Raw genomic sequence first — 288,358 nt, 5'->3', positions numbered from 1 at the left:
CTGTCAGGGATTTCCTATAGTCTTCGGGAGATATTTGCTTGCAGATTAGGCCTTTCCTTATTTTAATTTAATGTAAGTTTTATGGTATGTGCTTTTTTTTTTTTAAGACCTAGTTTACTTAGCCATTCACATGGCTGAATTGCAAGTTCCTCAAAGGGCAAAAAGTATACTTAATCTATATTCAGAGTTTATATAGGACCTATAGTAGCTTCTGGCACATAGTAGGGGCTTTATAAGTATTTGTGAATGAATGATTCAATCAATGAATGCATGAATGAGCAAATAAAGTAAACCAGTGAATTCATTCTTCTTACCTGGTTATTTATAGCAAGGACTTCATAAAAGAATACTTTTTTGTGTAGTCACTTGGGTCTATCCCAACCCCTCGTCTCAATCTGGAGTTATTCTAGAACTCCTCATAGAATCAGTTGAGGCCTCGGTTGTGATGCATCCACTTCCGCTCAGGCCTTTCTCCCATCTTGTCCTACCAGCTGGGTTTCCCATAGGGACACCCCTCCCCACTCAACCAGGAAAACTTCTGCATTTAAATCTCTGCTGCAGAGTCTGGTTCCAGTAAACCCAGCCTAAGGCATCATTCCGAGGCTACGTTTTCTGTATTTAAAAAAGAAGATTCTACTTACCCTGAAGAGTTGTTGAGAAGATCACAGGGAAAATACAGAACAGAAATGCCGTATTTGGCCTCCAGTGGACGTCAGCTTCTTTTCCTTCCTTTTCTTTACAACCTGGACCACACTTTAATCCTTTGCTACCACAAATAAATGGTAGGCGCACAGTTGTAGCATGAATAAAACATGTAAAGGTGACCATGTATCCTTTCCCTAGCCTGCAGCATGATGACACGGGTGAAAGCCAAGATGCCCAAATGCCAGGCCATCCTGTGTGCACTCTGGAAAGGAAACCTCCAAGTTCAAGTCTCATGGAGTTTGCTCGTAGTAAGTTTAAGTTTCTCTTTTTTATGAAAAGGAAAGAAAAGTCCAACAATCACATCAGGACATTGTGTCTCTTAGGGAGGGTTACGAGAATTTTCTCGGGGATAGGAACTGCTTCCATCAAAAAAGAAACTGGGTCAGTTACCTGCCTCAGTCATCATCATAAAGCTCTCCTAAGAATCGTTGGGTGTTTCTTTTTACCTGCATTCTCAACTGTGACATTATGTCTGCCTCTAAAGAAAAGCCACTTGGCAGGGGTGCCAAGAGAGCCTTTCTAATTCCTTAGTACGGATTCACCTTTGAGGGAATGCTGAAATGTTCACAGAGCTTCCCCGTTGCATGGTAGGCAGCAAATTTCCAAAACGCCGCTGGGCCAGGTTTGCCTTATGTACTGCATTGACTATTTAACTAATGGATTGTAGGCACCATGAATCTCTATGCCATCATTTCCCTCTCTGTAATGTGGAGTTAGATACTCTTTGGTGACGAAGCTGTAGAGTATTTTGTTTAAATATGGTGTAGACACAGATTCACTTACATGTACATTCCATTTTCAATGGATACTTGATGCCAAGAGAAAAAAGATAAGAACAGTTGGATCCACTAGTTAGCAAGCACCATTCATGTGCCAAAGTCATACATCTAGTATTAGGTGACTATTGTAATAACGTTACATAAAAGAAAACCAACCCAAACAAGAGTCTTATAAACAACAAACATTTGTTTTCAAGTCCATCATGGGATGTGACTACCATTTGGCTGATCTAGACTGGGCTTTGCAGGGTGGTTCTGTTTTAGGCTGTGGATTTGCTGGGCTGCTTTCGGTGAGTTTGCTCTGGAGCCTGGAATAAAGGGGACACGCTCTCTGAAGCAGCCCACCCCCAACAGGAAAATATGAGCCATCCACCAATTTCTGTAGTGCTATCTGCTGTTCTCTATCATAACTAATTTGTAATACACAGCAGTTGTCTGTTTACCTACACTTCTCAGGGGCAATAGGTGTTATTCTTCCCGGGATCTGTTATATCTTAGAAATTGTCTGGCACACAAAAGGTGCTCAATAAGTGTTTTTGAGTTACCAGATGCATAAGTAAAGATCATCTACATAAACCTATACCAATACATTTGAAAAGGATTGAGCTGAGATGATGAATGGTTAAGCTACAATTTGTAACTAGGACAAGCTTGACCTGTTTGGGCGGTTGCTGAATCCTTTGAAGCTGACACATTAGAGTGCAAATGACAAATGGCCCTTCATATGAGCATGAGTGTCATCCACTGGGCAGAGTGGACCACTGACTTGACCCAGTATGTTTTCTTTTTGTATTCATTCATGGGAACCTGATGAAATAATTGAGAGAGTTCAACAAGCATCCACACATGTCTTGGAGTCTTCAAAATGTTGTATTTGGAATTATTAAAGGGAAATTTTTTTATTATCTATGAAGTATTAAGAAAGGATTCCAGTAACTTACTGAATGACCCCCTGGAGAGCAGTTCACACACAACTCCATAAAGGCAAACAGAAGGCGTTCATGGAGAGTCTTCACATCAAAGTACCAAGAGCTAGCTTGCAGAATCCCAGCTTCCATGGGAGATGTTCAGAATGGCAATAGGAGTTGTGGGATCAAGTTGCATGTCCTTCTTAGATTTTTAGAAGTGAAGGATGCTGGGCATGCCATTTAATTCTTCTGAGTGTCAATTTTGTCATTTGTAAAAGGGAGCTAGGAACGTCTACATATTTAGTTCATTGTGCAGATGGAAATGGGACAATGTACATGCAGCACCTGATGGATTTTCCTTGTTTTGATGCAAAGCCATTTTCTTTTTAAAGTTGGAAATTGAACATAATAACAAAAAAATTTTTAAAAATTGGGATCATCTTTTTTCATGGAATTTGGAAAAACCTATTATTCTCTCCATTTAACTTTTCTTTTGCCACTATCTTGGTATGCTGTAGAAGTGTACAATTCTTTATGTATTTGTTTATTTATCCAAGTCTATTTTGTAGCTGTATGACATAAATCAGTTGCATTAGACTGTTTATTAAGTGATCTGACTTCTGATCTGGCGATGGCTGGTTTCTGTGGCTCTGTTTCCTCACATGACTTAACTCTTCAGGGTTAATTGAAGGTGTAAGAGTCTACAAATCCCACTCCTTTTCATCTCTCCACTTACCACTCCCCCCCTTTCCTGTTTATGCATGCATCCATCTGTAATTCCATCAAAGATGCCTTCATGCCACTCACAAATGGTCTTTTTACAGTACATGGATCATTTGTATTAACTTGACATTATAGGCAAACGACTAAAATTAGCCAGGACACTTCTGAAATGGATACAGTGGGGAACAATACTACTGTAGTAGATGATAGCTATACATTATTAGAGAAAAAAGTAGATCATTTGGCTAAATAAAATTGAACTGGTGGCAAAGGCACATGCAACATGCTTTGTGTCATCTCCAACTCCTAAAATTCAAATTAAAAAAGCAAATAAGTTAGAGGGTTATTATTTACCTCTAATCAATCAGTATAAGAATGTGTTAAATAACAAGCTCTTCTGCCACATTCAGATGTGATTTAGTTTATGAGAATCTAATCTACATAGAGAATTTTTTCAAGAACACACACATCCCATAAATTAAACCAAGGTGGTCTTAATTACTAATTTCATTAAAGATGAGCTTTTATTTTTTCATAAAATACAGTCTTAGATCTCAGTTCATTCTACTCTGAATTCAACTTCTAAAAAGAGCTTGAGCTCTTCTTTCATTCCCACTGTTGTGGAGCTTGAGGAATTCCCTACTGGTGATTACAATAGCCTCCTAGGTGACTTCCTGCTTTCCTAGCCATCTTTCTTCTATGTAATTTACCATCTATTCTGGTAAATTATTTTTATTGTGTTATGTTAGCCACCATAAAATACATCATTAGTTCTTGATGCAGTGGTCCAAGATTCATTGGTTATATACAGCACCCAGTGCTCCATGCAATACATGCCCTCCTTAATACCCACCACCAGGCTGACCCATCCCCCCACACTCCTCCCCTCTAAAACCCTCAGTTTGTTTCTCAGAGTCCACAGTCTCATGGGTCATCTCCCCTTCCGATTTCCACTGATTCACTTTTTTTTTCCTTCTTCTAATGTCTTCCATGTTATTCCTTAGGTTCCACAAGTAAGTGAAACCATATGATAATTGACTCTCTCTGCTTGACTTACTGCACCCAGCATAATCTCTTCCAGTTCCATCCATGTTGATGCAAAAGTTGGGTATTCATCCTTTCTGATGGAAGCATAATATTCTATTGTATATATGGACCATATCTTCTTTATCCATTCGTCTGTTGAAGGGCATCTTTGCTCTTTCCACAATTTGGCTATTGCAGACATTGCTGCTATGAACATTGGGGTAAATATGGCCCTTCTTTTCACTACATCTGTATCTTTGGGGTAAATACCCAGTAGTGTAATTGAAGAGTCGTAGGGTAGCTCTATTTTTAATTTTTTGAAGAATCTCCACACTATTTTTCAAAGTGGCTGTACCAACTTGCATTCCCACCAACAGTGTAAAAGGGTTCCCCTTTCTCCATATCCTCTTCAACATATTGTTGTTTCCTGCCTTGTTAATCTTTGCCATTCTAACTGGTGTAAGGTGGTATCTCAATGTGGTTTTGATATGGATTTCCCTGATGGCTAATGATGATGAACCTTTTTTTCATGTGTCTGTTAGCCATTTCTATGTCTTCATTGGAGAACTGTCTGTTCGTGTCTTCTGCTCATTTTGAAGATAGAAATTTGATCCTAAGAGCAACTGGATGGCTCAGTTGGTTAAGTGTCTGCCTATGGCTCAGCTCATGATCCTGGGGTCCTGGAATCAAATCCCGCATAGGGCTCCCTGGTTTGCAGAGAGTCTGCTTTTCTCTCCTGTTCAGCATCTCCCCCTCCGCTACTCCTCCTTTGCCTCTTCCCTCTCTCCCATTCCCTCTTCTCTACTTGTGTTCTCTCTCTCTCAAATAAATCAATAATTTAAAAAAAAAGGGGGGGGGGGGAAGAAATTTGATTCTTAAAATTACTCCAAGATGTTTCATTTCCCTTAGGCTGAAGGACAAATGCCTTAGCAGAACACATGCCACTGATGTGGTCCCATTTATCCTTACTTCTCACAGCCCTAACACCTGCACCAAAATGAATTCATTAATTAAACTTGTTATTATTGCCTGAGTTTCCTTATGCTTCTGTGCCTTTCCAAAAGCTCTTTGGCCTTTAATAAACAGCCTTTCTCCATTAATATTGCTGAAGCCTATTTGATCATCAAATGCCTCCTCCTCCAGGAAGCCACCCTTAATTTCATCATGTGTCTACCATTCTTTTATAGGGCTCCCTTCCTTTGCTTCAAAGTCACCCTCATTAACCTTGTTTGATGCTTAACATGCTGTACTATAATTTTCTGAAAAAATGTTTCCATCTCTCCCTATCCACCATGACTGGTTGAATGCTAAGATCCATGGGCCTAACATAGTGCCTGGCATGTGTTAGGCATTTATCAAACATTTGTTGAATGAACAAACTGAATGAACTTTTTAAAGCAGCAGCAATTTGGTTGTCACACACAAAATTTCAGACAAGAAAGAGAATTACCATAGAGGATGATTTGTCTGAGAGCTTTGTTTCCCTGTCATAGTATGTCAGGGATCAAAGGGGAGCATTTTCTCCTCTTCAAACTGAAAATAGCTTTGTTTTTACTGCTTTTTCGTCCCTCATATTGGAGGGAGCTTTCATGGTAGACTTTAATATGACTTGATTGTCTCTGTATTCATATCCCTTGATACCCTGCTTTTCACCACCAGTCAGCAAGATCAAAATCTGCTCCTAATTATCTTCACTACCTGCTGAAATATTTGCTGCTGGGAATGTGTCAGTTGCTCAACAATTTTGCTCGCGGACACAGCACACAGTCCCATGAGGCAGGGTGGTGATGTCCCGACTTCAAAGGGCCTCTGCCAAGCAGTGATGTATATTGTTCAATTACAGCGTAATTAGGGTGGCATGCTATATTCTGACTTCTGCTTGTATCATAGAGAATGGATCCCAACAGTGCACGCTGTCACCCTGATGGCGGCTCCAGAGTTACACAGAGGGTGGCTCTTTGACTCCTCCAGGGTCCAACCACGTGAAGATGGCACAGGACAGTCGCTGGGGCCAGATTTATTTTAGCAACATGTAATGAGCTGTGGCTTTGTGCAAGCTGAGAGGTAGTCTTAGGTACAGTATTTCGCAGATTCCTGGTGGCAAGTGTGAATTCTTAAATCTCAGAGGGTTTAGCTAAATCTCAGTAAGGTTATAGCATGCCCCAAATCATGAGATTTGTCATTCACAGTCTGTATCAATGAGCAACTTTCCTAACCTCTGAGATGCAATGTTTTCTCCTGAAAGCAAATTAATGTCTTCACTGCTGGTTTGCCATAAGATGCACACAAGCAGATGTGTGTGCATATGTATATAAATGCATGCATGTCTGTATGTATCTATCTTTCTTTGTATATATGTATCTATATATCTCAAGTGGAGTAATTGACAGAATAGGTTCTCATTAATTATGTTTTAATTGTTGCTATTTTGTTTTCCCTTCCAATACCTCCAAAGCTGGTGAATCACCCAGTCTTCCAGTTTCCTTATGCTTAATGACACTCAGACCTTTGTGAACTCTCTTTTCATTTGGTCAAGGAACAAGTGGAAATATCACCAATATTTGGTAGGTCCTTAAAGTGACTGAAGAAGAGCACGTGGAGACTCAGTTTCTCTCATGTATCTTTTATTCTCACAGTGGAGGCCCCAAGAATTGTAGATTTGGGTAGGAGTTTGGAGGAGGTCATCTGGGGCTGTCTTGAACAGCTGATTTTTCTTGTCTCCCCCTGGGGGACTTGAGCTGATTCAGTACAGTCAAGAACATAGAATCAGGAGTTAGAAAAGTATGTCACTTCTTTGTTGTGTCAGCTTAAGCAAGTTCCAAAACTTACCTAAACTTCAGTTTTATCATCTATAAAATGGGAATGATAAGAGCGCTTGCCTTGCCAGGCTGTTGGGAGGATTGAATGAGATAATGCAGATGGAACTCTTGGCATTATGTCGGTCACATTCTCAGATCCAATAAATATCATTATTATTATTAGCACGACTATTACTATAACTTCCTTTCCTTGTCTCCTATTTTCTCTCTTCTCAGGCATGTACAGTCTCAACCCAACCTGAAACTCACCCCAGATGTTCAAACATTCTTGAAGGTGCTACCATGAATGGGAACAATTAAGTGGAAGTACAGGCTGTATGCAAATGAGCTCTGGAATTCACTCCACCCCCACCTTTGCATCTCCAGTTTACGCACATTGCAAAGGCTCAAGCCACCTCAGGCAAGTGTTCTGGTAATAATAAGCACAATGAAAACGTGAACACAGTCTCTGAGCCTTTTTGGAAGCAAGGTCTCCTTGTTATGGCACTAAACTGAACTTTGGGGGTGTACAGGTTGTTATCAGGGAGCAGTATCAAACCTTCAGAATCATCAGCAAAAAACTAGGTTGAGCTGGATGGGAGAGTGCTCTGCCTATGATTCTATCACTTCCTATCTCAAAGCAAATCAACAACAATACCAGAGTGGTTCCTGTACCAGTGTTTGAGTGTAGCAGTATGTCAACAGACCTGCACGATAGAATTCTGCTCGTGATGTTTCAACTACTGAGGCAGGGCTCAGTAGAGTATAAACTTACTTATATCTTGATATGCAAATTTAAACACAGGGAGTGGGCAGAAGACCAGCAATGGAAGGTAAAAGAGAAATAAGGAGGAAGTGAGGGAGGAGGGACAGACAGACAGAGATGGTTGTCACTCAAATACCTGGTACTGCAGAGCAGTTTTCTTAGTATTTGTTATCTGTTAAGAACTTTCATTTCCCCCTTATATCTACTCTACCCTTTCAGCAAAGGATATTTTTTAAAAAAATTCCAAACCCTCAATGAATTCTCATAAGTGCTATTAAAATTGAGAGAAAAAGATACCCTGTTTTTAAAGAATTATAGTAGGCAATTAGACATTTGAATTGTTGGCAAGTTTTCAAATATTCCAGATTTACAGTAAAAAACCCAGTTTTCTGGAAATAAGTGATTCCAAGGGGCCAAATCTTGCTAATAACTTTGCAGTCAGTCTCTTAAATGCTAAAGATATATTTTAGTATTTGATATATTTTCCCCCTTTTATGTCTTGAGTATGTCCTGGCCTTATGAAGCTTTGATGTAGACTCTCTCAAGATAAAGTTCTGTGGCAAGAATCTTGAACTCAGATGCCAACAGAGGTTGGCCAGATAAGATGATCCAGAGAGGCACACAGGCCAGCAGAGAAGAGAGAGAGTTGTTCTATGGGAGATGCTATGGCCATTTAAGGTGGTACTTAGCTCCAGTCCATTTTTCTCATACCAAATTGGGGAGGGAGTGGTCGAGAAAGGGGTATCCTATAGACTTCACACCATCTGGCATACAACATGTATTTTTCATTTATGTGTCTGTTTCACTTCTTCCTTGAGGGTGAAAAACATATGTATTGAATACACTTTAAAAATCTCAGAGGAAGATAATAATATTTCACATATAACATAGATGTAAACATGTACAATGTGGTGGATACAGATGTTAGAGCTTTACCTCCCTTCCCTTTTCTTTCTTTATTTGGCAAATAAGTATTGGGAGTCTATAACTTGCCAAACACTGTGTAAGTGTGAGGAATATAGTAATGAACTAGCAGGCAAAATCCCTCTTTTCTTGGTACATACATCCTATGTAGGAAGACAGGGATAGTAAACTACACATATTCATAATAAGTATATTTTTTAATATATGATAAGCATATACCTTTAAGTATGAACTGATGTAGATGTTGATTTATTTATAGTCTGTATCTTCCCAACTAGAATGTAATCATGCCATACATATGTAAGTATGTGTGTGTGTGTATGTGTATATATGCTTACAAATGTAAGGGTGTATATATAACTGTAATGGTTAAAAACAAAGTAAAGAAAGAGGGATATGGGGCTCCTGGATGGCTCAGTTGATTAAGCATCCGACTCTTGATTTCAGCTCAGGTTATGAACTCAGGTTTGTGGGATCAAGCCCTGCTTTGGCTCCATGCTGAGCATGGATCCTGCTTGAGATTCTTTTCTTCTCCCCCTGCTCCCCCCATCCCCCACTCATGCACTCTCTCTCTGTTTCCCTCTCTCTCCCTCTCTCCCCTCTCTCTCTCTCCCTCTCAAAAAGAAAGAAAGAAGGATGGGTTGCACCAGGACAGCTGTGGGAGATATCATTCCTCTAGGTGGGAGGGAGGGAGAGTCTCAGTGAGAAGGGACCTTCTAACAATAATATGATAGCTGTATATATTTGTAAGGAAAGTTTGTTCCAGACAGAGGGACCTACAAATGCAAATGAGATAAAGTGTTTGGAAGAGCAGGGAGGATAACATAGCTGGAGAAGACTGGCCAAGATGACAGTATCAGGAGAAGAGGTCAGAGAGTCAGCAGGTCCAAATCATCCGGGATTTTGGCCACTTTATGAAGGTGAGAAGCCATTGGACGTTACTGAGCAGAAGAGTAATAGACTCTGACTTACATCTAGAAGGATTACTCAAGATATGTTAAGAATGGAATGCAAAGGGCAGGAGTAGAAACAGGAGAAAAATTGAGAGATATTTCAGGCAGCGAGATGAGCATGAGAATGGGTGACAGCAGTGGAATGGTAAGAACTGGTCAGGTTCTAGATAGATTCTGGAGGTAAAAATTCCAAGACTAGTTGATGGGCTGCATATTAGGTGTGAAGACAGAGAGGAACAAGAGATAAGGCCAAGATATTTTGTCTGAATGACAGAAGGATAAAATTGCCATGAGCCATATTGTGAAAGGTGGTGATAAAAGCAGGTTAAGGAAGAGATGAGGTTAGGGGTTAGATTTTGGCCATGCTAAATTCGATATGCTATTTTAACATCCAAATGGAGATGTTACATCAGTATGTGTATATGCAAATCTGGTGTTTGGGGGATTAGGTTTGAGCTAGAAATATAGCAGTAGTAGAAATACAGCAGTATTCAGCAAGTAGAGAGAATTTTAAGCTCTGTATCTAGCGAGGTCAATTGAGGAAGTTTAAATAAAGAAAAGATTGAGGGACAGAGCTTGGAGGAGCTCCAACTATTATAGGTGTTGAAGAAAAGAATAAACCAGGAAAATATGATTGAGGCAGGAGGATACCCAGGAGACAGTGTCTCCCTAGAAGACAAGTGAAGACAGTGCTTTAAGAAAGTGGGTTATTAACTGTATCAAGCCACATAGGCCAAGTAAGATGAGAGCCAAGTACAGCTATTAGATTTAGTAAACAAAGGTCATTAATGATCTTTATCAAAATTGTTTTGGTGAAGACTAGTTTGGGACAGTTCCAGAAAGAAAATGACATGAACTAAAGGTATAGGTTTCTATAAAGAGCACAAGAAAAATTATACAAATGTGGTACCAAGGGATGGAAAAATTTTATTTTACAGCACATTCACTGTTGATGGGAATGAATCAGTAGAGCTGGAATTCAGGAGAAAGGAAATTTACTGGAATGATGTCCTTGACTAGAAGAGGAGAGGAAGTCTAGGGCATAAGTGGAGGAAATGATCTTGGATTTGAGTGCAGACTGTTCTTCCACAGTAATACAAAGGATGATGGAATTTATGAGCTCAGAAACCAATAGACCAGTATAGGTGATGGTACAGGTGTGAAGTCTCTTCTGATGGCTTCTACTTCCACTTAAGACAAAAAGCCATTAACTGAGAGTAAGGAAGGGGTAGGGATTGGAGGTGTAAGAAGAGAGGTGGGAGAGAGTTGCCTAGGGCACTGGAAGAATGGATGGACCATGGAAATGTTCATAGATCATCAGGTGGCCCTAATCATCCACTTGAAATTGTGGTCATACATGTAAAGTGAGATGAATTAATATGGTGTGTATCTTTCACAAGATATTTCAGCAGCCAGGCATAGAATTGACAGAGTGTTGAATTAAACAGAAGTTTGAGATTTTTCCATGTGAGTACAAGGAAAGAGGGGCAAAGAATAGGAGATGAGCATGAGCTTAGTGAAGAATCATGGAATCTGAACTTCTGCAAGTGCTTCCTGGGACGCATTTTGCTGAATTTGGGGGACAGAGAGATGCACAGACATGTTGCTCACTCTAAGAGAAGGATCTTATAGTCTAATACAATGTCTCCCAAATGTCATTTAAATACCCCATTTTTATCATATCTTTGTACTCATATGATATGATGTGATATACATCATATCATATCTTTGTACTCCCTATAGTATTGACTGTTTTCTTTAATTATGTACATGTTTACATATTACTATATTTATTTAAAAAGAGATTTTTGTGTCTCAACACAATGGAAAACCAGTTTCATCTGCAAGAAATAGAAGGTAATAGTAGGCAAATACAATGAAAAGGGCAGTATGACTGAATGTCCAAACCACTACTTTGTGTGCCAAAGTCTCCAAGCCTAGATTTGCTGTCTCTTTGATAATAAAGGAGATTATCAGGTACAGGAGTTGTTAAGGGCATACTAGCACAACATGTACAGTTTCTTCTTAAAATTCTCAGCAGGATCAAAGAGAATGAGGAGCCCTTTTTACATTTATTCTTCCCTGTGACATAGTACATTATGGAGTCGAGTATAAAAACCAGTACCATTCTCTAATGATGTACATCTCATATTTAGAGAAATATGCAACCAGTAAGAAAACAGTTATACCAACAAGTAAGTACCATAGGTATAGCCAGGGGTGAGAGACAGACCTAACTAGGGTGTAGATTGCAAAACAACTTGAATCCCATACTAAATGAGTTTGTCACTCATTAAAAAAATAAAGCTTAGGAATCAGGAGATGAATTTAGGATGAGCGCCCATAGAATTACATCATAGTTGAGTTAGAAGCTGAATCTGTAAGAGGTGAGCTCTAGAAGAAGTGAACCATATGCTGTTGGATTTCTTCATTCTCTTTGGCCACAGAGAGCCATAGAATTTTCCACCACTAGGCTGGATTTAGTATTGTTCTCTTCAGTGAGGCTTGCTTTGGACATTTCCTTTACCTGTCCTATTTATTTTGATTTACATTTCTGTGTTAGGGAGGTAACAAGACTAGTTATGAGGAAGTGACCCAAGTTGGAACCCACAATGTCTAAACTACATTGAGATGGAGAGGAAGTGCAAGAATTAAGATATTTGATTGTCAAATCTATAGGGCTTAGGGATAGATGGACCAGGTGGGAGAACTTAAGAGGAGGAAGGACCCTAAGATGGCAGAGCAGTTCTCTGATATTTAAGAGTAGATGGAATGTGAAGTATGATTTAAGAAACATTTATATTGTCAAACTTTGAACCACTTTACATGGCAAGAGGTTTTTCTGGCTTACTTTCTGCCTCTTGCCTGCCTTCCGGCAGGTGAAGTTCTCAGTTATTTAAGGTCTGTATTTATAAGGCACATTTAAACTGTTAGTTAAATATTAAAACATAAATGAGATTGCTCCTTACTTAAATTATAGACTTGTAATTAAGACCTAACTTGAGATTTGGTATGAGAAATCTACGACTTGGTAGTAAGCTTCATGAAGGTAGCAATAATGTCTGTTGCTCAATAAATAATTTTTGAATAAATAAAAAATTTCCAAATCTCGCAACGTTACATTTTTTACTGTTTGAACTCAATCACACCACTGTATTTTTTTTTATTCTGTTAGGAAATATTTATTGAGAACTACTTTCTGCCAGGCATTATGCTAGGCACTGAGATATAGTTTACAATCAAAATGAAATATTGTGTTTCCACAGATCTTTCTAGAAGGTGAGATAAAGCTTAATAAAATAACCACACAAATAAATGTAAGAGTGCAACTGTTATTGCATGCTACTAAGAGTTAGAAGTTGCCATGAGAACATGAGTCTTCATGTTCATTCACTAATTCAGTAATTACTTTGGGACCTATTATGTACTGGTTATTCTCTGATAGGCACTAAGGATGCAATAGTGAACAAACCAGGTAAAGCTTTCTGACATGAAGATGACATTCCTTTTTTTCTTTTTTAAAAGATTTTATTTACTTATTTGAGAGAGAGAGAGTATGTGTACTTTTGGGGGAGAGAGTCAGAGGGAGAAGGAGAAGCAGACTCCCCACTGAGCAGGGAGCCCCACATGACGTGGGACTCCATCCCAGGCGCCCCATGAGGATAACATTCTAATGGAAGGGGCTAAATCATAAACCAGATCATTACGTTATTAACTGGTAAGCAGGGAAAGGAACAGGAGTGTAAAGGAGGTCATGCTTTTAGATAAGGTGCTCCTTCTAGAGGAGAAGGATTCAGGGGGAAGGTGAATTTTTAATACAAATGTGAAAGAAGAAGTGATCTATTTAGCCTTTACGCCTCTTCCATCTCTAAAATGAGCATAATGCTGTGCAGAAACCAGGGTTATTGTGATGATTAAATGAGCCTACATAAGGGAAAGCTTCTGTACTTGTGCCTGGAGCTCAGTTAAATGTTAGTTCCTAACTGGATGAATCTCCCTGTTCCTCGTCTTCAGACAAGGGGCTGAAATCTGGTTCATACATGTGTATATTTGTCTTACATTGTTCCACCTAACTTTTAAAACAAATAAATCAACCTCCCCCACTCGCTCTTAATGTGATAAGTAATATTTGCTTGCAACCAATACATTTTGCACTTAGGCATGCTTCTGTGTATTCACCGCTGTCAACTTCACGGTCTTGAAGAAGTCAAGATGTGATCTTCTCTGGGGGGTGGGAGGCATTGCTTGAGATGCGTAGGAAAGCAACAGGAATGAAATCTGGTGGCAGTTCCAGGTCAGGATGAAAAACATCCTGAAGCACTTTCCCCTGTGTGGGTTCTAGGAGTGTCTGTATCTGGGAGCAGTGGACTGAATAGCACACTGGCTTGCCAGGTGACCTTGGTAGGATGCGTAACCCTCTTAGATCTCCGTTTTCTCATCTGTGCAACAAAGGGAGTACTAACCTTCTCTGACCCCTCAGAAGTGTTAGGAGGGGGAATAAGTTAATGTTTGGAAAGGCTGTGTGACCCTTGGAGCCAAGACATTATCAAAGTGCAAAGTAAATTACAGGGACTGTTTGCTATCCCATTAGTAATTCAAACAGTACAAGGGGCTCCTCCTGTCAAGTCCTTGTAAGTCAAGCCTGTAATACACACTTGTTTTTTTGTTTTTATGTTTTGTTTTGTTTTGTTTTGTTTGTTGTTGTTGCTTGTTTTGTTTTGTTTTTTAACCAGGACAAAAATCGAAATGAAAGAATTGGAAACTCTTTCTCCTCAGATTCATTTTTTAAAACATTCAGCCATGGAAATTCTAATGGGCACTGATAGCTTCCATCCTCTGGGAACACCCTGCCTTACCCCCTCATCAAATCCTGAGATCCTGGAAACGAGATAAATTTGGAACTTGGAACCTGGACCCAAAGCTTCAGGACTTTTATGACTTTAGCCAAGTCACTTAGCATCCCTGACACTCTCTTTCTGGACATGTAAAATGAGACTCTTCCTCCTCTTCACCTCACCTTGTTGGTTATCATGTCTCCTTAATATAACTAAATAGCTAAGATACATAGACTGTCAACTCTTACTATGTTAAGCACTCTATTTAGACTATCTCTTTAAATCTTCACAAAAACCCTATGAAATATGGTTGGTTGTTTTCCATAATTTATGTATAAAAAGCTGAGGCTGTGCAGAGTTAACTTACCCGTAGTTACCAAACTCAAAGGCAGGGAGGCTAGAATTCTCCACAGCTCTATCTGGTTCCAGATCAGAAAGATGAACCTGAGTCTTCTGTGCTCTAGTCCTCTTTGTGTACACTCAACCTGGCACAAAGTAGATCAGCACTCTCAGTGTTATGCACCTGCAGAGTGAAAATGCTTTGTGATTTTTAGAATGTTATGTAAATGATGGTATTAAGATTAATACTCATATTTTCACAGACCACATGTGTCCATCAGTCTTTTGTGCAGGACAACAAACATTGAGACCTCAGACACATCTGCTTATTTATCACTGGGAATTTGCAGTAATAAATCCTTTCTGGCTGAGATGAAAAGAGGAAGGGTTAGGACATGGCTGGACTGGGCTTATACTTGGATCTCCAAAGGTTTAATCCAGGCTTTCTCCAAACTATTAGTCTATGGTGCTAAACCAATTTTAATAATCACAATCTGCTACTTCTTTCCCAGCACAATTTCATGCTAATAAGGAATGGAGGTTTGGCACTTGTATAGTGAGAGAGGGATTGGTGGTAAAAGGTCAATGGAAATACTAGACATGTAGTTCCTGATAGACTATTTTCAGCAATGGTCAAATCTTTTAGACACTAACCATCCTCTAGCATTGAAATATTCCTCATACTCCAAGCTACACAATGTTTGACTAAGTACTTGGAATGGAAGTCTAACATGTCTACCTTTCCTAGCTGCTTAGAAGGAAAGACTAAATCTAATGACATTTATGGGAGAGAAGGAGGGACTACTACTTGAAACTGGTATTTCAATGAATTATCTTAACTTTCATAAGACAATTGTGGATTCCTCATTAACCTTTGTTAATGTTTCCTCTAAGAACTGTGTATTTTATTGGGGTGCACAGAGATAGGACAAAGGAGTTGAAAGTGCAATCACTATGGGGTGCCTGGGTGGCTCAGTCAGTTAAGTATCTGACTCTCGATCTTGGCTCAGGTTTTGATCTCAGAGCAGTGAGCTTGAGCCCTCCATTGGGATGCATGCTGGATGTGGAGCCTACTTACAGAACAAGTAGTATATCCACTGGAGGCCATGTTGGTCTTAACTTGGAGGCTTCTACAATATTCATGCTGTGACTCAGATGAGCAACGTAGGAGTCTAAACCCAGTCAAAACAAGTTTCACTTCACTGCAGAAACATCTCAAATACATAAAATTGGATGTTAGGGGATTGAAAGAGATTAAAGAGGTTTTTTCCTGATTTTTTTCTCATTTCCAAGACACCTAAATACCAGTTGTAAATGGTTTCCCAGCCTCCAAACTTAGACTTTCCCTCCTATCTTCCAAAAAGTGATATCTTATCATGTGAGTATTAAGCTCCCATAAATTCAGCAAAATTCATCCTTCCTAAGGGAAAAAAAATTAATTAGTTTACGGTAGCTTCCCCACCACTCCACTAAATGTAATAATGTCTAGAATAATCTTGCAAACTGCAGAAGAGGGTGTCAAGTGCAGAAAGAGGGACACGTTCTTTATTGGAATAAAAATAAAAACAAAACTAGGAAAACTGGGTCACTGTCTCAACATGATGAGTATCAGTCTTCAAAGTGGGCCTGAACCTTCCTCATCCATTTTCAATGTAATTTTAATGTGACATGTTTTTATGTCATATGCTTACTTTAGAACTTTATATTTCAGAAGGATGCAATCCTTCAACCCTGCCCCCAAAATTATATTCCAAAAGCCAAGTTGGACCATATGTTTTCCTTATCGATGTTTTCTCATTCATTCATTCCACAAATATGTAATAAACACCCATTATTCTGAAAGGTGCTAAAAATACAACAGAAAATACAATAGAAAAAAGAAGTTCCTTCTCTCATGGAACTGTTACCTCAGTGGAGGAAGTCAAAGATAAATAAATACACGCATATGTCCCTAAGATGATGCCACATAGTAGAAAACACTAAAGAGAGAAAAACTCAGAGTTAGGGAATAAAACAAGAATATCAATTACAGTTTGAGCTACAACGGGTGTCCTTTCTGAGAAGGTGTTTGAGCTGAGATTTACTTGATGATTGGTGGGAAGGACAGAGCCATGCAAACATACAACGATGATAGGAGAGGGGTGAAAGATTGCCAAGCCCCTAAGGCAAGAAGGCGTTTGACTTGTTGGAGAAACAAATCAGCAGAGTTGGAACTTCAGAACAATTGGCTAATGGTGAACTCTTCTCAGCATTTAAAACCCTGCTTGATGTGACGATGTTCCAATCACATCTCTCAACACGTTTCTTTTACCCTCCCCTCTAGTTTTGCCCAACTGCTTGGAGACTTGGCATGCATGTACCACGCTGTTCACATCTACATTGATTAGTACACGCTGCTCTCCCTGTCTGGAATGTGCTTCTCCATCCGATCATCCCGTGGATCTTAAACATCGTTCAAGATAAACCTTCCCTTCCATATCTATGGAATCACAGACAGGGAATGGTTAATGGCAGGTAAGATTTTGGCCGTCCAGTCTCCTTAATCCTGAGGCACCGAGGAATTTCTCCCCCATATTTTTACATTATTCCCTCTTCAGAGCTCACAGAGAGGTTATCCTAGCCACCTATCACGTGCAACATACCTCCTTGTACTCTTTATCACATCACCATTTATTTCATAAGACTTATCAAAATATTAGATTCGGGGCACCTGGGTGGCTCAGTCGGTTAAGTGGCTGCCTTCAGCTCAGATCATGATCCCACGTTGGACTCCCCACTCAGCAGAGAGCCTGTTTCTCCCTCTCCCTCTGTCTGCCTTTCTGCCTACTTGTGTTTTATCTGTCTGTCAAATAAATAAAATCTTTTTAAAAATATTAGGTTATCTGCTTGTTTATTAGTTATTGTCCACATTCCCTCACATTTCTATAGACCCATTGAGGAAAGTTTGGACCTTGCATATTTTACTCACCATTGTGTCCCAGAACTCAAAATCGTATTTGGCATATGTACCAGTTGAACAAGTAAGTAAATGAATGAACGTGTACATGAACGTCTGTAGTACGGCAGGCTCTGTGTTAAGTAATAGGAATACACAAATATTAATTCATGGCCTTTGGCCTTGAGGCCCTTTTCCCTTCCTTTCTTCTTTCTCATGCAGTTTTTGAAAGTTTTTGTACTCTTGTGTAGTGCTGGGAGTTAGAACCTTGTGATAATGCCCTAGAGCAGAGGTCATAGGTCTCATCTGGAGGGGAACCAGTTGTCTGTATCCTTAAAGGAGCTTCTTAACTTGAGTGCTTATTTTTTAGTCACTTGGTTTTGGTAATAAGATGGTGTGAACGAGTTAGATCAAATATATCCCTTAATTAGCATTCATCACAGGATACTGTGGTTAATGGCTAAAATATCCACCTTCTCTTTTAGATGCTGAGACACTCAGTGGGAAGCATCACATCCTATCTATTTCTTCCCTAGTCTTCATCTATAGAGTACCACCATAGGTAATACTAATCTTTTTCCCCCTGAAACAACCACAGCAATCAATCATGGCACCTACTTCATTGTTTTTCAGAGTCTGTAGGAAACTTTAGAGATTATGCGGACTTCTCTTAATATTTTGGATGAAAAAGTGATTAGAAGGATTATGTTCAAAGTAAATGGCAGAAACAAAACTGATTTGGGTCCATGGCTTTAAGCCTTGCCTCCTTTTCTGATTCAAAGTTGAAACTTTATCTGAGAGAAAAAGGACCATTCTTGGGAATCATGGTGGGCGGAGGACCTTCTACTCTCACATGGAAAGACAGCAAAGAGATTTAAAAAAAAAAAAAAAGTGTTGAGCTGGCGTAGAGAGGTGTATCCATGGCATATGCCAATCTGACAGCAAGGAAATCCTGCAGACTCTGAGACTCACTGGCAACCAGAAGCTGAGAGCTGTCAGTAAATTAATCTATTGGTAATCTTGGAGAAGGACATTCCCTTCCCCACACTGCTCTATTTACAGTAACAATAAAGTAGTAGACCTGAGAACAACGTGCAGGCAGACAGAGTCGTGATCCTTTCCCATACATAGGTCCATAAGGTCAACATTTTCAAAGAATTGGCACAGAGCATGTGATGATTAATGTTCTACATCAGCTTGACTGGGCCACAGGGTGCCTATATCTGGATGTGTCTGTGATTCTGTTTCTGGAAGAGATTCACTTTTGAATTGGTACACCGAGTAAAGCAGGGTGAAGACTGAGTAAAGCATTATGTGGGTGGGCCTCAGACTTTTGAGTGCCAGAATAAAAGAGGGGAGAACTCTCTATCTGTGTGACTGTTGAGATGAAACGTGGTTCTTCTCCTGACCTCAGACTGGAACTTTCACCATTGCTTTTCCTGGTTCTCAAGCCTCCAGACTTGGACTGGTGCTACACCATTGTTTTCCTTGGGTCTTTGGCTTGCCAATAGCTGATTGTGGGACTTCTTAGTTTTCATCCTTGTGTGAGACAATTCTTTTTTTTTTTTTTTTTTTGAGACAATTTTTTACGATAAATCTTTTTATTGGTTCTGTCTCTCTGGATTACTGTAATACATAGTATTTCTAATTCTTGGATAACCAATAATAATTATAGCTGATATATGTTAACCAAAATACTCAATTAACTAGCATACCCCTGTTTTTCAGGTTCTGGAGAATATTCTTATTTAATTATTTTGATTTCCTTAAGGTACTTGAGAAAAAAAAATGATAAAAAGAGAGGCCATAAATAGTCAGGAGTCCAACATTTATTAACACCCATTTTGGGGAAAACTGCCTTCCAACCACAGCTTGATGGTCATGGTGGTCTTAATTGTTTATATAACATCTTGGGTAAGAATTCCTCACCCAAACTTTAATGTCAGTTCTGTACAGGTCTTAATGCATTGCTGTAGTATTTCATCAGTCAGAATTCATCGATAAGAGTTCATATTCTTAACCTTTTATCTCTGGCCTACTGATGAACTCCTGGGTCCTTTCTGAAGTTTTTTGGATGGCATGACTATTGTTTGCACAGAAAGGTCAGACTCCAGGGTTGTGGAAACCTCCCACCTGATCTTGGAGATCCTTCCTTTGCGAAAATTGTTATGTTAGCCCAAACAATGTGCAGTCAAGCCCATGTTCACACATGACACAAAATGTAAACAGTAAGCAACTTCACTCTCTATATCAGATTCTGTCTTGTTCTGGGCCCATATTTCTTTTGAAGACAGATGGAAATGACAGAGGGAACTTGGCCCTTAAATTCGCCATTCCCTCCTCACCTAAAACAAACTCTTTGTTGTTCTGTTATCTTACTCTTCTTTGCATAAATACTCTGTGGAGTCAGAGCTCAAATTTCCTAGTAAAGGAATTTTTTCTTCTGTCAAGAAGCATCCTTGGTCACATGGTGAGTTCCCGCTGCCCATAGCTTATAAAAACACTTCATGTGCAAACCTCTAAGACTTACCTTTGCTACACCAAATGAAATGCTTCAATTCAGAAATCTCTTTTTGTCACACAACAAAACTGGCTTTCTTAACTTTTGTCTTCCTTTGAGCTTTACATTCTATTTGGAAGCCAAGAGTTGGATACTGGCTATTACTCCTTCTCCCTTCTACTATCCTAATCTTTCTGGGGACAAATGAAGGTCTCTAGTTGTACAGAAAGACAGGAAACACCAGGAGGAGAAAAGTCCTAACAAAATTTTCTTAAATTCTGTCAAAAGGATAAAATTTGCTTATAAAGTCACCTAATGTAAAAGTTTGTAATCTTTTTTTTTTTAAGATTTTATTTATTTATTTGACAGGCAGAGATCACAAGTAGGCAGAGAGAGAGGGGGCAATAGGCTCACCACTGAGCAGAGGCTCAATGCAGGGCATGATCCCAGGATCTTGGGATCATGACCCGAGCCAAAGGCAGAGGCTTTAACCCACTGAGCCACCCAGGCTCCCCTGTAATCCATTTCATATGAACATATCAATTATGTGACAAAATTTTCAAAATAAGATTAATTTCCATTATAAATGTTAACTCAATGCAGTTTAAATCAATGTAACATAGTCACAGTCAACAAACACTATGGAGTGTCTGTTATGTACCAGGTTTGTGCTAGGTTCTGGTAAGACTGAGTAAGGAGGTACTTTCACCTTCTTAAAACAGCTCTCATCCTATGAGTAAGACTTATAAATAAATAAATAACTTAACAAATTAACAATTCAGTAAGTTTATTTCAAAGAATATAGATAAGGCCATAGCGGATACCTTTGACTTCTATAAGAAAATACACTGTCATGGCACAGAGAAAGGATAGTCTGAGAGGCTCAGGGAAAACATTTCAGAAGAACCAATATTTGAGCTGGATCATAAAGGATGACTTATTAAGTGCACAGGAAAGGGGAATCATTCCAGGCAGAGGAGGCAGAAATCTAAAAAAAAATGACCAATGCATACCTAGGAAGAAGAGCCATTTAACTTGATGTACCAACATGTGTACTCACAGAAAGCAAATAATGTTTTATGAGCTGGTTAAATGTTGAGTATTAGTAATTTAAAGAGCACAAAACTCTGCAACTTCTCTCAGAACACCCAGTCTGGGCACAGGAGAGGGGAGACAGGGTAAGTTATTAAGGACAGATGAGATAACCACAGGGTCCCTGGGAAAATAAAAGAAGGGTGCTGGATTATGCATTGCATTTTCTAGGTAGACTGCAAAACGGTTCATGCTTCTAGGTCAGATTACTTAGACGGTAGGTTGGAGTGAAGTGACCTTGTTAGAGGAAGTGTCGCTTAATGGAGAGCCGTCTAGCCAGAGACACTTAAGTAGGGCAATCAGGGCATGGGTTGACACAGTCCCAATCTGGCCAGCTTTTCTAATATCCAAGTTTTTGTAAGCCATCATTTCCCATCACTGTGTGCTGTCATGTTGGGTGGTTTTCTTTCTTTTTAAAGCAAAGACAGCTCAGGAAGATGAATATGTGCAGCAAGCTAAAGAATTAATCAACTTTAGGGAGAAGAATCATTTATGGACATCTCATTCTTTACAAAATTACTCATTTGACGTCTGTGATTACTTAGACTTTTATAATTCCACTTTCTGTAAGGACCGCATTCAAAAATGTATGTATTGTAGACACAGATACAGAAAAATGTTTAACCTCCATAAGAAAATGCACTGTAGCCAATAATAATTTATCTGTAGAACCAGAATTAGACTCTACTAGTTTCCTATTTCCCAATCGAGTACTTTTTCTCCTAGTTCATACTTTAAGAAGTTCTGAAAAACAAACAAACAAAAAACCTCCTGTAAAAATGTTGCATATAGGCTACGTGTATGCAGAGGAAATAAAACAAGTTGTTATTTTATACAATGTCTATGTTACAGGTTATCTGTGTACTTGACATATATAAAATTACTTAGTCTTAGAATTACTTTATAAGGCATAAACTACTATTATCTCCCTTTTAAAGATTCATAAACTGAAACCCAGAGAAGTGAAGACTCTTAGTTACAGATATATAGCTACTAAAATAGTCAAGCCTGGGCCACAAATTCTAAATGTTCACCTCCAAAGCACTGCCCTCTGCCACCATGTTCACGATCTTGTAGCAAGTGAGTATGGCATTTGGAAATTTAGGAAATAATTCTTAATAGAAGTGCTTTGGCTTATTTAGAGGTATAGAAGGACTGAGATCTCAAGGTCTCTAGAATTTGAATGTGAGGAGGCAGACTAGAGTTCTGGAGCTCTGGAAAGTATGAGGCCAATGGAAAGCCATCATAAGTAGAAAGGAGCATACATCCCAGAGTGCTGCTGCCAAGTTCTAAACATACATACTGAGCCCTGTGTGGCTACTGAACTGGGAGTGGAGGATGAGCTTGGTGTCATAGGAATTTAGGAAGACAGGCTGTTTGAGTAGGTTCACTTTGAAACCCAGTGTGGGTTTAGTAGGATGAGGATTGTTCACTACGATGGAAACTGAGAACTGATGGAAACAGAGAACTGATGGAAGTAAAAAAGCATGGATGTATATAAATATGAAGGTGGGATGAATTCACAGAACTAGAAGGTAAGATCATTGTATGCTTTGAGTTTTTGAGGAAACAGAGTTTCACCAAAGTCCAAGTCAATATTGTACAAATATCAACTGAGGAGTCCTGGTATAGAGTTAGGGCCCAACTTTGAAAGGTGGGTAGAGATTCAGAGAGCTTGAGCAGACTAATACTCTGACATTCCTTCAAAAATACATTTGTTACACATCTGTTCAGTTTATTATGAGAGATTCAACTTCAATTTTGTATACCCACTTAGCAACAAAAATGCCTTGTGCTTTACCAAATCCATATTTATTATAGAACAGTATAGACACTATTTTTTCCTGTTATTTGAACATGCTATGGAGTGTACTCTTATCCCTTGTGAAGCTTGCCAAAGTCCTTTTTTAACCTTGTATAGCATTCTCAGAGAATGGTTAGAATGAACATAATTCTGTTTGGTCTTATTTTCAATGAGGTGAAATGAGTCTTTCAATAAAGACCCCTTGAGAATGGAGCTCCCAGCAAGTGCTCAGCTAGCACTCTTCTTTTTTTTTTTTTTTAATTAATTTATTTTTTATAAACATATAATGTATTTTTATCCCCAGAGGTACAGGTCTACACATGAATCACCAGGTTTACACACTTCACAGCACTCACCATAGTACATACCCTCCCCAATGTCCATAACCCCACCCCCCTCTCCCAACTGCCCTCTCCCCAGCAACCCTCAGTTTGTTTTGTGAGATTAAGAATCACTAATGGTTTGTCTCCCTCCCAATCCCATCTTGTTTCATTTATTCTTCTCCTACCCCCTTAACCCTTTTATGTTGCATCTCCACTTCCTCATATCAGGGAGATCATATGATAGTTGTCTTTCTCTGATTGACTTATTTCACTAGTTCCATCCACATCGTCGCAAATGGCAAGATTTCATTTTTTTGATGGCTGCATAGTATTACATTGTGTATATATACCACATCTTTTTTTTTTTTTTTAAGATTTTTATTTGTTTATTTGACAGAGAGAGACAGAGAGGTCACAGTAGGCAGAGTGCAGGCAGGCAGAGAGAGAGGGAGAAGCAGGATCCCAACCAAGGAGAAAGCCCGATGTGGGGCTCGATCCCAGGACCCTGGGATCATGACCTGGGCCAAAGGCAGAGGCTTAACCCACTGAGCCACCAGGCGCCCCAATACCACATCTTCTTTATCCATTCATCTGTTGATGGACATCTAGGTTCTTTCCATAGTTTGGCTATTGTAGACATTGCTGCTATAAACATTTGGGTGCATGTGCCCCTTTGGATCACTATGTTTGTATCTTTAAGGTAAATACCCGGTAGTGCAATTGCTGTGTCATAGGGTAGTTCTATTTTCAACTTTTTGAGGAACCTCCATGCTGTTTTCCAGAGTGGTTGCACCAGCTTGCATTCCCACCAACAGTGTAAGAAGGTTCCCCTTTCTTTGCATCCTCACCAGCATCTGTCATTTCCTGACTTGTTAATTTTAGCCATTCTGACTGGTGTGAGGTGATATATCATTCTCAATGGAGAAAAACTGAAAGCTTTTCCACTAAGGTCAGGAACGCAAGGATGTCCTTTATCACCACTGCTATTCAACATAGTGCTAGAAGTCCTAGCCGCAGCAATCAGACAATAAAAGGAAATTAAAGGCATCCAAATTGGCAAAGAAGAAGTCAAACTATCACTCTTTGCAGATGATATGACACTATATGTGGAAAATCCAAAAGACTCCACTCCAAAACTGCTAGAACTTGTATAGGAATTCAGCAAAGTGTCGGGATATAAAATCAATGCACAGAAATCAGCTAGCACTCTTTTAAACAGAGGTCTCACAAAGGAAGATTCTAGTTCTGGATAGGTCCAGAAAAGTCCATGTGGGTTGGGCAATTTGTTTTCCTCACATGGACTCAGCTACTGTACCCATAAGGCACAGCTGTTGAAAGAAGCTAGACACAGAAGAACACATAATGTATGACCATTTATATCAAATCCAGAAAGGCAAATCCATGCAGATGGAAAATAGATTAGTTCTTGCCAGGGGCTGGAGAGAAGGGAGAATGTGAAGTGACTGCTCATGGGTATAGACTTACTTTTTGGGTGATAAAAATGTTCTCTAGTTAGTGGTGACAGTTGTACAACTGTGTGAATATACTAAAAACAACTAGATTGTATACATTAAAAATGGGAATGTTATGGTATGTGAATTATATTTACATGAAAAAAATATGAAGGCCTTTTCTAGTGTTGACATTTTACAAATTTTCACTAGATTTTTTTTTTTTAATCCAAATTCAACCTGGAGCATAGCAGAAAGTAAAAACAAAAATGAAAACAAAAAAACAAAAGCCAAGAAAAAAAAAAATTCTGATTCAGTCTCCTCTTTGCTCCTGGGCTGCAGACCACAATTTTTGATGCTTCATCCAATTGCTGGCTTTCCGAGCAGTGAGAACTTGATAATTATTGGCATATTTGCCAGATGGGTAACTTCAGGAACAAGGGAAGACATTCCCCTGGATGTGAGCCTTAAGAAATGAAAGATAAGTATATTTATCTCAGTGGGCTTCAGTCCCATTTCAGAGAGTAGTTTGAACTTGAATTCAAGTGATTTGGCTAAGATACAAATAGCACACATTATATGCAAATTTCCCAAGCATATGAACACAATAACATTCACAGTTGGAAGAAAGGGAAACAAAATCTATATATAACTGCACAATCACTTATTATGCTAAAAATACCCTCTTTCAAGACATCTTTTTTTCCAGTGGTTGGAAAATAACTTTGTACTATGCCCTCTGTGGCACTAATGATCAATTGTAAAATTATGGCATAAAATTTTAATCTGCTATTTTTTTTTCCCCTCTGAGCAATTGATTCTTGAAAGCAGAGGAACAGAGTCTGTCTCCCGCTTCCAGACCTTTGAGCAAAAATGATCGTTTTAAACACCTGTTTTGGTTTTAAAAATGGTAAAATTCAAGAATAGGCATGGTGACGTGAGTCTCCTAGCTGTGCAGTACTTACTACAATTGTGTCTGGGGGAAACTGCCACTTAGGTGGGGGCTGGAAAGCTCTTATTTGTTGTTTTAGCTCATCACGCATAGCTGGAACTGATGCAGTTCAGGGAAGAGGGAGCGTTTCCCCTTAGTGCGTGCATTGAAGCTCTCCACCACTAGTAAGATTCAGTGCCCAGTGAAGGAGAAAGCAAAATGAATGCCAGTCTTTTTATCTCTTAACTCTCCCCACACCCATTTGGCTTTATCTTCCTTCTCTGATGATGGAGGCAATCAAAACAACTTTATGACCTATAAAGGTGTTTTCCATGCTGTTTTTCAAGGAATGCTGATATATATGAGATTTTGGGAATGTACATATGCTTAGGAAAATACATTTTCCTTGTCCAAAAAAAAAAAAGAAAGAAAGAAAGAAAGAAAGAAATTCTGTATATAATTTCCTGGGACCCTAGGACCCTAGGATCCTGTGGGAGTGTGGGTAGTAGCAGGTGGTTGGGGTTGGGGGTTGACAACACACATTAGCATATTAAAGATTTTAAGAAGCTTACAGGGCACTGTTTTCACAAGAAATCGTGCCTGAGAAAGTAACCTAAACTTTAAAAACCTTAAGTCTTACCCTGGCACATAATGCCTATGAAGATGCTAAAATTCATCTTTCTTACTTTATCAAGTCATAGAGAATCACTTTCAGATACTGTATTGAGCTCACTTTCAATTCTATATTTTTTTTGACTGAAGTTTTGTCTTTTGTGTCTCTTCTGAGTATTCTTATCTACTGTCCTAATTGTGGGACCATATATGAAGACATTTTCTTTTGCATAATTCAGGTTAGTTATTCCTACTTAGAGCTGACACACAATCCCCGATCTCACTGATTGAACACACAAAGTTTGTTTCCTCCTCACATTCAATGCAATGTGGGTTGGATGCCTCTCCTCCAAGGAGTAACTTAGGGATTCAAGCTCCTTCTATCACTTGACTCCACCAAACCTGGCGGTGTTTCACGTCCAGCATCGTGAATGGGATGAGAGGGAAAAATTAAGTTTTTATGTATTTTAGGGAGGCTATCAACCTGCTATTATAGGGTAGGTGGAGAATGTTCCTTTTTAGGCTCTGATGTTGCTCCCTGATGAAAGAACTCCCATGCTCTTTGTATCCCATGGTCTATAGCTTCACACTAGTCGGTCTTCTCTTTGTTCAGTACTCTCTTTGGGGACATCTGAAGTGGGTGTTGGAGAGCACACCATTCTTAGGGGCGTTGAAACTTGACTCCTGCTTATGACTGGCTGGGGCCTCAAAGGTCCTCAGGTTTTGTTTTTGTTTTTGTTTTTAAGATTGATTGATTGATTGATTGATTGATTTTAGAGTGAGCAAGAGAGAAGAGAGAGAGAGAGAGAAGACAGGTGGGAAGAGGCAAAGGGGGAGGAGAGAGAATTTCAACCAGATTCTGCTCTGCAGGTAAAACCCAACATGGGGTTTGATGTTATGACCCTGAGATCACAACCGGAGGTGAAATGAAGTCTCAGTCCCTTAACTGACTGTGCCACCCAGCTGCCCCTACAAGTTTGCCTCAAGTCTTGAAGTCAACAGACAGTTTCAATAAATTTGTGATTTCTTTGCAAAACAATTCTTTCAACAGCTTGGTATTCTGGTCTCTATTTCTCAGTCAGTTCTGGGTCCAGTAACCACAACCTAAATCTTTCCCTAGACAGACCTGCTTTATTTCTTTGCTTTTTCATCCCCCTCACCTCTTTCTCTTCAAAAATGCTTCACTGATATGTGCTTTGGTGAGTGCTGTGAAGTGTGTAAACCTGGTGATTCACAGACCTGTACCCCTGGGGATAAAAATATATGTTTATAAAAAATAAAAAATTAAAAAAAATATGTTAAATAGAAAAAAAAAGTATAGATAAATACAAATTTGTAAACATTAAAAAAAAAAATGCTTCACTGAGACTACTGGGATTGAATTGGGTTGATTGAGTCAGGATTGATCATTACCCTGAGCAAACATCCACCTGAGGAGTTTTTCTGAGACTGTGTATTTCAAAGTATTTAAAAATCTCCTACCTTATGTTCAGGGGGTCTTGAATCTGCTAACTTTTCCAACTCTGACAAGACCTTAAGTTTCTGGACTTTCTTCTCTTTTATTTCTACCTGCAAAGTATCTAATTCTTTTGTGAGCTTGTATCTTAAAATATTTTGCCAAAGTAGCCATTGGTAGCCAACACACACTACAAAGTTTCTGCTTTCCAAGCTTTTCCATTAGAGCTGCTGGTTGACTAGGCATGTAATCATATCCCAAATAACCACAGGATGGAGTTAAACCATTTTTTTTTACAACTGTGTCATCTGAAGTGCTATCCTTCCAGCCTTCTTTGTTAGCTTCCTTGATGCCTATCTCTTAATGCTTAACCAACGCCAATTTATTTTAATTCTTTGTTTTAGTGGCACTCCACTTCAACGACTGATCTCTGTATGAAGTTATGTAACAAGCCATCCTGAAATCTCAGCGATTTAGCATACAAAAAAGTGGAATTCTTGCTAGTGTCAGAGATTGTTGTAGATGAAATGGCTTTCCTGGGTTTTCCTAAAAGAGAAGAATCCAGGATTCTTCTTCTCATATGACTCTCATCCCCACATCTTTGTTTTGGCCATATGGACAGGGAAAGAGTGTGAGTAGAGGACCTTGGGATTTTAAGGACTAGGCTTGGAAGTGGTGCATATCACTTCTGCTCATTTCACTTTGTCCAAATAGGATTCTTAAGAAATGTAATCATTCTTTATTCTTGGGAAAAGGAAGAGAGAGGAGGAGCATCCTCTTGCTTGCTTTCATATTCCCAAACTCATCTGTGTCTGAGTTGGATAATTTCTTGAATTGAAAATAGATGTTAAACAATGGCTAAGGTTTACATGACATTGCAGCTTACAAGGTGTTCTCACATGCATTATGTTATTGGATTCTCAAAGCATCCTTATGTAATATCTATTTATATCCCTCCTTTACAGATGACAACACTGAGGCTCATGAGTCTAATCCTTTAATATTTATCAAGCTTCTACTGTATGCTAAGTTCTCTGCATGGTATTAATGACATGAAGTTAACCCAGAAATAGTCTCTGTTCTATTGCTTCTGATCTAATGTAAGAAACAAATATTAATTGAATAAAAATATCAGTAAATTGGTATTTACAAATGAAATCAGTATTCTGTAAGATATATGATTGTGATATATATATATATTATATATATATAATAACTCACTAGATAGAGTGATGAAGATATTAAAAATTGGATTATGGTGATGGTTAATACAACTATGTAAATATACTAAAAACATTAAATCATATACTTTAAATGAGTGAATTTTATATCATTTAAATTATATCTCAGTAAAGTTGTCAAAAAACAAAAAAGAAATACATGCAGGAAGAAATACAAAATGAATTTATCCATGCTAAATAAATCATACAGATTATAAATACTTCAGTCAAAAGAGTGAAAAAGTACTAGACTTTTCAGTCAGGTCCTCAATCAGTTTTCTTAGATCCTTTTTTCTTGATAAGTCAAGAAATACAAAGAGATGATATTCAAAAGGAAAATCTATACCACCTTTTTATTTTTAAATTTCATCCCATGCTTGGAGAAAATTATGTTAATAACATAATAGAAGCCACATTTCCCCTTGATGACTTCTTCTGAAGCAAAAACAAATATTGGTAGAATACGATGTATATTACACTTTTCTTAGCAAGGCCGTAGACACTGAAAACAACAATAAAACAAGACATAAAACAACAGAGTCTAAATGAGGGACACCAGGAAAGCCTCCTAGAAGAGCTTGAAACCTGATACCTAAAAGTGAATTGGATAAAATAAGGGAAGAAGGAAGAAGAGCTCTCTGAACAGAGAGAGTGTGTGCATGCAAAGGAGCAATTAAAATGCCTAGAGGTGGCTTGTGTGGAGGACGGCAGAGCACAGGCAGCAATCAGGCCAAAGGGGTCACAAAGGTCTAGATTCTGTCCATCCTACAGACCAAGTTAAGATTTTTAATCTTCTACCCTGCCCCCCTACCCCAAACTGAGAGACTACTAAAGACTTTTAAAAGGGGAGAGGCAGGGTTAATTTTAGGAAGAACATTTGTCCTCCTGTAGAGTCCACCTCTATAAGTTATGTAGTTAAGTTCACCTTCAAGTAGTTGAGTTGGGACGTCCAACTCAAGCTAAGGAGGCCACCAGCTGGGCCCAAAGTGTAGTCAGGACAAACCAAGTCAGTTGAGCTGGCACTTATGAAGGCCTTCATCAGGCCTGTCCCAGCAGGCGGCTGAATATTCCTGGTGAGGCAAAAAAAAAAAAACCTATTCAGAAGCCTATCACCACAAAGCAAATAAAGTTTCCTTATTGTGCCAGCCATGAGGATCTTTGAAAGTTGAGGCTGATTCCCCCCAAAGGGAAAGAGTGGAAGGTCCCCAGTGTGCTTACGTGCAAGCCTTCACTCAACATGGACTGCCTGACGGCAAACTCAAGGCACAGCTCTGAAGAAGCTGCATGCTATTAGAAGCTGAGCATCAACCCACTGGAGTCTTCATCTGAATATCCTTTCCACAGCTTGTTTTCCTGTTCAGTATCAAACCAAAGCAAAACTACCCTTTCCAAATCTGCATCTCTACTGTAGCCATGACTAAGAGGCGACCTGTTTGAAGTAGCATGACTCTATTTGTCATTTTCAGTTGGTACCAATTCTGACTAATCAGTGCTCATGTTGTGTCAGTCAACTTTTTTTCCTTGATCCTGGCCAGTCTTCAATCTGATAGCGGTATTTTTGAATCCATCTAGCTGAGCCTGGTGTTGAAGTTGGGGCATAGATTTGTCCTTCAATCAAAGACTCTGCCTTCTTTCCCTTTCCCTCCAAAAAGCCAACTATGTGCTGGCCGAGGCCTCCTACATAGTTGGTAGGGTGGGCAGAGCAATTGAAGAGGGGTGGAGAGAGGTAATGGAAATAACATATTAGCCAAAAGCCCTGCAAAACTTTTCTAAACCGAGATTTTGTACTCAGACACACAGTGGAGGGGGTTTCCCACTTCTACCCCACCAATCCTGGGAAATTCGCCAAAGCTGCCCAGTCTCATATCTGCTTCATGACTGAGGTCTGTAAGCGTGGGGGCCATTTTTCCTTTATAGGCAGTTTGCTGAAGATGAAAAGTAAAGGGACCTTCTGCTTATAAAGATCCTTTAGATACTGAGGTTGGAACTTTACACATATTTAATTTTCATAACACAACTGTGTGAATATAGGATTGTCCTCATTTTATAAACGAGAAACTTGACTGTCAGGGCAGTTAATTAACATAGTAAAGATCATGTAAATGGAAAGTCACAGTGTGGGGGATTCAAACCCAGATCTTTCTAACACCCAGCACATGCTCTTACTTATTCAACACTGACTCTCCTTAAATATATTCTGATAAATGAAAAACTTGAAAAACAAGTTGTATGTGACTTGGTAAGATCATACTCAGAGGGTTTCAGTAAGTATCTATTGAGTTGTATATTGTTGTATGAGCCTTTTCAAGTGCTTTGGGAGTAGGAGAAAGAAATTCCAAAATGAAGGAACAACTATCTCATTTAAACTGTAGATATTTAAGCACAAAGTAATAGGGCTGATTCATGAGCAAATATATCAGAACTTACCAATATAAATAACAGCCAAGTCCTCATCAAACTAGTAATCTTGCTTCGGAAGATGCCCACTTATCTCAGTTGTGTTGAATGGCAACAGAAAATGAGCATGGGCTTTGAAATCAAAGGCCCTCTGTGGAACCCCAGCTCCACTGCTTTTCAACTGGTCAACCTCAGACAAACACAGTTCCTTTTGGATCTGAGTCTAGAGAAAGATGTGAATGCCACACTCACAGATGTACTTGATGGTAATGCCTCTGATGATTGTCTTCTACTCCTTTTTTTCTCTCTCTCCCCTTCCTGTCTCTCCTTCTTTCCTTTCTTACAATCATGAGTATTAAAAAACCCTTTTCTTACCATATCTCCCCTGGCCTGTTTGCCATGACAATATTGATGGCTTTTAGAGTGATCGTGGTTCTCGCTTCATGCCTCGGTGCTTTCCTCTGGCTGAAATGGCTTTCATTTCTTATTGCCTTCATGAGATCTTACTCATCCTTTGAGATCTAACAGAAGTACAACTTCTTCTTTGCCATCATTTCTATTTCTCCTTTCTCTCTTCCTCGAATAAAGTCAGTTACTTCATTTTTTATCTCTTCACCCCAGCCATACCTTGGGTATATCTCTATGGTCAAAGATTCCAGCTTTAAACTACTCAGTGCCTACATTTGATAGTTCACATTTGATCATGCCTGGATCATCGATGGAACAGAAGTCTCCTGGGGGCATTTTATAAGGCCAAGGTACCTCACGGAAGAGACTTCAACCTCCTAAGGAAGCCAAGAAAAGAATTTTGTTTTAGCTTTGGAACAAAAAGAACTGTATGGTGTCTGCCACTAGGATTTCCCCCACATCCCCAGCCCACCCATTCTTTGGATATAGGATTGGATTTAATTAAAGACAGATTTCATCTCCTCTGCAAGACCATGCTGATTGGTCGTGCCTGCCTGTAATAATGGGTTAAGAAGTGATTTGCATCTGTAGCCAGGCTCAGTGAAAAGAAGTCTTATGATTGATTGATGATTTCTGCCAGCCTGTTGGAAAATGAAGAGTGACTACACACATATGCACATTTACCATCCCTGGACCAGGTGATTTCTAAGTCCACATTTAGCCCTGAAAGTTTATGAATACGATTTAATCAAATTTGACCTCTATTAATGCTTCACAAATTATTCTGAGGTCTACATTATGAAGATCAGTGTCAATGAAGTATTGATTAATGGAGATTTCTGTGTGACTGACTGTTGTATAAACCGGTTTTGTCTGTTCTTATTCTTACGCTGCATCTACATTTAGCACTTCACAGAACAGGTTTATTAACTAAGTTATCTAACGTCATTATTTCTTACTATGCCTGATGAAATCCCATCTGCTTCACTTTGGTTTAATTTGAAAGACACTAGGTACTGTTCAGTATGCAAAATGCTAAGGACGCACTGATGAACAACATTGCCGCCTTTACTAAACACATTCCTTAGCATTTTCAGCAACACATACATGGAAACTAATGGATAGAATCTGGGGTGAGGTGTGCAATCACAGAAGATTCCATGAAAATTGAAGACGAAGATTATCTACCTCAAAGGATCTGAAGCCAGGATTCACAATAAGATGTCAGAAGAGAAAATATTTTTCAGGAATGCTTGTTTGATATTTTAAGAAAAAATTTAAAAATTCTACACAATGATGTGCCTTTTTTAACTTATAGGGTTTTCTCTCTCTCTCTCTCTCTTTCTTAAAATCTTCAAGTGTGGGGGCACCTGGGTGACTCAGTCATTAAGTGTCTGACTTCACTTCAGGTCATGATCTCAGGGTCCTGAGACTGAGCCCCATGTCAGCTATCTGCTCATCTGGGAATCTGCTTGTCCCTCTACCCCTACCCTTCTTCTTTTCTCTCTCTCTCTCAAATAAGTAAATAAAATCTTTTTTTTTTTTTTTTTTTTTTAATCGTCAAGTGTAATTCGTGAACAACAACAAAAATGTGCCAAGTTTCCCATATGGATTCCCAGGACCTTCATAGAACTACAGAGGGTATAGACCCAACTCAAGAAACAAGGATGATTCTGATGGAGAAGAATTATACAGTGCATAAGGAATAAGCTGTTAGTCTTGCTTTGCAAAGGGAACTAAGGGAAACCTTCATAGATAAGATCAGATTGAGTGGAGAGCAGGGAAGGTAGTTAATTCAGGGGGAAAAAAAAGTCTGTGCCAAGGTATTACACAGAGGTATTAAGTAACATAGCTTACCCAGGAAAATGCAAATAGTTTTATACTATTGGATATGAAGTTTCAAGATAAAGCATGACATGAATAAGGCTAGAGAGAGAGGGAGGAGCCAATATGTACAATAAGTAATTCTGTTAGAAACACGACTTTCTTTCTAAATATGTATTTTTATTAAGTGCATAATTGCTCTTTTCCTTCTTGCTTAATTACTCATTCACAGACTAAAAGGAAGACCAGGTAGAAGCATGTTTTTGTTTTTGTTTTTTGTTTTACTTCCTTCATAAACTGTACTTCAAAACCAAATCAGCCATGACAAACCTCTGCTTGGCCTTGGCTGCCTCTCAAAGACCTTCTCTCATTGCTGATCAATGGCTCTTCTGGCACTGGACCTGAGCCAGAAAGGAAAACAGGCCCCCTAATGAAAGAGAAAGGCAGCAATGGGGTGAGACCAAAACGTCCCAATCAGAGTGCAGGCCGAGGGATTCTTCTTACTAAGAAGCATCCTGCTTGTGCAAAGATCATTCACTGAATGACCCACATACATACTTTTCTGAAAGTCAGTAAGCCACCTCCTGCGTTTAACCTCTTGATCCTTTGGAGGAGACATTTATAATACAGAGCTCAGCTGTGCTACAGGAAAGCCAACTCTTCTTTGAGGGTTTGTGGACCAAAAACCTTTGATGGTGAACTCCCAGCCTTCTTTGTCACCCCCTCCCATAGTGGCACCCTCCTTATCTACTGGTTCTGGTTCTCCCCAGAAAGAACAGGAAGAGGGCTTCACATCTGCCGACAGGAAGCAACAATATTTCTTTCCCTGAGAACCAAGAGAACTTAAGATATTCTTCATGATGTGTGTTATCTTTGAAATATTCCTTCCAATTTTCCTCAGATGGCATCATGAATTCTTTTGAGCAATTCTTATATTGTAGGCAATCTCAAGATGGTTATGACAAAGACGGTGCTAGAAGGGGTGGGAATTGTCAGTAGTCCTGTTTCTACAGTAATGAGATCTCAATATATGTGACATTTGTGAGAGCCACTGGTACTGTACCCTCATCTCTGACCTCCAGACTCCAGAACAGAGAACATGAAATCGGTGCTGTCTAAATCAGCCAACCTGGGGTCCTCTGTTATGGCAGCCCTAAAAAATGAATACAGATTTTGCTACTGGGAAGTGAAGTGCTGTTATAACAAATACCTACAAACATGAAGTGGCTTTGGGACTGGTATAGGTGGAAGCCAGAGAGTTTTGAGGTGCCTCCCAGAAAATCCTGGGTCTCCTGGAAGACACCATTGGTAGAAAAATGGCCCTTCAAGCTGCTCCTGGTGAGATCCTCCAGATCGAAATGAAGAACGTGTTATTGGATACTGGAGAAAAGATGATGGTGTTCTAAAGTGGCAAAGAACCTGGCTGAACTGTGTTCTATGTTTTATGAAATGTAGACATTGTGACTTTGGTAGACATTGTGACATGGTAGACACTGTGAGCAAAGGACTTGGATATTTATTTAGCTAAGGCTATTTCTAAATAAAATTATGAAAGTGGGGCCAGTCTCTCCTCTATGCATCTAGGAAGATGCAAGAGGAGAGAGAGAGATGGAAGAAGGAACTGTTAAGTAAAAAGGAACTAGAATGAAAAGATTTGGAAAAATCCTAGCCTATCCCTATGGCAAGAAAGGAGAAATGGTATTCTGGAGAGGGCACCAACTTTGCGCTGGACTATCATTTGATAGAGATTATAAGATCTGATCAGCCATCTCAGCAGAAGCCTATCACAGAGTTGGGGTTATATAAGCAGAAACACTGCCAGCTGGGACTTCACAGGACACAGAGTAGACAAAGGGAAGAAAAACAGTCAGACTTCTGAGCATCTACAGCATGGGACACTACAAGCTATGTGGCTGTGAATATGGTTTACCTTTCAAGGAAAGGGGAGAATGCCCCCAAGGGGATTCATAGCTTGTCAAGACTGCTCTGTTTTATTTCTTAAATCCCACATAAGAGTGAAATCATATGATAATTGTCTTTTTCTGATGTCACTACCAGATATTTACCCCAAAGATACAAATGTCATCTGGATGGGCACCAGCATTCCAGAACCCTTTCTCTAGTCTCTCCAAGGATCAACAACATTTGGTCCATTTTCTCTGCTGATGAAATCTCTCCTCTCCTCTAAACCCCACAGCAAGGACAGTTTGTCATGTTATATGCTTCTATGGTATCTTTGAGATCCCCTGTGATCACGTTCATGATACATTGTTATTATCCACATTCAGTGGTGGTCGTTCTAGGCTGGTTGAGATCCTGGAGGACTAGCAAATTAGCCCCAAATGTCTTTATTTTTCCTGTACTCAACTAACTGAGGCAGGGAAGAACCTTGTGCATTTTAGCCTGGTTTGCAGCAAAGAGGGAAGAAAAATATATAAGCGGTCTGATTAAAGTAATTGGGAAGTCACCCAAATCATATGCTCATTATCTGAGGGATATGATCCCTCATACTCATTCTATAATTACCAGGTGAGTCTTCCTTGTGCCTCAGATTCCACATGGAGGTATGGTCAGAAGTACAAGGGAAGTGAAACCTAGGAGAAGTGGTGAAGACCCTGTCCAGGATTTCCTGGGCAAGTGAACTGAACCCCAAGAGCCAAAAGAATGTTCTCTTTCTAGAGATGTTGCCCAGAGAACATTTCCCTCAGCTCAAGGAGACACAACCCATGCTTTTTTTTCAACAACAAACTGAACACATTTGCTTATAATTCCACCTTTCTTGGACTAGAACTTTTCTCTCGGTGGCCTGAAGATATAACAGGTCATTCTCTTATTCAAACAATGAAATTTCTGAGGACTTGAGTGTTAAGAAGCCTGCTGAGGTTAGAGCAGTAAGTGAAACAGACACTATCCTTGAACTGTGGGCATTTTATATATAAGTCATTTTATAAAGCTTTGGTTTAATATTCTCCAAACTACCCCAGTAAGCAGATGTTGAAATTGAAGCTGAAAAAACTAGGCCTTGTTCTTGAACTAGAACTTGACCCAGGCCCTGTGTTCTTTCCATTGCCCTGCTATACTTCTGTGTAAGAGAATCTCATCCTTCCCAGGGATGCAGTCATTTTCACCTGTGCTGATGACCAAAGAGGAGGAAAGCAATTTCTACAAATGACCGAGGAAGAACTTAAGCATTTCCAGGTCCAGCTCTGTCTCTCTTGCCATTAAAAAAAAAAAAAAAGAGAGAGAGAGAGAGAGAGAGAGAGAACTAATTTATAAAATTCGATGAGGTAGAGATAACTAGAACTGAGAATATCCAATTTTCTTTTAATTCTTGGGCACTTGAGAAAAATTTCTAGAATTTAGTTTGGGACCAGGACACTAGCTCTGTCCAATGGACTGTGGAGGAAAGTGACAACACACTGCTTTAGTGATATCTTAAGAAGAATCAGTAGATAGGAAAGAACTTACTGAATACAGAGTAACTGTAGGATCAGTTAATATCAGCCAAAAAAAAAAAAAAAATTACAAGGGTCACCAAATCTGTGAAGAACTTTAAAAATATGTATATATATATATATATATGAGTGTGTGTGTGTGTGTGTGTGTGTATATATATATATGCTCAGATATATATCTAAGCATAAGATCTGGATCCTTGAAACGTTCTATTCAAATAATCCTACTGGGCTGGACTTAGCCCGGTGACGTTTTGATAATGGTGGAAATATTTCCAATTTTCTGAAATGCGCTCATTTAATATGGATGTTTATTTAATTCCATCTAGTGTAAAACCAATACGTATAATACTTGGAAGTACTGTTATTACACAGAATAGTTTGGAAAACACAAGCTTTTATAAAGGAAGTACCAACTAAGTACTTTTGCCTCTAGGATTTACTCATTTTGTGACCACAATATTAAATTTTAAAACTAAACATTAATTTTGAGGGATGCCTGGTGGCTGAGTTGGGTACTGACTCTTGATTTTGGCTGGGGTCATGATCTCAGGATGGTGGGATCTTCTCAACTTGGGCTCTGAGCTCAACGCGGAGCCTGCTGGTGATTCTCTTTCCCTTTCCGTCTCCCTCTACCCCTCCTGCTGCTTGAACTCTCTCTCTCTCTCTCTCAAATAAATAAGTAAATCTTTAAAAAAATTAATTTTGAGATATTTATAGATTTTATACTGCTGTAAGAAACAGAGATTCCATATAACCTTTATCTAGTTACCCTAATGCTAATTGCTTGCAAAATCATGTACAATATAAAAAAAATAGGTTATTGACATTGATACAGTCAAGTACAAAAGGTTTCCATCACAAAAATCCTTGCACTTTCCATCTTTTCTTTTTATAGACACACTCTCATCCCATCCTTAACCTGTGACCACCTCTAATTGATCCCATTTCTATAATTCTGGGACACCAAGCCTCATGTGAGTTTTTATTTACCCATACATTTGCATATGCTTTTCTTTCTTTCCTCCTGATGTCCCAAAGTTTCTTTTTTTTTTAATATTTAAAAATTATTTATTTCATCAAAGTGAAATGGATATTTTGATAAGTGGAGCAGAAAAATAAGTTCATGTCTGGCACATAGTAGAAGCCTAGCAAACTGTGTACTGCACCGATCTAGCTGCACTGTGGGAAAGGCAAGTCTTCCTAGAACTGCTTTCCAAACAGAGGGTAATTGGTCTTGTTTCACTTCTGCTGGGATGGGAACAGTTTTTTGTAATTTCGTTTCGATACACACAGTATTTTATAATTTTGGTCAAGAGGGAGGGAAAGGAATTTTCCTCGGAAACATTTGCAGTGGCTAATCAAGAGGACAAGCGCCCAGGACTCATCTACTCTGCCTAACCCTTCCATGTCACCCAAGTATCCTAGCCCCAGATTGTGGAGAGAACCAGCAGCGAACATTATTACGTTTCCAGCATTCTATCCATTTCCCTCTTAGATAGTCACACCTGGAGTAATTGTAATTCTCTGAGGTGTCTGAGCTTAAAGGTAAACCACTTGCAGCTGATTTGTCTATGGGGATCCCATAAACAATGAGTCTTCTTTTTGTGTTTCCTTTCTGTTGAAAGAACTTCATTTAGCCATTAGAGCATCATGCCTAATAAAATTTTGTCTTCTCAAAAAGTGTTACATAAATGGAATCATGCAATATGTAACATTTGGGGGTTTGATTTCTTTTTTCTCAGCATAATTATTTCTAAGTTCATTCAGGTTGTTGTATGCTATCAATATTTCATTCATTTTCACTGCTGAGGACTATTTCATGGTATGAATGGATCAGCTTGTTTAACTACCTAGCTATTGAAGAAGACCAGGAGTCTTTTTCCAGCCTTTGGCTATTACAAATAAAGCTGTTATAAATATGCGTACACATATTTTTGCATCTATATTTGTTATACTATTTGTTTATATAGTCTCCTATATAAACCTCATAGTTCTGAAAAAAATGTCCAGAAATACAATGTTAGGCTGTATAGTAGTTGCATGTTTTTGTTTGGTTTGGTTTGGTTTAGTTTTTTGGTTTTGTATTTTTTCCTACAGAATTTTTTTTCTCATTGAAGTATAGTTGACACACAATGTTACATTAGTCTCAGGTATATAACAGAGTGATTGGCCAACTCTGTATGTTATGCTGAGCTCACTGCAAGTGTAGCCACCACTTGTCATTATGCAATGCTATTACAATACTATTGCTATATTCCCTTTCATCCTCATCTGGAAGCCTGTACCTCCCTCTCCCCTTCACCTGTTTTGCCCACCCCTCCACCCACCTTCTCCTCTAGCATTGTTATTGTTTTTTTTAAGTTTAAAATTTTCCATGTGTTGTTGTTGTTGTTGTTTTAAATGTCTCCAGTTTCAGTTCAGAGATGTCCTATATCATTGTCAAGGCTTTCTATTTTTCCATTTCTTATAAGCATGCTTGTAATTGCTTGTTAAAATATTTTCATGGTAGCTGCTTTAAAATCCTTTTAAGATGACTCTAAAGTCTCTGTCACATTTATTTTTGTCCTTTTTTCGTTCAGTTTGAGATCTTCCTAGTTCTTATTGTGGCAAGCGATTTCGTTACTGACCCTGGGACATTTGGAGTATCATGTTATGAAATCCTGCATCTTATAAGAGTCTGGTATATCGACTGGCTTCTTTTGATGACACTTCATCAGGGGAAGGAGGGATGCTGTGTCACTTCTGCCAGATGCAAATGGAGGTCCAGATTCCCTCTTGACACCTAAGGTGGGGAGCCTTGTAAATGTAGGATCGAATGGAAGCTTTTCCTCTAAGCCACCACTTGTATCTCTCTGACTGGGTGGGTCAGGATTGGCCTCTACTAACATTGCCAAGACTATGGCCTTGCAACTGTGGGGTAGTAAGAATGTCCTGACTTTCCACTGGGACTCCTTTGACATTAATCCAGTGGGGTGTGGAAGGGTATTTCATTATCACTAGCTGGGAGAAGAAGTGCAAACTCCTCACTCAGCCTTCTCTGCGGTCACCCCATTGTGGAGACCAAACACCTTGCTGTCACCAGACAAAAGTAGAAATTTGGCTCTTCACTCAGCTTTGGTTGGCATGGGTCATAATGAAGCCAGAGTTTATTGTGTGGTGTTAGGCTGGGGTGGTACGGTCATTATTGTGTTAGTAGGCTGTTCCTTTCCTAGTCTTTCATCTTGAGAGGACAGCTACTCATCAATCTATCCATCATCTACCTATTTTGATCTGTGTCCATTGACAATTCTGGGTTACTGACTTTTCAGCTCTAAGTCTAGGTTAGGCAGAAAGGCAAATCTTCCCAGAACTGTTTTCACACCAGTTATTTTTATCACACGGAAGGATATTGATGTTTCTTTTCTCTTGCTTGCTTTCTCCCCTTCTCTTCCCTTCCCTTGTCTCTTCTCTTCACCTTTTGTTCACGTCACCTCTTCGCTTGGCTTTTTTTCCTCCTCCTTTCCTTCTCCCTCTTCTCTATTTCCCCTGTTCAAACTCTTCTTTAAGTTTACATTTTATATTGGCTCTCTGTGTCCATATATAATCTTATTTTAATATTCACTTTATAACAAGGGAACTAATATCTCAGTGGAAACCACAGTGGCCTTCTGGTTCTTTCTTCTTTGTCTCAATATATGCAAAACTGGATTGTTGGTTGGGGACCCACAACCAAAATAATTTTGTTTTTATAAGCCTCTGTTGGCCTGCATTCCATTCTTTTAGATATAGTGAAAGCATCTCATTTCTCCTCCAAAGTAATTCTCCAGAAACCTTCAGCTAAATAATTCTCCTGACATAAAAAGAAAAATGGGATTGGGATTGATATTGAGCTGGGTTTGAATCCTGGTTCTATAATTTTTTTTAGTTGTATGACTTGCAGCAAATAATCTAACATCTCCAGTTAGATTTCTTTTAAGTAAATTGGAGATATCATGACATTAATGTTTCCAAATTATCAAACAAAATTCCTGGTACATAGCAAGCACTCAATCAATACTGAAGTCTGGAATTATTAATTATTGGTGTTCTTCAGCTTCCGAAGGCCAGTTTTCCACTCTAGCTATCTGCTTTCTTTCCGTAGGGTTAGTATATATCTATCATTATTTTTTGTTGTTGTTATTTTATGAGTGTTATTACATAGAGCTGTCTTAGTGTTGGATGAAGAGATCTCTGAAATCATTGAAAGAATTCATTGACCATCATTATAATCATTATGATTATCTTTGTCCAACTCAAGCTCCCATTTTGTAAAAAAAAAAATCCCTAAACAAATATTTCCTTGATTAATAAAGGAATATTTCCTAAGCACATACTCTTAACCTCTCATTTATGATGTTATGACTATCATCAGATCCAGTGTTAACTGTGGCATTTTGTTAGCATGCTTTCTTTTTTATTTGCTGATGATGGAAAGACTGCTCAAAGAAAGTCTAGATAATGGTTGATAATGGTTGATTTGAGACAAAATCACCTCGACCCTTATCATTTCATGAGAAAAATAGCTCAAGTAGGGATTAGTTCAGAAAATTAGTTCTTGTGGTTATCTCTGGTGTCAGTGCATTCTGGATTTGATGAGTTAAGTGTAAGAAAAAAAAAAACACAACAGTCAGTTTAAAATTTCAAATACATAGAGAGAAAGTTTCACTATTTAAAATCTAGCCATAGTTGGTGAAAGATAAATTCTTACCAATTAGAAAAAGAGTCTCCAACTATGTTTCCCAATATTTTTCATAAATTACTTTTTATACTTTTATATACCTAAAACATCTTGCATTTTAAAAAAACACGGTGTAAAACTGTAATTTAAAAACCCTATTTTTCCATCTCCTCCCTTCTCTATAGCCCCAAAGCAGTCATTTTCACTTGTACTTGTGTTTTCTCATATTAACTATTCTGCTTAGAAAATCATTTTCTTATTTTATTAATTTTTATCTTTTCTATTGGTTTGAGTATTGATAAAGAGGATTTATTACACTGATAAACTTCTTTATCTGTGGCCATCATCACAATATCATAATATAGTTTACAATTAAATTATTTGCCACTTTAAATGTTTCTGAATATATATTATTCATTACTAAACCAAAAATGTGAATGATGTATATTTTGGGGTAACATTTCCTCTTGTAGTTATATTTTTGGTCACTTGAGCTTTTTTTTTTTTTTTTCCTCCCTCTATCAATATTCCTTCTTAAGCCATTAATAGTTATGTAAGGCCTTCCTGTGTACTCTTTTCCATGTGGCCATGTTCATCAAATAGTCCTTCATTTCCATTTTCTTCAGACTGATAGACTGATATCCCTCCAGAAAAGCTCCTTCCCACTGTCTCACTCCGGAATTGTTTTTTTCTGGGCTATCTCTGGGACTTCTCTCTATCTTTACCTTGGGTTACATCTCTGACTTTGGGATAATTTTGTGAACTTTCATGTAATGTACAGTTTTGTAAGTTTTGTTTTTTATTCTGTGATCATATTTTGATTTATCATTTTTCTGAGTAACTAACTATAGATTGAAATGATTTTTTAATATAATTTTGAAGATATTTGTCTATTATGTCCTAGCTTCTAGTTATTTTAATAAGTCTAATTATTTGGTAAGTCTGATTCCTTCTTATTCCTGATCTAAACATGGAGAATTCTATACTATCCTGAAAATTTTAGAATTTTTCTCTTCTCACTATTAGTTTGATTTTCACGAGATGTGCTTTGGTGTACATCTTCTCTCATTTTGTTCTTGGCATTCCAGAAACACATTCTTAAATTTGAGATATTTTCTTGATTCATTTCATTTCCTTTTTTTTTTAAACATGGAATTTTCTTTCTCCTATTTTGTTTTTTTCTTCTCCTAAAATGCCAGTTATTTGATATTGGAGAGTTTGGGTTAATTAACCAGATTTATCTGTCCTGTCTTACTATTGTATTTTGTTTGCTCATTTTTTTGAAAGATTGCATCAACATTAATTTCTAAATACATTGATTCTTTTTAGTACCCTTTCCTTTGCTAAAGTCCGAGAATATGAGTGAAATTCACCACCACCACCTCCTTCCTTCTCTCTTCCTCTCAATCCTATCTTTCTCCAACAGGAGATGGGTAACGTATTCTCTGGAAAAACTAAATAGCCCCTGAAAATAGACTTGCAAATACAGTTATTTAGGTATACCTCAGTGAAATAATCTGGTTCATTCCATGCCATCTCTTTCAAAAGTTTGCTAGTTGACAAATCCAATCCCTGCACACAGAGCTTCTCAGAAGCTTTCTAGCACTGCGTTCTCAAATGTCAATAGACAGCCAAGCCAATGAAGAGCCTTCCAATTTGAAACACAAAGACCAAAAGAAATAGGAAAAAAAGAAACTGGGAGGAAAGAGAGGATAGAGAGAACAGAAAAAGTAAAGTGCTTAAAAAATTTATTATTTATAGATGAGAAAAGATAATTTATCCATGGGAGAGGAACAGATGCTATATAAAAGGAATAATCAGATAATAAGAACTCTTTTAAATTGACATTTTGATGGCTAAAAACAGTCAGTGATTTTCCTCTTTATAGGTATTTGCTATTCAGTTTCTCTACTTATCTACTCCATTCAGATTCAATCTTTTTCAAATTCTCCTTCCTTCCTTCCTTCCTTCCTTCCTTCCTTCCTTCTTTTCTTCCTCCCTTCCTTCTTTTTTCCATTTCTTTGTCCTTAGAGTTCATAGTTTTGTTTTGAAAAATAATGCCATGCATTTATTCATTCATAGTTAAAACTCTTCCTAAGTTGCTAAAGGAGAATCATTTTTCCTTAAAAACTGTGTGTTTTTTTTTCTCTTTTTAATTCTAAGATTACCACAGTAGATATTGGGTTAAAAGGAATAAGCATTCACGTTCTCCATAGAGATTTGACAGAGGTCATTGATATTTTGAGTAATCCTCTCTCTAGGTTGACAATTGACTATTTTTGGATTAGAAACTCCTTTAGTATGATACCCTTCTTTGCTTGACCTAGAAACTGAAAAAGTGGAATTTAAATCAGAAGAGCAGATTTAAATCATGGCCAACATCATCATACCCTTTTACGCCATGAAATCAATCACCAAGCAATGTTGATTTGTCTTATGTCTTGAATCTGCCTGTTTCTTACTTTCTCCACAGTCAAGAATGAATTCCAAATCACAACATTTTTACTAAGATTTCTGTTGTAGCCATCCAACTGAATGGCTTTCCCTCTTTTAACCCATTTGCCATTTGATAGAGCCATCATTTTAAACCCTCTGATATTCTCTTGTCATAATCTTAGAGAAAATAAGTCACAGTTGCCCATTCCTCCTAGTATAAAGACCAAATGCTTACCATCATCCACAGGGTCCTGTGGTGCTCTGACCTCAGATGAAGTCTCAACTCCATCTGTCCCCTCTAGCTCTGTTGCCCCTCTTTTAGTTCTTGCTATGTTGCAAACTTCTCCCCAGCTAAGGACCTTCACTCAGTTATTTTGCCTAGAACCACTGAATTCTCAGAAACTCTATTCCTTGCATACTTAACATTCAGGGTCATTACTTGATAGAGCAAGAGGTCAGGTCCAGGGGAAATCCTGAAACACTTGGCAGAAGTTTTTCAAACCTCTATCTTTTTCAAGATGTGTTACTGTGAGTCACTTACAAGCTCTTGGAGGCATGCATTAGCTCATCATGGGTAGTTTAATCAAATAATGGAAGTAAAGTTTTTATCACAGTGCCTGGGAAAAATACATATTCAATACATATTGGCTCCTTTCTCCTTTCCTTTTTTTTTTGTTGAAATCCCAATAACTATTTGTTGAAGGCATGAAAGATTGGAGAAACTTTCATGTACAGTAAGAAACATCATGTATATATCCCTAACCAAATATACCATGTGCCCAGCAAAAAAACCTTCAGAATTTTTTTTTTTTTTTTTTTTTTAGAGAGACAACACATGAGGAGGGGGGTTGTGCAGCACTCAGGGGAGGGGGATAGAACATCTAAAGCAGTTTCCATTTTTCCACAAGGAAAAATTGGAAGTGAAGATTTCTGAAATGTTGATTGCAAACTTAAAAATATAAAGAAATAATTCCTCTGAGGTGGGGAGACATTATTTTAGGGAGGTCACTGGTTTACTCATTTAAACTGTGCCTGGCTCAGAGAAAAATTCACTAAGAATTTTCCTCAGGTGACCCAGTTCCCAAAACAACTCATCAAACACTATTCTCACATGGGTTTTTACATCCATAATTCTTGGCCAAAAAGTAATTCTTGCTAAAAAAACAACAACAAGAAAAAATCTTTCACTTTCCTAAAGTTTCTTCTATGACATTCTCAACTATTAGGGTTCACAAAGGTTTTTGTCATCCCTCACCTTCCTGTCGAGGCTGTCATAGCATCATCTGTCCCCCCAAACACTATGCTGACCATAGTGGTGAATCAATAGCATGAAATACAGACTTGGATCAATTGCTTTAGATTTGCCATACCTATTTCCAAGTTTTATGACAATCTTCACTTGATCGTACAATCCAAGTTCAAAAACTCTGATTCCAGAATTTTACTGTAGATCTATTCCAAAATATCTATGATGTATATTACACATATTACGCATTACTATTGTTTTTTCCAAATCCCAACTCTCCCTGTTAGCCGTCCTCAGAGCATCAGCTTACAGGTTTTTGCAAACTGTAATGTGGCAGAAGTGTATCATTGATACTGACGGGATGTTAGCACAAACCACGTATAGGCCATATCCCTTGATAATTTTGCTTTTTATTTTTTAATGATCTACTTTAAGAAATCATACTTTTATGTAAGCATTCAATTATATTTCACACCCTGCAATCCAAATTTGACTTTAGGATTTTCAACACTACTTATCCCCAGGAAAAGGATGAAATTTCCCAGAAAAGTCTAAGAAATTTTGTTCTATTGCTCTCTTGGGTAATTTCCCATTATCGGCCATTGAGTAGGCAATGTATAGTCAGTATATAAACTGAACTTCAGTGTTTCTTTAAATTCAGTGCAACAAAGCAAAACAGTGGGTATGAGATGTATTCCTAATTCAAACTGTGCTTTACTATTAATCACTTTAAAAATTACTAGTTTTTTTTTCTTCTCCATTAAGTTCAAATTTCAAAAGACCTAGTTATGTGAAAGGAGTAAGAAAGGGGAAAGGAAGTACACAGTGATGAAAGATAGATGATGGACTCAGGACCCTCTAGGACGGCTGCATGGCCAACCTCCTTCTTGAGCAGATAAACACCTGGACACGCAGACAGAGGGTACTTGATGACTTAAGGTCTACAATTCTCTTAGCTTAGGGTCTTTACAGTTTTTCTTCTGACTACTTATTTTTCCATCTATAGAGTACCTTACCAGTCATATAACCGTTATCATATTCAGATTAGAGAAAAAAAAATCTACACTACAGGCAACAAAGATGGGAAGTATCTTGATCACTACATTCTCACTTCTCATTCTCTGTGTTTGAATAGGCCTAAAGATGCAATTCAGCAGAACAGAGAGACTGGGGAAAAACCCACTCTCAATTTAAAGCAGTATACAGCTGTAGGCAAAATTAAACTGAAACGAACAAATGGGGATTGGCAGAAAATACTATACACATCATGAAGATTACCTACCTAGTGAATGGGTGTTCTATTCAATTAAACAGCATAATTATATTCCGTGATATTTTACAGAGGAGCAGGTCCAAACAGGAAGATGTATTATTAAGGTGCTGATCTATAGTGAGAGCTAGTTACCAGATATGTCTTCCTGAGCACCAGAATCCTGCCTGAATCTCCAGAAGGTCCAATTGGTTCAGATCTCACATCTTCAAGTTAACAAAAGTGATTTCTTAACTGAGGTCTTCATAAGGAAAAAATAATTTCTTGAAAATGGCAGCCCATGTCATTTATTAAACACTTTTATGTGGCAAACATTGTTCTAGGCATTTCGTGTATATAATCTCTTTTTATCCTCACCCCAGTTCTAGAAATCTAGAGGTAAGTGTTATCTCTGTTTTACAGTTGGAAAAAATGAGTCTTGGAAAAATTAAGTCATTTGTCTTACTGATTCTAAAGCCAAATTTCCTCAGTTATGCCAATGTCTGTACACTCCACAGTTAAACACACAGCTCTAGTGCTCAGGTGCTTTGCCAAAGAGAAGCCTGGGATTAATTTATAATTCCTTATCACTAGGGAATATCAGGGAAGCGCAGCATTACTTCAGCCTAACTAAAATTCATCGCACATCTTTTAAATTAATTAATTAATTTATTTATTTATTTATTTTCAGCATAACAGAATTCATTGTTTATGCACCACACCCAGTGCTCCATGCAGTATGTGCCCTCCATGATACCCGCCACCTGGCTCCCCCAACTTCCCACCCCCGCCCCTTCAAAACCCTCAGATTGTTTTTCTTTTTTTTTTTCCCCTAAGATTTTATTTATTTGACAGAGGGCAAAAGAGAGAGAGAGAGCAAGCACAAGTGGGGGAGGGAGGAGCAGCAGGGGAGTGGCAGAGGGAGACAGAGAAGCAGGCTCCCCACCCAGCAAGGGGCCTGACATGGGGCTCTCTCCCAGGACCCTGGGATCATGACTGGAGCCGAGGACAGATGCTAATGAACTGAGCCACCCTAGTGCCCAGTTTATTGAACATCGACTCTGTAGTAGATTCTGACTTTGTACCAAGGAAAAGAAATGGATTACAGAAGACCTTCACTTTGAGGAGATCACATAAGCATCTCAAAGATGGATGTGAATTTGTCAAATTTCATTCCAATGTGGAAAATGGAATGAGAGGTGTATGACCTTCTCCTAGGACTGGCCCTGACCCTTTATCACTATTCCTAGGGCTTCATTCTTGGCCATTTCCATGCTGCAGCATCCCAGTCCTGCTAGCTGTTAATTAATTGAGCACCTTTACTAGGTGAGTGAGATACTCAAGAAACAGAAACGATCAAACCAGAGATCCTTTGGGAACTCAGCACTTAGACACATGACCATCTCCCTGGATCCAAGATCCACACCTGACTGGCTATTTCTTTCTCTCAGTGGTGACTTTTCATAGAGATTTCTATACCTCTATATGTTGGACTTGCTCAATCTATTTCAGTCTTCAAAGCCATCTTCATTAATTTTCATCATAGCTGCTTTGATTCCTTTTGTGCTCTTTCACAAATCTATAAAAATAATGAGGGTTCTGTACTTTCCTTGATTTACTCTGAGAAACGCCTGTTATGACCAACACCCTTTGCAGGCAGTGGGAAGTATTTTGTAAACTTCCTTCACTTTTTGCCCAGAGAGGATAACTTTTACCTGAAGCAGACTTTCTCAATTCCCTTAGAAGCCCCAAGTCTGCCATCAAATGCTTCCCAGGACAGTGGTTCAAGTTAAGAATTATCTTCCTGCAGCCTCCATGAGATCTTGCTAAGGTACTGTTTTAGGCCCATTCATTTCTGAAATTTTGTAGCAAGTCTCTGTTTTTCTCGCTTCCTTAGTCTTTGTTAAACGCTGGTCACTTGGTTAATTTAAAAAACAAGGCAAATGTGCTTCATATTTACTAAGTAAACAAAGTAATAGAGATTATTCATTGCATCTTCCTTTTTAAAAAAGTGCTTTTCGTAAAGTGTTCCTGAAAGAGATATAGGTGCATTTTATCTCTCACTTGACATTTTGAGTTTTGACTTGGTGACTGTTTGCTACATGCTCCTGGGAAAGAGATTTTAACTCTCATCACCTCAGCCTGCCCATTTTTACAATGAGGTTTAGGTGAGGTGCTTGCTCTCTACATTTTATTTTAGCTGTAACATTCGGTTATTTTATTGTTTGAAATCAAGGATCATTTTTTAGGAAGTACTCTGAAAACAGAGTCTGCCTTGCACCAGTTCACACCCAGCACAGGCTAGATACAAATAACTATGAATTTATAGGTTTACAAGATCTTAGAGTTCAAAGAGACTGTCAAGGTCATGGAGCCCAACCCCCTCCGTTGATACCTGAATCCCTTCTACAACATCCCCACCAAGTGGCCAACCCGTCTACAGGTGAACACCTCTACCAGATCTCACCACCTCTCAAGTCAACCAGTTTTTTTCTGTGGGCTATTAGGAAGTTTTTTCTTGAGTTGTTTCAAAATATGATCCCCTGCATTTCCCATTAGGAGATCTGAATTTTACCACTTATGACTTCATTCAAAAGTGTAGTTCCTTTCACCACATAACCATCTTTTAGATATTTGAAAACGGCAACATAAATATCCTTCCTTGTCTCTAGGATAAACAATGAGTTCTTGAAAGCATTCCTGCTGTGGTAGGACTCCGAGTGTGTTCCTGATTTCGATCACTTTCCTTCTTAATTTGACCCAGATTTGGCCAGATTCTTACTGGCCTGCCAAACTGATCAAATGTCTGACATAATCTTTGATGACAGAATTTGAAAATTGACTTTTAGAAGAAAGATAATCTGGTAAGAGATTATCACTGTAACCTGAGCAAAAAGTGACAAGGACCTCCACAAAGACAAAGGGGATTACTAATAGCAAATGGATATTTTGCATTTGTTTTAAATGCATAATCACAAGTAAAATAACCATGGGACCCTTTCCATTTTAAAGTTTAAGTTACTTATACAAGGCTAATATATGATAGGCTTGAAATTCCACATCTTTCCCGTGGCTCAAATATCCAGCAGTATTCTTCAAGTGAAAGGAGAATTTCAAGCATATGGTATGGGAGGACTTCCTCTCCATAAATAAATGGATAGGACAGAAATACTTGTCCCTGGGGCGCCTGGGTGGCTCAGTGGATTTAAAGCCTCTGCCTTCGGCTCAGGTCATGATCTCAGGGTCCTGGGATCGAGCCCCATATGGGGCTTTCTGCTCAGCGGGGAGACTGCCTCTCTCTCTCTCTCTCTCTGCCTGCCTCTCTGCCTACTTCTGATCTCTCTCTGTCAATAAATAAATAAAATCTTTAAAAAAGAGAAAAAGAAATACTTGTCCCTCATTGGTTTCTAAAAGGAATTGTTTTTGAAAATGCTGGTAGGGAATGGCTGCCTAGATAAGACCACCATACAGAAATGTCAAAAAAAAAAAATGGCAAATTTTTTTTTTAGATCTTCTTATAAAAAGGACAATGAGGTCTATGTCTGTGTGGTCACCTTTCTCCTAGGATAGTTCTGTCCTTGCTGGAGTAGCCTAAGAGAACAGATTAGTCTTCCTTCAGGCCATTGGAACAATGCTCACTGGCTCCAGGAAGGTGCTGGAAATGAGTAGTCCACAGCAACCCCAATTGCTGTATAAACACATTTGCATGGATCTTTTCAGGTAGTGATTGTCTCAGTCTCAGCAGCTTCCCCCCTCCCCCCTTGGAGTGTATTATAGATAGACCAGTTGTCCCTTGGATACCTCTCCCACACCAAGTACAACAAAGCCTGCATTCTCCAGGAATGACTGCTGCTCTGTAATCAGCCTTCAAAAGAACAAGGCAAATTTTCAAGAGAATCCTTGTGTTGAGGGTCAGAAAGAACAGTGTTTCAGATGCCATACAGAACAGGGTTGGAAATGGGCTCCTGCACCTAACAGATACCTGATTTGTGGCATGCGACTGAATCATATCTGTGAATAGCTCAGATGCTCAATGGGGAGTATGATGTGAGCTGATGCACGTGAAGCGTTTAGAATGTTAACTGGTATAGAGTAAATGTTCAGTCAATGGCAATGAAAGTCATAAGAATTCTTACTGGCTCAGATATTTCATTTGTGGAAAAATAAAGATATCTTGGTAATGCTGGAGTGGAGTTCTGGGTGGAACCTGAGTGGGTCAGGGAGGTGGGATTGACTAGGCTTTTCAGAAAGAGGAATTCACCTGACAAAGGAATGGTGGGGAGTACGGGGTCAGCATCCCCACATGGAGAGAGGTATGCTTGGACTTGGTCTATGACTGTCCTCTAGCTTTAAACTCACCCAACTTGCCAGGGAGATTTTTGCTCAATACACTCAATGATCTGGCCAGACTTCATCAGGATAGCTCCCAAAATACTTCAAAGAAGAGAAGGCCATCTTCAGAGCAAGGCTGTGAGGACACTAGGCGATCAGAAGGAGAGGATGGCAAAGCAGGAAAAGGCTCCGACAGTGGGAGCTGCTGCATGTGGGAAGTGGGCAGAGCAAAGAGTTTTCATCTTGGTTTCCTTAGCATCCCCTTGGGCCCCAGAGGGTAATAAATGACAAGCATCCTATCAGATCCCAGAACACAATCCCAGAACCCTCTCTCTGAGTGCTAGTCTAAGATTTAAATCCTCAAATGACTCTGGTCACCAACAGGTGGCATAAATTCGTGAGCCAGGACAGGCATAACACAAAGCAGGGAGGTTGCTTGGATAGGTAGCCATCAGCCCCGCTGATTACCATTTCTTTTGAACATCTTGGGACCCAAAGGAAACCAACAAAATTTGACCCCTAGGCTTCCCAACAGTGATCCCTTTGCAGGCCTCCTTCTTCTTCTCTGCATTCCCATCCCTAAACCCATACCCTCTTGTATTTCTGCCAAGCAGAACCATGTGATCATGTCCACCCCATAGGGAAATACAGGGAGTATGCTTTGGAGTAGGAGCACCCTGGATTTAAAGTCACTTCTAGACCATATCTATTTTACACAAGTTCTCTGAGTTTTGTTTTCTTCATAGTAACTCCTGCCTTAAAGAGCTGCCAAGATTTACAGATCACCTGCACATAGTGAACAGTCAATATGACAATTATTTCCATTACTATTATTTCTACTTTGGTGAAAAGAACAGATAATGGGATCTAGACTTTGGTCTCTATGTTTCACTTTCCAATGATCTAACACCTCAACACATTCAAGGGCATAGACTGCATGAGTTTGCATCATTCCCAGGAGCACAACCACCCTCCACATCCCCCCCCCATAAGCTGAAAGTGTCCCCTGCTCATGTCTGACCTCATCGCCTTAGGACTTGCAACAACTCCTTGGGTTAGAAATGCTGACCCTTAAAGGCGGCCCTCTAAAAATGTATGTAGACAAGACCATTTTAGCATCCACCCTCACATTAATACAAAAGAATTTGGCTGATGCCCAGAATGAGCAAGTTTTGCAAGAAAGTGGAGGTGGGGGAGGAGGAAGGGGAAGACCCTAGTGAGGTATAAATGACAAGGAGGATGTGGTCACTGGATGTCAGGGCAGTTTTCAATCAAGAAGGGCATGAGAGAAGGAGCCCCCAGGTGATCCTTCCTGTGGAAGCAGGGTAGTTCTCTGTGGTGAGTCACCTGTCTGGGGTTCCCCCAAATCATAAACACCCAGTGGAAACTATACACCCTTGAATACAGAAGCTGTGTGGAAATGTGGACCCCGGTTCTCACCTTGCTGCTGCTACTGGTTTACCTGCCATGAGATCCCAGAGGTCGTTCATGTTAGAATGCTTTTCCTCATCCATCCACTGGACTGGCTGTGTGTTTGGGGAAGGAGGGTTATTTTCCTATTCTAGTGTGATTTTGCCCTGACAGAAGAGGAATAGAAAGTGAGACTGAGAAAGACTAACCTGTTAGTCAGGGAGCCCTAACCCAGCTCTTTCCCCCTGCATGTTCTTGACCTGAGGGAGCATGAGGTTGAGTAAAACATACCCCTGTTCTGGAGGTACCTGTTTTCTAATCTGGGAGGCAGCCAAGAAAATGGGCCACATCCCGCGTACACACTGGGAACATGGTGAGGTCAACATCATGGCATAGGGGAACCTCAGAGCTATGCCCTGTACATTAGGCTCAGGGCAAAGAGGAATAGAGAGACAGTTGGATGATTCCAGGGGCCACTTCCCTGCTCTGCTTTCTTCCCTTCAGGTCTTCACCTGAGCCCAGCTATGCCTGGTATCTAGGGTGGAGTTAGGCCTGGATCTTTCCCCTCTTCTTACCACCCCTCCACATAAATTTGCATCCTCCCTTGAGAAAAAAAGACATCCCTAGGAAAGTAAAATGCTATTTAAGTAAGAGGAATAGGACATATTCCCACAGTGAAAATTTAGTAAGATTCTGTAATTTCTAGAAATTTCCAAGCCAATGGGTTTTATTTCTTGACTACTTCTTTGAAATGATCGTGATGTCAGTGATGATGACAGCACTGTTGAAGCAACACAGGTAAGTACAATAGTGATGATGGTGGTGGTGGTGGTGGTACTATTTCTAAAAACTAAGGTGTAGTAAGTCTTTGTGCACCAAGAGCTTTGCATGTATTATCCAAGACAATACTTTTGTTGTCATTCCACATTCACAGATGAAGACATTGACAGACAGGCTTCTTTAAGATCATCCAATTTTATAACAGGAGGGACTCTGTTTAAACCCAGGTGTTTGATTTCAGAGTCTGAGCTCTTAACTGCTCTGCCTGGTCCTGAGTGACTCCATGGTCTTATGCTCTTGCTCTTCTGCGCTGGTCTTTAAGGGAGGGAAGTGAGGGGTAGCTGGAGGGTATGGGCTCTACTGTAACAAAGGGACGCCAGAATGGAAGAACTAAGAATGGTGCCTTTGAAGAAGAGAGCAAAACAGGCCCAATCATTGGGATCAGCTTGGAGAAAGTAATGCATCCCTTGAGAGTAGATCTCTGACCAATGGACACAGGCAAGGAGACTTGATCTAGTTGGTGCTACCCAGAGCATGAGGCAGCTGCTAAGAAAAATAAAGTGATCTGGATCACTTATTGCTGTGCACTATCCCATCCATCCTCCCACAAGGGCAAAGGAGAAGGAAAGGTACACTTTGGAAGGATTCCTGGTAGTGATCACAACCTGTTCTTTAAGGACTCCGTTATCCCTCTGGTGTTTGTGGTTCCACTTCCCATTACACCCTCTGTAGAACTCAGTTCTCTCCAGAAACCAGTCAGTCAATTAGTCACTTTCGGTAGCTGCCAATGTTAAAAATGGCAAAGCATCTTTCCCTTCTCATGTGCCTCACAGGTGCCATGGGCCTGCAATGCAGACACAGAGTGGAAGAAGGAGCTCTAGAGGAGAAGCAGGAAGCTCTGCAACGTCCTTCCCTTGGTCTGGCCCGGCTCTACTCCTTCTCTTGCAAGTTGCAGGGGCTATATTATTATGACCTCCATTTCATGACAACTCTTCCAAATATTTGTTTAATGAGATTCCCGCCAATAAATGAGGTTTATCTGGAACTTGAAGATGATTGAAACAGAGAGTTTGGGGCTCTTTGGAGGCTTTTGGGTTTTTGTGAGCTGTAGTGCTATATATAGGTGCTGCTTTTAAGTTCCTATATACAGCGAAACAGTTTCCTGCTTTCTCTGAAAAAGGCTCTTGCACTCACACGCTGAGGCCCAGTCACCCAGAAATACCTACCCCCGGATCAGCATGGGTTGGTCTCATGCTCTTCCCTTCTAAGACCTGCCCGCTCAGGCCCCCACTCTCCTCCTTGTTCAGTCTTCTTCCACAAAGTTTCTCTGAATTACTGTTTCAATGGAGGAGATCCAGAGTGCTATTGAGTGGGAGGAAAACAGAACCGGTACCTGGCCCACTGCCTGTTTTTCTAATGTTGAGTGACCACCCTTTCTCTGGTTCTGAATACATACCTGCAGAAGGGAGACTGCTGGGCAAGCAGAGAGAGAGGGAGAGAAAGAGCAGCTCACATTCTAAAACTATACTCAAGCTGTGTGACCTTGGCTAAGTTCTTTTGTTTCCTCATTTGTACATGAGGTCATGGGAAGAGTAAAAAAGATATGTGGAGGGGCGCCTGGGTGGCTCAGTGGGTTAAAGCCTCTGCCTTCGGCTCAGGTGGTGATCCCAGGGTTCTGGGATGGAGCCCCGCATCAGGCTCTCTGCTCAGCAGGGAGCCTGCTTCCCTCCTCTCTCTTTCTGTCTGCTTCTCTGCCTACTTGTGATCTCTGTCTGTCAAATAAATAAATAAAATCTTTAAAAAAAAATAAGATATATGGAAATGTTAGCAGTAACCAGCTGGTGATTAAGGCCTTGGGGTTACATGAACATCTTTGAAATTATTCTACATTGTATGCACTTGGGTGCTCAGTAAATATTGCCACCAACACCAAAGGCCACACTTTTCATGAATTTTTTTCCAGAATGTGTGATTTGCACGGGTGATAAACTCTTAAAATAGCTGAAACTTTTATTTAAGTAGTTTTTTTTTTTTAAATCAGCTATTGATAGAATTAATTTTGGTCATTTAATGGAGGTGTGATAACCAGTTTTCTCCACTGGAAAGTTAACTATCTTTCCATTTAAGACTATTAAGCAGTTTGTGGGGAAAACATTTCAAAAAATGGGAGGAACCGCGTAACTTCCAATGAGATGCACTGACGTCACTTGCAGTGTTCCCGCCCAAAATACATAAAGCAAACCAAGCCACTAGGAGATGTTAGACAAACCCAAATGAGAAGTTGTCTACAGTTAGTGGCTGGTATTCTTCAAAAGCGTCAGTGTTATGCAAGACATAAGTCTAAAGAATGGTCCCCAAATAAGGAAGACTAGAGACATGGCATGCAGATGTGATCCATGATCCTGAATCTGATAATGGATGAGGAAAATTTGCTCTAGAAGATACAGGGATGACTGGAGACATTTGAATATGAGCCATAGAGTAATTAACAGCATTATGCCAATGTTAAATTTCCTGATTTTCATGTACCATAGTTGTGGAAGTCAACGCCCTTGCTCTTAGGAAGTATGCACTGAAGAATTTACTAGGACAGAGGCAAGATGTCTGCATCTTATTTATATAGGCTCTAGATAGGCGTGAGGGAGTGGTGGAAATGATGACCCATATGGCAGATTTTAGCAATCATTCAACCAGGGTGAAGAGTATATAGTCGCTTCTTTTTGGTATGATTCTTATAAACTTTCTGCAAGTTTGAACCTAATTAAAAAAAGTTGAAACGATCAGATTAGAAACCAACCCTTCAGGAGAGGAAAGCTATTGAGCAGCGAAATCAAATTCCTATATTCCTTGAGAGCACAGAGGAGTTGAGACTTGTTTCCGAGAATTCTGTCGACTGAGATCATGACATCATCACCATGATAATCCTCACAAGAAGTGCAGAATTATAGTTTCTCTGTCACAGATGGCGACACGAGGTGGGGTGAGAATTCAAAGAAAACTCAAGCATCTTTTTGGAGCTCCTCCCATCAAGTCTTGAAAAAAGTTGTAGAACAAGACACCATTCAAACATTCACTTATGTATCGAATCAAGATTTTTTGCACATCTGTGTTTCAGCACTCTCCTCGATTCTGGAAGAAAGGCGTGAGAAATGTCTTTCCCTTCACTCAAGCAGTTTACGGTTCTGCTGGGGGGACTGTCATGTCATCGGTAGCAATAATCCAGAGTGGCAGGGATTACAGAAGAAACAGACATAAGCTGCTACTAAGGAGGAAGGATCCAGGAGAGTAAAGAGAGTCTTCATAAGGGGATGATACTGACATTGGAGGAGTACTGTAGCAAATAGAAAAAAGTCTCTCCAATAGGCTGTATTTGCAGAAGGCAAATCACTTGTGCTGATAGAAACTAGGCTCTGTAGAGGAGTAAAAGTAGAAACTGCTGGAAGGAGCTCTGTGAAAAGAGTTTTTGTTCTTGTCTGTTTGTTTGTTTGTTTCCCCTTCAAACTAGAGTTTGGATTATTTCAGTGTTCTCTTTATGATGCAAATACCAGACATCTGAGTGTGTCCCAAATCCTATAGTTGATGGCCAGTCACAATTTCCCTCTCATGTTGAAATCAATGTGCTCAAGCTGCCATCTACATGCACTAAAAACTCAGCCATGAAACATCGTCCTATTAGCTCTGCTTGAGTTTCTGTTGGGGAAGGTCACACACTGCCCCCATTCTTCCGTTGTTCCAAAGTCTTTTTTGGATCTTGATCTCACTAGAGTTTTTTCACCTGTGGCTCTTCTAACTTCAGTCAACCCAAATGTGAAACCTCGTCTTTTTTCCTTTTGATTCAAGACTCACAAAGGAGAAAAAAAAAAAAATGGTTTTGGTGGTCCTATTCAGAAAACCATGGGAAACTAATCATGAGGTCTCAACTTCCCAGAGTTGTATAGACTTCACTCCTCATCAGGGTTTCTCACTGGCTGGAGTCTTCCTCGTGGACTCTCTGGCTGTCCATGAGCCAGGCCCTCACTCTCTTCACACACTCCTCTGTCTCTTCCATTTCCTGGACTCCTCTCCACATCCATTTTGGGCCAACCTGAAAAACTTCTTAGAGTTTTTCCATTTGTGCACAGAATAATTTATCTTTCACCCAAACTCCCAGCTCTGTCAGTTTTTAAAAATATAAAAAGTTATTATGGTTTTCTCTTAAACAAAGGGCCATCTATCTGGGGTTTTCAACTTTTGACAGCCAAAGAATTGGTGGAAGCTTTGGCATTATAGTCTTTCCTTTTATATGATTCAATATCTGGATGTGGCTTCACTCATGTTTGGAAGGAAGGGAACAATATAAAGATTTTTACTTCTACCAGTGTGCCTTATTTTACCCCATGGAGGGTGAATATAGCTATAATTAATTATCTTTCTTAAAATTTTTATTATTTTTACCACAATTCTCCCTTCTGGAGAGAAGGGCTTTTGTGAGGGAAAGTTCATGAACAAATAACTCAGCTCTACTTGGACAGCTCAACTGTAGTGTATTTCATATTTCTCAAGACAGCCTATTTCATCACTGGAAAAAAGAGCAAACTCATTATCCTTGAGAATATTCACATGATTAGTATTGATGAGAATATAGAGGATGTTGTTTGGCAGGAGTCAGTACAGCAGTCCATAGGCAAAATCTAGCCCTTGTCTGTTTTATAGAACTCATATTTTTAAAAAGTATTCCCAAAAAATCAAAAGAAGAACTCGTCTTCATGCACATGAAAATTTTATGAAATTTGAGTGCTGGTAGTCTTCACCAAGGTTTATTGGGACACAGCCACACCTGTCTGTTTACCCATCATCTATGGCTGCTTTCTCTGCAGTGGAAGAGAGAAGTAATCGCAATAGAGACCATAAGGCCCACAGGATCTAATATAGTTACCTTCTGGCCTTTCACAGACCACTGCTTTGCACAATGCAAAATTGAAGAGTTTTTGTCTTTAAGCTTTCAAGAGCAAACATTAATTGAAAGATATTATATAATCTGTAAATCTCTCATCTTCAAAATTTTTTGACTTGTGTTTCTTGAATCTCCAAGTCTATTCAACTCCAAAGAGAATGTATGTCTATTTGTAAATGTGTATTAATAATCACAAAATTCACTTATGTGTGTGTGTGTGTGTATGTATGCCAATGTCCAGAGCTACACATATCCATGTAGATTTGTAGATTTGTAATTTGTAGATTTGTACCAACTACTTTATTTAAATGTATAATACAAACAATTTAGATCTGTGTGAATGACAATTTTCATTGGTGATCATGGTTGGATAGAATTATTCAGTGTAACGAAAGACTAAATTTTCAAAATCATGTTGTTTTTAAATATATAATCAGAAGCTTATTTTTTTTTTTGGTACATGCTGCTGCATGTCCATTTCTTAGATAATTTCTTAAGTAAACAAACAGGTGTTAGGCCCTGTTTTTCTTATGAATGTGACTTCATATTTCATATGACTATTTTCATTTTAGTCTTATGATGCTGACTTTCTTACACTCACAGATATAACAATTTCATTTCTGTGCCACCTTTAACAGACCACTTGGATCACAGATATATATGGGTGTGGTTCTCTTTATTAATATAATGGTTTTGTCAAATGTCACAGAATTCTTTCAAGGATAGAACAAGTTTCCTGTTTCAGTAAGCTCTCCCTTTCCTATTTCAGTGAAGCCTGTCTAGCTCTGGAGAACAACTTAGAAGCCGAGTCATTTTGCAAAGAAATATAGATCTGCAACTCCCATGGGTGGGGGATAAGAACCAAGGGTTTCCCTTTCCTATCACAAGGGTAGTGGAGTCTCCCAAAGAGGGAAGTAGGAAGGGGAAGCATGGTGGAAGGAGAACCAGGCAAGGAGTAGCAAACTTGCCTCACTGCTGTTTGACTACTAACCAACCCTGGGGCCTTATCAGAGATACTTAATTTCTTGGTCTGCAGTCTCCCCATTGGAAAATCAAGAAGTTGGTCAAAGTCAATAGTTTTCATGTTTTCTAAAGCAGTGATCACTTTGATGAAGTAAAATCCTATGTGCAAGACCAAAAAATGAGAGACGCAGGAATGGAACTGAGCTGGTAGAAGGGAGAAGTCACTGGGCCTTCACTCGATCCCTGGGCAGTAGATCTAGAAGCTCCTCTTCAGAGCTGAGGGCTCTCCAGCATCTTGGCAGAATGTTCCCTGAGTTGCCTTGTTCTGCTCCAAATTACCTGTGGCTCTGTGGATAACAGATACTATGTGCATTGTTTGTATATGCCCTACTGCATTGGATTTGCTAAAAAAAAAAAAAAAAAAAAAGAAAGAAAGAAAAAGAAAAGAAAGAAGGAAAAGAAAAATAAAGTATGCTCTTAAATGATCAAGCATTCTTACCTCTGGAATATTTTCATTATTTACTATGCCAGGCGAATGCTAGGGACAGAGATGGAGGGTCCATCAACTGAACCCAGACATGGTAAGTACAAAAGATATTCAGTGTGTTTGGGTTGTGTGATTGACTCTGCACTTTCACATCTGTCTCCCCACGTGCTATAAAGCTGTGAAGGAAGGGTCTATACCTTAACCTTCTTTTTCCAATGCCTAGCAATAGAGAACACCCCAGAAATTTCAATAAATGAATATATAAATGAGAGGTGCTCAACTCACTATCTAGACGTCAAAATGGTGCACAAAGAGTGAAGGGTTATCTAGGAAATATGAGAGTAAAATCCACCCACTGGACAACTGAGGATGAAAGTCAGAGAGCAGCCAGCTCCCTGAACAAAAAGTCCCATTCCTGAATTAACTCCTCTTGTCACTTTGGGTGCCCACCTATAAATCTCTGATAGAGATAAACTATATAATCTCTAAATTTGCTCCCAACACTGATTCTCCATAAAGCTATGATTAAATTGATTCAGAAGATGATCCTTTTAAAGTGTTTCTCATAAATTATTCAAGTACTTACTGTGAATCTCTACTTTCTGAATCTCTCTACTGGCAAACTCCATGCATTCTCCCTAGTACAGCCCTACAGAAACCATGGGGAAACATCAAGTGACCTGAGACCACTCTTGAGACATCGTCCAGCTTCTCCACCATCCAGCAAGCCCCCCAACCCAACACCTCACTTTGTATAACCGGGTTTCTGGTTCTAGGAGGTTCAAGGACGGGGTCACACAAAGAAGTTGAAAAGACATGACGACTATGACTTTAAGTTCTTGGAGGGGCTTTCCTTTGCATGTGACATCCATGTGAGACAGGAACTGCAGAGATGGAAAACTGAAGAAACTTCTAGAATTTTATGAAAGAAAGTGTGCTGGATAGATGATATCAGTAGCCATAACCGTTGGTCAAAGTCAATAGTTTTCATGTTTTCTAAAGCAGTTATCACTCTGATGAAGTAAAATCCTATGTGCAAGACCAAAAAATGAGAGACGCAGGAATGGAACTGAGCTGGTAGAAGGGAGAAGTCACTGGGCCTTCACTCGAAGAGGGGCAAACAACCAAAGCTGACCCTCAAGTCACAGCATCACCAACTTCACACTATACTCCCAGGAATGCAAAGAAATGAAAGGTTTCTTATTTTAGTATAACTCAGCTAAGAGAAGTTCTGAGCTCCAAATCTTATGGGTAGGAAGAAAAAAACTTGGAGCTAATGACACTTCAGCTTTTATTCTACAAATGAAATGCCTAATAGTTTTTTAAAGATTTTTTTGTTTGTTTTGTTTTGTTTTAATTCATTTGGGCCCTGTTTTTCTTATGAAAAAGAGAGAGAGAGAGAGAGTGAGAGAATGAGAGCACAAGCAGTGGGTAGAGTCAGAGGGAGAGGGAAAAGCAGACTCCCTACTGAGCAGGGTGCCTAGCCTGGGACTCGATCCCAAGACCCCAGGATCAAGACCTAAGCCAAAGGCAAATGCTTAATTGACTGAGCCACATAGGTGGGCTGAGATGCCTAATAGTTTAAAATAATCTTTTGGAAGTAAACTATTGTTATTTCATATCACCACCCATTCCTCTTTTTTCTTTCCAAAAGGGCACCTAGATAGATCAGAAACCCTTATGAGATCTCAGCCTTGTGAGATTTCAACCCTAGTGAGAAGAGGGGAGCTTTGGATCCACATGTGGACTCTTGTCCTACCTTCTCATTGTTGCTGGCTTTGAAGGAGATCATACCTCTTTACATCTGGTCATTACCTGTGCTGATGCATTCTCTGCAGGATAAATGTTTTGGCACACTTTGCTATTCTTCATTGGCCAGCATCTCAGCTGAACTTAAATCCCAGCTGAATCACTTCATAACCTACTCAATCTTATTCAAGTTATTTGTCCTGTCCTTAGTTTTTTCTTCTGTAAAATGGAAAGTATTTTGAGGGTTCAATGAAATAACAGACATTCAGGGTTTGGCATATAGCAATCACTCAATAAATGTCAACTGATACTATGGAAATTGACACTAGGCAGGGCAAATAACAAATTCAGGGGCACAGCAAGATGGAACTGTATGTTAACTCTTATTATTAATCTTTTTAAAAAAAATATCTAGGTCTTCTAGCTTCAAGGTTGGTTTCAAACACATTAGGCTGAGTGACTTCTTGTGGGCTTTAGATAGCTCTAAATATTAAGCATCAGCCTAAGTGTATTGCTCAAGCTTTCCTAACATCAGGCTTTAAAACCAGTAACCAGACAGTTATTGATAAGCTATCAAGCCAATATATTTTTGAGAAACTCAAGAAGGAAGGTACTTTCATCTTTACTCTGGCTTTCAATCACTTCCTTACAGATTTTGAGACTTGCCACTAATTTCACAGCATTCAAGTGTGAGAAAAGATCATTCCAATACTGACTGTTGAAAAAAAAAAAAAAAAACCCTAAAGGGGCTTCTGGCTGCTAGGCCATTATACTTTCTAAATTAATCATGTCCAATATGTATATATCTGCATTGGTGGTTTCCTTGACCAATAAGTGTATATTCCCTTATGAGGAGCTTTGCAGCACTTCTATTCACTTAGTCATTCTGTTCACAAGGATATCACATTTTTGGTTTTCAAAGACCTTGGCCTTTATTCTTATTAGACCTCTAGTCAAACAGTTCTTTCATTTCCTGTGGGTATTTCATGAACTCTAGCAGCTACTTCACAATTATAACTTTGATCTTTCAACAAACATTTGGTAGTATCTCCAGTGTGATGGGCTTTGTGTCGTGAGCTGAGAACACACACACTAAGAAGCACAACTCTTTAGACTTGTTTGACTGTGGGGGGCTACTGTGGTGTACTTTGTGACTTTAGAAAGTCCTTTGTTGTTGTTTGTCTCAGCCGATGGAGGAAGAGCTACCTTCTATGCCATCTGGACCATTACACTCCAGTTACTGTCCTACTTTTCTTCTTTTCTCACCACTTTTAAAGAGCTTTCTGTGTGTGTTTCTCTATTTTCTCACCTCCCACTCCATTCTGGCTTCTGTTCCATCACTTCTTGGCAATGAGTGTCCAGAAGATCTCAGTAATATACAAATCTCCAATTCTATGCAATCTCTGCACTCACCTTTACTTGGCTGTTGGCCCCTATGTTCCTTCCTTAACTTTCCTGGTGCAATAGCCCCATTTCCACTTGCACCTTTGGTCACTACTTCTCAAACTCTCTCCTGGTTATTATTTTTCCAATAAGTAGGTATCAAAGAACTCAGGGTTTTTTGTGGCTATCTTGTCACCTCAGTTTAAGACTTCTCCATAGGTCACATTTTCTGTGCCCATGGCATCACTAACGTCTCAAAGGATATGACTTTTGGACTGATGCTTCTAATGTACATGATTTTTGTTTTTGTTTTTGTTTTTGTATTTTTCCCCCAGGCTCTAGACCTCTACTTGAAAATCCAGTCACTGATTTGACATTTTAGACTAGATGTTGCACAGGTAAGTGCAACACTGTATATTCCAAACTGACCTCATAATCTTTCTCCAGAAAGTATTCTCTATGTCTAGCATTTTCTCTCAGTAAGTGACACCTCCATCTTCCCACTTACTTATAACTGTTACCTCCGTCCCCTTGAACATTTCCTTCATCCTCAGATATACATCTAATAGTATTCAAATCTAGGTGAAACTTCTTCTAAGTATTTTTTGAATCCAAGCACTTATTTACATCTATGCTGCCATAATCCTGATTTAAGCTACCATATCTTTCCCATAGGAGCTTTCCAGAATCTTCTAATAGATCTTCACCCTTCTCTTGTTCCTTTTCTTTTCAGTCTCCTGACAAGAAAGATCTTTTAAATGCTCTTCTGGCTCTATAACTACCCTCATTAAAACTCTCCAGTGACATCCTATTATTCTTAGAATTTAGACCATCTTCCATGTGGCCTGTAGTACTTACATGTTCTGGTCCCTCCCTAATTCTACAGCTTCAATTCATATCACCTGTCTCCTCCTTTGTGTCTTCTCACTCGTTCGGATCCTCATTCACCTACAGTACTTGAGATTAACTCCTATCTTACCATTCCACTCGACATTCTTCCTTTCAGAAAACTCTTGCTCATCTGTCGTGTCGTGGCCAAAATAGCATTTCCTCAGTGAGGCTTCTTCCAATACTCAAACCAGGTGATATCTCTTTTATGTGCTTTCATTTTACAATATATTTTTTTACAATTATAAACATATGGTAATTTTGCATGATGATAGGTTTTATTCTGTTTCTCTGAGAGACTATAAGAACTCTGAAAGTAGGGAGGCTATCTATATTACACATTTTTCCATCTTCATGGCCAGCACAGTGTAGTCATTTGATAATAAATGAATGAAAGAGTTGACCATACAGCTTCTGCTTAAATGCTTTAAGTTGCAAACAGAAAACTTTGCATTTTTTATAGTTACTTCACCTCTATGTCCTTCACTAGTGTGGGGTGAATAATACCTAACTGATAGTTTTTTTTGTAATGGACAAATATATTTTACATCCCATAAGATGTAAAATTCCCCAAGGAACACCTGTTCAGATCACGTCAGATAAGTAAGTGAAGTATGCAAGTGGACATGGGGCAAAGTTGGTTCTGGCAGTTTGCAGCCCTCTATATGTCACTTCCTAAATGGGCAACAATGGTTATAAAGTAGGAAACCTCAAGGATGAAGGCTGGGGGAAAAATGAGAAGAGTGTTTATGCGTTAATTTCAACATGTTGCTACTTGAAGAGTAGCACATTTACTAGTGCTGTGCTCTAGGAGAAGCATGGCTGGTCTTAACTGAGTCAGGCTCAGGTAACCATTTTCTGAGGTCCAGAAATAGAATGGAATATTGTGCCTGTAGGGTAACCAGCCTGGTACTCAGCATCTTTGGTCACTGTGGCAACATTGCTCTAGAGAGGCAAAGACAATTTCGACACCACCTTCATTTTATTAATTCACTTAAAATCGTTTTCCTTTTCAAGGACTGTGGTGAGGCCCACAAAAGAATGCTAGATCAGGCAAACCTCAGCACATCTGGTGCTCTTCCTCACACCCCCGCAGAAGGGAGGGCCAGATGCCTTTCTAGGAACCAGAATTTTCTGAGTTGTTCGGTTGTCATATTATTACTTAATGGCGGCAATAACCAAAAATAATTTGAAGAACATAGCCACCCACCTACCTACCTAAAACATAAACTAGTAAGAATCTTTCCTTCTATCAATTCCGTCCCTTTCCTCCCTTGCTCTTTAAAATGTATCGGTTTTATACATGGATGCACAAGCAAACATCATCCTCACCACCCTCCACCCCCACTCTGACTCAGTAAGCCGGTTATTCTGTTTGAATTTCATTGTGAAGGAAAGTAAGAGTCAAGAAAATGCTGTGTAGAACAGGACTTATGAGGCTTTTGAGTCAGGTGGACCTCTTTTGAATCATGAGCCATCTTGTGTGCAATGTCATCTTGGACAAGTGGCTTGAGATCTTTTGGAATCAGTTCCTCTTCTGTATAAATATGGGTCAATGGTCATACCCCCATCATTGGGAGCTGCTTTCCATCTGATCACATAGACTTGAGTAGCATAGTATCTGACACGAAAGTGCTCACTACACTTTAACTTTCTAATTTTAATTATTATTAATATTATTCATTATATTTTGTCATTGAACAATATTATTTTATTAATAATTAATGTTTAACAATAATCTAAAATATTCCTTTTTAATTGATTTTATTTTGATAGTCCAACAGTTGTCATTAATTAATAATACCCTAAAAAGAAAGAGATCCAATTTCTTTAAGCAGTCATATATTCTTCCAAGACCATCTCTCCTCAGCTTTCTTTCCTCATATGCCCATAGTCATGAAAGACTATAGGCAGAAGTAAGTAGATGACACAAATTCTTTCTCTGGTGGGCGTCACTGGAGGACTGAGGAATGCCAGAGTTGCAGAAGGGACCCAGGCTGAGGAGAAGCACAGTTTGTTTTATCAATTTATTTATTTATTTATCTATCTATTTATTTTTTTTGGATGTTCATAAGAGCTTTATTCACAATAGCAAAAAATCAATTTTGTTTTTGTTTTTGTTTTTGTTTTGCTTTTTTAAAAAATTAACGTAAAATGTATTATTCGCTTCAGGGGTACAGGTCTGTGAATCATCAGGCTTACACATTTCATAGCACTCACCATAGCACATACCTTCCTCAATGTCCATAACCCAACCACCTTATCCCTACCCCTCCCACCCTCCAGCAACCCTCAGTTTGTTTTGTGAGATTGAGAATCTCTTAGGGTTTGTCACCCTCCCAATCCCATCTTGTTTCCTTTTTTCCCTCCCTATATCCCACAATCCCCGTCCTGCCTCTCAAATTCCTCATATGAAAGACATCACATGATAATTGTCTTTCTCTGATTGACTTGTTTCACTTAACATAATGCTCTCTAGTTTCAACCACATTGTTGCAAATGGCAAGATTTCATTTTATTTTGATATATATAAAATGGGATACATACATAATACACACACACACACACAATGGAATAACAGATGGATATATGGATATATATATATATATATATATATATATATACCGCATCTTCTTTTTCCATCTGTTGATGGACATCTAGGCTCTTTCCATAGTTGGGCTATTGTGGACATTGCTGTTATAAACATTTGGGTGCACGTGCCCCTTAGAATTACTACATTTGTACCTTTAGGGTAAATACCCAGTAGTGAGATTGCTGGGTGGTAGGGTAGCTCTATTTTCTACCTTTTGAGGAAACTCCATGCTGTTTTTCAGAGTGGCTGCACCAGCTTGCATTCCTACCAATAGCGTAGGAGGGTTCCCCTTTCTCCACATCCTCGCCAACATCTGCTGTTTCCTGACTTGTCACTTTTAGCCATTCTGACTTGTGTGAGGTGATATCTCACTGTGGTTTTGATTTGTATTTCCCTGATGCCTAGCGATGTTGAGCACTTTTTCATGTGTCTGTTGGCCATTTGGATGTCTTCTTTGCAGAAATGTCTGTTCATGTCTTCTGCCCATTTCTTGATTGGAGTACTCATTCTTTGGATGTTGAGTTTGATAAGTTCTTTATAGATTTTGGATAATATCCCTTATCTGATGTGTCACTTAAAAATATCTTCTCCCATTCTGTCAGTTTTCTTTTGGTTTTGTTGACTATTTCCTTTGCTATGCAAAAGCTTTTAATTGTGATGAAGTCTCCGTGTTCATTTTTGCCCTTGCTTCCCTTGCCTTTGGCGATGTTTCTAGGAAGAAATTTTTTCTGCAGGTAAGGTCGAAGAGGTTGCTGCCTGTGTTCTCCTCAAGGATTTTGATGGATCCCTATCAATTTATTTCTAACTCTGAGCTTTGATCACTCTGCTTTTAACTCCATCCTTGCAGAAAATGTCACTGAACGTTTCCCACATACAAGACCCTATTTGGGGTTAAATTGTGTCCCTTTCAGATTCATATGCTGAAGTCCTAACCCAATATCTCAGAATGTCACCTTATTTGAAAATAGGGTCACTGCATATGTAATGAGTTAAGATGAGGTATTAGGGTGGTCTCTAATCCAATATGTCTAGTATCCTTATCAAAAGGGGATTTTCAGGCACAGAGACACACATACCTGAAGAATGTCAGGTGAAGATGGAGGTAGAGATCAGGGGGTTACATCTAGAGGCTGAGGAATGCCAAAGACTACCAGAAACCCATCAGAAACTAGCAGAGAAACATGGAACAGATTCTCCTTCACAGCCCTCAGAGAGAACCCACTCTGCCAACACCTGGATTTTGAACCTCCAGCCCCCAGGATTTATTGAGACAATACATTTTTGCTGTTTGAGCCATTTTGTTTGTTACAGCATCCCTAGCAAACTCACACAGGCTAAAGGCATTATATGTCCCAAGTACCGCCCATAAGATACATGGGATGAAGTCATGCGTCCCACTTTGAAGGGGTTAAGCCTATTGAGGAATACTCACATTATACTGCCCTAGTGGCTTAACACTTTTTATTTATGCATGGCTAGTCACAGATTTTTATTCCCTCTCATGCTCCCTGGCTACCACAATACATTATTCGAGTCTTTTATTAATACACTGACTTTTAACATGTGTATTGATCCTTTAGGATAGGGAGGTATATTAGTCACTCTTATTCCTATGCAAGACACTTGGGACAAGAGAATAGCCAGCAATGAAGGAAGGAAAGAAAGGCATAATAGGAGCAAGGGGCTCCTTCCTATAATGTCCTTTTGGGTGCTGACTCCACCCCTCCCTAAGTGTCTCCAAGGTAGCCTGTTACTCCCACTGTCCCCTTCTCTTAAATGTTCTGGGTTCTATAAATTTGCTTCTAATTTTGAAATAAAATTTACTTTCCTGCAACTTCTGGAACCTTGCTCTTAGTTCTTCTCTCTGGAATAATACACATTAAATTCTACTCCCTCGTCTTCCTTCCAGTCTCTCAGATACCCAAAAACTGGTAACAAGTGATCCCAGAGGCTCTCTTCTGGAGATTACACCAAGCTCCAGACTGAGGTTGCTTCTGGATCCACTCATTCTAATTCATGGTACCCATTGCATCTTCAGGGCATGTCTGTAAGGCAGGCACTATTTCCATAGTAGAGTAAGGAACCTGGAGCTGGGGGAGGCAAAGGGATTCATCTGATGTCACACGGTTGAGAAGTGGCAAATGTGGATTCATACACTCATCGGTCTAACACTAACACCCAGGTTCTGGTTCCACAAACCCGGAAGTGAATTGTTTTCAATGGTGAGTCTGTTTTACCCTCTGGCTCTGACCTTAATTCTTGTGTCATAAAAAAGATGAAGGTTCATGATCACATTCATAACAACGGGGTCTTTACCCTACCGAGACAAGGTCTATTCAACAAAAGCAGGCACCAGCTGCTGGCATATGGCAATGGGTGCCAATATATCTGATAGTGCCAGGCAAAACAGCCTTGATTGGCAGCTGTTCCCTTGTCCAGCTGTCCAACAGATGGGGAGATGAGCAGCAACACGGCCTAGCTGGCACCATAGAGATCTGCTTCTTTTTGATGTGATGTGAATGTCCTAGCAATAAAACTGGTGAGTGATGTTGTCTCTGAAAGTGAGGCAAGCCTCCACAATTATCCAAAATCCCCCCCCACTCCGTTATGTAGTAGGAAAAAAACTGGTTTCAAGGTGAGATGTCTAGGTTTCACCCTAAATCTGTCACTGATCTGCTATGTAAACTGGGGCTAGTCACTTAGATTCTAAGGACTCAATTTTCTTACTTAAGAAACTCTTCACATCTTTGTGTGATGATCAAATATGCGTATGTGTTTGAAAGTTATTCAAAAGTGTTTGAAAGTTATTTAAAATGTAAAAAGTACAATAAAGTATAAACACAAGAATTTTAGGTACTTGACAGATAAGAGCAATTATCTGGGTGATGGAAGGAAAAGTGGAGCATTTGGGTAAAATTATAAAAAAGAACCCCATAAATCTAAGAGAGCAGGTCAGAGGACTCATTGTCCTGTGTAGAGATCTGTAGACCACACATCTACATTAAATAGCAGAGCTTTGAGTTTTAATGATATTGATTTGTCCCTTGTTTTGCTAGTATTTTCAGAAAGCACAGAATTTTTTTTTTTTCATTTTGACTGTGGCTTGTTTTTCCTATTGTGTACCCTGACTTCAACTGTGAGATTAAAGCTCTTTTTCATAAACGTTATAGAGAGGGGAATAGTGTCATTTCTAAGGAAAAAACAAGTTGCAAACGTATTGCGATTCAGCTATTTTAGTGGAACAATGGATTACTTCCGAAAGATTACGGTGAATAGTTACTCACTAGTTTTGAAAATTGGGATGCCAATTAGTTGCCTAGTTTGTAAGCATAAAATGATAGAGTTTGGTGGGACCCACAAAATTAATCCAAAATTCTCATTAGAAGGAGAAGAAACTCCTATTCAGAGAGACAGGATGGAAAAAGAGAACTGGCATTTGGGAATCATCTCAGACTTTTCTTGCTCCCTGTGACTAAATGTGATTTGTTCATTTCTTAATTTCTTGTCAGAATTTGTCCATTTCCTGTGTGTGTGTCTGTGTGTGTGTGTCTGTGTGTGTGTGTGTGTGTGTGTCTGTGCCTCAGCCTCTATTTGGGCACAGCAAAAAAAAAAAAAATACAAAAAAAAACAAAAATAAACTTTATATTTAAAGAACAAATGTGTTGCCCTTCTGGCAGAGACTTGGGGCTTTCTCAGCAACACGTTAGAGTTGGCACTCATCAGTCTGTCATGGATCAAAATGAGACATAGTGCAGTTGGGTACCTCACAGGACAAGATTCTCACTGTGGTACTTATCACCATGAGTATTTCAACTTCTCCCTGCAGATGGAGAGTTCCTTGTAGGTAGCCACAGTTTTTGTTTTACATTGTCAGATTTGTTGTTAGATTTAATTCTTACATCAGTTCTATAGATCCGATAATACTGACTCATGTCATGATGCCACAGGTCTGCTGTATTACTTCTTTCCTGGGCATTATCCTTTCAACATTGACATTGTTCGTTGTGTGCTTACCTATCCCTGTTGTCTAGAGAGTAGGACTCGCCCTGTGGGCCGCAAATGAGAAAGGGATTTTCAGGAAGAAAGAAGGGAAGGATATAAGATAGGTTCCATTTCCCAAGAACTTTAGGGAAGTAGCATTAGAATACAGAAGTAACACTTATGAACAACTCAGGAAATGTGTGTCTATCACCTGTGTAGCCCTATCACCCGTAAGACTTCCAGCGGTTCTTGAATATAGTCTATGACTCTTAAGGTTAAAACGCACAGTCATTTTTACTAGTTCCTGAATAAATAAGGATTTACTGTGCCCATTTTCATATTGCTATGGAACGAAACACACCAAAACGTAGTATCTTAAAATAACCAAATTATTCAGCTCATGATTCTGTGGCTTAGTGGAGTGGTTCTTGTATGGATTGATCTTGATAGTCCCAGATGGGCTTTATCAGGGGTTTGTAGGTGGCTGATAAGACACTCTGTGGCTTGAGGATCTAGGATGGCCTCACTTATAGGCCTGAAAGTTAATTAGAGCAATAGGAGTGACAGAGCCCATGTCCCTCATCATTCAGTGGGCTATCTTGGTCTTATCCTCACGGTAGAGATTTCTAAGAGTAGAAGGAGGAAGCTGCCTATGGTGCTTCTAGAAGATCCAAGGAACCAAAGGAGTGCTCCAAGCCTCTCACATTCAGATTTTTTTTTTTTTCCCTGAACCACTGCCCATTGCCTGGTGTACAAAGCCCATACTCCTCATCTCGGCATTCAGTGCTCTAAACACCATGGATTCCACTTTACTTTCTTATCTTCCATCCCTGCCCTCCCCCAGTCTCCAAAACACACATTTTTGTGTAGCTGAATTGCACAATTTGTAGACTCTAAATGGCACATCGCCCTTCCCTGTGGGTTTTCTCGTGGCCCTCCTCGTATCCAAGCACTCTTTCCTCTTGCTGAAACTGCTGTCTTTTTAAGACCCAGCAAAAATGCAAAATCCATGCATGTCCTTTAACTTGTCTTGTAATGCTTTTCTGATTTTCTCATGTTGGAGTCCTATGGCGTGGTTCTCACCAATCATATTGCCCTCAGTATACACCTCCTGCATAATAGACTGAAGCTCTCTTGCATGCAAAGAGAGTGTTTCCTTTTATTTTGTACCTTCTGTAGTACCTAGAATATGTTCAAAACACACTTAGCAGAGAGGGAAAAAATGTTTGCTGTCTGCTGACTTGAAATGAATTGAAAATTCAAATTACCTAAGAGGGTATTTTCTTCATGTTTTTGAAACTAAGCTTGTTTACCATGATGTATCTCTCCATGAGGGTCTTTGACTGTATTTTTAATAGCAACAAAAAAATATGACTATGAAGATAGCGTTTTCCATCCCTCCCACAAAAACAACTTCAAGGCTATTTGTGAGAGAAGGTAGGAGGTGAAGCAAAATCATTTGCCTGGAGTTACAAAGGTGTTGTCCTGTTTCCCCGAAACCATAGACTGATTCACTCCTGTTCTTTGGGCTAGCATACCCCCATCCCACCTCCCCTGAAGACTCCTCCTCCTCCTGAACTAATAGCAGTACTTGGTGTTCATTGATTTCCACATTTGAAAATTCTAGGGAGCCTCAGTATCATGTGAAAGATTTGGCAACTAGCTGTGCACACCCCACACACACTGTTTTCAGGCCCCAGTTGAAGTTACTGTTCTAACTCAGCCATTTCCTGCCTTTGGGAGTTGATAGAGGGTGAGCCTCCATATTCTTAAGACTTGCCCTTAACAGTGAAGAACTGGGACCTTGCACACATTCACATACACACTCACACACCCACACACTCAAAACTCATACACCCACATATATTCACACACACTTATTCAGTCCTCAGATTCACATTCTTACTCACACCTACACAGCGACACACACTCACTCAGTACTCACACATTCTCATACACTCTCACTCACACACACATGTGCACTCACATACCCACCCACACTCAATAATCACACATTCCACACATTCACTTACATACTCTCAATACTCACACACTAACAACACTCACTCAGCTATTTTCACACACACACTCAACAAAATCAGATCCATATTTCATTTTAAATTTTTTCCTATAAGCACAGAAACTATTTTGAAATAAAATCCATGCCCCCACACACTGAAAATCACAAATCCTCATTTATTGTCACGTTTGCTTTACAGTTTTCCTTATCATGAAACAGAACAACCAAGATAAACTTGAAGTCTTTATTTTCCTCTACAGTCTCGTGGCTGTTCTTTCCTCCCATCACAAAATAACTATGGGGAATTTAGTGGCTCCTCTTCTAGTTCTTGTTTTGTACATTTGCTTTGTGGGTATGTGTCCATAAACATTATTTCTGAAATGTTTATATATATTGTAAATGACATCCAATTATACTTAATTAACATTCTTCAATTGACGAAGATGGTGGTGGCTCAGGTACAGTTGATATCAACTCTTGCTAATACACTTATATTTAACTGATTCATTTATTGTGCATAATGTTCTAGTAACTCTTTTACTGGAATATACCATTCTTATATTCACTCCTACTGATACTGCATTGTGCCCAACTTTTTTGCTATTATAAACAACGTTGCATTAAAAGAGCAAATGCTGTGCTGTGCAAATGGTTTTCTCTAGGGTGTGAACTTAGAAACAAGATTGTTAGGTTCTTGGTCATTTTAACTTTACTAGATATCCCCTCACATCCTCTGCCTCTTGCCTCTCTCTAAAATTCTTTTCTATTGCTATGTAAGTGACAATTCTAAAGTACAAACTTGATCATGGTCCTAAAATATTTAATATCTGTTAGTCACTTCTTATAGTAGTAGCATATGATATAAACTCCTTAGACTGACATTTAAGACCTTTTAGATATGGTCCTGTTTACCTCTCCAGGATTATCTCAGTCACATTTTATTCCCCAGTAATATTGAAACATTTCTTACTCTAGGATGCCAGAGTGGAGTGCCATGCCTCTATCCTTTGTTTTGTTTTGAATTAATATTATTTATTAATAATATTATAACACAAGCAGGCAGAGTGACAGGCAGAGGCAGAGCTGAAGCAGGCTCCCCGCTAAACAAGGAGCCCAATGCAGGACTCGATCGTAGGATCCTGGGATCAGGACCTGAGCCAAAGGCAACAGCTTAACGGACTGAGTCACCCAAGAGTCCCATGTCTCTGTCCTTTGTATAAATTACTTCCACTGCCTGGGTTCCCTCACTTTTCCTCCTTAGCATCATTTAACCTTTCAAAACTTATCACAGACCTACCTCTTATAATAATAATAATAATAGATAGATAGATAGATAACAATCATTGACTATTTGCCACGTGCCTTAAATTACCCCTTGACAACTTCTCTCCCTGCCAAATACTATGTCTACTCTTATTGAAAGTTCATGCCAAGTAGAGTTAAATACTCCCTCCCCTGCCCCTCCAATATATATTACCTGTTATGTTATTATGATTATATATATATATATATATATATATTTGGATCTATAAGAAGAACAATATCTCTTATCTGGGCCACTCACTTTACTTATATTTTCTTATTTAAAACCACTTGAAGTAAGAATTATAATCACTAGTCATCATTTTTACCTTACAAGAAATTGGAGTTCTGATAACTGAATGAATTTTCTTTTTCTATGCTATGTTTTTTTTACTGGTTTATATATCCATGACCTCACTAATTTTTTAGTAACCTGAAGAAGGAGCTACACTGTAATATTCATATATGTTCCCCCCATACTGAGCACAAGGTAAAGCTTTGTCAACTATTTGTTAAATAATTAAGTAATGTATCCTTGGTAATAAAGTATCTTTCTTTTCTGAACATCATTGTCATCATGTAGAAGAATTTGCAATGGGTTCTGAGCTTCTCTATGGTCTTTAACACTGCGGTAAAGGCATTTTACCAAATATGAGTTAAAAGTCACATTTTGATGTTAAAACTACTCCTTAATAACCAAATAATGAAGCCACAAGAGCTTTGCATGTTTTGTCCTGCCAGTTTCAGTAGATCACATCTTTCCTTTCCCAAGGTTTAACAATCCCTCGAGTTCACACTGGCTTGATTAGGTTCCAATTCTCAGAATGCATTGGTAACCCAAAGAGAGGGGGCTGAAAAGCTCTGCTAGAGTTCCCTGAACCTAAATATGACAGGAACTTAAAAAAAAAAAAAAAAGGATTGCTGTCCCTGAAGTCTACCCTGGTCTTCACACAAAGAGATACCAACTATCTTTTATAGGAAAGACTCATTCATCTTAGTAGTGCAGAACCAAATTCCCAATCTTGGATAAGAGGGAGAGAGAAAATGTCACCAAATGTGAGTAGGACAACTGGACCAGATACCCACAGAAGAGACCAGTGGGTCAGGAGATGACTAGGAAATAACAGAACTCTAAGTATATTTATCAGTCCCCAGTGTCACACCCAGAATTCTTGGCAGAAAGTCTGCGAACTCAGAAATAGAATAGAAAAGAGAAACCTGACAACAAGCATTAAGAACAATCCCTGAAGAAACAAAAATGCATAATCTTTGACCTTATAACTTCTTCTTAATACAATTCCTTTCTAGGGAAGAAATCATAATTTAGGGTCCGCAGTCAATCAGAACACATAAGTAGAGATACCTGTGTCATATAGATTGTAGATATGCCTTGTCAATTAATTTGTTGTTTTATGAATTCTTGGCAGTGTCTTTCTAAAAGCTAATATATTCAAAGAATATTTCTCAAATGGAAATATTTTCTTACTAAAATTCTCTTGAGTTGAGAATTAATGCCCAGCATGTCATCCTACATGTAGGATTAGATGCCACATTAAAGACCTTCTGAGTTCTATGCCATGCAAGTTAGCAATGTGGGTGCTGTACATAAAAACAGCTACCTGGGCATCTAGGTGGCTCAGTTCATTAAGCATCAAACTCATGATTTCAGTCCAGGTCATGATCGCAGGGTTGTGGGATCCAGCACCGCATCAGGCTCCACACTAGGCACTGAATCTGCTCAAGATTCTCTTTCCCTCCCTCTGCCCCTCCCCATGTTATGTGCTTGCCCTCTCTTTCTCTCTCTCTGTGTCAAATAAATAAATAAATCTTTAAAAAAATAAAGTAAAAATATCTACCATTTCTTGAATATCCGTGTGATATCAGGTACTCAAGTGAGACACATACCTACTATACATCAGGCAATTAAGCAAGTCATCTCTAATCTTTACAAGAGAGGGATGAAATATACATCCCGCATCCACCCTACCTACATTTTAAAGATGGGGGAATAGAGTGTTAATAACTTATGCAAGTCACTAAGTTAGCGGATATGATGCAGTGCCAGAACCAGACTTTGGAACTGGAGAAATCTCAAAATCACATCACCTTTTATGGGAATCTCTAACATCAGAATTAGACTCTGTGCCAATTACCAATGTGTGATATTTTGAAAGCATCAGTGGGAAAAATTGGCATGACACAGCATACCTTCTTTTCAACCCATGTCTCTAGTGGCTCTTTCTCTTTAGAGATAAGCCTGTCTGGTCTCCATTCCAGATACACATGGCATTCTAAGCTACTTTTGGAGAGTGATGTAAACACAAGGATATTTTTGGTAACTAATAGTAAAAGTTAGGCAATGAGTAGCACAAATATAACTAAAGTGGGATGTTAATTAATAATCCGGCAGGGCTGTAAAATGACAAGGCTGGAGATATTACGTCAAGTTGTAGAAAGTAATGCAAATGCTGTTATATGTTGTTTGTTACAATATGGAAATGAGAAAGAGGAGGGGGGCAGAGAGACAGAGAGTGAGGGAGGGAGGGAAGAAGAGAGAAGGAGAAAAAAGTACATGCTTCTCTTGTCACAGAGGCGCTAAGTCAAGTCATATGGTCAAATGTGGGGTTTAAATGGTCTCTGTTTCCAGAAACAATACTTGAAACAATACTTGAGCCAATTATTTAACCTCTAAAGGCCTCAGTCTCCTTTGAAAGAAAAGAGTACATCCTCTGTGGGGCTAACTTGATAATAAATACAGAAGACAAGCTAGTGGTGGTTAAGGGTAGCTCTGGACTTAGGATTCAAAATCATTTCTTCACATATAAAATGAAGGCAGCAATAGTACCAATTTCATATAGTTTTTGTGGGAATCAATTCCATCCATATGTTTAAAGCTCTTGAAACGGTACTCAACAAAATGTAAGGACCCCCTGTGCTTGCTAAGTAGTAAATATAAACAATGTAGATGAAGCCCTTAGTTCAGTTTCTGGCACACTGCAAAAAGTTGCTCTAGATGTTAGCCTTGATGGGAATTCGTATCGGGATGGCATCCCGTGATAGTTATGAAGAAAGACTCACCCCATTTTATTAAAACAACCAATCCATAACCAAGGACATGACTCTTTAATCTTGAGGTGACTTGATGTCTCTCTCCAGACTTTGGTCCCTGGGGGAAGACAATAACTGCATATCCTAATTCCTGGTATGCTGAAATTCTAAAAATCAGGGCATATTTTTTCTAATGTTATCCTTCCTTCCATCCAAGGATCAAGATTCCACTTATTCTTCCCCTCTGGTCCTTATGTTTTATATTTATAAAATGAAAAGAATATCTAACCCTTGAATATTTAATAAGACTAGAAAATTTTATCATCACAATTGAGACTTGATGATATACTCAGGGGTATCCTGTTTTAATTAATCTATAAGAGCAGTGAAGAGTGTGGGTGAGTTGGAAATAAAAGTGTTTGGGCTAGCATTCTTGTTCTATTAGTTCCTACATGTGTAGTGGTGGAAAATGGACTTCATCTCCTTGGCACCCAGTTTCCTCATCTGTAAAATTGGGGGAAAAAAACAGCCCTTAACTCAGAGAACTGTGTGAAATTAAGGAGATAATACAAAGAAAGCCTTAGAACCATGCCTTACATACAAAAAGCACTCAAGAACTTTTAGGTATAATTCTTAGTCTAACCTAGCATCTTAAAGTTACTTTTCTTTGATGGATTAGATGTGAGTTCAAATGTGGACATGGTCACCATCCAAGGATGGTTACGTATTTTCATCTACAAAATGAAAATATAAATGCAAAAATCCCTTCAAGCTCTCACCATGTATGCATCTTGCTTTTATTTCACTTAGGTACCTCCAACCCCTTCCAGAAATAGGTGCTACAAAACTGGAAAAATAAAGTAAAAAACTATACTAATCTAGTACTTGTGAAGATAGCCTAATAGAGACATGGTCACTGTACTTTAAAGATTTTTTTTTTAATGTGTATAAACTCTTTTTTTTTTTTTTTCAGGATTAAAAAAACAAAAACTTGAAACCAGCCCAAGCTTTGCATTTCTCATTATGAGAAAAAAATTTCCTGCAGTTAAACTATATGACATTTAATGACACATGGTAAAAATTTTAGGGTAGGCCCATACTCCTCTGAGTGACTCATAATGTGTTTTCTAGAAGAAAAAAACTGTCCTGTAAACCAAGATAGGCCTTCTGAGAAAATGAGAGAACAGAGATCTCGCACTGCTTCTAGAGATGTGGAAAGCCTATTTAAGAGGACTTCTTCTAAGTTGTGGTCACCCTCTTGAGCCTCCATTCACTTTACCTTAGTCTTGTAATTTAATTGGGAAAAATGGACACATACCGTACAGAGAGAACTTCAGGGAGTTTTGTGGTAACCATTTAAGTATGGACATGTAATGGCAAAATGTTTTAGTATATTATAATGTTTACTTCGCACCCTTATTGGTTTTAGACCAGGATTTTATATATATGGTGGAAAGCTCCCTACTATTCACCGTGTTGTCCTCCTCCTTCCACTTGGTCTAGTGAGGTTACGGTGTCTCCCTTGTATAGCGGAATAGAATACGTTTACTCCCTCCATGAGAAAAGAAAGAGCATGGTTCCATTTTAAACATTGGCATAGTTTGCTTTTTATGAGCAGATCAAAGTTAAAAATTAAAATTTATGTTTCTGAAGTTGATTTATATTGAAATAAATACTAAGTTGAACTATTTAAGATTGCCAACAATCAACTAACTTTGACTGTAAACATAGCATCATTATTTGAGGATAGTCCACCAATTTCACTGTTCAATATTTTCACTGTTTAATATTTCCCACCAATTTCACTATTTGATTCGCTGTTTCACAACTTTTAAACTACATCCCCCCCATTGTTACACATTCAACTGATTCCAATTTTTTCATGATTATAAACTGTTACAAGATCTGTTAACAGTTTGGTCTGTCAGAGTTTCACAAATTCTGGCAAAAAATATGAGGTGCTTGCAGCAGAGGCAGAGGACTTTATTACTCATGGCATAGTGAGCTTCCTAAGGATTAGCATATTTGCACAAATTTCCCTTGTTTCTCCATGTGATTGTCCATGTGAACAGAACTGCAGAAGTCAGGTGGGGATTATGCATACAGTGGATTTGCATCATAGCCAAGGAACCCTGAGTTTAGGGAACCTGAATTTTTATAATGCACTGTGAGCAACCATGCCTGATCTTTGATCCAGGGAGACATTACTTTTATTATGTTGGACGGTGAACAAGCCTGCCCTCTGCAGACACTGTCTCTTTCTCCCTTGTTCATCTTACAAACATCTTTGAAAAGATAATTTGAAACCGAAGGCCAGTGACTTTGCCTGCAAGATGGGCAGATACCTGAAAAATATCCATGAATAATTATCTCCTGAAAATCTTCTCATGCATACGGAAGAGTTTCATTGGGACAGATATCTAAACATAAAATGACCAAGTGTGTCAGATCTGTGCATCAACACTGGTTTTCAGTTATTGATAAATTACTCTCCAAAGTTGTTAGCCAATTTTCACTCCCCTCATCGGTGTAAGATCTTTGCCTCTGTTTTTCTTAGTATTTTATTCTTCCCTAACTGATGGCCAGTATCTCATTTTTTTAATGTTCATTTTTCTAATTGTTAGTGATATTGAGTGTATTTTCATCTTTATTGGACATTTGGGTCTCCTCATCTGTGAATTTCTTTTTTATATGCTTTATCAGTTTTTTTTTCTTTTATGTTTGTAGTTTATCAATATTTTATTGACCTGGAGATGTTTTATGCATTGTACATACTGATCCTTTTCCTTTAAATATTTACAATTATCTTTTCTCTTCTAATCACTTGATTTTAGTTATATTTGTTTTGTGGTTTGTGACATATTCTATTTTTATGTAAATGAACCTATCAATCTGTTGTTTATTTATGGTTTGTGAGTTTTTTTTTTAACATAACAATCTTGCCCAATGTAATAAATGTATTCTTTGTATTTTCTTCTACAGGTTTAAAATATGCACATGTAGGTCTTTCATAAAGATGAAATTTATTTGGAGGTAACATATAAGATAGATATCTAACTTCACTCCCTAAAATATAGATAGCAACATGCCTCAGTACCATTTGTTGACAATTCCATTTTTTTCCCACAGATTTTTTTTTGAAGATTTTATTCATTTATTAGAGAGAGAGAGAGAGAGAGAACATTAAAAGGGAGAAGGGCAGAGGGAGAAGCAGGCTCCCCCAGAGCAGGGAGCCTGATGTGGGGCTTGATTCCAGAACTCTGGGATCATGACCCAAGCAAAAGGCAGGTGATTCACCGATTGAACCACCCAGGCATCCCTTTTCCCACTGATTTTTAAGGAAGTCTATCTCTCTCATATAGTGAGTGTTGGTATCCAGCAAACTAATCCAACCCAATCCTTTCAGTCTTGTTTTTCTTCAAAACTGCTTGGAGGACTCTTAAGCCTTTATAATTCCACATGCATTTGAAGTTAACCATCTTGATACCAGATGATATTTTTTAATTGGAGAATTTTTCCATATTTCTTATCAAATCTTGGACTCCCTTAGACATTAATTTCTGAGATAAGTGAGTCAAAATCTACTATGATCAAAAATGGGTCATACTGGTCAATTGCTACTTGCATTCTGAAAACTTTAGCCATATGGATCTTGAGACTATATTGTCATTTGTGAATTCATGGTTATTGTACATTCTTGGTGGTTTATTTCCTTTTATCACTGAGCCATATATCCCTGTTATTTATTCCTGTTTTTATACCTAATTTGTTTTATTCTTTGTTACTATATTCAATTACTGTCTATTACTATGTTACTGTGAAGTTTAACTTTTTCATTGCTGGTTGAGATTACTTTTTCCGTGCCTTTTATTTTTCAAATTCTCTCTTGCTGTTTAAATGTATCTTCTATTAATAACTCAGAGTGAATTTTCTATTAAAATCCATTTTTAACTTTGCTTTTCTATAGGTGTTTGTGATGGATTGAATTATGTTTCCCTCAAGTTCATATGTTAAATCTCTAACCTCCAAAGTGACTACATTTGGAGACAAAACCTTTCAAGAAATAATTAAAGTTAAATGAACTCATAAGGATGGGGCCTTAATCTAATATGACTAGTGCCTAATAAGAGGAGGAAGAGTCATAAAGTAAAACCCCTGTGAGGTCAGAGAGAGAAAATAGCTATTTACAAGACAAAAGAGAAACCCAGGAGATATCAAACCTGCCAACATCTTGGTCTTTGACTTCCACATTTCAGAACTGTGAGAAATTAACTTCTGTGCTGATGGAAGCCCTAGAAAACCAAAATTGTATTTTAAGTATCAGGGGCTTAAATAACCTCAAGAAGCACCTTGCTTTATTATCAACATTCAGAAAAATTGAGAAATGTATCAAATGAATTGCAGATGGGGTTTTAAAAATCATCTTGGTTACTCACCAAGGCCAGTGTGAAGAATCCTGTTTTGTGAAAAATAGGCACGTAGACTTGCTAACATGGAATGCCATGGGTAGGCAAACTCACTTACCATATCCCACTAGCATAGAGCAATCGTCCCTGAATGAGGACTGCTGTGCCCTGGAATACAGACTATGAAAAGTTCTATGAAATATGAAAAGAAAAGCTCTTCTCATTTTCAAACCCAGAATGTCTGCTTATTCTTTCTAAATAGTAAAACCCATCCAGGTAAGTCACTCCACATAGGGGGGAAAAAAAAGAGGAGTATAGCCAAAGAAATTACTCCTCATGAAATATTTTGGGTAAAGCTGATATAAACAATTATGTATAGATTGTTCAGTGAACATAATTGCTCATTTCTCTGGAACAAATGCCCAGGAATAAAATTTATGGGTCATACAGAATTTGAATATTTACTTTCCTTAAGAAAGCACCAAACAGTTTTCTAGGTGGCTGTACCATTTTATGTTCCCATGGAATTTATGAGTGACTTGGTTTCTCTGCATCTTCACCAGCATTTGTTGTTGTCACTATTCACTTTTTTTTTTTTAGCATTTTAATGGCCAGATAGAGACACATTGTTGTGATTTTAATCTGAGTTTTTCCAATGGCAAATTACCCTTTTATATGCTTATTTGCCATCAGTATATCCATGTCAATAAAATGTCTTCTCATGTATTTTGTTCATTTGCTAATTGCACTTGTTGCATTTTTATTGTTGCGCTTTGATATATGTATCTTTTAGGTAAGTATATCTAAAAGATACATATATGTATATGTATATATATGTATATATTAGATATACTTATCTAAAAGAAATATATGTGTGTGTGTGTGTGTATATATATATATATGAGATATACATATAATACTATATATAGTCTAGCTATTTAGTCCTATCACATATGGCTTTTAAATATTTTCCCTCATTCTGTCACTTTTCTTTCCATCTTCCTTACAGGGCCCTCTAGCAAAAGATAAGTCTTAAATAATGGTGAAGTCCAATTTATTCATTTTTAAGTAAATATTACTTTGGCGATCAAATCTAAGAACCTCTTGCCTAGCACTATATCCTAATGATTCTATTCTACTTTCTTCCAAAATTATTATTGTTATATGCTTTACATCTAAGTTGGTGGTCCATTTTGAGTTCAACATCTACAAGATATAAGACTTAGGTAGAAGTTCATTTTTTGCCATGTGTCAATGTCCTGTTGTCACTGCAGAGTTCCTTGAGGTAGCTATCTTTCCTTGGTATTTTTGTCAAAATTCTATTGGCTATATTTGTGTTGCTCTATATCTGAGTTCTCCATTCTCTTCCATTGATCTATATGTCTCTTCTGCCAGCTACACACATTCTTGATTTATGGCAACTCTATAAGACGACTTAAGATCAGGTTGATTGATTTCTTCAAGTTTATTCTTCTTTTTCAAGATTGTTTTAGCAATTTTGGTTCCTTTTTCTTTCCATATAAATTGTAGGATAATCTTGTCTCTGTCTATAAAAACTCTTAGTGGGATTTTAGTAGGAATTATCTAAAACATGCATATCAATTTGGGAAGGATTGGTGTCTTTTTAATGTTGAGTCTCAGATCTTCTGGTACTGCTCCAGCTGGGACATTACTGTCAGGAGGTACCAGAAGTCCAGGTTCCCCACTTGGGATTTGTTGACACCCAAACGGAACCTTCTTGTTGCTGTTGGACTTGTGGTGGGAAACTTAGCTTTTATGGGGTCTCCACAGATGTTGTGGGGATGATCTCATTACTACTGAGTGATTGTAAAAGTCCTAACTTCATTGGGTCTTCTCCATTGCTGCCCCAGGGAGGAGGGGAAGGGTACCTTGCTCTGCCATTGTAGAAGTGCAGGTAAAGGGGAGCCTTGTTTTTGGCCAACATGGACAAGAGTTCAGGCTCCCTTCTCAGCCTTCGCTCACACTACCTGCAAAGGAGTGTTAGCATTTTGCCACAGCCTCATGAAGGTGGAAATCTGGGCTCTCCACTCAGATTCACTAGCTTGAGGGTGGGGGGCAATATTTTATGTTTTCCCTGGATGGAGTATAGTGGCTGTTATCTAAAAGTATTCTGTCTTTTTAAGCTGCCCATTTCTTCATTCTTTGACTAGAGAGAGCAGACTTCTAGTAGGGCTTATTTTTCATCTATACCTATTGGCATTTCTAATTTGTTGAGTTATCTAGCTCCAAGGCTGGAACATGGCGACCTAAAACAAACAAAGGCACTTAGGATCTATTCATTCCCAAGGCCCTGTGGTCCCTACTGGTCTGTTGTTTTTTTGTTTTTGTTTTCCTCTCTCCCTCATTCAGAGTCTTTCTGTTTGTTTTATACATGCTGTCCAGGGTTTAACTGCACTTATCAGGAGTAATAGGGAAAAGTACATCTATTTCATCTTCTAGGAAATAGAAGTTCCCTTCTTGATTTTTAAAGAATCTAAAGAGTTAAAAATACACACAAGATTATCACTCAGAAGAATAGTGGAAACAACACTTTGTGTCAGTACATACAGATGTTCCCTGGCCCACACACAGCAAATTTGGGAAACAAGCTAACCTCTAGCCCTCAATAGCAATTATCACTGGCAAACTATGTTCCCAGAACATACTATTTACCATCGCCAAAAAGCATAGCAGAAGCTCAATGATATGTGAATGAAAGGGAAAATCTTCTTGGTAGGGTCTCACCAGAATGCAATCAGTTGATGCCAGGTTGCTGGAATTCAAGACTTGTAAGTTTAAACTCAACTGGGAAAAATCCCCTACCTATACTTTGGCACTATACATCCACCTATTTCAGAAGGAAATCTACCTATACATGATTTCTTTCTGGAGGATACTCTGATTTCCATCCTGGAGTCCTTCCTCAGTGCCAACATACCCATGTCTTCAGCTGCCAATGACCAGCGGCTAAATCATTCACTAAATCATTCACTAAACTCTGGCAACAGAGTTTTCTTCGCTCAAGGGCACAGCACTCCAGGGAGCCCTAGCCTGGACAATGACTGACTCATGGATGCATACAAAGTCCCAGTTTCCTGCTGCAGTTGGGGACAGATCTGAATGACTCTGTGCAGTCTCAAATGCAACCACATCCTGGGTCAGTTCACATGTCCCTATAAGTGTATCTATCTCTGGATAAACATTCTCCATGCATTGTCTGTATTAAACTATTGTTTTCGGGGAAAGCAGTTCAAAGCTCTCTAATTTCCATTTCTCCCTTGAGCCTTGCATCTCTTTATTGTTCTGAATTGAGTGCAAAACAGCATCCGCATTCATTAGTGAGCAGAGAATTTTGTTCTCATGCTTTAGTAACTCACAATGATTCAGTATCGAATTATTTTGGCTTAAGATATCCACTTCTCCAGGAGTTTTTTTCCTCTCATATGTTCTGGGTTTTTTGCTTTGTTTTGTTTTTTATGGAAATCTAGTTCAGTCAAGCTAGAATACACCTCACTCATTTATCCTACAAATGTTTTAAAGAGTCATTAAGTATGGACACCAGGAACAACCTTTGCAACCTACTACATATGGTGTTTGGGGGTCAAATATGTCTACTGAAGCAATATGTCAGGTATAGAGTCTGATACCAAGCAATTTTTTCAATAGAAAGCCATTTACTTTGCTTTTTCCACATCTTGTCTGTGACTACAAGAAAAACAAACTAAACTTGTCATTATTTGGTGATTGTGATTCTTGGTTACCTTTGGAAAAGAAGGTGGGTATTAAAAGAAGTACCATCTATGACTTAGTCTCTGGGTCAGACTGTCCTGATCATCTTTTCCCGGCCAGGCTGCCCATGCCATGAGTGAATAATTCTATTGTAAAGAGACTTGAGCTACCAATCTCTGCAATTTGTCTGGAATACCATTTTAAATACCTCTTCTGAAGGAAATGAGAAAATGTTGTTGTGACATAATCATCAAATATCTGGGAGCTGTCATTAATGGTGGATATCCTGGTTTCTGGTGCCTTTATAAGTTGCCTCAAGCTGTCCTAAAACCTGAGAACCAGCTGAGGACCTTTGACATGAACTCAGGCTTCCACTCCAGGACTCACCTCTAGATATTTTTATCAGAATAGGTATTCAACTACATTTTCTGACTAAATTCAACTAAGTTTCTCCACTTGTCCTGGACATGGAGAGTTCTTAAGGGTTGGTCCCAACAGGATGGGTTGCAGTGCATACTCTGGCTGGGCATATGGACTAATACACAGTAGCAGCAGACTGTGCAAGGTCTATGAGAGCAAGAAGCCCAAGGGATTATGGCACCACTGAGTAACTGGAAGAGACAGACGAATCTCATCACTCTAGTCTGGGACAGACCACATAAGGCCATTCAATAGCAAAGTAAGCTTGCTCTTTCTAGGTGAGTCTCAAAGGCATATTAGGACACTAATTTAGTGGAATAAACGCAAGCTTTGACTGGCCCACACACAGGAGGAAGGGAGAGACTGATGAGAGAGATACAACACTGCAGGTGGGTAGGTGGCAGTTTTAATAAGCAAGGGGACTGACATATGAGGCTTGCCCTGGGCCCCACAAGACTTTGCTCACCCACCAGTATGCTAAAAGTTTAACGGGGTTCAGATGATCTCAAGAACACCTTACTCTCTGAACGCTACTTCCTTGAAACAGCTCCCAGGGTGGAAATGGTGGACAAATGTACATTCCAGGGATGGGGAGAAGGTGAAGAGTCTCTGAGTGCCCTAGGGCCCGCAGTGGTCCATCTTCCTGATGACCTCTAACACCAGCTTATTAATTTATTATCTTCTTTTTCCCTTTTTTCCTTATCTGTACCATGGGCATAATATTGCCCATTAAAGTTGTCTTTTGTTAATATTAACTGTGTAAAATACATTGAGGATGTATTAAGCATATGGTCAAGGTCATAGCCACCAATATCCCAACATAGCACAGTCTCTAAGAAGAGTTTTTTACGTGGACATAAGTCAGAGTCTCAGATTTTCCATTCAGCATCATTTGACCTACAAAAATTATATAACTTCTATGAGGCTCAATTTCTCCTTCTGAAAGTAGAGATAATAGATTGTAAAATATCTGAAATGTAAGACCTGTTTAACGGATATCACTCTCCTACTGTGGGGCTCTCATGAAATTATCCAGATTTATTTTGAAACTATGTATCTTTAAAAGTCCTCTACTTTTTTGGCCTGTAGCTTTTCTCTCCTGGTTCCATCTGAGTAGTGAATGTCAGAGAATCACATTTTATCCCAGTAGGGCTATTGTCTAGAAGTCAATTGATAACCTTGTCCACTGGGAATCCACAGTGAGGAAATTAATAATAGTTTTGGAGGAGGGGACTGCATGTTTTGTTTTGGAGACCATTCTTCCCCTGTTCTTTTCAGTAATATACCCATGAATTTGGAGATGGCTTAATTATTGTTTTCTAAAGAACTCTGTTGCTTTAAAGTTATAGACAGTATGCATGACTCTGTGTTTGTGTGTGCACCTTTGTGCGTTATGTATGTGTAAGGACTTTGCATGTGATGATGGAGATTAGGAGAAATATGGCGACAGGACATTGTTCCCCTGGTCTACCTTCTTGACCTTCTTTCAGGTATGTGGGCTTCTGTTGACCCCAAGATGGCCCCTACAGTGTGTGAGCTGCCCAAGGAGAAAGTCCCTTTTCTCCAACCTTGTCATCTCCTATACCTCTTACTGCATTTTGCAATTAATTCTTCTCTCCACCTTATGGGGTATCAATACCCTTCACTTCCAAGTTCTTTAAGGATCAATACAAATGTCACCTTTATCCTAATCACTTTATACTTCAGTTTCAAAAATGAATATGCAGTTTCTAATTTGAAGTATAATTAAGTACTTACTTCATTTACTCTACCAGATTGCAAGCTTTTGAAGATAGGAACCTTGCCTGATGCAGCTCTTTATTGATCACAGAACTCAGAAAACTCAATGAAAATATAAATTAAAATATATCGAATAAAGCAATATTTCTGGGAAAGCAAGGAAAAGAAACAGCTACCCTACGATAAAACTAGAGATAGTGTTAAATCTCATGATTAACTCTGATAAAAAAATCTGTACCACCATGTAGAGTAACTGTTGGTTTATATCTCTCCACCTACCACTCAAATAGGAACCTGTGTTCTTGGGAGGAGGTGGTGGTTTGTTTATCCTGCATCCCCAGGGACCATACACAGAAGGTTGTCAGTCACTATGTGTTGAATGAGTGAATGAATGTCAGTGTTGCTCCTCTCAGCCAAGACCCAGCTATAGAAGAGAGTAAGAACACTCTTTTTTTTTTTTTAAATGTATTTGTTTATTTCAGAGAGAGAAAGACAGAGAGGGAGCACAAGTGGTGGGACAGAGGGAGACAGAATCTCAAGCAGACTCCATGCTAAGTGTGGAGGTTATTTTGAGTCTTGATCTTATGATCCTGAGATTACAACTTGAGCAGAAACCAAGAGTTGAATGCTTAACTGAGCTACCCAGGTGCCCCATAAGTAAGAACTCTCTTAATCCCAGGTAAACAGCAGCATCCTATCTCCCAAGGCTTTATTAAGGCACTAAGTACTTTGTTCTTTTCCAGGAGTGGTTATCTTTTCTTCTATTTTTAATTTAAATTCAATTAGCCAACATATAGTACCTCATTAGTTTCAGATGTAGGGTGCAGCAATTTCTCAGTTGTGTATAACACCCAGTGTTCATCACATGATGTGCCCTCCTTAATGCCTGTCACCCAGTTACCCCATCTCCCTATCCACCTCCCTCTCCAGCAGCCCTCAGTTTGTTTTCTCTATCTTTTATAATCTTCTTCTTTTCAAAAGCAGCAAGTACCAGAAAGCTAGCCAGAATTAAAATTCTAATCTTAATCCTCAAACCTCAAATCTGATTAAATCAGTGAGATACCATAAAAATCTTATGGGGATAAAAATATCTAACCTTGACTCTGTGACTTGCTGAGTGATCTTGAACAAGTCACTTTCTCTGGCTCTCTACATCTTGTTTGTAAAATAAAGTTTTTTGGCAGAAATATTAAGTTTCTTTCTGGACAGTGAAATAAGACAGTTTGGCAGGGTAATTAGAGAATAATTAAGCTCTTAGGAATAAAATTATCAATAGAAAAAAATGATAAATCTTGGAAACAACTTCATTGAAAGAGTGGGTTCAGCCCATCCCTCATGAGTTCAGGAAAATGGCTTGTACATTTAGATACACTCTGACACTAATTTGCGACAGTATAGAAAGATAGCATCTGTTGAAGTTTTGGGGAGAATCAAAACTGATACTCATTTTCAATGGCAAGAAAATATGATCATGGTAATTATGGTGTAATTATGATGCCCTAAATCTAATTTTAGCATCTGGGTATAAGAAAGAATGGAAAACCAATATAAAGGGAGAGAAAAGCACATCAGCTTTCCAAAGATAATGGAGCCCTAAGAAATAACAAGATTGGTTTATAAAATCACAAATCATTATCCACAAATCTGATTATAACCACCCCTCAAATTTTTCTTTTGTGAGAAATATCCAATTTTCAGACCAAAAAAAAAAAAGATGGATGAATAATTCTTTTTTTTTTTTTTTAAGATTTTATTTATTCATTTATTTGAGAGAGAGGGACTGTGAGGGGGGCGGTTTGGAGATAGAGAGAGAACATATGAGCGGGGAGTGTACATGTTGATGCCCAGATATTGTTCAATTTAAAAACAAAATTTATGAGCCAAAGAATGAAACACTACAGTTTTATACCCAAGGAAGAATAATTTTCTGATGCTCAGAACTGATAGACATGTGAATGAAAGGAGGACGTTTGGGGAAGGAAGAGAAATAGCCAGCAGAATGGAGATTTGTATCCTTCATCCTCTACTTAGTTTTAAGTTCACTTATTAGGCCATATTCTTGGCCTCTCCTTATTGTCTGTAAATTGGAATAATAATACTTTTCCACCCATAACATTATTATAAGGAATAATGATAATGTGTGTAAAGCACCCATCAATGCTAGGTAAATACCAGATGTTCTTTAATGAAATATTTGGTCTCTTCCCAATTAAGAGACTGTCTCTTGCTTTGCAGTCTTCTAACTGCCTGCATTGGAATCACTCGGTTTGCTTCTTAAAAGTGGGGATGCTTTGGGGCACCTGGGTGGTTCAGTTAGCTAAGCTTCCAACTCTTGGTTTCAGCTTAGGTCATGAGCTCAAGATCCTGGGATTGAGGGCCATGTCAGCCTCCACACTCAGCTCAGAGTCTGCTTGAGATTCTCCTTCACCTTCTGCCCCTCCCCCTCCCTGTGTGTGCTTTCTCTTTTTCTCTCTCAGGTAAGTGAATATGTTTTCAAAAAATAAATAAATTCAAAAAAGTAGGAATGCTTTAAAAAAAAATAGGAGATCAACTTATCTCATTTTTCTTGGCCTCTAGACTTTCACAGGTAGCTGACCTAAGAGATGATGACCTTTTCTTACATTTTCCAGGATTAAAATCAATGTTCTTATCACTAGTATTGAAATGTTCCTGTCAATTTCTAGTCATCCTTTTGACTACATTCTGTATTCATACAAATGTGAATGACCAGAGGCATAGATAACCTCCCACCCCATAGTTAGCATGGGAAGCCATTTTCATTCTTATTCATTACCTAGGGTGAAGGGCTCAGATGAGTTTTGAGAATTCACAGTTCTTCAAGCAAAATGATAAAACTAAGTTTAAAGATCAGATCAAGAGACTATGGAGAATTATTCATTTTTTTCTACTCTATTGCCAGCCCACTGACCTCAACGTTTAGAATCCTTAATATCTTTATTATAAATGATAATACATTCTTGTGACTAGAAAACTTTTTTATAAAACCAATAAAAACCCATATATAAACTCAAATACTCATAGGTGAATTCATAAAAGCAATTGTATTTTTGCAAACTAGTTCATGAAAAAAATTAAGCTCTTAATAATACATGTAATTTAGGGTTTTTTGGTTTTTGTTTTTTATTTTTTGTCTTGAGCAAGTGAGTCCATTTTGAACAAAAAAGATATGTTTAAGAATATCTTTTCTTTTTTTCTTCTTTTCCACTCACCCAATAGGTTGACTTGGTGGGTCTTCCTTCCTTTCACTAATCATGAGATGACCCTGTACAACAGAGCCAGAGATGAAAAACAGGGTGCTCTTTTAAATCTTACAAATTTTTTCCACATCTGCTGTTTTTCCCGCTTCAAGCTGATGTCTTTATCCTCAAGCATAAGTGATTATAACATCAAAAGTTATGAAAAAAAGGCAAAGAAGTTATGTTATTTCAGGACAAAAGTGATTCTTGATTTTTAAGAAATTTTTAACATACACAAGCTTCCCAAAAGGGACATGAAATGTCCTGAAGTTTCAACCCTCCTAAAATTGGATGATGTTATTTTCTTTGTGAAGTAACATCCTCAACCTCAGTGGTAAAAATTCATTTCTGGAAGTGCCATGACTCAGATACACATGCCAAGAGTCTGAAACAGGGTTTCTGGGTGTGGGGTCCATCCACAACAGACCTAATTAAAATATTCCCTCCTGTCTTCTGCTGGAAGGTCATTTGCTGGCTCCCACTCTCTGAAGAATTGGCTTTTATCTCAGTACCAAAGTATTATAGGTTCCTTTTAGATGAAGATTTTCCCCAGTCCTCAACAAGCCCTGGCCTTTACTTGGGTTCCATTCAAGCCAAATTTACATTTTACTGTCAGATACTACACACAAAGCAGAATCACAAAATGATGCTTCATTAACCCATCTTCTGCCTTGAGCTATTTATGAACAATGAGATTTCAAGGCCCTGCACCATTTAGGTTCTTTTATTGCTTATGGTCTATCTCCTCTCGTTTACTTTTTCAACCACTTATTTCACTGTGCCTTCTTCATTCAGCAAATATTCACTGATTCAACTTGCAAGATTCACTATTTGGGCTCCTGAGAGTTGTGATAGTGAAGTAATGGTAATTTGGTGACGATGATGATCGTGTCAGTGACAAACACCATGCGTTGTGACTTTGTTCAGACTCATCTGCTCCATTTCACAGATAAGAAAGCTTTCTAAGTCACACCAGAATTGAGGAGAGCCAAGATTTCAGCCCCTCTCTCTTACTACAATTACTATGTTATTTCACGGCACGCGAAGGGTTATAGTAGTGGAAAAGGGCTTGTCCCTGTCCTCAGAAAGTTTATAGCCAAATAAGTGTGGTACCCACAGAAAAGACAACGATGAAAATCAGATATATCTTAGATGTAAACAAAGATTCATTATATTCTGTTATATGTTATTTTTAATGCTTACTTTTTCATCTCACACAGGTAATACTTCTCAGTATTTCTGGAAATATTTTTATTCTTGCTACAAAATCTTCATGTTTTTTGTCCTCCTCAAGTTTTTGTTTGTTTGTTTGTTTGTCTGTTTTTGAGAGAGAGCACACATGCACAGGGTGAGGAGGGGCAGAAGGAGAGGAAGAGGTAGAATCCCAAGCAGACTCCCCACTGAGCATGGAGACTGATGTCAGGATCCATCCCAGGACCTAAGATCATGACTTGAGCTGAAATCAAGAATCAGGCCACCTAGGTGCCCCTCTCCTCCTCATGTTTTACTTCATGACTAAAATCACTGTGGTGCATGCATCCATTTCTTGCCTGCATATGCCAGCCTTCAACATCTTCCTTTGGTACAGCATTTGTACTCTATACTAGGCAATTCAACCCCTATGTCATATCATTTTGTGTGTTAATTATCACAGTGTGATAGACTTGAAATAGTAACAGCATATTACATTTTTAGCTAATTATATTCTCCATCATAGACTTGAGTTAGCCCTATGGAATAGCTTTGGTGTTCTAGGAATCAATTAATGGGTTCTTTCTTCTAGCACCATATGTAGACACAGTCCCCCACATGCAGTAGTCCAAGAATGCATTACCAAACTATAGTTACCGTCTTTGAGTCAACATCTACTTCTATCTAAGCTCTGTGATTTCAACTGTTTAATGATTTCAGTTTACCTGGGTGACTCTAACAATATCTTCAATCACAAAAGTTTCTGATTTAAGGATAATTTTAGGACGAACCTCTATCTTTCATTTCTTTGTTCCTCTGTTATAGTCTAACTGTGTGTTCCCAAAACTCACATTTGGAATCCTACCCCTCAGTGCAATGGTATTGGGAGGTGGGTCTGTGGGAGGTGGTTATGTCACGAGAGTGGAACCTTTGTGAACGGGTTTAATGTCCTCATAAAGGAGACCCCAGAGAGCTACCTAGTCCCTTCATCCATGTGAAGACACAATAAAATAATCTATGACCTAGAAGAGGGCCCTCTCCTGACCATTATGGCACCCTGATCTTGAATTTCTAGTCTCTAGAATTGTGAGAAATAAATTTCTGGCTTTTATTAGTTTCCCAAGCTGTGGTATTTTGTTAATATCAGTCTGAACAGACTAAGACAAACTCCAAAGTGGCTAAGTTACTACCAGGTACAAAATAACTGTGTAAAAGACTCTTGATGAAGAATAAAAGAAAATCAAACAAAAATAAGTCTACAAATATTTATTGAATGTTAGTATATGGCAAACACTCGCCAGATTTTCGAAATATAAAGAGACTCATATAGATCTTCTCTGCAAGCAAACATTAACTTCAGTAAAACTATACAGAATACATTCTCAAATCACAATGGAATTAAACCAGAAATTATTAACAAAAAGAGAACTATTAAATGCCAAGGGGCTTCTGGAAAGTGGTAATTACTACAGGTATAGATTTTGAATATCTCAGAATCTCCAAATAAAAGAGTGGAAACAACAAGATAATAAAACCAAAACCCATGGGCAACATTTACAATGAAAGCAGTGACAAAAAATTCTTATGAACCCCCAAATACCAGCAAGTGAGGAAAAATCATATAGTCTAAAGACTGCATGGTATCACCATCTACTGAGAAGCAGCAGGGGGAAACAAAGTCTTGTGTGACATCACAGAGAACAGGAAAATGCCAAAAAGCCCTTATGTGTCCCCTGGGACATAGCAGCTAAGACTTTGGATGGTTTCTCACATTCCAATAGTAGCTAAGTGCAGATGTCTGCTTTAAGGGGCTGGATCATTCTGGGTCTTATAAACTTTCAAAACTCACCATCCAGGACAGTTTTCCAGGATATGGCTCCACACTGAAGAGAAACTTCTAGAAGTTGAACCAAGATGGAACTGGAGAAGAATAGAGAAAGGAGAGATGGTCCACATAAAAGTAGGGCAGGGGAAAGGAGCCATGAAATACCAGAAGGCAAACTGCCATATTTTTAACACTACCTGAACAGGTCAAAGAGGGTGTGAATTTGAAAATACTACCTTCTAAAAATTCTTACTACCTTATAAAAATTTATAAAAATTAATTTTGTAGAAAATTAAGCAATAGCAAAATATTGAGGGCATATCCCATGCCAAATTATTATGAGAAAAAAGTGGAAGAACAACTGCCAAACCCCTATAGACAATAAAATTATACCACAATTGTATATCCACAAAACAATTAAAAGCTGTAGGTTTCTATTTTAAAACTAGCTAAAATACCTGAAGAAACTTATACAAAGCATTAAAAAAAATCAAATTTAGGAAAAGTCAGACATGTGATGGATATCCTCAAGAAGAAGACTAAAAGTCTTAAAATATTAATATCAGCAATAAAGTTTAAACCAGAAGGTACACAAAAATGAATAAATGAAATAGACATGCCCAGATGCTTTGTTATAACTTCCCATTCCACCATTTCTTTGTACCAACATAAAATGATGAATTAGCCCTGTGCGCGAAGGTAGAGAACAGACCAGGCCCATGTGTTCTTATTTTTACAGAAGAATGATAGCACTGCAGAGAGGAGATTTCTTAGAAGTCATATGGACACCACTTTTACAGAAAGTTGTCCAATCCTTGCTCACTATTGTTTGTTTGGGGCAGAAGGAAAAGAATGAAATTTTAAGCAATATCAAGTTTCCCTCTGTAAACTCTTACCTAGTTGCTCTGAGTGCTATCACAGTAGGGCAAGTGATTAGGAACTTAGATTTGAAGACCCAACAAAGCATGATTCTTATGACTTGTGTGAACATAGGCACGTGGCTGGCACTTGGTAATTTCATATTCTATGTGGGAATATCATCATTGGTCTCATAGCATAGTTCTAAATGTTAAAGGAGGCAGTAGACAAATATTTAGCAAAGGTACTTGGCCTCTTCTAAGTGGTTAATAAATGTTAACTATGCTTATTATTATGTTTTAATATATAAAAAACCCTCAACTGGGTATCTGGCAAGTAGAGAAATTTGCTGTGTCCAGGGCATTGTGTTAGAAGAACACAAGGAAAGATTACTATAATGAATCTATAAATACATTTTTTATTATTAGATTCCTTGCCGTTTTGACAAAGATATTACTAAAAACAAGTGCAGCCACTCTGGAAAACAGCATGGAGGTTCCTCAAAATGTTGAAAATAGAACTGCCCTATGACCCAGCAATTGCACTATTGGGTATTTACCCTAAAGATACAAATGTAGTGATCCAAAGGGACACATGCACCCGAATGTTTATAGCAGCAATGTCCACAATAGCCAAACTATGGAAAGAACCTAGATGTCCATCAACAGATGAATGGATCAAGAAGATGTGGTATATATACACAATGGAATACTATGCAGCCATCAAAAGAAATGAAATCTTGCCATTTGCAACAACATGGATGGAACTAGAGCGTATCATGCTTAGCGAAATAAGTCAAGCAGAGAAAGACAACTATCATATGATCTCCCTGATATGAGGAAGTGGTGATGCAACATGGAGGCTTAAGTGGGTAGAAGAATAAATGAAACAAGATGGGATTGGGAGGGAGACAAACCATAAGTGACTCTTAATCTCACAAAACAAACTGAGGGTTGCCGGGGGGAGGGGGTTGGGGAGAAGGGGGTGGGATTATGGACATTGGGGAGGGTATGTGATTTGGTGAGTGCTGTGAAGTGTGTAAACCTGGTGATTCACAGACCTGGGGATAAAAATATATGTATATAAAAAATATATGTTTATAAAAAATAAAAAAAAAAAAAAAAAAAAAAAAAAAAAAAAAAAAAACAAGTGGAGATTTGGGTTTGGTGTAGTCTGCTTCCATTCTAGCATGTTATCTATCCATCTTGGCCTTGTTCTTTCTGTAAAATAGGAATAGTGGTAGTTACTGGGGTGTTGCAAGACCCTACGTCTGAGAAATGCTTCAGCAAGGGATGGAAAATATGATAACATGAAGCTTTAAGACAGAAAGGAAGCCTTGGGGCACCTGAGTGGCACAGTCAGTTGAGCTTCAAACTCTTGGTTTCAACTCAGATTGTGATCCCCGGTTTGCGATCTGGGAGTTGTGAGATCCAGCCCCAGTTCAGATTTGGCACTGAGCGTGGAGTCTGCTTAAGATTTTCTCTTTCCCATCCATGTTGTCGCAAATGGCAAGATTTCATTTCTTTTGATGGCTGCATAGTATTCCATTGCGTATCATGCTTAGTGAAATAAGTCAAGCAGAGAAAGACAACTATCATATGATCTCCCTGATATGAGGAAGTGGTGATGCAGCATGAGGGCTTAAGTGGGTAGGAGAAGAATCAATGAAACAAGATGGGATTGGGAGGGAGACAAACAATAAGTGACTCTTAATCTCACAAAACAAACTGAGGGTTGCTGGGGGGAGGGGGGTTGGGAGAAGGGGGGTGGGGTTATGGACATTAGGGAGGGTATGTGCTTTGGTGAGTGCTGTGAAGTGTGTAAACCTGGCGATTCACAGACCTATACCCCTGGGGATAAAAATATGTTTATAAAAAATAAAAAATTTAAAACTAAAAAAAAAAAAAAGATTTTCTCTTTCCCTCTGCCCCTCCTGCTCATGCTCTCCCTCTCTCTCAAATAAATAAATATTAAAAGAGAGAGCAAGAGAGAAAGGAAGCCTCAGTAGGAAAGACAGGGCTCCATGGTACAGGGTCGCCTTTGAATCGTATTGACAAAGAATCTTAAGCTTGAAAAGAAAAATTGAAATGACACTCCTCCTCACTGCTGAACTTTGTTTATACCCTTAAGAAAAGCTCAAATATGTTGCATTTTTAATATATATAGGTTATGTGTATATACAATCATACATTGGGTATATACCATATAAACTATGACATGCAAACATAGAATATATAATAGAAAATTATGTATCATATGTAAAATGTAAGTATAGAATCTATATAAATATTATGCATAACTTGGCCACTTTTGCTACTAGATCCTCAAGTCTTTGAACGCAAGGGCTATTTTGTTCCTTTTATATTCTTTGGGGTGCTCTGTAAATGTGTCCTGATGAATGAATGAAGGTATAGGCAGAAGCTGGGATTACACATTTATGTTACCAATGCAGTCCACAAAGAACTCAAGAATCAGGGTTGATGACAGTACTCGGGCCCTGGAGTAGGATTTATTTGCTGCTTAATAAACTTTACACAAGCAATTAACCTCCCCTGTTCTCCATTTTCTCCTCTATAAAACTGGGTTATTACTAAAAATTCTTCTTAACATAGTTTGGGGTTCAATTAGAATATGTTAAATATTAGAAATCTGAACATTATGCAAATGTGAGGCATCATTATCATAATTATTATAACAATGTTGTTTTTATTCTTAGTTGCTATATCTTGAGTCCTCTATTGCTCTGCAGACCTCCCTTTTCCTATCTTTCCCAGGGTACTGGCATACCAGGATGCATCTTTAGGAAAGAGAAATATGTTTGTTCTGAAGAAACAGAACTTTCTACCTTGGCATTTTCAGAAAAGCCAAACGTGCACAGCCACTTAATGCCTTCATCAGCAGCTTCCACACTTGTGGTAGAGTTTGCTGTGTGTCTCCCAATATCCTTTTGTTTTTTATTAACGCAACTTCTGAATTTTAGCTGGGCACATGTCTACTCAGAGTAAAGGATGCCTTTTTTAGCCTCTGCAGCTATGATTATATGCCTATGCCTACACCTTGGTGCATACTCTGTAAATGGAAATGAGTCTACAATTTTTAGGAAATGTTCTTAAAGGTGTACCCTCTTCTTCCTTCCTTCTGCCTGGAATGCAAAAATAATGCTTGTATTTCAGCAGCCATTTTGAGCCAAAAGATAAAAACCATGAGCCAACAATGTTGAAGACACAGAGTGGACAGATATGGGGTCCCTGATACTGAAGAGCTCTATATCATCTGAATCTGAACCTACCAAAGAAAGTACACAGAATAGCAATTGCTTAAACACTATTCTAGCTCCCCACCTCCTTCGCATTATGATCTGGAATCTCGTGTCCTAATCTACTGCTCATACCAGAAATCTGCTGAATGTCTGTTCCAGGCTTGATACCGTGGAGTCCAGGTTAATTTTTGCAGTGAGACTTATAAACAAATTCTGAAAGTAGCCTTTTTGGTTAGAGAATACAAAAACCCTGGTAGAGCTACCTCAACAAAGAAAGTTGCTTTCTTAAAATCCCTTCTTTGGTAATCTACATTGCTGTCAGGGAGAATGGCCACAGGGGAAATGTTAAACACGAATGAAATCTTTTGGATTCCAGGGAGTAGTGAAGCCAGCTGACCTGAAAGTCATTCAGGGCAACCAGAGAGCCCTGGGGTAAGCCCTGTAAAAACTGGAGGTACCAGCACTGGTCCAGGAAGCATGGCTCACTCTACTTGGACCCACAAAGTAGAGAGAAGATTATGGTCCATGGGATAGTAATTCCAATTTGAGGAAAGGCTAGATGGGGAGCATCCCATGCTGCTTTCCTGCTCTAGCTGCCAATACAAAACACTCACAGAATGACCGCTCAGGAAAGATTGCTTGCTTTTAGTGAAACAAATTAATCTTAGTTCCTGTTCTGCTGCTAATTGGGCAAGTCATTTGACCTTTCTAGGTCTCAGCCTTCCAATCCCTAAAGCAGGGGTGATATTAACATTTATTTCCAGGATAGTATTAGTATGAAATTAGATACTGCATTAAAAATTTTTTTAGAAACTCTAAATCCTATATAAATTAAATGGTTTTTTTAAAAGAAAAATTTCTCTACATTATTGCCATTAAAACACAAAAAAGTATTAAGAATTTTGTGTCTATAAAGCAGTATTCATTTCCTCACTGTGCAATAGTTATCATTCATTCAATTTCAAGAGACAGGAAACCTACAAATTTAAGTTAAAAAGACTATGTATTAAAAGGATACAGAGGGATTATGGAATTCAATCTCAGAGATGTATCTGGAAAGAGGAATGTGGATATTGAAAAGACCCTCTTTCTCTCCTCTTCCTTTTCTTTTTGTTTGTCTCATTTTTTTTCTCTCTCTCTTCAAACTTCTTTCTTCTACTTCTCTGGTCTACATGGTGGGACACATAGCTGACCCAGTGGTTTCCAATTTTACATTTTATATTTTACAATCTAAGATATATGAAGTTTAATTTCAAAATTTAATTGAAGGGGATTAAATGACTCATTTTGGAACAGTGCCGCTCCTAAACAAATCAACTGTGGATAAGGGCTAGGCTCTTGTAACCCACTGTCTTCATTACAGCCATGTCAATATTGTCAAGTGAATGGCCATTCCCAGAAGAAGAGGGGTCTTTGTACTGTGTTGGTAAAATAATGAGACTCAGTATATATTCTTTTTTTTTTTTCTGTATAATGAAATGGTCAATCTTAGTGGCATAATTGTACCTATCCTTGGGACTCAATATACTTATATTTTATAATTGTTAACTATATTTAATTATCATATGAATCCTTAAAACAATGCTAAAAACTATTTTAAAAGTATTTTTATTAATGTATAATTCTTATAAAATAAGTTTAATCACTTTAAAGTGAAATAATCCAGTGACATTTAGTACTTTCACGACATGTGCTGCGACTACCACATCTGTCTGGTTCCAAAACATTTTGATCACTCCAGAATAAACCCCCTTACCCATTAAGCAGTTAAGCACCATTACTCCCTCCTGTAGATTCCTGGTAGCCACTGATTCACATTCCATTTCTATAGATTTTTCTATATAATAGATGGTAGATAGATAGGCGGATAGATAGATAGATGAATGATAGGGTCATCTGGAAATAGAGATAGTTTTACTTTACATTGTAATTTCATTGGCTTATTGATCTGGTTCTTTTCCTGAGTACCATATTTAAAATCTATAAATCTTATCTTCTTTCTTAGATGAAGGTCTAGGTCTCTATATGAGAACTTTAGGGGTATCTTCTCACCTTGGCAGCCATTGTTTTTCTCACACACATACATGAGGACAGACACACGGACACATGCATAGAAATACACATACACACATACATACACATCACTCACTGTAGTTTCCTGGACACTATTATTTTAGTAGTTATTGAGCATTTCAGGGATCATAAGAGGTGACAATACTTGTAAAAAGTATAGCTACAAACTTTGATAAGAAGTATAAAGTTAAGGAGTGCCTGGGTGACTTAGTTGGTTAAACATCTGTGTTCAGCCCTGGTCATGATCTCAGGGTCCTGGATTTGAGCCTCAGTGAGAAGTCTGCTTCTCCCTCTGCTCCTCCCCCTGCCCTGCTCATGGTCTCTCTTTCTCTTTCAATCTCTCTCTCACATAAATAAATAAAAACCTTTTTTAAGGAAAAGAACTATAAAATTAAAAAGTAAGCTACAATGCAATAATATTAATGAAGAGTCCTTAGACTTGCAAGATAAAAAAGGGGATTTTTGCCTCTTTCTTTCCCTTCTAATTTCCTGTGTCACTCATGTCCTCTGTTTTTATTTCCTCTTTCATCACTTTGATCAGAGGAAGTGGTCAGAACTCTACCAGAAGGGTCAAGAAGGTGTATCAATTTTTTTCTTTATCTCTTCAACCTTAATCTGTCTCTTATACTCTTGATTCCCTCATAAAACAAAAAGTTAAGTAAGTGCATGACTAAATTTACTAATCATTTTAGTTGTTAAGGAAACCCGCAAAATAAAGAGTAGACCACCAAAAATGAAGTCTGGGAGAAGAAGGAGAATATGTGATATTAGCGGTCCTTGAAAGCATAAACAAGAGGCCTCTTGGATGTCAGAAGGATTTCTTTAGAGTTGGAATCCTTCCTTTGCTGTGTATTACATTGAAAAATGCACTGAGTTTCACAATCCCTGTGTGGTTTGCTGTGAAGTCACTGGTGGCCTCTCTACTTCCCAAATCACTTCCCAGTGAACACTTTGATCCTCTATGATATCAGTCTCTTGAGCCACTAATTGCTTCCAAGTGAATTTTGGCTTGCCAAGAGTCTGGGTGGCGTCTCCCATCTGATAGAATTCTTTGCACATATATATTTGTTTGCCTCCAAATTCCTCTGAATACTTTACCAGTAGAAATTCTTATTATACAATAAAGTTACAAGATGTAAAATTGTCTTTAAAATTGGTTACCTGGGATCTTCCGTGGCACACATAATAGCAAACTCCCAGGAAAACACGCTAAAGTCACAAAGCTCTACAACTCTGTTTTACATCTTGAGGGAAATTTTCCTCTACCTGTATGGATTTTAAGGTAACGGTATGAGAAGAAATGTGAAAGATTTGAGAACTATTTGAAGAAAGTAGTTACATAAGTTCCAGGCTTCCCAACTCTCTAGAGTTTAAATTCTCCATTAACTAGTCATCTTCCTTATCTCCATATTCTATCAGTGACCATTCTATTAACTGTTTTTCCCAAGTACTTGTCCAGTAGGTTGTATTTTCTCCTCCTCACTCCCTCCACCCTGGCCTCCCCAATGTCATTGTTCTAGCATTGACCCACTTTGGTCGCCCCTAGAATCGTACATAGTTTCTCATTTTTTAATCATTTTTCTACTCCCATTTTCAGGCATCAGATTTTTAATTTGCTAAATGAGCATACTAATGCTCATCTCTTGTGGTTTTGTAAGGATTAAATGAAGAAAACTTCAATAATATTTGTGAAATCCCTAATGAATTTCCTGGCACATAGTCACCACTCAATAAATGCTGCTTTCCTTCCTTGATCTTTAAGATCACTTCCCTGTGTTAGTCAGAGTTGCTTTTTTTTTTTTTTTTGAGTCTGTCATTTATAGGTCTTTGCCAGTCTCATCCGTCCATCCGTCGAGAGTTGTCTTTCAAAGGTAAAATTTGGTTATCTCTCTACCATCCTTAAAGAAAGCCAGTGGTTATTATTCTTACTCAAGAGAGGAAATTCGAACTAGCTGGCATGGCCGACCTTCATGATCTGACTCTAATGTATGTTCCTACTCTCCTATGATAAGACTTTCCATACCATCTCCATCCTGGCCACCTCAAATTAGATTTCAATAGTGGACATTTTCAGTTCTCTGTACCTTTGCATAGGTTGTTCCATCTATCTATAATGAGCTCTAGTTCACCACTATCTTGAGCTGATCCTTCTGTTGAAGAAACTCTCTTCTTAACTTTGGTGCTTGGCAAATTTATTCATTCTTTAGGCCCTGCTTCAAGTTCACATTTCTTCCTATGTCATTTCAGAGCTCTTGGTCCTTGACAACTGCTCACAGAGCTGCCAATGTTTGTCATTACCATGATACTTAACACAATGATTTATCACTGCTGGTTTGCATTCTGAGTTCCCAACCAGGCTCTGAGGTCCTAGAGAACCAGCAACTCATTTTACTCATATTATTTCTCCATGGCTTAGATTTTTGTGTGACACATGGTAATGGTCCCCAAATACATATTGAACAAATATATATATTTTTTTATTTTACATTATACTTATCTACTCAGTCAATATAATTGAGTGCATACCATATGTCAGGCACTAGGCTAAGCTCTATTGAAGAGCTTAAAAAATAGATTTAAAAAAAATACAGAGACCTCCTCTCAGGAAATTTAAAGTCTGGTTGGGAATATAACAAACATTTCAGATTCCTAGAACCAAGAATGTGTAGTGTCAAAATACTTCTAGAAAGAGAAAGGTAAAGTTCTCCAAATGATGAAGCAGACATACTGAATAATGTTTACAGATCAACCATCCAGTAGTCCTGAGTCCCAACAAACTTGCCATTCAATCTATTACTATATTTTAAACTAATGATATTCTACTGGTTTGGAGGCTGGGGGTCTACACTTAGGATATCTTGGCAATAATCCACAGAAAGGTAATAGGAAAATTCTGTTTCTGTCCTAGACAAAGGACAATACCTCATTCATCTTGTTTTCCTTTTGGACTCACTATGGTCTGGCCCATTGTGGTTACTTAAAGTTGGTTGAAATAGCTTAGATTGCTAACTTAATGAGGTAATTGTGGAGCTCCAGTACAAATAATGTAAAGGTAATTGAAATTGCTTTGCATTAATAACTTTGTCCAAATTTCAAAGGAAAAAAAACTTAGAGTTCAAGCCTTCATTTTTTCACTCATTTAATCATTTTTATCAGCCAATCATTACTGTATTATTTGTAATAATAGAACAAATACCATGAGCTGAGTGACCTAAACAGCAGAAATTTCTTTTTCACAGTTCTAGAGGCAAAGAAGTCCAAGATCAGGATATCAACATTGTTGGGTTTGATGTGGACCTTTTTTCCTGGTTTTCTGTCTTCTTACTGTGTCCTTTCATGGCGGGGAGAGAGAGAGAGAGAGAGAATGAAGGTTTCATTCTTATGACCTAATTACTATCTGAAGACCCCATATCCAAATACCATCACTTTAAGAATTAGGGTTTCAACATATGAATATTGGGAGGAACATATTCAATCCATAGCAATCTATATTTATTTATTCAGGCATTAAGTCAATAAATGTTAATTAAACTAGCTCTTCCTATTCCTAGTCTTTAATAACCATCTTGTTCTTGTGTGATACTTTTCATTCCCCAACTAAATTTTAAGCTGCCTTAGGACAAGGACCTAGTCTCTGTCTTATAGTGAGCTGAGTAGACATTCCATGCTAGAAATTTACTTGATAACTTCCCACTTTCCTTTTAACTATGACAGCAGCTCAAGCTACAAACATAGACTTAAAATGGATTCCTATTTATAAAAATCAGAATTGATCAGACAGACTGGTTTCTGTTTCATCTCCATGGAAACTTTTATTTTTCCTGGCTGTAGATGAGGAAGCGCCATGGTGGGGGATGACATAACCTTGGAACAGCTCTCTTTTCAGGTTGGAGCACTTACTCAGAAAACTCTGGCATGTGTTCTGAAGTCCCTAGCACTGGGAATGTTAGGAAACTCATAAATACAGATTTTGAGAAGCCAGAAGATTAAATAAATGTCAGCTTTGCAAGGCCATGCTCTTTCAGCAGAAGAGAAACACAATGTAAACAAAGAGCTTGAAGGTGAAATGAAATTTTAGAACAGAAAAAGAATACAAAGGATGGATTCATAGCAAATTTGGGTGGGGGAGGAGAAGAAAAGCAAAGATGCAAAGCACCAAACAACTGAAAGGCTGAAGAAACAAAAGTCAGTAGATCACTTAAACACTGTGAGTCATTTGCTTGATTCAAGGAAGCCAATGACAGAGGATTCAATCCAATTTCATAAACATTTATTAATGGTGGGGGTGGATGTAGGAAGAGTAGATGGTAGAAGAGATTAGAATGGAGATTGGGCTCCAGGTTGTGAAAATGGGAAGGCTGGAGAAAAATCAGTGCTGTGCAGTCTACATTGTACCAATCTTTTTATACATTTAGTAAAAATCTCTGAAGGACATAGTGCTATTCTTATTTGATAGATGAGGAAACCAAGACTTGAGGACTAAGCAACTTTTCTAGTTATATAGTTAGTAAAAGTCAGAACGTATTTCCAAATTTAAGTGTGTCTGAATCCAAAATCTATATCCTATGCCCAACCCCATTTTATCACCATGCCTCACTCAGTGCATTGTGATAGACTGGGAAAGTGGGAATAAAATTAAGAATACAAAGCAAGTTTTAGCTTTTTTTAAGAAATGTTCTGGGTTACTAAGAAAAGAAACGAATGTACACAATGAGCCAAATCATGATAGAATAAAGTATGTGCTTGGGTAGATATAAACAATGCACTCAGGATCATAGATGGAAGAGCATTTCATTGAGATTCTTATAAGGAACAGTAACTGTTATCTAGGAATATTGATATTTATGCACCTGAATGAAAAGACCTTAGATCAAGTTTAATAAGTGGAGAATTAAGGGAAGACTATTATACATGAGAAGGGGGGGGGAGTGCTTATCATGCATGCAATATGGAAATAAGATTAGAAAAATTGCTTCCCATCAGACCATGGAAATTCTTGAATACAAGCCTAGGCAATTTGGATTCCATACTCTATGAAATGGGGGTCAACAGAAGAAATTTGAGGAAGAGTGAAGGGTGGTCTGTTGCACAAATGTCTAGGGCAAAACCCTACCTCAAGAACAGCCAGTATCTTAGTTTAAGATTGAGGAACTATAGAATGGCCTCTGCTTCCAAATTCCTATTCCTTCCACATCTTTCCCTGGAACTTTCTTGTTTTGTATTTAATGCTTGTAACAAGTAACCTAACAATATAAACTAGACCTTTAATTATCATCATTTCCCATCCCTTACAACCCAGAAGGAGTGTCATAAGACTTCATATCTCTACTAACCTAGGATGAATGATATTTAGATAACAAGTATAGGCTGAAACAAGAAGAGGTCTCTGGCAGTGTGATAAAAGGTAGAGAGGAACTACAATGTACTGGGTTCAGAATCATAATTTCAGACCCTAGGAACTCTTGAAGGGGTCAAGATAGGGACCCCTATCCTAGAAAAACTGGGATGCCAGACAGGCATTTAGGTATGAGAATTGGTTATAAATGCAGGTCTTGAAGCCAGAGATTAGGACCCAGGGCACAACTTGAAATAGAATCCATAGTTTGACCCTAAAGAATTACCTAAATTTAACTCTGCAAGAAAAGAGAATATCTCCAGTTTTAGAGTCAGATGACTAGGGAAGCAAAAAATTAAGTAAATCCTTGCAATGCAAAGAGGCACCAAAGATTATTATAAAATAATAAGTCTGGAAAATCAAAAGCAAGAATATAAAGAATGAGAAGAAATTCTGAGAAAAATCCCCTTGCACTCCATTACTTGTCTTCGAGCTCTTTCTGGAAAAGTTAAGAATCTACAGAGTACCTAGATTTGAGAAAGAGCAATCATGATAGTCGTCCTAATAGAACTTTCTAGTGAGTCAAAAAGGGAACCATACACGTTGCTGGATAGGATCTCAAAGTTTGGAACCAAGGAAGAGACTTGTTCCCAGAGTTGCCTTATTCATAGATAGATAGATAGAGATATATATAGATATATAGATATGGATCTATAGATATATAATGCCTCACTGACTTTCCTTACAGTGTAAAAGACAAATAGAACATTTGGTAGCAGATAGATGCAGGCTTGATTACCAGCTTTGCCTGTTACTTCATTTGTTTTGTTGATCTAATTCCTTAATGTGTAAAATGGGAATAAAAATACTTATCTCATAAACTGGTTGAGAGAATTCTAATGAAATAATTTACCTGAAATCCACATGCTAACAGAGATAAACAGACTGCGACAAGCAGTCTCTACAACAATACCCACCTGTGGGTGTTCATGCTCTACTATAATCCTCTCCCTTAGTTGTGGAATGGTTTAGCAACTTGTTTTCATCAGTAGAACTTGCAAAGGCATGGAATAACATTTCCTTGACTAGGTTTCATAAAATTATGATTTCTATTTTGCTAACAGACTCTCTCCCTTGATGACCTTGATGAAGTTAACTACCAAAATGGAGAGGTCCATTTGGCAAAAAACAAAGACAAACTCCTGCCAATAACCCACAAGGAATTTAGCCCACTAATGTAACAACATGCAAGGAATTGAATTCTGCCAATAACTGACAAGCTTGGGAGAAGATCTGGTTTTTCCCTGGTTAAGTCTTCAGATGAGAACCAGTCCTGGCCAATACTTTGACTGTAACTTGTGGTCGCTAATGTTGTATGTCCACTATGGTGCCCGGTTGTTTAATCAAACACCAGTATAGAGGTTTTTTTGTGGGCAATTTTTAGATGGGATTGACGTTAAAATGGGTAGACTTTTAATATTTAAAAGAATATAATTTGAATAAATATGTTACCTTCCATAATGTGGGTGGGCCTCATTCAGTCAAAGGACTTAAGTGAGCAAAGACTAACATCCCCCAAGGAAAATGGAATTCTCCACAAGACTGCAACATAGAAACCTTGGTTGATTCTGGAGTCTATTGTCCTATTGAATTTGGATGCAAGGCTGCAACTCTTGCACGAATTTCCTGCCTGCCAGATTTCAGACTTATCAGCCTTCAGAATTGCATGAGACAAGTCCTTAGCATAAATCCCTCTCTTCCTCCTTCCCTATTTCTCTCTAAATATGAGAGGCCTTGAGACAAAAAAGCCAGCTAAGTTTACTTGAATTCCTGACCCATAAAAATGATTAAATAATAAATATGTGTTGTTTTAAGCCTTTGTGTTTGTGGTAATTTGTTATGCAGCATCTGTGTATTGAGAGATTTTTAAATCTTGATTCATAACACATATCCATGTCCAGTGGGAAATCCTGTGCCCTGCCAAAGTTTTGTGTGACTTCTGTGTGGCATATTTACATTCTCCTACTTCCTATTGACTATGAGTTCTTGTTTCCATCAAACTCTGCTCATGCTCATTTCATCTCTCCTATTCTACCTGTTTCAAAATAAGTAAGTATGAAACATACACCTTTTTTTGGTTTACTCTCAAAATCATTCATACTAGGTATTAGTGCGCATCCTTATAAAAAAATTTGGGAATATAATGGCTTATATGACAGCAATTTAAACAACATAACTTTGGCAGTCAGAGATTTTAATCTATATTTTTAAATAGCATCTTCATTTTGCTCTGCCATCTTGAATTTCCTTTCAACCACTTTTCTCTGTAGGCTTCAAATTTCTGTGAGGTTATTTAGGTTCTCCATTTCCATTTCTCGAGCACTAATTTCATGCTCATCTATCTTGCAGGGTTTGATCTGTTTTGAGGCATTTACCTTGTCCATCCAAAGTGATCCATCAAGGTATTTCCTTAAACAAAGGGTTTCATTCCTAAGAGAAACTCTAACTTCAGTAGTTAAAATAGTTTCTTTACTTTGCTACACAGCTGAAGTTCCCAGAAGAGTCACACAGAAAAAGCAAATATTTGACAGATCTGGTGTTCCTTTCTTTTTCCTCTCTCTTACTATTAATCTGCTAACTCCCAAGCATTTATGATGCAGATGAGGCCAGACCAAAGTTGTTAGGAACCTGGTGCCTCACAAGGTTTACCAACATGGAGAATGTTATCTAAAGCAGTGCTTTTCAAACTGTGTATCATAAAGATTCTTTTTTTTTCCCATTAAGAAAATGTCCAATACATTGTAATTGATGGATATATTTGAAAAATCGAATAAAAATAAATGTTAGACTAAAGATCTTGAGCTTTGTCCTTTGAACTTTGAGGAGCCATTGAAAAGTTTTCATTTGAGGAAATACACAATCAACCAGAGCTTTGGAGAAATCATTCTGGCAGCACAGTAAAAGATGCATGATGTATCTTAAGGTCCCTCGGGAGCTAGATAGTTGTCCAGAATGGAGAGGAAGAGAAGGTAGAGTATAGTGATATTTAGAAGGTACACCTTGCAGGATTCATCCTCATTGGAAGAAGGAGGAATACATGATTGAAAGAAACCACTGAAGGCAGAGGTCAGGATTCTAGGCCATGATGCCCTGCCTCTGCCCGAGATGAAATTGCCCAAACTCTCTCTTCGGTTGCTGCTGGAGTCTCCTAAGCAGTCTCTCTGCCTTTATTTCTAACTCTTCCCAACAACTTATTTTATACTTCGGACATAATTCTGATTACATTATTATCCTACTTAAAATCATCAGTGCTCCCCACTGCCTTCAAGTAAAAAAAAAACACTTACATGACTTACGAGACCTTATGGCGATGTCTGCTTGTTTGTCTAGCCTTACCACATCACAGTTTGCTTATCAAATAAGAAAATACTTAAAAATATTTTTAAAAACTAATGCCATGACTTTCTAAAAGACTGAACACCCCCATCAATCTCTGCTGCTTCTCCAAATTCCATTTTAAAAGACAGTGAAAAAAAAAAAAACTTGTAAGGCATAAATTCACGAAGATGAAAGGAGGAGAGGCAACAACATTAGCAAGAAGATATAGCAACAATATTCTGCAGTACTGAAACCCAAACTAGAAATACAGGGATCCTAAAAGCAAGTTGTTTGGTACCATGAAGCTCCAGAAAGTTTCAGAGGCTCAAAAGATCAGAAACTTCTGAAAGTGGTTTCACAATGATTGCCTTGGGGCACCCGAGTGGCTTAGTATGTTAAGCATCTGACTTTGACTCAGGTCACCATCCCAGGGTCCTGGAATGGAGTCCCAGGTTGGGCTCCCTGCTTAGCGGGGAGTCTGCTTCTCTCTCTCCTTTTGCCCCTCCTTTGCCCCCTGTTCATGCCCTCTCTGTTTTTTTCTCAAAAAAATAAAATCTTTTTTTTTTTTTTTTTAAGAATGATTGGCTAAAAACTGAATTAGAAAAAGCCAGATCTGTAGATATCGTCTTCTTTCTCACATAATAAGCAACATCCCCTTTTCTAGTTCATAGAAGAATGGAGGTTTATTCTCTAGAGGCTGAGCCCGAAGGACAGCTGTAAGCTGATATTAGAGAATAAAACAGAAGACAAATTTATATATCTTACAATGATATTCTCTTCCTTCATGACGCAACAAATTAATAGGAAACAGGCTTTAACCTTCAAGGAAGAGTTGGTGGATTCCTGTATGGGGTATCTGACTAGCCAAAGGGAAAGAAAGTACAAATAATGGCATGTGGGAATCCCTCAATACAGTGAACAATTCACATTTTCCTATAGGAAGCCTACCAGTTGACAAGGCTGACCTATGCATGGTGAATTTAAAACAGCTTTTAATTTTTGATACATATGTATGAACAAACAGAAATGGAAAGATAATAAGACATTTGAAAATCAATCAATATAATATATTATATTAGCAGAATAAAGGAGAAAAACCACATCTCAAGAAATGAAAAAGATGCATTCATGAACAAATTCTCTGCAAACTACGTGCACAAAAAATCCTACAGCTAACATTATATATTATGGTGTTACTGAATGCTTCTCTGGAAGAATGAGAGTAAGAAAAGGATGTCCACTCTCATCACTTCTATTCAACAATAAACTAGATGCTAGTCATTATAATGCATGTAAAGGAAACAAATTACACATAGGCTGAAAAGAAAAAGATACAACAGTGCTTATTCACAGATAATGTTATCATGCACATTAAAAATCTGAGGACTCTACAAAGAGCTTTATGAACTAATAACAGTTTTAAGGTTATACAACAAAAAATCAGTATATAAAAAGCAATGCCATATTTATACAAGTAATAAGGAACTGGGAAAAATAATAATTTTTTTACAACAGCATCAAAAAGCACAGGATGCTTAAGAATATGTTTTACAAAATAGATGTAATACCTATACACTAAAAGCTATAAAACAGTGCCTGGAAAACAAAAAAGAAAGTAAATGGAGCATAGCTATACCGTGCTCATGGATTGGAATACTTAATATTAGAATACTTAATATAATTTTTTAAAAGCTTTACTTATTTATTTATTTATTTATTTATTAGATAGAAAGAGAGCACAATAGGCAGGATGGCAGGCAGAGAGAGAGATGTAGAAACAGATTCCCCATGGAGCAGGGAACCTGATGCAGGGCTCCATCCCAGGACCCTGGGTTCATGACCTGAGCTGAACGCAGACACTTAACTGACTGAACAACCCAGGTGTCCCAAGATGTTAATGCTTTTTTCAGGTTAACATATAGATTCAATGTAATGCCAATAATAATCCTAGCAGTTTATTTTTAAATAAGACTTAACAAGCAGATTTAAAAATTAATATTGAAAATCAAAAGATTTAAAATATCTAAAACACAAATTTTAAAAAGAGCAACATCAGAATACTTACCTGTTTTACTCACTCTAAAGTGTCAATAATCAAAAACAGTATGGTATTTGTATAAGAATAGATATATACATCAATAGAACAAAATAGAAAATACAGAAACAGACTCCCACACATATGGTCAATTGGTTTTACAAAATTTACAAGTAACTAAATACGGGAAATATAATATTTTCAACCAATTGTAGTGGAAAAACTGAGGGTTTTGGAGGGGATGTGGGTGGGTGGGTTGGTGAGCCTGGTGGTGGGTATTAAGGAGGGCATGTATTGCATGGAGCACTGTGTGTAGTGCGTAAACAATGAATTTTGGAACACACGCACACACACACACACACACACACACAATTAAATTAAATTAAAAAAAACTAGATAGCTATAGAAAAAAAATAGTTGGCTTATACCTATGTATACTATACATAAAAATTAACTCAAAATGGGTCATAGACTTCCAGGCAAACTAAAATTATAGAACTTGTAATGTAAAACATAGGAGAAAACATTCACAAACTTGGAATAAGCCAAGGTTTCTTGGACCTGACCCCAAAATAACTAACCGCAAAGGAAAAATAAGTAATAAATTGGACTTCATTAGAATTACAAATGTCTGTCCTTTGAAAGAAACCATTAAGGAACTGAAAAAATAAACCGCTGTCTGGGGGAAAATTTTCCCAGTGCCTATATCTAATGAAACATTTGTATCAAGAATATATAAATAACCCTTACAACTCAATTATAAAAAGTCTAATTATCCTAAGTACTAATATATGGACATAGGAATGATCAATAAGCATATCCAAAAATGCTCAGAATTGCTAGTCATCAGGGAAATGGAAGTTAAAATCCCAAAGAGACACTACTGAGCATCCACTTGAAAGGCTAGACTTAAAAGACTGACAATACTAAGTATTGGCGAAGATGTAGAGCATTTAAAACTCTAGGAGTATGAAATAGTACCACTATTCTAAAATGATTTTGGCAGTTTCTCATAAAGTCAAACATATACTTAAATATGACCTAGCTATTCCATTTCTAGGTATTTACCTAAGAGAAATAAAAACATGTATTCACACAAAGTAATGTCCATGAGTGTTAATAGCAGCTTTATTATAATAGTCCTAACTGGAAACAACCCAAATGTCATCAGTTCATGAATCGATAAACCAACTGTGGTATATCCTTACAATGAAAACTGTTTAGCAATAGAAAAGGATAATGAGTAATACACACAAACAATCTGGATAAATCTCAAAAATGTCATGCTGAATGACAGAAACCAGACAGAAGAGAACATACTGTATGTGTCCATTTATATGCAATTCTAGAATAAGAAAAACTAATCTATAATGATGGAACAGCACTTGCATGAGGCCAATAATAGAAGAGAGTTGATTGCAAAGGGGAATGAAGGAATTTCTAGAGATGATATAAATGTTCTATATTTTGATTGGAGTGGTTTCATGGATGTATATATTGGTCAAAGCTCATTGAATTTTATACTCAAAATGTGAATTATATCTTGATAAAATTTATGTTCATCTTTTTTTTAAAGGAAGGATATTATGAAAGAAAAAATTCAGGAGAATTTGCCAGACATGCAGGATATGTGTTTTCAGATACTTAGTAGGTATCAATTAATATTTTTAATTTGCTTGATCACAGAAGATATATCTAATGCCTTCAGCACAGTACATGGAAGATGCTTAATTAACTGTTTATAGAACAAATGTCTCGACGTGTCCATTAATCCCCACTTGTCATGACTTTATAGATGCTTAAATTGAGAAAAGGGAATTAATAAACTATAAAAGTGCAATCTCCCTTTCTTCTAAGAAGACATGTCTCTTGACCTAGAGCGAAGTTTGAATAAAGGATCCCACTGGAAATTCTAGGGGAGTTGCCCAGGCAGCAAATAAGATACTAACACGAGGGGCCCCAAGGCTCAAAGAGGAGAAAATGCAGGTAGTTAACAAGGTAAAATCTGGCAAATAGTGTGGGACTAAGGAACAGAGAAAGAGCCTACTTAATTTAATGCAAAGCAACTTCCTGAAAGGAAGCTCAGAGTTTGGTCAAATGCCCTATAAGGCTGATGTCAGTGATCTGAATCACAGATAGGAGAGATGCCTGGGCCTGAGCCATTTAACATATCCATCCTCTTGTGAAGACCTGAAAGAGCCTTCTAAAGCTTCCTGGTCAACTACTATTAATAATTGAGGAAATGAAGCCCCAGAGAAAGGAAATGACCTACTCATTGGTGCATAGGCATAGTCTCCAGACCATCTACATTTTCATTACTTTTCATGACCAAAGAGCACAAAAAAAAATCTTTCAAATCAAACCAGTGAATTTGCCTTTTGCCTGTCATTCCATATGGCTGTATTTGCTTGTTCAGTGCACAGGAAAATCAAACCATTTCAGAGCTACATCCATAGAGTCTTAAAATAGGCAATTTCTGATCAGTTCAGTTTATGCCAGGAATCCTGTTCTTTTGACTTTTCTCCACCTTGAACTGAATTGTGGCTCCTCTAGAGGAATGAGGGCATGAATTTCTGGGGTTAAATATAAAAAGAAAGCCTTTCAGTACCTGAGGCAATTTCAACCAGTCTCTGGCCCCCCAAGTTGTTGCAGTGGCGTTTTGTTCATCAGAGGGTGGTGTCTCCTGGCACTGAGCTGAGCCTGAATTGGCTTGAGTTGGTTTCCAGCTCATACTAGTTGCAGCCGTGGTTTTTAGGATCCCACTCTACTCCCATTATTGAACTAGATTCTTGTTTTGTGCTTATAGATGCCATCTGACTCTTTATAGGATGTTGATGTAATTAAAACGTAATTCTTGTATTTTACAATAAGCGTTATATACTTATTTATAATCTCCAATGAACATGCTCAGTTCTTCATACACCCTATCATATCACACATCTAGTATAGGTGTTACAGGCAGCTGAGGGACTCCTAGGACAATAATTGCATCCTTTCCTTAAATTACACTAGTGACTACTCAAGTGATACTTTGAGGACTAATACTTTTAGTTCTTTGATATAAATGTAAGAACCAGATATTGCTACAATGGATGACCACTAAGGCACCGCGGTAAAGTAAAAAATAGCTCTGTACTAAGAATCAGGAGGTGTCTGAAGGAGATTGGAATAGGTGACAAATGATCCACAGGGTCAGAAGGAAAAGAACAAAGCACCTTTCTAAGTTTGTTCAGGCTGCTATAACAAAATAGCACAGATTGATTGGGTAGTTTATGAACAAAAAATATTTATTTCGTACAGTTCTGGAGGCAGAATGTCTGAAATCAGAGTACTAGCGTTACAGGATTTCTTCTTCCTTGGGTGCCTATAGTTCTTGGTCACACGACTTTGAAGCATGAAGAGGTAGACCATCCAGAGTGGTGGGCAGCAAAGCAAGGTTTACTGAGTGATAGTAAAGTTTATTGAATGATAGAGTACAAAGCTCCCAAAGAGGGAGGGGACCCAAGAGAGTTTCCACCAGAATTTGTAAATCTTGGGTTTTTATGGGCTTGTTGGCAGGCTGTTTTCATCAGATTAACTCTCCTTGTGCATGTCCTTCAATGAGGTTTTTGTCATCTATCTTTCACCTGGGAAAGGGTGGCGGGCTTCTTCCAAGGTGTTATAAAATCCTTTTAAGGGTGGTTTCCTCCTCATGTGAGGGCCCCTTATCCCTAGCCGCCTTTCTTCCAACTATCCTTCATCACTACCCTGGTCAAGTGAGAGCCGTCTTCGGCGGTACAGATGCAAGGTTGTATCTTGCAGAAGGGGCAGAGAACTGCCTTTGTCTTTTTTTAATAAGAACACTAATCCCATTGTAGGGGCTCCCCTCTCCTGACCTAAGTGCTTCCCAAAGGCTCTACCTCCTAAGATATCATATTGGGTGTTAAGATTTCAATATATGAATGGGGAGGGGGAAGCACAAACATTAAGATCATAGCAGCAACCATGGTTTATTGAGTACTCATTATATGTTTGACTCTTATTATATCCAATTATAAACTTCAAATAACATAAGGACAGCTTTATAGCTGCTTTATTTACTTTGTATACTGATACTCATCACAGTACCTGACACATCTTAGTTATGCAACAAACAATTTTAAAATGAATGAATGAATGAATGAATGTAATTTTTTTAAGATTTTATTTATTTATTTGACAGACAGAGATCACAAGTAGGCAGGCAGAGAGAGAGGAAGGGAAGCAGTCTCCCTGCTGAGCAGAGAGCCTGATGTGGGGCTCGATCCCAGGACCCTGGGATCATGACCTAAGTGGAAGGTAGAGGCTTTAACCCACTGAACTACCCAGGCACCCCTGAATGTAATATTTTTAATTTTCTTTTTCAGATTGGGAAATGAGGCTTAAAAATGTTATGTAACTTGCTCAAAATCATACAGCTGTTGTGCAGAAATGCTTAGGAACATATTATGAATGGTCTCTTTGATTCCTAAGTGTATACTCTTCACTACACCATGGGATTTTCAGTCAACCAATGGGTAATTATTTAGGTCTTAGTTTAGAGGAAGTTTGGTAAGACGGAACTGTAGTGTTAAGGAACAGAACTAATCTGAGATATGATTTAAAAGTTGACTCAAGTAGCCCTTTGGAGGACATTGGTGTTCAGTTGTGGAAAGAGGCTATCATATTAAACTAGGCAAGAGGTAATAATGTCTTGGGCTAGGTGCTTATGTTGAGCATGGAGGAGAACAGACAACTCAGGTGAGTTGTGAGGTCAATCAGGAAGGCTTACTGAGGAACTATAGGTAAGAAAGAACAGAAGAACCTGGTATTATTTCAGGTTTTGGCTTCAAAACTGAATGAATGGGTACCGTTCTCTGAGTTGTGAAAGTTTGATAGAAGAACAGTTTTCCAAAGTAGAGAATCAAGAACTTTGTTTTGAACATGTAATCTTTGATATGCATGTTAGATAATGTTAGGTAGAGATGTGGAGGGGGCTGCTAGATACATGAGACTAGATTTAAGGAAAGAGGTAAGACTAGGAGACATACATTTAGGCGTCTTTGACATTTATAGAGTGTTTATGCTCTGGGACCCTAACTGTAAATGCCTCTTGAGAAAACTGCTACATGATAGTTAGACAACCACAACATACTTGACAAGAACACTCAAAGTGTTCTCAAAGTGTGCCCTCAAAGTGACTCGGTCTGATGACTGCTTCCCAGGTTTGGCAGCAGGGTTGAAAGCAAAAACAGTCTTTACTGAGAATTCCTTCTGGCACAATATCAGATTTAAAAAATAGCAGAGTAGACTCAGCTGCAGACTTAGAACGAGAGTAGACTCAACCACTACAAGGCTTAGAGAAATTACAATGGGCCTTTGGGTTAGTGAAAACATAATAACCGTATCAAAAGTTCAGATATGTGCAGGCTGGATATGATGACTTATTTCTTTCCTTCTTTTTTCTTTTGCTCTTTCTTTCTTTTTCTTTTTCTTTTTTTTTTTTTTTCCTATCCCAGAAAAGAAAACAAATGTCAACATGCCACACCCTGGAGATCTGGTGTATTGAAGCTTCTGAATTGCATTCAGTTCCCACTGGAGAACTAACTGTATCACACTGCATGATTCATCCACTGTCTGCCTTCCCCATATACTCTGGACTCCTTGAGGGCAGAAATAAACCTCTCTTTACCATATCTCCAGCCTTCTCTGGAGAATTACATGGACTCATTGTGAGTTGATGAACCCAATGAGTACTTGAGAAGGTTAAGGTTCAAAATATCTAATAGGAAAACATGATACAAAATAAAAATAATTATTCTATGAAATTCTATTTATAGAAACAGCAATGAGTCCTCATATTGGTAACTTTTTGAGATATATTGACCCCTATTTTTCTTGCCACTAATTTTTACCTCAATTTCCTTTCTATAAGAACAAAAGATTTTATATGTACCACTCAAGCTCATGGTGTTTAGTTTCTTCAAAACTAAACCCATGGAGCACTGCCCTCAGGCTAACCATTTAGACAAGTCAGCCACTGGCTGTGACTAAATCTGGCCGTTCCTTTTGACCTCTTTCTTCAAAGTCCAAGAGCAGAAGAGGACATTCTCTCTCCCAGGTCAGGGATTGCTTATTTTAGGCCCAGGTAATTGACATGTCATTCAGGAGAAAGCCCCAATAGATGAAGGTAATTTTCTAGACATACAAATAAATGAGGTCAATAAATAACTTCAAAAATTATAAGAAAATTTTCCAAAGTGCTTTATATCTTAACCTTTAGTTCATATATTCTTAATTTAGGCCACTCATAAATATCTATTTGCTGTATGCTTATGTATTTTTTTGCCAGGACCTCAATCAAATGTGAACCTTATAAGGCCAGAGACCTATCAGAGACCAGTCAAAACTTAATAGACCTGTCCACTATTGTACACTCAGAGCCTAGCACATATTTGTTGAATGTATGAATTACCTTCAGTCTTTCTAATAATCTTAAAAGTTGGATGGTATTATCTTTTTTTAGGGACAATTGAGTTTTAGAGAAGTGACATCTCTAAAGTGGTGAAACTGAGATATAACATTAAATTCTGTATTTTTTTTTTTTTTTACCCCAGTGTACCTGTTTAAACATATTGTACCACTTTGTCAAAGCTTGGTGAATATTCAGTGTTAGCAATTTTCTATATGTCTGGCTGGTTTTCTAAGGTGATTAACCATGCAAACTTAAAAAAAAAAGGCATGCTTATTCTTTTAAGGTTCAAGACTTCAGGGACTGAGGAGGAAAATCAAACAACTGGTAGATAGTGGAAGATATAAAAGGTGATACTGAAACAAGGAATATTGGAAGAAAAATAGGAGGATAAATGACTAGAGATAACTAACCAACAGACATATATGCAATTTCTTGAACTTTATAGCTAGTTTTTCTTGATCAGTAGATCAGTCTCTAAAAAGAAATTCTAGGCCTATATTCTTGGAGCAATTTAGTCATAGACAAGAATGGTTTTTAAAAGGAGGATATTAGGGGCACCTGAGTGGCTCAGTGGGTTAAGCCTTTGGCTCGGGTCAGGATCTCAGGGTCCTGGGATCGAGCCCCGCATCAGACTCTCTGTTCAGCAGGGAGCCTGCTTCCTTCTCTCTCTCTCTCTGCCTGCCTCTCTGCCGGCCTCTCTGCCTGCTTGTGATCTCTCTCTGTCAAATAAATAAATAAAATCTTAAAAAAAAAAAAGAAGGATATTAAATACTAAAACTCATTTCTAATAGAGGTATGTTCCAAAAACAAAATTAGGAGATATGTCTTTTGTCCAAGTTTGTCAAGACTTGGGGTAGTGATGCCATGATCAGTGCATGTCTATACTGAAGGGGGGACCTTGCTTAGATGTGCACTCTAGAATATATGCCATCTGCTACGTGACTTTAAACATGCCCTTTTTAATGTCTTGATTGTTGGATCAGGGAAAGCAAGCCAAGATACAAATAAATATACTGAATATGAAAAAAAATACTATAGAAATTACATCCATGCCTATTAAGAACAGAAAACTTCAACGAATTAAAAGCAGGTTGTATATGAATGAAGTAATGTGATGGTGCTGAAGAAAAGGATTTTTCTGAAAAGAAGAGACCAATGTTTTCTTATAACTATTTAATTTAAAGCCAAGATGCTGATGGTGCATTTTGTTTTTATTTACTGTCAGCAAATAGGTTGATGTATTCGTTCAAGATTAAGAAATGTTGGAATGTCCAGCTAAAAGGTGACCCCTTGGCCAAACTCTTGAGACATATTCAGGTTTTATGATCTTTAAGGTTTACAATTCTTATATTTTCTTTGGGGTCCCTGGGTGGATGAGTCAATTAAACAGCTGACTCTAAATTTCAGCTCAGGTAATGATCTCAGGGTCCTGGGATCAAGCCCACTGTAGGACTCCATGCTCAGCGGGGAGTCTGCTTGAGGATCCTCTTTCTCCCTCTTCCTCTGTTTCCTCCCCCAAAACAAATAAGTTTAAAAAAAAATTCTTTGATATTGTGATTTGGGATCTTGTAGTTGGTAGAAAAGCTTCTGGTTCAAAAGGGAAATCAAAACGGTAGACATTAAAACAAAATGTGAGGCAGTAACTAATGACACTTCCATTCTCCTTTTCTCCTCATTAACCAAGAACATCAAGGTCCTGATTTCATCATGTAAGTTATGGACAGGAAGTAATCATGGAAGGAAGATAGAAAAATGAGGATATTCCTCACTACATGGGAAAGACACATCTCCCTAACAAGATGTGTCCCCTAGAACTATATTGGATCAGGAGGCAGTCTGGAAATGAAGAGCAAAAGAAGTAATTCCAAGGATCTAACCACCTAAAAAAAAATTCATTTTCATAGATGTGACTGTTTAGATACTGTTCTAAGAATTCAAGTGTGAGTGGGTTTTTAAATAGTCAGAATTCACTGCTGGGGCAATAAGATAAACTTTTTCTTTTCAATAAAGAGATGATACAAAGCCTTTTGCAGTATGTGTAGACATAGCTAATTAACATTGTAAGTCCGTTTAAAAGAAGGTTTTAAAAGCACACCAGTAAGGAGACTGGTTGGTTACTTTAGTAATAAACCAGAAGATGAAAGATGGTGACTTTCATTAAGGGAGTGGCATTATAGATGGAAATGAATCGTTGGATTTAAGAACTAATGAGCAGCTAGCAGGAATGGAATCCATCTACAGAGGATGAAGAAAAAGGAAGAATCAAGGATGGAAAGGGGGCATTTGGTTTAGGCACTGAGGTGGGACAAGGTAGATGAAATGAATAGAACGCTATTTGCTGAGACAAGAAAGAAGAGGCAGAAGGGGAGGATGTGATGTTTTGGAATTATGAAAGATAAAGAGATGAATTAACCAGATCTTATGGACACGCCTTTATTAAGTGGCACCTCTTTCAAAAATAGGGAAATAGCCTGCCTGTGGTATATACTTCAATTATCCTTAGAAGCATGCCTTTCTCTGTATCATCAGTGACATTAAACTTGGATTTGAAAAGCAAGGAATGTTAGAAACATTTTTAAGTCTTTAAATTGTGAAGAACTATGTTATATCTTGCAACCTCTATTATCTCACGATATCATACTAAAACTACAAGGTGAATAGTCATATCCTCAAAGATATCCTTAATATCATATCCTTAAAGATGATGTATGGAAAACCTTACACTCTTCTCAGGTCATAGAGTTCGCTGTCATTTGAGGTACTAACACATGAAAGAGTAATAAGACATGTGGTATTCTATTCAAGGGGGATACGCCAAAACAAATGAGTTCAAATTTTAGGTAGGCAGCTTGGGCAAAATATGAAAGAGCAGTATAATAGTTAGAGCTATCTAATAATGGTTATGGTTTTCAGAGAATCACAAGACAACATGAATAATATCTCCTAGGGTTGCTATAAATAAAGAAACTTTCTTCTTGGAGGGGGGAAGATGGGATTAGATTATCTCCGGATCTAGAGAGAATATTCTAGTAGTCGTACCTAATCCCTTCACATATTTACTATGTGGAGAAAACTTTACTATGGGGGAAAACTTTCCATAAACTATTTTATTAGCCCCCTGAAAAATCCCATTTATGCTATTACTATATACTAAAGGAAACCCAGGCACAGATAAGCAAGGCAAATTGTTCAAATTGTCACATAGCTCTTAGTTTTGGAGGCAGAAATTCAACTGAGTTTGTCTTAACAGAAGAGTTTCTCAGCCTTGACATTATTAAAGTTTTGATTTGGAGAATTCCTTGTTGTGGGAGCTGCATGGTACATCATAAAATATTTAATAGCACCCCTGACCTCTACCCACCAAAGGCCAGTAGTAGGACCTCTGTCCCCAAGCTGTGACAACCAAAAATATCATAGACACTACCAACTGTTCCTTGGGGACAAAAATGCCCCAAATTGATTGAAAACCACTAACTCACCAAAATATTTTTGTGCCTCCATCCAATGCTCACTTCTGCTCCTTAAACCCAACCATAGGCCTCTATAAATTCCATGCTGTAGAATTTCCTTCTCCTTTTTATTAAACATTTCTTTCTGTGATATAAAAAGCCTGCACTAGTTCCATAATTTGGAACCTTTTGATTTATTCGTCAAAAAAGTAGGAAGCTCTCAATATCCTGGAAAAAAAATGAGTTGGAGAAATTCCACAAATTAGTGCTGTTATTATTGTTGCTGATCATTTTCATTAACTTCATTCTATTGTCATTTTTTATTCTAATGTAGACATGAATATACAGGACTTAATTTTACAGTAATGCCACCATTGTCAGCATGATTTGGGCTCACTGGAGATCAGTGCAATTCTGAGCTTGGCTGTTCATTTGAAGGCTATGTCACCTAAGACCAACAATAAACGGTTATCCTTGTCTATCCATATTTGGCTGCAAAACTTTTGTTCCATTATCAGTTAATGTCTGCCTTTATCCAGATAGCTATCTAGGATAATGCTAGAACTATTTTAATCTCATAAAAAATAACAAAAAGAGCCAAAGAATTAGTTGAGAGTGATGAGGTCATACTATGGAATGAAAAATATAATTTGTTAAACAATCAATTAAAGACAATTCTATTTGTGCAACAATCTAACAATATGAAATAATGGAATGCTGGTGTTAACTCGTGTTTTCTCCTGACACAATAGTTTCTAAATATTTGGTCAAGGCAGGTTAAAGGGGATGTTTCTGGTTATTTATTAAATCTGCTTTTTGGAGGAGTGGGAGGACTGAATTCCAAGACAACTATTTATGGTCTTTTGAAATACAATTTATAGACATCTTTTTTAAGAATGAAGATTTGAGTGGAGTAAGATTCAAGGGACACTAAATTGGGGAAATGAGACCACATAGTGTCAAAGGCTTCTTGCTAACAATTTTCTACATGGGGCTATCTCTTTCTCAATAGGAAGTCTCATATACTCTTATGGTCAAAGTGATCGCAATGAGAGGAGACTCCCCAGCAGGGACGCACTGGTGATCACAGTCTACTTCACACTGACTGTGGCAAGTCACTCTGAGCTCTGCACCCAAAGCTGTAGCAGCACTAATCAGTTCTTATTCAAACATCCTCATGATTTTCAATCACTAATCCAGCATTCATTTAGGGCCCATGGTGTCCTGAGCATTCTTCTAAGAGATGAGAAGTTACAGATCAATATTCCATAGTCCCTGACTTCAAAGGGCATTCAGTCTGATGGGAAAAAACAGAAAGGAAACAAACAACTAACGTCATTTGCCCAATGGGATGGCGGAGGTAAGGGTGGAATGCCGAGGGGCCCCGAGAAGGACAATCTTTCACAAACCGTGAGAAGATGCTCTGGGAAGTTTGGAGGAGTCTGAACAGAGTCTAGAGGGATGAATGGGATTTGGCAGATAAGAAGGGAAGGCAGATAATCCCAAAGGGAGTAACAAGTAAAGGTCTAGAATGTAGTGACAGCATGGTGCAGAGAGAGAACCATGAGTATCACTGGATTAAAGAATGGTGGTAGTTGGAGAGGTCTGGGGACCTTCAAAATATAACTGATAACCCCTCAATTTTTTTTTTTATTTAATTAGCTTGGAGTGAAGCATGGATATCCTAGAAAATAAATTCACACGTTCTAGAATGGCAGAGTACTAACTACTTAAGCTATGAGAAGCAGAGTGTCTTTCTCACTTTCTCTCTTTCTCTTTCCCTCTCTCTCTCACTACCAGAAGGCACTTTAGGTCTAGGAACTCTATAGCTAGAAACTATGGTGGGTTATAAAACATTGTTGAAATTTGTAAAAGGAAAGAAATTAAGAGCTATACCACATACCAACAGAAAAGTTCAATAATATTCAATCATTTAGTCAGTTCAGTTAACAAATAACTAAAGAGAGCCTCAGTGGTCTGGTCACTCCTCTAGGCTCTGAAGATACTACAGTAAACAAAATAACCAAATTCCTTCCTCTAGGGTAGAGTATGTCTTAGAGGGGACTCAAAAAATACATGAATGGTAAATATGTAATATGTCAAATAGTGTAAAGCATCTTGAAGAAAAATAAAGAAGGAATAAGGGAAAAGATAATGACTAGGGAAGTATTTCAGGCAAGAATACCAGAAATGGCCTGGGACAAGGACTTTTAGGTTAAGACTTAATGAGGTGAAGGAGACATAGGGGAAAGGACAACTCCTCACACAAGAAACCTAAATGCAAAGGCCCTAAGGCTAGCACATTCAAGGAAGAGCAAGAAGGCTAATGCAATTGTATAGAGTGAGCAAGAGAATAGTAGGAGAAGATAGGGTTGGCTTTAAGATGAATGACCTTGTAGGTATGATAAGGGATGAACTTTATTCTAAGTATGATGGGAAGATGAAAAACAAAATATTACTTACAAGTCATATGGAAGAATATTTGTCCAAGAATAGCTAAGAAAATTCTGATATCTGCCTGTTTTTCTTTATTGCATAAAGAATAGAATAGATTTTATCAGGTAAGAGCGGAAAAAGAAAGGCTGGTTAGAAAAACTATTGCTTTGGTCCAGGCAAAAGACAATGGCTGGTAGAGTACACTGGGACATAGACTAGGAGGTGGAGAGGAAAGATCAGTCTTGGGTTATACTTAATGGGGATTTGGCAGATAAGAAGGGAAGGCAGATAATCCCAAAGGGAGTAACAAGTAAAGGTCTAGAATGTAGTGACAGCATGGTGCAGGGAGAGAACCATGAGTATCACTGGATATTTCATAATGAATTTGAAAATAATATGGGAGAACATTATCAATGTGGAGATGTGGATGAAGAGTTAGGTTTGGAAAAAAATAATATTTAATACTTGCAAGACATCCAGTTGAACATACCAAGTTGGAAGTTGGATATTTAAGTGTGAATTCAGGGGAAGATCAGGGCTGGAGAAACAAATTTGAGAGTTATCAATTTATAGCCCCGGCTTAAAAATCATGAACCTTAATCAAGAGGAGGTCTATAAACTGAGTTCTGGAATTCTTGGCTGCTTAAAGATTGAAGCTCTAATCCACAGTGTGACAGGATTTCAGCCTTTGAGATCCACTTTAAAAAAAAAAAAGATTTTATTTATTTATTTGACAGACAGAGATCACAAGTAGGCAGGGAAGCAGACAGAGAGAGAGGAGGAAGCAGGATCCCTGCTGAGCAGAGAGCCCAATGCGGGGCTCCATCCCAGGACTCTGGGATCAATTTTTCATCTTTTGAAGTGTGAAACTCTAAGACATTGAATTTGTATTGTTTTAAGGCATTAAATTTGTGGTAATTTGTTTCAGCAGAAATAGGGAACTAATATAACTATGCTGGAAAAAGAGGCAAGCATGTGATTATAAACATGGAACATGAAATAAATGGTATATGGAGGGTCATGGGACCAGGAAGGGACCAATGACAGAAAAGAGTGAGAATCAGGATCCCACCTACCATGCTTTAGAGTCTTCAGTGAGGTGAAATTGTTTCCGGAAAAGTGGCACCAGAAGGAACTGGAAAGACAGGAGGTATTGATCAGGGAAGAAGAGGCGTGAAGCTGAGATTCTCTTTTGGGGGGGAGGAGCATTATTAGTAATGACCAGGTCTAAGCAAGGACCCTGGAGTTGGGTAAGTTGAAATGAGTGAATAAGTGTGCAGAATGAGATCATGAAAAGAAGACAGGGCAGAGCCACCAACATGAATATGAAAATCACCAATGAGGATGACAATAGCAGGCATGGAGAGAAAAGCTCTGGGGCAGAGGCTAAGAGTCCATAAGTGAGGAGGAAGAACCCAGGAGTTCTGTATTTGAGGTATAAAGTAATAGCTAAAGTAGTCTGATAGTATCTTTTTCAAATAACATGGGTCTTTTAGAAAGAAAGGAGGGTAAATAGTTGAGAAATGGCAGTAATAAGACATCTATCCCATGTATAGATCCACTAAATATGTGGAAAGTAAGATTGCCTCCAACTGATAGAGCTTCAGAGGAAGCAATATTCTCAGATTTAATGTTAATGACAGACAGTTCTTGAATGCATTATGGAAAGGTTTGGGGAATCAGGGATGGTGTGAGATTGGGTCAGATTACAGAAAACATATCCTTATAGGGTTGAGGGCCAGGAAACGAGGTATGGGTTCTTTCCAAATTAGTCTAGTCCAATCAATTTCCCATTAATATGTTTTCAAAGATTTGACAAAATATTACTTACAAGTCATATGGAAGAATATTTGTCCAAGAATAGCTAAGAAAATTCTGATAAAGAACAAGAATGTTATCTTTGCCTTAGAAGGTATAAAGACTTATTTTTAATCTGCATTAATTTTAACAGTGTAAGATTGATCAATGGAAACAAATATACTGCCCAGAGACAGACCCTTGCATGTAAGGCAATTTTTGAGGCGACATTACAAATTATTAGGAAAATGAACTTCTCAAAAATCAAATGGGGAAGTGACTATTCCATATTTAAAACAAAATTAATCCCCATCAGGGAAATACAAATCAAAACCACAATGAGATATCTCCTCACACCCTTTAGAATGGCTAAACCTAACTCAGGAAACAACAGATTTCGACAAGGATGTGGAGAAAAGGGAACTTTCTTACACTGTTGGTGGGAATGCAAACTGGTGCAGCCACTCTGGAAAACAGCATAGAGTTTCCTCAAAAAGCTAAAAATAGAGCTACCCTATGACCCAGCAATTGCACTATTAGGTATTTATCCAAAGGACAAAAACATTGAGAATTGAAGGTGCATCTGCACCCCAGTGGTTATAGCAGCAATATCCACAATAGCTAAAATATGGCAAGACGCTAGATGTCCATCAACAATCAACAGATGAAGATGTGGTAGGTGTGTGTATATAAAATAAACATTATTCAGACATCAAAATGAATGAAATCTTACCATTCACAATGATATAGATAGAACTAGAGGGTAGTCTGCTAAGTGAAATAAGTCAGTCAGAGTAAGACAAATATCAGATGATTTCAATCATAGGTGGAATTTAAGGGAAAAAAAACCAGAGGAACATAAGAGAAGGGAAGGAAAAATAGAATAGGATAAAAACAGTGAGGGATGCAAACCATAAGAAATGCTGAACTCTGGGAAACAAACTGAGGCTTGCTGGAGGGGAGGCGGGGGCTGGATGGAGTAACTGGGTGATGGGTATTAAGGAGGGTACTTGTAATAAGCACTGGGTATGAAATTCAATTTAGTTAGCACATAGCCTATTATTAGTTTACTAATAATTTAAATAGAACTTAATTAAAAATTTTTTAAAAATCCCAAACTCATGTCATAATGAAAAGTATTCTAGGTGGTTTGAAAGTTGAAGACCCGAATGACAGGACTTCAAAACAATTTGAAAAAATATATATATGTATAAATATGTGTGTGCATGTATTTTATTGCTAGGAGGTAATTCTTAAACATCTGGCCTTTTCTTGTTCTTGGTTTTTTCTTTTTTTTTTTTTAAGATTTTATTTATTTATTTGAGAGGGAGATAGAGAGGGAAGATGTGAGAAATGGAGAGGGACGGAAGGAGAGGAAGAAGCAGACGCACCAGTGACCAGGGAGCCTGATGGAGGACTTGATCTTGGAAACTGAGTCAAACGCAGACGCTTAACTGACGGACCCACCCAGGTGTGCAGTATCTGTCCTTTTCAATGAGATAGTGCTATTCAGCAGATAGATAATGGTGCAATTTTCTGGTTGACCAAAACCCTGGGTCCTTGACAAAGAAATATCTATGTACCTGACAGAATGCAGCAAATCATTTCCCCACCTTCTTTTAACTAGAAGATCTATTCCATTTCACCTAGCAACAAATGCAACAGCCACACGATAGGACTTTTAGTTGAATTGCTGAAGTACTGTAGCAAGTGACATTCCCTTTCAAATTCTTGCAAGAGTTTAAGGGTCCTGATGTTCTGGGGTTTTGTCTTATGTATCATCAGAATGATTTAAGGAGAAGGCAGAGGAAAATATGTCCAGGCCTTGTATCAGTGATATTATTTTAGAGTGGAAATCTTCTGAAGAGAATATCAGGATGATCTGGGAATACCCAGATGAATTAGGGGACTTTGGGTGGAATAAAGGTACTCGAGACTCGTCTATTTTGAAAGGAGGAAACACTGGTGAGGGGCTGGCCCTCACATATGACTCATTGCCTCCCTCAGCCTTCAGCCTCAGCTAATTAAGTGACAATATTTCTTGCTTTACCTGTCACATAAGGTTGTTGGGGGAGGTGAAATCACTTTGAAAAACATCTCTTAAAATATAATTACTACTTGCAAAACACACACCAGGCACTAGGGGAGAAACCAAGATGAATAAAACCTACCCTATTCTCAATAGGCATCCAGTTGGGAATCCAGGCCTGGAAAGTATTGCCAGGTAGCTTCATGTGAAATAAGAAACAGAAAAACAATGTCATTAGGGTAACAAAACCAGAAGCTCTTTTTAAACCACAAGTGTTTTCCAAATTAAGAGACAGTTACGGTAATCATAACAATCTTACTTATGTCAAGTAGCCGGGCCTGGGGAATCTGTAGCCTCTTTCTCTATTCTAAAATGTCAAAAGTCAGTTTTCTTGACAGGTTCAATTATCTATGTCCAATACCTTAGGACAAATCAGACTTCTTGCCCAATAAAGCAACTTGCTAAGGCTCCATGAAGAAAAAGATGCTGAGCTGCCCACATCTTGGTCAAATAGACCAACTTTTCCTTTTGAAATATTGCACTGCAAGAGACAATGATCCCACTTGATTGAAAACAGATTTCCAGATTTACAAGGTCAAAACAATAATTTATAAAAAGCCTCAGTCATTCTATTGAAACCACTGAAGTTGAAATGAAAATACCATGTCTGTGTGCTTCAGACATGTTTCTTACTCAGCAGAGTCTCACCCCCTTCCACTTGGGCCAAAAGGACAATCTGTTCCCAACAGCCTGAGAAGTTTTTTTGTCATTTTGCAAACTTGCAAAAAGGGGGGGGGGGGGGAAGACACTGAGTATTTGGCTTTGTGAGCAAAGATTGTGGTGAAAATTTTCACACGTTTTCCTCTCCTTGCATAAATTTTCAGTGTTGCGCTCTTCCAGGGGTGTGGGAATTTGAGCTGAAATGCTCTGATTGTATATTGGCTTGGTAATTCAAACCAGATTACCTACCTTCATTTGGCTTTAGTTTGTCATAGACACAACATGTCTACACAACACTGTTTCAGGTACTACTACCGAAATAGATTCTTGACTGCCAATCACGCCTTCCCAATATAACTGCTAACCTTTTAAAGAGAAATATATTATAGTTAATGCTTATGTTGGTTTCTCTCACTCTGCTTTCCAAAGCATCAGCATATCCATTGCTGGTATTTAGTAAATGCAATTGGCTGACAGACAGAAACTTTGATTTTCTCAGTATTGGTCAGAGCAGCAGGGAACATCACCTAGTTAAATAGCCAGGCTGGTCTGCTCTATGACAGACTGACCTCATAACTCCATGTGGCGGATGAGAAAAGTAAGGCTTTGAGAAGTCTGTAGTCTTTGCCAATAAATACTCATCTAGTTTGAGGCAGAGAATCTAGTTTCCTTCCCTGGTCCTCTGTCTTCCCTTTAATTATCCTTACTGATCATATACTTCAGCACGGACAAACATACTGCTTGAACCCATGGACCAGAGTGATTCACATCCCTGGCTTTTTCTTTTGATATCTTTGCTCTTCTTCAGCACATAGTTCCTGTACGAGTCACAAGGAAACTAATCATGTTCTGCCTTTGACATCTTTTCTATTGTAACCTTGATGTTACCTAATGACTTTTTTAGTTTTTGATACTTGTCTACTTTTCGAAGATGGGAATGACCTCTTTTTGTTTATCCTGTATAATCTTGCAAAGTGCCTGGCATACCATAAATATTCAGAAGTCTTTATTCCTTGATAATGTAGTCCTTTTCCTATGAATCTGTGCTGAAACATGAATATTCAGATTTAAGACTGGACCTTTGATATAGTGCTATGGAGAACAAACAGGAGGCTCAAAGGAACTGAGTGGCTTTCCACAGTTCCCTCCACCATAGAGGTGACAGATAAGGACCAGAATTGCTTTCTCTGCTCATCAACCTGATGCTTTTTCTATTATCTTTCTTCCTTTCTTTTTCTTTCTTTCTTTCTTTCTTTCTTTCTTTCTTTCTTTCTTTCTTTCTTTCTTTCTTTGACAGACAGAAATTTCAAGTAGGCAGAGATGCAAAGTGGCAGGGGAAGGGGGAAGCAGGCTCCCTGCTGAGCAGAGAGCCTGATGTGGGGCTCTATCCCAAGACCCTGAGATCATGACCTGAGCTGAAATCAGAGGCTTAAACCACCAAGCCACCCAGGTGACCCTCTATTACTTTCTAATGCCTGTGCTATGATTTAACCCATGAAGTGTGAAGAATACTTAGGATTCTCTAGACTCAATACTTTGTACCTTCTGCCTTACTAAGGAAAAGTAAGAGTTGTTTTTTTTTTTTTTTTTTAAGATTTATTTGTTTATTTGTGAGAGAGAAAGAGTGTGTGTGTGTGTGTGTGTGTGTGTGCGCGCACACACCCATGCACACGCACAGAGTGGTAAGGACAGAGGGAGAGACTCTCAAGCAGATTCCTTACTGAGGACAGAGGCCAATGAGAGGCTTAATCCCATGACCCTAAGATCATGACCTGAGTTGAAATCAAGAGTCGGAGGATCAACTGATTAAGCCATCCAGGTGCCCCAAGGAGATTTTTGATCAACGGACTGATCATCAGAAATCTAGTTCTGACTGCACCCATCACATTACTCGCTAAAGGAAGCTGTGTCCCAAGACAGCTTCTCGTGTGAGGATGCTGGTACCCGTGGCTGCCTGGATGCTGAAAGACCACTGATGGGCTCAGATAGGGGCTCATCAGTGACTTATGAAAGGATCCGACAAAGCCTTCATCCTCCTCTTTAGTAACTCTGGCTCCTAACACTACCATAACCAAGAGAGGCAAGAGGAGATGGGACAGTCAGAGGTGGGGAATTGGCAGCCCATGGGCCATATGGAAATATTTGGGGATTAGGAACAGAGCCGCATGTGCTCAGCTCATTCTGGGTGAGACATTTATCCCCCTGCAGTGAAGAGGAAATCATTCACAGTGACTCACTTGGAAGGAAGCAAGCATGTCCTGAATCAAACCAGTTCCATCTCCATCACTGTCTGGGAGTGGGAAGCCATGACCAGTCATTACTAATTCACCACAGAGTACATGTCAGGTACCATTTTCTGTAATAAAGCTGCTTCGGATGGGTGGAAGAGAAGAGATGCTACCCTGAGTCAATAAAGAACAAAGTACTCTCTCACTCATAGTAACTGACTGTCTATTGTGAGCTAGGTGCAATGCATATTTGTTTTATTTATTCCTTACAAGGATCCTATGAGGTAGGTGTTGTTCTCATGTTACAGATGGGAAGCATGAAGCTCATCAAAATCAGCCCCTATATCGAAGGTTAAAAACAAGGAATGACAAAAGTGAGATGCAAGCTCAGATCTGTTTCTCAGGTTCAAAGCTTATGCTCCTTCCATTCTGTTGAAGATGTGTGTTAGTCACTGAAGATGTTTTCAGTCAGAAAAGTGGAACCACTAGATAGTGTAAATATGTCCATAATAAGGACTCTGACCTTGCCCAGTTGTGGAGCAGGTATGAGAATCTCTGCAAGGCTATTGTCTTTGTACGTAACCCTAGACTTTGACACCCACAAGGCAGATATTGGAGAGGGGCAATGAAGATGAAGTGGGAGAGAGCAAGGGCAAGCTGGAAGCCAGAAACACTAGTTGAAATCAAGAGAGTCAACTCTCTAGAGAGAGACTAAAAGAGCTCTCATTGCCTCTGACCTTGATGGTGCAGATGTCCTGCAGAAAATGCTAGCACCTTTCATTACAGAGCTAAACACACACAAACCTGGTCCAGGAGATGGATAAGCATGGTAGGAACCAAGGGAAGCCAGAGTAGTTGTAGTTGTCAGTCCAACATTGCCTCATGCTGACAAGGTGAGCCATTAAGTAAGGGACATCCTATATAATCTGTAATATGGTGCCAGCACCCTTCAAATCTTGTGCAGGAATCTTTGTTCGGCCCCCACTAACCAGAAATCTTCTGGAAAAAGAATTTTTGGGAAACTTAGTTTAGCGTAGCCAAGTTAATACATTATAAAGCCACCATAACTTTTTTTTTTTTTTTCCTCTTTTTTTGTGGTGACAGAGCTCTGGTCTGGTTTTAAATATCTTAACCAGACCACACTGGAATTCAGTAAACTTGACCTCCTGGTAGCCCTTCCTGAATCCTAAAATAGGTCCTGTGTCCTTTTGTTTTGTGTTATAATCTATGTCTTTGCTTTCTAACCCTGTTTCCAATGTCCCTGGCTCCAATCTACTATATAGAACATCACACCTAAACTATCCAGTGTTCCTCTGGTACTAATCTAGTTTCTTCTGCTGAGTCTCCATTTGCTCTTGCCTCTTGCATGACAGCTGCTTTGGGCCATTACTGTTACTGTCGTTATTGTTATTTTTATTGTTAGAAGGCTCTGGTTCCCTTGAGACATTTATGACCAACTTCATATTATGCTTTTGCTTTCTCTTCCCTTTCCACCAAAGAGAGAAGCCCTGCAGGGAGCAGAATGTAATGTCACTCCAGGGGACCAATTTATAAAGAGGAGTACAAATCCCACTTGTACCTCACACAGGAACAAGTTTAAGATACGGCTTTTATAAACAGACGCTTGGATCTCAGTGAGGGGATTTGAAAAGTCAAACATGCTGGGGCCATGACTATAAAAGTAAAATTACAAGGCTCAGGAACCTTTCCAGAGACAGGCATATTTCAAACATTGCTATCTCGTAGGTGTTATTCTTAGCAGAACACGGGTTCATGTTGGCTTTCATTTTGACATCCAGCTGGGGTGAGAGTCACGCAGTAGCTTCATCAGACTGCAGAGGAATTCATTACAGCGCACTCCCGGATTTTCCTTGAGTCTTATCGTGGCCTGTGAATCCTTCCCCTTCCTCCCCCTACAGAACCATCAGCCTTTCCCTGTGCATTTGTTTATTCAACCAGTACAAATGGATCAGGTGCTTATGCTGTGCCAGGTACTGTGTCAGGTCCCCCAAATACAAAGACAGATAAGATGGAGCCCCCACCCTAAGAGTTATAAATAAGAGAGAAAGAGAAGATAGTCCAACACACTTAATAATGTCTATGGATGCTATTCCAGCAGTCTGGGTGAGGGAGCAAGGGTACACACAGCAGGAAGAGAGTGATACCTCAGGGGGATAAAGAGGGTGCAGTCAAGCCTTCACCGAAGAGTGGAAGTTAGACAAATATTGAACGATTGACACCTTTATGAATCAGACACATCTCTAGTCCATGTTCTTTTGGTTGGAGATTCCACGCCCTATCCTCAACTCTCAGATATGTGGAGCTGAGACACACGCATTCTTTCACACTGGTCTCCCCTCATCCTCTGCTGTTCTTCTATCTGAACTTAATGAGCTATCTGAGAGGCCATGCAGCAAGATGCCTGTGTTCAAATCCCAACTCTGTCAACCATGACCATGTCTACTTGAGAAAGTGATTTGACTTTTGTGCCTTTATTTCTTCAGATGAGAAATGAAGCTAATAATAGCACCCACCTTCTAAGGTTGTTGAGAGGATTAATGGAATTATATAGAAGCATTTAGAATATTGTTGACACGGGGGGGCACTATAGAAATGTTTATCATTAATAAGACATTTTCTTCTTTAACTAGAGAAATGTAGAGAGAAGGGCAGTTTTTAAAAATTCCTCTTTCTATCATTCTTCAAAGACTGGACAATTTCCAAGAAGCAGCATGACTCTGGACATGTCACTTAATCTCTTGAGCCTCAGTTTACCCATTTATGTAAAATTTAAACTTAAAGATTACTTATTAGGTATCAGGCATTCCTTTAACCCTTCACAAATACCATTCCATTTTATCCTAAGAATAGCTCAGGGAGGTAGACTTGCTTGCTTTTTATTTGCAAATGAAGGAAATGATATATGGGTGCCTGTCTCCAGAGACCATGAGCTCAAGGCCTCAACCAAACCCTGAGAGTGCTATAATTCTTATCCTATTTGGGGGGCTGTGTACACAACGATTTATATTTACCAGCTCATTCAATTCTCAGAACAATAGTCTCCCCCACTCTGAGTTGTTGTTATTTTTGTCCCATCTTATAGACACGAAAACTAAGAGAGGTTAAGCAGCATGTTCTGCGGAACAGAATTAAAAACCATGTCTCCCTATGACCCTACAATTGCACTACTGGGTATTTACCCCAAAGATACAGATTTAGTGAAAAGAAGGGCCATCTGTACCCCAATGTTTATAGCAGCAATGGCCATGGTCGCCAAACTGTGGAAAGAACCAAGATGCCCTTCAACGGATGAATGGATAAGGAAGATGTGGTCCATATACACTGTGGAGTATTATGCCTCCAACAGAAAGGATGAATACCCAACTTTTGCAGCAACATGGACGGGACTGGAAGAGATTATGCTGAGTGAAATCAGTCAAGCAGAGAGAGTCAATTATCATATGGTTTCACTTATTTGTGGAGCATAACAAATAGCATGGAGGACAAGGGGAGTTAGAGAGGAGAAGGGAGTTGAGGGAAATTGGAAGGGGAGGTGAACCATGAGAGACTATGGACTCTGAAAAACAATCTGAGGGGTTTGAAGGGGCTGGGGGGTGAGAGGTCAGGGTACCAGGTGGTGGGTATTATAGAGGTCACGGATTGCATGGAGCACTGGGTGTGGTGCAAGAATAATGAATACTGTTATGCTGAAAATTAATTAATTAATTAATTGATTAAAAATAAAACATATCTGCACCCAGTTCTATGTGAGTCTTTACCCGCTGAGTTACGCTATTTCTCACTAGGCAGGGGCAGAGTGGGGGAGTGATCACAGACACACATATCTATTAATAATTCTGCAAATAATCCCAGGAAATTTAGATTCTCTGAAGGCCATGGAGGCCCCAAAAGACTGCTCCCATTCTCTCTATCTTCTCCCACAGATGTTGACGCAAGTCCTGTGGCCCCCATCACCCTAGTCCTTCCTGAATAGTGATCTTCCACTAATCTGTCCAGGTTTCGAGCCCTTGGCCTTGGTGAATTCTATGTTTCCTTCTAGATACGAATTTCAGTCTCTTAGACTATGAGAACCTCCCAAATCGAATGCAATAATTCACTACCTTAGCTTTTCCATTTTTATACCCAAAGTTGACCTCTTTCCTATATATTTTTTATCTTACTCAGGAGTTAGCAGACTATACCTCCCAGGCCAAATCTGGCCTGCTGCCTGTTTTTTTTTTTTGTTGTTGTTTTTTTTTTTTTTTTTTTTTTAATTTTGCTGCCTGTTTTTTAATAAATAAAGTTTTATTGGCAGTCACAGCTGTACTCCTTTATTTCATGTATTACCTATAGCTGTTCTCATACTCCTGTTGGCAAACCAGCCCCTGGGTGGGGTTCAGAAATGTTATCTCACCTCACTTGCCCTGGAATTTGGGATGCAATGTGGTAAAATGGTTAAAACCCTAAGATCTGAAAAAAAAAAAAAAAAAAAAAACCCTAAGATGTGGAAGCAGACCGTTTTGAATTAAAACCACAAAACAATACTTGGCCAACTGTGTAATCACGGTACTATCCCAGAGTCGACTTGGCCATTTGCAGAGGGAAACCTGAAGGAGATGGCATGGGGATAACGATAATGACAGTGACTGAGGCAGACGTGCATGCCAGAGAAGGACAGACGAGGAGCAATGACTGTGGAGCCTCCTGCATAAAAGGCCTCCCATTCGTGTTAATTGTAATTACAGTGAAATTGAATCCTTGCAGAAACCATTCTTAAACCCTCCTCTTCTTTATTACCAGCCCCTTCTCCCCTCTTACCCCCTTGATATCTTGCCTCCTGCCGCCCAGTGCATTCTGTGAGATGGTGAGTTTCACTCCTGAAGCACAACCGGTGGTTTTACTCCCAGCTTAAGAACTTTTAACAGGACTTCACTTCTGGGAGAAGAACGTGCAAATTCCTGAGTGCTTATTCCTCTAATACATAGAAAATCCCTGTGGGCTCCCCATGCTCTACTTTCTCCCGTGCACAGCCCCCACACTTGAGCTATGCAAAGGACTCCCCACTTCAGTCCTGCCTCTGTCCCTGGCTCAGCCCATCTTCTCTGCCTGGGGTGCCAGCTTACCTCCCCTTTTCGGACTGGTCCCGATACTAGTTACATATGGAGGAAAGCAGAGGACTGGTGCTTGAAATTCAGGAAAAACTGAGTTTGCAGGCAGTTGGTGTTTAATAAATGCTTCCTTCATAAAATTAGTTATGGAAAAAAAAATTCCATAACTAAGGGCCTCAGAATTCCCTGGGACTCTCCTCCTAGGTGAAAGCCGTCATTGCCCGGTTTCCCACAAAATTTTCATGATCCCATCAAGTGGATACTACCTTCTCTTCTTTCCTCTTTGGAATAGAGGTAATGGGGTCCATTACCTGAACCCCATTCCTCCCCCAAAGTCCTGCACTGCTTGCTGTATGGAAGGCTCAGCTCCGGCTGCAGGATGCTGGGGGCGGGTAGCATGTTTCTCGCAGCAAAGACAAAGAATAAATTGTTGACTGCCTCTCCTCGGAAAAAGATGATGCAAGATGGGCCTGTGTGCTTAGCGGATGGGCATCTGGACAAACGAAGAAGGATAATCATCTTTTGTTCGAAAATGAAAATAGGGGGAATGGGTCAAAAAGTGCAGAGACCCCACCCTCCTTGTCTGTGTCTTGAACCTCCCTCCTCTTTGACTTCTCACAGAAAGGTCTGCACTTTGGAGCTAGTAAATCTGCTTGGCAGGTAATCGCTACCCATCCACCAGCTGCTGCCTTGGCAAAAGACGCATAGCCATCACCATGACAACGCAGAGGCAGGCAACCAGCGAGCAGGCCTGGCTCAGGGCCAAGGTAATCCGATGGCACTGGGCTTTGTTAATAGAAAGAGCAAAGCAGGCCAGGGCTGCTTGCCTCTGCCTCTGCCTCTGCCAGTAAAGGCTGGACGGGAAAGGAGTGCAGGGCTAATTAACTGGCCTGACCAGCTGTTGGCTGCTGCTTGCCAAATCTGACAAGTGGCCCTGGGCTTTCTCTATCCCGAACCCTTGTCATCTTCCAGGGAGGCTGGGCCCTGGGGGGACAAGAGACTTTTCTCGGTGATGTCATCCGAGTATTTGTAGAACTTCCTCTTTGTGGGAAAGTTCTCTGGCAAAGTATAAAGGGATTGGACTTCCCTCGGAAGACCCCTTGGCCTTTTGAATTTTGAAGAAAGATTTTTCTAGATGAGAAACGAGGCGGGGTGGTGAGGGGGATGGGTTATCCAAATTTGAGGTTACGCATTAGGTGCCTAATCTGAAGCAACTCTTAGGGAGGAACATTAACAATGCACAATCCCTCATCAGCTGGGACAAGGTAAGGACCGTCTTTAATTAGGAAGAGTGGATTATCTTGGAAAGACCATTTGTAAAGGAAAGGTAGTTAATATATTGAGTATCTAGCATATAATAGACCACTCATGTATACAAAATGCCTGCAAGGTAGGTAGGGTCTATGATCATGACTGTCCAGATGAGGAAAGTGAATGAGAACATGGCTGAGCTGAGCTTATAGCTTAGACTGGTCCCAAGTGCACCTTCCTTCTTTCAGACCCCATTACACTGACCACCACTACACTCACAGCATTACGATGTCCTGAAGAATATCTGGCTTTGTAAGAATAAATAATCCTGGCAAAGGATTTTTAAAAAATGATTGATACATGCATAGTGAGACTTTGCGTGGCCTCTAAGAAAATAACCATCCCTACACTGAGTGCCTGTGTACTAGGCATTTTATGTATGTTATTATTATGCTCCAAAATAAGGATTCTAACCTGATTTATGAATGAAGCAAATAAGGCTGAGAGAGCCAAGGGGCAGCAAGTAAAAAAAAAATGCATGATAACAGGGTTGATCAGACTGGAAAATCTGGGACACTTAGCAGCTATATATGGCTATAACCTTGAATTCTTAACAAGCAAGTACCTGGGGTAAGGCTAGTAGGGAAGGGCAGGGTTCCTGTGACTGACAGATAGAAGGAGGACATGAGGGAAGGCAGTGGAAAGTCTGAAACCCACTGGTGTTTTGCCCCAGAAGTTCTGTCTATATCCAGAAAACTTGCAGGACTGATCTCTCTGAAGTTGGCTATTATTTTCCCAAATAGAAATTTGGGAAAATAATAATAATAAAATAATAATTTCCAGTGGGAAAGAAGTCCGGGAAGAGTGAGAAAAAAGGTCATGACCAAGGAGGAGTGATATTCTAGTCCTTTTCATGGCTTCTGCTTGAAGATTTCACAGTCAGAACCAAGGAAAATCAGCTGAGGAATGGGAGGGGAAACTCATTCTATCTACATCACACCAATCATTCTATCTCCCTCATTTCAGTTAAGGCTGTGCTCTCCCTGAGAGGCAGATGTTTTAACCCCAAGGGCACATGAGTTGTAGGAAATGGTGAATGGATTTCCTTGAGGAGGAAGAACTGGAGCAAGAGGACACAGCACCTCACCCTAGTCATTGTTCTTTCCAGTTTTCCAGGAGAGAACCTAGAGGTCCAGGAGAGCACCTAGAGGTCCATGCTCAGGAATGTGGCCCAGTGAAACTGAATATGAGTTAACCTGGGCATGGGAAGCCAGAGGTCAAGAATAAACAGTGGCGCAAGAAAGGATGCTGGGCAGTAAAGGGAAGAATCCAAATCCCTGTTTGGTTCTAGGAACTGAGGATAATACTGAATTGGGAACAGGGTAAATGTAGAGATGCAACAAGAGACAACAGACAAGACCATAAATAAATGTGTTGTGGAGTAGATATTAAAGGTAAGACTCTTATGGACTGGCACAGTGCAAGAGAGCATATAGGGGGAAGGGCTTGAGCAACATCCAGACTCAGGTTTGACTGGTCGGCTTTGCTTCTTTAACCCTTAGGTGGCATTTCCCAAATGTCTGGCTTCACATATATAACTTCACAGGATCCTCCCAGTGACCCTATGAAATAAGTCATGTTATTTGTACCTATTTAAAGGTAAGAACCTGAGCCAAAGGGAGGTCAAACAACTTGTACAAGACCCTTGCATTGTCTATTGTCGTGTAACAAATTACTCCAAAATTTGGAGACTTAAAACAACATATATTTATCATCTCACATTTCCTATGGGTAAGGAGTCAGGACATGGTTTATTTGGGCCTTCTGCTTCACAGTTTTTTTTATAAGGCTATAATCAAGTTATCCTCTATGAAAGGGATCTCATCTGAAGGCTTGACAGGGGAAGAATGTGTGTCCAAGTTAACTCATGTGACTGTTGGCAGAATTTGGCTCCTCATGGGGAATTGGACTGGATGCCTCAGCTCTTCACTGCCTGTTGGCCAGAAGTCACCCTTAGTTCCTTGTCACAAGGGCCTCTCCCACAATGTAACTTGCTTCATCAAAACCAATAAAGTCTGCTAGGAAGATGGAAATGACAACTTTTGTAACCTAATCACCAAAAATGACAACTATAAAATGTTTCCATATTCTATGGGTTAGAAACAAGTTATTCAATGGAAGAGGATTACACAAGTCCATGAATACCAAGAGCAGTGATTAACTAGAATTTTCGTAGAGGCTGCCTATTCGAATACCCCAGATATCAAGCAGGAAAGCTAAAATTTGAACCTATGGTATTCTGTTTCCAGAGTCCATGTTCCTATCCATCAGGCTAGATAGATACCCAGCCATGTGACCTTGGGCTAAATACTTTATCTCTTTAGATCTTCATTGTCTTTTTCTATAGAAATATAGATATTTGATAATGTCTAAAATAAATGTGATAATATTTGCATTTAAATTTTATTGTTGGGATTAAATATAATACATATAAAATTCCCAACATTCACATTATTTAGTGTACCAAAAGCATTTTAAAGAAAAAAAGCATTCAAATAAACTGAAGCGTATTTAATATAGATACTGCTGTTTAGCCAGCGTAATCCAGTATAACTTGTGCAGGGGACTAGAGAGCTACCATTGACAGGGACTATACTGATCTGCTTAGAAGACCCACTAAATCCTAGTCTTTCCATTCCTCCAATTGTAGTGGAGTTGAAGCTTCTTCACATAGAACTGTCTCTAGGACTGAGATAGATTAAAGGCTTAGGTGTGACCATTAGTAGGAAATCAAAGCAAACCCTGGAATATTCCAGAATACCCTTTCTAATAAAGATTCTTACCTTTCCTTCCTTCCCTTTCACTGCCTGACAAAGTTGAGGAAGCTAACGCACACTCTTGCCTGCCTTCTGACTTATTTTAAACCTGTTTCCCTATAGCATTACTGGGGCCCATACCCTTCCTGGGTAGATGTCCTGCAAAAAACTTGGTTCATGCTGCCCCTTGCCACTCTGTTGTAGGATTGTGTTTTGTTATTTCCCTAGAGTGAAAATAATGTAAGGCACAAGTTGGTTTTTAACACATTTCTGTTTTCCTAAGTGTCCTCATTCTTCTGTTAAAGAGAAAGAGAAGAAGAAAACCTCTAGGCTAGAGAATAATATTCTATGAGCATCTTACACTAGACTAGTTGATCTTACTTTTGCTACTCTCGCTTTTACGGGACTCATAGAACTCCCTCAGTCAGGATCTGTCTAGTATTTTTTTTTTTAATGTTATGCCAGTCACCATACATAACCCAGAGATGGATATTAAGGAGAGCACGTATTGCAAGGAGCACTGTGTGTTACATAGTTCACATTCTGTTCCATGAGCAGCGCCCCCCACCCCCAAACACACACAGATCCAGGTGACAAAAACTGAGGAATACTGCTTTTGGTCACTACATTGGGAACTGGAACAGCAGAATTAAAAATGAAGGAATGTAACCACATGGCTCTATAGGGTATGTTATAGCTTAACTTCTGTCTCATGCCTACCAGAAGCAAGAGACCTGGATTCCAGTCCTGCTTCTTAAACCATCTATAGCACACTATGTGGCTTTGAGTAAAACTTTTTCCCTCAGCAGGAATCAATTCCCTCATCTATTAAATGGAAAGCTTTAATCATACTCTCTAAGTGTCCTGGGATTGGATTGTGTGATCACTTCTTTCTTTGCATCTGTCATTGAGTTTTCTGTGTAAAATGTAACTTGAGGAAAACTCTGTGAATCTGCATTCCAAGCTATCCTAAATATGGAAAAGCAAAGCCATTTCCTGTTAAGTTTCCTTGGAAGCATAAAAAAGCAGAGATTGTGACTTCTCAGCTAAGTACATTTTTCCCCCAGACCTACTTGGGGGAGGATGAGATGGGAACACTGTGTCGGACAAAATCAAAACGTACCACACAAGTGGAGCCCTAGGCTAATCCAAACAAAATGATGGGGGTGGACGGTCAAAGCCTGAACAATTTTAATGCAGGCATGAAGATAGGCCACACAGTTAGATCAGAATTTAAATAACCTCACTTCACATGTTCCATTTTAAATCTCCCCTCACAAGCATTAAAAAAAAAAAAAAACTTCCAAATGTTTCATTTTGGGAAGCAGATGCCCCTGAAAATGAAGACCATTCCCCTATTGTCTTCTCCTTTCTCCCTTCCCCAGAGTTAACTGCTTTCTGTCCAGAGCTGGGAATTTTGACAGCTGGTGCTTCCTCTCTGCAGAGAGGAAGAGTGGCTCACCATTTTGGCTGGCCTTTCTCATGACATGAGCTTAATAAGTAACGTGTTTATGGCTTGGGCTGCGCCAGACAGTCCCAAATACAGACCAGGAGATTCAGATGTTTGTCAGCAGTTACATGAGGCACCATCCAATCAGCCAAGACTCATTGAGCATTCTTTTTTTTTTTTTTTTTTTAAGATTTTGTTTATTTATTTGACAGAGAGAGATCACAAGTAAGCAGAGAGGCAGGCAGAAAGAGAGAGAGAAGGAAGCAGGCTCCCCACTGAGCAGAGAGCCTGATGTGGGGCTTGATCATGATCTGAGATCATGACCTGAGCTGAAGGCAGAGGCTTTAACCGACTGAGCCACCGAGACGCCCCATAATTGAGCATCTTCTTGATGCTAGGTACCTGCAATAAAGTGGTGAGCAAAACAATATAGTCCCTGCTTTCATGGAATTTAGATGTGTTTTAGAGCAAAGATTTAAAGCACTGGTGAGGAAAACATAGCTTGCTCCTGGAAAAACAATGCCAATTCATTTGTTCAAAAAGGTGAGGTGGGATCAAGTGGACCCTGAGTATGAAGCTTAGAAGGGAGTAGCTTGATGCAAGCCAGAATGCAATGTAAGTAGAGCAAGCTGTCTAGAACCAAGTTAGGGAAGAATATTGGAGGCCCACTTCTCATGGGGCAAGCTTAGTGGTGAAAATCAGACTGAATAGCTTTGAAGGACTTAATTGAATCGAAGAATGGACAGCCTATGAAGCCCTCCTCCTTGCCTGTCTTTTTTTTTTTTTTATTCTGCCAACCCAGATATTTTCTTTTTACTTCTAAATTACATATTTCTTTTTATTTTTATATACTCATATTTATCTTCCATCTTTTCTTTCCGTAATTATGCTCTGTGACCATATTTTCACAGGTAGGGTAACTCTAGGAATAATTTCTTGAAGGATTTCTGCCAAAAAGAATATAACTACAGGAGAGTGAATAAGATAAAGGATGACTTGGAAATTATTGCTATTTCAAAAAACATGGTTGGAGACAAAGATGGTACATGGGGAAAAGAAAAGGTCTGAGGACTTGGAGTTGGTGGTGAAGCATGGCTGCTGCCTCCAAAAAGCTGATGGAATGCAATGTGAATAAGGGATTAGTCAGATGAGGATGAATGGTGAGGAATTAGAAGGAGAAATATATTGATTCAAATTGAGGTAGAATGTATATATAGAAAGAGTTACACAATACAGCCATAAGTTGACTTAAGAAGTATTATACTTAAACATAAATATAGATGAGAAGCAATGTGACCCACGACCCCTGCATTGGGCACTGTGATGGGCCATCCACATCTTCCAACAATGGAGACTTGTTCCCAACTATAAGTCCTTCTAAAGACTGCCTTAGTTCTAGAGACCACCTCAGAGAACCTTCCCAGGACAACCCAGGCTCAATGACTGATTGATATCATGACTTAAAGGCCTGACCCAATTTGAACTCTGGAGGGCCAGTCTAGCTTGAGCCCTTCCTACAGGGTTAGCTAAGGTTTTTGAGATTGCCTTGTGGCTCAACTACTTCCCTTCCCAGTCCTACTTTTTCCTCTTCCCATCAACAGGTATTGATCTAATGGCTTGACTTAAAATACCCTGCATGTTTACCTTAACTTTATCTCAAAGACTGTTTCCCAGGAAACACAGTATATAACAACACTTAATATATCAAAGTATAAGACATTTTCTTTTTCAGTTATTACAATTATTTGAACATGATTGAGAAATTAAGGACTTTCATTTTATTTTCTCTTATCACTCTTTAAGGGTTATGTCCCTTCCTCCTCTCTGTCTTTTCTCTCATTTTAATTTTCACCTTTCTCTTTTCCCTCCTGTCATTGTCTTTTTCTGAGTTGATTCAGGACAACTGGAACAAGATTTAACATGAGCCATATTATCTCAGGATTCTGAGAATGAGCTCCCCCCAACCCCCCCCAAAAAAAGATTTTCAGGACCATGGGCAGCAACATATATGCCACCCTTCCCACCCCCAATATTTTTATTCTCTCAATAGCTATGCCAAGCAGACTCAGAAAACTCTCTGTCTGTGATGATATTGCTGATGTGGCTCCTACATTAGGGTAGGTAGATTAGTCTTCTGAGTTGATATCTTAATCATAAACTTCAAGAGTTTATGATTCCGGGTTTGACTTTCTCATGTATTCTGCAGCCCTTTCCTTAGCAGCCTGCCCAAGTTTTAGAGTTGTATATTAATAAAACTGGGCCCATCAGGGTCTCTGTTGGACAAATCTTACTGAATCATTGCAGACCATTTATGATCCTTTTGGCACATGGTTCTCTGGTTTGTCTAACCAATAAAGACAACTGAAGAGTAAATTATACCTTTACATACATTACGTGTAGCAACTAAGTTTCTTACTTTGACTAATGTTGAAATGTAACATTTGCTCTACTCCAATAATCTTCTATGAAACATATTTGAAACTTCTTTTCCCCAATACATCTTTAAAGCAAATAATGGCTTTGGACTTAAAATTTCAACACCGGAACTATTTGTAGAAAAACTCCCATCTTCTTTGTCTATATTTAAGTAAAATATATGATAGAAAAGAGAGAGGGGACCTTTAAAAACTACTAGTCTATAAGTTTCTTGAAGGCAGAGGTCTTAAGCTTCTTGATCACCACTGTATGGTTATAGTAACAAGAAAAAAAATGAGTTTTAAAACAATAATAAAATTTAAAAAGTTAAGTTGGACCAAGTTAAATAAAAGGCTCTAATTGTGGGAAATAAAGCAACAATGCTTATTTTAAGGGAAGATTTTCTTTTCTGCCCAGAGGGAACAAAAATCAGTTCTGTGCTTTTGACATGAAGATAGAGTTTCAATGCATTGCAAACTCAGAGTAAAGAACACAATAACTCTGCATTCCAAAAGGAACTTCTGTTGATAAAGTGTTGCCATCAGCTTCCAAAAGGAGATATTACTTCTGCCAGGGGACTGGAAACTGTCCTGGAGGGCAATGAATGTTAACTTGAGGTACTATCCTAAGTAATTCTCTGTTCATATGGGTTGAGAAGTGGTTGGGTGACCTGCCTTGAGTAGGACAAACCCTGTTGTCCCAGTGCCTGAGGTGAAGACCCTAAAAATAGTCAAACCATTGCAAATAGTCTCTGCTTTAAGACCACCATTAACAATAATAACAGCAAAATAATAAGAAGAAAATAAGAATTATAATAATGGCTTCTATATAAGGGTCAATATTATATACTAAGGACAACTATGAGCATTTTGCAATACTTAATTCTCCTACCAACTCCTGCAAGGTATTATTATCCTCCTTTTACAAATATGAAAACTCATACTAGGACCAATTGAGTTACTTGTTCAAAGCCAAGAAGTAAAAAACAAACAAATAGCAACAGAAAAAATTTGTTGAATCAATGTATATATTCTGTAATGTCAGTGAACTGCATAGCAAGTTGTTTAAAAATTAATTCTTCAGATTAATGTTTGATACGGCATAAATTTTTTGGAAATTGAAGCAACGTTTGAGTTTTCGAGACATGTTAAACATTGGTCTAAAAATCTGAAAATCTAGTATCTAGCTCCTCTTTTGTCATTAATAGTGGGAAAAATGTGGTGGAATTTCTTATTTCTCGGTCTCACTATAAAGTCCTCTATAAGGTATTTTTTGATATTTTAAAAAATAATAGTGTCTCAACATCACTATGAGACAAGAAATAGTGAAAAAACTTCCTAAGTAAAATAAAAAGAAAATTCTTCATCATGGTTTGTTCAAAACCAGCATGATAAAAATGGACTTTAAAAAAATGTTCTTCAGGTACATTCTTTGACTGTGTTTATTTTCTACCTGGATCAAATGAACTGAAAATTCTCCACACCACCCTGATCTTCTTGCCCCCCATGTCCTTGTGCAGACAGAGACATAAATGGGATTCCTATCTTTGTGATTGAGAAGCACTGGGCTCAATTCCCAAGAGCTGGATTGGCTGTGGGGTGATGGGCAAATCTTTTCACTTCTGTGGGCTCAGGTTCCTCCTTTTGAATGAGGCAGCAGGAATCCATATAGTCTCTAAGGCTTCTTTCAGCCATAAACTCTGTGATTCTGAGTCATAATAGACATTATTATCAACTCTTCAAAAATATGTTTCTTTGGTCATTCTCTAGAAACTTCTTATATCTTATATGCAGCCAGAGCACACTAATATACTAATTAATGCATTTTTTTTTCAGTAAGTCTCTTTTGAATGCCTGCTATGTGCAACATGTTGTGGTAAGTAGGCTCAAGGGTTAACACCATGTAAATAACAAAAACTCCCATCCTAATGAAGACTTATTTCTATTAGAAGGAGATGGGCAATGTGGTAAGGAAATAAGTAAAATAAAAACTGTGCCACATAATGAAACGTGAAAAAAAGTAGGGAAATAAGGTGAGCAGTATGGAACTAGGGATGGACTCCTATTTTAAATGGAGTGGTCACAGAAGATTTCACTGAGTGGCCCTGGGTGAGAGATAATAGAGCCAATGGAGAGAATGAACTACACACAGATAACTTGAGAAAAGAGCTTGCCAAACAGAAGGTGTACAATGCAAGTGTTCTGGGACAGAACCAGCTTGGTGAGGTCAAGGAAAGCAAGACCATGGTGCCTAAAGCCATCTGAGCAATGGATGACATGATCTGATTTAAGTGAGGCTCTGGCTGCTCCAATGAAAAAGGATGGAATAAAAGTAGTGTAAAAGCAAGACGGCCAAAGGAAACAGTCAAGAAAACAAAGAGGCAACCCACGGAATGGGAGAAGATATTTGCAAATGACAGTACAGACAAAAGGTTGATATCCAGGATCTATAAAGAACTCCTCAAACTCAAACACAAAACAGACAATCATATCAAAAAATGGGCAGAAGATATGGACAGACACTTCTCCAATAAAGACATACAAATGGCTATCAGACACATGAAAAAATGTTCATCATCACTAGCCCTCAGGGAGATTCAAATTAAAACCACATTGAGATGTCACCTTACACCAGTTAGAATGGTCAAAATTAGCAAGACAGGAAACAACATGTGTTGGAGAGGATGTGGAGAAAGGGGAACCCTCTTCCACTGTTGGTGGGAATGCAAGTTGGTGCAGCCACTTTGGAGAACAGTGCGGAGATTCCTCAAGAAATTAAAAATAGAACTTCCTTATGACCCTGCAATTGCACTACTGGGTATTTACCCAAAAGATACAGATTTAGTGAAAAGAAGGGCCATCTGTACCCCAATGTTTATAGCAGCAATGGCTACAGTCGCCAAACTGTAAAAAGAACCAAGATGCCCTTCAACGGACGAATGGATAAAGAAGATGTGGTCCATATACACTATGGAGTATTATGCCTCCATCAGAAAGGATGAATACCCAACTTTTGTAGCAACATGGACGGGACTGGAAGAGATTATGCCGAGTGAAATAAGTCAAGCAGAGACAGTCAATTATCCTATGGTTTCACTTATTTGTGGAGCATAACAAATAGCATGGAGGACATGGGGAGATAGAGAGGAAAAGGGAGTTGGGGGAAATTGGAAGGGGAGGTGAACCATGAGAGACTATGGACTCTGAAAAACAATCTAAGGGTTTTGAAGGGGCAGGGGGTGGGAGGTCGGGGTACCAGGTGGTGGGTATTATAGAGGGCACGGATGCAAAAATCTGTGTGGTGCAAAAATAATGAATACTGTTATGCTGAAAATAAATAAAAAATAAATTTAAAAAAATTAAAAAAAGAAACTATATAGAAATGTGAGTAAAACATGCTGATAGAAACAGAAAAAAAACCAAAACAAAAAAACTAGTGATGTACTATATGTTGGCTAATTGAATTTAAGTAAATAAAAAAATAAAGATATATATATAAAACTAAAAAAAAAAAAAAAAAAAAAAGCAAGATGGCCATGTTAACAACCCTTTTATAAAGGACTGCAGTGTGGAGGTAACTGCCTCATAGATAGTGGGCTTGGGTGCTCTCCATCAAAGGTAAGTCTGCAGAGTTTATTCTTAGGTATGACACAAACACTTGCTGTACCTCTCCAGGTAAGTACCTCTCCGGATAGGGTTTGATCATGACTTATTGAAAAATATGTGGGATTTTAAAAACAGTATGAGATAAAATATAAGTTATTCATAAATTCCTCCTTAGCTTCAGAGCAGGGTAAGTCTAATACCATGTTAAGTCATATACCACAAACAAGAAGTTAATACGACTACTTTACAAAAAACCCTTAAATCTTCAGGGGCAAAAAAGCCTGATTTTTTAAAAATGGAGAAAACCATAAGCAGGCAAATCACAGAAAATCTATAAAAATAGTCTTTAAATAAAGGACCAGATGTTCAATCTCACTCATAATAAGCACTAAGATACCATTTTCACCTACCAGATTGGCAAAAAAATCTAAAATTTAACAATATATTTTACTGGCAAGGCTGTTGGGAAACCGAAACTCATTCATTGCAGGTTGGAATGCAAACTCATACAAACATTTTAGAAAGAAATTTGGCAATAGTGCACAAAACTACATTTTTACATATCTTTGATTCATCAAACTTGCTTTTAGGAATTCATTATAAAACTACACTTCTAATAGGAAAATGTGTATCCAAAGAGCCTTCCTTGAAACGTTGTTTATAACCACAAAATATTGGAAACCCTCTGAATGCCCAGTATCATGGAGAGCAACTGGATAAACTTCAGTACATCCACCCAATGAAGTCCTCTACACTTGTAAAAAGAATAAAGAAAATGTTTCTACATTGAGATAATTCATTGTATGCCACCCTTCTTGTAAGAAAAGAAAGAGATAGAGGAAAATAAACATGCACCTACTCGAATATACAGAAGTACAAGAAGGATAAGCCAGAAACCAGTAAGATTGGTACCCACATGGAGTAAGTAGAGACAGGGTAGAAAGAGAGAGTGGGCAGGAATAAGGAGTAATGGTGGGAGATACAGTCTCTGAATATATCTTTCTATAAGATACTTTAAGAGCTTTTGACTCCTAAAACAATGATAATGTTTATATACTCAAAAATATGTCTAAGTGATTAAAATCAGGCTGTGAAGAAAACCCAACAGAAAGTGAACAGTAACAAATGAACCTAACTGTATCACAACAGAACAGCATCACCACACTATTGTATGTGGGGAAGAGAAAAACTAACCTAAGTTACTTTGAAAATAGTATTTTGACTGTATATTGTAAGGACAAGAAGAACCCCGAACGAAGGTTATTTATATATTATAGTAATACTACTATTGTATATTAGTGTTTACTAGTATATATATTATTAGCAGTAAATTTCTTTTCCCAAAAACATAGGTTAACAATACTGAAATGTTATGTGCATCCTAAGACCAACCAAATAGGTAAATATATTGTGGATAATGAGAGGACCAGATTTCTCGCTGTCAGAGAAAGAATTTATAAGTATGGAAAGGAATATGGCAAAAATAAACCCTGTAGTGTTGAATTAGAATAAAAAAAAGATCAGTATGATCTCATAATTGTTAATATATACACAGGTAGTGATACAAACAGATATAAATATGTGTGCAGATGGGGTTTTATACCTAAGGTCTTCCTCCCATCACTGAGTGAGCCTGGTACAAATGGCACCTTGACAGCAGTTAGCACAACTAGCCTTCACATACTGGTTTCGAAAGAACATTATCTAACAAAAATAGCCAGAGCTCCTTGGAGAAATGGCTGACTGTGGAGCTGAGATGAGGGAAGAACAAGATGGAGCTCATTAGCAAACTGTCTGTAGCTTAAAATTGGACATGAATATTAACATGATGGAAATCTGAAAACAAACAAAAATCATAATTCTTTCCTTTTCCTTTCTTTTCTTCTTTTCTCTTCTTTTCATTTCATTACCTTCCTTCCTTCCAGTTTACCAGCATATTTTGTGGTACCAGAGAAAACATATGGTTTATGAATCATGGTATCATTTTGAAAGAATACAGGAGCCAGTTTGAAGGTCCCAGTGGTCCAATCAGGATCAATAGGTGTAATAAAATAAATACTGACAGTACTGGGTTATAACTCTCATAGACTAAACATCCATGAGTTCATACAGTTACAAATTTTTTTAAAAGAATGAAGAAATAAATGAGGGAGAAGTGAAAACTCACCCTTACAGCAGAATTTTAATTAATAAAAGCAGAAGAAATAATAGACATAGAAAATCACCGTTTGGGGAACACTGCAGTAATAATTGTTGAAGGGAAGATTCATGAAGTTAATAAAATTAATTGGTGAAAGCATGATGAGAAACAGGTTATTTGTATACTCTCAAGATAGCTTCCCAGAAAGTAGTTACAAAATACAAAGGGGGAAATTGTTAACTTTATAGAGAAGAAATCTGGCAGATACAATCTCATGCAAGTGTTCTTATTAAATTACCATTTATAATAAGACAGCGACATTATGCATCTCCTTGGTGATGGTATTTTTACCAAGCATGCATACCCAAATTTAATCATGGGGAAAAATCAAACTGACCTAAATTGAGGGATGCTCTACAAAATAACCAGGACTCTTCTAAAGTGTCAAGTCATGAACGACAAAGACCAGACTGAAAGAGTAATAAGAAGACATGACATCCAAAGGCAATATGGAATCTGCAGGATCCTGGACTGTAAAAGGACATTAGTGGGACAATTGGTAACATTTGCATAAGGTCTATAGATCAGATAATGTTATTGTCCCCGTATTAACTTCCTGGTTGGATCATTTTATCATATTTATATAGGAAATTAACATTTGGAGAAGATAGGTGAAGGTTCTATGGGAACTCTGCAACATTTTTTATGTCTAAAATTATTTTTAAAGTAAAAGTTTGAATTTTAAAAAATATATATTTATTTATTTGTTTGTTTGTTTGTTTAACACACTGAGAGAGAGAGCACAAGCAAGAGGAGAGGGGAAGGGAGAAGCAGGCTTCCCACCAAGGAGAAGCCCAACGCAAGGCTCAACCCCAGGACCCCAGGATCATCATATGACCTGAGCCAAAGGCAGACACTTAACCAACTGAGCCACCCAGGCGTTCCAAAAGTTAGAAATTTAAAATAAAGTGAAATTATTATAAAAATAAAGCTATTAATATTATCCCCCCTCCAAATATCTTGTTGTAGAGCACCCTTTAGATAACTCTGTTATCAGTTTGGTATATTTTAAAGTGTACAGTTCAGTGACTATGAGTAAGTGCATATGTTTTCTATCATGTTTTGTTGCATCTAAAGTTCAGAATGGCACGCTTATGTTTATTTTACCCACTGTGAAATCCTCAACACCCCCCAAAATTACTCTTTTGCACGTATCATCTCTCAATACACAATATCTCAATATCCACCCATTAAATCAATTAACAGCAGACATGGGTTTATATCCTAATCCTGCCACTTGCTAGCTATGTGATTTTTCAAACATTGTTTAACTTCCCTGAGTCTTGTTTTTTTTTTTTTTTTTTTAAGATTTTATTTATTTATTTGACAGAGAGAAATCACAAGTACACTGAGAGGCAGGCAGAGAGAGAGAGAAGGAAGCAGGCTCCCTGCTGAGCAGAGAGCCCGATGCGGGACTCGATCCCAGGACCCTGAGATCATGACCTGAGCCGAAGGCAGCGGCCCAACCCACTGAGCCACCCAGGCACCCCCCTGAGTCTTGGTTTTGTCATCAGGAAAATAGGAAGATCTTTGCCCAGCTTACAAGGTCATTGCAAGGTATAATGTGGCTCATGTAGCAGGGTGCCTGGTCCACAGTAAACGTTCCATCAGTACTGATTCTCCTATCTTCTCCCATCAAAAACTTTCTAGTAATTTCAAAGCAATCATATTAGATCCACATCCAGAATCCTGTTCCTATTTTTGTCATTTTGACCTCTGAGTTTGAGTCCACCAAGCTACTTTTAAAATAGCAACTTCTCTGCTTTAGGAAGGTTCTCATGAATCTCCTATCTCTCACTTAGATTTATTTTTACTTCCCCATCTCACAGGCTAAACGGGCTCAGTAACCCTTAGATATAGCAGTATTATGGCTGTGTAGGTTATGCCTTGCAAAATCCTTTATATCTGAGACAGTGTAGAGGGAATTGGGGGATAGGGCAGAGACCCATCATATAGCAGGACCTTCCCTTGGACTGAGCCAGGTGACTCAGGATTGTTCTTTCCATGAATCCTGGGAGGTAGGAATGACATCCATTTGAGGAAACTCTAGAAACTGAAGGTCAAGTAGGTCAACTCTCCTGGCAGCTTCCCATAAGACTAGAAGATAAAGTCAATAAATTGGTAATATAAAAATAAAAACACAGAATATCAACAAACTGAAAGCACTTGAATAGAAAAAAAGTTTTCTATCACAGCCTCTATTCTTCATATCAATAAAGGCAGGAAACTTGGGGTTTTCCTCCCCCCTCACACTCTATGTTTGCATATACCTGCATGTCTCCTCTTTGTCTACTGGAACTTTATTATGGTCCTGCTGTGTGCCTAGGGGAGAACTATGTTACAAATAGAGTAATGATTCCCTCCATTTGATGCACCACAGCAGAACCCTTGTTGGGCTGCTTTCAATTCAGGCACTATGTGTAAAATATTTTTTAAAAATGACTTAAAAAAATGTAGTCCCCTCCTTCCTCCTCCATTTTGTTTCTCTTTATTCTCATTGATGTACTCACTCCACCTAGGACTCACCTCCTAAAGGGTGAGCAGAGAGGGTTTGGGCCAGAGAGCCAAGGCTGAAGATCTGGATCTTGTGGCTTGAGGAGGGTAGTGGCTTCTCCGTGCAGAAGCTATTCACTTCCTTTGTCTTTCTCCGTCCTCACTCCACACTTGCTGTTACTGGTCTGTGCCTGCTTTTCCTACTGCTCACCTTGAACACACACTTGCTATTTATAGTCCTCTTTTTACAGTTCAAATGCCCCTTTCCATATACTAAGTCATTCCATGTGCACTGGCAGCCCATGAATTCATTATTATGAACTACATTTTATCGTGATCATGGAGCCTCAGAAGGGTGATTATTTGTTTCAAGATCAGTGGTTCTTGAGTGGACAGTCAAGACTTGAACTTGAAATTACTGCTCTTTTGAACATACTCCGGGCCTCTGAACATTACTACCTCACAAGTAACCTAGAGCAGACATCCTAAACTCTTTAAACATCAGCTCTGGCCCTAGAAAGCACATGAGCTTTCAACACCGAGAGCTTTGTCCCTCTCTGATAGGACTGTAGGTTTCAACCTACAGAAAAGTTGAAGGTAAGATAAAGGTTTTAATAATTGTTGTCACTATGTCTCCAGTTGTTGGCTTCTTGGATTTAAGAGTAGCTTCATGTTTTTGTTTTGGCTTTTACTCAGCTCTTCTTTCTCCCTTTCTTACAAGAGGAAAGATGAAAAAGTAGTTCAAGGAAGATAGTTTCGAGTGCCATCCATTCCTTTCCCACTCTCTCCAAGGAGAGGATAGAGGAAAAGTGCTGGGGAAGGGGGGAGGACAAGAGACTGTATTGAAGAGGAAGCACTAAATGTGAACGTACTCACATTAGGTACTTAATACTCAAAGAGTATTAAGGGCAAATCTGCTATCTTTGCCCTGGAAACCTTTGAGGGAAAAGGCAGTTCAGCTCTTGAGATAACTATTCATGCTTTAGGTAATTCCCCCAGCACTAAATAATTAGTTCTAATGAATTTTCCAGTGGAATTTTTTTTTTTCCCCAGCAGTGAAGGAAACAAGGGATTGGGTCATAGAGAAAAATCTGAGCAGAAGTTAAAAAGAGGGTTATTTAAAGAACTGACACTGGAGAAGTTGCAACTTTACTGTGCACTCCAGCATTTGGAGACAGGTTGGCCTTTTGGGGTGGCTGCTCTGCCACCCAGCTCTATGGTATGTAGATGTCCCTGAGACTCTGAATATGAAGAAAGATGTACTTTATTGAACCCATCCTCATTTCACCTGAAAGCTTGGCCATCAATTCACTGTTTGAAGAGTTAACAAGAATAACAATTTCAATGGAACCCATAGAGAAGATATTATTTGGAATAACAGATTATAATAAATAATCCAGCCTTTGTCATCACAACCCTTGGGAGCACTGTGCACATTGGCTTTTGCTTATCCTGGAAATAATGATTTTTATTTAGTGGTCTTGTTTGAGAAAGCAAATTCTTGTCCACATAGCATTTTGAGTTGGGCTGATTGGCCTCATCGTTATCCTTTGAAGCAGGATAGCTTATGTGGCCTCTGGGTCAGATGATTGGCGGTTCTGCATAGAGCTTCTGTGTATAAACAGAAGAGCCACTGGAAAGCCCATTATGTTTCCCTGGGCTATCATGCCCAGTGGGCGATCAGTCAGTCCTATGCCTGTGAAGATGTTGCAGCTACTGCCAGTCACTAAGGGCTGGAGAAATGAGACTGGTGGTACCTATTAGACTGGCCAACTTCTTCAATTCAGCTCTTGATTTTTGTCTTCAGTCCTCAATTAGTGAAAGTGTGTCCCTGGAGAAGGTATAAATCAGCCTCACAGATGAATGCAGCACAGAGGCGTGGGAACACAAAGAAAGCAGACTGGAAGCATGTTAGCATCAGAGTGAATAAGGACCAGGCTTTGTCCCCTTGTACTTCCTTATAAGGGTATAGCTGTTCTTGGGAATTACTGTAAAGTTCAGTTCAGTTTAGCTCAACAGATATTTACTGAGGTCTGTTATCTACTGGGATCCAAGCTGGGATCTGGCAGTAATAGTATGAAAACAGATAATGATTAGTAAGTATTTAACACTTTCTTCTTCCTAGACAACGCTAAGAACATTAAATGTGCTGTCTCATTTAATCCTTACAAGAATCCTGTAAAACATATACTATTAATAACCGAAGAGATCAGGGATTAGAATGAGCAAGGTTTTGTCCATGGGCATCTGCCTCAAAAAAAGTGAGATTAGGATTCCAACTTTCTTAACATTGTACATGTTGGTTGTGGCAGATGACTAACTGTTTACCAACATCCATTTCTACATCTTCCTGAGCCTTTTTTTTTTTTTTTACAGTGGGGTCTAGCTATATGTGTCTTCTAGCTAGTAGATTGTAAATAGAAATGATGTGTACCTAAAATGGAGGCTTTAAAGAAGACGTGTGTTTCCTCCAGGAATTCTTTTTCATTCCATAGTATAAATGCCAATCAAAAATAGTTCTGTGAGATAGTAGGTCACAAGACAGAAAGGAGCTAGGTCCCCAAATCGCTGCGCACAGGAAATGCACATGCCAACCAGGAACATTTACTTTAGACTGTTACGTGACCAAGAAAGAATTTTACCCTAATTATTGCTCTGCATATATATTTCTTTTCCTCAGAATGCTTTCTCTACCAAATCTCTCAGCACTGGGGGAGAAACTGATTTTTAAAAAGAAATACTTGAGGAAATAAGAATGTTGATCTTGGATAACAGGAAAAGAGCTAAGGCAACATGGTTATTATTTTCAAATGAAGGGTTACAAGTATAAGATTCATTAGCCTTAGTTTCTGTGTCCTGAAGAAGTAAAATTGGGACTAATGGAAAAGGATTGAGAGAGTCAAGTTTTTAGTTCATTATATAAAAGTCTTCTCTATTTGGTAAAAGTCCACAAAGATGAAAAGGATATCTTCAGGAAATAATGAGTTCCTTATCACCAGGTTTTTTTAAGAGGTAATGAATGAGGTTAGACTGTCATTTAGTACAAATATTGGAGAACAAATGTAGGCAGTGGGTGGGAAGTTCCAGATTAGTGTAGTGTATCCTCTAATCAAAAGACCCTGTAATTCTAGGATCATTTGATTTTGTGATTCTTTGAATCAAATTCTATGATTCCCTGTTCCTAAATCTCCAGCTTGCTTCCTGAAGCAATGGCTCAATGTATGTGTCTGCTAGAGAAAAAGACGAGTATCGTGGCTAGATTTCTCCATTTGAGGACTGCTTGGGTTTGAATGAGAGTTGATACCATTACAGAGATTCTGCCAAGTGTGAGGACTAAGGAAATCATCTGGGACGGTGACCCATTTTGCTGACCCAGATACACAGCTTGTTTATGTGTAATTAAAATGAAAACCTAAGAAAAAAAGCATGACTGATCAAAAAAGAGAAACGTTGTCAGAATAAGAGCAGAGCTAAAGAAGTTCTTGTGAAACATCAAGTTCACTTTTTAAGAGGTATTTATTAATTTCATTCAAGATGTTTTCCTGACCTAAATAGTTCATCTTCCAAGATTTTCAAGCAACATCTGCTTTGTTTGCTTCATTTAAGATTCATTTCATTAAACACCTGAACCTATGTTTTCATGAAGCTTTATTTCCTAGCAGATAGTACAGTTACTCATAGCATTTTCTTACATATTCTAGATTGCTCTTTCCTCCTCCCATCCTCATTTTGCCTCTCTCATTCTCTCTCTTTCTCTTTCTCTCTTACTGAGCCATGAGTTGATTCTCCAAATTCCAGAACTAGAACACTTGAAGCACTGTATCCAAAATAGCTTGGAGCCAGAGGGTGAGTATGACAACAAATGATAAATTTAGGTATTCATCCCAAAGGTCCAGAGGGACGGAGTGAAATAAAAACTGATCATGAGGGGGAAGAAAGAATTACAAAGAGATTTTTAAAAGGATCTTACAAAAATAGAGCTACCTTATGACCCAGCAATTGCACTACTGGGTATTTACCCTAAAGATACAAACAGAGTGATCCGAAGGGGCACGTGCACCCGAATGTTTATAGCAGCAGTGTCCACAATAGCCAAACTATGGAAAGAACCTAGATGTCCATCAGATGAATGGATAAAGAAGATGTGGTGTATATATACAATGGAATGCTATGCAGCCATCAAAAGAAATGAAATCTTGCCATTTGCGATGGCATGGATGGAACTAGAGGGTATTATGCTTACAGAAATAAGTCAATTGGAGGAAGACAACTATCATGTGATCTCCCTGATGTGAGGAAGTGGAGATGCAATGTGGGGGTTTGGGGGGTAGGAAAAGAATAAATGAAACAAGATGGGCTCTGGAGGGAGACAAACCATAAGAGACTCTTTTTCTTTTTCCTTTTTTTTTTTTTTAAGATTTTATTTATTTATTTTTGACAGACAGAGATCACAAGTAGGCAGAGAGGCAGGCAGAGAGAGAGAGGGAGAAGCAGGCTCCTGGCTGAGCAGAAAGTCCTATGTGGGGCTTGATCCCAGAACCCTGAGATCATGACCTGAGCCAAAGGCAGAGGCTTTTAGCCCACTGAGCCACCCAGGTGCCCCCATAAGAGACTCTTAATGTCACAAAACAAACTGAGGGTGACCAGGGTAAGGGGGGTCGGGAGAGGGTGGTGGGGTTATGGACATTGGGGAGGGTATGTGCTATGGTGAGTGCTGTGAAGTGTGTGAACCTGGTGATTCACAGACCTATACCCCTGGGGCTAATAATACATTATATGTTTATAAAAAATAAAAAATAAAAAAGGATCCTACTAATTACTATGAGACACATAGAGTTTCTGATTGTCTTTATTGGCCTCTAACTGCTTGAGTTATGTATGAGTGAGTCAGCATTTGTAAAAAGTTGATGTATTATTCATTGATTCATTCATTTAATAGTTATTCATTGAACATCTAGGGATATAATTATAAGCAGAGACATAACCATGACATCCCTGCCTTCATGGGGTTTACATTCAGGGAGGGGGATTGTGAAGGATGAGTGATAGTAAAAGAATGCATTCCTATGGAGATCAGGTCTTTGAAGGCAGTAGATGTGAAGGTGTTAGGGAATGACTGTGTGATTAGAGGTGTTCTACCTAGAAAGGAGGATCAGTGGTGGAGACACTTGAGCTGAGCCCTCCAAGATGAGAAGGAACCAGATACACAAAGAACAAGGGTAAAAACATTCTAGTCAAAGAGAAGTGCAATTTCAGGTCTTTTAGGCAGAAATGAAAACGGACAACACGTGAGCAAGGGGAGTTGGCACCAATAGAAACTAGAGAAGCAGAATGGGACAGTTTCCTTATGGCCTGGTCAAGCATGGTAAAAATTGTACTAAGATATCCCCTTTCATTTTTTTTTTCTCTTTCCTCATATTATTTGGTGTTGTCCAAGGTTAAACTTTTGTATTTGGCTCTTACTTACTCTTTACTTTCTCTTTCTCATCTCTCCTGTCCACATCTCCTTTTTGACAGAGATTTGCTCTAATTTCTTTCCCTCTCTACTCCCCCAAATGTTACTAATCAGTTACTCTCGAGAGCAATATCTGGAACACATTCCTCTTCCTCTGGTGATTGTGGATTCCACCTGTAATAGCATCCTCCTGACTCTACTAGGGAGTTCCCCTTTACCTCTGCAGCCTGAGCTCTAACCCTTCCTCTGAGTCTCAAGTGAAATGAGTCCTTGTACCCTTAGTGAGGCAGTTAATCATCCATGACATTTCCCATTCGAGTTCTGATATCTCTCTCTCTCTCTCTCTCTCTCACACACACACACACACACACACACACCTTGGCACCTTAATGCATATTATTAATTGCTCACAACTGTCTTTTAAGCTAACTATTATCATTCCTATTTTTACAGGTACAGAAATGCCCAGATGCTTTCTCAACATTACACAGATAGGAAGTCGCAGAACTGAGCATGTTTTTAATTATTTTGATGCTCTCTCAAGTTCATACTTAAATTTTATATAACTATTCAACACCTAACTTATTTTTTGCTAGTTTTCCTGTTTTGGTGATAAATCTTCAGAGTGAGGACTGTCCATCTACCATTTTTCATTCTCACTTCCATGCTTTCTCATGAATCATTGATTCCCTTCTTGGTTTATGCTTGGTTTTCCTGTAACTCTGAAGTTCTTCAAGCTCACAAAGAAACATTTAGTGCATCTTTCTCTGCACTCCATACAAGTCTTCTGACTATCACATTATGATGACCATTTGCTTATCTCTCTTCCTCTTCTAGTTGGTCGCTAGCCTGTGTTGTTCAACTGTTGCCACTCACCATGTATGACTCTCAGCACTTGCAAAATGGTTAGTTTTATTGAAGGAACTGAAGTTACTTTTATTGAAATTTCTTAGTAAACTTATGTTTAAAAATTAAAGTGGCGTAAAGTTGTTTTCCTTTAAATATAACTTTATTATATTGGTATAAAAACATTTCACTCCATAACTATTGAAAATTAAACATCTGAAATGAGATGTACTCTACATATAAAATATATATGGATTTCACAAATTTACTAAGGAGAAAAGAAATGCAAGCTATCTTATTAATAATTCATTGTATTGATGATACATGGAAATGATCATATTTTCAGACATACTGAGCTAAATATATTATAAAAACTTATTTCACGTATTTTTTTGACTTTTTAAAAATTAATTTATTTGACACAGAGAGAGAGATCACAAGTAGGAAGAAAGGTAGACAGAGAAAGAGGGAAAAGTAGGCTCCCCATTGAATAGAGAGCCTGACATGGGGCTCAAGACCCTGATATCATGACCTGAGCTGAAGGCAGATACTTAACCAACTGAGCCATCCAGATGCCCCTTTCTTTGACTTCTTTAAATATGTCTACTAGAAAATTTAGAATAACATATATGACTCAAACTATATTTCTGTTGAACACTGATGTTATCGGAACTTCAAAGATAGGGATGATGTTCTGTTGATCTTTTTTTTAATTCACTGTTTATCTTTGTAATCTCTGACCCTGGCATGTGCCAGGTGCATAGTAGGTGCTCAAAATAAGTAGTATGAATGAATGAGTCAATGAATGAATAACTTTTCCTCATTTTTTAGTATTTTGCATGCCACTTGACATGTAGGAGGAAGTCAGTAAACATTAGGTTTTCAGTTGGTCTATTGATCACAGGTGTAGGTAAGAACATTTTATCCAAAAGAAAGCACAAATTTTATCACTTTCCTCTGGTCACCATTTGTGACTTCCAGGTCTTTTTTGAAAGGAACATAAATATAATCTCAGAAAAAATAAAAGATAAGAAAAACCCATAAACTGCTACAATAAAAATGATTAGATTTTTTTTTGCCTTTATTATTAAAACACAAGACAAGGTTTTAAGGAACTTACCACCTGCCCTCTTTATCTGATTCCAACATGAACATTTCTTCTACTTTATATATCTTATAATTAAGCTGTCTCCTACAAATGAGGAATACGTTAAATGCAGCAACATTTCCTTATTTTTGTCCATGAATAGCTTTTTTTTTTTTTATGAATAGCTTTTATTAAATCAAACTGGTTTCTTTATATCAATAGCAGCTAAGAATCATGGAACAAGGGTAAGGTCAATGGTGATTCAAGACCAATACATTTGATAAACATAGCAGAATATTTATGATATAGCACTTCTTTCAAAGGAGATGTTCTTTCAGGATCCCTCCAGGATTTGTTTGTGATGAACAGGTCTATATAAAAGCAGATTAATGGGATCCAAAGCTGATCAAGGGAAGTGGAATGAAAGCTTAAGGAGACCTGGGCTGCTTTCATTGGAAGAGGCTCCTAAGAAGTGATGCAGTTGCTTAAAAACACTTTTGGTATATTTCCAGTGGGCAAAATCCAACTCAGAGCAAGTTTTTTCCTGATCTGATTTTTACCTCCTTCTTTATCTTCATCTCCTACCACATTCCCTGCCTCAGACTCTACGTTCAAACATATTCTAATACTCATACTCTTCAAATACATGTGATGACTTCAACTGTTATGTCTTTGACCATCTTTCCCTTTCCCAAAGGGCCTTTCTTTTGGTTGGGCAGTTAGCATATCACTATTCTTGTTTGAGATGAAGTTCAAGATTTACTTCCTTTATGGGAACTTCTCTGAGCTCTCAGACCTGGCCCATTTTGAATATAATTCTATAAAAGAGTCCATAAGTTATTCTTTTCCACATCTGTCTGACCAAAAATTTTTTTAGTTTCGTGACCATGGAACCTTGCATTATTCAACTTGATTTCTCTAAGGAAGTTGTTCCCAAGACTGGCTTCACATTAGAATCACCTAAAAACCTTAACACAACAAACAAACAAAAACTATGCCTGAGACCCACCTGAAACTGAATATTAAGTCAGACTCTTTTGGAGTAGGGCCAAGGAATCAGTACTTTTTAAGCTATCTGGTGATTCCAATAGGTACTTGGCTTGAGAAGCAGTACTCTATAGCACAGGGCAGGAGTTCAAGCAAGTTCACAGATTTGAATTGAATTGAAGATTATAGGAAGCCATAGTAAGTTGCAGTGGGGATTCAGAATAAAACAAGCCATCTCAACATTACACTGAAAAGACTTCTTGTATGTACTAAGGTAGAAACTAAAACAAAAAGAATTATAAATATTCCACTCTATACTTTAAGAACTGAGATCACCTACTCTCTTAACAACTGTCAAATAGGCAATACAGTTATATTAACTATAGTAGCTATGCTGTGCATTATATCTCCATGACTTATTTATTTTATAACTGTAATTTTCTACTTTTAACCCTTTTTATCCACCTTCTATCTCCCACTTCTGGCAAACACCAAAAAAAAAAAAAAAAAAAAAAAGTAACTGTTTAGTTTACAAGTGTTTAACTACACTTATTGTGGTAATCATTTCATAATATATCCAAATATTGAACATCATAGTTTTTTAAAATTAATTAACTTATTTATTTATTTGCCACCCACCTCCCCTCCTGCAACCCTCAGTTTCCTATAGTTAAGGGTCTATGACAGTTTATCTCCCTCTATGTTTTTATCTTATTTTATTTTTCCTTCCCTTCCTCTATGTTCATCTGTTTGGTTTCTTAAATTCCACATATAAGTGAAATCAATCACTTATTGGTCTCTCTGACTGACTTATTTCACTTAGCATAACACACTCTAGTTCCTACCTCATTGTAAATGGCAAGATTTCATTCTTTTTTTAAATTTCTTTTCAGTGTACCAGAATTTATTGTCTATGTACCGTACACTGTGTTCCATGCAATACACGCCCTCCATAATACCCACCATCAGGCTCACCCAGCCTCCCAACCCCTGCCCCTTCAAAACCCTCAGATTGTTTCTCAGAGTCCATAGTCTCTCATGGCTCGTCTCCCCATCCAATTTCCCCAAACTCCCTTCTCCTCTCCATCTTCCCATAGCCTCCATGTTATTTCATATGCTCCACAAATAAGTGAAACCATATGATAATTGAATCTCTTTGCTTGACTTATTTCACTCAGCATAATCTCTTCCAGTCCTGTCCATGTTGATACAAAAGTTGGGTATTCATCCTTTCTGATGGAGGCATAATACTCCACAGTGTATATGGACCACATCTTCCTTATCCATTTGTCCGTTGAAGGACATCTTGGTTCTTTCCACAGTTTGGTGACCATGACCATTGCTGCTATGAACGTTGGGGTACAAATGGCCCTTCTTTTCACCACATCTGTATCTTTGGGGTAAATAGCCAGTAGTGCAATTGCAGGGTAATAGGGAAGCTCTATTTTTAATTTCATAAGGGATCTCCACACTGTTTCCAAAAGTGGCTGCACCAACTTGCATTCCCACCAAAAGTGTAAGAGGGTTCCTGTTTCTCCACATCCTCTCCAAAACACGTTATTTACTGACTTGTTAATTTTGGCCATTCTAACTGGTATAAGGTGGTATCTCAATGTGGTTTTGATTTGAATCTCCCTGATGGCTAACAATGATGAACATTTTTTCATGTGTCTCATAGCCATTTGTATGTCTTCATTGGAGAAGTGTCTGTTCATGTCTTCTGCCCATTTTTTGACGTGATTATCTGTTTTGAGTGTGTTGATTGAGGAGTTCCTTATAGATCCTGTATATCAGCCATTTGTCTGTAGTGTCATTTGTGAATATCTTCTCCCATTCTGTGAGTTGCCTCTTTGTTTTGTTGAGTGTTTCCTTTACTGTGCAGAAGCTTTTGATCTCAATGAAGTTCCAAAAGTTCATTTTCACTTTTGTTTCCTTTGCCTTTGGAGACATATCTTGAAAGAAGTTGCTGTGGCTGATATCGAAGAGGTGATTGCCTATGTTATCCTATAGGATTCTGATGGATTTCTGGCTTACGTTGAGGTCTTTTATCCATTTCAAGTTTATCCTTGTGTTTGGTGTAAGAGAATGGTTGAGTTTCGTTCTTCTACACATAGCTGTCCAATTTTCCCAGCACGATTTATTGAAGAGACTGTCTTTTTTTCACTGTATATTTTTCCTGCTTTGTCAAAGATTATTTCACCATAGAGTTGAGGGTCCATATCTGGGCTCTTTACTCTGTTCCACTGGTCTATATGTCTGTTTTTATACCGTGCTATCTTGGTGATCACCGCTTTGTAGTAAAGCTTGAAATCAGGCAATGTGATGTCCCCAGTTTTGTTTTTCTTTTTCAACATTTCCTTAGCAATTCAAGATCTCTTCTGATTCCATACAAATTTTATATGGTTTGCTCCAGCTCTTTGAGAAATACCGGTGAAATTTTGATTGGAATGGCATTGGAAGTATAGATTACTCTAGGCAAGTATAGACATTTTAAAAATGTTTATTTTTCCGATCCATTAGTGTGGAATGCTCTTCCATCTTTTTGTGTCTTCTTCAATTTCTTTCATGAGTGTTCTGTAGTTCCTCGAGTACAGATCCTTTACCTCTTTGGTTAGGTTTATTCCCAGGTATCTTATGGTTCTTCGTGCTATAGTAAATGGAATTGATTCTCTAATTTCCCTTTCTGTATTTTCATTTTTAGTGTGTAAGAAAAAAACTGATTTTTATACATTGACTTTGTATCCTGCCACATTACTGAATTGCTGTATGAGTTTTAGTAGTCTGGGCATGGAGTCTTTGGGGTTTTCCATGTAAAGTATCATGTAATCTGTGAAGAGAGAGAGTTTGACTTCTTCTTTGCCAATTCAAATACCTTTTATTTCTCTTTGTTGTCTGATTGCTATTGCTAGGACTTCTACTACGAAGTTGAACAAGAGTGGTTAGAGTGGGCATACTTGTCGTGTTCCTGATCTCAAGGGAGAAGGCTGTCAGCTTTTTCCCATTGAGGATGATATTTGCTGTGGGTTTTTCATAGATAGATTTTATGAAGTTGAGGAATGTTCCCTCTATCCCTATACTTTGAAGCATTTAAATCAGGAATGGATGCTGTATCTTGTCAAATGCTTTTTCTGCATCAATTGAGAGGGCCATATGGTTCATCTCTCTTCTATTATTGATTTGTTCTATCACATTGATCAATATTTGAATGTTGAACCATCCTTGCAGTGCAGAGATGAATCCCACCTGGTCATGGTGGATAATCTTTTTAATATGCTGTTGGGTCCTATTAGCTAGGATCTTGTTGAGAATTTTAGCATCCATATTCATCAAGGATATTGATCTGAAATTCTCCTTTTTGGTGGGGTTTTTGCCTGGTTTGGGGATCAGGGTAATGCTGGCTTCATAAAAAGAGTCTGGAAGTTTTCCTTCTGCTTCAATATTTTGAAACAGCTTCGGAAGAATAGGTGTTATTTCTTCTTTGAAAGTTTGGTAGAATTCCCCAGGGAATCCATCAGGTCCTGGGCTCTTTTTTTAGGAGGTTTTTGGTCACTGCTTCAATCCGTTACTAGATATTGTTCTGTTCAGGTTGTCAATTTCTTCCTGGTTCAATTTTGGAAGTTTATAGTTTTCCAGGAATGCATCCATTTCATCTAAGTTGCTTAACTTATTGGCATATAACTGTTGATAATAATTTCTGATGATTGTTTCTATTTCCTGGGTGTTAGTTGTGATCTCTCCCTTTTCATTCATAATTTTATTTGGTCCTTCTCTCTTTTCTTCTGGATTAGTTTGGCCAGTGTTTTATTGATCTTATTGATTCTCTCAAAAACCAGCTTCTAGTTCTTTGATGTATTCTACTGTATCTCTAGTTTCTATCTCATTGATCTCTGCCCTAATCTTGATTATTTCCCTTCTTGTGTGTGGAGTTGGCTTAATTTGTTGTTAATTCTCCAGTTCTTTAAGATGTAAAGACAGCTGGTGTATTCTAGATTTTTCAATTTTTTTTTTTTTTTTGAGGGAGACTTGGATGGCTATGTATTTCCCCCTTAGGACTGTCTTTGCTATAGCCTATAGGTTTTGTACTGATGTGTCTTCCTTCTCATTGATTTCCATGAATTGTTTAAGTTTTTATTTGACTTTCTGGTTGATTCAAGCATTCTTAAGCAAAATGGCCTATAGCTTCCAGGTGTTTGAATTACTTCCAAACTTTTCCTTGTGGTTGAGCACTGTGATCTGAGAATATGCAGGGAATAATCTCAATCTTTTAATATCCATTGAGCCCTGAAATGTGACCCAGTATGTGGTCTATTCTGGAGAAGGTTCCATGTGCACTCAAGAAGAATGAGTATTCTGTTGTTTTAGGGTGGAATGGTCTGTATATATCTATGAGGTCCATCTGGTCCAATGTGTCATTCAATGCTCTTGTTTCTTTATTGATCTTCTGCTTCAATGATCTGTCTATTACTGAGAGTGGTGTGTTAGGATCTCCTATTATTAATTTATTCATATCAATATGACTCTTTTCCTCAATTAACAATATTCTTATGTAATTGGATGCTCCCATATTGGGGATGTAAATATTTATAATTGTTAGATCTTCTTGGTGGATGGTCCCTTTGAGAATTATATAGTGTCCCTCTGTATCTCTGACTACAGTCTTTAGTTTAAAATCTAATTTGAACATCATGTTTTACACCTGAAATTAATGTAATGTCATATGTCAACTATAACTCAATTTTAAAAAAGAGAAAAAATTAAGAACTGTGATCATAGAACTGAAAACATTTTGCTCATCTGTGAAGTAAAAGGAATGTACTATTTGGTCTTAGAATCTTTTCCAAGTCTAAGCAAATAATAATACCAGAATTATAACACTAGACAGTAAGCCTCTTACTGACACCCTAGGACTTTTATTTTACAAATGATGGGATAATTTTATGTATATAATGCTTTATAATTTCCAAACCACTTTCATAAGCATTATTTCAGAAAACTCAATTGGGTAGAGTTGCATATCCTTATTTAGGAGATCAGAAAGCTGAAACTTGTAGGTATTAGGGATGGACCCAAGATCATGAAAAAAATCATCTTTTATCTCCCATGTCATTTGTATGTCTCAGAAGAAGAGGAAGAGAAAGCTGAGGAAGCTCTTAAGAGCATTTGATAATAGAAATATGAGGGCATTTATTTTTCATTTTTACTGGGCATAGAATCAGAAAAGTGGATGTGATTCATTATCAGCACATTGATTTATTTGCAACTTCCATTCTCCTGTTCTCTATAATATTGTCCTCCCTCATCCATATCCCCTTTCCTACTACCCCATTCACATCACCAACGTCTAGTCATGGCTCTCTTATTTCCTTATTCCTACATTTTATCAGGACTCTCTAATCAGGACCTCCACATAGAGAGTAATTTGTAAGTAACACACATGCTTATTTTCCCATGTTGCTCAGGAAGCCATGCAACAATATCTGCAGTAGGCATTGTCATTGTTAACACAATTTTTATACATTGGGAACATAAGACCAAAAAATGAATTGTCTCAAATGCAGTCAAACAACTGGATTATTGAAGAGATAGGACTCTAACTTATGTCTCTGGTCAGAAGTCTGAAATCTCATTTTCTCTCCATCATGCTATCCTGCCCTATGGGAGTCATTTGCACTACGTGGTAAGGTATCTCTCTGGCAGAAAGGAGATTTGGGGCCAGATATAAGCAATGGAACTCGGTCATAGATCTCAAGGATTTGTAAGGTAGTATGGAGCATTTTGACATGTAGGTAACTGACATTATCATTTGGCTTATGTGATAGATTATTTTAACATTTACAAATATTCACTTCCTTCCCCTTGTGGAAGGAAAATATTTCCCACTCCACTAATACTTAACTTGGTCATTTGATTTCCTTTGGCCATTATAATGCAAATGGATGTTGCATCCAAATTTTCAATATGACTGTGCTGCTGTGTTTGACTTTAGGCCTTCAGCTACTAGCATGGCATGGAGCAGATGTGGTCTGTGCCTCAATCACGACCCCAAAGTGAGAGACACACAGAACACAAGCAAGCAGAGTTCAAGCAATAACTGGCATGCAATCTGATTAAAAACAAAAACAAAAAAACTTGTTATAAGCTGCTGAGATTTGGGGATTGTTGTTAAACAGCAAAGCTGACTCATACAGCCAACTTCTCATAGACCATGCAGGTCTTCAAACTGTATCATGCATGTGAAACATAAGATACTTTTAAATACCAAAGTGGTATGTGACTTTGGGGAAGAGAGTTAACCACTCTGCTCTCCCACTGGAAATGTTAAACTATTTAGTTATGGGGTGAGACTTAGGAATGAAAAGTTAAAATTGGACATAGCTTCTAGTTCTTAACAAATGTTAATTAAGACTCCTTGGCTACAAACTTAGCATTGTGAAATGTGAAGACTGCATGGGAATGATAAATTTTAAAACATTACCATTATGACCAGAGCATTTTGAGGCCAAACCTAGTAGAGGATTAAAATTTCCTTTTAAATCATTCTAAATTTTAAAACTATCATTAGCACAGTATTATCCATATGCTTTTCTCAACTGTTTAATTACAGAGGAGGCAGTTAAGCAGATCAAGAGACTCTATTAACAGACAAACCCAAAAACAAATATGATGAAATGTAATTACAGGGAGTAAATGATCTGGAGTTTCCCAGAGCCTCCCAAAACTCAAGGAAGGTTCTAAACATGATTTATGCCACAGCAAAGTGAACTGGTAGTACTCCCCATAGTGGAGAAAGATAGCAGATTTGGATAAAGTAACTATTTCTTGAATGATATACTTGAAAGTAAAAAACTTGGGATTTATCCAATTGAAAATTACGTTTTTGAAGGCTTCATTTTCATATGAATATGAACTCCTAAGATAGTATTAATTCCAGAGTTTTTTTGGCAAAGATAAAGTATTTTTTAAGAAGTTAAAAGCTATATGTTTTCATCCTATGAAAACATACTTGCTTTGTTTTTAACACAGTATTGAAGTGTATAGGCAACAGGTGGGGCAGGAGGATCACAAGATTAAGAAAAACCTGTGGGGTTCAGAAGAAGCTTCTCATTTTAGAGTCACCCTTTGACAGGTCCTAGAACATACAACTGGGTAGAATACATTACTGGTCTGATTCATTTGACCAGTTTGCTCTTTATTTCAGTAGGTAATGAACAAATATAAGTATGTATGTATATTGTTAGGTCTTCCAGACTACACAGATCTAAAATAATGAAAAGAAGAATAAACAGATAGATTACTGCTTGAATAAAGCACTAAGAAACTGGTATGTGTCATTTATGCTCATTGTGTGTATATCTATCTATGTATCCAAGCATACACTTGAAGATGGATTACCACAAACAATGTGTGCTAATGGTACTAATGTCAATGAGATCATCGAAGCTTCAGTTTAAGAAATTGTGTTCTGAAAAGCTGAGCTTCAGTTGTTTTCACACATCAGTTTTAAATGTAAAAATGTAAGGTCACAATATAAATGATCATAGGATATTAAAATTGGAAAAACCACGAATTTTCCTAATTCAGCTTTTTACTTAAGAAGCCTTTGCAATTTATCCTTTGGAAAACAGCACTTTGTTCCTGAGTTAAGTAATATGTTTGGTCCCTTCAAAAGCAGCCCTTTCATTGTAGGACATCAACAAGTTTTCTTTCACAGTGAGCCAAATCTGTGTCTTTGTAAACCCCACCCAGTAGTGTGGTTCCTTATTGAAAAGTTATTCAATTTTCTTTTCTTCATATTTTATACAATGAACATCACTATGGCTTCCCTTAATTCTTTGCTCCAAGATAAACTTCTATACTTCTTTTGACAATTCCTCAAATCTTCTTTATCATAAGAATAATTTTTTAAGAAAAATATTTTCATAAAATAACTGATTACTTTATAATATGCTTTGTGAGTCTACGTTGGTGAAATTAAGCTTTTCTATAAAGCAAAATAATAGCAAGTTTATAATTTGTTCAAAACACTTTCTTCATACTAATTTATGAAATTTGCAAATCTTTACGAGGCTGTGCCCTATTCTTAAATTCTCCTTACTTTTTAATTGTGGATGATGTTATTCCTCTCAGAATTGTGCACTCTTAGGGCATCTTGTGTATACATTATCACAGTCTGGGCAGCAAGCAGAACCAACATAGATTTTTTAAAAGGTAAAAATTTAAAATAGAAATAGTTACTTCTAAATGTTCTGAAAAAAATCTGAGGAGCATGCTGAACGCTGAAGTAACCTATTATGGTATTCTACACTGAAGAAAGTGGGGGAGATAGGAGCAGTCTGTAACTAAGTTTGGTGAACTTACTGCCATGCCATGAGCGTTTGGTGACCAGAAAGCCAGCTGCCACGGATCCTGGAGCTGAGAGTTTTTCCCACTGCTTCCACCATCCACTGCTTCTCAAAACCATAAATTTGGAAAATGGACACTGATTCCTCCACTCCTTCCCTTGCCAGAGAAAAACTTTCCAGAGGAAGATAACCTCTGCTATGGTTTGCTTTCTCAAATTTGCCTGAGGGCATTGAATAAGTGAGACTTAACCTGCATCTGGATTCTGAGCCCCAAGAGCCTCTGGGAAAAGGTAGCCTATAGCCTTCTGTGCGCAGCAGTACAGGCAATGCACTAAGAGATGGTGGGCATGGGTGATAAGTATCAACTGGGCATATCCTGAGAAGTACCTAAACATGGGGTCATGCTGAAAGAAAGAAAACCAACATCGATTGAATACTAAATGTCCTAGAGGCATTAAGTTGCTCACTGTTTAGATGCACATTCACTAATCCATTGAAATCCTGTTGTGAGATATTATCTTCATTTCGTGAAATAGAAAACAGGCTCAAAGAGTAAGTGTTTTGTTCAGGTATCCCCAGCTGTTAAATGCCAATCCATATTTACATCATTCCTCTATCTTCTAGTTCAAGAGTATTTGTCCTTGGGGCGCCTGGGTGGCTCAGTGGGTTAAAGCCTCTGCTTTCGGCTCAGGTCATGATCCTAGGGTCCTGGGATCGAGCCCCACATCAAGCCCCACATCGGGCTCTCTGCTCTGCGGGGAGCCTGCTGCCTGCCTCTCTGCCTATTTGTGATCTCGGTCTGTCAAGTAAATAAATAAAAATCTTTAAAAAAAAAAAAAAGTATTTTTCCTCTGCTATGCTTTTTCTTTCAAGAAAGAAGTTACTTAGAATATGGTAAAGCATCCCTTTCCATCACTGGGTAGTTTGGGCTGTCATAAAAAGTTATTCATTATTACTGACTCCAAATCTCATTTGTCTGTACTCTACTTCTTGGGATCAGATTCAGTGATTCTGGTGTACCTTTTACAGAGCAACACACTGTGTGTGGGTTTGTGCTTTATCAATTTTATTGTTTCTTTTTCTTTCCTTTTTTGGATCTTGTTCCAGCCTACTTTGAGCTAGGATCACAATTAATGCTATAAATAAACGAACCCCCACCAAAGTTTCTAGCTCAAGTCCATGTTTATGAGTCAACATTTTATTATGAAGTGTAGTTGCTCTTAAGTTACCCAAGCCAGGCAAGGCAAATGTATGAGGGAATTTGGGGAGACAATGGGTATAAAACAAACCATTGATTTCTTTTGTAAGTTCTTCAGAGAAGATGTATTGTATCTATTAGGGGTTATAGCCCATTGCACTGTAAGCTTCTCCAGGAGAGGGGAAAACACACATATACACACGCACATGCATGCACACACACACACACACACACACACACACACAGTGATTTTTTCCCTGGAGAGAAATATAACCACCAGTGACTGGTGGAATGAGCCACGTGGATTGCAAGCTTTTTCTCCTTGCAATTACAGTGCAACAAATGCTCTAAGCTAATAAGCAGACAAATGACTGTTGCAATCTGCTTCAGCAGCCCACATTTCAGAGGGACTATTTAAAGCTCTGGGTCTTTTCTAAGCAAATTCTTTTGAACTTGAGTCCTAAGCATGAAGCTATTAACAGTCTCCTCAGATAAATAAGATCCTGATGTGATGGTAATGCCATCACCACGATATATTTATCTTTCAATTTTCCTAGACCATTTCAGGCAATAAACCTATAGAGCAATCCCATTATTGCTTATGTGCAATAGGCTAGCTTAAGTTCTTTACATGCTTGTCACCAACAAAAAGTTACTACTCCATTGTTTTGCACTAGAAAATGTTATTTTTCCTATACAGCGGGAAAAGAAAGAACGGAGGTGAAAAGAGCTCTTGAGTTTGTAGAAAAAAAGTTTTGCAAACCAATCTGTATGGTTGTTAATAACCCACTTAGGTTATCCTCTATGGACCATTACAGGTATACAGATGCATTATATATCTCAGTGAAATTAAAAATAAAAGTAACTAAAATCTATGCTGCCTTATACCAAGAGAGACATGTTTGCATAGAGAAGCAAAAGTTCATTAGAATCCATGATTTTTTCCAAAGGAAGATGTGGGTGTCACAAGCTACATCTACATGGGTTCTTATTTTACTGAGGACGTTCATGATCCCAGAATCCTGGGAATTTTTCTTGGGTTAAATGAAAAATTAATGTTAAGGGTGCAAGAGAACATGGGTGTGTGTGTGTGCACATGCATGCCCATCTACATGCATGGAGGGTCAAAGAGTGTCCAAGAATGGAACTTCAGCAGAAGGTGAAGCTGGTAAGTAACACCTCTAGGAGAAGGCAGCTCAAGGGACCCTAAACGTGATCCAATCTGCTTCAGTGAAAGAATGAATTTGGATAATAAGAAAGGACTTCCACATCCCATGAGCCAGGGGACTTTTGCACCCTGTCTCTGGTGCCTAATCTCTGAGAAGAAGCCTTGACATTGGCCAGATTTGCCGCACAAGGTCCTTGAATGATGTCTAAATATGCTCCATTCCATTGCTCAAGCCCACTCTTGAGGCATGGGAGGAGAGGCATCCGGGGTAATGTTGGGTTGGATCTCATATTACTTGAGAGTTTTCAATTACCATTTGAAATCCACTTTTGTTCTGTAAAACATGCCTCTTTATGTGTATTTTCTGTTATACACTTGGATTGAGCAATTGCAGCTGAGGTAAGGGAGAAGCTTCTGGGGGGAAAAAAAGAGAGGGTTTAATCATTAGGGGTTTTCAGAAGTGAACTGCATAAACACATTTGGGCTACCTTAAGTGAAGAGAATTTTGTTTAAAAAAAGATAGCATAACTTTCTGAAAGAAAAGAAAAACTGCAGAATCGAAAGGGAGAAGCACCAGGGTAAGTTTGAGGACCAAGTTAGAAGGATCTTCAGAGTGCCATGGAATGGATGAATCTACAGAGGGAGTTCCATCTTTATGCCACTCCATTTGAGGAGAAAGCACTTAAATGGCCTAGGTTGGGCCCCTGACTCACCATTTTTCTGGAAGGAGCCAGGGTAATTTAATTGAAAGTCTCTCCATGATACTGCAGCATAGATTAATGCCCTAAGCTATATAGAGTGTATTTAACAAGCAAAAAAAGAGAACAGTTACTGGGCTGGAACAGACAACACACCATGACCATGAAAGGGATGCAAGAGATTGTTCTTGGTAAAAATAATGAAGAGGGAGAATAAAAACAATACCATAAAAACAAAAGGACAAGACAAAGCATAAAAAGGGAAGCCCAAGAAGTCAAAAAGGAATAATGGAAAAGAGATGTGAGAAGAGAATAGAAAACAGGAGATGCTGTTGAAAAGAAAAACATTTAACCGAATCCTTAATCAATGCTTGGCATCAATATTATTAATTTTGTTTTGACCGAAGAAACGGAGCCTTGGTCAGCTGGAGTAACAGGCTATTGGGCACACAGAGTAGTTGCCAGAGTTGATTCAAAACCAGCAGTCCTTCTATTGCAGAATTTTCCCTGCAATCATCCTTTTATTCAGAAACCCTGAAAGAGATCATCTCCAGACCCCAAAATGTTTTGATGATCAAATGGAGTTACCCATTTTTCTTAGTTATTGTGCACTTACTGGAAGTCAGGCCACCCTGGTCAAAAACCAACTCAATTCAATTCGATGTTAATGGATGAACATGGTGCTGGTGAATTCCAGAGGCAGGGAAGAACCAGGAAGAACTAAAGGGAATCAATGCAGTAGAATTATAAGACTGGGTTCTTTGGGTGGCAGCCAATAGAAACTGATCCTGGCTAACTTCAGTCAATTTATAGCCCTGAATGGCTATACATCAGAGGTTAATTCACATGCATGCCATAGTTAAGGTTTGGAACCACTAACAAAACTGGACATGCTTAATGTGCAAATGGTAGAATGCTAGACGGGGCCATTAGATATTGGATGAAAAAATCAGAAACGCTAAGACTTCAATACTCTCCAACAAATGGGCCAAATGTAACAAGTAAGCCTGGAGTGGAGCCACCAGTCAAGCCTCGCAATGAGATTTTCCAGTTGAGGATCTTAGAAGATCGAATGTCCGCATGCACCAACAGAGTATTTTGTTATCATAGAACCAACATAAAGTTAACATTCAATTAAGGAAATCAAATGTCCACAATCAAGGAAGAGAGAATCAGGATTTATTGTATACCACTTATACACTTGAAAGTGTTCTATTAATTCACCATAGTGAAGTCCCCTAGAAGGTTTTAAACAGTAACATTCTACCAACGCCATAGAGTTCACCTCCTTAAAACATGATTTCTGACCAAGTACCTGGAATGGGATGAGTTCTCAATTAGAAAGAGCAGTATAGAACAACCTACCATGAGTGTAAATTCAACCCTAAGGAAATGGAATTGCCTGTATTTTTCCAGAGGCTGCACGCCCATAATATGATTGAATCTAGCTCTCACTATGGAGATTCAGCCCATTTCCTGCCAGTGTTGAGGGCTAACTCACATTTATTTAGAATAAAAAGGAACCCCATTTTTGTTGAGGACTTAGAAGATCAGGGAAGAGAGGTTGCTTCCTGACCACTGTTGAAGCAGAGGCTAGAATCTGGATGGGACTTGAAATTTAATGCTCTTTCCATTTCTTGGCTCTTTTAGCAACATCCTTCCTTCTTAATGTACAGCCAGCTAGCTCCCTTGTTACTGCTTTCTCTGAATACAGACCAACATATGTATGTGACTGGTTCATAGATTAACCAAACAGAAGTCAGTACAGCAGATTTCTTGGTTAAGGCACTTTCTGCATTTGATCAGACTATACTAAATGCAGATTTTCTATAAGTGCCCAGGGCTTCAAATAAATCCGATTATATCTGATGGAATATAGGTAGTTCATCTAATGAAAAGCAGGCAGGGGAACTAATGGAAATCAGGAAGCCATTCTAAACGAAATGAATTGGTTTTGTTTCCTTTGGATTTGGATTTCAGTAACTAGTGGTAGTATTGGAAAGCCACCTTGATCTCTGTAAGGCTGCTTCCTGCTGTAAAGCAGTAACTAGCCCCACCATGCATGTCACCCCTCCCCCATTCACCTGCCAGGATATCTCTCAATAGCCAATGCACCTCGGAAGTGTTACTACTCCAGGGAAGTCTCACAATCCTCTTCAAGCAGGATAGGACATCATTTCAGTCTTTCCTATTTTCATTCAAAGCATTTACCTTTATCTTTTTAAAAAAAGATTTTATTTATTCATTTAATAGAGAAAGAAAGGGAGAATGCGCACAAGCAGAGGGAGAGGCAGAGGGCAAGGGAGAAGCAGGCTCCCCACTGAGCAAAGAGCCCGACATGGGACTTGATCTCAGGACCTGAAAATCATGACCTGAGCCAAAGGCAGACCCTTAGCCATGTGAGCAACCCAGGCACCCTTCAAAACATTTATCTTAGTTTGATTTTTATACAATGGCTCTATTTCGTAATTAATGCTTTATATCTGTTTCCCTGAGTTTATGGAATGAGGAAGGGGGAAAACTGTGTTTCTCTCTCTTTTGCAAATGACAATTCTCCATCACCTAGCCCAGTTCCAGGTAAAATACTGATTATCAATAAATCTGTGGACTGAGTGAATGAATAATTGAATAAATTAATATGTATGCTTGGACATTTTTTCTTTTAGGCAATAGAAAGTTATGTCTCACAGCAAATTCACTGCACTGAATTTTTAAATTTTAAAGAGAAGCTAATTCATTTTGTTCATACCATGAAGAGGTGAACAAAGTCATTGTAGATAGATAGATCAAGTCAAGAAATTTTTAGAAAGCTGTACAATTTTTAATTCTATGTATCTATCATCAGAGCTTGCATTTGTAGATGAGGGATATTAATAAGTTGTTTCAAAAAGATACATTTATTCAGCCAGGTCATTCAACATTTATTTTGTTCTGAGTGGTGTCAGGTCCAATATTCTGTGTCAAGAATACCAAAATAGAAAGACATGTTTTCCACCCTAGAGAGTTCACAGTTTGCTCTTGCTATTGATAAGTGATCAATAATTATGAGAGTGTTTGATGCAGATACTATAGAGGTTTACACTGCAGTTAAGGTAGGGTAGAAGAAAAATGTGTTGAGGAGCTACCAATTCGTCCAGACATGTCAGACATTTTTAGGAACAGATGATACTTAAGAGGTGTCTTGAAATACAAAGAATAATTGCTCAAGAAATTGAGGAAGGAAAGGTTTCCTAGGCATGATGAAAGGTATAGAGGGCAGGGAAACTTGGAGAACCCTGAGATCTGTTAGTACTGTTGTTGTTGGTATGGATTACTTCCAAGGAAGTGTGTGATGTAGAGAGAGAAAAGAGAGCAAAGGGAACCAGATCTGACAGAACTCAGAGGGCCAAGATGATGATGATACTTAATATATACACTCCTATGGGTCTGGGGCTTGCTGTGTTCTATTAGTTTTCCCCAGTATTCAGCAGAGAAGACAGCATGAGGGCATAAGTGCCTGCTGAGCAAAGTAGTCATAATAAAATTAGTCCTAATGATGAGTCCCATTTATTGAGCACCTACAATATGGGCAATATCCAATCTAATTCTCCTAATAGCTGCAAGGTGGTTACTAGGTATTCTGTTTTACCTAAACAGAAACTAGGACACTGATAAATTATGCAAGATTCTCAAGGTCACATAGTGAGTTAGGGGCAGGGTTAGAATCAAATCTCAGTTCTAGAATGATTCCAAAGTTCATGCTCCTTTTGCTGTTCCCCCAATGGTGATGACTCAGTGTTACACTAAAGATGGTTCTGATTACTCTCATCTAAATCTGAGTACATATTTGTTTCATGTAATCATTCTACACAGAGGTTCTTTCCAGCACAAAAGAGAAGTAACATTTGAAAACACACAGAAATAGTTGCTTTGTTGAGGATTAAGTTACAAGATCACCTGATTTTTTTAAAAATTCACTTTTTAAGTGTTCCAAGATCCATTGTTTATGCACCACATCCAGTGCTCAATGCAATACATGCCCTCCTTAATACCCACCACCAGGCTCACCCATCCCCCAAACCCCCTCCTCTCCAAAGCCCTCAGTTTGTTTCTCAGATCCCACAGTCTCTCATGGTTTATCTCCCCCTCCAAATTCCCCCAGCTCACTTTTCCTTTCCATCTCCCAATATCCTCCATGTTATTCCTTATGCTCCACAAATAAGTGAAACCATATGATAATTGACTCTCTCTGCTTGACTTATTTCACTCAGCATAATCTCTTCCAGTCCCGTCTATGTTGATACAAAAGTCGGGTATTCATCCTTTCTGATGGAAGCATAATACTCCATTGTATATATGGACCATATCTTTCTTATCCATTCATTCATTGAAAGGCATCTTGGTTCTTTCCACAGTTTGACGATTGTGGCCATTGCTGCTATGAACATTGGGGTACAGATGACCCTTCTTTTCACTACATCTGTGTCTTTGGGGTAAATACCCAGAAGTGCAATTGCAGGATCATAGGGTAGGTGTAATTTCAATTTCTTAAGGAATCTCCACACTGTTTTCCAAAGTGGCTGCATCAACTTGCATTCTCACCAATAGTGTAAGAGGTTTTCCCTTTCTCCACATCTTTAACAAGATTACCTGATTTAAAAAAAAAAAAAAAAAAAAAAAAAAAAGATGTTCAGATTTTTCTCTTCCCAAACTGGGACCAAACAATATAAATAATTCATGGAAGATGTAGAGTACAACTGACCTAATATCTTCCAAGTTGACCCTCTCTCTTTCTAAACTGGTTCCGTTTCTCATGTTAAACTTATTTGGCACATATAGCAAAGGCCAAGAATAAAACTTACAATATTTAGAGCTAAGGAAAGACTGGATGTCTTCTACAAAAGAAGGCTTGCTGACAGGGCAAACAAATACATTGAACTTTACTTAGATTGCTTCATTGTCACTTTTGATCTTATTTTCATTTATGACCCTGTGTGCAAGCTCAGCAAACTGATGCAAAATACAATGTACTAACATACTTATTCAATCTTTGGGAGCAAGAATTATATCACAGTTGGTAAAGTTTGTTAAATTTCAGGCTCCAGAAATATTCAACCAGTAATTTTTGTTTTGTTTTCTTTATGTGATCTTATTTTCTCATTTATGCTTTTAAACTCTGAATTCCATAGACCTCAATGGGGGTTAGGTCCAGCAAACCTGAGCAGTTTTCTCATGTTGCTTATTCATTAACATACTGAAAGCATATCACGGTTGTCCTCCACTCCAGAACTTACAGCTTAATGCACAAAGACAGTACCAAACATGGACTTGTGGCTATTTCATAATTGGGAGCACCAAATCAAATCAGCTGGGCAAATATTTGCAACTGATTGGTGACATGTATGAAACAATGATGAGGGCAAAAAGCAGAAAAAGTCAAGCTTCTTTTCCTCAAAGGGTTTTCAGATAGAACTAACCTTCTATAAGACAGTATTCATTCAACAAAAGCATACTGTGTGAAACACAGTATGAAACTCTTTGCTTTGAGTTAGTATAGACATCTCTTTGAGTTTGGCCAGTGGCTAAACCATAATTTTGTTTCATATTAGGTGGGTGATTTAGGCAACTTTCCTAACCTCCCTGGATATCTTTTGTCATAATTGGAGATTTTAACTGTCCATACTTCATGAACTGACATCATAAGCTAAAGCTTCTGAAGTACTGATCACACACAATAAGAATTTCATAGCTCAGTTCTTGTGGCTGTTGTAGTTCAGCCTCTGATTAAGATCGTGATGTGTCATTGGCTAAAGGGTCAGAAGATGTACCCTGTTAGCACTCCTCTGTACTCAAAAACTCTTTATGACCTTAAAAATTCATATAGTAATCATCTTGACTCAGTCAGAGCCCAAATTCTTATATGACCAGTTAGTGAGTTTGGGGAACTGAAACCACATTTTGCTTCCTCCAATGGATGTGTTGGCATATGTTGATTTGCATGTAAGTGGAAGAGTCTCATGAGGACGGGGATATGGAATAATGGCTTGAACTATATTCAACTTTGGTGGCTCAAACACTTATAAATATGTCTGATAATGTCAAAATCATGGCTAAGGGCAAGGAAGCTAGATCATAAAAGAAAGGTAGCCCAATAGATTTTTATCAAGTAATTAACACGGCTTGTGGATTGTAGAAGAGCAAAGTGGTGGTATAATACAGGGACCAGTGAAATAGATAGCACATGAATATGGAATTTGCACTTGGACTCCAAGTTTGACTTGCCTCAGTCGCCAGCCTGCAGATGGTAAATTGTTGGACTCCTTCAGCCCCCCATAATCATGTGAGCCAATTCCTCATAATAAACAAATATATGTATGTGTGTGTTGGTTCTGTTTTTCTGAAGACCCCTGACTAATACACAGCATATGCCACTAAATGCAGTAATACTTGGGTAGCACACATACAATGAATGTAACAGAAGGTGGGAACTTGTCCCTCCTCACTTTGCAAGATGGCTAAGTAGTCAATGGGAGGCATAGAGGCTAGGGCAAGAGCAGTCTGTCCTGGCTTGGGCGAGATTCTCTGCAGACCAGCTGATGCTTTCCCCAGCCAAGTAGTCCTCACAGGGCAGAGGATGACAGAGGGCCTACACCAAGGATCTGAGAAGTCAAGGCAATGCTGTGCCCTAGAAGCCAGCAGAGGGTAGCAGCCCACACTTCACATTTTGGTGCTGGAACCAAATGCATCTAGTTGGAAGAAAAGGGCCACCATTGTACCATTCTGGAACAAAAACTAATTAACCAACCATAATTATAGCATCTATGATTTATTGAGCATGTGCTATGTGACAAATACCATGTCAGACCCTCTATACAAAGCATCGCTAATTCTCACAACTAACAATACAGATGAAGAAACCAAACTTAGGGAGAAGACATAATTCCATATCTATTTTCAGAATCTAAGATGCTAATACTGATCCAGCCATGTCCCAAGCTCTCACCCTTTCCACTATGATACAGCAGCTGGCAGATGATAAAGTGTTGCTTTGGAAAACACCTCAGGCATCACAGACATTTCCTGGCCACCATAGTTACCCCATGATCCAATTCTATGGTCCAATTCCATGGTCCAGAGGAATTACTGCCACATGCTTACAAGGAAGCAATGCCATTTGAGTCCATAAGATCATCTGATGTTGGAGAGTCTGTTTGCCTTGGCCTGTAACACTGGCAATGAAACAGTGGTCTGAATAAATAAATGACTGATACAGCTTGTTTGAATAAGAGGGAGGATGTGACTTATAGGCCAGAATCCCCACTAAATCAACCAACCACACAGCAAGCCCTTCATGTTAATCATGACTAAATGGGAGTCCTGTTCATCTAATACAGATTTAGAGATACATGAATTAGAAGCAGGCTGGTTGTATTCAAAAATAATTAATGAATGAGAAAATGGGCTATTTTTCTCCATCTAGTAGAGCACCCCTGTCACTTCCTAGATGGTATAGTGATTATAAACACCCCAGAAAAAAAAAAATCCTTGGGCTCCTAGTTTGGACAAATCAAGAAGGCTAAGAAGTGGTAAAGCTGGAATCAGAATGCCAAACCCTGTCCTTATTTCACTACACTGCTACATAGTAGCAGGTAGTAATATAATGAAAATAAAGAGAAGATGAGAAGGAGAAGCGGGAGGAAGACAGGAAGGAATAAAAGGAAGGAGGGAGGGGAAAGAAGCTACTTATGATAAATATTTTATGAGCCCTTACACACACCCTGGGCTAAGGCCTTTGTACATATGGTCCCATTTTATCCTCACAGGACTGCTGAAAGTAATCATTTTTATTCCCATTCAGTGGATAAGGATCTTGATTCTGGGAGGTTATGTGATTTCTCCAAAAGTGATTTCTCCAAAGTCACTCAGCAAGTAAGTGGAAGAGCCAGGATTTGAAACCAGAATATGCTGAACTCTGGATTCGAACACTAAACTCATCAAAGCATTACTCTGAAAGATCATAGCCACTGCCGTGCATTGTGGGAAAGGCTGTCACTCCATTACGTTCCAAAAGTGTGTCCCTGGAAAATATTTTTAGCTTCTCAGGACAGATTTTTCACGTACAAAATGGGAATAAAGCACATGAGGTTTGTTGTGCATCTCTGTATCACATGGGGTTGTTGGTAACAACAGTTATGTTACATGAGTGTAAGGCTACTTCATTATTATTATATTGATAGTAGTAGTGTTACCCTTATTCTTATTTCTACAGGTCTCCTGCTGAATCAAGCAGGAGTTCTGCAGCAGTGTAAAAATATACCTCTTACCTTCTTCTTCTCAAGGAACTAGAACACTACTGCCAGTTAGCATGTCATAGTTAGGTAGTTGAGCAGTGTGGTGCTGCCACAAGATACGTTTACATGCTGCTCACACTCTGAGAAGGCTCAAGGGCTGACACTGAGCGGTCTTTCCCATCCCGAGTCACATAAAGCTGTATTTATTCTTTTTTTAAAAAAAAATTTTGTTTTATTTTATTTTTTTCAGTGTTCCAAAATTCATTGTTTATGCACCACACCCAGTGCTCAATGTAATACTTGCCCTCCATAATACCCACCACCAGAATCACCCAACCTCCCACCCACCTTCCCCTCCAAAACCCTCATTTTGTTTCTCAGATCCCACAGTCTCTCATGGTTTATCTCCCCCTCCAAATTCCCCCAGCTTACTTTTCCTCTCCATCTCCCAATGTCTTCCATGTTATTCCTTATGCTCCACAAATAAGTGAAACCATATGATAATTGACTCTCTCTGCTTGACTTATTTCACTCAGCATAATCTGCAGTGCCATCCATGTTGATACAAAAGTTGGGTGTTCATTCTTTCTGATGGAAGCATAATACTCCATTGTATATATGTACCATATCTTTCTTATCCATTCATTCATTGAAGGACATCTTGGTTCTTTCCACAGTTTGGTGATTGTGACCATTGCTGCTATGAACATTGGGGTACAGATGACCCTTCTTTTCACTACATCTGTATCTTTGGGGTAAATACCCAGTAGTGCAATTGCAGGGTCATAGGGTAGGTGTATTTTTAATTTCTTAAGGAATCTCCACACTGCTTTCCAAAGTGTCCTCACCAACTTGCATTCTCACCAATAGTGTAAGAGGGTTCCCCTTTTTCCACATCCTCTCCAACATTTGTTGTTTACTGTCTTGTTAATTTCTGAAAAAGATTTTCAGTGCAGCCTGACCAATAATAAATTTCTACTATATGTATCAATGTTTTCCCCTTGCCCTTGCCTCCTATCCCTGCCCCAAATGAATAGCAGAAAGGGGACCAGAAGGAGAGATGGGAGTGGGATGTGAGTTGGAAGGAAGGTTTTAGTTCGTCCATGTCATTAACTAACTAAAGGAACTATAATTACCCAGCATGCAGGGACTGTGAAAGTCACTGCTTTATATTTAGTGTCCAGCATGAAAGTGGGGGGGAGGGGGAGTCCTTAATAAATGCTTGATGAGCCCATGAATCAAAATAAGAGTAGTTAACTCTTTTGGAGGATATTCAATAAGCAAGGTAACATGCTAAGCATTTTACATGCTGTTTCTTATTTATCCCCTTCCATGGTTATTTTTGCAATTTTAGGGATCAGAAAAGGACATTTTAAAAGATTGGAAAACTCGATCAAGTTCCTATGTTGGACCATGATTTACGTCAAGATCAAGTGACTCCACTTTGGGTTTAACCACTATGCTATTCATCTCCCTAATCCAACCCTACAACTTTACAGAGGAAAAAGAAGACTGAAAATGTGCCATAACTTACCTGAGGAACTCCATGGCTTCAAATCATGCTGACATGTAGGCATGTCCTGGATTTGCAGAAGGATATGCCACGAGGAGAAGGAAGAAAAGCACAGTTCCATAGGGAAATAGACAAGAAAACTTTTTCTTGGAATGAACGGGTGCTTAGCTGAATTTCTGAAGTTATCAGAGACTTTGGCAAATGGAAAGGAAAATCTGCAAGGAACCTTGGAGGAGAAGAAAGCAGATCCTAGAAGTTTCAAAGATGATTCATGACTTGTACAACCCAAAAGGGTTGTCAGAAGTACCCACAGAGATTTGGTTGTGGTAACACTGATTCCAAGTCCACTGGACTGACTCTGAGACAGACATTTTTGCAGCAATTCAAGGCTATGGATGAGTGGTATAGTGAAAGCTTTATGAGCAGGGTCATATATGATGTATTCAGGAGAAGGAAAGCCAAGAACAGCAAGTTGTACTTGGTTATAATTCCACTCTATGGTCCAGAGAGAATGACTGTTTCCATATTATTTGGAAATAAAATGGTTGCTAGAGACAATATAGCCAGGTAAATGTTGTAAGAATCTGTCTCATGCAGGACAAACGAGAGGTATAGACAAGAAGACTTAAAAATGATATACAGATATGGTGTGGAGGTGAGAAGAAGACAAAAGAATGACTAAATTATCCAATTTCCCACTTGTAACTCATAATATGATTTCTCTGGGGCTCACTTCAAACTTCTGAATTCCTCCATGAAGATTTTATTTTTTCCTAATTCAATCAACTGACAGTGACACCTGGCTCTTCTGACCCAGTCACAGAACCTGTACTCAGACCCTGCAGTCACATTATATCTTGCATTAAATTTGGGCACAGATATGGCTCTCTTTCCTCTTTCCCCACCAGTCAGTGGTGATGCTTTAAAGATGTCTTTCATCTTTATCATAGCTTTAAAGCTATGTCTTTCATATCTTGTTTTTCCTTGCTATACAAGAATAGAATCATGGTGTTGCTAAATAAGCATACAATCTAGATTCACACAGAGGGGTTCCCAAATGTTGTTTTTCATATGTTTGCATCATTCTGAGACAGTAAGAAAGAGGACTAACACTCATAGATTCCTTACTCTATGACTATGTCTACACCCAATATCACCTTTCTAGAAAATCAGGAGCTCAAACCACTAAGTCTAGTCCAGATGTGATTTTCCTGACCCCAAGGATGGCCAGGTAATTGAAAGGATGTCATTTTCTTATTGGACCTGTTGTTTCAAACTGATAGAATCATCATAGAAGCAGCATGTTAGGGAAAAGCTCAATCAAAATTCAGGAAGATTAGAAAAGCTAATCAAAATTCAAAGGACTTAGGTCAGAGAGAAGAGGATATTAGCTAAAGCAAGAAGAAGGGCAAGAGAGAGCCTGGAACAATGCCCTAGACTGAAGAGTTATATTGCAAAGACTTTGAGTAATAGCAGAAATTAGTTCTCCACTCTGGGTGCATCACATTTGTGTTCTCATTTCTGGGGGAACTTCAGCCTCCTCATCTGCAAAATAGAATGAGGGAAAATACCTGCCTCAAAGGATTGCTGTGGAAATTGAGAGAGATAATGTAAGTGATAGCACCGAGTACATACTGTGAATCTCTTCCTTTTGCCTACTATCTAATAAACTGTTTATGCTCAAAATGTGTTCATTGAATATATGAATGCATTTATGAATAAATGCATAAAGTAGCTCATGAATCCTTCCTATGGTCTGAGGCACTGCACCATCTCCTGACTTTTGCCTTAAAATTTCTTGTCCCAGATTCTCTGTCAGGGAATTGATGCATTTCTTAATTGCCTATCAGGAACAAAAAGGTTAATTTATTTTTGCTCCTGCATGCTCTGGTGACTGAGACTTAAGAGAAAGTAGCAAATTGAATCTAGAAAGAGCAAGGCTTGGAAGTTTATGACACTCTGTTTAGCTACAATGAGTATTTCTTTGGCAGGAATTATCTGACAGACCACTGGTAAATACAGGAATGATGTCAATAAAGTATAAAAGTTGTGTTGGCCAGGACACAATTTTTCAGTATGTGGATATTTCAAAACAACCAAGGGCAACTTATCTCATAATTACAAGGAAAGATCTGAAGTCAAAATTGAAAATCTATGAAGGGGACTTTATTTAGTGCATGGGGTGGCTAATTTAATGGCTCCCAGAACTGCAAGCTTTCCACACTGTTGACACAACAGGAGAGTACAAGTGTGCAGATAAGGAATTAGGAAGACATTTCCTCCTAAACTGAAACAATGCATGACTGGAAAAGGCTACATTTTGTATCAGGCATTTAATTTTGCTCATTGTATTCTCTGTTCGAAGCAAGTGAATTGCAAAGACCTGCATGCCTAAGGAGGAGTAGATTTTTAAGCCTCATGTTTAAGGCTTAAAAGATTGGCAATAATTCAAGATTCAAATTTTTAAAAATATTTTAAGCTAAATGAAAATGAAAACACAACCTACCAAAATCTGTGGGATGCAGAAAAATTTACTATACAGTGTTTACATTTCATTTTTGTGTTTTTAATTAGGGTAGTTATTGTTTGTATTAGTGTCCAGTCCCACAGATTTTTGAGTGGTCTTCCTCTAGGCTGATTTTTCTTGTAAATTCTGTGATTTTTTATGAGTAATTTCACAGAGAATGAGGTTTCTCTGGAACACATATGGAGGGTTATGAAAGAAAATGTTGTAAGTACTATAAGGTAAACATCAGAGGATCTGGGAGCTGGTGTCCTCTATGGGGTTTTACATGATTGGGATTCCCTCTGAGGACTTCCTCAATTAGTGACTGGGAAGACAGGTTGAGGAGCAAATCAAAGGGAGACAGAACATGCTATTGGTCACAGGGCCAGGAAGAGCTGTAAGGCTGGAAGTCTGGGCAGAAGCAGGGATGAAGATAATGTGAGTGGAGAACACCAGAAGACAAGTTGATAAAAAAAAGAGACTCCGTCACCATAGCAGTCTGGACTGAATCATCTCCCTAAAATTCATATGTTGAAACCCCAAACACCCATGTGACTGTTTAGAGATAAGACCTTTTGATCAGGTCAGTAACATAAAATGAGGTCAAGAGGTCATCAAGAGGTCATGAAGAGGATGAGTCCCTAATCTGATAGTCTAGCATCCTTAGAAGAGGAAGAAGAGACATTAGAATTCTCACTGTCTCTGCACTCACACAGAAGAAATGTGAAGACAAAGCAAGAAGGTCACTGTCTACAAGCCATGGATGCAATACTGAATTCAATGTAATTACCCCCACTTTTTAAAAGTTGTGTTATACCACTTTGATTTTACAGAAGAGCTGCATTAGTACCTGTTTTCATGAACAGCAAGAAATATGAAAAGGATTTTTGCTTTTAAAAAGGGAGGAGGGTGGTAAATATACTGTACGTTCAGTGTTGGTTTTACAGCAAGCTGTCATAGTGGGGAACAGCGCTGCTGGGCTCCTTCCCCAGGGAACACATTCAGCATCTCAGCATCCACCCCAGAGCTTTGAACTGGGTGTATGAGCACCTCTACTTCATCTCAGTTTTTGGCGGGCATCCACTACCAAGCCATGTCCTAAGGTATCAAAAAAACCTAAGAAAAGTGATTTTGGGGATCTAGGAATGCTCAAAATTTTCCTATTAATTAATGATAATTGTTTATTCACTTCATGTCATTTCAGTTTAGGAAAAATTTCATAGTGATGTTCTATTTCCAGGTAGCAGGGGAGAGCTGTACGCCTAATATGAGCTATCCATGCAGAAGGGGTGGGACACTAGGCAGGGTCCCAGAGAAGGGACAAAATGAATCCAATGTCGCCTCTGCATTTCTTCATTCGAAGAGCTCCTAAGTATTGTGGAAACATAACATAATGAGCCCAGAAATGAGAAGAGAGAATCAGTAAGTCCCATCTGAAAGCCAGTGACAAAGTGCAACAGGGTTGATTTCAAAGAAGAAAGTAAGCCTTTCCAATAACGATTAATAAATGATCTATAGGGAAAATTGCATTCAAGAGATCCATGTCATTCTGTATGAAGCCAATAAAACTGGAAGCCATTTTTCATGTATTTACCTAAACTATAGGATTTGTATATGTATCTTTTTAATTTGCTTTTTATTGAGGTATAATTTACATATCATAAAATACAATGAATGTACACATGGATGAATTTTTACATAAGTAGATCCTCACATAACCACCAAACAGATTAGATATAGAACATTTACTTTTGGTTTCTCTTGTCTTTCTCTGCTCTTTTCCTGGTGCTCTTTTTCTTGGAAGATGTGGGTAATAGACTAGGTGTGGATAATAGATAATAGATTAGTGTGGGAATTTTAACTGTTTTTTTTTTCTTTCTTGTTCATAAAAACACTAAACATTCAATTCCAGACAACCAAAAATCCCACTTTCTTACCAAACAACTCTAAAGGGCATATCTTCTGCTCCCTATCTTTTCTGTTTTTCTTTCCTCTTGTTAATGCTTTTTAAAACAAAGAAGTTTTTTATTAAGTAAGGTTTTAAAAGTGTATAAAACAATTTAAAGGATGTCAGAAACTACTTTCATAACCTGTCCCAAATGCTATGATTTCAAACATCATGGTCTTTAATATATTATACATTTTATGGAACTATGGATTTTTTTTCATGTTGAGACTATTATGAATAAAATCATGTACAAGAATTCTTTGGCAGAAATGAGTCTATTTTTGTGTAAATAACCACTTGAGATAGAAATGATATGGATACAATACAGATAGATTTCTCACCAAAGAGTTGAATTGCTGGGACATAGGGAATATGCATGTTTAAATTTTATAGATATTGGTCAGTATATTTTCAAAGTGGTTACAGAATTTATAATCTCACTCTTAGTGTCCCAAAATTCCAGTTTCTCCATATATTTGACATCATTTGATATTATCAGTATAATTTTTGATATTCTGGAAGTGGCTTTAAAAATGTTTCATAATAAGAACAAAGAACAGGCAGCAAATATATAACAGTAAGAAATATAGTTTATCAATAATCATCTGAACATCAGGGCTCCAAATGTACCAATTAAAAGACAGGGATTGTCAGAGTGGATCAAAAATCAGACTCGACTGCATGTTCTCTACACTTTAAATATACATATAGGTGAAAAGTAAATCAATGGAGAAAAATATATCATGTTAGTAGTAATCAAAAGAAAGCAAAAGTAGCAATATCAATTTCAGAAAGAACAGACGTCAAAGCAAGAAAAGTTGACAGGAATTTTTAAAAAGGCATTGCATTATAATAAGGTAAAATCTCCACAAAAACAACTATTCTTAACAGGTAGTAACAAACAACAAAGAGTCAAACTACATGAGGCAAAAACTGATAGACCTGCAAGGAAAAATAGATGGACCCACTACCATAGTTGGAGACTCCAACATCCTTCTATCAGAAATGGATATATTCAGGAGGCAAAACTTCCGTTAAAGAGATAGTTGAACTCAGCACTATCCATCAACTTGATATAATTGACATCAATAGACTATTTTATACAATAACATATTATTCTGAAGCTCATATGGAACATTCATCAACATAGATCATATCTGAGCCATAAAACACACCTTAACAAATTTAAAGGAGTAGAAATCATACAACATCCACTCTCAGACCATAATGAAATTAACTAGAAATCAGCAACATAAAGATAAATGTAAAATCCCAAAATACATGGAGAGTAAACGATGTACTTCTAAATAAAACATGGTTCAAAGAAGAAGTCTCAAGAGACATTTTAAAATATTTTTAAATAAGTGAAAATGGAAACACAACTTATCAAAATATGTAAGATGCAACAAATATAGTTCTTAGAGGGAAACTGATAGCATTGAAAGCATGTATCAGAGAAGAAGAAAGATCTAAATCAATAATCTAAGTTTCCACCTTAGGAAACTAGAAAAAAGAATAAATTAAATCCAAAGGAAGAAGAAGGAGGAGGAGGAGGAGAAGTGGAAGAAGGAGGTAGTGGAAGAGGAAGAGGGGGAGAAGGTGGAGGGGGAGGAGGAGGATAGGAGTTAGAATTAATAAGAAGAATTACAGCAGAAATCAGTGAAATAGAAAAGAGAAAAATCAACAAAACCAAAAGCTGTTTGAAAAATCAATAAAATCTGCAAACCTCTAACAAGGCTAAGAAAAAAAACACAAATTAGTAATTTCAGAAATGAAAGGAGATATTACTATAAATCCCATGCATGCTAAGAGAATTATCAAGGAATACTATGAAAATGTAATATCCACAAATTTGATAATCCATATGAAATGGTCCAATTGCTTGAAAGATACAATCTAAAACAAAAAGAAATAGACAATCTGAGTAGCTCTGTATCTATTAGAAAAAATTAAACAATAATTAATAGAGTTCCCAAACTGAAAACACCAGGCTTAGATAGGTTCACAGGTGAATTCCACCAAAAACCTAAGGAAGAAATTATACCGATTTTCTACATTCTCTTTCTGAATATAGAAGCAGAGGGAATACTTTTAAATTCTTTACTGGAGGCCAGTATTGCACTAATACCAAAACCAGACAATGACATTGTATGAAAAAAGAAAGAAAGAAAGAAAGAAAGAAAGAAAGAAAGAAAGAAAGAAAGAAAGAAAACTATAAACCAAAACTACAGACTGATATTTCTCATGAGCATATATACAAAAATCCTAAAATATATTAGCAAATTAAATTCAACAATATAAAAAGAATTATACATAATGAGCAAGTAAAATTTATCTCAGATATGCAAACGTGGCTCACTATTCAAAAGTCAATTAGTGCAATTCATTACATCAACAGTTATAGAAAAAATTGCATAATAATATCAGTAGATACAGAAAAAGCAAATGACAAAATCCAACACGTATTTCATGATAAAAACTCTCAATAAACTAAGAATAGAGGAAAATTTCATCAACCTGATAATAAATAACTGCAAAATACCCTGCAATTAACATCAGACTTAATGATGAGAAACTAGAAACTTTGATCAGAAAGAAGACAAGGATGTCCATTCTGACCACTGCTTGTCAACATCATACTGGAAGTCCTAGCCAGTGCAATAAGACAAGAAATAAAAGGTATATAGATCGGGAAGGAAGAAATAAAACTGAATCTTTGTTGACAGATGACATGATTTTCTATGTAGAAAATCTAAAAGAATCAACCAAAAAACTTTTAGAATTAATAAACAATTATAGCAAGATTGCAGGATACATGGTTAATATACAAAAGTCAATTACTTTCATATAAACCTGCAAGGAACAATTTGAATTTGAAATTAATAACAAAAATATTATTTATATTAGCACCCCCAAGATGAAATATTTAAGGGTTAAACAAAATATATACAAGATCTATATGAGGGAAACTATGAAATGCTGAAGAATGAAATCAGAGAAAATCTAAATAAATGGAAAGACAGTCCGTGTTTATGAATAGGAAGATTAAATATTGTCAAGATGTCATTTCTTCCCAGCTGGAACCATAGATTCAATGCAATTCCAATCAAAATCCTAGCAAGTTGTTTTGTGGATATCTACAAACTGATTTTAAAGTTTATATGGAAAGGTGGACAATACAGGATAACCAATACAATATTGAATGAGAAGAAGAAAGTTGGAGAACTGACTACTTGACTTTAAGAACTATTATAAAGCTGTAGTGATCAAGACAATTTGATATTGGCAAAAGAGTAGAAAAGTAGATCAATGAAGCAGAATAAAGAACCCAAAGATAGTTCTACATAAGTGATAAACCAAAGCAATTCAATGGACTAAAATAATCTTTTCAATAAATGATGTTGGAATGATTGGACAATCACATATTTAAAAAAAAAGTACTTACACCTTTCACAATGAAAAAAATAAACTTAAATGGAAAATGCTAAACAATAAAACTCCCAGAAAATAACATAGAATAAAATGTAGATGACATTAGGTTTGGCAATGACTTTTTAACTAAAATACCAAAGGCACAATTGATGAAAAAAAAAATTGTTGAGTTATACTCCAATAAAATTTAAAATGTCTGCACTGCAAAGACAATATCAAGAAAATGAGAAGACTTCCTACAAACCAGGAGAAAATATTTGCAAAAGATACATCTGATAAGGACTATTATCCCAAATATACAAAGAACTCTTAAACATCAATTAAAAAAAAACACTTGATTAATAAGTAGAACAAAGACCTCAAAGACACCTGGGTGGTTCTGTTGGTTAAGTGTCTGACTTTTGACTTTTGGCTTAGGCATGATTTCCAGGTTGTGAGGTCCAGCCCCATTTCAGTCTCTGCACTGAGTGTGGAGCTTGCTTAGGATTCTCTCTCTCCTCTCCCTCTGCTCTCCTGCCCCCCCCCAACCCTGTGTCTCTCAAAAAAAAAAAAAAATACACACACATACATTTGCACACTTCATGTGCAAATGAGCACATGAAGAAATGCTCTATATACTATGTCATCGGGAAATGCGAATTAAACCAACAATGAGATACAACCACAAACTTATTAGGACCAGAACCTGGAACACTGAATATACTGAATGCTAGCTAGCAAGGGTATTGAGCAGCAGGACCTCTCATTGATGCTGGTGGGATACAAAATGGTCCTGCCACTTTGGAAGATGGTTTGACAGTTTTTTACAAAACTCAACATACACTTACCATACAATCCAGCAATAACATTTCTTGGTATTTAACTAAACGAGTTGAATGAAAGGGTTTTAAAGGTAGTTGAAAATACTTTGCATGATACTATAATAATGGACACTTATCATTATATATTTGTCAAAACCTATAGAATGTACAATACTAAGAGCACACCCTAATATAAACTCTGCACATTGGGTGATATTGATGTGTCTGTGTAGGTTCATAAATTGTAACAAATGCGCCACTTTGGTGGGAGATGTTCATAACGAGGGAGCTATGCATGTGTGGCAGCAGAACATAGATGGGAACTCTCTGGACCTTCCTCTCAACTTTGCTGTGAGCCTAAAACTACTTTAAAAAATGGAAGAAAGAGGGTCAGCTGGCACCTCCCAGGGGGCAGTGGTGGATTCCACGTGGATGCTGCCTTTCTGCATCAACCTTCCCGGTACCCATCCTGCCCCTCCTCCCTAGAGCCACAGCTGAGGTGGCAGCTGCCATGGCAGTGGCAGCAGTGGCAGTCCACCAGTGGTTGGCAAATGGCCTGCATAACAGGTGGGGATGCAGACCCTATGCAGTTATTTGTGTGGCACAGTTGCCACTGCTCCTCCAGGGGGGCACAGTTTCCCATGGTGAAATGTTCTCCTGAAGGAGCCACAGAGTTGTGAAGAAATCCACCTAGAGGGTGCTTGACCCCAAGGAGGACATGCTGACATGCCTGAAGCACCTACGGGACTGCTGGTGGTGGCTTGCAATTGCTCAGAATCATTCCAGTGTGCACCTTTCCTGGATTGTGTTAATATATTCAGCTACATGTCCGCTTGACTACCTCTCACCAAAATGACTAGGAGGAGAAACACCCAACAGAGGAAAAATTCAGAGACTGTGCCCTCTCCATCAGAACTACTGGATATGGACATAAACAACATGTCAGAAAGGGAATCCAGGGTAACAATTATCCAGGCAATGGCTAGGTTGGAGAAAACCATTAGAGACAATATAGAATCTCTAAGGACAGAAGTGAAGTCCGCCTCAGAAGAAGTTAAAAATGCAATCAATGAGATCCAATCTAATCTAAATACTCTAACAGCTAGGGTAAACGAGGCAGAAGATAGAATTAGTGATCTAGAGGACAAACTAATAGAGAAAAAGTATCAGGAGGATGCATGGAAGAAACAGCATAGAAACCATGAAAACAAAATTAGGGAAATAAATGGTGCCATGAAATGTGAACATCAGAATTATTGGGATTCCTGAGGGGGAGGAGAAAGAAAGAAAACTAGAAGATATAGTTGAACAAATTCTTTTTTTATTATTATTATTTATTTTAAAGATTTCTATTTATTTATTTGGCAGAGAGAGATCACAAGTAGGCAGAGAGGCAGGCAGAGAGAGAGGGGGAAGCAGGCTTCCCGCTGAGTGGAGAGCCCAATGCAGGGCTCGATCCCAGGACCCTGAGGTCATGACCTGAGCCAAAGGCAGAGGCTTTAACCCACTGAACCACCCAGGCGCCCCAAACAAATTCTTGATGAAAATTTTCCCAACCTGGGGAATAGAACCAGGGTTTGTGTCCTAGAAATAGAAAGACCACCCCCCAAGATTAAAGAATCTAGAAAGAACTTGAGACACATGATTGTGAGAATGATGAATCCTAATTTTAGACAAGAGCTCCTGAGGCCAGCTGGGGGAAGTGATTCCTTATGTACAGAGGAAGATCCATCAGAATAATGTCAGACATGTCCACAGAAACCTGGCAAGCCAGAAAGGGCTGGCAAGACATATTCAGAGCACTAAATGAGAAGAACATGCAGCCAAGAATACTTTATTCAGCAAGACTGACATTTAAAATGGGTGGTGAGATAAAGAACTTCCAATACCAGTAACGTTTAAAAGACTATGTGACCACCAAGCTGGCACTACAAGAAATATTAAGGGGTGTTCTATAAAAGAAGAAAGAACCCAAGAATGACATAGAACAGAAATTTACAGAGGCAATCTATAGAAACAAGGACTTCACAGGCAACATGATGTAAATAGAAATGTATCTTTCAATAATCACTCTAAACATGAATGGCCTAAATGCTCCTATAAAATGACACAGGGCTGGGCGCCTGGGTGGCTCAGTGGGTTAAGCCGCTGCCTTCGGCTCAGGTCATGATCTCAGGGTCCTGGGATCGAGTCCCGCATCAGGCTCTCTGCTCAGCAGGGAGCCTGCTTCCCTTTCTCTCTCTCTGCCTGCCTCTCTGCCTACTTCTGATCTCTGTCTGTCAAATAAATAAATAAAATCTTAAAAAAAAAATAAATAAATCTTTAAAATGACACAGGGTTGCAGATTGGATAAAACGACAGGACCTGTCCATATGCTGTCTACAAGTGACCCATTTGGAACCTAAAGATATATCCAGACTAAAAGTGAAGGGATGGAGAAGCATCTTTCATGCCAATAGGCCTCAAAAGAAAGCTGCGATAGCAATTCTCATATCAAATTAATTCGATTTTAAGCTAAAGACTGTAGTTAGAGATAAAGAAGGACACTACATCATTCTCAAAGGGTCTATCCATCAAGAAGATCTAAAAATCATAAATAATTATGTCCCAAATATGGGAGCAGCCAACTATATAAAACAACCGTTAATCAAGATAAAGAGTCAGGGCACCTGGGTGGCTCAGTGAGTTAAAGCCTCTGCCTTCAGCTCAGGTCATGATCCCAGGGTGCTGGGATAAAGCCCCGCATTGGGCTCTCTGCTCCACATGGAGTCTACTTCCTCTTCTCTCTCTGCCTGCCTCTCTGCCTACTTGTGATCTCTATCTGTCAAATAAAATCTTAAAAAAAAATAAAAAGTCATATTGATATGAATACATTAATAGTAGGGGATCTTAACACTCTACTCTCAATAATAGATCATCCAAACAGAAAATCAATAAAGAACCAAGAGCATTGAATGACACATTGGACAAGATGGACCTCATAGATATATATAGAACATTCCCCCTAAAACAACAGAATATTCATTCTTCTTGAGTGCACACAGAACTTTCTCCAGAATAGACCACATACTTAGTCACAAATCACGGCTCAACTGATACCAAAAGATTGAGATTATTCCCTGCATATTCTCAGTCCACAGTGCTTTGAAACTGGAACTCAACCACAAGAAAAAGTATGGAAGGAATTCAAACACTTGGAAGCTAAAGACCACCCTGCTTAAGAATGTTTGGATTAACCAGGAAATCAAAGAACTTAAACAATTTATGGAAACCAATGAGAATGAAGACACATTAGTACAAAACCTATGGAATACAGCAAAGGCAGTCAGTCCTAAGGGGGAAATACATAGCTGTCTAAGCCTCCCTGAAAAAACATTTTTTTGAAAAATCCAGAATACATCAACTGTCTTTACACCTTAAACAACTGGAGAATCAACAACAAATTAAGCCAACCCCACACACAAGAAGGGAAATAATCAAGATGAGAGCAGAGATCAATGAGATAGAAACTAGAGATATAGTAGAACAAAGCAACAAAACTAGAAGCTGGTTTTTTGAAAGAATCAATAAGATTGATAAACAACTGGCCAAACTAATCCAAAAAAGAGAGAGAGAGAGAGAGAGAGAGGACCCAAATTAATAAAAATCTGAATGAAAAGGGAGAGATTACAAGTAACATCAAGGAAATAGAAAGAATCATCAGAAATTATTATCTACAGTTACATGCCAATAAGTTAAGGAACCTAGATGAAATGGGTGCATTCCTGGAAACCTATAAACTTCCAAAACTGAATCGGAAGAAACTGACAACCTGAATAGACCAATATCTAGTAATGGGATTGAAATAGTGATCAAAAACCTCCCAAAAAAACAAGAGCCCAGTACCTGATGGATTCTCTGGAGAATTCTATCAAATATTCAAAGAAGAAATAGTACCTATTCTCCTGGATCTGTTTCAAAAAATAGAAATAGAAGGAAAACTTCCAGACTCTTTCTTTGAAGCCAGCATTACTCTGATCCTCAAGCCAGGCAAAGACCCCACCAAAAAAGAGAATTTCAGACCAATATCCTTGATGAATATGGATGAAAAGATTCTCAACAATATCCTAGCTAATAGGATCCAACAGTACATTAAAAAGATTATCTAGCATGACCAGGTGGGATTCATTCATGGGATGGAAGGGTGACTCAACATTCACAAATCAATCAATTTGATAGAAAAAAATAGTAAGAGAGAAGAACCATATGGTCCTCTCAGTTGATGCAGAAAAAGCATTTGAGAAGATATAGCATCCGTTCCTGATTAAAACCCTTCAAAGTATAGAAATAGAGGGAACATTCCTCAACTTCATAAAATCTGTCTATGAAAAACCCACAGCAAATATCATCCTCAATAAGGAAAAGCTGACAGCCTTCCCTTTGAGATCAGGAACACGACAAGGATGTCCACTCTCACCACTGTTGTTCAACATAGTATTAGAAGTCCTGGCAACAGTAATCAGATAACAAAAAGATATAAAAGATATTCAAATTGGCAAAGAAGAAGTCAAACTCTTTCTTCGCAGATGACATGATACTTTATATGGAAAACCGCAAAGACTCCACCCCCAAACTACTAGAACTCATACAGCAATTCAGTATTGTGGCAAGATAACAAAATCAATGTACAGAAATCATTTGCTTTCTTATATACGAACAATGAAAATACAGGAAGGGAAATTAGAGAATCAATTCCATTTACTATAGCCCAAGAACTATAAGATACCTGAGAATAAACCTAACCAAAGAGGTAAAGGATCTGTACTCGAGGCCATACAGAATTCATGAAAAAGTTGGAAGAAGATCCAAAAAGATGAAAGAGCATTCCATGCTCATGGATGAGAAGAATAAACACTGTTAAAATGTCTCTGCTGTCTAGAGCAATCTATACTTTCAATGCCATCCCGATCAAAATTCCAACAGTATTTCTCAAAGAGCCAGAGTAAACAATCCTAAAATTTGTATGGAACCAGAAAAGACCCCGAATTGCTAAGGAAATGTTGAAAAAGAAAAACAAAACTGGTGGCATCACGTTGCCTAATTTCAAGCTTTACTACAAAGCTGTGATCACGAAGACAGCATTGTACTGGCACAAAAACAGACACATAGACCAGTGGAACAGAGTAAAAGCCCAGAGATGGACCCCCAACTCTATGGTCAAATAATCTTCGACAAAGCAAGAAAAAATATACAATGGAAAAGACAGTCTCTTCAGTAAATGGTGCTGGGAAAATTGGACAGCTATATGTAGAAGAATGAAACTCGACCATTCTCTTACACTGTACACAAAGATAAACTTGAAATGGATAAAAGACTTCCATGTGAGATAGTAATCCATCAGAATCCTAGAGAACATAGACATAAACCTCTTCGATATCGGCCACAGCAACTTCTTTCAAGATATGCCTCCAAAGGCAAAGGAAACAAAAGCAAAAATGAACTTTTGGGACTTCATCAAGATCAAAACATTCTGCACAGCAAAGGAAACAGTCAACAAAACAAAGAGGCAACCCACAGAATGGGAGAATATATTTGCAAATGGCACTACAAACAAAAGGCGGATTTCCAAGATCTATAAAGAACTCCTCAAACTCAACACACACAAAACAGATAATCACGTCAAAAAAAAAAAAAAAAATGGGTAGAAGACATGAACAAAGACTTCTCCAATGAAGACATACAAATGGCTAACAGACACATGAAAAAATGTTCATCATTGTTAGCCATCAGGGAGACTCAAATCAAAACCACACTGAGATACTACCTTACACCAGTTAGAATGGCCAAAATTAACAAGACAGTAAACAACAAGTGTTGGAGAGGATGTGGAGAAATGGGAATCCTCTTACACTATTGGTGGGAATGCAAGATGGTACAGCCACTTTGGAAAACAGTATGGAGATCCCTTAAGAAATTAAAAATAGAGCTACCCGATGGCCCTGCATTGCACTACTGGATATTTGCTCTGAAGATACAGATGTATTGAAAAGAAGGGCCATCTGTACCCCAATGTTCATAGTAGGAATGGCCACAATTACCGAACTGTGGAAAGAGCCAAGATGCCCTTCAACAGGTGAATGGGTAAGGAAGATATGTATGGGCCATATATACAAGTATTATGGAGTATTATGCCTCCATCAGAAAGGATAAATACCCAACTTTTGTATCAACATGGATGGGATTGGAAGAGATTATGCTGAGTGAAATAATTCAAGCAGAGAGTCAATTATCGTATGGCTTCACTTACTTATGGAGCTTAAGGAATAACATGGAGGACATTGGGAGATGGAGAGGAAAAGTGAGCTGAGGGAATTTGGATGGGGACACAAACCATGAAAGCCTGTGGACTCTGAGAAACAAACTAAGGGTTTTGGAGGGGAGGGCATTGGGGGCATTGGGTGAGTCTGGTCGTGGGTGCAATGGAGGGCACGTATTACATGGAGCACTGGGTATGATGCATAAACAATGAATTCTGGAACACTGAAAAGAAATAAAATAAAATAAAATGAAAAAAATAAATAAGGGAAAAATGAAAGAAAAAAAAACTGTGATTTGAATAATGAATATTTAGGACATTTGTCCCATTTCTTATAGATGATGAGAGACACTGACTTTTTCAAACATTTACATGATTCATATCTTTTTCTGGTCTGCCTATCTTAGGGATAGCTTAGGATATTTTCAGTTCAGTTTGTCAAAGGTTTTAAGTGATTAAAAATATTCTGTGATATTCTAAAAAGAGAAAAGTCCTTAGCAAGCCCAAAACAGTTCTTAGAAGAGGCCTTAGCTTGTAAGTATCGAGCACTGTAATCTTATATATAACTTTTAGGTAAATGTGGCATTACTTGAATTGCTTACTTGCTACATCTCTAATATGTAAACATACAGAGGGACAAGTGCAGGGCTCCACACGTAGGGGCAGGCAGATCCAAATATGTGCCTTGCGTTAGTTAGCTCTAGGTGTGTTGCTTTTAGGCAGGGTGGTTCGCCCCTGCAATCTGAGATGCTTTCCAATGACACTGCATGGGAGGGGTCAAACTCGAGCACTCCACTGAAAGGCTGCATTTTCCATTTTGCCCTCCCAAGTGTCTCAGTAGATAAATACTAGCTGATTACAAATGAGTGGAGTGGCGCCCTGAATGGAGTTTGGAGGATTGATTAATACGTCTCAGAAAGCCAAATCAAATAGCATGTAAATGGCTCCTGGAGAAAAAAAATTTCCCCAGCCAATTTTCCATGAGTGCCTGAGTCGATGTTGCCCCTCTATGGCCCCATCCAGACATGGGCTTTTCTGTAGGCCAGTGCATTTAAGACGCCCATGCAGTGTCCTAACTAAATCACACTTTCATAAAATAAGCAAACACTGCTGAACCCTGGCTACACACCAGGCACAAGGCTGGGTGCCAGAAATAGATGAAAAAGATTTGTCTCCGATGCCCAAGAGCTCTCAGTCTAGCCAGAAAGACAGGTCTGTGTGAAGAATGGAAGGGTGTGCAAGAGGCTTGGGTGAGCAAGCTGGAAAATCTTTTCCTTCGGAATCAGAGCCTGGCTTTATTCCTGACTGCTGCTAGGAAGGTGAGTGTCTTCAACAAGTTATTTAGTCCCTTTGGCATTCCATTGATTTGCTTCAAAATAATGGTGATGATACTTAGAGATGTTCCACATAAAATGCCTGGTACAGGACAGCTTGATGCGGGTTGTTCTTATTTTCATGTGCAGGAAGCATCTAGGACTCTGTGTCTTGCTTGTGCCCAAGGCTATACTGCTCCTTGTTTCATCAGGATGAGTTTCACAGCTGCTAAATGCTCTGACACTTTTATTTCACACCTGAGCCTTCCTGACTTTCCAGGAAGTAGGATGTGGGGTTTTGAAGGATGATATAAATACTAGACCTTCTGAGGCCTTTAGATAAGAGGGAAAGTATAGGAGACCAGAAAAAAAAAATTTTTTTAAGACATGGACTTGAAGTTATCATCTGTCCCTGTTGTCATCTCAAGCTGGGCTGAATTTCCTGATCTCAAGGGACCATCCCAGAAACAGGGACTGTTTTGTGCATCTGAAGCTCCATTATGGTCGGAAAACAGGGGCGAGTGAAAACAGGATGTGGATGCATTGAAAGCATTGGTTCAAAATTCAACATCCACATCAAAACCTGTTACTTTCTTAAATTCAGATTTGGAGTCGATTATGGTCTTTTAACCTAGCATTCATTTGGACCCGTATAAGAGGGAGAGTCATGGCCCCCTAAAATGTCCAGGTCCTAATCCTTAGAACCTGTGAATACATTAGGTTATACAATGAAGGAAAATCAAGTGCAGATGGGATTGCGTTGCCAATAAACTGACATTAAAGGGGGGAGACTGTCCTCGACTCTCTGGATATAGCAGTGTAGTCACAAGGGTGTTGCAAAGTTAAAGAGGGGAATAGAAAAGAGAGTCAGAAGATGTGACTACAGAAGAAACGCACAAGGAGATGTAACATTAGTGGCTTTGAGGATGGAAGGGGGCCACAAGCCAAGAAATGTGGGCAGCATCTAGGAGCTGAAAAGGCAAGGAAACAGTCTCCCTTGAGCCTCCAGAAAGGAACACAGACCTGTGAAACTTTGATTGTAGCCCAGGGAGAACCATTTCAGACTTCTGACCTCTAGAACTGCAAGACATTGTAGTTATTTGAAACATTATGTTGATTTAAACCACCATTTATGTGTGATGATTTGTTACAGCAGATAGGAAGTTGGTTACAGCAGATAGGAAGTATCTATGGCTGCAGCCACAGACTGGAACAAGATCCTGTAATTTACTAGACCCTACAGTGGACTCACTTGTGAATTATGCAGTACCTGAAAGCCTTGCCAAAGCTTTCTTAGTGGTTTCCCTAACAAAACACCCAAAGAACAAAAGCTACACCCCAACCTTTGGGTGCCTTCGAGGAAGGAAATCTTTGAAGATTTTTTTTTTAGATTTAATTTTTTGATACACACACAGAGAGAGAGAGCGCGCACAAGCAAGCAGGAGGAGGAGCAAGAAAGAAGAAAGGAGAGGGAGAAGCAGGATCCCCGCTGAGCAAGGAGTCTGATGTGGAATTCAATCCCAGGACCCCAGGATCATGACCTGAGCTGAAGGCAAACACCTAACTGACTACGTCACCCAGGCATCCCTAAAGATATTTTATTAATAACTATTATTATTTAAAATGTAATGATTAATAATAAATAGAATAGCTATAATTTGTTGGGAAATTTTTGTCAGTTTTAATGGTAACAGCTTACAGGCATTATTTCATTTAGTCCTCTAAATAACTCTCCAGATGGCATGCAATTCTATAAGTAAGGATTCTGATATGCACAGGGTCCTAAATGAAAAGAAAAATGAGCTATGAGTATGTTTAGGTCCTAAATTTGCACTCACCCTCAACTTTTTATCTCCTACTTTTTAAAAACAAATAAATATATCTGTTTTTAAACTTATTAAACCAAAAAATGTACTACCCTCTGAAAAGTCTCTGATGTGAAACCATATGATATGGTTTTGCTTACTTATGGAGCATAAGGAATAACATAGAGGAGATGGGGAGAGGAGAAGAGATTTAAGGGAAATTAGAGGGGAGATGAACCATGAGAGATTGTGGACTCTGAGAAACAAACTGAGGGTATTGGAGGGAAGAGGGGTGGGGGGTTGGGTGCACCTAGTGGTGGGTATTATGGATGGCACGTATTGCATGGAGCCCTGGGTGTGGTACACAAACAATGAATTCTGGAACACTGAAAAGAAATTTTTAAAAAATTAGTACTAAAAAAAAAGTCTCTGATGCAAGAAAATTTTTGCTTACCTTCACCCCCGGGTAAAAGAAACTTGAGTATGCAAACATTTTTACTTTTTGAAAGAAAAGCAGATTATTTTATTAGGCAAGAATTACTATAAAATTGGTGTGCCTGGACAGCTCAGTTGGGTCGGTGGGTGCCTTTGGTTCAGGTCATGATCCTGGGGTCTTGCGTTGAGTCCTGCATTAGGATCCCTGCTCAGAGCAGAATCTGCTTCTCCCTCTGCCCCCAGCTCCAACTCATGTGCACTCTCTCTCAAATAAGTAAATAAAATCTTAAAAAAAAAAGAAGAAGAATTACTATAAAATTATTTTGAGAACCAGTGTCTCTAAGTGAATATAAAGGCATATTTATATTTCCAAAATGATGATTTAAACTGGAATTTCTAAAAAACTGGCACAAGAATCCCTTCCTCAAAGGCATCAGCCACGATTAGATCAGGCAGATATGAAAAATGCTCTGTAAACTGTAAAGTGTTACATATATGTATTGATCGCTATTTTTTATAAATCTAGTAGTAAAAACACACATTTCCGTAGCTCTTGGGATGTCTTTAATGTTTACTCATTTAATATAATTCCTAAAGATGAGTTGGATAGGTGTTCTTCAGAAATGAAAAAATGGAAGTTCTATTTTCCTTTCAAAAACTCTTACCAAAGGCAGCTATGTGCCATTACCACATGAAACACAGGACACAAAAGATGGATAAGATATGGATTCTTCCTTAAGGGGCTCACCATCTATTGGAAACAAATAGAGTAAAAATAATTCCAATATGATGGAGTAAATCACAGTATTAAATGACTTTGCCCAATGTTACGCAGAGAGAATTAACCCCTAACTCTGAGTCTACACACACAGACAGACAGACACACACACACACACACACACACACACACACCCCTTCAGGCCCTTCTTTCCTCCTGCATCTCATTCTGGGGCTAGGAGACAGTGAGCATCTCTCTGCCTCTTCTCGCAGCCCTCCAGACTGAAGTCCATCCTGGGCAGAGAGATGCTGCTTCTCCTCAGACTCCCTCCAATTGATTGTCTAAAGCAATAATGAGATATGCTAAAAATGGGTTGATCAGAGCTGTGTCTTCTATTCTTCTCTGCACCTATCAGTATGCTGGGCACTGTGTTCCTATAGGCTCCTTCACCCACTCATTTAGAAAACACTCATTTCCATCTACTGTGTTTTAGGTAATGTGTTAAGTGCTGACAGTATAGAAATTACATCACTAATTATAATAGCTACTGTCTATTGCATACCTATGGACGAAACACTCTTGTAAATATTTTGCATAGGCTAATGAATTTAAATGATGACAAAAAGTGATATTATTGTATTGTTTAGAGGAGGGAATTCAGAGAGACGTTAGGCTAATCCCTAGCTTTGAGAAGAAAATCTCTTATATTTCTAGTTCCTCAGAATTTTAATTCCTGAGAATTTTATCTTGAAAGATTATTGAATCTATCAAATACTTTGTGCATATATTCATATCACATGGTTTTCCCCCCTCTATTCTGATAATGTAATTAGTGATCTTGATTAATTTTGGGGAGATAAATCCACATCATGTTCCCAGAATAAATTGCACTTGGGCATGATATAACCTTTTTACTATATCTCTGGATTTGATCTGCTAATATTTTGCTTAGGAATATGTTTCTATGTTGATGAGAAATACAAATTTGTAAATTTGTTAAAAAATATCCTTTTCTGTATTTGGTGTCAGAATTAGGTTTTCATTACAAAATGAGTTGTTCTGGGGCGCCTGGGTGGCTCAGTGGGTTAAGCCGCTGCCTTCGGCTCAGGTCATGATCTCAGAGTCCTGGGATCGAGTCCCGCATCGGGCTCTCTGCTCAGCAGAGAGCCTGCTTCTCTCTCTCTCTGCCTGCCTCTCCATCGACTTATGATTTCTCTCTGTCAAATAAATAAATAAAAAATCTTTAAAAAAAACAAACAAACAAACAAAATGAGTTGTTCTCCACTCTCTGAAAGAATGTGTATAAGACTGTCAGTATTTCTTTTGCAAATGTCTGTAAGGACACAGCAATGAGGTGATTTGGGCCAGAAGTTGTCCTCTTCCACCTTTGTAAGTCTGTTTGCTTGTTGGGAAGGAAGTTTTAATCATAGGTTCGATTATTTTTCGTTAAGATGTAGTTCTTTAGAGATTTGGGGAATCCTTAGTTATATTGCTAGTTACTATTAGGAGTCCCATTATGGTCAGACAACATACCCTATACGAATGCAACCCTTTGCTATTTGTAGACTTGCATTAGCTTAATAGTGTGTCTGTTTTGGTAAATATTGCAAATACTCTCAAAAACACTGTGCGTCCTATAATTTTTGGATATAGTGTATCAGTATAAGTGCCAATTAATTCAAATTAGTTATAGGGTTTTCTTTTTTTAATTCAATTTTATTTTCTCAGTGTTCCAAAATTCATTGTTTATGCACCACACCCAATGCTCCATGCAATACATGCCCTCCTTAACACCCACCACCAGGCTCAGCCATGCCCCAACCCCCTCCTTTCCAAAAGCCTGTTTGTTTCTCAGAGTCCACAGTCTCTCATGGTGCATCTCCCCCTCCAATTTCCCCCAATTCACTTTCCTTTTCTTTCTCCTAATGTACTCCATATTATTCCTTATGTTCCACAAGTAAGTGAAACCATATGATAATTGATTTTCTCACTGGACTTATTTTACGCAGCATAATCACCTCTAGTCCCATCCATGCTGATACAAAAGTTGGGTATTCATCCTTTCTAATGGAGGCATAATAATCCATTGGATATATGGACCACCTCTTCTTTATCCATTCATCTGTTGAAGGGCATCTTGGCTCATTCCACAGTTTGGCAATTGTGGCCATTGCTGCTATGAACATTGGGGTACAGATGGCCCTTTTTTTCACTACATCTGTATCTTTGGAGTAAATAACCAGTAGTGCAATTGCAAGGGCATAGGGTAGTTCTATTTTTAATTTATTAAGGAATCTACACACTGTTTTCCAAAGTGGCTGTACCAACTTGCATTCCCACCAACAGTGTAAGAGCGTTCCCATTTCTCCACATCCTCTCCAACACATGTTATTTCTTGTCTTGTTAATGTTGGCCATTCTAACCGGTATAAGGTACTATCTCTGTGGTTTTGATTTGAGTCTCCCTGATGGCTAATGATGATGAATGTTAGCCATTTGTATGTCTTCTTTGGAGAAATGTCTGTTCATGTCTTTGGCCCATTTTTTGACGTGATTATCTGTTTTTTGAGTGTTGAGTTTGAGGAGTTCTTTACTGATCTTGGATATCACCCTTTCAATTTTTATCTGCTTTTTAAAAATATATTTTAAAATCTATAAACTTTACTAAGATTTTGTCTGTTTTTCCTATTAGTTCTGTTACACATATATGTTTGTAGGTATAGGTACATTTGGGTTTATTATGGCTGTCTATCGACTATTCTCTTTCATCTTTTTGAAAGATTCCTATCTCATTCTTTAATACTTTCATCAATGCTTATTTTTTTCTGATATTAATATAGTCATACCAGCTTTCTCTTGGTTTGTGTTTGCATACTATAACATTTATTATTCTTACCATTGCAATTATTATTACTATTGTTGTTCTTGCTATTGTTGTTATTTTACATTTAATCTATATTCTTTTTTTTAAGCTTTTTATTTTTTTAATTAATATATTTATTTTCAGAAAAACAGTATTCATTATTTTTTCACCACACCAAGTGCTCCATGCAATCTGTGCCCTCTATAATACCAACCACCTGGTACCCCAACCTCCCACCCCCCCACCACTTCAAACCCCTCAGATTGTTTTTCAGAGTCCATAGTCTCTCATGATTCATCTCCCCTTCCAATTTACCCCAACTCCCTTCTCTCTAACACCCCTTGTCCTCCATGATATTTGTTATGCTCCACAAATAAGTGAAACCATATGATAATTGATTCTCTATGCTTGACTTATTTCACTCAGCATAATCTCTTCTAGTCCCGTCCATGTTGCTACAAAAGTTGGGTATTTGTCCTTTCTGATGGAGGCATAATACTCCATAGTGTATATGGACACATCTTCCTTATCCATTCGTCCATTGAAGGACATTTTGGTTCTTTCCATAGTTTGGTGACCGTGGCCATTGCTGCTATAAACATTGGGGTACAAATGGCCCTTCTTTTCGTGACATCTGTATCTTTGGGGTAAATACCCAGGAGTGCAATGGCAGGGTCATAGGGAAATTCTATTTTTAATTTGTTAAGGAATCTATACACTGTTTTCCTATTTTACATTTAATCTATATTCTTAAAGTTTACACATGTCTCTCTTAGAGAGCACATGCCTGGGTCTTGGGTATATATATTTAAATTTTGTAATCTGATAATTTTGTCTCTCCAATAGGTGATTAGACAATTTACATTTGATGTAACTACTGATATATATCAACTTAAGTCCACCATTTATATTTATTTCTAGTTGTTCAAACTATTTGTTTCCCTATTCCTCCTTTCCTGACATTTTTTTGATTAGTCAAAAAATGTTAGGATTGTAGTTTTTTGTTTTTCCTTTATTCCTTTTTACCTATACATCTTATTTTATTTGTAGGGGTTCTTGGATTACAATACACATTTTTAACTTATTGCAATCTGTCTTTAATTAGCACTCTACCAATTCCTGAACCATGCAAGACCTTTACAAACAGTTTAATCATTTATAATCCCTTCTATTGTTGTCTTTTATTTTATTTGTACATAATTTTAACACTCACAGTGCATTGTTACTATTGTTGACTTAAAGTCTGTAATATTATACACTTACCCACACATTCATCCTTTCTAATGCCTTCATTTCCTTTTGAAATTCCATGTTTTTTAAAAAAAAAAGATTTTATTTATCTATTTGACAGAGAGAGACATAGTGAGAGAGAAAGTACAAGCAGAGGGAGTGGGAGAGGGAGAATCAGGCATCTACCTGACTGAGCCACCCAGGTAAGCCACCCAAACACCCAGGTGCCTGTGAAATTCCATATTTTTTTTATAGGATCACGTCCGTTTAATGCAAAAAAAAAAAATCTTTCTCTACTTTGTCTTATAGTGTAGATCTGCAGACAGTAAGTTCTCTGAAAACATCTGTATTTCACCTTCATTTTTGAATAATATTTTGTGGGGATGGAATTGGAGAGAGCATCTTGTTTTGTTTTGTTTTATTTTTCCTTCCAGCTCTCTACAGATGCTATTCTCTTTCTTCAGGGTTTCATGGTTTTATTGAAAAGTTTCTTGCCTGTTGAAGACAAAGTGCCTTTTTCTATGGTTGGTTTTAAGAATTTCTCTAATCTTTTGTCTTCCACAATTTAATTGTGATGGAGCACTGTGTGATTTTCCTTTGTATGTATCCAGCTTTGAGTTTGAATATTTTCTTGAATCTCTAAGTTATCTTTCATTGTTTTTTAGATTCATTCATCATTTTCTCTTCAAGGCTTCTCTCCTCTCTCTCTCCTTTCCTTCTGAAACTCCAATGATATGAATGTTAAACCATTTGACAGTGTCCCACAATTCTATTATAATCTATTCCATTTTCTTCATTCTTTTCTCCCTCTCTCTTTACTTTAGTCTGAATACTTTTAAAAAAGATTTTTATTTATTTATTTATTTACTTGAGAAAGAGAGAGAGCATGAGTGGGAAGGAGGGGCAGAGGGAGAGGGAGAAGCAGACTCTCTAGCCCAATGTGGGACTAGATCCCAGGACCCTGGGATTATGACCTGAGCTGAATGTAGACACTTAACTGATTAAGCCACCTAGGAGCCCTAGTCTGAGTGATTTCTATTGATCTATCTACATTGTCACAATCCTGCTTTCTGCTCTGAAGAACAGTGAGTTCTTCATTTATGGCATTGTATTTTTCAGAGTTAGAATATCCATTTGTTTTATTTTTTACATTCTATCTTTTTGTTGGAGTTAGCTTTTGATTTATATTACCCTTCATTTTTGTTCATATTTTCTTCAATTTTCTTTCCTGTATGTGTTTATTTCAAAGAATTTTTGCTGAATCCCATATTGGTCTGCTTTTAATGTCTATTATTTCTCTCAACTATGTGTCCCATTTTCTTCCTTCTTGTTTATTTTCTAATATCTTTTATTGATGTATATCCCTATGTGTAAAAGGATCATAAGGACAAATTGATATTACTTTCACCCAGATAGTATATCACTTCCTCTGGAAGCATTATCACTGAGCTACCTTGAATTATTCAGCAAGTAAGCTAGATCAAGATTGGTTTGAAGCTCTTGTCAGATTCAGTTCAGTTCTGGTAACAAATCTCTCAAAGGCAAGATATTTCCTGTGTTTATTAAAGGCCAACCTTTGGGCAGAACATAGCATTGTTGATTCTTTTGCTTCCTTGGCACCTTCCCAAAAGCCTATGTGGGAAAACAAGTTCAAAATTGATGGTACCTACATATTCTAATATTTCACATGGGCTTGCATAGTCAGCCAAATACTATTTCTTCACCAATATTCTTCTACCTCTGGAAGGTCTGGTCTTCAGACTATGCTCAGACTCTGCAAATACTCACAGTGAGGAAAATAGTCATTAAATCCCACCAAATGAGAAGGGTTTTTCCCTTTTCAAATTTATTCTTCTAGGCCTTATTTTTGTCCACAACTCTCTAATGATTAAAAGTATGACTTATCATTTAACCATTTTTTTCCTAGGTGCTATGATGGGAGAAAAATTCGACCACTGTATCCCAAAACTTACTAGAAGTTGAAGTCCATATATTTGTTAAGTAAGCAGAAAACTCAACTTTTTTACATCTTAATATCATTTTTAGATAATATAATTATAAATCAACTTTATATGCATTTTAAATCTCACCAATTTCCTTATTTGTGAAACTTTATAACATGGCTTTGAAACAAGGGGAAGAAATTTTAGCCCATTTTAGTAAATATGGTTGTCTTGCAAAACTGCTAGCAGAGTCATAGTAGTGGGATACACCCTGATGATTCTGTTAACAAACTTTTATTAAACACATATTATGTACCATGCATTTAATCAGTACTGTGGATCTTCACTGAGCACAATAGCAAATTCTAGTTTCAGCAGAAAGATGATAGTTTCATGAGTGTCACTTATGAAGAGGTTAGGTCTTACTATAGGGATGAAAGGATTAAAATTTATTAATGTGATTGTCTTGTGATACTAACTCACCTGGGCATGTCAGTAGCCTTCAAGAGAGAAACCACTTGCCAAAGAGATGTCTTTAAGTTGGCTCAAAAGAAGGACAAGCTTTTCTTTATAAATGTAAAATGACTTCTTAAAGAGTTAAGATGTCATAAAACTATAAAAAAGAAAGCTATTGTAAAAGCCAATTATTCTGGAAATTGTGCAGCATGTTAGCAAGTTTCATAATGGACTTTTAGAAGAAGAATACTGATGTAAATAAAATATATAGTAGGCAAACAAATAATTAAATAGCAAAATAGAAACTAGAAAAACTTCAGGGCAGAGAAACTAAATTGTGTATCTAGACATCGTGAGCTTCTTCTTATTAATTGATTCTTCATTATTTTAAATATAAAAAGATAGGTCTTAATTAAAATCAAGACTGAAGACACTAAAATCAGAATTCTAAGAATATGGAAGTATCTTCCTTGAAATTTAACTTCTTTTTGTTGTTGCTTTCCAGCTTCCTTGATGGGAAGATATTGGCAATAAATGAAAGTTTTCTTTTAATTAAAAAAAAATCTGGGACGCGTGGGTGGCTCAGTTGGTAAAGCAGCTGCCTTCGGCTCAGGTCATGATCCTAGCGTCTTGGGATCCAGTCCCATATCGGGCTCCTTGCTCGGCAGGGAGCCTGCTTCTCCCTCTGCCTCTGCCTGCCTCTCTGTCTGCCTGTGCTCACTCTCTCTCTCTCCCTCTATCTCTGACAAATAAATAAAATCTTTAAAAAAAAAATCTTTTTAAAGATTTTACTTATTTATTTGAGAGACAGCCAGCGGGAGAGACAAAGCATGAGCAGATGGAGGGCTACAGGGAGAGGCAGACTCCCCACTGAGCAAGGAGCCTAATGTGGGCCTCAATCCCAGGACCCTGGGATCATGACCCAAGCTGAAGGCATAATGATATCTGACTGAGCCGCCCAAGTGCCCCTAAAATTTTCTATATAGAGAGAAGTTTATATTAATTGGAAATTGTTACATTAGAGTGCATAATAATAACATATTTGTTGAGCACTTATTAAGTACCAGTCCTTGTTCTTTATGTGATTTATATGCTTCAGCTCATATCATTTGATCCTCACATCCACCTTATATGTTAGATATTACTATCCTCATTTTACATATGAAGAATGAGGCAGTTTTATCCCACTTTTAATCCTCTTTAATATTTCCTTTCATCCTCATAAAAATCTTGAGGTTAGATACTATTACCATCTCCATTTTGTAGATGAGGAATTTTAATGATAGAAGGCTGAAGTAACTTAACCAGTGTCACAGAAGGAAATCATGATGCCCAGATTCAATTCAGACATTCTGAGTCCAGAGACCTTGCTTTACTCTCTGACACTAAACTGTCTCCAGTTCAAAAGCACCAGAACAGAGAATAGTTTTTAAAAGCATTTAGTTTTTAAAATCATCTTATATAAATCACTGTGATGGTTGATAGGTTTTTTTAGAGAAACAGGGATGCTTGTAGGATTCCCCAAATTTTTAAAGACATATTGAGGTTTGAAACTATTAATCTAAAGTGGTTTATCCATGCTCTTAAAAAGTCTCCCCAAAGCTCCATTATTCACACTAATCTTTATGTTTGTTCTTTTTCCCCAGAATATCAGAAGACCAAATAGGCTTTTTAATTCTGTTGTTTATTATTTAAGTGTTAACCATTTCCATTTGCTTTCCACTAGGTTCCATCAAACATTCCTGTCACTCCTCTGTGTCCATCCAGTCTATTATTTTCCAAGGGCTACTGTAACAAAGTACTAAAACCTTGGTGGCTAAAACAACAGATATTTATTATCCCACAGTTCTGGGGGCTAGAAATCCAAGAACAAGGTGTGAGCTAAGTTGACTCCTCCTCAGGGCTGTGAGAGAGACTCTTTTCCATCCCTCTCTCCTAGCTTCTGGTAATTCGCTGGTAACCATTGTCATTCCTTGGCTTCTAATGAATTGCCCCAATCTCTGCCTGCATGATGCTCTCTCTCTGAGCTTGTCTGTGTCCAGTTCTCCCTTTTTATCAGGAGACTAATGATATTGGATTAGGGACCCTCCTTTATTATTAATTAAATTAATATTAATGATATTAATTAAATCAATTAACTGAATGATTGCTACTTTAATTAAATTAATTGAATCAATTAATTACTTTTTAACTAGCTAAGGACTTCATCTTACCTAATTACATCTACAACAATTTTATTTTCACATAAGGCCACAGGCTGAGATACTGGGGGTTAAGGTTTCAATATAAGAATAATTGGGGTACTTGATTCAACCCATAACAGCCGCCATAGTGGATTTCTTTTTTTATCTCTAGCAATAAAACTAATATTTCTCCTACCTTATAGAGATCATAACAGCATCTTTTCTAAGCCTATTACCATTTAATCTCTTACCTGCTTTTCTCATCCAGGCTTATTAAAAGGGGAGTTTATACTAAGTCTTCCTATATAAGAAAAAGTTGTTTGCTTGCAAGTAAAAGAATCAAACTCTGGCTAGCTTAATTTATAAAGAATACATAAGCAAGATATGTGATACTAACAGGACAGAAGTTGTACCTCTGCAAGGACACAGAGGCACACAGAGTGATGTACTCCAAACAGTACATCTTCATCCTCATTCTCACCTATCTTGCTGTTCAGTGATGCCATTGGACTGGCTCCTGCCAATAGTCTGTGTGTTAATAATGTTTCATTTCTAATGGAGACAGAGAATTGCTCAGAGCCTTACTCTCTCCTGTCTTTATTTCCCTGCTATAATAACTGTCAAAGGTTAGGTTCTCCAAGAGCAGATATTGAGACAGAGTTAGGTTACAAGATATTTATTAGGGATCAATACCTGTTAAGAGAAGGGGGAGCAAATAGGATTAGACAGAGGAAGAATTTATCTACAATGCAGATCCAACAGAGCCTCAGCCAACCAGGGTGTGCTTTGCACACACCCACCCTAGTGTTCTGAGTTGAGCAGAAATGGCCACGTCTTTGTCATTCCACCCTGCTCCATATCTAGGCTGCCCTAGGGATACATGAAGCAAGGGCAAAAGGTGAGTTCAGGTACTAATCATGGGCTTGAGGCACATTGCAGATAACCAAAGGTAGTCAATATTCAATCCACGAATCACTCTTTTATTGCACAATCTTTCATGTAAGTTAGTCACATGAGGAGGTTAGAAAGTAAAGTTAACCAACAACGCTGAAGAGGATCTGGAAAGAAGACATCCCAACATGACCAGCAAAACACTGTCCAGGCATGGACAGTGTTTCATTTTGACAAATGAAAAGTGTTATTGCAGTCAGGTCACCTTCTACACAGACAGAGGTTGGGTGGCATCCAGCTGGAGCATCCTCCACACACATAGCATGGGTGGTCAGTTGGCTTTGGAGCCTTTATGAGACAGATCCTTCTTTTAAGGGTCCACTTGGATGGGATGTTACACCCAAGGGTTTTTGTCATTTGGCTCAGCCCACTCTGTCTCACCAGAGTCCTAACATGGACAGTTCCAAACAAGTTTTACTCATCTGTTGGTTTACCTATTTGGGCACACTAGAAGTCCTACATCAAATGTTGACAAACAACTAGTATGGGAGTTCACACTGACCACTGTGACTCCATTTTGTATTACTCTAACTTAGCTTATTCCCTATTTTATGTGAGTAGGAATTAGATACACAGTATCACATCATGACTTGGTATAACCTTGGGCAAGGGGGCTCTCTACAGTCAAGGTAGACCCTGAAGTTTCTGACAACTGGATGTTGTCTGCTGACATCACTCCCCTTAGCTGGAAAGCAAGTCCTTCCCTGAAGAGAGATCTGGTGGTACATCTCGGTATCTCTTCCAAATATCCAATATGGTGAAATCTGATTGGCTACCATGATTCATATCCCAACCTTTGGCTGGCAGGAAGTGAAGAGTGGCTACAGAGGCAATTCCACCAGAACTACAAAAGGGGAAAAGGAAGAGTTTTCAAAGAGGAAGTGAGATTGTATCAGATAAAAGGTGGGATGGATATTTGTCAGGCAAAAATGACAGAATTTTTATATCCTTTACCATTTTCATACATCTCTTCTACTGTGTAATTGAGAGAAGCCTGGATTCTTCCCTTGTCACTCCCCTGAGCTTTTGCTAAGTTCACAAATATTTTTATTGATCAAATTAATGACCTATTGTTCAAAATATTTCTTGCCTTTCCTTGTGGGAGAACTTCCTCCTAGTTCAGACTTATGCACATGACTTGCTTTGGCCGTTGAAAGGTGACAGGAAATGGCATGTGCTACTTTTGAGCAGAAATGTTAAGAGAAGCTGGTGGTTTGGCTTGTTCTTTTTCTGCTCTACAATGAAACTGGCTATGTCCAGATAGGAGCTGTGGAGCCTGGACCCCAAGGGAAGACATGGGGCAGAGTCACAGGTAGCTCAACTCTAACCTACAGCAGAGAAAGGGAGACAGAAGTTTGAGGTATATGATTTGTTGTCCACGTTTGCTTTGCTCCCAATCAGAATTTAGCTGACTTTGAGCAAGAATTAACATCCTGTTTACATTTTGTCAGATGTCTCTTCCAGTCCCAGGGTCTCAAACTCAAATACCTTTGGGAACTGGGCAAGTAATTTTACACTGTGCCCAAACCAGTGGTAATTTTATTAGGGAGAGCTAGTGTCTCTGAGAAAAGGAGAGTGCGGGCCCCTGGCTGAAGGCATTCCAGTTCCAATGCTTTTTTAAAACTCTGCCAAACCAAACCCATCTTCTGGATGAAATCAATCCTGGAACCACCAGTTGACCCCTCCAGCTAAGAGGCAGGCCTCTCGGTGTGGCCCAGAGTAGCAATTCCTACAAGCTTATGGGGATTAGTTCTTAATAGACTGGAGCCTGAATTCCAAGCAACCAGGCAGGTTCTTTCTATTGGGAGATCAATGCTAATGAAGGGCATTGTCCCTAACTACAAAGAATGGAATTTAAGCCATCCGAATACAGTTTCATGAATAAACTTTAATTTTTTTTTCATTATTTGTTCTAAGAAAAGAAAAACAAACAAACATATTTCCTCAAGGAGTGAACATGCCCAAATATCTGACTTCCTTTCATCTATTTCATCCTGAAATCCTTGCTTAAAATGACTTAAATCACCAGAGAAGCACTAACTCCTCTTCAGAGCTAATCTGTTCAGCAATGCCGCAGAAGAATGCAGACAGAATGACAAGTCTAAGCAGATTCCCTGAGACGGGAGCTCTTGAAAGGACAGAGGGGTTGTTTTCCTCCACATAAAAGGGAATGGAATACATTTGCTCTATTTTCTGTTTTTCGCCTCTGAAATAGGAGAAACAATTTGCACGAGTTCCCTCGGACTCCCGAAGAATAAACTATTTCTGGCCCCACACACCCATTTCTCTTTGTGGAAATCAGATTACACCCTCCCAGAGATTTCTCAGAAGAAAATCAAAGCTTACTGCTCCGGAAACATTCAGAAAAGCCTCCCTTCCTCAGAGCACACTGGTGGCTGTGTAGATCCAAGAGCGAGCACTGTGGGAGTGTGAGTTCATATCCTGGTATTGCTGGGCAGATGACATCACTCTTAGTTTCCATACAGAGTTGTTCCATATGAACTCCTTGCCGAGCAGCACACACAGATGTGGCGACTCTCCACGAAACACACAGACAACGGGAGCCCTATCCAGCCTCAGCTTTTAAAGGAATCCACAGTACTCCTTGAGCAATACTGATAAAAATAATATTTTCTCTTCAGAACTGATAAACTGTTCCCAGGCCTGCATAGAATCAATTCCACCCCTGCCCCCTGAAAGTTCCCAAAGCTTTTGTTAAGTCCTCTTGAACATCAAAGTTTATTTCGCTTTATGTTTGGCTGTGGCTAGATAGCACCGAAATAACAGGGATTGTTTTCAAAATGCTTCTGACACGCTGGGCGTTAACACTGGGTGTCATTTGCACAATAGAGCCTCCTGGAAGGGTGGCATGCTCCCCATCTTAGAGGTGACAAAAACCCAAGCTTGACGAAGTGAAGTTAATGGCTCTCCCTGGAGCCCAGGTCATCTTCCTAGCAAATCTGACAGCCACAACTGCCTTCTTCCACCCTGCTCATCAGAAAGCAGTGCATCAGGTGAAAGGCAAATGATTGTTTCCGATAACATGTTTTTAAAATAGGATTCTTTGCCAAATCTATTCTCTGGAATGCTTCACAGTCAATATTTCCTTGATTCCAACCCCCCCCCCCCCCCCGTTTGATGGCAGCCTAGACTAATGGAAGTAAAATCACACATATAGTGGGGAAGTTACAGCGGCTGCTGTCATTCTGAAAGCAAAACAGAATTTCCAACAGAGTTGGATGAGTCTGAGTTTCCAATGGAGGACAACAGATATGTCTCACTAGCAATGCCATTAATTCCTCCGTGGGTTTACTGGTGTCTCCCTTTGTCCCAGTCTGCTTTAAGGCTTTCTCAAGGTGCTAGGTGAAAAGAAGCCCTTTTCTTTAAGGATTTCTGGAAGATCTTCTTACCCCTCCCCTCTCCTCACTGTCTTCCTTGGTGGCAAATTGAAGGATTGGCCCCTGAGGCTTTCTTTGGCCCTTTGGCAGCTGAGTAAGATTGTTTCCTATCTCTCCCTAGGCTTCCCAACCCCTCCCCTGATTCTAGTCCTGGGAAGCTCAACTTCTTCCAGTGAGGTCCTTCCCCAATATTCCCAGGAGCCTTTTCTTCTCAGTTCGGGCTACAATCATTATCAAATAGAGCATTTCTCCAGAGCTTAAAAATCCAGCTTCAAAGTTTGACTCTTGGGGCTGGGAACAGATAGTGCTGATGATAAAAACAAAACAAAATTCCCTTCTCTCTCACCCAGAGAACTGTCTCTGAAGCACACTCTCCAATCCCCAGGGGAATCTGCCAATATTACCATAATGAAGGATCAATATAGAGTTGCCCTAGCAACAGTAATCAGCCCCAAAAGCATCTCCCCAGGATTTGTTTGAATGTACTGGGTGGTGGTGGGGGGAGACACAGAAATGAGGAGTAAAGATTTACCCTCCCAATTTTCTAAGGGGTCTCTTATAGGAGTTCACAGGAGTTTCTGTGAGAGGTCCTTGATGAGCTCACAGCCCTAAGAGGATCTGCTGTAAAAAGCCTGATTTCACTTGAGGCTTCCTAAAGGGGCCCTTGAAACAGGCAGGAACATTCTCAAAGTTTTCAGGAACATATTTCAGGAACCAAGTTTCCAAGAGTCGGAAATTTATATTTAACAGCAGACTCCACATTTGTCAGTTGCTGAGATCTGTGCCACTCATTGGAGGATAGGAAATGAAAGAATCTGCTGCAGTTGGGGGCTGGGAGAGTCAGCCTTGGCTGCCAGTGCAGACAAGAAGGCAGGGTTGCTTGTGTCCCTCCTCCTCACCCTCCTGCTCATTGATTCCAGCTTTAGCTCTGCACAAGTTTATTTTTAAAAATCTGGATGCTTCATTTTCAGAGAGTGATCTAAAAATATATGCCTGCGAGCCTGTGGTTACAATGTGTATATAAATCCAAAACCACAAAAGAAAGTGATTATACTCAGGAGCATAGAATACCAAAAGGCGGAACTGGAGGATCCCTTTCGACGTCCTGTATCAGGAGGGGGCATATGCTCACACCCAGCACACATAAATGTTAGAGTTGGTTTCATGAATGAGCAGAATAAGCTTCGTAGGCAGAGTAATTTAAAGGACATCAAGGAAGACTTTTGAAAGCATGATCGCATTATTGCCCTTCTACTCTGCCTAAAATGAGATCCTTGGCAAAGCTGAAATCACAAAGATGAAAGCAACATTGACTAGAGGTATTCCTTCCATGTTCTAGGCATCACAGTCAGCCTTTTACAAGTGTTACTCCCTCTACTACACATAAGAACCATATAAACGTCATACCGTTATTCTGATCTAACAGATGATGAAAGTGAAGATACTGGCAAGTTAGTAATTGACTCAAAGCCACACCTATGGAAGGAAAATGTTATCTGATTTCTACAATCTGTGTTCTTGACTACCATATTGTGAGAGGCAGTGTGGTTAAAAGCATGCATGACTTCTGGAGGTGGATTGCAGGAGATTGAAATTGAGCTATGCCCATTACCAGATTCTTAATCACAGGCAAGTTATTTAACCTTTCTGTGCCTCTGTTTGTTTCCTGTGCAAAAATACAGGTAATAATTGTACCTACCTCACCGGGGTGCCAAAAGGAATCAAAGGGTTAATTGGTATAAAGCACTTAGAACAATGTGGGACTGCCGGTCATAATCAGTGATTCACTTTTGCATTGGACTGCTATCCAAAATCTTTATGATGGATGTGTGTTGTTTTACAAATGAAAAGAGGGTTACAGCTTACATGCTTAATCAGCCATTGACATTAATATGGATTGTTTCATTTAACTAGGCTCTAAAATCAGGAATGAGACAGGGATTCTCACTCACCCCGCTTTTATTCAACAGGAGACTGGAAGCCCTAGCCAGCGCAGTTAGATGGGGAAAAGGAGTAAAAGGCATTCAAATCAGAAAGAAAGAAGTAAAATTATCTCTGTTTGCAGCTGATATGATCTTATGTATAGAAAACCCTTAAGGCATAACTAAAGAACTGTTAGAACCAATAAAGGAATTCAATAAAGTTGCAGGATACAAAATCAACATTAAAAAAAGCCATTTATGGCGTATCCAGGTGGCTCAGTTGGTTAAGCATTTGCCTTCAGCTCAGGTCATCCTGGAATCGAGCCCCTCATCGGGTTCATCTCTGTCTCTCAAATAAATAAAATCTTCAAAAATAAATAAACAGATATATCAGTTGCATTTCCATGCCCTAACAACAAACCATCCAAAAGAGAAATTAAGAAAACAATCTCATCTACGACGGCCTCAAAAACAATGAGAAACTTGGGAATAAATTTAACCAAGGAGACAAAGATCTGTACACTGATTCAAGAAATTGAAGAAGACACAAATAAGTGCATAGATATCCTGTGTTAGAAGGATATCTGTGTTATGAATAAGGGTATCTGTGTTATGAATTAGAAGGACTGTCTTATTACTCAAAGTGATCTATAGAGTCAATGCAATCCCTATCAAAATTCCAATGGCATTTTTCTCAGAAATTAAAAAAAAATCACAATATTCATATAGAATCACAAAAGACCCCAAATAGGGGCACCTGGGTGGCTCAGTGGGTTAAAGCCTCTGCCTTCGGCTCAGGTCATGATCTCAGGGTCCTGGGATCGAGCCCCACATCGGGCTTTCTGCTCATCAGGGAGCCTGCTTCCCTTCCTCTCTCTGCCTGCCTCTCTGCCTACTTGTGATCTCTGTCTGTCAAATAAATAAATAAAATCTAAAAAAAAAAAAAAAAAAAGACCCCAAATACAATTTTGAGCAAGAAGAATAGTATTATACTGTCTGATTTCAAAATATACTACAAAGCTATAGAATCACAATAGTATGGCACTGGCATTAAAAACAGAAGTCTAGGTCAATAGAGGCCCAGAAATATTTACATTCACTGATCTTTGACTAACGTGCTGAAAACATCTTCAACCCAGTGGTATTGGGAAAACTTGATATCCACATGCAGAAGAATGAATTTGGGTTCTTATCTCACACTACATACCAAAAGAAAAAAGAAAAAAAAAATCTACTCTAAATGGATGAAAGACTTAATTAAACAAAAAGAAACTATAAAACTACTAGAAGAAAAGACAGCTTCCTGGCATTTGTCCAGGCAATGATTTTTTATGTTTCACCTCAATAGCACAGGAAACAAAAGCAAAAATGGACAAATGGGATTTCATCAAACTCAAAAGCATCTGCTCAGCAAAGGAAATAATTAACAGAATGAAGGGACAACTTATGAAATGGGAGAACATACCTGCAAAGTGCATATCTAATAAGGGGTTCATATCCCAAAACACAACTCCACAGCAAGCAAACAAATAAATAAATAATAACCCAATAATAAAAAATGGTCAGAGGAACTGAATAGACAGTTTACCCCAAAAAGACAGGCAGATTGCTAACTGGTATCTAAAAAGGCAATCAACATGACTAATCATCAGGTAAAATGAAAATCCAAACCACACAAAGTTAATACCTTAGACTTATTAGTATGAATCTTATAAAAAAGACAAGATTATGACAGTGATGGTGAACATGTGTAGGAAGGGGACTCTTGAAGATGGATGGTAAGAATGTAAAGTGGTAAGAGCCATTATGAAAAGCAGTGTGGAAGCTTCTTGAAACACTAAAAATAGAACCACCATATAATCCAGCAATTTCACTTCTGGGTATATATCCAAAGAAAATGAAATGAGGATATTAAAGATGCACTCCTGAGGCGCCTGGGTGGCTCAGTGGGCTAAAGCCTCCACCTTCAGCTCAGGTCATGATCCCAGGGTCCAGGAACTGAGCTCCACATCGGGATCTCTGCTTGGCGGGAAGCCTGCTTCCCTTCCTCTCTCTCTGCTCTGCCTCTCTGCCTACTTGTGATCTCTGTCTGTCAAATAAATAAATAAAATCTTAAAAAAAAAAAAAGATGCACTCCCATATTTACTACAGCATTATTTACTTTAGCCAAGAAATGAAATCAACCAAAGTGTCCATCCATGGATAAAGAAAATGTGATACATATATCATATATCATGTATTATATAATGTATATTATGTAATAATAAATATATATAACATATAAATATATTCTATAATATGTAAATATGATATAGTAATTATAAAATATATATGCATGATATAACATCACTCAGCCTTAAAAAAGAAGGAAACCCTATCATTTGTGGCAACATGGATGAATGGGGGAGACATTATGCTAAATGAAATAAGCCAGACACAGAAAGTCAACTTCTGCATGGTTGCACTCATATAGAAAATCAGAATAGCCAAATTCATAAAATCAGAGAATAGAATGGTAGCTCTCAGGGGCTGGGGTTTGGGAGAAATGGGGAAATGCTCACCAAAGAGTACAAAGTTTCATTTACACAGAATGAGTAAATTCTGGAGATCTCACATACAGCATGGTGACTATTATTAACAATACTGTACTTGTATTGTGTACTTGAAATTGGCTAAGAGAATAGATCTGAAATGTTCTCACCACACACACAGAATAATGATAACTATGAGAAGTGATAAATATGTTCATTAGCTTGATTGTGGTGATCCTTTTATAAGGAATATGAATATCAACACATCACATTGCATATCTTAAATATACATTTTATACAGTATACAAATATACAATATATAGATATACATGTTATATAATATACAAATATACAATTTATATATCTCAATTTTCCTTCAGTAAAGCTTGGGGAAGAACTTAGGGGGATATGATTTGAGATTGGGGAAAATTAACTATGGTGCTTAGGGTAATCATGGAGATTGGTGAACAGGGCTGTGTGGCTAACCAAAAGGCAGTATGAAAGTACTGGGCTCTTAGAGGAAGGAGTAGAGCAAAGATTGGTGTAGGGCAGCAGTCAGCAAACTTCTTCTTACAGAGCCAGATAGTAAATATTTTCCACTCTACCAGCCATACAGTTTCTGTTGTAAATACTCTACTCTGCTGTTGTAGCACAAAAGCACCCACAGATTATAAGTAAACAAAAGAACATCTTTGTGTTTCAAAAAAACCTTTACAGATTCTGTAATGTGAGTTCCACCTAATTTCATGTCATATTTTCATATTCTTCTTTGGACTTTTTCCAAGCATTCAAAAATGTAATAGTCATTTTTTGTTTTTGTTTTAAGATTTTATTTAGTTTATTTATTTATTTGTCAGAGAAAGAGAAAGAGTGCAAGCACAGGCAGACAGAGTGGCAGGCAGAGAGAGAGAGAGAGAAGCAGGCTCCCTGCCGAGGAAGGAGCCCGATGTGGGACTTGATCCCAGGACACTGGGTTCATGACCTGAGCCAAAGGCAGCCACTTAACCAACTGAGCCACCCAGACATCCCTGCAATAGCTGTTCTTAACATGGGCCATACAAAAGTAGGCGGCAGGTTACATTTCACTCGTGGGCCATAGTTTGTCCACCTCTAATACCGAGTGTTAGCAAAAGGTTCTTCTTCATGGGAAGAAAGTACCCAGAGCTACGGTGAAGACCCAGCCTTCCAGAATCCAATCAATACCTAGTTAGTTTGGGAGGGAAAGGAACATTTGCTTTGGGTGACACTTCTGTGTGCCAGGGCCTGAACCATCAGTTTATAAAGTTCCTGTGAGGTGCTGATACTACTCACTGCTTATCTTGCTGCTGAAGAAGCCCTTCTTGGGGTCACAACCCAGCCAGTAAATGACGGGACTACGACCAACAGTGTTGACTGTCTCCAAAGCCCTTTCTCTGTTAATTGTACTACACTGACTAGCATGTTCAGAACTTGATCCAGACAGGCCCTGACTAAATATTTAGTTTAATGTTCCAGTAATTCACTTTTGTCTCAGTGCCAGAGGAACAATTCTTTGGTGGAATCAGTAGGGACTTGGAGATCACCCATCCTACTCCCTTATCTTACTGGACAAATAGAGGGCTTAACAGATTTAAGTTTAGGGTGAGATATGCAGATGAATAGCAAAAAGAGACTATATGGTAATGGCTCCCAACTGAGGGTATTTTGCCCCCTGAGGGACATTTGGTTATGTCTGGAGACATTGTTGGTTGTCACAAGTGGGGAAAGGGTGTAACTGGGATCTAGTAGGTAGAAGCCTACTGCTACAAAACGTCCTACAATACATAGGACAGACCCCCATGAAAACAGAATTATCTGGCCCCCAATAATAACTGCTGTTGAGAAATCCTACTTTAAATGCCCGATATTTCTGCCATTCCTAAAACTCAGCTCTCATCAAATCAAACTTGTACTAAAAAAAAAAAAAAAAAGAAAAAAAAAATCTTAGTGACATATGAGATAGAGTCTGAACTTTTTTTTTTTAAAGATTTTATTTATTTATTTATTTGACAGAGATAAAGAGATCACAAGTAGGCAGAGAGGCAGGCAGAGAGAGAGAGGAGGAAGTAGGCTCCTTCCTGAGCAGAGAGCTGGGTGTTGGGCTTGATCCCAGGACTCTGAGATCCTGACTTGAGTCAAAGGCAGAAGCTTAAACCACTGAGACACCCAGGTGCCCCAGAGTCTAAACTTTTTACCATGATCTGTTTCCCCTTTCCCAGCTGAAATATACCAAACTCTGTGCTCTAGCTGCTTCTGACTTTTCATTGAAATACCAATACTTTCCTACCTCTTTACTTTTGTATGTTTTCTCTCTATTTGGAATATTTCCCAACCCTCTTCTCACTTATTTAAGTTCTCATCTACCCAAATGTCAAGTTTGAATTCCATTTTCCTTTTTTTTTTTCTTTTTAAGATTTTATTTTTAGGGAGCACTTGGGTGGCTCAGTAGGTGAAGCCTTTGCCTTCAGCTCAGGTCATGATCTCAGGGTCCTGGGATCAAGCCCCACATCAGTTCTCTGCTCAGCGGGGAGCCTGCTTCCCCTCTCTATCAAAAAAATAAATAAAATCTTAAAAAAAAAAAGATTTTATTTTTAAGCCATCTCTATACCCAACATGGTGCTCAAACTCACAAGCCTGAGATCAAGAGTCACAGGTTCCATGACTGAGCCAGTCAGACACCCCCAACCCTTCTTTTAAGTTATCAGTTGGATGTCCCTTTCTAGGTCTCCATAGGACTAATGATGCACTAGTGCTAGGGCAGTAAATAGGGTCTAAAGTTGTATATTACTTACCAGTTTTTCCCAAATGAACTCCCAACACTAGGCACCTTTACTGTGTTCCTTGAGTTCATGAGTGTCTCTGATTACACCTATTTCCTCAAACCGCTTAACACCATGCCTGGCCCAGGGAAGGGCCCAGGCACATTAGAGCTGTTAACATTGAATACCCTTTGTTTGAAACAAGAAAGAAAAATGCTACAGTAGAAGACTACAGATTGGTTCCAGAAACAAATTCGTTTATACTTCACCAAGTCTGAAATCTGTGAAACAATTTCCAATCAACCCCAGAAAAGGAACGACTTCATGTTCATGGTTTCGTGTCCCCTAGAATATGGAAGGAGGAACCAGCCTGGCTAAGGAGTCACGTGGCTGAGCAGAATGGGTCCTGCTGTTATCTCATCCCACTAGCTAATCTGCATTTTCTGGGGAGTCAGTCAAGGTGGCAAAGAGGGAGAATCTTATCACCCAGAAAGGGGCAAGATTTGTCCTTCGTCTGAAAGGAGGACCTGAATAGTGGTCATCTCCATTGATCTATGGGGACATTATCCCTGATACCGAGAAAATATGGTTAGTTGGGTTTTTTTCCATATGTATGTTGGTAACTCTAGTGTAATATAAACATTAGCTCTAAAAAAAAATAAATAAATAAAATAAGTAAAATAAAAAACTTTAGTTCCAGTAACAGCTTATTCATAGGAAAACAACTCACCATTTTTGAGTCTCCGTTTCTTCTTCTACAAAATGGAGATACAAACATGGAAGTTGTTATTAGGAATACATAGTATAAATTTAAAACCCACATAATGTCTAAGAGCAAGAGCTTAATAAAGGGCAGTTCATTCCATTTTGAATAGAAGTTTCTGCCCTAAGGAGTTAATAGATAGTGAAATCATCCCCGTTGTTAAGCCAATTATTACCAGTATCTGTTTACTCTCCACAGAAGACCCACGAGTGAACTGGATACTAAAGAAGTAGGTTTTCATCTTTGCTTTAAGGATTCTGGTAGTCTGGGGAATACATTTCTAGCATAATTCAATATATTACTGGAACAGAAATGAAAATTGCATGTTACAAGTATCTAGTTTAGGTTCTAGGAAACTGTGAGGGCAAATGGGGCAGGAACATCAGAGAAAGCTTTAGGGAAAAAAAATCTGAGTGCCCAGGCCCAGAGGGTGAGGGGGTCCTGATGAGTGGGGAAGGAAAGAAGGACTATGCCTACCTTTAACCAGCCATTCAATGAAAAATGACTCACAGAATAGTTTCACCTATAAGCAGACCAAAGTCACATTCGGTTGAAGTTTCCAATGCATTTCAAAAAGCATTTCAAAAAGAGAATCGGATGCTACACCTTTTTATGATCCAACCATTTCCAGATATGATTCCATTAAGTGCCTTTTAAAGATTTCTGCTATCACTCTCAGAAGCTCAGGGAAAAGATTCTTTGTGGTTTGACATTCCTTTTCATTTACTCCAGAGGAAAACTCACCATGAAAATTTCCATATGTTGATCTTCCCCTATACATATTTATGTCAACAGTTTCCTTTTTAACAACTTTCAAAACATATGCTCTTTCCCAGGTTATTTCCCCTAAAAAGAAATGCAGCAATAACATGATTCATGGATTATGGAGACTGTAAAGTTATAGAAGTGGGTGTGACATTTCTACTCAGTAAAAGTCATTGTCCCAGAATATTCAAGTGGCAAAATCCACCCACTGGCTCAAGATATTCACATTATTCTACTGCAGCCTGTGAGAAACCTAGCTCTCCTCAAGCAGGCTATTAGTTTTAACAAGAGATTGTCACTGCACCTGTGTGTAATATAAAATTCAAGCTAATAAAAAAAATAACAACAAAGGAGTAGGGTCGGAAAGCAATTGATAAATGCAAAGTCACAGAATTGGAAGCTCTTACTTTCCCTATCATTCCAATAATTGTGTGGAATTGGAAATAAGAAGTGAAAATGAAATAACAGGACAACAGTTGAGGTTGCAAATATCAAGACAGGCACTTCCCGAAGATTCATTGCAAGCTTTTTGTCATGGCACATTCATCTCTTCCCAAAGACTGAACTTGAGTTGATTCTTGTCAATCTTTGGGATTGACAAGTACTGTATTTTTTTTTAAGATTTTATTTATTTATTTGACAGAGAGAGAGATCACAAGTAGGCAGAAAGAAGCAGAGAGAGGAAGGGAAGCAGGTTCCCTGCCTAGCAGAAAGCCCGATATGGGGCTCAATCCCAGGACCCTGAGATCATGACCTGAGCTGAAGACAGAGGCTTAACCCACAGAGCCACCCAGGTGCCCCAACAAGTACTGTATTAATAGCTTTGGACAATTAAAAAAAAAAATCTGTTCTCATATATACACATGATAGGTCAAAGATAAGATAGCAATTACCAAAAGTACTGAAATACTAATGTTCATACTTCCAAAAGTTGTAATAAAATATCCCTTTGGGGCACCTGGGTGGCTCAGTGGGTTAAAGCCTTTGCCTTCAGCTCAGGTCATGAGCCCTGCATGGGCTCTCTGCTCAGCGGGGAGTCTGCTTCCCTTCCTCTTTCTCTGCCTGCTTCTCTGCCTACTTGTGATCTCTGTCTGTCAAATAAATAAATAAAATCTTAAAAAAAAAATCCCTTGTTTTTATGGTCTGCCATTGGGACTTCATTTGCCCTTCTGCCAACTTTTCATCTTTGAAATTAGGATGCAGACTAGAGAAATTTTAAAGTTCCACCACCACTGATTTTACTCTAGATTTAAGAGTCAATGCAAATCAGCAATTGCCAGCATGTAAAGAAGGAATCCTCTTTAAATGTTGGGCACTATGCCAAACACTTCCCAAGCACTTCTTGTCTCCTACTTCGTCAGACTGTTGGCCAGAATAAATGAGTTGCTACATGGAGAGCACTTATCACAGTGCATGGTACATCGATCTCTAACATTACAAAGATAAAAAGAAAGGAGGACAGAAAGAGGCTTCATGAAGCCAGTGTTATTATTTTCACCATTTGAAAAAGGAGAAGAAACTAAGGTTGGAAGAGGTAAGATAACTTGCCCAAAGTCATTCAAAAGTTGTGAAGCCCTGACTCCAATCTAAGCCCCTCAAATCCAAAGTACAGACCTAATTGGTATTTATAAATCTAGAAATGGGAATATAGCACAACCATGGACCAACAAAGATGACCATTGTCTCTTCAACACAATAATGAGTTGTCCAAATTTTTTAAAGTGTTGTGTTTGGTGATGAAGTACAGGAGAAGAGCTAGAAGTAACAGTAAACTAGAAAGTAATATATATATATATGTATATGGAGAGAGAGAGAGATAGGTAGACACACACACACACACACACACACACACAGGATCATGGTATATAGATATATAGGACCAGAATTTCTAAGAGGGGTCTGTTCCAGCTTCATGCATGCTGTATAGTTAGTTACATTCAAAGTTTGTTTCTCATTTTAGTTCATTGTAACTTCCAAGCCAGGAAGAAAGAAAATAAAAACTTGGGTTTGATATTTACATTCTCATTAAAACTAGAGTCATTTTTCACTATACAAAAAATGAACAAGGTTCTGATTTCACAAAAGATGGGCTTCCTTCCTCGTTTTATTTTTTCCTCCATTTATTGTTCCACCTATTTATTCAAAAGTGCATGTTTTAAGCAAAGCCTTATGGATACTCAGAAGAGGAAGAGGGATATTTTGCTGGAGAATTGAGGAAGTTGTTTTTCAGAAGTAGTGCAGCTTGAGGGGTGCGTGGGTGGCTCAGTTGGTGAGCGTGAGGCTCTTGGTTTTGGCTCAGTTCATGATTTCATGATTGTGAGATCAAGTCCTTTGACAGGCGTGGTTCTGAGAGTGGAGCCTGCTTAAGATTCTCTCTCTTCCTCTGTGTCTCCCTGCCTCACTCATACTCTCTCTCTCTAAAAAGAAGAAGAAGGAGAAGAAGAAGGAGGAGAAGGAGAAGAAGAAGAAGGAGAAGGAGAAGGAGAAGGAGGGGGAAGGAGAAGGAGAAGAAGAAGAGGAGGAGGAGGAAGAAGAAGAGGAAGAAGAAGAAGAAGAAGAAGAAGAAGAAGAAGAAGAAGAAGAAGAAGAAGAAGGAGAAGGAGAAGGAGAAGGAGAAGGAGAAGGAGAAGGAGAAGGAGAAGGAGAAGGAGAAGGAGGAGAAGGAGAAGGAGAAGAAGGAGAAGGAGAAGGAGAAGGAGAAGGAGAAGGAGGGGGAAGGAGAAGGAGAAGAAGGAGAAGAAGAAGAGGAGGAGGAGGAAGAAGAAGAAGAGGAAGAAGAAGAAGAAGAAGAAGAAGAAGAAGAAGAAGAAGAAGAAGGAGAAGGAGAAGGAGAAGGAGAAGGAGAAGGAGAAGGAGAAGGAGAAGGAGGAGAAGGAGAAGGAGAAGGAGGAGAAGGAGAAGGAGAAGGAGAAGGAGGAGAAGGAGAAGGAGAAGGAGAAGAAGGAGGAGAAGGAGAAGAAGGAGAAGAAGGAGGAGAAGGAGCACAAGAACAAGAACAAGAAGTAATGCAGTCTGAGTATGGTGTTGTTGAATGAAAAGAAGCTCCCTGGATATCAGAGAACCGGCATTCCAGGCAGAGCACTCCTCTGCTAGTTACAGACAACAAAGCAGGGTCTTTCTGAGATGCAAAAAGTTCAGGATGTGGCTTCAAGTTGTTTGGGAAAGTCATGAGTTTATTTTACTGCTTAGGAGTGGGAGGAAGGCATTACTAGATGACAGGAAAAGTAAGTTTTGAGCCTGGTATCAATAGCTTTGGAGGTTGAGTGGATAATTTATATTGGAAAGCACATTGAAAGCGATTTGGATAAAAAAAAGAGTGTAGTCACTCCACTGGGTGCATATTCAAAGAGTTCAGATTGGTATCCTGATTATAAGAAAAGGCATCCCTTTTATACTCTGGATATTTATTTCCGTGATAAGCCTTCTTAGTTGTAGATCTCCTTACACTCTGAAAACAATTTCTTGACCACTCGTGCTCTGTACTTCAGGAATCACAGGGGTTTAGGTCAGCTCTCTTTGAAGCTTTCCCTGCAGTGTACTACTGACCACCCAGCCTGCAGCATCTGCTGTATCTGTGGCCAGAAATGCTAATTCAGGTTCCTTCTCCTGTTGCACGATGACCTCATCTAGTTCTTCTTCTTTTTCTGTGCACATCAAATCCAGACGAAGAATCCCACTTTTCCTCTTCTTTCCGGCTGGCTTTCTTCATTTTTTGACTCTGACTCTCTCCTTTCACCCTCCTTTCCACTGCCTTTTCTCCCTTCCTTCCATGGTTTTTGTTTTGTTTTGCTTTGTTTTTGTTTTTCTCTAGGAAACATGTAATGGAAGGCTTCTGTGTGGCAGAGACTGCTTTAAGCAACATAAATTACATGATACCTTAAAGGCCTAATCTTGTCCCTAAAGGCACTCTTTGTATAGTGGGAAAGAAAAGTGACCTTCTATTTTTCAATAAACATCTGTCAATACAAGGCGGTATACTTTAATCTTTACAATTATTTTTGTTGTCTTGATCCTATGATCTTATGAGGATCTATAGATCTTATGTGGCCAGAGGTCCCTATCATGGTGTTACATTCCTTATCAAGTATATGTCTTCACAAAAATCACATTTGTTCCGTGTCCTACTTCCACATATCTATGGTTCCTTTGCTGAGGGAGAGTGGGGCAGAATAAATACTGTTACTGACGGCATGTTGGCAAGATTTTGTATTTTCTATTCCAATGTCCCAATGGCTTTAAGATACGTATCTACCTTTTTTTAGTGGGTTACTATCTAAAAAGATATTTAAAGTCAGTCAGATATAATCAATCCCATTTTGCAGATGAGGAAACATAAGAGAAATGATGAGACTTGCCCAGGATGTGTGTGATGCCTCTTCTATACAGCCACTCCGTGTGCTCTTGCACTGTCTTTGGCTTACATTTCAAAAAGGGCTTTTCAGGGCACCTGGGTGGCTCGGTGGGTTAGGGCCTCTGCCTTCAGCTCAGGTCATGGTCCGGAGCTCCTGGGATGGAGCCCCGCATGGGGCTCTCCGCTCAGCGGGGAACCTGCTTCCTCCTTTCTCTGCCTGCCTCTCTGCTTCTCTGCCTTCTTGTGATCTGTCAAATAGATAAATAAAATCTTTTAAAAGGGGGGGGGCTTTTCAAGGTGATCTTTAGACTTTTAGAACGACTTTTTAAAAGACTTACAGTATTTTGCAGATGGGACAAAATATATACAGAAAAGAAAATTCCACATCTTTGTGGAATATGCCAATTCTGTGTATCTCTGTATCATTATTGTTGGTTAGGAAATACTAAGTAAGAAATGAGTTTTTTGTTCACTAGTTTGGTTGTATTTTTCTTTTCTTTTTTTTTTTTTTGTTAAAAAATGTTATCCCCTTCCAACATTTTTTTTCCAACATTTTAACTTGCAAAATAATATTGAATTTTTAAAAATTCACCACCGCGATAGTTTTTATTTTTTCATATTCCCCATTTCATTTCATTCAAATATAGGTTTTACAAGGGCTAAAATGCTGCTTAACATTTTGTTCGTATGATTTCTACATTATACAGTGTTCACATTGATTTTTAATACCTGGATACTCGACTCTCTAGTAAATTGATGGATTTAATTAGTTTCATGTTGTTGGATTTTTGGTAGGCATAACATTTTTTATTCTTATAAATAATGCTGTACTGAAAATTTCTTATGTATGCCATTTAGTTCTGCTAAATTATTTCTTTAAAATAAATTCCTCCACTTTGGAGGACTTTGGACTCTTTCAGAGGTTTTGCCTTCCTAAACTTTTCAGGTCAAGTGCCAGACAGAGTTTTAGGTATATGGTTGGCAGTCTCTGAAAAAAAATAAATGAATAAAAGCAATTCCCAGACTCACAATTATTGGGTCAAGGGATAAATGGCTTCTTAGCTCTTAATACGCATTTCCTGGCTATTTACTCACAACGTTTTATGGCTCTCAATGACCTACGCAATGTACAAGTTTCATCACAGAGGATAGGGCCAGCTGTTATAATTTTTATAATTTCCCCAATTTCATCACTGCTGGTAAATGAAATTGCTTTCATTTAGAAGTTTGATTTCTAATGAGATTGACTTATTTCTTAAAAATTTAATTTTTTCTTTCTAATTTTACTAATTTTTTTCTTTCTAAAAAATTGTCTTTTTAAATAGACTCTCCCTAAAATATCCTTCACCAGCAAATAACTTTTATTGCATAAAGGAACAAGAAGGAGGACGAGAAGGAAGAGGAAGATGATGAAGAAGAGGAGGAGGAGGAAGAGGAGGAAGAGAGGAACCAAGGCCAACTTTTGCAATCTAAGGAGTAGATTTTAAATATGTTCCATTCGAGGATGCCATCTTAACTAGACCCAAAGGCAGGAAATTTAAAAGCATATCAAGTTCACCTTTTCAAAGGAGATGTTGCTAAATGAAGTTAGGACATTCATGTATATTCAAAGCTTTTAAACTTTGCTCCCAGCATCAAATGTAAAATACTATACAGCACATAAACATCTTTGTTCAGCTGAAAGTGATACTGCTCAGGTCAAAATGTCTCTGTGGCATATTTCTTACTCAAGAAACGATTCAAGGAACGACTGTGGATTCCAGTTCCAGAAGCTAAAATGAAGTGTCTTTGTTGTGGAAAAGCACAGTTTTCCTTTATTTACAGATATTCTTAATTTCACATTTTACTCTAGCTTCTTAGAAGGAGCTTTAGAGAATGCATGTAAGCAATGACACTCCTAAATGTATATCAGCTTTGTTGCTTCTAAGATTCAAAACTTCTGTAAGAGTAAGAAAAGACACTATTAAGAATGTTCCTTGTTTTAAACACTGGACACTGTCATTGGTATTTGACCTTTACAACATTTAAGGCTTTAGGTGATAATTATAATTATTGTCATGCTGAGATTGAGTAAATCGCTGAGGTCATATAGTTATTACATGATTTCTTTCTGACTCCAAAGACTTTTCTTTTTGACTCCAAAGACTTTTCACTGTCCTGTTAGACATAGTTGTAGTTTCTGAGGCAAAATAATTAAAATTTGCAAAGATGATTGATCGAAAAGAGCGGAATGTTGTAGGCAATGAGACCCACTGTGCCATTTTTTTTTCTGCTGATATTTGCAGACTATGATTCTGTCCAAGGAAATCCCATTCAATTCCACCCTCAAGACATGCTTCTTTGCCAACTACTGTTGGCATGCTGTTTGCCAACTACTTCTTTTAACATTCAACATTATAGAATGTTTCAATTGGTGGAGGTTTTGAGGGTCATCGCTTCCACTTTATACATCTTGGATATCACAAAATGCAGTTTCCAGATTTGCTCATAGCCCTTACATTTTTTTTTTTCATTTATTTATCTGACAGGGAGCTCGAAAGAGCACTAGCAGGGGGGACAATGGGGAGAGAGAGGGAGAAGCAGACTCCCCGCCTGAGCAGGGAGCCAGATGCGGGGCTCCAACCCAGGACCATGGGATCATGACCTAAGCCGAAGGCAGATGTCTAACCATCTGAGCCACCCAGGCGCCCGTAGCCCTTACATTCTTATGATAACTGAATTTGAAAAAGAGTGAGATCAGTTAAAAAAACAAAGTATTTGTGTAATATTTTAAACTTTAGGAAAAGAAGCTCATAACTACCTTTCTAATGAATGAGTGAATAAATAAAAGAATGCTTATTTTCCTTTTGCCAAATGGAACAGTACAGTGATTCTAGCACAATATAGATCTTTTTAAAAACACCAGGCACAGTTATGGTGCACTGCTTATGAAGAAATGCCCTTTTTATAACTTGCTTTTTCCACATGTCCTGGAGGGGAAGAAACAGTGCAAAAATCTTTCTTCTTTTAATATAGAGTATTACAGTAGACCTGGGCCAGGTGCAGTTGCTTCCATGAGGATGTGTGAGAAAAATTTCTCCACATCGAGAGTAGCTGTGGTTCTTTTGGGCAAATGATTTGCTTGCCTTTTTTTTTTCCCCCTAGTTTTTATTTAAATTCTAGTTAGTTAACATATAGTGTAATACTGGTTTCAGGAGAGGAATTTAGTGATTCATCACTTACATATAACATCTAGTGTTCATCATAATGAGTGTCCTCCTTAATGCTCATCACCCATCTAGCCCACCCCCCACTTAACTCTGATCAATCCTGTTTGTTTCTTGTCATTAAAAGTCTGTTATGGTTTGCTTCTGTGTCTCCATTTTTTCTCCTTCCCATATGTTCATCTGTTTTTTTTTTCTTATTTTTCATGTATGAGTGAAACCATATGGTATTTGTCTTTCTTTGACTTACTGCAATTAGCGTAATATTCTGTAGCTCCATCCACATTGTTGCAAATGCAAGATTTCATTCTTTTTAATGGCTGAGTAATATTCCATTGTGTGTATATGTGCATATATACGTGTGTGTCTGTGTGTGTGTGTATCATACATAACTTACCTTTCTCTTAGAGGTGCTACAATTTTCACACCGATGATTTTTGCTTCTGTATCTTGAATGCTAGGAAAATCAGACTCAGGGACTCTGGCCCTTCTGAACTGTTTGAAATCATATGGCATATTTTTTTGTGTATGAATTACATTTCTGGTTCTGGTATTGATTTCATGTTTTCTACCTTTATTTCCCATTTCCCCTCCCCCATCTTTATGCATTTATTTTTAAAGTCATGTTACAGTAGACATTTTAGAAAGCCTCCTCAAATCCCTTTTAAAATACATTGAGACAAATTAATAACTATATAAATCAAGAGAAAATGATCCACAGAGTTGAGACTATATGCATTTCAATGTTTTCAGTGTTACACATATTTTCCAAAAAAATGAACAATTAAAGGAGTGCTGATTTTTTGGTCCCTCAAAGCATGCAAAAGTTGGACAATTTATTTTAGTGTCTACATGGTTCTCCCAGTTGAGGACAGAACATTCCCTCTCTACCAAGTTTAATTTCGGGTCTGCTGTCAGGAGGCTAATCTTACTTTATCTTCCATTTAACAGAAATAATTCCACTCTCAATCTGAATTGCCAATGCCTTAGAACAATGACTTTGAGGCTTTAGTTGTGAAGTCCCAAGTTCTGTGCAGCTTTTTTTTTTTTTGTCTTGCTAATGACTTGGGAGCTGAATCTGGCATCCAGCAGAGCTTCTCTCTTCTTTGCCTGGTGAGGGCCTGATTTGGTCTACAGGGGGAGACGGTCTCTAACAATGCGGTCTGGGGGGGCTGTCATCCTAGGACACAGAGGTCATGGGCACTGATACACTAGCAGAGCCTGTTTTCTTGTTTAAATCTTGGATGGAAAGAAGGTAAAGATGAGATTTAACAATGGCATGAAAGGCTTCTCCCCAAAGCCCATTAAACTGTGGGGAAATCTTGATGGCTAAGAATTGTTTCACACTGTGGATAGATGAGTGGTGGGGGCAGGGAAAATCATTATGCATTCTTAAGATTCCATGATCATCCAGCCTGATATGAGGGTTTCTGCAAAAGCCAAATAAGCAGGACATTATTCCCCAAACTGCACTTACCCAGCTCCTTCTCTATACCTCTTGGGCAGAAGTTCAGCTAGTCTGGACTTTGGACCATGCATTAATGAATCTAATAAATTTTTACTATATTCAGTGTGTTTCAGAGATGTCTGTTTGCAGATTTTGGGGGGCTGTTTTATTTTGTTTGCTTTCTTCTATAATTATATGTACATATGCATCACATAATATACATGTTTAATCATATTTTGTATATGTATATATGTATGTTCTTCTGAAAGCATTTCCTTGAGTGCCTAGGATGTGTGAGGCACTGTATCTAGAAAGGGGAAAACAAAGAAAGATAGTCTCTTCTCTTAAGGAGCTCTTAGTAGAGTGGAAGCAATAAGCAATAATAGTTCAATGACAAAATGCTAAAATAAAGGAATGAAGGAAGGAGGCCAATTGCACAGCCGTGGCAGCAGGCACTTGAGGGAATGGAGGAAGGGATGTGTTCAAGAAAGGTTTTCAAGACTAGGTTACATTTCATCAAGCGTGCAAGAGTAAATAGAAATTTGATTGTCTGCATTACCGTCTTCCTGTTTATTGAAGAGTGGGAAGTTTGCCAGTTGTAAAAAAAAAATGTGAGAGGCCGTCTGGGCTGAGTGAGTAATATATGCAGAAGCACAGAGGCTTGCTTGACAAGGTATGCTGAGTGGAGGAACCACGAGAAATGCACTGTAACTTTCACATCATTGAATAGTAGGGTCTGGGGTCACAGAGTAAACAGGACATTGTATTTTGTGGTGAAAGTTTCCTGTAAGTGAGTGACTAGGAGAGCTCCAGCAGGAGACATAATGAGATCCATGTTTTTGGAAGATTATTCCAAAGGCTTAATTGCTCTGACATCAGCTCCCAACAGTTATCAACATCTTGATGTTATAAGTGTATGTTAGAACTGTTACCACAATCTGTGACTAAGGTGATGCAATTATAATTAGGGTCCCACTGTCCCTATGGCATATACAACCCAATTAGTTTCATAAGGTTTCTTTAAAGACTATTGGTGTATATGCCAATAATAACTTTAATGTTTATCTGAAATACCTTGACTGTTCCACGCTATACATTTATTTGTTTGAGTTCATATTTCCTTTTTTAAAAAATGCTTTTATTTTAAGGGTACTTGGGTGGCTCATTTGGTTAAGCACCCAATTCTTGGCTTCACCTCAGGTCATGATCTCAGGGTCCTGAGATTGAGCCCCCCCCATTGGGCTCCATGCTCAGCAGGGAGTCTGCTCTAGATTCTCCCTCTCTCCTCTCCCCATCTAAAATAAATAAATAAATCTTAATTTTTTTTTAAATTTTTGTTACTCAACACACAATCAGCCTCAGGTATATCACTTAATAATTCAACTTGTCTGTAGGCTTTGCTCAACACATGTGTTTGCTAGACTCCTAAAAATGAGTACGCTTATTTGTGATTTATTCTCCATTATATATCAGGACCAGTTTTTGGTAGAATGCAGAATTAGTTTAGAATTTGATAGTTAAGATCTATGAGATATTGTAATCACCCATAGAATCAGGAATCATCTCAGGAAAATGAAATGTGGAGATCTTTTATTCTACTCTCTTATATTGACATTGTGTGAAATTGAGTCCTAGATATGTTGGGAATATGGTCACATGGTTAAGTCCTTACTTAAATTTACCTCTTTCTCATCTATATATTTTCTGTCTGTTATTTATTAATGTATCACACAAGCAGTAGAACTGCATTTGAAATAAAATGAAAAACAGAGAGAAAAATGATATCCAGATTCTGCCACTTTAGCATAGCCATTATTATTGTTGATATATTACTGCCCATCTCCTTCTTAAACATATTTATGTTTAGTTGAAATTAGTGTATAAACAACTTTTACCCCTTTTATTTTATTTGAAGATTTATTTATTTATTTATTTATTTGAGAGAGAGAACACAAGTTGGGGAGAGGGGCAGAAGGAGAGGGACAAGAAAACTACCCCAACCGCTGAGCAGGGAGCCCAGTGAGGGGCTCGATTCCAGGACCCTGAGATCATGACCTGAGCCAAAGTCAGATGGTTAACTGGCTGAGCCATCCGGATGCTCTTATACCCCTTTTAACCTTAAATATACACACAACCTTCCACAATACCTCAACTCTACTCCACTGTGTTCTCCTTCCATTCAAATCCCTTCTTCAGGGGTCATCAAATTTAACAGTAGATTGAACAATTTACCAATTTAAATGTAATATTTTATAGCCAAGGTATATGCTTTCCTGCTATACTTAATAATTTTAAAATGCACATATATTAACAGATAAATAAATAAAGTAAGCAGGTGGCCTTTTGTTTTCATAACAATGGGACCAAAGGCAACACTGTTTTGAGACTCAACTTTTCTCCCTAAATCCTTCCTGGGGCACTTTGCTCCCTCATAGATACAGATCTAATATCTCCTTGAACTATTGCATAAAATTTATTAGTGCTCGTTTTAATAACCAACCATTCCACTATCAATGGCCATTAGGATCATTTCCTCTTCCTCACTATATGTTGTCTGGAGAGAGTACGGAAAGCAGATGAAAAGTTATAAAGGCTGAACTAAGCAATTAACAATCAAGAGAGAAAGGACAGAAAGGGTCACCCTGGATTAGAAGCAGGGATCTACCCAATGGGAGATGAGAGGAAAGGTGTGCTCTGACCACTCATCTGCCAAGGTTATTACAGATTTAATTTACACCACTATCTTTTCTTTATCAAAGAAGCAAAGCCGGTAGATTAAAACAATGAAGAATTAGAGATTTGAATGGCAATGCTTTCTAATTTTGTTACCTAAAATTGTATTCTACTGAGTTCTATAAAGGTGCAGCGTCATATTTCACAAAGTGTCCATCTCTCTGTACCTGACCACATTGCACGGTCACAGTGTGCACACCAGCCCCACCTTCACTGTGTGATGCGTTCTGCCCCACCCACCTTTGTCCTCTAAGTTCTGGCTGAGGTGGGAGAGTAGCATTAGAGGTCCTTAAATACCAACCCTAGACAGAGTAATAGGGTAAGAGTAATAATAATAATAGGCAAACATACTATAGAAGATCACAGAAGTGACTCTCCCTGAGAAGCCTGTACAACTAATTCATGTCAGCCCTGTGGATTATGGCAGCAACTGACTGAGTGAACACTTTATTTTCCAAAGCCCTTGTTGGTCAACACCGATTCCAAATTAAGAACTCCTTAGTCCTCTGAGCAGATGTCACTCAACCATGTTCCTCCTACATGATATGGCCCAAGGGATTTCTGGCTCTATCAGGGTTTGCTGTGGCTTTCTCCTCATGAGAACACACACTCAGGACTCAGCATTTTTGCTTCCCTTCTGCCAAAGCGTGTGAGAAAGGAGACCAATAAAATAACAATAAACAGCAAAAGATCACAATCAAAGGCTCTCTAGCCTTGGAAGGCCATGTTTGGCCTGGCTTTATGTGCCAGCCAATGCACAGTTCAGGAAGAGGGGGTGGAAGGTTCTTTTTTTTTTTTTTTTTTCTCCTTGCTTCTGGATGCAACCTATTACACTCAACTCTTAATTAGTTTTTGACAGCTGGTGGGCCTGGGATCATTGGATAAAATAAATTCTTATATCATTTATATCAAAATGTATATATAGCAAATAGTTCTGAGCATCTCTTCTTTTTGGAGTCATATCACAATTATTTTTAAATATTAATCTTCCTTTTTTTTTTTTTTTACTTCTTTTCTTCCTCAGACTGGCCTTGCTGCAGGTACAAAGGATCTTAGAGAAAAATCTAGATGTGAAACCTAGAGAATTCAGCTCTTAAAGAGCTCAGTTGTCAATTCTATCAAATTCAAAGCAATAAACACTCATTGGCTGTGCATCAGACATGCTGCACTGGGCATGGCGAGGTAGAGATGAAAGGCATCCACACACACATGGACACCCTTTGGGGAGGAAACCAAAGTGCAATTTGATTAGGGTTATAAGATAGGAATGTACACTCTGCTAAAGGAACACACATACGGAAGTAATTTATTCTGCCTGGAGGGGTCCCGGGAACCTCAGTGCTGAATGACTGGCCTGAGCAATAGGGTGCTAGCTTTCAAACATTCTATGACTGAGACTTACCATTGAAAATATATTTCACATGGCTGTCTCAAGCACACAAGTGCTTGTCTATGTAGATGACACTCTTGCTGCATGTGATATACTCTTGTATCTTCAATTCTGCTCCAGTTGCTGATTAACACACATTTAACTGAACAACTTTGTGCAATTCATGGTTGGAAAACTTAGCTTAAAAAGTCCTGAAGTAGACCATGACCATTGGAAGGACCCAAAACTGGTTTTAATTTTTTTATTTTTTATAAACATATATTTTTATCCCCAGGGGTACAGGTCTGTGAATCACCAGGTTTACACACTTCACAGCACTCACCAAAGCACATACCCTCCCCAATGTCCATAATCCCACCCCCTTCTCCCAAACCCCCTCCCCCCAGCAACCCTCAGTTTCTTTTGTGAGATTAAGAGTCACTCATGGTTTTAAATCCTGATGTGGTCAACCGGGAGTCCTAAGATTTGGACAGTTTGCTTCACTTTTCTGAGTCTGAGCTTCCCTGTCTACAGAGAAAGTGTAAGTGGTTACTACCTATCTGACCTACCTATCTGACTAGGATTAAAAGAGATAAAACTCGTAAGAAGCTTCCTTTCTTCCTTTATTTTATTTATTTATTTATTTATTTTTTTTGAGAGAGAGAGAGAAAAGGGGGCAGGGCAGGAGAGTGAGAATCCTGAACAGACTCCATGCCCAATGTAGAGCCCAAAATGGGGCTTGATCTCATGACCCTAAGATGATGACCTGGTCACAATCAAGAGTCAGATGCTTAACTGACTGACCACCTCGGCACCCTGTAAACAGATTTATATAGGGAGAGTTCAACAGATAGTTCAGTGGAGGACTGACAAAGAGTGGGGGAGGGACACTCTAGGAACACTGACTCTTTGGTAGGATTGTCCTTATCACCCAAAACATGACGGGTATGCCTACAAGCTTACAGAATACAAGGTGGAAGAGAGAAATAAAGTTTACCAAGGCTTTGCCCCTGGGAGAGTAGGAGTAGGTGTGTGCGTTTTCATGTGAATCAGTGAGCATGTATGTACATGTTTGTAGGTATATGTGTGCATGTGTGTGAGAGACAGTGAGCTTGTATGTGGAGGGGGTTACTGTGTGTGTACTTCCACGCATGAGTTGGATAGAATGTGCTGAGGCTGGTGGCAGCACAGGGACTAAATTCAGTTGTCCCTTTTCAATGACCTCTTAACCAATCCCACTGAGCTTTTCTCAAACCAACCAGTCCAAAGCTTTCCTGAGACCTTCCTCTTCCCAACAGTCCACAGCCTCTTGTGACCTTGACACAGTCATCTCTTCTCTCCAGGCTTGATCTTCCTTACATATACATACTGGATATATTAGACTAGATTAACAAATTTTTAAAAAATCTTTTAGGAAAATGGTATAACCTTTTTTCAAGCATAATCTTTAGAGGGTGCTGTTACTTAATCATGGTCGAAAAGGAAATATAAAGCTACAGACACATGGTAATAGCTAACATTCATTAGGCAGGTATTATATGCCTGACTCTGTGCAAAATTCTTTGCATGTATCGGTTCAGTTAAGACTTGTGACACTCCTATAATCTAGTTACTATTATTATTATCCTGACTATGCAGATACAGATACCTTGCTCAAGGTCACAAAGCTAGTGAGTGACATGACTGGGATTCAAATTTAAATGTAAATATATCTCAATACGTATCTTTCTGTGGCCCCTTTACAGAAACCCAGGCCCCTAGGGGCTGTGTTTGAAAAACCCCTGGACTTAGATGATCTTATCTGTGAGTCTACTTTCTTGCTCTAGCAAACAATGACTTCAAAAGACTATAAATAAACAACTAACCTCTACACTCGTTGCCACATCCACGGATATACATCCATACACATCCATATATTATATGTGTATATATAGATTTATATGTTACCGTGAAACATATATTTGTGGATGTACTTTATATATGAATATATTTACATATATGAATAAACTTTATGTCTGGTGAATATATACATCATATATATACCATACATATAGATGATGACCTAAACAAATGTTGCCATAATACACACATGGAATGTGTAGTAGATCTGTGATAGAGCCACGACATTCGGTGTTATTTCCTTAGAAACCCCCCACCTTTGTCCCAACCAGCACCAACACTGGAAAAGAGCCAGACCTGGGTCGTGATCTTCATAGCTCATCAAGCTTCTGTTTTGCAAGCCAAGATAAATGATAAATTCCAGGTAACAAATCAACCCTCAAGCCCTATTTATTGATCCTTGTCCTGGTCATTACCCAGTTCATTCTGTTGGAGTTGAGGGCAAAAGACTATCTGTTTCCAAGTCCTGGGTAGCATTCTGAGACACATTAGAGAGTATATATTTTCACCGAAAACCCATGCTTAGCTCCAGGGGAACATGATTGTTAAATATAATGCATATTTACTATTGTGCCTAAAAAGAAGATTAGTGAAGAAGGACATTACTTTAATTTCTTCCATGTGGCTCTGAGCGCTGGTAGTTAATTTCCTCCCTGTACTTCAAGAGGACGTTGTGGTTGAAGAGTTAAAGTCTAATTAGGCTCCCTGTCAAAAGCAACAAAACCCTGGCTTCAGTGGATTCCTTCTGACAAAAACACCTTTTACTCTGAGGCTCCCTGTTGGCCCCGTTTCCAGTTTGATTGGAGTTCATCCTGAATGAAGTCTCCTTCGAAGGGGCAGGAAGCCAGTCTCCCAAACGCACTGGAGTCAGGGAGTCAACGCTGGCATTGACTTTGAAAAGGAGCTTGTGATTTTCTGCCATGGTTGCAGGGAGCGAGAACGGAGACCCCACAGACGTGGGAAGCAGGCGGAGTAACTGTTGGGAGGAGCGGCTGGGGCAGGGGTTCCTGAGCTTTCCCTTATATATACATCATTATTACAGCAAGTTAATGAAACAACCTTTTTCCTGTCTGAGGATAGAAACTGTAGGGAAAACGTATCTGAACTTCCAAAACCTCTGTTTAGGGCTGCATCTCTGTCTTGTAAGATTGTTGGGAGAATAGCATTAACCAGGTCTGCCGAGCCTTTGGCCCCATGTTTGGCGCACACGCAGCTTCTGCTGTTGGTTTTCACCCCCCTCTCCTCCCTATCCACAGTGGCTTTAGCTCCCAAGAACTCTCATTCAAAACCATGTGTTCTACTTACCACCTGAGGCACATTGGACAATGATAACAGGTAATCCTTGCTGAGCCCCTGTGATGTGCCAGGAACGAGTTTAAATACTTCACATGTATTCATTTATTTATTGCCCTAGTTCATCCACCCAAATACCCAATAGGTAACTACACTGTTGCAGAGAAAAAGAATATATAACATTAACTGAGCGCTTACTGTTCTTAGCACATGACTGTATTTACTTGTTTTATCTTCACAACATTGTGAAATAGATCCCATTGTTCCCAGTTTCAAAGATGAGGAAAGTAAGTCACAGAGTGATTATGCAATTGGCTGGAGGTCACAAGAGTAAGAGCTGGAATTCTGGCCAGCAGTGGGGTCCCAGAGCTCCTGCTCCTCTCCCTCCTTAGGTCATGTTGCCTCCTAAGACTTAGTTCCCTCCTTCATAACATTGGACAAACACAATGGTACCTACACGAAACAGTTGTTGCGATGACTTGTAAAGTTGAAAACTTGTAAAGTTGAAAACACTTTACAAATGATAACATGACACGTAAGTGCCAGATACTACTGTAATTATGGAAATTGTCACAGTGTAGCCATAAATAAACAGAGTTGGGAACACAAAGAGTTTATTAGAAGGCGAAAGAAAAGACTAAGATTTGTTAAATGCCTACTAACCTACTGTGCACTATTTTTTTTAAAACTCATATTACCTCATTTTGATATTTTTATCCCCAATGTATAAAAGAACAAACAGAAGCTCAGATAAAGTTCAGTACTGTGTCCATGTGACTTATCTGGGAAATAGAGCAGGCAGAATTACAAGCCACCTTTGACCAAGTATGAGACCTACTGTCTTTCCATTTCACCATCCAGGTTTATGAAAACAAAGTAGATTTATCTCCCCATGGCATATTGTCACATGATGCTTATTTTGCTTCTCCTCTTTAAAATAAGTTATGGGGGCGCCTGGGTGGCTCAGTGGGTTAAGCCTCTGCCTTTGGCTCAGGTCATGATCCCAGGGTCCTGGGAGCCTGCTTCCCTTCCTCTCTCTCTGCCTGCCTCTCTGCCTACCTGTGATCTCTCTGTGTAAAATAAATAAATAAAATCTTTAAAAAAAATAAAATAAGTTATGAATGAAGTTATCCAGGCAGCATTATACTATTAAAAATAAAATATTTTACCCTAAGATTTCTTGTTGCATTGAAAGCCAAATTTCCCAATCAGCTTGTGTGTGTGTGTGTTTCTTATTCTGAATTTTAAGGTTCAGTCTCACTGAATTTGCTAAAAGATTGCTGGACCCATTTTACATACTTGAATTTCAGACCTGGTGCTGGCAACCCACCTAAGGACAAATCTCTGGGAAGGGAAATAGGTTCCACAGCAGCTAGATTTCAAGGTTGGGCAGAGTCAGTCACATGTCAGAAGTGCCTTCAAAAGTCCAATATGAATTGAAGAACAAATCTCTTGTTTTTACTGAGTGATGATATGCAAATGCTCAAAACCTCACCTGAAAATGGGATTATTATTATATCTGCCTTACAGGATTAAATAAAGTGGTGGCTATTACATGGTAAGTGTCCAATAAATATTAATTTCCTTCCTACCAGTTTCCTTCTAGAAGGGAGTTTTGGACTATGGAAGTGAAGACACATCCATTACCATTTTCCCGGGATGCAGGAATGATAAAATGAAATTAAGTCCATACTAAAGAATGATTCATATGGAAAAGTTAGCTTTCTTTTAGGACTTACATGGAGTTGGGGGATATATCTATCTATTAGGATGCCTGGTATATATCACATAAATGAGTAAACTTTAAGTGCCATTAGTTTTGGAGTTAAGAGGGGAACAATACTTTGGCCAATGCGGTAGCTAAAATAATGGTGAAAGATGGGGGTGGAAAATGAAGGCTTATCTTTATTTCTAACCCCTTTACAGTGACTTGGTGGGAATTATCAGATGCTTGTTGAGCCTGAAGTCACCCCTTTCCCTTCTCTTGAATGCTATGCACACAGAGGCCATTCTAGGCAGAAGGACATTCTTATTCATGAAAGGAACTTCCAATTGGAATCCCTGCCTTCTTTTTTCTCATTAGATGAGGAGTCTATTGGCCAACATTGATTAGCAAAGTTGGTGTAATTTAGAGCAATCAGGAGACACTCCAACCAAATTAAATTTCTCCCAGCACAAATTACACTTCTTGAACAGCACATCATCTTTTATGCCTCGGGGCCTTTGCACGTTCTTTCCCCCCTCTCTTTGGAAAGTGTTTCGCTTTCTCTGCATTGTTCATCTTTACTTGGTTGACTCACACTCATCCTTGGGGCCTCATTTGTTCAGGGAATGGCTCTGTGACTGCACGGGTCTTCCCACATCTAGTGGACTATTTGTATCCTTGCTGTACGTTTATACATCTATGGTGCTCTGCCTCAGCTCTGTACACAATTCCCATTCTTTGTTCACCATATTTCTCTCCCAAGTGTTTTGTAACCTCGGCGAGAACTTTGTCTGTCTTGCTCACTGTGGTTTCTGTGCTGAGCACCATATGTAGCACGTAACGGGCACTCACAAGATGTTTATTAAAGGAGTTCATGAGAGAGCAGTTGAGTGAGTGAGAGTGAAACGAGTCAAGCAGGTATGAGGTAGCAGGAAGAATATTGAGCTGTGAATCACAGTGCCTTGGGACCACACTTAGCCTCAATTTTAACTAGTAAATTGACCCCTAGGCCACTTTAATTTCTTAGGCCTAAAGAAGCTTATACTATTATCTCAAAGGGTTGTGGGAATTCAGTCAAGGCCCCCACGTATGGCGGATGCTTGATTAAAAGTGAGTTCTTCCCCACTGTGAAAAAAATCATTGATGGAAGTTGTGCCATCACCGGGAGCTCCCAAACCAGCTGGGTCAAGGGAAGCCCTGGGTCCAAACTCTAGATCTGCTCCCCAGAGAGAAGCTGTCAAAGATCAACTGAAGTTTGAGCTGCTGCCCCAGAAGGGGGTGTTCTCAAGCTGGGGACCTCATTTTTCCCTTCTGCAGAGGGACTGTGCCTCTAGATGGGGACACATGATGCCCTCTCTGGATGAGAAAGGCCTCTTTCAGGAAAACTCCCCCTCTGGCACCCATGACCCAAGTCATAAAGGTGATTCATTTTCCAAGTTCCAAGGCTTTACAGCAATATATGTAAAAGTCCATGGATGAGGGGGGCATGTACTCTCTCTCTCCCCTGCAGCAACTTTGGTGCTACAGGGAACACTCAGAGGTATTGAACTGCTCGGTGAGTTTCACTGGAAGTGTAAATGTTATGCATACACATAAGCGCTCACCCTGGGCACTGGGTGGAGATTCTTGGCCATAACCTTCCAATGTGCTGTGCTGGAGTTATTTTCCACTGGAATATCTTAATAAAAGAAAATCCCAAAGACAAAGCTATAGATTCAGGGACTGCAAGCTTCTGGCAGTATTTTGCTTGAGAGGCCCTTTCCCTGGCTCTGGATTCCAACCATGATACCTAAAGGGACTGAAGGCTAAACCCTTAGTATATCATGCTTTTGTGGGGGATGGGTGAAGCCTGAAGGACGCCTTCTCCCTGAAAGGGACCCTGGCAGGCAGACCCCCACAAAATGCTCTTTGGCAGGCCCAGCTCGTGGGAAAATGTGATTTCCTGCCGCCCTGGATGCCTGGGAGTCTGTGCATTCATGTGTGTGTGTGTCTTCCCTGCTCTACTGTGGGATTTGGGGAAATGTAGAGCATCTCTCTGCATTTCACATAGTACTGCTTAGCCTGTATGAAGCTGCCATAGGGAAAAAGCCCGGACTTAGAGGTGAGACCAAACTGAGCCTCACTTTTAGCTTTCTGCCTAGCAGCTGTGTGAGCACCCACAAATCACATAACCTCTCTGTGCCTCAATTTACTCATTCCATAAAAAAGCCTCCTCTTTGTTTGGGGTGGGGAGACTGTTTGGGATTACAATAAGACAAGATATATAAAGCATCCCTACAGTGCTTGGCAAACAGGAAGCACTGCTTTCCTTGCTTATAAGACAGTAACTTATGAAACTATTTTCTCAGATGCAAGAAGATCAATGAAGGGTCACTATTTTCTCTGAGGAGACATTAATATTCCCAAGTCTTAAGTATATTTAATATTCATAAGTTATAATTTACTTTTTCTCATTTTTCATTTATATCTGGGATCATCTCTTCCTCCTCAGGGAAAACAACACCATATTAGGTAGCTGGTCCTGTTCAGGACACCAGAAATAATAAAAGCGAAATCTTTCAAATTTTGGTTACTTGCCTCTCATTTATAAAATTTTTCATATGTCTTACAAAGAAATCACAAATTCAATGGGATCAGCCAACATGAATACTGAGAGACTGTGGGTAACACAGATTCAAAACTGAGTCCCCTGCTAGGGAACCTGAAATGTCTCTGGTCTATTGCCCAGCCTGCAAAGCCCTTTGAGGAAGAGAGATTAGACTTCAGGATGCAAAAGGCTCAGGGGAGTAAGGAATGAGGTGTGAAGCTCCCTTAATGGAGGAAAGAACATCTCCCCCAGGTCTCCTAAGGTTTATTCCATCGGATTTCCAGGAAGCAAAGAGCACACATCTCTAGCCAGTATTATTGGCTCCATCCTCTGAGTATAATGACATATGGTAATTGACATTACTATATCAGTACAATTTCCAAAAACTTAAAAACAGTGGGTTAATTTAGTGCTCAGTGAAAATATATTTTCTACCAATAGTGTTCAACCCAACATACCCTTCCTAAGCTGCTCTGTTAATTATTTACCTGGAAATTTCTGTGTCTGCCAAAGTGATGGTAATGTATTGACTGTTGCAGGAAAGTTTTAAGACAGCATTCTTAAAATACAGCAATGTGCCAAGGTGCCTGGATGGCTCAGTGGGTTAAAGCCCCTGCCTTCAGCTAGGGTCATGATCCCAGGGTCCTGGGACCAAGCCCCTCATCATGCTATATGCTTAGCAGGGAGCCTGCTTCCTCCTCTCTCTGCCTGCCTCTCTGCCTACTTATGATCTCCGTGTCAAATAAATAAATAAAATCTTTAAAAAAAATACAGCAATGTACCATAAAGCCATCAAAAGTAAGGAAGAAAACAAAAGTCAAAAAGAAAGAAAAAAAACAAAAACCAGATTCAGAATGACCTACACAATTGTTAGGAAGATGCCACAAATTATTTCAAGTCTCTCAACGGTCACTGGAAAACAAAAAATAAGCAAATAAATAAGTAAAACAAAAAAGATAGTCACACAGTTTAATGTCTATGGAATGAACAGATAATATGCACTAAATATAAAACACACCTTCTCTCCAGTTCTGTCAAACCTTTGCAAAGTGGCTAGTATCATCTTTGTGACTATAGTAGGAGTCAGAGGAACAGACGTCTAGCCCAAGCTCCCACAGATGAGGTAGGATTTGAAGCAAGATGTATTTTGTTTGTAAGTCTGTGTTCTTGTCACTGAAGGACGCTGGTCCTCTTCAATGGGCGTGGTGGCACCACAGTGAATGTATAACACAGTCCTTCTGTGGAATTCACCAGAATCTTTGCAGAGATTCTAGGAGGAAGGTATGAGTTTCCGAAGTGGTTATGTGACACGAAGGTAGGCAGCGAACTTATCAATGTGTGTGTGTGTGTGTGTGTGTGTGTGTGTGTGTGTGTGTGTGTGTGTTCAGCACTCACATCAGGGCCAAGAGCCAATATAAGGTCTCCTGGGCTGAACTTTCAGATTTTTGAACAAGTTTTTAGATCCAGTTATCCTCACCCACCACTTCCATATGTTCTCTTGAGAGAGAATTGGGGCAGATTAGGGGAAGTTTGGGAAGTCATAATTGATACCTGCATACTCTCCTAATCCCAGCTTTGCAGCTCCCTAGCAGCAAACCTTCCATCCTGAGATATGGGCTTTCTTCATACTTGTCAGAGACAGACTTCTGGTTTGTAGAATGAATATTGGAGCTTCACTGTGCTTCATATATCCTTACCTATTTTCTTTTTAAAGGTTTCCAGTATTCTCACTGGGAGAAAACTGAGTCAGTGGCCTAATTTCAAGGCCAATTTTAGAAGAAGTGAGCTAGTAGAAATTCATGATACTACCGTGGTCATTTTTAGTGTTTTAGTTATTTATTATTCAACTCCTTTCTGAAAAACATCCCTGATGGAGACTGATCCCTATATCACTGCGTTTATGATTTGGCACAAAAGTGGTACTCATGGCCTGCTCCCCTCTGCTGGCTCCCATAAGCAGTCCTCCAGGGCAATCAGGATGTAAGTTGTGCCCTTACCAGCCAATCAGAGTCTTCCTGCCAAAGTCATGGACCAGTCAAGGTCAGATCATTGCAGCCACAGTATTGGCAGTGCCATCCTAGTAGTGACAATGACATTGGCTGGGGCCATGGAGATGGGGATCATATCAATGTTAGAAGTGGTGCCTCACCTAAATGTTCTACCAATATGAGTGTGCTGTGTATCCCAATACTGAGCCTAGAGCTGCTTCAATTCCTGCCACTGTCCAAGTCTGGAGATTTATATTTCCTATCACTTCCGGGAGATATGTTCTATCCTTCCAACAAATCTGTACCTTGCTTGATTTGACCATAATCTTTTTTCTATCATTTGCAACAAAAACCCATGATGAGCACAGGAATTAAAAATGAAGAAACACTGACTTTCCTGGCAGGTCCTGTGTTTAATGTTTTAACCTCTATGGTAATTGGCTTCCTACTGAACCTTATGAGACTAATTATTATTATTTGCATTTTATAGATGTGAATCTTAAGAGTGAAAAAAAACCTAAGAAATCAAGTTGATCATTCACTTCGTCTGAGTACCATCTCTTTTAATCTGCACAACCTTCTATATTAAGTAAAACCACATTTCAATGTATCTAAGACAACAGTGATTACATACCACCAAAAAATAAAACCTTTCAAAGAAATGTCCAAATTTCAAGGAAATGTCCAAGTTTCCTCCATGGAAATGTCTATGGCAGTTGCTGATAAACTCACATGTCTGTTAAAGGAATGAGATTTATCTCAGCCCAATCTTCTACACCTGCTTGCCATGGACCAAGAGTTATGTTACCATTTTTGTTTTCATTACCCCACTCCATCCTTATGTAGGTGTCAGTTGTCCTAATAAAGGCTAATCTGGGGTGCCTAGGTGGCTCAGTTGGCTGAGTGACTGCCTTCGGCTCAGGTCATGATCCCAGACTTCCAGAATCTTGTCCCGCATCGGGCTCCCAGCTCCTTGGGGAGTCTGTTTCCACCTCTGAACTTCTCCTCCTCTCTCATGCTCTCCCTCATTCATTCTCTCTCAAATAAATAAATCAAATCTTAAAAAAAAAAAAAAGGCTAATCTGCCTACAGTCAGAGACTGTTTTTTATCTGTCCTGTCTCTGCACCTCCAGGGACCGGAGCAGTGCTGCATGGAGCACAATGATAATATTTGAGGGAAAGAGTTACCAATGAAATGGTATGGAGGTGAAAGCCCGTATGGTCTTTTCCAAGAATTCAAGTGGAATAGTGGAACAACACTCCAGAATCCATTGCCTCGGTACGATTGATCAATTGCTAAATGACCTCAATTCTTCACTCTTCCTATATCCTGACCCTTTGTCATATAACTCTGCCTTTTACTCTGACTCTGGTAATGGCCATGTAACTTCTTTTGGCCAGTGGGCTATTAGCATGCACCATGTAAAATCAGGTTTGAAAGAGCTTGTACGGTTGATCTTGGTTGCTTTTGTAGCTTTGCCATTGCCATGGGAACATACCTGGATTCACCTATAAGAGGATGAAGGACCTGTGGAGCAGAACCAAGTTACCTTGACTGTCCTGGCTGAGGCCATGCTAGACCAACCAATAACCTGTAGACCCTGGATGTATATGTGAAGCTAGACAAGCCACAATGCAACCAAGAAGCCCATAGCAGAACACACAGCAATAGACCAAGCTAGATGAAATCAACCGATGCTCACTCCTGAGCCTCTGAACCTCACAGATACAGAAGCAAAATAAACATTTATTGTAGTAGGCCACTGGGGTTTGTGATTGTTTAGAGAACAGCATTTTTGAGGCAATAAGTAACTGATACACCCCATACAGAATATGTATGTGAATAAACAGAGAAATGGCAAAGTGCTATTTGAAAGGCAGATGCGGGACAGCCAGCTGGTCGCACTCAGCAGCTAAATGACTCCCTTAGGGTCACCAACCTAAAGCATGTGTGATTAACATTAGTGCATCAATAAATTTACCTATTATTCCATGTCATCAGCTGTTTGGGTCACTTGTCCCTGGTAGAAGCTGCAAACGTTAAGGCTGTAACTGGCTGGTGTGTAGGGTTTGTAGGACAGAGAAGCAGAGAGATGAGGCTGGCAACAAAAGCAGAAGCCACGCACAGATGAGTTTGGATGCTTTCCTGGAGTTGCCAGGATGCTCAGGGGATTAATGAATGTCAGTTGAATGAATGAGATATTCTGGGAACGATGGACATTTCCTGGCATTACTCAAGTGGGGTGGGTCCCTCCTTTGCCTCTGTGAAAAACTGGCTCTGTTAGGTAGTGAAAATGCCATCTGCTGCTGCAAATTTTACTGGCCTCCTGGGTTTTTTTTTTTTTTTTTTAGTAATATTTGCCAGGTTATGTAGCATATAATCAGAGACATAGGGCACCTTTAAATGGTGCAATTTTTCAAGGCAGAAAAGCCTTCTGTTAAAGAGAAGACGGGAAGAAGACCAAATCAAATAACAATTATGAATAATACACTACTCAGCCCATAACAAAAGGCTCTGGATTTTATAATATGTTCCTGCCAAAGGCCATGTGTAATATTTCCTTGTTTTAGTAGTTCCCAACCGCTATGAAATCCACAAAACCTCTCCCAGCTGCTAAAGACTTATTCTCTGTCCTGTCCGATTCTGGGACATATCCATAAGGTTTAGAAAATATGACTAAGATTCCCAACTTGAATGACACTAATAGTAATTTTCTAAGGCTTTGGAGAGAGATGTAAGGAAACCACAGTGCATGTCTGTTTAAAAACTGTTCTGTCTAATGGTTTGTAGTGTTCCAAAGGTTGCAAGAGGGAGGTCGAGAAAGAACTATTTAATAAGCTACCTTTCAATGACCTGAGTGATGTTGGCATTATATTAATAATCAGAACAAATTAAATTACATTAAAACCTGAGGTTCAAAACTAAAGCATTAAGAAGGATTTGAACAGGTAGACAAATTTACTTCTATTTTTTTAAAAGAGTTTCATGAGACTTTAAATGCATGTAAGGAAGTTATGAATGCTCCTTCCATGTGTGTAAGGTTGTAGTACACCTTTCTGCTTCAATTAAACTTTCTTCAGCAGAGAACAGAAATATAAGAGTATTTAGAGATATAAAAACATAAACACAGAAAATACAAGAATGTCCTCCTAAGAATAAAACACCGAATGAGAAGAAAATACCTTGAAGGTAATTGAGAAAACATATGCAGCATACATTCTTCATTTCTTTGGCATTTCTAACAGATTGCTTGTGATATCTATTGAAAACCAACATTTATGGGGCCAATGACTAAGCCAGGCAATGTGCTAAGCATATGTACTAACTTATTTAATTCTTACAGCAGTGTTTTGAAGTGGGTACTATTTTTATCTTCACTTTATAGACAAGGAACTTGAGGCTAAGAAATGTTAAGTGTGTTACCCAAGGTCACACTGTAAGAGGCAGTACTGTTAGTCAATCCCATGTCAGGGGGAGGCTGCAGCTCATGATTTAATCACCATGTTCAAATATTAACACCTTTTGACACTCCATCTGTCCTGAAAGCAAAGTCCTGGTGACCCTTGAATTCCAACCAAAAAGGGAGGTTAAAACTGTTTGCTACTGACTCCTGGAAATATTGCAGTCAGCTGCAGGCAGATATTGAAAATAATTAAAGGGGAGTCAGGAAACCTTTTAGTCTATACCTAGGTATGACTGTTTCTTTAAAACTTTGCTATAAGTTCTTAACGACTCGTGGCTAGTTAAATTAAATTGTTTCCTAAATTGGCAAAGCATTATCTTTAATAGATAAGGTAATAATTACCTAGAAGACTTCCTATATTGCTACTCATCCTAAAGAAAGAAAGCTTAGTCAATTAGTCCTCAAAGCAATGGAGCAAGGAACTTGGGGGCGCCTTCTATAATCTTATAACATTAAATCAATAATGTAGTTATAAACACCACAGAAAGTGCCAAGGACCTTGAATTCACAGGATCTTCACATTTAGGAGGACAATGGCAGGGCAGTTTCACCATCATGTCACCCATCCCTTCTTTCTGTGGAGGTGATGGCTGAGCGGTGTCTCCTTACATCATCTTACTGTCCCCAAGGTAAGTGTCAGCACCCTCCCTAGCCTTTGTTGACATTCTTGCACATTTTGACAAGTTGTTACTTCTTCAATGATGCCAGTCTGCATTCTTTCTGGGAAAATGAAGTCCAGATGAATATATCCAGACGTATTTTAATAGAGGAATTTTAATATTATTTAGATATGGTAAAGCCAAGAGACCAGGGAACAACTGCCATCAAAAAGACATTGTTTTACACAGAGATCCAAGGGGAAACGAGGGTGCCATAGAAGATCACTTAGAGAAGTACCAGAGCCAGTCAGGAGGCAGAACATGGGGCGAAGCTTTGGAGAGAAGTTTTTATTTTGTGGTTTCCATAGGAAGAAACAGTCAAAGCAGGGTAAGCAGACATCAGACTGGCCAGTCTGGATAATTTCAGTGACCTCTGGAGTGGAAGAGGCTGTCCCTAGTTGTCTGGTACCCCCAGAGTACCAGGCTCAGCAGTTCTCCAGATGTCAAAGCATCAGAATACAGAAAATAAAAGATATGGTTAATACAAGAGAGACACTGTGAAGAGTTCAACTTTCTAACAGCAAATGCAACTCCTATAATGCACATGCACATGTGTGTTCATACATAGGAGTGTCTGTGTGTCTATGCTGGACTATTGGTCTCACAGTATTACCTGAAGTCTGAGAATTTCTAGTGACTCAATATACATTTCTAGGAAATGAGGCTCTACATGGACTGTGCTATAAATAGCATGGGTTCCCCCACTCATCTTTCATTGGCTTGGCCTGGCTCCAAGGATTCTGTCTGGGGAGCACAAGCAGACTCTTTACAGACTCTTCTTCCTTTTCTAGAGAGTCATCAATTTGGGGTGGAATTTGAGGTCTAGATCATGGTGGTCATCATTTTAAACTTTCATTTTGAGTAGCTTTTTTCTAACTGAGTGCAGCTATCATGGTTGAAGATAAAGATGGCTCCTCCATCTCCTCCTTGTTTTTAGTGTGACCAGATATTTTCCTTAAGAGTTGAGCTTTTTTTACTTTCTTTCTTTCCTTTTTTTTTTTTTTTTTTACAGTAAGTGCTATACCCAAAATGAGGCTTAAACTCATGATGACCCTGAGATCAGGAGTCACATGCTCTACCAACTGAGCCAGCCAAGTACCCCAAGAGCTGAGCATTTTAATTAATCATTTTTTTCTTCTGTCCTTCTCTATGAATACTCATTAATTTTGTATGCCCACACAAATCCAGGCACCTGGGGGGTACACAAAGAGAAACCGAACAGAGTTTACAGCCTCATAGAGCTTCAAAGATAAACCTTAGTAACATTCTCTGAATGCAAAAACCATACTTAGTCGTTTGATAATTCAAGCTCCTGTTAAGCCCTAAATATCATCTTCCTTGAGAAATAATGGTTTCAAATGCTGTTAGGAAATATGTCCAGGTTTGTCCTCAGAAAGAGGATGAACCACAGAAATGGCAGAATCTGTATAAACAGAAAATCAAGGCCAGGGGTTCTAGGATCATAGATCTGATTTCAAATCCCATCTCCAGGTCTTGCTAGCCTTAGGATTTGGGGCAAGTTGCTCAGGTATCTAAGACTTGGTTCCACCATCTGTTTAAGAAAATAATAATTATTAAAAAACTGTACAGGAGAAAATAAATGATCAATTAAAGATTGCTGTCAGGATAACTGAGAAAATTTGTTGAAAACACTTGACACTGAGCCCAGTGCATATTAAGTATGCATAGTTTTTATTGTTGTTATCATTATTATGAACAATGACATATTTAGGTGGAAAGCCCATAAGCACTGATATCAGGAGAATCTGAGTCTCAGTGCTGATTCTGCCACTTACTGGTTCATGTCATCCTGGGTGTGCTACTGAACATTTCTGAATCAGAAATAACAAACCTACCTTTCAAAGATTTCCTGAAACTGGAAAATCATAAATGTGGCATGTTTGTAACTTAGTATTTGCTGGTTTCCATTAGAGGTGGTAGCTATAATCATTTGTGTTATCTGGTGATTAACTAAGAATCTTACACTCCTGGAATATCAGCCAAGCATTTCTGAGGGAGAGGGAAACAGGAGCGAGGAGGTAAATGATGCTTTTGCTTTTTATGATGTTCTGGGTTCTTTTGGCACAGCTTGAGTACAGGCCAATGGTTGGCCTCTGTACAGGATGCCTGTGGTTCCACCCGCCCAGCCCGCCAAGACTTTGGTCCAATCTCCAGGACCTGCGCTGATGGCTGTCTCTGCAGCTACCTATGACCACAATTGGAGAAAGTCCAGATGGCTGGAGGGGGAGCCTCATGTGTGACTCTGTGTTCCTGGGTGTCTGCCAGTGGACTCATTTTGCTGAAGGAATGTGTAATATGTACCAAGATGATGTGGGGCCTCTGAGTGGGAGGACACTCAAGGTCAAGGGGCCCTGGATCCTGGGCAAAATGGGATAGGTAGCCAGCTGTGCGGTCAGGTCCTCACATGACATACTTATCAGTCCAACCTGAAAGGATTTTCCCTTTTCTGTGACAGAGGGGTTGAGAAGATTCTATGAATAGAACCAGTGATGAAAGAAGGTAGAAAAAAGGAGGCCAGTGAAAAACCCAGAACTAGGGAATTTGAGCTTGAAAGTAGATTCTCCCACTTCCTAGCTATGTGGCCTTGTGTCAGTGTTTTTATTACCCTTCATCTGTGAACTGAGCATCACAGCAAGTGAAGTCTCGTAGACCTGTTTTGGGGATCAAATGAAACACTTGTCAGTGTTCTTGAACACGACTCTGACATTTTGCAAAAAAGATCACAATCCAGGGATGTGCCTTACTTGTTAGTGAGGATTTCAGAAAATGGCATACTGAAATATTGCTGGTGAAATCGTGGGTTAATGTAAATTTCAGTGGAAATAGTATAAGTAGAAGGAGGGAAGGAAGGAAGATAGGAAGGGAGGAAGGAATGGGGGGAAAATTGATGACTTAAAAGGGTGCCCTTCAGACATATAAGAAAATGAAGTATAAGCATATAGTTTGTGGAGCACAGATCCCATGCACTCAATTCTAGAATCTTCCACTTCCAGGCTGTATAATTTGGGACAAGGTATTTAACTTTTTGATGTTTCAATTTCCTCCTGTAAAATAAGGGTAACAATAGCTCTGTCATTTGTTTGGAGACTTTTGGATATTTAAATATGCTAGGACATAAAAAATGCTACAATAGTATGTGGAAAATTATGAATGTTTCTCCGTATTGGCTATCATCTCATAAATGTAGAACCCCATATCAAATACAAGACCTTCTATGAGAATATCTTAGTGACTTAAAATGTGTGAAAAGATACATCTGAAACGAATGATGTACTATATGTTGGCTAATTTAATTTAATTTTTTAAAAATAAGGGTGAAAATATAATTAAACAAGACTCCAGTGCTCAAAGCATCGAGTGGAATGGTCACACACAGTTACGAATCTCTATTTGAGAAAGATATCCTGGATAATGTTAACAAATGAGTCACACATTGGGAGAAGATTTTTTAATATTTAAATTGAGAAGGGATTCATTTCTAAGTATACTTTAACTCCAAATTAACAGGCTCAAGCAGGAGACTCATAGGAAAATAGACAAAGTAACCAGGAAATTACAGACATCAAAGTCCAATTGTCTGAAAAGTATACAAAAATATCCTTGAGCTCACTAGAAATCGCAGGACTGAACATTATAACAGGAAGATATCACTTTACACCCATTTGAATGGCAAGGAAAAAAATGGGAATATTAGATTATCCATCACTGTCAAGGCTTTGAGAGGGCGGGAATTTTTATGCACTATTGATGAAGAATAAACTGGAATGGCCATTCTGAAAAACAATTAGTCAATATTTAGCTAAAATAATTATTTATTTTCCCTGTGATCCAGCCAACCTAATCCTGTATATATATCCCCAGAACAGTTCTTGCAAATGTTCATAAGGGACCATGTACAAACTTTTTCTGAGTGTTATTTTTGGTAGCAAGGAACTAGAGTTAACCAAGATCAGCCCCTAAGAAAATAAATGATAGATGCCCAACTCGGGAAAACTATAGACTTCAATAAGAAACACAAACTAGATGTCCACAACCACATGGATGGATCACCCCCAAATAATGCTAAGTTAGAAAAAAAGACGAATTTCAACACAATATCATTTATGTGAATTGAAACAGACATATGTAAAACAACCTTGGATATTTTAAGAGAACATATTCAAGGGCATATGTTAAACCCTTTATGTTGGGCATCTATGGACTACAGAAGGGGGTTCAGCACCCCAGAATTGGGGAAATGGAATTCAAACTCCAGTGACACCTAAGGGATAGATAATGCCATTGTGCTTAGGACGATTAGCTCAGCTCTCTACACTTCAAATATAATTTAAAAACAAACAACAAAAAGACAAGTTTTGCTATGTAAACATTTATGTGATGTGAAAAATAAAAACATTTCAAAACATAAGTGAAATGGTCTTTACTCCATACATTACAGAGTGTTAAGCCCCAAATTAAACATCTTTGACATGATTTTAAAAAGGAACATCACATTAGACCTTTTGCGCCATCTTTTCTTGGAGTTATCTTTTAAAAAATCAATGTTCAAAAGGAGTGTCAACTTTTTATTGCCCCAGAATTATACTTCTCTTTGTAGTGACACAGACCGCAGATGTTTCTGTACATTTGTAAATGGGCCAGGCCTGAAAACCTATTTAAAAAACTGAAGTCAGCAGACCAAATGCAGGGAGAGTCTACTGATTGTTAGAATACATATATCCCACCACTAAATAAAGTAGTTTAGTGGATTAAAGCACAATTGCCACATCATCTGTGAATCAGTTCTCTCACTCCTTAAAAACCCTTGGCTAATTGTTTTTAACTTCATCAAGTCACCTTTTCAACCAGCCGCTTTAGATCTATCTCCCTCATTCTCTGCAACTTTCTTGGCCTCTGTTAATTGACCAAGTTCTGTCTACTCTCTGAAATAATCTGTGGGAATACTTTCCAAAGTGTTCCTCCATTAAAAGTGGTATGTCCAATAACATCTTGGCTTTCTTCTCTACCTAGAGTCATCTGGATACCCAACCTTTGGCTGAGAGGACAGGAGTTGCTGCATCCAACTGGAGGGAATGTCACCTGTAAAATGGAAAAGGTGGATTCAAACAGTTTTATGAGTCTTCTGGGAAAATAATCACACTAGAATAGCTCAGGAGCATATGTGTGTGAAGCTTGGTGTTTAATCACCTATGCGTTCCTTTTGTGGTATTCACTGAAAGACCACTGGCTTGTAGAGGAGTCCAAAAAACAGGCCAATGTTCACATTCATTCTTCCCTCTTTTGACAGCCAAATAAATGCCTGGAGGCCTTCTTCCCAACAGAGGCTACACATCTCAGACACACAATGCTAAGAATCACTTTTAGATTTATGGGTTTTGCAATGCCGTGTGTGTGTGTGTGTGTGTGTGTGTGTGTGACACTAAATATCAGTGATAATGAGATTGTTCAAGTGGAATTCTTTTGTTGAACAATTCTGTACTATTCGGCCTACTTATAAGGAAGAATCTTATGGAATATGCATTGAAGTTAAGGTTTGAGATAGTAAAAAATAGACTCCCTCAAAGCAGCCATGTATTCACAAGGTCCACAAAAGAAATAGGAGCATTTTAGAACTACACTAAGGCAAAATAAAATAAAACACTCTTTCTTGTCCATTTTGCCTACAGATAATGTAAAGATTAAAGAGAAGATACTTGACGTTCAGAAAAACTCTGGTTTGGGAATAAACACTGTGTGTACACCACATGGTTTGATCTCCCCAAACCCCATTTTAGGTGGGACTTTTTAATTCCAGTTATGCAGAGGAGAAGCTCCCATTCCAAAGGGGTGAAGGGACTTTCCAGTGAACACACAACTTGGATGCACGGAGCTGAGCCTTGAATCATGTCAGAATATAAGCTTCCAGAGGTCGGGCACTATTTCTGTCTTTATTATTGAACTCTTTGAATTTAAACCACTACCTAAGAGTAATAGACCCCAATGAATATTTAATGAAGTAATGAGTGAATAAATGAATAATTAATCAAATCATTGAATGGAATGAATTCAAGAAACTCTTTCACCTATCCTTCATGACATGAAACTTCAGCAGCTTCAACTCATGGCAGCTGACACATGGCTGGAGATAAAGAAGAGCTGAAGGAATTCACGTAACTGAACCTGAACTCATTGCCTTAAAGTGCAGCCAAATAGCACGGTTTGGGGCATCACTATGGTGAGTGGAGTAATAGCACTTGCTACCAGTTCCAATGGTTATACCAAAGCCCTTCGACAGAGACTTTAAATACTATTTAATGAAGGGAAACTTATTCAGAAAATGGAATTGATCTTTAATAAATTTCTGAAAAACTTACTCTGAGCTCTGCTTAAAATGTAGCTTATTCATTGATGGGCTTAAATAAAGAGAACTCTGTTCCTCTGGAAGACGGAGAAATAATATGATCTAGAAAGCTGCAATTAGCTGGTCTGCTAAGTGCACAGGGGTATCTCTTCTTATTTTAATGTGCACATCTCTGTTTATGAATGACTTCCTCTGCTCATGTACTTGTTTGCTTTTACTGTTTTTTGTAACTTGCCAGTTTTAAACTTCTGCTTATTTTTTATAGTGAAGAGGGTTTTTTGTTTTTGTGTTGTTTTGTTTTTTTTTTTAACTGATTTATATTCTATATATCAATTCCTTATTGATTTTAAACATAGAGGGGACAACTCTGATTAAATTGACAGTTTTATGTTAATTTAATACGTCTATTTATGTCTCACATCATTCTAGAGGTCACAATTTTTGTGTGATGTTAGAGATCTAGATTCATTTTTCATGGTAAAATGAACTTATACCATCTATTGTTCCCATTAATTACTGTGCCAACTTTATCATATATTGAGATCTTATGTACTAATGAGTCTGTCTCAGAGCTATTTATTGTCTTCCATTGGTCAGTTTGCCTGTTATTACCCCAATAATACACTATTTTGATTACTATTATCTTGCTGTCGGTCTTAATCGATGATGTTTCTTTCCTCTACAGTCTTTAAGGTTTCCTTAGCTATTTTTAGTTTATAAAAATTTTGAGTTTACCAAGTGTATAAAAGTTGTCCAACATGAATTTTTAGTGGGCTTGCATTAAATTTGTATATTAGCTTGGGGAGAATTGATGCATTTAAACTGGCGTTATCTATCTAAAAGCATTGAAATAGCTCCACTTATTCCAGTCACTGTCTACATCATTTATCCAAGTGTTAACATGTTTTCTATAGGGATCTTATTTTTCTGGTTAATTCCTAGATAAGATAGTTCAATATGATTGGGTATTATAGAATATCATATTTTTTGAACACTTACAGTTAGTTATTTCTTATATAAAAAATAAAAATAACATTGATGTTTGTAGAGTGATATTGTATAGGCATCTTTGTTGAACTCTCAAGTCTATTGGTTTATCTTGCAGATTCCATTACTTTTTACTGTCATTTGCTTCATTTATATATAACTAATCTCATAATCTCATTTATGTATGTGTGTATATGTACATATACTCACATATACTCACATACACTTTTATATAAATAAGCATGGATAAATACATTGTTGGTGCAATTATTTTGAACAATCTGCTATCTGTTAGATCAATTAATAATAAGAAAAATAAAAGGTTTTATTTTATCTCCATTTATTCTTCCTTTTATGTCCTTCCTTTATGCAGATCCAAGTTTATGAACTTTATCATTTTCCTTCCTTCTAAGGAACTTCTGTTAACTTTTCTCCCAAGACAAGTCTACAGGCAAACAAGTTCCCTCAATATTTGTTTGTCTAAGAAAGTTTTTATTTCTCCTTCACTTTTGAAAGATAATTTAGCAAGATACAGAATTTTGTGTTGGTGGGTTTTTTCTTTTTACATTTTTAATGTTTTACTCCAGGTGCCCCTGAGTGGCTCAGTTGGTTAAATGTCTACCTTCAGCTCAGGTCATGATCCCCAGGTCCTGGGATCAAGTGTTGCATTGGGGTCCCAGCTCAATGGGGAGCCTGCTTCTCCCACTCTTGCTGCTGTCCCCCGCTCCCACCAAGTTTCTGCTCTCTGGCTTGCTCACTCTCTGTCTTTCTGTCAAACAAATAAATAAAATCTTTTAAAAAATAAAAATAAGTATTTCACTACATTCTCTTGCTTACATGGTTTCTGAGAAGTTGGATGTTATTCCTCTGTAGGAAAGGAATTATTTTTTTTTTTCTCTCCAGCTTCTTTCAGGATTTTTGTTTGTTTACCTTTGATTTTCTATAGTTTGAAAATGAAATGCTTGGTATGTAAATATAGTCATTTATCCTCTTAGTGGTAGATAGCAGTGACAGCATAGTTCCAGTGCCCTAAAAATCCCTGCACTCCACCTGTTTGTCCTTCCCTCTCTCCTGCTGAACTTCTAGCAGTCACTGAGTTTCATACTATCTCCTTAACTTTGCCTTTTCTCAAATGACGTACAGTTGGCATTACACAGTATATAGACCTTACAGATTGGCTTCCTTCACTTAGAAATAATTCATGTAAGGTTCTTACATACCTTTTCATGGCTTGGTAGCTTATTTTCTTTTTATCACTGAGTAATCTTTAACTGTATGGATGTACCACAGCTTTTGGTTTTTTTGTTTGTTTTGTTTTGTTTTTAACAGTCACCTATTGAAAGACATCTTAGTTAAAGTCACTGTAAACATTCATATAAAGGTTTTGGTGTGAATGCAAGTTTTCAGCTCACAAGGGTATATACAGAGGAGTGTGGCTATTGGATTATACAGTAAAAGTATGTTTATATTTGGAGGAAGTTGCCAACTCTTTTTAAGTCGCTGCACCATTTTTCATTCCCACCAGCAATGAATTAGAGTTTCTGTTGTCCTGCATTTTGTCCAGCATTCAGCAGTGTCACTTTTTTAAATTTTAGCTGTTCTAATAGATACATAGTGGTATCTCATTGTTGTTTTAATTTGGAATTCTCTGATGACATATGATGTTGAGTATCTTTTCATATGCTTATTCACCATCTACATATCTTCTTCAGTGAGGTGTCTGTCCATATCTTTTGCTCTTTTTCCCCCCAGTTGGTTCATCTATGTTCTTGTTGTTGACTTTTAAGAGATTTTTTTTTTTTTTACATTTTGGATACCCATTGTGTATCTGATAGGTGTTTTGGAAAGTTTTCCTCTAATTCTGTGGTTTATCTTTGAACTCTTTGAAGTTTATTCACTATTCATAGCATCTTTGTTGCAATATACTTCATATATCATCAAATTCACTATGTAAGAATGTTCAGTTGTTTTGGGAATACTCACTATCCCCAAAGGTTTTTTGTGATGTTTTATTAATATTCCTACAAGACAAAATTTCTTCTGGTAAGCAATATAGAAACATGTTTTTAATGTTTGTGGAAAATTTGCTATGTTGAGCTGATTGAAAATGGCACTTGGAAATTTATAAGGCTTCTAAGGGATTTCCAAGAGTAGTATTGATAATGCAAGTTTCTCTCCTTTACACACTGACTTTAGTGAGTGTTGACTTTACCAGGACTCTCCTCTCAATACACACACATACACACACTCTCTAATTATTAAAATTACCTGCAAGTTTTTATTATCTTGCATTTACAAAGATAAGAGACCAAAACCCAAGGGAATACAACCAAAACTAATAAAAGTGGGATTTGAAACCAGGCTTATGTGTTGCTGGATATGATGATTTTAAAGCTACCTTTTCAGTTAGCCTTTCATATATGTGTATATATATGTACATATAGGTGTTTTTATACACATATGTGTTTTAAAGTATATGTTTTTGTGGCACCTGGGTGGTTCTGTAGGTTAAGCATCTGGCTCTTGATTCTAGCTCAGGTCATGATCTCAGGGTCCTGGAGTCAGGCTCTGCACTCAGCAGGGAGTCTGCTTGAGGATTTCTCTCCCTCTTCCTCTTCACTTGTGCACACCCTGTCATTAAACTGCCATTGAATGACATTGGATAGATAGTTTGTTACTCATGGATCTTAAGAGGAGGGGTCAAGCCACACCATGGCAAATGGAGGGCAGGGGGACTAAAGAATTGAGATCAGTCAGGAGGCGGAGGGAGAGGGGAGACTGTGACAAGGACCATTTTTGTGGTTTCTACAGGAAGGAATAAGTAGGTGAGACAAGTTAAGCAGGTTTAGGATTGGCTAGCTTAAGTCATTTCAGCAGGCTTAGGGATGTAGAGGCTGACTTTAGTTGTCCCAGGGTGGTGATGGCCAGCAAATAGTGGCTTGGAATGGGAGAGCGAGTTAAAGGAGGCATTTGGGCTCTGAACTAAAAGGTGAATTCATAGGTCATGAGTGTGCTGTCATTAGAAAGTATCTAGCCCTGAAGGAGACAGTCCTCCAAGGTTAGCAACATCTCAAGACATCAAAAGCACAGACTAAAAAGTCATGATTAACATGACATATCCATATACACATGGATATGTATTATAGCTAGCATCATTCAGTTGAGCTGGAAAAGAGATGATTTTCCCAGTAGTGAAACAGCTGTCCAAACTTGTGCCCTGACCTGGCAGTTCCATGTCTAACATCAGTGCAATATGCTGTCTACCATGTGAGCCATTCTGTTTGTGGTTTGAACTTGGCTTCACGGAATGGTGAGAGTCTGGCCCAGAGTCAGTGCCTGCTGCATGAAGCAGAGGGCTCCATTTGTGATGTGAGCATGATTTGATGCATGCTCTTCATCAAAGATTAGGACGTTTAGCCAAACACCTTGCAGAGGGGGAAGAGAGGAAAGGGATGAACTAAGTGTCTTGAAATTATGACTTAGATTTGTTTTTTAATCCTTCTATATTCTTGTTTAAGTTGCTTTATAAGTAAAAAGGCATTTTTTGTTCTGGTGGTTGTTGTTTTTGTTGATGTGCTTCTGATACATACAATTTTTGATGCTACTTTATTTTTTAAATTTTATTTCAATTTTCTATTTTAAATGTCTGTGTCAGTGGCTGCAGGGAAGGCACCAGCTGTGGTTGCAGGTACAGTCAAGCTGACTAAGGAAAGGTCAGCGTCCACACTTACCCATTGGGTGTTGGCGAGATTCAGCTCCTCTTGGGTTGTTGATGATGTTCAACTTATTTTTTCTTTTGTTGCTTGTACATTTGATGTCATATCTAAGAACCCATTATGTAACCTCAGGTTATCAAGATTTAAGCCCATGTTTTCTTCTATGACTTATATAGATTAAGATCTTACATTTAGGTTTCATACCTTTGGAGTTGGTATTTGTATAGGGTGTGAAGTAGAGGTTCAAATTCATTTTGTATATGCCTATCCTGTTGTCCCAGAACTATCTCTTGACAAGGCTATTCCTTACCCATGGACAATCTTGGAGCACTTGCTGAAAATCAATTGACCATAGACGCATGGATTTATTTTTGACTCGCAATTCTAATCTGTTGAGCTAAATGTGTTTACTGTCTTGATTACCATTGTTTTGTGTTTTGAAATCAGGAAGTGAGAATCTCACTAGTTTGTCTCCTTTTGCTGGGTTACTGTGGCTATTCTGGCCCCTGGCAGTTCCTTATGAATTTTAGAATCAACCAATTCCAAACACAAAAATATCAGCTGGGTTTCTAATAGTGATTGCATTGACTCTATATATCAATTTGGAGACTATTGCCATCTTAAAGAGATTAAGTTTTTCCATTCATGAATATAGGATGTCTTTCCAGCTATTTAGGGTTTTTCTGTATTCTTTCAACAATATTTTGTAGCTATTAGAGTATGAGTTTTACACTCATTTTGTTAAATTTATTTCTATGTATTTGATTCTTTTTGATGCTATTGTAAATGGATTTTTTTTGTTTATACCATTTTTGGTTAATTTGTTACAAGTATATAAAAATACAATTGACATTTGTATATTGATCTTCTATCCTGAAACTCTGATGAAGTCATTTATTTGTTGTGATAATTTTTGACTGGATGTCTTGGGATTTTTTTTTATATACAAGATTGTCATCTTCAAATAGAGATAGTTTTATTTCTTCCTTTCTAGTCTGGATGCCCTTTATTTCATTGTCTTGCCTAATTGCCCTAATGAAAACCTATAGCACACTGTTGAATAGAAGTGGTAAGAGGAAATCTCCTTGTCTTCTTTGAGGGGAAAAAAAATCTATTCTTTCACCACTGCCTGTGTCTTTAATAGTGAACTTTTTATTAATGCCCTTTATCAGATTGAGGAAGTACCTTCCAATTTTTGTATAGTCGGTGTTTCAATCATGATAGAGTTTTAAATTTTGTCTTCTTATTTACTTTTGCAACTCTTATATGCTACCATTTGCATATGCTAATCACTCAGTAAGTAATAAATGCAATTCATGTATGCATGAATGGTTAAGTACAATCAGAGTTAAATGAAGAAGTGATTTCATTAATGGTTGAGGGTAAAAAAAAAAATCACATTTAAGTGATTGTATTTCCTTAAATCTTACTTCCCTTTTCATATAGCATAAAGAAATAAATCCAAATGATAAAATTTTATATTTTGTCACTTTAATTTATAACCCTGTAATAAATATAAAGCATCAATATTTGAGAAAGGATGTTAAAAAAAGATGTTAAAAAAAAAACAAAACAAAACCTAGAAATGCTCAACTTGACACCATAACAGAAGCACTATTTCTCATCTGATAAGCACTCATCCTATTTGCAAATCAAACTTATGAAAAGATGGAAAATCCTTAATTATGTTATATCAGTTAAGAGAAGGCAGAGACTCCAGCAGTAATAAGGTTGTTGGTTTATAAAAGGACCTCTGTGTTGTAGTTATTTGTGAAGAAACTTAATGCTCTTGAAGAAAGCAGTCCCTGGTGAAAGCACTCCTTATTTTTAAACAAATTGCCTTTCATCCTTTATTTATTTGGGGGGCTTCTAAGACTTTCCAAATAGAAAGGCACATTGCTTCCTTTAAATAGCTAATATGAGATGAATCCAATTACAGTCCAGCCTGGCTGCAACTCTTCAGTCTAGAAATGCATGCTATTCACAGAAGCAGAGAGAATGGCCAAAGGAAGAACACATCTGTTGCACTGAATGAAGACAAGTCATTGCTGTAAGGGGCCAGCTGGTCTCCCTTTAGTCTTGGTGTTGCAGGAAATATGAACTTGTCTTCCCTCCTCTCTTCTTCCTTCCTTCCTTCCTTCCTTCCTTCCTTCCTTCCCTGTTTCCATATTTCATCCATCTCTTTCTCTCCTTCCTGAGTTTGTGTCTTTTCTACCAACATTTCTAGTGCCTCTAGTTTGTTCATAGCCTTATATTAGACACTAGAAGCAATTAAAAAAGTAATAAAACCCAGTCCTTAACCTTGTTTTTCTATATGAAAGCAATAAATATATGCACACAAGGGGAAATTGTATAAAACAACCTTGTAAAAGTGAGTCTACTATTACCACCTTCATGGTGGAGGTGGTAACTGATAGAAGAGCTAAGAGTAACTGGTCAGGGTGGTTGGGGGCCTGGTGTCAGAGTTGAGAAGTTTTTCTAATCACTTAAGAGTAGAGCCAATGAAACGTCTAAAAACAGAGGCTTAAATACAAATAGGTACATTCTTTTCCTCTGTCTGCCATCCGTGAAGAATTGCAACTAAGTGAGACACCATGCTTTGGAACCAGATACTGGGGATAAAAATTCCTACTAGAAGCAGAGTGACCATATAAAATTTATTTTCTAAATTGAGACCTGTTTAAAAGTGAGGGAGGTTGCTCTTAATAATTACAAGGAAACAAGCATGAACTGGGACAGTCCTGGGCAAACCAAAATGAATGGATAATCTAAAGGATGCTGATGGATGATTTTTTTAGTTTTCTTTGGGAGGTGGTGGTGGTGGGGCTGGTTGAGAACTAGAAAATTTTATTCCAATTTAAAAGCAAGCACATTATACTACTGCCCACAAGGATTTTGTTTTTGTTTTTGTAATATTTTAAAAGTTTGGATCCTGTGACAAATGATACCCTCTTAGGAGTCGTTCTCTGCACTGAAGGACCCTTGGATTCATTCTAGGCTGGAAAATGGGAAATGCAAAGACCCAGTGGTGGGAATAAGCTTGACATGACCCAGGAAAGGATTGAAGGCCAGCACAGCTGGAGAGACATGGCTAAAAAATGGAGTGATGGGCAGGGGCAGCCCATGGAGGTCTGTTTCATCTCCTCCCTCCAGAAGACACCAGAGCAGAGGGAGAGGCTACATTACAACTTTCCTAGTTGAGTCCAGAGCTTGGCTTTGCCCTTTGTGGGGTTTATACTCTTGGACCAGCTTTCAACTCTGTCTGCCTCAGTTTCCTTAACTTTATCAGAAAGAAGATAATAGAACTACCTCAAGGAACTGTGAGGCTTACATGCAGTATAACACATGCAGATTTAGAATGTCAGCAGAGCAGTGTCACTAAGTGTTCAAAAAATGCTCATGGTTGATACTGTTAATTCATTTCAATAAGGGCAGGAGCTTCTTCCAAGGAAGAAACAGGTCAGACCCAGGGGTTAATTTTTGAGACCCTAACACCTGGTCCAGAGTGTTTCTCCCACTAATGGGTCATTTTAGTACAGGGATGATTCTTTTTTAAGATCTTTTAGATTCTGGACAAGTAGGTCTAGTAGCCTATTCCAAGATCCACAAACAGACTTCAGCATCAATTTTCAATTACTGAGGTACTGGTGTACATGTCTCATTTCTGTAATCCATATCCATAGACCTTAAGTTCACCTTGAAAATATCCAGGGTCTTTCTTGGATTTTGCCCTCCAGATGGTAAGAGACTCAAGACCTACTCTGAAGAATAAGAAGGTAACCCCTGACGACAATGAGAACAGTGCTAATATGAATGGCAGAGACAACATGTATTGTTTTTTCCCTTTATATCAGCTGACCACTTTCCTGAGAGCTTTCAAGATATTATCTTATTTAATTCTCAAAATAATCACATGAGTTCAGAGAGTTTAGGAAGCACGGCTCGGGTGTGGGGGTTGGAGGACTTGAATCCAAATCCAAGTCAGCCTGTGCTTCTGTCTGTGCTCTGCTGCCTCCCCAAGGGCAAAAGTGGTTGTAGGGCAACAGCAGATATTTTGGGCAGAGGCATCAACGTCGCCTTTCAGTCTTTTGACCTACAAATCTTGCAGGAATAGCCCAGCTGATACCTTTGCTTCTGCCAAAAAGGGAATGTCTCCATCTTACAGTGATCAGGATTTTCTTAGTGTTTATGTCACTCACGGGAGGTCAGATACAACACCCAAGGAAAGAGCATCCCTATCAGGTCACCGAACTGCTACGGTGACATTAATCCTGGGTTGCATGAGTGATACTCTTGTGACCTGATATGTGCAATGCACTGTTGAAAAGCTCTAACCTATTTCCAGAGAATGACTTTCCATCCAGAGAATCTCTGCCTTGCTCAGCAGTGGCAGGAACAGTATTCCTAATTCTGGTGCCAGTCTGACCTTAAGCTTGGTTAAGCAGCATTGAGCATTCACCTTATTAGACCTTTATTGGATCTAGCCGATTCATGGAAAGCCATTACAGGAAAAAACTGACTCTACGTTGCCACTGCGTAATTCTACTCTGTCTAATATTTCAAGGTGACTAGCACATCTCAGTTATCAAATTTCAAGGAGGGAGAAACATTAAAACCAATCTAGGGAGGAAGCCTTGTATAGTAGTGACAAGCGTGGAAGCATATTTTCTGAGGTCAGTGTAGGTGGGTTCACATCTCAGCTTTGGAATGAATACCTAAATGACTAATTACTCAAAACTTTCTCCTCTACAATTTCCTTTGGTATCTAGTGGATAGGCACATTGAAAGGATCAACTGGTATTATGATGTGATAAGTCAAACTAAAGTACAAGAACCACTTCATTCACTGACCCAACTTCCATTCATGATCCCTATGTCCTTGGCCACTTTCCAGCCAAGGGTCATCATGTGAGACACTTTGCCCAAGGGGACCAGCAGACTTCATTTGGGTGGGCTTCTGGAAATATTTGCATTTGCACAGAAAGGGTCTGTCTTTTGCCTCTTAAGTCTTTTACATGCACACACACCCACCCTTTTTTGTTTACTGGAACAAAAATGTGACATCTGTAGTATTATAGTCACCTTATAACCATGATAACTACATGAAAGCAATTAGAACAATTCTTGTCCCATGGTTAGTACTACAAAGCATCAATATTACTATCATCATCATCATCTTGATTATTTATCATTATTATGAACATGAGGATTAGTAAATGATCATAGAGTTAAAAAATAGAAACTTCCCAGGTCCAGGATAGCATTGATGAGCCAATCTACCTACCTGACCCACCTTAATTTGGACTTCTTGAATTATTAAACAAATAACCTTCTATTTCTCTAAGTTATTGCTAGTCAGGCATTGTGTTACTTGTAACTAAATGCAATCCTCAGTGGTACAACACAGGACCTATTAGTCCTTGTTTGCTTCATTATTTTAGTCTAAACAAATGACTGGTGCTGGAATGCCCAGTGCAACACCTCCACCAAATGGTCATCCAACCTCTGCATGAACACTTTCAATGACTAGAAACTCACCACTTCCTAAAACAGGGGAGTCTACCTTTGAGCAGATCTGACACCTAGAAAGATATTCCTTATGCTGATCTATAACTGTTCCCCTAGATTTAATTTTTTCTTTTTTTTTTTTTAATTTCTTAGAGAGCTGCTGAGTCTGTTGACTTTCTTATCTGTAACAGATGTCTGCGGAGTACATTTATTCACATTAAACTTATGACTGGTTTGAAGGTACAACAGCTATATTCCAGGTGTGATGAAAAATTTTGACATTTTCCTTGACTTTTTAAAAAAGATTTTATTTATTTACTAATCTGACAGACAGAGCTCACAAGGAGGCAGAGAGGCATGCAGAGAAAGAGGGGGAAGAAGACTCCCCGCTGAGCAGAGAGCCTGATGTGGGGCTCGATCCCAGGACCCTGAGATCATGACCTGAGCCGAAGGCAGAGGCTTAACCCACTGAGCCACCCAGGTGCCCCTCTCTTTACTCTTTTTCATAAATCTCTCTCAACATCTTTCTTTTCCCCCTCTGGACATATTTCACCCTCATCACTTTTCTGTGATGGTTCAGAAAAGATGCCTAACTTTCTTTCTTTATGAACTCCTTATCAGAACCAGGGTATTTCTTGTTGCTCCTTTTAAAAGGCACTTATCCAGGGACACCTGGTGGCTCAGTCAGTTAAGAGTCTGACTAGATTTCAGCTAGGTCATGATCTTAGCATCATGAGATTGAACCCTCATTGGGATCCATGCTTGACTGGCAGGCAGTCTGCTTGAGATTTTCTCACTCCCTTCCCTCTTCTCCTCCTCCATCTTTTTCTCAATAAATAAATATAAATAAGACTTACCTATAACTTCATTTGTAGCTAATCAAAATACATTTTTCTATATTGAGGTAGAAATGATTGCACACCAGCAATGTCCACAATAGCCAAACTACGAAAAGAACCTAGATGTCCATCAACAGATGAATGGATCAAGAAGATGTGGTGTATATATACAATGGAATACTATGTAGCCACCAAAAGAAATGAAATCTTGCCATATCCGATGACGTGGATGGAACTGGAGGGTATCATGCTTAGTGAAATAAGGCAATCAGAGAAAGACAACTATCATGTGATCTCCCTGATATGAGGAAGTGGAGAGGCAACATGTGGGGTATGGGGAGTAGGAAAAGAATAAATGAAACAAGATGGGATCGGGAGGGACACAAACCATAAGAGACTCTTAATCTCACAAAACAAACTGAGGGTTGCTGGGGGGAGGGGGGTAGGAAGAGGGTGGTCATGTTATGGACATTGGGGAAGGTATGTGCTATGCTGAGCGCTGTGAAGTGTGCAACCTTGGCAATTCACAGACCTGTATCCCTGGGGCTAATAATACATTTTATGTTAATAAAAAAAAGAAAAGAAAAGAAAAGAAAAGAAAAGAAATGATTGCTTACAATTCAATCTCCATTTAAATTAATTTGGTTAAATATCAACTATCTTAACACAAAGAAACAATATTAATGTTGAAAAAAGTGTTTAGAGGTGCCTGGGTGGCTCAGTGGGTTAAAGCCTCTGCCTTCAGCTCAGGTCATGATCCCAGGATCCTGGGATCGAGTCCTGCATGGGGCTCTCTACTCAGTGGGAAGCCTGCTTCTCTTCCTCTCTCTCTCTTTGCCTGCCTCTCTGCCTATGTGTGATCTCTGTCTGTCACATAAATAAATAAAAATCTTATTAAAAAAAAAAAAAAAGCACCTGGGCTAATCTTCAGAGTGGGCTGTCAGGAATGAGACAGAGGTTATTGTTAACTGCCAGGACCTGCTGGGCAAAGGATGTCCTGGACCCACCATGATAGCACTTTGTTCCTCACAGAAATTATTAGAACTGGGATGGGGGAAGCTCTCCACTGAAGGGAGACCCAGCTGCTGGGACCTCAGGCCCATATCTGTCAGTGAGAAGATGCCTAAGATGCCCCACCAAACCCCTCACCCAAACATCTACTCACACAAAGACAGCATATAGAGGCTAAAAGGGACTCTTTCTCATGCAAAATTCCCTTTGAACCAAATCCCAAAGAAGTCAGAGTTTACGAAGGAAATCAGCCCATAGAGTAGGTAAGAACATGAGTTCCTAAGGCCGAGTTCACACTTTCCAGTTCCTTCCTCTGTTCTCATCAGGTAGTTCAAGGCAAGTTTTTTTGTTTGTTTGTTTGTTTTTTGGTTTTTTTTTTTTTTTAAAGGCCCCTATCCTAAGTTTTCTTCTCTATGTAGTAGAGGTAATAATGGCATTTTCTGAAAATTTGGTGGAAGAATTCATGGTGATATCCTTAAAGCCCTAAAAAAAGCGATAGTCATATAGTAAGCATTCAGTGAGTAACAGGTATTAGTCATTTATCGAACAAGGACCTATATGGCCCCAAGAACTATGCTAAGAACTGGAAGGAAATGTTGAACAAAACATACATTGTCTCCTGAGCTCACAGAGATTACAGTATATTGAGGAGAAGATAAGTTCATGGATTATAGCAATACGGTGTCATAAGTTCTGCCAGAGGTAAGTGTGAGAGTACCCTGGGGTAAGAGGAGACCTGCTGACCCCATTGCCAGACAGGACTTTCCTGAAGATGTGACAAGTGGATGGTTGTATCATGGTGGTGGTACAGGGGAAGAGGTGGGAACAAGACCTCCCCAGATACAGAGAGGAGCTAAGAACATGATACACTAGCATGGCTTTAAGGAAGAGAATAAAGTTTAGTTTGATGTGGCAAGGGACCACCATGAAGGAAGAGAGGCAGAAGGTAAATGTGGGGGGATCAGGACCATGTATATACATTGGGAGAAGCTCTGAGGTACTTTTCTGTGGAGAGTTTGTCAATCAGATTCCCATTTTATAATGGACGTCCAACAAATGGAAGACCAACAAAGGAGTACCTTCTCCTTCGGTTCCCAGTTCCTATGTCTAATCCTCTGGAAACATCTTTTCCTCAGTCATCTCCAGAGGCCCGAGACTCTGGACTCGAGAGATAAAGGGAGCTCATATCCAAAGCAGTTAAGCCCAGGAGCCCTGGGTAGGATTGTGTTTCTTTCCATCCTCAATACCACAGCATCAGGTGTTAGAGGGACAGTTGCTCATGGTTCACTTTCTGTGTGGGTTTCCTGAGGCTCTCTGTCCAGAGGCAGCAGCTGGGTTGACCCGAGCCAGCCCTCCCAGGTGCTGAGGGAGGCGGCATCACCCTCATCCCATTGTGGCTTGTGGCAAATATTGCTTCCATTTGCAAACTGCTTCAAAATCCCCATCTTCAAACCTTTCGTGGTTGCAATGTAATTAAATATGTTCTTCCAATAATGCTGTAGAATTGTGAAAAAGATTGATAGAAGCTGTTTGGCTTAAAGAAAAAAAAGCAAAAGCAATTTGGTTCAGAACACTGAAGTTTCAGGCCTGTCTCTGCCACTGACTAGCTACCTGGCCTTGTGCAGATACTATATAAACATTAGAAATCTATCCTCTCTAAGGATGGATGATTTCTCCAATACTATCTAATTGTACAGTTGAAGAACAGAGATCTAGAGATAGAGGGATTTCCAGCCCAGGCACACCCAGGAGCATCTTTGCTTTTACATGAGTCAGCAAAATCACTTCAGAGTACCAACAATAGAGTGTTGATTTTTTCCCCTCAATGTTGAAGAATGAATGCATAGCCTGGGCTCGCTTCTTGGGCCTCATTGGTTTTAAAATAAAGATCTCAGTTCTTCTCTCAATTCTATTTCCCCTTCCCTGTTTAAGTCAATCAGAGGGGGACAAAATCGTTTGCTCTAAAATTAGCCGGTAGGTTTCTTTCATCTTGGATTCTTTTGAAATGAGAATTCAAGCCCAAGCCTCAAGTCACTAAAAATCTAGTTTTTCTTCCACAAACTTCTGGAATGTCTGGACTTTTGCCCTTACCAGACCAACACAAGGGTTTCTCAAGTGGGATACCATTTTTATCTCAAACCAGCTCTTTTAAGGGAGGTTGCAGAAAAAGCATTGGCCAAGGATCTTTACTTTTAAACCATGTCCTGTTTCTCTCTGGGGTTTGGTGTATCCACTCCTTGTGCCCAGGACATCCAAAAAGCCCTCCAGTGCCCTTGCTGAGCAGCTGTCCTCAAGCTGGATGAACACGGAGTACAAAACTGACAGGGCTGCAAGTTCCTCAGCCAGCGATTGTGGGGCTCTAATGCACTCTCTAATCTAAATGCTGAGGTAGTCTGTTCTTTGGCCACCACAGAAGAGCTAACAATCAAGACAGTGGAGAGGAAGCCAGTTCTTGGGATTTGCTATAAATCCACCCAAGGGTTGTGGTTACACCATGGAGTAAGCAAAGCTCATGATACGTAGCTGTGGCGTTGTGGTTGAGGGCCTCACTGCTCCAGCTCAGAGAGAACTACTTTGGGATCCTCAGGCAAGTGTAAAATTGTCCTCTGAGCAAACGTTCTGATTTAGTGGCTCTGTCATAAATTCTGTGTGCTGGCTGCCAGGCTGCTGGCCGTGGAGGACCACATGGTCCAAATCACCAGGCCCTAGGTCCTCAGGAGTACTATGAACCTCAACATCACCTATGCGTGAGTATAAACAAAGCATTTCATTTCTAATGACCAGAATAAAACAAAACAAAACAAACAAACAAACAAACAAACAAAACATAGGTTCAAATACCAAAGATTGATAAGTGACATTGGGCAAAGTTTTCAAAATGGCAAGTTTACTCATTTGTGAATACACACACATTCAGACACACACACCACATTTAACACAGGACCTAATACATAGTGCTCACTAATTATAAACAATAACAATAATCATAATAATACAAATATTATCAGGAAGGATCTACCCATGGAAACCATAGGTAATCTTCAGGTTACAGAGATGAGAGGTCGAAACCTGTGCCTGCTGTTATTTTCCTTGTGCAATCTGGACATATGTTTTGTTTGCTTTTTTTCTTGCTGTAAAGTGAGGGTCATAATATCTATGAAAAAGAGGGTTGTTTTGAGGATTAGAACTATTCCGTGGAAAGCACTGGGCCTGTTGCCAACCATGTGATAGACACTGCGTACACGGGATCACTCTAGGGCATCTCAGTTTGTTCTTTGGTTCTGCAAGGAAGTTGGCCCAGATGACCTCTGAGCTCTATTCATCCCTGAGCCTGTGACATGAAGATCCGTAATCCCAGGGAGCTCAGGCAAAGGCAGCAAATGTAGAGGATGTTTGTCACCAGCTATTATAGTAGGAGGACGTCTGCAGGGCAGCCCTCATTCTTGGCCACACATGACCCTGTCCTTGCCCCCTTCCCCAGCTCCCTAGGAGGGACATCTTTGAAACCTAGTCTGACCTCTGTGGTCGGATGCATAGACACAAAAATGGTGAGAAGGTGATGATCAGACAGGCCACTGAAGATACCTTCAGTAAGGGTAGTTGAGGGAGAATGTGGGGTTCTACCAGCTGGTTTACACCTGAGACTACAAAGGGTGTTTTTAGGTTCTTGATGACATTGTCTGATTTTACCCAAGTGTACTCAGACAACACTTAATGAACTCCTCAGGACAGAGAAGCTCAGACTCAGAGCACTGAGTCCATTTATGCTGCTGTGGACACATTCAGGCCCACAAGCCCTGGAGGAGCAGGATAAGCCTCCAGGGCACAGGAAGTTTACTCATTTGTGAATACACACTCTTCCCTTGCACTGAGACGCTGGATGTATAGCCTGGGATTCGCTCATTAGTATTCACTTCCCACCCAAACTTGGCCTCCTGCAGGATGTTTTAAATTATGAGGGAGGAGGGAATCAAGCTAAACACATTTATGTTATGTAACTTTTTTTTTTTTCTTTTTCTACTTTTTTTTTCCAAAAGGATTAGCTGTTCCAGGGACACACAGCTGTTCTTTCCACAAGTCTCTTCAGGGCTAGCTCAGACAATAGTAAGAACAGCAAGCTTAAGACCAAATTCCACATTCCTCTCTCCCTGGCTGAAAATTGTGCTGTACATTCCCACATTGAGCAGGAAATGTGTTCCGCTGAGGAGAGGGAAGCTCTGTCCAGTCTCATTGGCGGTCCTGCTTCCTCACGGCTTTCATCGTGTCCTCCTCTGTATGCTGCTCTGTCCGTACTTTCTCTTCTCTTACTCTCCTTGGGAGGACATCTGTTTTCTTCTTCTTCTCATCCTCCTCCTCCTCTTCCTCTTCCTCTTTCACCTCCCTCTCCTTCTCTTTCTGCTGCTTCCTTACTTTTCTTCTTCTTCTTTACTTTTCAAAGATAGACTGGCCATGATGCTCCAATGTCAAGTTTCAGGGCCTATTATGCACACAGGCCATGTACAGTGTCCTATAACTAATGCTGTGTTTGCATAATATTATACTCATTCATTAGGTTATTTCAGTTTCAGCCCTCATAAAACCTGTGGTAGAAGCATCCCAGTTTTCTTGTGGGCAGAACAGAGCATTCCCATTCTTAGCCCATTCTTAGGCTAGGGGGATTGATCAACCTCACTCCAGCGGTAGAGGCAGGAGTCAGTCTAGCCAATCAGTGTGTTCCATCTCCTGACCACAAAGATCAATTTGGGACTAGGCAAATGACCCAAGCAGCCCCATAGGACTCAAACATGGGACTTCAGTTGCAATAAATGAAGGAAAAAAATCCTTTTCCCATTGAGGTTCCTAAAAAGGAAGGATTTAAACCTGTAACTGGTGTGGGGGTGGGGGGGATGCTCACCATCAAGAGAGAAACACTGGGGTGCCTGGGTGGCTCAGTTGTTAAGCATCTACCTTTGGCACAGGTCATGGTCCCAGGGTCCTAGGATCAAACCCCGCATTGGACTCCCTGCATGGTGGGAAGCCTGCTTCTCCCTCTCCCTCCCACTCCCCATGTTATATTCCCTCTTTTGCTGTGTCTCTCTCTGTCAAAAAATATGTAAAGTCTTTAGAAAAAAGAGAAAGAGAAAAATGCTTACCTAAGATTGAAGGTACACAGTCAAGAACTGAGTATATACTTTTACATGAAGTATTCATTCACCAAGCAATTCCTCTGTGTTAATAATGTCGAAGCATGTTCTTGGCCATGGGGCTTCACCAGTGAACAAAATGGGTAACATTCCTGTCCTCGTAAGCAAAAATCCTCATTGTGAGAGAGGTATACAAACGGATGCATGCAGGTAATGATGAATGTTATGAAGAAAACTAAAGCAAAATAAGGTGATAGAGAATGATCAGCAGAAGACTATCTCTTTAAGTTTGGGGTATTTAGAGAAGGACCCTATAATGATAGGGCAACTGAGCAAGACCTGAACAACGTATGGGTTGGACCCTTTGGACCAGGCAGAGAAGTATCATGGAGCTTGAGAATACGGGTGCTCAGAAGTCCTGACGCAGGAAGATGAGTGGAGTGTCAAGGAGAAAAGCTGCCCTGAGTGGAGCAGCAAAGGAGACCTGAGGGAACGCCAGGGCGGGAGTATGTCGCAGTGTCTTGTCAGGTCCTGTAAGAATAAGGGAATTGATTTTAATGGTGCTGGAACGCTGTGGGTGTTTCAAGAAAAGGTGTCATACTCTAAAACGTACATTTTCAAGGATTGAAACAGACTGTAGTGGAGCCAGAATTGGAAGGCTGGACCAGCCAGGAGATGACTACTGTGGTCTAGAACACAGACCACAGGGTCCTGGCCAGGGTTGCAGTAGTGAGGGCGTGAGAGGTGCCTAAACATACCTATATAGTGCAGTTTGAAAACAAGATTTTCTAACTGACTGCATGATAGATACGGGGGAAATGGGGGGGTCAGAGATGGCTTCCCAGTTTGGGTGTGAGCTCAGTGCTAAATGAAGTTGCCATTGACGAAGATGGACTTCACTAGGGAAGGAGCAAGTTGGGATTAGTGTTTATCAACTATAACTTCTTGTGTATTTTTTTTTATCTTATTTGATGCCTCTAGGCATTTAGAACTAATGACCATCTCCATCTTGACTTATGTCTTGTACTCTCTATATCTAACCCACTCTTTAGGGTTTTTCTTATCTGCAACTTTTCTCACTGTTTCTGCTAAATCTGGCTAAATCTGCCTATTTTAGTCTTCCAGATGATAATCCTCTTCCTCTGCTTACCATTTAGAAGTGTTCTGACCTATATTTTCCAGTTTAATAAGTGGTCCTGCAACCTTATCCATACATATCATGACCTTTCTGGCAACCACATATTTCTATCTCAAATCCATTAATGGTATATTTTTAGAATCCCACAGGCACCTCATATAAAACACTTTCCTAATCAAACCAGTTATGCAGATATCCTTCTCTTCTTGTGTACCTTCTTTCCTAAAAAGACATGATTCCCATTTCCATTCAAATATCTAGCTAGAAATTCGGGCTCATCCCGTCCCCTTCTCACTAACCACAAGCCTGCATTCAGTTAGCAAATTCTACAGATTCATCTTCCTTAATACATTTAAAATGCATCCAGTGTCTTTCTTTCTGCTGTTTTTACCTTCTTGAATTCCTCCATGATCTTGTCTCCAGTATTGCTCACTTTCCATACCCTCCACACTGTTGTCAGACATTTTTAAGACACAAGTCTCAGCATGTCATTCCTCTACTCAAAAGTATTTAATGACTCTTCACAGAGTCCCCATATTTGGGGACCTATTGAAAACTCAACATTCTTCATGATCTCTTATTTATGAGCCCAGCACATCAACATGACTTCCTCTTACTATCTTCATCTGGCTTTTGTATTCAAACCCTTCCATGCCCTTTATGAGTTTATTAAACACAAAGAGATTGTCCCTTATCTTTCACTTGAATAGTAAGATATTTATCTTTTGAATCTATTTAACATAATATCCTAACAGGAATAGTGCATATGCTACCTGAAGAAGAGGTCTCAACCTGGCTCTGTGCCCATGATGGTCTCTTCAAGCAGTGGGGAGTCTGCTTCTGCGGACTGCATGGTCTGCCTCTGAAGTGGGCCCAGGAAAGGGGAGCAAATGCTGGTGCTATTTTGGGCAAGGTAAGCTATGGCTTTCCAAGCCCTGCCCCAACTAATGCCCATTAATTTCTTTGGCCAGCTTCATCCTTTCTGCTGAACTGGAAGTCTACTATTAAAGATAGCCATTGCTCAGCCCAGAATGATGGTAGAAATGTTCCTCCAATCATCATTAGTGAGAAGAGATTGTGATGTTAACTGTCAGCGGCAGAGAAGTTGGATATTGACTTCTACCGTCTACAACTCTGATTGCTGTTATAGTCAGGTGTGAAAAACAATAACAAGTTAAGACTGTAGTTATCAACTAAATACCACACAAATGTCACACAACACATCACTTTTTGTTTATTCCCTGGTGAGATTTCCTCCCCAAGTTATTTTTGAATATTAAATTTCTTTTCCTATAAAAGCTACTGTTGTTAGGTCAAAGAAAGTTCTATTGTCTTATAAAGTGAAAGGCCAAGGTTTTGTGTGTGGTTATGACTGTGACCTAAGTATTTGGAAAAATCTTGCAAATAACTGTATGTGTATGTGTGTATGTGTTCAGAGCTAATAGGGGAGTGGTGCTTCAAGCACTGTTTATGAGGGATAAAATCAGATGAACTTTGAGTTTCCTTGTGATCCGGAGATTCTATTACCTAATGAAACAGAATTCCATTTTATCTCCCAACTCAGTAATGAATGCCTGGGGGCAAACCTATCTTGCTGAACACTGTTTATCTCCAGCAGCAGAGGGTCAGGATATGGCATTATTTTAAATGGATATTAAAAGGATGAGCAGAAATGGCTGTGACAGAGGAATTACAATGGCCTTTTGCAGATGCCAAATGTCACTGTGTCCTCTAGGCTCTGCCTAACATCTGTGGGAGAAAGTGAGCATGTCATTTGAGGGAGTGGAGCCAGATGAAGGCTACTGCTCTGTCAAATGGCATGTCTAATGAATAACCCCACCTTGTGGAATGAGGAAGGTGAGGTGCCATGTCAGATCTGATTTTAATGTACGGTGGAAAATAGGCAACAATGGCTGGACCAATAAGCTATTCTAAGTTAAGAAGATATAGAAGAGGCAGCAAAGTACTCAGTAGAGTGTGGGCTCTGGAGCCAAAGAGCAAACCTCACTATCATCATCACCTGTTTCCTTCAACAAGTTACTCTCTCACAATTGTTTCTTCATCTATAAAAGCAGGTGTTCATTCATTTATTCGGTGGTATTTATTTGGTGCTCAGTGTGTATCAGAAAATGGGCTAGGTTCTGGACATGAATAAAGCAGAGAGCAGGGGCATCATTGGCTTGTCCAGAGCATATCTATCTTACCTACTGCCAGCCATGAGAGCATTGGCCACCTATGGTGTGGTTATCTCTCTCTGTACAGGAAGTTGTTACATGGTACAGAAAATGTCCTTAATTCAAAGATTTGGTCTTATTCATCCTGATACTCCCAGTTCCTAGCCTGACCCTTATTTGTTGATTGCAAGTCAGCTCTGGCACTGTTGTTCCTTGCTTGTGATTACACTTTCTCCTGTGTTCATGACCATAGATTCACTGTTCCTCTGGATCTCATGCATCCCTCTTCTGAATTCTGTTCATATAATGTTGTGAGCTGAACACCCCCACCAAATGCATTCAGATTCTAACCCCCTATACCTGAGACTGTGACCTTATTTGGAAATAGGATCTTTGCAGATGTCATCACGTTAAGATGAAGTCATACTGGATTAGTGTGGTCCCTAATCTAATGACTGGCGCTTTTATAAGATTAGGGACATTTGGACACAGATAAACAGGGAAAAATGCCATGTGATGATGGAGGCAGAGATTATAGTGATGAGTCAACAAGCTGAGGACACCAAGTATTGCCAGCAATCACCCAAAGCTGGAAAGAGTCAAGGATGGATCTACATTAGCATCTTCAGAGAGAGCATGATTTGGTTGATACCTTTATTTTGGACTTGTAGCATCCTTAACTGGAAGCAAATAAATCAATATTGTTTTAACCCATTCATTTTGAAGTACTTTTTAAAGGCAGCCTGAGGAAACTAATACACATATTTTCTCTCATCAGAACTATGCTTATCTCTTCCCTTTACCTGCTGGAAACCTCCCTCTTCCTTAAGGACCAACTCAAATACAACCTTGACAGCTCATCTCAAAGTAACCCACCCACTGAAGTACTAAGTAGCACTCAGCATATATATGTCTCCTAATTTTTTTATGTTTGGTTTTGCTTTGCATAGCAATAATAAAAGAAAAACTAACATTTATATAGTACTTTCAAAATTATCCAATGTGATATTCACAATAGCCTTGTGGCATTGGAAACACAGATCTCATTATCTCCATTCTCCAAGGGAAGAAACCATTGGAGAGAGAAGATGAGCAGCCCGCCTACAGACCCATAACTGGTTTATGTCCAGAAGGCAGATGACAAGCAGAGGAAGGGCTCACACATTGGCTCCGTGAATTTTCCTTCTACCTTCATTGGTCTTTCTCATCAAGAATTCCTAATCTCCTAGAGCTCCTTCTCAGTCAATGGTGGGTACAGTGTGTATAGTCAAAATGCTTTTTTAATGGACTTTTCCCTTTCCAAGTTCCAGAATAAGCTCATTAGTTCAGCCTCATCAAAAAGCACTATGCCTGGCAAATAACATGCACTCCAAAAGCACCTACTGAGGGGATGTGCTGAACCTATTGTTCTCTCTGCTCTTCCCCCAACTTCTGACCAGGCCAGTACAGGATGCTTCCTTCAGGAAAAAGTTTGGGCACTATTCCACCAAGCTGAGGAGAGGAGCAACAAAGTGATCTTCTATTCTGTCCCCACTGAGAGAAATGTTAACCTCCTTGTTTCTTTTCAAGCCTGGGATGCCTCACAGCACAGATCGCAGGAGATAAAAAGGAGCCATATCTGGGTAGTAAACTGCCTCCCTGCAAAACCCCACTGTCTTCAAGAGATCACCAAGTCAATGAGGGGTTAGTGGGGCTTTCATATTCCAGGGTGACAAATATCATGAAGTTCTAGAATTATTCGCAACCTCTCTTGTTTCCTCTCCATGTTATGGAACAGATGGAAAAGGATTAGAGCCCAAACAATTTTGTTTGTTGGCATAAATCACACAAGACACCTGCTATTAGCAATCTCATGGATGAATCAATGCTTTTTCTCTAGTCGGAAGCATCGAAGATTGAAGTTAATCTCTCTTCCTTTTGCTCTCATTTTTAAAGTGTCATAACTTTATCCATAGAATAGCTGGGGTTTTAAAAAGATGTCCTCACTCTAATTTCCACCTCTTGAATCATCGGATGTTCTCCATCCATCCTTTTGGCTGAGAGGCCCCTAAACAAAATCAAATGGCAACACCCTACAAGAATAGTTTGTTTGTTCCCTCTTCCAGGGTCAGGCCAATCTGTATCTCTCTCTGTGTGTGCCTTGTATACATCTCTACAAACTGCTGAAGGCTACGCTTGGAGTGGTTCCCAGCACATGCTGATATCAATCTATGCATTTGCTGTGTGCTCTTCTTAGGCTCTGCTGGAAAAGTATTAACTTGAACAGAGTATTTGGATGATTGCCTGGGAAAAAAGTGAACTTCACCCCGGATTCCCTGCATCAGATCTTGGTTTGTCATGCTGCACTCTGAAGATGCTCAGAAGGCAAAGTCTTGGTTTTTCCCAGTAGAAACCACTGTCTCTTTGTCAGGTAGGACTACAAGATAGGGAGTCTGTTTTGGATGACGGTCTTGGCCAGATCTTCCAAGGATCACATTTGGCATGTGGTTTTGCCTGGCTACCTCCTGTTTAGCCTTCAAAGGTCCATTTGTCTACATCATCCTCTCTTCACCTGGGGCTGGCAGATAGCCCTGAAAGCCTTCATTCTTATGAAATGTCTATCAAGTCCACTGTTTTGCAATAAACTGTTTCCTTTGCTGATTCTATTATAAGGGTGTTAACATACATGATATTGGCATCCTACCTAGGTACCCTAAGATCCTTTTTACCTGTTGGGCTGATATACTCATCCTTCAGCTATCATGGGTGTTTCAGCTCCTGGCTTTCACCTACAACATTCTCCAGAGGATTCTCTTTGGACTATTGAAGCCATTTCTTCTTGGGGACCCTGGAATTATGATGAGCCATGACCTCACTTACCACAGCCACTTCTCTCAATCAGGACAGATTCTGTGGTACTATTTATGTTCTTGGTCTCCCCAAAGGATTAGGCTACAGTTAGACCTCATGTGATACTACTTCTTGTACAGCTCCCTTCTCTTCTCTATTCTACTTTTCCTCATTCCCTCAGCAGCTTGTCCTGAATGCACTCCTCCCATCAACCACTTGTACAGGAATCCCTGTCTCAGGCTCCACTTCTAGGGAACCTGACCTAAGAAAAGTATATAATCTCATTACATTCTCGTGACAACCTAACAGGTGGGTATTAATATCTCAGCTAGTGAAACTGAAGTTCAGATACTGTAAATAAAACTTTAAGGTATCATAACTTTATCCAGAGAATAGCTGAGGTTTTGAAAATATGCCCCCACCCTGGTTCCCACTTTTTGAATTATCAGATGCTCTCAGTCCATCCACTTGTCTGAGAAGCCCTTAAACAAAATCAAATGGCAGCACTCTATAAGAACAGAATGTTTGTTTCCTCTTTGAGGGCCAAGCCAATCTATATCTCTTGCTATGTAACAAATCCTTGCCTGTCACACATCAGGTTCTCAGTAAAAGATGTTACATGAAATAACAATTTGAAATCTCCATTAATGCACCCAAAAATCTTGAGTCCCAAAACCCGTATTGGTTGATGGTCAAATAAGACAATTTGCAAGGGACCATGAGTTGGAAGCTGGACAGGTCGTCTGGGATAAATATAAAAAGAGGAAATCCAGATTAAGAAGCATCTGGTTATACTTAATGACTTAACTACACAGGCCCATCAGACAGGTCAACTCCCTGAAATTTCCAGTCTTTATCCCTGGAAAGAAGTGAAGCCAGATCATCTTGCTGCATGGCTTCTGTCAGAGGAAGTTAAATGGCTTCCATTTAAGAGACAGGGTTTATCTTCATCATAGCACTTATTTTTCTATACTAAAACTCTCTCTCTCTTTTCTTCATGTGTCAGTCTCTCCCACTAGATTTTGAAATCATTAAGGAGAAATAGGTTTTTCCCCCCAAAATTGGTGCATCTGAAGGATGGCATATGATAAATGTTAACCATTTATTGGGTGAGTAAATTATTAAAATTTCAAAAAGTTGTGGATGCACAGTAACAGGACAGAGCCATAAGGAATTTCTCTACTATTCTTCCTGCCAATCTTGTCTTGCTTTAGGGATAAAAATGGCTCAGCATTAAAGGGAAAAAGCTTAGTAAAGATTTAAAGATGAGACAAAATGATTAAAGATGAGGAAACAACCACTAATTGGAAAATCCAGAAGTGATTGGACTTTTACCACAATTACTTCAGCATTTCAATTCAGTTCCATATACCTTTATTGGGGACTTCTCATGACCTGGCAACACTATTGTCCAAGGACAGTTGAATAGCACAAAGTAGAAATGGACAAGGGAGGATGGGTGAGAATAGAGAGGTAGTTCAGGGCCAGATTTGTAGTGTCCTTAGCTACCCTAGGCAAAGTAATCGAAAGTGCACTGGAGAATACAAAAAGAATTGCTTTCCAAGGTACACAATCACAATTAGAACTCAAATATTATTGTTGGTGTCAGGAAGAAGTACTCTCAGCCTGGTTTTTCGGTACTGTGGACCCAATTTCAATGTAGGGATGGGCAGGGGTTGGCGGGGTGGGGTGAGTAGGGTAGTCCAACACCAGTGCAAGGCAATTTGGGAAATCCAGATGGGTATCCTGCCATTCAACTCAATTCTGACACTGTGGACCCAGAGACGGCATCAGATCCCATAGGTAAGGGTTCAGTCCTACAAGACCGCCTCCCTGCACAAATGTCAGATGCCAGTTGCCAGCTCAGACTGTTACCTGTACTTATGACCAACTTGCTATAAATCAGAGGTTTCCATGACCTCCACTTCAATTAATTTGCTACATCAGCTCATAGAATTCAGGAAACTTGTTTACTCACTAGGTTACCAGTTAATTGTAACAGGATAGAACTCCAGAAGAGACAGGGGAAAGGAGGCCCAGGGAAAGGTGCAGGAGAAGGGAATAGAGCAACCAGCTCCCCAACCCCCACCTTCCAACCCTCACCCCTTAGGTTATCTTAAGGGCTTTCCGAAATTCGCCTCATTAACATAACAAAAGGTACTTTTCTTGCTCTCCTCACAGAACATCCCCAGCATTTTAGGAGATGCAAGGCCTGAACTATAGACAAAGACCAAATATATTTATTATAAATCACATTATTGCACTTGAGATAAAACAGATACAAGAAGAGATTTAACCAAGTTATTTAGAATTTTATGTTAACTATGAGCGGAGGTGACCAACGTTTTACTTGTTACTGCAGAAGTCAAAGCCCATGTCCCACAATTAATAGAGTAAGAGTGTTTACTGCCGATATTTATACGGTGTTTACTAGGCTCTGGGCACTGATCTAAGTGCTCCAGACAGTAGCTTTGTTAATCTACACAACACTCCTATGAGTGAATACTTAGCCTTATCATCTCTCATCTCAAAGCTACGATGTTCAGTAGATTAGATATATCACATACATTTTTGATTTATAATATTGGTTTATTGTCATAAGTCAAGGAAGACCTGCATGGAATCCTTCCTGATGATAAAACCTCTATATTTCATATAGAAGTTATCTTTATTAAACATTGAGAAATACATATAACCAGAAGCATATTCGCCAAAGATAAAGTGGGTGGATGGTCTAAGCTTGATATCATTTTTTAATAAGTGTTTCTTACCTTCTTACGGTGACATGACAATGTACACCTGTCTCAGCCAAGGACTGGGATGGCTATATTTGAGGACCTTCTACAATTTACATATAAATGTTCATGAAAGTCAAGTGACTTTTGTAAGACCTCTAGTTAACTAGAATTTAAACTTTTTTTTTCATTTAAAATAAAGTGATATTTCAATTATCGCATTATAACTACTAACAATACTAGCAGGTTATATCTCTTTCCAGTAGTTACCAAACCTCTTTTATACCTTTAGCAGCCCCACACTCATTATGGCTTGCTTTCAGTGGGTGAGACCTCTTCTAGGTACTGGGAGACCAGTTGGAAAAAAGGTTCCTGTTCTCATGGATCCCAAGTTCCAGACAAGGGAAGTTCAAGCAAGAAACAATCCAATAAGGGAAACATTTCCAATAAACATATAGAATATGAGGAGAAGTAAACCAGGGAGAAGTGATAAGAATGGCACTGACTACTTTAGCTTGGGAATTCAACGGGGATGGATGTTTGAATGGACAACATTTAAACTGAATCCTAAATGGTAAGGAGTCAGGTAGACCATTACCAAGGGAAAGCAAGCTCAAGGGCAGGAAGGAACCTGGCCTATGAGGAATCTGAACATGCTGGCATGGGTACAGTGGTATGATGTTGGATCTGATAGATGGGCAGAGGTCATATGTATGCTTTGTAAACTGGAAAAAGGAATTCAATGGGAAACCACTTATGCTCTTGTGTGCGTAGGGGGGTGTGCATATCTGTGCATTGCATTTATAAACTCTGAGCTAAAACTTTGCTTTCTTTTTAAATTGTTTAAATATACAAAAATGTATAATGAATAGTATAATAAGAACCCAGGTACCATTACCCCTTAAGAAATGAAACACACACGTAAAACTAATTTAAATTCATTTTATTTTCCTCATGATCCCATTATTGTACTCCTCTTCTTCATTTGTTCACTTCCAAGATACAATTCCTGACCTGAATTTGGTGACTTTCATTGCCATGCTTGTCTTTATATTTTGTAGAGTATATGTACTTATCTTTGAATAATTACAGTATTGTTTAGCAGATGTTGGACATTTGCATACATAACTTCATATTTGATATTTCCTGCAATTGTTTTTTTTTTCTTGGTATTATATTTTTGAGGTTATCCATGTTGATTACACATATACAATCCAGTGTGTAGATATAATTTTTTTTTTCCATTCTACTGTCAATGGACAGATCCATCATTTTGGAATGTTTGCTATCCAACACACTGCTGCAATGAACGTTCTGGTATGTGTCTTACTATTTGAGTGGTGGTCTAAGACAGTGCTTCTGAATCTTTTCCAATATGCATAAAAATATGCATAAACATAGCAATTCCAATGAGACAGCCCACCCAGCTATAGGAATGAGCCCACTGTAACCCCTCAAGGCACATGCCATTAACACTTTTCTGATCTATCAATTACTGAGAGAACTATGAGAGAACTATGACAAAATTTCCCTTTATGGATGTAGAATTATCAAATCAATTTGGTCAGTTTTTGCTTTTCATATTTTGTACTTATGACATTAGATTCAATACCATTTAAAATTTTTATATCTTCCTGGTGATTTGCTGCTTTTATCACTAGGCTGTGATGTACTTTGTCATTGGAGATTTTGTAATCAGGGAGGGATATGATCTGAATTTTGTCTTAAAATGATTACCCTGGCTCCTGTTGGAGAATGGAATGTAGGAAGAAGGGAAGGTGGTGATCAATTAAGAGGCTGCTAAAATCTTCTGGGAGAGCAATAATGACAGCTTGGATGATGTTAGTTGTCCTAAAGATATGACAGCCTCAGGTTTGTAGTATGTTTTGAATTGCCAGGATACTCTGATTGAGTGAATGTGAATGTGAAAAAAAAAGAGAAAGAGACAGATCTAATGTAATATTTTCATTTTTGGCCTGAGCAACTGACTAGAAGCATGAGCATCCTTGCCTTCTGATATGTGAAGATATGCACGCATCCAAAAATAGCTGCAACAGTGTTTCTGTGCTTCTTTAGAACCTTTGTACTTCCCCAGGTAGAGAAAATGGTTCCCTGCCTTGAACCTGGTCAGGTCTCTAGGACTCCCTTAGCTGATATATGGAACAGCATTCTATATGACTATTGAGATGAGGTCATAAAAGGTGATGCAGCTTTTGCCTTGTTCTCTCTCAGGACGATCCCCCTTGGAACCCAGCCCCCATGTTGTGAAGAAGCCCAAATCACATGTAGAAACCCACTCGGAGAGGAAGCCAAGTTCCCTGGTCCTCAGCACAAGCTGAGCTTACTAGCCAGCACCAACTGGCCAGCCAAGTATGAGTGAACCATCTTGGAAATGGACCACTTAATCCAGCTGCCTACCTGACGATGCATGAAGCAGAAACAAGACTTTCTTCCCAATCTCTTCCCAAATCGTAAATTTGTGGGGGGAATAAACAGTTGTTGGTGTCTCTCATCATCGACTCCAAGTTGTTACTTATGCTTGAGATTATTTCATACCATGTTTATACAGAGATGTCTATTTTATTTTATTCAGCAAGAGGCACCAGGACTGGATACATGGAAGAGTATCTTGAAGAAAAGGGATAGAGCATAGAGACAGCGCAGCTTTGGCTATGTTAACTTTGAGATTCCTTTATTAGACATTCCTTTGGAAATTTCAAATAAACAGTTATATACAAATGTCGAGTTGTCTAGAGGGATCAGAAGTATAATCAAAATTTTAAAACCATTGACATATAACTATTTAAACCCACAGGGCTGGGAAAGTTTATCAAAGTAAAGCCTGTTGCTAAGAAAAAAACGATCATTCGTTCCAACTTATAATTATTGATTCACTGTGTCACTGATTTATCTGTTCATTCATTCAACAAATATCTTAAGGCATGATTCTGCCTATATAAAGCTTATATTTTTAAGTTCATATTTTTTTTAAAGATTTTATTTATTTATCAGAGGGAGAGAGGGGGAGAGAGCAAGCACAGGCAGACAGAATGGCAGGCAGAGGCAGAGGGAGAAGCAGGCTCCCTGCTGAGCAAGGAGCCCGATGTGGGACTCGATCCCAGGACGCTGGGATCATGACCTGAGCCGAAGGCAGCTGCTCAACCAACTGAGCCACCCAGGCGTCCCTAAGTTCATATTTTATTCAGAGTTTTGTTTTACTAAAAATTTATTTTACATAAAAATTTGGATCTTATAGACTTTTTTGAATCATCATTCTAGTTTTTATCCCATTTTTAGATAGGGAGGTCTACATGTTCTTTTTAGACACGGCGGTCTTTATGTCTTGCACATATCATGAATATCTCTTCCTGATTTAGGACTATGGTCTCCTAGATGGACCCACTCACTTGGGCTTAAATTGCCCTTTTGAATAATGTAATGGTGGGTGTTTATGAAGTTTTCCAGAGACTAGAGGATCCCTGGAGCTGAGAGCATTCAGTGATTTGGAGTCCAGAACTTTCCATAGAGCATCTCCGCTTTTAACATTTGATGCATAGATATTTCTCATGAACATTTTCTTTTAAAATATGAAAATCACATATGTCACTCTACCATCCCCCTTTACCTCATAGGTGTGAACTCAAGTCTCACTTGGGGGAGTGAGTTCAACAGGAACAAGAGATAAAATTCCTCAGTGAGGCTCCATTGCTTCTAACTGATCAAGAGCATGATTACTTTTAGATTGGGAACAGGCTTTGCATGTCATGCCCAGATATCTGTTATGGTAATTCGGTTTAATCTTCAAATTTGCTAGACTTTGTGCTACTTTGAATAGTAAATGAAAAAACTTACAGGTGGAGAGATAGGCATTGTTACACATACAGCCCTGGAAATAACTGAATCAACAAACCCTCCCTTATCTTGTTAGTAACATTTTTTATAATATACAACTTTTCTCTTTTGAGCTTCTGGACGTAGTTCCATTGTGTGTTGGGGGTGGGACAGGTAGTTTCCCCACACCAGCAAGCCATTTGCAGGGTGTCTGAGAATTCACCTCAATTCTGACACTACCTACCTAGAGGTAACATCAGATTCCACAGGTAAGAATTTGGTCCCACAGGACTGGCCTGTGTTTCAGAGGTCAGTCATATGCCCAGGTTATTCCCTGTGCTTCTGACAGATTAGCTGTAAATCAGAGGTTTCCACCACTCTCTCCTTGGGTTCAATGAATGTGCCAGAGCAGATCATGGAGCTGTGATAAACATTTTACTTAATAGATCACTGGTTCGTTTTAAAAGGATGTAACTCAAGAAAAGCCAGATGGAAGGAATGGACAGGGTAGGGTGTGGGGAGAAAGGATGGAGCTTCCATGCCCTCTCTGGGTGCACCACTTCCTGTCACCTCACCCTAATCCCCGCCACCAACCTGGAAGATCTTGGAACCCTGTCCTCTTGGGTTTTTATGGAGGCTTCATTACGTAGCCATGATTAATTACATCATTTTCTGTTGGTGATTAATTCAACCTCTAGCTCCTAGAGGTCAGGGGGATGGAATTGAAAATCCCAACCTCCAATCACCTGGTTGGTTCCTAGGGTTACCAGCCCTCTTCCTTAGGTGACCCAGAGGATTCCATAAGTCATCTCATCAGCATAACAAAAGACACTTTTATCACTCCCATCATTTAAGTTCTAAGAGTTTTAGGCGCTCTGTGCCAGAAGCAGGGACAGAGACGAACATGTATGTCTTATTATAAATCATATCTCCATCATTTGGCGATGACTTAATAAAATTGAATGGCCATTCTTTGTTTTTTAAACGACAATTATTTATTTAGCACTTAGTATGCATTAAATTCTTCACACACATGCTCTCTTTCACCAAAGTAACCATGACAAGCTAGAAGGTCTTAGTCCTATTTTACAAATGTAAAATTTGGTGTTCAGTAAAGACTAGAGTGAGGACTCAACAAAAGTAAGTCCTTCTGGCTCTGGGGCCTAGAGTTCAATCACACAGCCTCTCATCCTACCCCTCCGAAAGGAATCTTGGAATCTCTGCTCCCTCGTTCTATTGGAAAGACATCAAGGACACAGAAGGAAGGAGATTGCTCCAAAGCCAGTAAGTGATAGATGTTGGGTTCATATTGAGTTCCATTTAGCTCTAAATCCAGAGCTTCTCCTGCTCTCCCCTATGCTAGCCATTTCATTCAAGCCTAGGCACTGGAGGAAGTCATATTCCTTCTTGCCCAGTACTATCACTGACCCCATAAAACAGAAGCTTTTGCCTCCCCCCAAATATTGAGACAAGAACTTCTGCTTTTCTCTTTATATCTGATGTATTCCCCACCAGAAAAGAAATTAGAGATGTTGAAAAGAGCCCTTTTGTGATTCTTTTGGCTCCTTCTAGAGGACCCGCCTACCTGCTGGCCACACCCTCTGGCGCTGAGGTAAACTGCCCAGGACAGAGTGCAGTTCTGTAAGGGAAACCAGGCTCTGTCCAGAACTCAGCTGGTGAGCTTAATTCAGCAGGAAAGGAGAAGAAAACTTCTTTTCTATACACTGTTCCAAGATGTATTGCATAGTTTAAACTTGCTTTGTCAGTAACAAAGCTAATTTTTTTTTATACTTTTTATTTTTTATAAACATATATTTTTATCCCCAGGGGTACAGGTCTGTGAATCACCAGGTTTACACACTTCACAGCACTCACCAAAGCACATACCCTCCCCAATGTCCATAATCCCACCCCCTTCTCCCAAACCCCCTCCCCCCAGCAACCCTCACAAAACAAAGCTAATTTTTTAAATTCCTGTTTTGGTTCTGTATTTCAGTAAATTCAATCTGTAGAGAGCAAGGTAGTCTCAGTAGTAAAGTAAGGATCTGGGTGGTCATTAGCCATTCACCATTCTTGGAAGTGCCTCTCAATCAATATTAGGTACAACCCGTAAGACACTATCTTCTTCTCCCGGGTATGTTGTAACTCCTAAATTCCCTCTAGACAGAAATTCTAGAGAGGCTACTGGGAGAAGGGGTTAATTATTTAGACTGTCCCAGAAACTCCAATACTGATGACCCATGGTTTCCTATAAAAACTCGAATACTCCCGGATTAATTTAACAAATACAAACGTGTCAGCTGGAATCTAAAGTTTATTGACTGAGGAACCAATGTTTATCTACAAAGCCTGCAACTCTGGAACGGGCATCAAGGACTGGGCTTTTCATAAGGAGCTCTGCAAGTAAGGCTAGGTATGTAGGAAGAAAGTGTCAGGGATCCGAGGAGGCACTGTATCAATGCGGCCACTACTCACTTTAATTTCCATGAAACAGTTGATTTCCTTCAAGCCCAAGATAATTCCTTGTAAGGCTCCTGAGCCTGAACGAATGTGCATGACCAGTCCACTGCAAACATCCATCTGTCAAAAGAGGAGATGAGGAGCAAGTGAAATTAGACCATGGCTCTCTGGTTTCCCCTAAAAGCTGCCAATGAATGAGAGCATCAGCTGCACCAGATTGGGTCAGCCAGGGCTCTCATCCTTAAATGAACACTCTACACCCAGGCAGTGAGGCACAGCCTGTGAATAGAGATGACTCAGCCTCAACAGGTGTCTGATGGCTTTGCCAACCAACCGCCTGTTCCAATGGGCTGGAGTAGCAGCACATTCTTGGTGGCATGCGGGGACTATGATGAATAGCAGGCTTGTGTCCCCTCCCAGAGGGCAGGGATTGGGTTGGGGCAGGTGTGTAGGGCAGAACCAAGTGCATAAATGCATCTTCTCAATCCCTGTAAAATGCATTGCCAACTGGCACATCAACAGACTTTTGGTTTCTGAAATACCCCTCAGTGGTTCTCATCCTTGGAACCTCTGAGTCAACATCAACCGTCAGTGGAACTAGTTATAATAATACCTTACAAATAAATATTCCAGGCTTCAAGTTTTCAAGATACTTGCCTTATTACCCTATAAACAACCTTTCATACTATATCGTTATTGGTTGTGATGTACACAGTTCAGAGAAATGAGCCAAGGCTCAGAAAGAATGAATTCTCAAAGCCCAGTGGTTCACCAAAGAAGGAGCGGGGTAGAACTAGGAGCAGAATAGAATTCTGTTCTATTGTCCTGAAATACACTAAGTCAGAGGACAGTAAATCCATTTATTTTCTCATTCAGTGGATTTAAAGAAAGATGGATAGAATAGTCTTGTATCCATGCAAATAAATTATTATCCTGCTGTTATTTACCTCTGGGCATTTTCTCAGCCAAAAGTATAGAAATTATTTGATTCCATGATACCAAGATGATTCCTATTGGTATGACCACATATTTTTTCCTCAAGCCTAGATAGCAATGACTTTAATAAAATATGACCATGTTTCGTTTTCTCAGCTATAAGTCCTTATAGAAGGTCCAGGACTGCTGTGGTGACTTTATGATTATCAAAGTCCCAGAATTCTTCTTTCTGCTCTGCCATACTCCCCTCCTATTTTCCAACTTCTAGATCAAGCTTTTCAACTTTGTCTTCAAGTCCATAGTTCAGTTCCAGCCAAAATAGTCACATGACTAGTCATGAAATATCCTGAAGGAAGAAGGGGGCAGAAAAGAAGATATCTCTTTCCCTTACAGATATTTCCTGGGTGTTATCTCTACTACTTCTTCCATCACTGCATCCATCTGTAGGGGACCTAGAAATTCAGTCTATAATTTGGAAATCATATAATCAGCCAGCACCGGAAGTTCTATAAGTGGGTTAGTCTTGGAATTTGGATTTTGGTAGACAGCTAGCAGTGTCTGCCTCATGCAGGGTAGCTGTTTCACGTGTGTGAAATAAAATAACACTGGAAAACATAAAAAGGAATAGATAATAAGAGGAATTTCAAAAGGCAGGAATAATGATTCTAATTTTAACTGAGAGGCCGTATGGAACTATGATGCTGTAAATTAATGCTTTATGGATTTTTATCCCCACTATCACTTAACAAAGACCTTACTAGGTAGTTTCTCCTCTCG

This window comes from Mustela lutreola, chromosome 3, assembly GCF_030435805.1.
Source record: "Mustela lutreola isolate mMusLut2 chromosome 3, mMusLut2.pri, whole genome shotgun sequence".
NCBI classification, from domain to species: Eukaryota; Metazoa; Chordata; class Mammalia; order Carnivora; family Mustelidae; genus Mustela; species Mustela lutreola.
Note: the sequence above shows the minus strand (reverse complement) of the source record.